The sequence below is a fragment of the Dermacentor albipictus genome, chromosome 5 (assembly GCF_038994185.2).
Source record: "Dermacentor albipictus isolate Rhodes 1998 colony chromosome 5, USDA_Dalb.pri_finalv2, whole genome shotgun sequence".
In the NCBI taxonomy this organism is placed as follows: Eukaryota; Metazoa; Arthropoda; class Arachnida; order Ixodida; family Ixodidae; genus Dermacentor; species Dermacentor albipictus.
Genome location: NC_091825.1, coordinates 161,944,474 through 162,188,266, shown reverse-complemented (window position 1 = coordinate 162,188,266; position 243,793 = coordinate 161,944,474). Strand labels below are relative to the sequence as shown.

Below are 243,793 nucleotides of genomic sequence, written 5' to 3'. Positions count from 1 at the left end.
GCCCCTGTGGACACAACTATCGCATTATTTTAGGTTGAGACTGTATTTCAACGAAGCACAACACAGAGCACAATTAGGCGTATTCTTCGTACCAAAGGCGTGTTGTGAAAAGCAACAAATAATATTTTTACCACACTGTTTTTTTTTCTTTGTCTGCTCAACTATTCGGAGCAGGTGCGTGCCGGCGCAGGTGTGGTGCAATATCTGCAATAAACAACAATCTGGCACAGCAGATAGCAAATTTTCCAAGGTGCACTTTATGCAACACTTAATCACTGCTCCTAACCTGTTAATTAGCAGGCTTAACAAACAAATTGTAAAAAATTATTGAGAGATTGCGCAGCACATGTTTTTAATGCCAGTAATATAATACTTTTAGTTGTATTCTAGATGGCTGCAACACTACTTAGAGAATTCTTACACTACTTCACATCCACCCCCACCCTTTTACACACCAGCTTCATCCTTTATGGACATAAAGATTCAGGCACTAAAGATAACTGAGCAAGTAGCAGCTACAAGATTTAGTTTTCCCTTTTTCTCTGCAACTACAAAACCTTGAAAGATTGAGCATAACATTCCAGATCTTTAGCATAAGAAATACACATGTTATTTCAAGCTTTTTGATAACAGTTTTGAAGCCAACACGCAAAGAATATTTACAAGGGTTGCTGTTACTTGACCCCTAAAGCAAGCATCATGGCCCTAATAAAAACCAGATGCTATTTTTGCCATACACAATGGGAAATTTAATCAACAGTAAGAGGCGAAGACACATACTAAACATTTGTAGCAGATCCCACACGTGAACTACAGCAGGCATACAGTATGCAACCGAGAAGATTGTTGCAATTGAACAAGTTTTATGTTCAGAAGTATAGTATGTATAACACTATTGTGTTGCACAACATCAGAACACTTGGCAGTTCAGCTGTGCAACATTGCATGTTCCAGTTGCTGAAGATCATACCATAAAGATGATTGCGCAGAGCTCTATTCCCACATGAGCAACATGACAACAATCTATGAGAACCACAATGAAAAACACAAAATGAAGACAGCTGAAAAATAGAACAAGGAGAGGTGAAGTCATGTCCACAATCCACGCACTGGGGCCTATGCAATGTTTCGATGATGAAGAGGCTCGTCAGGCTGGACAGATCAGTTTGCTCGAGACGTCCTTCACTTCTTCAACTATACTGAACCTTGTCAGCATACGTGATATGGTATCCTTTCCCAAGGGGCTGCAGGAATACCAGACCGCACTTTCAGCATTGCAAGTTCGCTCTGGCAACATGTAGTAGGTACCCTGCTGAGACTTGACAGTGTCTGGGCTGCAACGAAATGGTTGCCAGTGAACAAGCTGGCCTGACACGAGATGAGTGCCAACATATATTCACACGGAAGGCGCAGTTTGCTTCATTTTCCTTGCCTTGTTTACCCAAACGAAAACCAATTAACCAAGAAAAAGATGAATGCAATGCACGAGGTATAACAAGCTTGTTAACGTTTGACATGGTACATGTCATTGCAAGACAGCACTTTTACACTACCATTTATTTTGAAACACTAAATTGGTAGCACCACCTCAATATGGACCAAGCCTGCTACTATATTGATACTTAAAATGGTGTTGAATAAACACACGTCCGCTGATGTGTGTGCACAGGCACACGAACATGCCTACTAAAATTGTAAATGATGGTTCTTCCAGTCCTTAAGAGGAAATCGCCCACAATGTGAGGGTACATTCAAAATAAATAAGAAGAAATGTTAAAGTGAGTACTAAAATGGACCATTTTCCTGACTTTCAAATAAACTTTGCCAAACTAATGGTGGTGCCCCCCCCCCCCCCCCACCAGTCAGTTATGCAATCAGCACACATTTCCACAGTTTGTGAGCCGTATAAAATAGAAAATGATCATGTAGCTCTTAATGATGAATCCTCGCGCAACAGACGGGCACCAGTATGCACAGGCTGCACTTAATAGCAACAATAACTCTTACTGCCATTAGTAGGGCATATGTGCAATGCAGAAAAGCACAACTGCAAAGTAGGAAATGGGTATATAAACGAACCCAACTATATCGAACCTGTTTACATCGAATTGTTCTATATATCAAACAATTTCTGAACACGGTATAGTTACAATGAGTACATATAGCAAAAATTAAGCTTAATCGAAAAATATAGCAGCGACTCCCGATATATCGAACATCAAGTGGTGGAAAAGTGCCCCCAGAAGTTGGCTTCCCCTTGCGGTGGCGGGGAAACTCAGTGGTGCGGCTCCATCCAACTGCTCTCGCTATCGTAACCACACTGCCTCAGGCGAGCCGTCGACAACGCCCTGCAAAATATGATCCTGGCCCGCCCACAGCGTTTGCTCAGACAGTCAATCAGAGGCTCTTGTGCCCTTGCGGTGCAAGCTGGCAGAAGCGTGAATTGTCTCATTGCTTTTCTGGTACATTGTGTTTGTGCCTTGTGGGCCTTCTCCCGCAGTATTGCTGTGATGGAGCGGCAGAATTCGCATTTCGTCGTGAAACTAGAAATCATAAATCGGGTCGAACTCGGTGAGAAGTTGGATGTCCCTGCAGTGTGCAAGATTCTGAGGAGCACTCTCAGCAGGACCTTGAAGAATGTGGCGATTCACATCGCCAGCGGGATAACGAAGAAGAGAAGAAGACAACGAGGTTAGCCGGAGAAATGTTGCAATAAATGCGTTCTACTGGCAATACCCTAGTGAAATCTTTACACTGGCGCAGTTGAAAACGGGAACCTGTGAAGAAGATGAATGTCGCGTTCAATGAAGGACGAACCACCATGGAAGGCTACAAAGCAAGTGACGAACAACATGCCAGGCCGCTGGAGGATGTCACCAGGCCTGATGTTCTATGGAGCGTTCCAAGTGCCTCCGGGTTTATGGCTGATGACACCGCCACTAAAGGGACTGTTCCTGTCTCCAATGAACAAGACGAGTCTGAAATTTGTTTTAAAGGACCCATCATGAAACTCAGCTAGCTGTAATGCCTCCAGACAGTGATATAACTGTTCTGAACGTACTGCTTGACCTTCAGAAATGCTAGATGAAGCAACAGCAGCAGCTGGTAGATCTTCGTGTTACACTGTCAAGATCTGGAAACAAGAAGGAACAGCTTTTCGTAAAACCAGACATATTTGATGGCAATTCGTCCGGTGTACATACCTGGCTTCATTTTTATGATTATGCTTGCTCCAGGAACCAATGGTTGAGTGACGCGGATCGCACACAGAACATGCGGGCATTTCTGTGTGGCAACGCATGGAAATGGTATTATCTTCGGTTAAGTGCGCAGTTACATGAACCATGGAATGAGTGGAAGGAGAGTTTCTCTCGAGCATTCAAAAATAATCCTGTGGAACTTTGGAATAATGCCATATTCTACAGAAAGAAAGCAATAAACATTGTGGTGTTCTCACACCCATGCTCTTGGGACAAAGGAACGACAACACAGTAGAGCAAACAATCACAAGGGCATTTATTGCACCTTTCATAGATCAATGCCTGCTAGCCGAGTTGCTATCCACAAAACATGCCGATGGGCACGCGACAAATCTAGAAGTTCGACTCACCGCGACCGGCTAGCGAGCGAATATGTTCGCCCCATGCTGGATCCCAACGCCTGGTCATTTGCGTGTACGGTCACGCCAACGGTGACGCGTTCGGAGGCGGCCACGCGAGACGGTCTCGCAGAAGCATGGATCGGCGCACGTGCGGCACGGCCCGTCCACACCGCTTGCTGTCCCGAACCCAAGAGAGCAAGCGCCTTCCTTTCGGCACCCAAGTAACCTCGCCTGTCAGCGGCATTAGCAGTGCAACACTCGCGCCATCTCTCACACTGCGCCCCAATCGCATTGACCGCCGCGGGCATCACGCAGGCCACGCGGCGAAGCCGCACCACAGGAGCTATGTGGGAAAACAGGAGATCTGGGGACGCGTGAGAGTCACGCATCCCCACAACATCAGAGAGTATGTGTTGGAAAAGTGGCATTTAATTTGTACAGCTGAGCCGAAACTTCCAGAATTGTCAATTATTACCCTCATTATACACGGTATGACAAGAGAGTGCCAGAAACAAGTTCTAACTAGGTCGCCAAGCACAATAGACCAACTGCTTCAGTCACTGGCGCACGTCATGACGACAGATTTTAATGTGCCATCAAAAGAATTAAGAGTCACAACTCTAGACCAAGCGACAAATACATGCGAGGCTCGGTACTTCACAACCAGCCATACCTACAAAAGTGCAGGCACTACAGAATCTCACCAATATGGCGAAGAAACGGTGTTCCTTGTTAAATCAAGCATTCTGACAGTGCCAATGCTTGTAAACAACCGAAACATGTCAGCATTAATTGACACTGGTGCTTCTGTGAGCCTAATTAATGAAACTATAGTGGAGTCAACCAGCATCATATCCAGAAAGCCTATTCGTGGGTGCAGCTATGATGGTTCATCTCGGGATTAACATAAATGGACAACGGCAGCTCTCGAGTTTGAAGGTCAGACGTTCAAGGTGGAAGCGCTCGTCGTGTCAGCGGTGAACTTCGCCTTTCTTTTATCACGACCTGACATGAAGAATATGAAGATCAACATACTATGGAATGACGAGGTGACTATTGAAAAACCTGAGCAAGATATGTGTTTGACGTAAAAACCTGACGAACGAAAGCCATCATGCACAGAAGACGTGCCACTGAAGTTCCCCCAGTTAATCTGCATTGGGCCATATCCCGAAGCCACAACCACAATTGAGGTGCCGTTCTTGCTGCGCGACAGCACAGTCGTCAGAAAAAAAGCCATATAGTATCAGCCATAAAAAGAAAGTATGGCTAAGACAACAACTTCAAGGTATGTTGAAGCAGGGATCATTAGGCCATCGAAATCCTGTTTTGCTTCCCCTATTACCATTGTACTAAAGGAAGATGGATCATTCTGACTGTGCACTGATTACCGAATGATAAACAAGCAGACCGATCAGATGACATCATTGACGAGACTGGAGGATGCAAATGGTTTTCACGTATAGACTTATGCAAGAGGTACTTGCAAGTACCACTGTAAGAAGAGACTAAGAAGTTTACGGCATTTGTCATGCCATTCGACATCTATGAGTATAATCAGTTACCATTTGGCTGGAAGAATTCTGGGTCGTGGTTTCAAAAGATGATGAACGAAACGCTGAGCAAATTCATTGGAAAATTTTGCAATGTATATGTGGATATCATTGTCTTCTCCAGGACATGGGAAAACCCCGAGGAACATTTGTGTAAAGTGCTTGAGGCACTAAGCACGACACGAATTAAAATTAACCTGAAGAAAAGTGAGTTTTTTTTTGCAATAAGGTGGTTTTCCTCGGAAGGGTGTTTGATGGTGAAACGAAAAGCACCAAGAGAGAGAGTGTTCAATGCATCAAGAAAATGGTGAAACCATATGATGTTCATTGCCTCCGAGTGTTTTTGGGACTGGCGGGCCATTTCCGTGCATTCATAAGAGACTGTGCCAGTAAAATCAAATGCCTGACTGCATTGACTCAAAAGGGCGTGCCATTTATGTGGTCAGAAGAGTGTGAGAATAGCTACACTGAGCTTGTCTGCATCATTTCATCGGACCCTGTATTAATCCTCTCCGACTTCAAGCTGCCTTTTAAGCTCTATACCGGCGCATCTTATTATGGAGTAGATAATAATAATAATAAAGTTTATTTCTGCCTCAAAGATACATGGACAGAGGAGCTGCAGAAAAAGCTGTAAAAAATACAGCTTGACAAAGCCGCAGCCCCCATTTTACAGGCAGCAGCAGAAGACAAACAACGACTCAACTTCAGGTGTCGTATAAACGAAACAAAAGAACAAAAATGTAATGCTATACATCGCAAGAGCACTTCAAGCGTACTGAGTAAACACAGGGATAAAAAGATTGTTGTTACTTATCACACTCTCATACATGAAATATTAGATACAGAAGCAAATACTTATTTTGGCACAATTGAAGATGAAAATTGTTCGGAGCTACCATCTATATACATCCTACGCAATACCTTATGAGTACAGGTGAATAAGTCAAAATGTGCAGATGTATAAGCGTTCAGAAGGGAAGGGAGTGTGAATTGCAAACGTTCTTGCCCGGAGTTTAGGCGTGCTGTTGGCACCATCCATTGTTCGGGTTGTCTGAAAGGGTAATTAGTGGTTTTCTCTTGCAAGTTTGCCAATCGTCGAATATGGTTTGTACCATTTTTTATTTCTGTTTTGTAAGAAATGCTCAACCGGTATAGGTATAATTCACAGATTTGGACCACACCGGCTGTAAGAAAGAGACCTTTGCTGGGTGACCCATAGCTAACATTGAAGGCGTAGCGAAGGACCCTTTTCTGCAGCATGTGTATTTTGCGAAGACAAGAATGTGTTGCAGTTCCCCATACAAGATGACAATAATTTACGTGAGAATAAAAAAGTGCGTGATAAAGAGTTAGTTTGAGTGACGTCGGAAGAATGTGCCGTGTGCAACCAATCATGCCCACTACTCTAGCCAGTTGTTTGACAACGTGAGTTACTTGGTGTTCCCATGACATGGTTGAAGAAAATATAACTCCAAGGCATTTAAAATGATTAACTATTTCTATAGGTCGAGAATTATATAGAATATGACTGTGAATAGAAACCGGCTTATTTTTCGGGCGAAATATTACGGCTTTTGTCTTCTTTTCATTCACGCGCATATCATTAGATTTCGACCATTTTTCCAGCGTGACCATTGTTGTATTGCAAGACACTATTAGATCCTGAATGTTTTTCCCAGCAAAAAAAATACTCGTGTCGTCAGCGTATATGATGAATTTGGCATTTTTGTTAATGTTAACAATATCATTCAGGAATATATTGAAAAGAAGTGGGCCTAACACGCTGCCTTGAGGGACGCCAGAAATAATAGGTTTTACCTCTGATAGTACATTATGTAAGCTAACTGCTTGTTTTCTTTGCGAAAGATATGATTTTATTAACATTGCAGCCTGGCCTCGGATACCATAGTACCATAACTTCTTTAGGAGTAATTCATGATTCACCAAGTCAAATGCCTTTGAAAAATCTACAAATATACCTATTACGAAAGCTCTGTTATCAAATTGGGACAGAATATATTCTTTTTGATGTAGAAGTGCTAGCTCAGTTGATTTATTTTTGCGAAAACCGAACTGACATGGAGTGAGCAAATTACATTGGTCAATAAATTTAGTGAACCTGGAGTGCATAACTTTTTCTAATGCTTTAGAAAAAACAGGAAGTATGGATACAGGTCTATAATTACCTAAGTCATTTTGGTCGCCCTTTTTAAATAAAACGGTTACTTTGGCGGTCTGCATTTTTTCTGGAAAGGAAGATGTAGATAAGCAGAGGTTGAATATGTGTGTAACTGCGGGGGCTACAATATCAGCAACATATTTTACTGGTCCTATCTGAAGGTCGTCAATGTCTCGGCATCTGCTATTCTTTTGGCTTAATAATACTGACACAACTTCCTCTCTTGTAACAGGTTCTAGAAACATTGTTTTATCGTTACGACAGTTTATGTACTCACATGCATCTGGAAGCGATCCATAGGTTGGCATTTGCGTAAAAAAATCATTAAAAGCATTAGCCAACTCAATTCCAGTTAAATAATTGTCATTAATCTTCAACCTTTGTACGCTGGCATGGGATTGGTTGCCAGCGTACAAATGGATGCCATACTCTACCAACATGATGCTACAAAGCACCAAGGAAAGGACCTGAGGGTAGGTTACTACTCTTCTACTTTTACGAAGACACAAGAAAATTATGCAACTACGGAGAAGGAAGCACTGGCGGTGGTGTTAGCCTTGCGATATTTCAGAAGCTACCTGGAAGGCAACCACTTTAAGCTGTTCACAGACAGCCAGGTGCTGATGTACCTGTTTGAGCTATCGAAGCTGAAGGGCAGAATAGCTCGATGGGTAAGCGAAGTATAACAATTCAGTTTTGACGTCATACATCGCCCGGGACAGAAACATCAAGATACCGATGCCCTATCTCGATTCCACGTGCCGCATGAAGCCCCAACTAGAAATATAAACCTGTTACAGCTTTGGGAAGGCACACAGAAAATAGAAGTGAACAATAGAAAAATTTACGTCCCGGAGACCAGTGCCAACAGTCCTGAAGCTTTACCACATTAGTCCACGGTGTTGCCGAAGTTTGGAGCAAGCTGTCGGAATTTTCGGAAGCTGTTGATGAATCAATGGTCGACGAGTTTGCGAGTGCAGATGATGGTGTCATGACCACGGGAGAGCCCGAAAACGAAAACTACTTTGCCGACACCGAACCGAACACAAGTGAAAGTGGGCACAATGAGGAAAGCAACGACGGTCCTTTGCCCACACCCTCCGAAGTGATTGGTGCATTCGCACTAGTCTGGTGCTTCTGCGCGAACGCAGAAGGTTGCGGCTTCAGCTGCACCGACTCCTTTGACAATGTGGAGAAGTGTAAGCGTCACAGGCAGCGAAAATGCCCAAGCAGTAGAACATACAGGGCTATATCATGGGAAACTAAGCTAGTTTCATCAATAAAGTGATTTTATGAATGGTATATGCTTTTATAACATCCAATTCTTCAGCAGGCTTATATCGAATTATGCTCTATATTGATCTAATAGGTGTTTTTTTGCGAGTTCGATATAGCCGGGTTCGACTGTATAGCAAGGAGGAAGCGGTGCCAAGTAAAACCACATCCTCCACATAATTTTATTTATTTATTTATTTATTTACAAATACTGCAATCCCGTTACGGGATTTTTGCAGGAAGGGGGTACATCATTATGACATGATTAGCAGGGCAAACAAAAGAAAAATTACATGGACTAGTAAAAAGACAATACAGATATCATGAAATAAAAGATACGCTTCGAGTACAGCTGAATCAATGCATCTACTGCAAGTGCAAATGTAACAGAGCGAAAATAGGAAAATTACACAATATGGGACATAAACAAATTCAGGGATGGCTGCAACACCACATCGTTGGACAGCTGATTACATTCAGTTACGACTTTAGGAAAAAATGAGTATTTAAAGCAATTTTTGCGGCTAGTGAAGGGGGTAATTGTTAGTGCATGCCGTTGTCTTGTAGCATAACCTGTTGAAAAGGAAATAATCTCAGAAATATCTATGCTGTAGTATCCTTTAATGAGCTGAAACAAAAATTTTAATCTGAGAACACGATTCCTTTGGATTAGAGTTGGCAAACTGGCTCTGCTTAGCAAGGCTGTCATCGATGTGCACCCAAATCTGTTATATATATAACAAACGGCCCGCTCTTGAATACCTTCTACTTTATTAATATCTTTTTTAGTGAAAGGATACCATATTATGGATCCGTAATCTAAAAGTGGCAGCACAATTGCATTAAATGCAAGAAGGCGAACTTCAGGTGTTGTCAGTCTCAAGGCCCTCCTGAGAAAGAAAAGCCTTTGATTGGCGGAATTGCATACAGTGTTGATATGTTTGTTCCATCTAAGATCTTTAGAAATCCAAATACCAAGATATTTTATGTGCTCAACCTCAGATAGCAAGACATTACACGCCGAGTACTGGAAATGTAGATTTCTAAGTTTGCGCGAAATTTTCATAAATACAGTTTTGTCACAATTGATAGCCATTTGCCAGTCACTACACCATTTTACAACTTTTTCAAAGTCTTCATTTAGTCGTAGTTGGTCACTGACACTATCTATTTCTGAATACACTACACACTCATCTGCATATAATCTAATTTTTACGGGAATGTCATTAACGATATCATTAATGAAAACTAGAAACAACAGTGGTCCGAGCACCAAACCCTGTGGAACACCAGACTCAACGGGAAGCCTCCAAGAGGCATGGTTTTTGAATGAAACATAATGATATCGGTTTGAAAGATATGCAGAAAGCCAAGTAGCAATTTTGGCATTACACAGAGTAACATCAAGTTTGTGGAGTAGCTTTTTGTGGGAAACCTTGTCAAAGGCTTTCGCAAAGTCCATGAAGATTGCATCGACCTGCTTACCTGAATTTCTTGCCTTAGCGAAATCGTGTACAGTAGTTACTAATTGTATGCATGTAGAGAAACCCTTTCTGAAGCCATGCTGATGGCATGATAATATTTTATTCTTTGAAAGGAACTCAGTAAGATGTCTATGTATTATATGCTCCAGAAGTTTGCATGATGTTGAAATCAAAGAAACAGGACAATAGTTCAAGACGTGCTGCTTATTACCATTTTTGAAGATAGGTTTCATTGCTGCCATTCTCCAGTCGATTGGAATCTTGCCTTCATTTAGTGATTTAGAAAAGAGCACACTCAGATATTTAGAGACCCATGGCGCATAACGCTTTAAGAATTAATTTGGCAAACCATCAGGACCAGGTGATTTCCTAATATCAAGGTTAAGGAGCATGTTAAGTATTCCATTCTCATTAATAGTAACGTCAGACATAGGGGGGTATGAAGCATGAAAGTATGGCAATGAACCAATGTCTTGCGTAAACACAGATCTAAAATGTAAGTTAAATGCATCTGCTATTACTGCACTATAATTACTCAAAACACCATTTACAAAGAAAGCATCATTAATTTGCTTACTGGGAGAAATTAGCCTCCAGAACTTTTCAGGAGATGTTGAAATAAATTTAGGAAGTTTCTCCCCAAAGTAGCGTTGCTTATCTGAAGAAACTTTCATTTTTAGCTCGGAGGAGAGTTCGGAAATTGTAGTAAGCAAAGCGTCCACGTCTCTTGCGGTACGTCTTTTTGTCTTCAGGCACTTTAATCGTCTGCTTAATTGCAATGCGTCTCGTGAAATCCAAGGAGATTTGCCTTTCCTTTTCTTTAGCATGCAAGGGACAAAGCGGTCGATGCAATCATTTAAAAGATCTTTAAATTGATTCCACAGTGTATGAATGTCTGCGCTGCTGCCTTTAAATGAGTCAAAACTAAATGAAAGCATATCCAATATGGCGACATCATCTGCACGCGAGAAGTTGAGCACGGAAGTGACATTATTACATTTTTTCACAGAGATGCCCGAAAGGGTCAACAACACAGCAGAGTGATCGGAAATTCCAGGCAGTACTTTGCACTTTGTTTGCCCCGTAATAGATCCACTGTATAGCAACTGTACAACTTCGACTGTATAGCAAGGAGGAAGCGGTGCCAAGTAAAACCACATCCTCCACATAATCTGATGGGCAAACACAGAAAACAAACAAGGAGATGGGATTGCGTTGGAGCAAAAGATTACAATCACATATATTACTGTAGAGGCACCCGGGAAGGTGACCACACAAGAAATTGTGTTTTATTTTTCTCTCCACACACTGCATGCTAAGGAACTTGCTTGGTTGTTTTTTTATTCACTTTTTATGACTTATGCTTCCAAGACTACCACATCGCGCTCCTTGATGATGCAGTTGCTACAATGACTGACTCCCGCAAAAGGAAACTTTACAGGAACCATGAATAGAATAAGTTGTCACCCTACACTTGAGTTACGAAGGAGCTGCCACAAGCAGTCTTACTCCCATGTCTGTCTGTTCTGATGAAAGTGTAAGCATTGGAACTGAGCAAGCACACTTTCAAAGAAAACGCAAAGGCACCACACAATTTTTTCGCAAAATATGCATCGTGAAGACATTGGAAGTGAAAACTGCTCCAGCCAAGGATAAGAAGTTCCCGATGTTTTCGGGACTGACTTGGTCCCTTCTTCAGAGGGTGACTGAAGTGGCTGAAGAAACAGCATCCTTTAAACTCCTGTTCTCTTTATGTTGTGATTCCTAGTCTCCATAGTGTTGCAAAGACCATAGGCGTAAAAAGCGGTGAGCACCTCCTGTGTATACAATCCTCCTCATAATATAAATTGTAACATTAGATTTGCCTGACACTACAAAAGAGAGCTCTAAATGGCCTTCAGACATTTAATGGGCTATCACTACATACTATGAAGTTTCCCACCCAATATTGGCATTCCTATTTATGCCTTATATGGTCAACACCCGTAAAGTTACTCACCATTTGGACAGATACAGTTCATAAAGTTTCACTGGGCATCTCTGTGGGTTTTCCAGATTTTGCGGTTGATCAAAATACCTATGTTCACTTCCTTCTTCTGCAAAATAAATAGAGCATAAATTTGCAAACTTAGGAGAGCACAACATACTTCTATTTTTTATTTCTAAAGTTTGGCTTTAGTCATAATACACAAAATACACACTGCACCGATACGAAAGGAGACGCTCCATCAGTTCTCAAAATACAAAACTGTGTCACTTATTCTGAGCTGCAGAAGCAGCTTCATCATAGACTGCTCATCTCCTGAAAGGCCCTGAGCTAAAGCTTCCTAGCTTTAGCTCAAGGCCAACTTCGATGCTGCCTATTCAAATACATGCAAAACACAGAAAAAGTTTCATGAAACAACCCCTGGACCAACTTGAATAAAATTGGCTGCACCTGACAGAGAAATTTAAATTCTAGTGATTGTTGGAAATGTAATTTCAATTTCGGATCTAAACTTCCTTACAACATTTGCCAAAAATTTGTAAGTTCAAAAAGAATAGGAGTACGAAGTTACAAGTTTGCAACTTTGCACCAAAAACATAAACTGCCATTCTATAAACTGCACCCATCAGAACATTCATGTGGACAAATTTTATACATAAACTTATATCTTCCATGACTTGATTACAATTTTACGAGAGTTTTGTAGAAGTCTTATTCACATATTAGTGGTTTATTTAAGAGCTGTGTATAATATATAAAATTTGTCTGTTTTGGATGTACTATTAGATGCAACTTACAGAATTGTGACATCACTTTTTTGGCTGAGTTACAAAGTTGTAAAATTGCTAGTTTAGATTTTTTGGGGAAAATTCGTGATTTCCAACAAATTTTACAGCTTAAATAATAAGTCTGCTTGCTACAGTCACTAGATTTTAATATTTTCTATTAAATGCAGCAAGTCTCATCAAGTTCTCCTTTCCCATCTATTTCGACAGGAGCGCTCACGCTAAAGCTTTCTCTTGAGGCGGGCCCAGAGCCGGCAAACCAATGTGCCAATCCTATGTGAATTGCATGATTTTACAAATATATGTTCGTAGAGCACGGCACGTATATTGCAAAAGATGTGGCTTTGGCTCCCATCAGTGGCAAGTTACTTTTTTTATACGCTTTCATTTCCCTTTTTTATTAGGGCAAAAGCCTTTCTAGGCTCATGGTGAAGTTTGTGTCAGCAGACCTGACGACCGGAGTGTCTGCCGAAGCATCATCACGCCATATGAAGACAGATTAAAGAATGAAAAATGATTGATAGTGACAGTTAGTGAATGATAACATTATAATATAGATTGGTAGAGGTTAATAATGACTAGTAATGACTCATAATGATTACTATTGACTTGCAATGACTACTAATGACTACGAAATGACCAATATATCTAACGATCGCTTGTAATGACCACAATATATTAGAGATGACTAGAAATGTCTAGTAATTAGTAGTAATTACTAAAATGACTACTAATGACTTGTAATGACTACAAATGAGTATCTAGTCACCACCTGAGTATTTAGTCAAGCTACAAGAAAGCATGTCCCAATTCCAGTCAAACAAATTGTTACTTGTAGGTGACCTAAACTTACCTGATGTCATTTGGGAGCGTTTGCAAGTACTTTCACGGAACAGTAAACATCTAAACAGCATGCTTAACATAATGCTAACGCATGACATAATTCAAGTTGTTCAGGAGCCAGCATGTGTGCAAGGACCTTGCAAATCTGTACTTGATCTGGTATTTTTGCCCAGAATGCTAACTGAATATACCGTTGCAGTTGTGGAAGGTATATCTGATCGCCTACTTGTCAGTATCAGTGTATCCATAGTCTCTTCCACCCCATCTGAGAAACCTGCGAAGCGTTCCTTCAAGGACTACTCAAGCACAAATGATGCAGCCATAATAGAACATATGGAAACATGCCTCACCGACTTTAATCACAGTGATGTGATAGCCCTTTGGTGCTGTTGTAAAAACATGTCAGTTCTGTATTGATAAATTTATGCCTGATAAATACAAACTAGTCTGCAAACAAACACCGCGTATGACACGTGAAATTATCCACATGACTCGCAAGATAAAAAGGTTATTAAAGAAAACACAATTACAACTTGATCAAGTTAAAGGAAATGAAAGAAAACCTTGCGCGTGCAGTACGGACCTCGAAGGAACACTACTTCAATACAGTACTACCAAACTTTATTGTTGAACAGCCCAAAAAGTTCTGGTATTACTTGAGCGAAAAAAAGAAGCCAGTAGCACAAATCTGCATCGATGGATCAATCATTACTGATCACAGGGATATTGCAAGTCATTTCAATTATTATTTCCATAGTGTATTTTCTAAGTCTGGCATTAGTTCATCCAAAGAAAAAACGTTTCACCCATCCGAAGCAAATTTTATTTCATACACTGGCTTAGTTTCAATGCTAGTTAACTTAAAACTAAGTCTTCATGTAGTCCTGACAACCTTCCAAACATTTTTTTGAAACGCTATGCTGAAACTATTGCAAGGTTCTTTCTTACTATATTTCGTGTTTCGTTACTTCCTGGAAAATTATCGGATGACTGGAAGATAGCCAGAGTTGTACCCGAGTTCAAGAAGGGCGACTGTGCATTGTTGGAAAATTACCGTCCAATATCATTGACATCCTCATGTCGTAAACTAACTGAACATATTGTTGCTAATCAGATTAACGAATTTCTAGATAGACAATCAATACTGTCTAATTTTCAACACAGATTTAGAAAAGGCTATTCAACAGTTACACAGACTGTGACCGTAATTCATTCACTCGTCTCATGCCTTGATAAAAATGGTCAAATTGATGCTGTATTTCTTGATTTTTAGCAAAGCCTTCAATACAGTTCCACATGACCAACTAATACTAAAACTTAGACAGACATCTTGAGCCCCCAGAAATATTGATAGCATGGATAACAAACTAACAAATTGCCACTAGTTCGTGGAAATTAATAAGCAACAGTCTGGCTGTCTTCTGTTCAACTCGGGACTTCCTCAAGGAAGTGTCCTAGGGCCAATGCTCTTCTTACTTTACATAAATTATATTACTACTTCAATCCATTCAAGTGTGCAAATTAGGTTGTTTGTGGACAACTGCATGCTTTTTAGAGAAATCACTGCAACAAATGATCAAATTTATTTGAATACATTTTGCACTTGCATTTTGCAAGGTTTTTCATTTTGCACCACATTTTGCACCAATCAATAATGCCAACTAGAGAAGTTGGCATTATTGATTGGTGCAAAATGTGGGGAATGCGGCTTAACGCTGAAAAGATGGTCTTTCTTCGCTTCACTCGTCAGAAAGCTCCACTAACCTTTAGTCACACGTTAGGTTCGTTGTCTTTGCAGGAAGAAACAAAATATAAGTATCTGGGTGTCACAATTACTAACAATTTATCATGGAATTTACACCTTGATAATATCTATTCTTCGGCCTTGCTTAAATTATATTTTTTCGACATAAACTTAAAAATTCCCCGCCTAACGTAAAACTGCTTGCTTATTATTCATTAATTAGACCGAAACTTGAATATGCATGTGTTGTTTGGGACCCGTTTACTAAACAAAATATTAAATGTCTCGAAAGAATACAGAAGAAAGCCGTGCGATTTATATATTCAAAATTCTCTCTATATGATTCCCCCCTCACAAATAATGCGTGATAATGGCATCGAAATCCTTGAGCAGCGAAGGGAAAACTTAAGAATTCGATTTCTTTACATGTTTTTTAATGGAGATTTCAATTAATCGTGCATCCTATCTGTCTAGTTCAACATCTAGGCTCACTTGACACTATCATCCGAATTCACTAACACCTTATTTTGCACGGACGGATGTATTCAAGTATTCCTTTTTTTCCCCTAACTATAACAGACTGGAATACTCCGTTGTTGCCTGTTTCAATTGACTGATTCAGTGTATTACTGTTGCATCTTACCACACTGCTTGATTAATGCATTGTATTACTGTCTTTAATTACCCTGCTTGGACCTGAACTATATCTGCAGTATGAAATAAATATAAATAAAGATAAAATGACTACGAAATGACCAATACGTCTAATGACAGCTTGTAATGACCACAATTGATTACAAATGACTAGAAATGCTTACTATTGAACAATAATGACTAATAATGACTGAAATAATAATAATTATGGGGTTTTCCGTGGCAAAACCACTTTCTGATTATGAGGCACGCCGTAGTGGAGGACTCCGGAAATTTCGACCACCTGGGGTTCTTTAACGTGCACCTAAATCTAAGTACATTGGTGTTTTCGCATTTCGCCCCCATCAAAATGCGGCCGCCGTAGCCGGGATTCGATCCTGCGACCTCGTGCTCAGCAGCCCAACACCATAGCCACTGAGCAACCACGGCGGGTTGACTGAAATGACTTGTAATTACTAGTAATGACTATGAAATGACCAATATGCCTAATGATGAATTGTAATGACTACAATTGATTAGAAATGACTAATGATGCTTAGTAATGACCAGTAATTACTAATAATGACTAAAATGACTTGTAATGACTACTAATGACTATGATATGACCAACATGTCTAACGACAGCTTGTAATGACCACAACTGATTACAAATTACGAAATATGCTTAGTAGTGAGCAGTAATGACTAAAAGAAAGAAGAGAAAGAAAAGAGGAAAAGCGAAAGAGGCGAATGATAAGAGGAGGAATAGTAGGCTTTCGCCATTCACCTTTTAAGAGAGATCTTAAGAGACCCTGCCATTTTTTAATGCTGCATTTCAATTTAAAACCGCAGTTAAGGCACACAGCTGTGATAGCCTTAAAAATCTACCATTATTTATTTATTTATTTTACAGAGTACCTACATCGCCATAAAGGCATTACGTAGGGGGGAACAAAATATAACCAGTAATACAGAAAAGCTTTTGGACAGAAGATATACTCACAAACAGAAGCACTACAATAGCTGTTAGAGAAAGGCATACAAGTAACGTGAAACAAGAATGTTCCAAGATATATAACACATACGTTTGTTTTACGAGAGCGCCGTCACAGCATTGAACAGAATAGTTCGTTATTTGACACATTTACTATATGATTTGATAAACTGTTCCATTGTCTAATTGATTTGGGGAAAAAAGAGTAGTAAAAAGTGTTTGTTCTGCAGTTATAGGCTGAGATCTTTTTGTTATCACAGCGAGCGATATATGATCTGGTTCCAGGAGATAGTCATAGCGATTAATACCTGTCTGATTATTATATATTCAGTGCAATAGTTTAAGCCTTAACTTCTGCCTACGCATATGTAGTAGATCCCATCCTAAAGTGGCCTTCATTTCGGAAACGCTGGAGTACGGGCTGTAGTTATTGCAAACAAACCTTACTGCTTGGTTTTGTAGTTTTCCAGTCTATTAATGAGGTAATCTTGATAGGGATCCCATATTACACAAGCGTAATCAAGTATTGTTCTAACATGTAAGAAGTATAAAGTTTCTTTAACTTCGCGTGTTCCCTGTTTAAAATTTCTGCGAATAAAATGTAACATCCTACTAGCTTTTGCTATGACAGTGTCAATCTGTTTATGCCAATTGAGTGATTCAGTTAGATAGACTCCTAAATACTTATATTCCGACTGTATGTCGATATGCGTGCCATTGATGTTATATCGATGCTGAAATTTGGATAATTTGGAAATTTGGAAAATGGATAATAAAATTAGAATTACTTTGGTGCTTTTATTTTTTTTCCAATTCCCTAATGTAATGCCTGTAAAGGGACTTAAGGGTACGTGAATAAAAAAATATGGCTGTGGCTTAGCTAAGGTTAAGCCCAGGATGCAAAGCATACTAGCCTTTATTTTAGTTGTTGAACCACTGTTTAGCCCGGTGAACTGCTGTTGCTTGGCTATATTTGGTTCGGCTAGACAAAGAAACAACTCATGCGTTACTCTGCTTCGCCTTCAAGAGTGGAACGCGACAGCGTTCCCGTCGACCCGCCAAGGGGTGTAAGACAATGGGCTATGGCGCAGCGACTACGCGCCCCGCATTGGACGCGGTGAGCGTCGAGCAACGCAGCGTTCGCCGCGGCAACGAAATGTGCGCCTGAGCAAGCGACGCACGCCTGAGCCTTAGAAACAGCTCGTTTCTAAGGCAACACCGCATTCACTAGAGGCGCTTTTGTACCGCTTTGAAGCATCGTACTCGTGGCTCAGTGGTAGCCTCTCTGTCTCACACCCCGGAGACCCTGGTTCGATTCCCACCCAGCCCATCTTGCAAGAGTTGAGCCAAAGCCACCTAGAAAATCAGTCTCTGTAGCACGCCGCAACCTTCGCTTCTCATTCCAACGAGCTGCTCTGTCTCCAGGAAGCATCTCACCTCGTGAGTGTCTAGCAGAGGCAAGCGCAGCTGCTTATATACCGCCGCGACGCCGCGACGCCGCGAGCGACGCCGCGTCGCTCGCGAGTTGGAGCACCATTTCTCCTCTGTCGTGACGTCACGGTGTCATGTGATCAGCCTTGAAGGCGACGCCGCGAGCAACGGCGCGAGTTGGAGCTTCGTTTCTCCTCTGTCGTGACGTCACGGTGTCATGTGATCAGCCTTGAAGGCGACGCCGCGAGCAACGGCGCGAGTTGGAGCTTCGTTTCTCCTCTGTCGTGACGTCACGGTGTCACGTGGTATTGAAGGCGACACCGCCGTGCCTGAGGAGCTGGGTTGAGCTCTAGTAATATGCTTCGCATAAAAAATATAAAGGGCTGCTCACATTAGGCAGCTACATATCATTGCCTACAGTCGGTATCTCGTACACAAGAAGATTACAGTGGAGGTGAAACGGATAAATGAAACATGCGTATATTTACACTGCCTCTGTAGCTATAGTTTTGAGTCATCTGCCCACTCACTGCTCACAGTTGTGGCCGAAATAGCCACTAAGCCGTGCCTGCAGCCGCCGTGGCCATTGTAAGCAAGCGAACAAATGCTGAATAGAAGGCGCTCAAAAGCAGGCGCCTTCACCTGACCAAATATGGCGACGCGCACAGGTATGGTGGTGTAAAAGGTCTACGTATAACATTTGTTCACTTCAGATGCTTTGACAGATGCAGTTTACACAACTGCAATACGTATTTTTGCTATTTTTTAGTTGTGGCAATAATAAAAATTATGCTTCCTGTAGTTGGCTTCTTTTCTTAAATTCAACAAATTTCATTCAGAACAGTTCAACAGTTGTCTATATAAGAATAGAGAAACCACAGTATGCCTGAAGTCAGAGCTTCCTGTGAAAACAGGATATTGCAAAGAGGCTCACCTTGACATACTGCTGTGGACCTGAGTATTTTCACTGGCTGCCCCTCAGGCGTCTCCTGCTCCAGCTCACAAACATCTGCCATAGACAGCTGAAGGTGCTGATCAACTGTGTGCAGCCGAAAGTACTTGACATTGAAGTACATGAGTGTGTTTAGCAGCACCACGGGCGAGTGGTCACCAAGCTGCTTGGCCTGCCACAGAACTTCCTCCCGAATGTGCTCCCGAGCTGCAGAAGAACAGTAGAGCACCATATTCAGAGCTGTAACCACCATATTCTTTCTCAAGACAGAGGGAAAAACACACAGGCAGGCTCCAGTGAATCTGCGAACAGCAGATAAAAGCCTCCAGCTCCACAATACTTTTAGAGTTTTTTGTGTTGTCCTGAGAAGCATTTGGCACTTCCGGAAAACTTTGAGAGAACTTCAATGCCCCTTAAAGAGCTCACAGAAGCTCCTGGACTATGCAAAGAGGCTGCCCCAGTCTGAAGAAACATGTACATAGCATTCAGCAGCAGATGCACTCTATCCTAAGTGACATCTAGTGGCAAGCACGACATGCAAATGAAATCCATTTAGCAAGTTCTCTATATGATGGCATGAGATGGGCACAATAGAGACTCATCAGCATTTGACAGCACCCAATGCAAATATTGTCTGTTCCTTTGCATGATATGGCTTTGGCACAGTGGTTAGACTGTGGGCTTTAAGAAGTATGACTGTTTGCTTAGTCTCAGGCTAGATATATCTTTTTTTTTTCCACAACATTGTGCCTAATCCGAAGTGTGATGGACCAATGAATGCATGAACTGATCAGTTAACGTCAGATCACTTGCTAGAGCATAAATGCTGTCTTCAGTAAATAAAGTATAAACAATAAGAGATCAGGCAAATATGTCGTATAGTGCTTGTAAGTGGTCCTCAAAACAAAGCATATCTACATTTTCCAAGGTTTTCTAAGCATGTGGGCCATCATCTTGAAAATGGGGTGTCCACACAGTTGGGAACTAGTACTTTCATATCTTTTCACAAAAATAAAACATGTATAGCAATGAAGCCTGTGCAGCCACACCCAACAAGGTAGATAAGCCACAGGGAAAACACTTCTTGACAGGTGGAAGCAAAGGAAATCAGTGGATGATTAAAGAGACAGAAAGAGAGCTCAAACTAACTTGCTTTACTTCAGCCACTGTCTCGCTTTGTTTGTGCCAGTTTTCTCAATATGAATCATTGTAAAAGGTGCACACTGCCAATGAAAAGGTATACCTGTGAAGGCTCAGCAGATAATCATTTTCAAGCCATAAAGACCTTTTGTACATCTGTGATAGGAGTTTGGACTATTTGAATGGCGCGGCCGAATGCGCGTGACTGCTGTGGGGCAGCGACGGACGAAGAGTAAGAAAAGGGCCGGTGTCTGGGCTGAGGTGGCAGCCATGCTAATTGCCTGAGCTGGCCTTCTGTGCCTAACGAGCCGAGCAGTTCGTCTACCCAAGGCCAGTGTTCCTGGGTGTGCTGGCAGAACAGGCTGGGTGATCCTTGGGCTTCAACCGGCCTGCTCCACTTCTGGGCGAGCATCCGATGCTGGCGTGTTTCGGTGCAGCTAAGCCTTCTAAACGGACTACCCTGTGGTGGGCAGATGTCCCGACCCAGCTGTCACGCGAGTGGCTCGTCGTGTGCCGGGAATCCACCCCGGCGTCCAGCCCCTTTGCCACCCGCTGCTCCTGATTCATCGTTGCGTCTCTTCGTGCCGCAGCTGACGCAGTGACACCGACAGTGATACCGCAGTGATACCGACACGCAGTCAGACGCCTTCCTACATGGACGCTGTGCTTAACTACTTAAGCGACAGACACTCGTGAAGTGAACCGTGCGTGTTATCGTGTGTGTTACCCTAGTCCTGTCCCCGTGTCATTAAAGCCTCTCTGTGTTCATTGTGCCATACCTGTGTGTTTGAGGCCTGGGCCCACATCATACTATCACAACATCCAAGCAATCAGTCCTCTGCAGGGGCTCCAGAACCTAGGGAGCAGTGAGGGCAAGCAACCTCACAGGTTCCATTGCAGGGAGACATTGCCTGTTCCCAGCCCCAAGGGCCGACCCGCAGCCCCCTCTAATACAGAAAAATAAGCCTTGGTTTCACAATAACAAACAAAGCTTGTGTAGATGAAGTGAGCCTCGGTTTCTGCTCCCACAACCACAATACTTCCAGATTCAGTTTACGGTTGAACCCACTTATAACGATATTCAAGTGTCACAAAAATTCTGTTGTTATAACCAGGAAATGTTATAACCGGGTTGCGTGAAAAAAAAAATCAAAATGGGGGATGGCAGAGCTGTTCTGCCATAACTATAATAGCGAGGAGGCCACTTCTCCCCACCACCTTCCTCCATCCGGCTTCTGATTGTGTTGACTCGTTTAAATGTTTAACTCTACTTCCTGCACGCTCCAGTCGTGTGTTGTTAACAAGCCACAGCTGTCGGCGTTCCAGAATGGCACTGCTATAAGAACTGCAAATAGGACGGGCAGCAAGTGACATACAAGCTCTGCCAAGGCATCACTTTGGTGGCCCCTGCAGGTCCTCCCACGGGGACAATGTTGAGGCAGCCTGCCCTACCACGTCAGCGCTGCCGTCACTGTTGCTATCCGATGCAAGCACGTTCGTGATGCTCGCCTCATTGGTTAGAAGCATTTCATTTCCAAATCTATAGCCGTGCGCTTTCTTTTCACCGGCAACAGCGTGCATTGCCGATGATCAGCGGGCAAATCAGCCATCTTCCGTTTCAGCGGCGAGTCAAATGAGAATGAGAAAACACGTGGCCAGGAATGATTTCGACGCACAAACAAAGACAAGCACGAGCGACTTACTCTATTAGCAACTTGCCCAGAATCAGGGCCTAGCAAGCAATCTGGGAGCAGTGCCGGCAGCATTGTCAGTGCAGTAGGTGCAGTCCATTCGTGTTTCTGAAAGTGGCAAGGCATAGACCTATGGGTGCAGCCCATTCATGTTCAGAGGGATGGAAGGGCAATGAGAGAGATGCTTGCGAGGCTGGCGATGTAGAGAAGCCCGTGGCGGCAGTTGGGGTGGCAGGCTATTGTGCAGTGGCTCGCATTTCACTTTTTCATTCTTCTTTTCAAGGATTTAGAATTCCGTTACCTTTCAGCATGGATACCTTACAGCCAGACTTCATCGTTATAACCGATAATGCTGCATGGGGGCATTGTAGTAAGCGAGTTATTTCCCCATAGAAAACAAACAAAAGTTGACGGTGCAGCAGCTTCTCACCGTTATAGCCGGTATCGTTATAAGTAGGTTCGACTGTATTTCATCAAAGGTGACAATACAACAGTCACAACAGAGATGCTCTAGGGCGAAAGCAAAAAGCCATTAAGGCCTAATAAGGCTTTCACCCCTTTTAACACATACAGCGCAGTCCACTTAAAACGATATCAAGAAAGACGAAAAATATGATCGTTATAACCGATGATCGCTATATCTGGACTGCAGTTATAAAAAATAAAAATTAAAAAAACGCAGAACATACCTTTGCAGCTCTGAACTCGAATTCATTACTTGCTCTAAAGAATAGATGATGTAGAAAGACATGATGATGATGACAATGGCCGTGTCAAGGGTTAGGCACGCCGAAATAGTCTGAAATCTGCACTTGCTTTTGCGGCAGCTTCAGCTTCACAACCACGGTGTGCATGGATTCCAGCTGCTGCTCGAACACTGGCGACAATCCTTTAGCATGCATAAAATCAATTAAGAAGTCGATCAACGACAGTGCACTTTGTGTGGACATCGTGGTCGGGGTCAAGGAGCCACTGTCAATCTCGTTGTCACTGTCGCTGCTGTCGCACAGCTTTGCTGTCTGTCGAGACAACACATCTTCGGCGATCGCCTCGTCAGTGACCTCATCGCAGAACAAGGCAGCACTGTCTGCAGTCAAAAACTCCATCGACACACCACCTGTGTCACCAGTAGGAACGAGCTCCCAGAGCTCGGTTATGTCGGCGGCTTCCACCGTGTTGGTCTCAGTGGGTTGGGGAAGTTCGTCCTGACGCACAAAGCCCACCTTTTTGAAGCAGTTGTATATGGTTGACTGCTTTACTTCATGCCATGCACCATAAACGAAGCGCATGGCTTTAAAGAGGCTGATCTTCAGGTCAGGGGGCCCGTCTGCATGACACGACGTGCCTGGAGCTGCGCAGTCAATGGCTAAAATTAGCCACTCCAGCATGCGCCGCCGATACAGGACTTTAAAGTTGGCGATCACGCCGGCGTCCAACAGCTGAAGGCCTGCCATAGTATTTGGAGGCAGGAACATCAATTCGACAGATGTTAGCTTCGGGTTAACGCTATGTGCGCTACAGTTGTCAAGTAGCAACACTACTTTTCTTCCTTGGCCTTCAATTAAACTGTCGAAGTCGAGCAGCCATTCTTCGAACAGGTCGCGGGTCATCCATGCCTTCTTATTGCTGCGATAGCGGACCGGGATGTGCCGATTCTTACAGCACGTTGGCTTCTTTGATCGCCCGATCATGAAAGGCTTGAGACGATGGCTCCCATCCATGCTAACGCACAGCAACACGGTCACCCTAAGTTTTGAGTGCTTCCCGCCGGGGCATTGATCTCCTTTAAGAGCGTGAGTCTTCAACGGCAACATTTGAAAAAACAGAGCAGTTTCGTCACAATTATATATGTCCTTCTCCACGTAGCACTCCAGCACGCTGGGCAGCTTTGTCTGCAGCCACTGCTGCTTTGCCTCTGTGTCCAAAGACGCCGCTTCCCCTATCACGTTTTTGTAAACGATTCCGTGCCGCTCTTTAAAGCGCTGAATCCAGCCTCCCGCAGGCTCAAAATTTGGGCGTCCCAGAAAAAAAGTGAAGTTTTTCGCTTTGGTGGTAAGTATTGGCCCACTAATAGGCACATTATGCGCGTGGGTTGTGATGAACCACTGGTAAAGCGCCTCTTCAACATCAGCGTACAAAGGGTCCCTAACCCTTTTCCGCTGATCGGCATGGCCGCTGATAGCTCCTGCCTTCACAATCGCAGTGCTCCCGGTTTTCAAGATGGTTGATATCGTCGACTGGGCGAGCTCATACTTCTTCACGAGGGCGCTCACCTTGAAGCCGCGTCGAGAGTCCTGCAAAATATCCATCTTCGTGTCAAGCGACACAGCTTTACGCTTTGTCGGCGCCATCTTCGAACTGGGTTGTACCGTTGGTTGCACGCTGCTTCGGTGGCGTCAGCCTGCTATCGCGAGAGAGACAGACTGAAGGCGGGATGGGCACCACTGCGCCGCTTTGCTTGTCGCTTTTTTTTTTCTTTCTCTCTCTTTCGGAGCGACTGTGGCCGACGCGCATGAAGCAGCTAGCGCCATCTTGGGGCGCGCTGCGCCTACTCAAGTACTCTCCAGTGTGCGGGCGGCGCGGGATGCGCAGCGTGGTAATGGCAGCAGATACGAACTTACGAAGGTAAACATCGCCTCGTCTCGACGTCGTTCGTTTCAGGGAACTAAGCAACGCAAATGTTACGATTATTTTGCACGAAAAAAGTAATCCGGACGGCAAAATTTTGATCGTTATATCCGATATACGGTGAACAACCTATCGTTATAAATATTTTTTTTTACCCATAGACCTAATGCACAAGATGGCACTCTCATGTCGACCCATCGTTATAACCAACATATCGTTATATGTGGTATCATTATAAGTGGACTGCACTGTATCAGCAGCAACGGAGGAGTTCATGAAAATCATGAGTCATGTACAATTTCAAATATGTTAGTGAGTGCATCCAATATCTAGTGCACTCTAAACACACGTAAATTGTACGCGGAATGGAAGAAAAAATAAGAAGGATGTTTGTAGAAAAGAATTAAATTACGGATTTATTGTGGAACAGTGCGTAGAGTTAGCAGCAGTAAATAGCTCATCATTTGGCGAACATAGTTGGTACGTGAGTAAGGGGATTTCTCAAGCATCAGTGGCTAGTGTGCTGCATGGGCATGTGTATTGTGTTAAATGTGCTAGCTCAATCAGAAGAGAATCATCCTTTTTTCACTAAGTATGATATTGCTTCAATAAAAAGGAATTATAAATTTCAGGCATTGGTTGTAAATTAAGGGCATCGAAAATGGGTTTAGCGTGTGCATCACATGGAACACCAGTAATTATATACACAACTTTTTTTCTGCAGTTTATATATTCTAGCAAAGTTCTTTTCTGTTGTGGTGCTCCATACAGATCCCAATAACTCAGTGTATATAAAAAAAAAAGAGAATTATACACGAGGAGTTTCATTCCTTGCAACAAAAGAAAACACAAACGCCAATAAGACACCTATGGTATGAGAAAGCTTAGCGTTAAAAAAGTTCAGCCTGGTTGCTCCACAGCATGTTATTAGCAATTACCCCCAAAGTTTTCACCAGAGGGTCAATTTTAATAGTTTCTGAGCCAATCGTTAGGGCTACATTGCTGTTTATGGCCTAATTTTTGGGACGAAAGGGACAGATATTGTTTTGGAGGCATTCATAATTAACGAATTGTTTATTCTCCATGTGTTCAGTAATTTCAAATACACTGCTTATTCTGTTTGCAAGTTTATACAGATCACAGTGCTTAAAAAATAAGCTTGTATCATCTGTGTAAATAATAAAAGTTGTATCTTTATCAATGCTTACTAAATCATTACCGTAACGATTTTAAAAATTCGCCAACGATTACGATAATCCCTAATGCAAAATTTGAGCACAGCTCTATACATTGAACTCTCATTAAAACGAACTCAGTTAAACCGAATTCTTGGTTATAACGAACAAGGGAACATTTGCTTGGTTTTCCATAGACTCAATGAAAAAAAAAAGTCCGCTTAAGACGAACCGTCTCAGACATACTCTTCGGTTAAGACGAAGATTCTAGGGTGCTAGGGTGCTAAGCTAGGGTGCCCTGATGCACTGCACCCGGGGGCATGTGAATTGAGGCACCCTGCTTGAGGCCTGCAGCACACATCGCCCTTGGACAGAGGCAAGAACAAGAGGAAAAACTAAAATGAGATATACCGTAAAAACCGGAATATAGGTCGAATTTTTTTTCAAAAAACCATCGCGAAAAGTCGACCCTCGACTTATATACCGGACATTGGCGGAAAAACTACGGAAGTCTTGCAACAATGGGCGGATGAAGTAAACAGCCGCCATCGCCATCAGCAGCAGCGCGGCGTCTATGGTGGCGTGGCGACGTTGTGGCATCGACATTTTGCGTTTCCATTGTCGCAAAGTTATATTAATTAAAGGCTGCATTTTCATTTTGTTTCAAAATGATCGGAAGCCAACGTCAATTCACCATCGCCTTCAAGAAAAAGGCGATCGAGTACGCAGAAGCCCATGGCAACCTGGCGGCACAGCGCGAACTTTGTACCCGAAAAGAGCATTCGGTAGTGGCGGAGGCAAAAGCAACGTATTACAACTTGCAGCAACCAAAAGAAAACGTCATTTCGTGCCGGATCGCAGCGGACTGCAGAACTGGAAGGCAAGGTTGCGGAGTCCGTCCGAGAGCTGCGTGTAAGATCACTGCCTGTGACTGCCGAATGCATCCGTTTGAAAGCGGTAGAGATCGCACGCGCCTATGGACTGGGCAGCGAGAAGCACTCGTCATCCGACTCTGATCAAAGGCGTTGCTCTGATTCGGAGTAGCGCTTGCGCACTTCGTGCCCTTCTGTGTACTGTACACCCTGCCAATTTTTAACAGTATCGCGCGACCATCGACCCGCGTGTTTTGTCAGCACCTTGTCATCACGGCACGGAGCGGCGAAATAGCGAAAGTAAGGGCATGTGTACACATGCGCGTATCTCGTTTGTTTCGCTGCTCAGCGCCGTTAATAAGGTGCTGACAAGCACGCGGGGTGATGGTCGCGCGATACCGCTAAAAACTTGGCCAGGTGCACATGCGAGCAGCATTTAAATAAATACTGTCACCATTGTGCAAACCCCTGAGTCGCATTTGTTTCACGGTAAGGGTGTAATGTCTTTTGATACTTTTGCCATTGAAAAAATTTTTTTTTTCATTTTGAGAATTCGTTAGTTGGGGAATCGACCTATAATCCGGTCCGACCTATAGTCCGGTTTTTACGGTAGGCAAATCCCACACGCTGTGGGAATCGATGTAAGCGAAGCTTTGTCTGCTCTCTGCGTTCACTGACGTTATTTGGCAGTGGTATAGGTATCGACGGCATACGACAGACGTGATGGGATGTGAAATGTTACCTTGCCTGCTCCACTTGTGTCTGTTGTTTTTGCTCCACTCGACGCTTCATGCGAGCCTTCGTCTCGTCAGCACTAAGTGCACGCATCAGCACCATTCTGGGTTGTAGTGTTGTAGCTCACAAAACTGCCTCCTCTCTCTCTCTCTATTCCCTCGCTAACATTTCCCCACCTCCTCCCTCTACTGTCATTGCTGTTTCGGGTGAGCCTGGAGGCAAGTGCGGCAGCTCCTGCAAAGCATTTGTGAGGGGCCACGCAGAGTCAGGTGTCCCGAGTGCATTTTGCAGATGCGACGCAGCACAAATCTTGACACGAGCTTCTCTGATCATCCTTCTTTTGTGCCACACTCCTGTCATGTAATAATGCGATAGCATTAAGGTCTCCATGTCACAGAAAATCCAGTGTCAACGCCACAGGCATCGCTTGGCAAATAATCATTCTGAACCACAACTGTGCAGGCCCTCTACGTGGCGCATACCATGTCTTAGATTCTTTACAAAGTTATTCCTCGGAATTTTGAGTACGACAGCTCATAAACAAATGTCATGAAACAAAATACGAACAGCGCATGCCTTTTATGTTTTTGTGACATGGCCATGTCTCAACCATGTCCCGACGTGGCCGGCATTAGTGGTGTGCGTCTAAACTACATCCCGACGTGGCCGGCATTAGCGGCATGCCGGACAGCAGCAGCAGCAGTGGGAAAGTCGAAGAAAAAGGCAATAAAAGCTTCGCTTTAAACGTTAGTGACGTTTCATTTTGTGAACACAGCTGATGGAAAAGTGTATGGGTGCTATAGTGCACAGGGAGCTATTGGCCCTCAGTGCACCTAGATGCCTACACTGTCTGCATCGCAGATGGTATTCAATAGAGGGCTTGCACGGCCACGTCATATGCAGCAGCTGCTGGAGTAGAACTCCCCTTGTAAACATTCACTTACTAACAAAATAAACAAGCATGGACACATCAAACTCGATGACCACGGAAATTTCTCTGTCAAAACGCTGCCGTGAGAAATCGCGGCAGCAGCAGCGAGTGAAGTGACCTCCGTGCTGTCTATCGCTTCAACGCAAACTGTGCGGTGAGAACACAATGAATGCAAAGCTACAAGCCATCGGCCCACTTAGACTGTTCCCCTAAGCAGATCGCTTTCAAATAAAGCCCGCACGGCTGTGTGTGGCCAAAGTACAATGCGCCCCCTCCCTCCCCTCCCCTGGTGCCATGCGCACAACGGAAGAAGGCGCACTTTCCCACCGCCATTTCCTCCTTTGCGCATGCGAGATCGAGCCACCATCGTCGGCTCACCGTCGCACGCTTTCACTCACACACACAGCGTACAACTCATGAGGACAATGTTATCACGAGACAAACCCATTACGTCCTTATCGCAAACAAAACCTGTAACTGCTAGAGGAGGTCAACACACCGCGCCTCCGCCTACCTTCCTCCTCGGTGACACTTTGCCTCGTTTCTCGTTCCCCGCTTCGCTCAATGTCACCTAGGCTTTCCTCTAGGTGGCGTTGCTTTGCCATATGCTCAGCGCACTCCTTCTTATTTCCACTAGCTCGGAGCCTGCCCCGATGACCTTTGAGGTGGCAGATGCCTGCTTGCACTCCCTAGTGAACTTCTTCCAGCATCATGAAGGCGCAGAAGGATTTTCAAGGTCATTAGGTAAGATGACGTCATTTGTGGCCACTCGCTGGTTTGCACAGAAGCGACAAACATCCTTCACGGACTCGATGAAACCAAGCAAGAGTACCACTTGGAGACAGTTTTCTATGAAGCTGAGCTAAATAAATGCTTTTTAAGTCATTTTTCCACCGTTGTAAGTCTACTTCATTTACCATTTAGAAGTAAAATATTTGGATGCACCTGGCCATGTCAATGATTCTTCTGCTAAGATGACCTTCTGATAAGACAAACAAATTTTCATGGTCCCTTGGAGTTCGTCTTAAGGGGAGTCTACTGTACATGTTCTTGTTTCGCGATATATTGGCTGGCATGGAAAGTGTAGCGTGATTACCTCGCTAATCGAGAGATCATGAGAGGCAAGCGCGTGATGATGCGTGGGCATGATTCACAGCAGCAGCCGCAGAAAGACCTCCACTCATGCAGTGCTTTCTTTCCACATATGGTATCGGTCGGCGCACTCGCTGCACTCACTGCATGCCATCAACGAACAGACGATGGCGCACTACTCTGGCGCCATCTTGTAGTGGTAGTCGACACAAGCCCGTCATACGCGGCACTACGCTTTTCTCCTCATCCCTTTCGCCATACTCTCCTTTCTTGCTAGCCTCCTCTTTTCGCTATTGCTGTCTTTCACCACCTGCTGCGCTTCACATTCCCTCTTTCATCCTACACTGTGCTCATTGCTCAGTTACGCGCCGAGGGAGGCGAGGCACACAAACGCTCAAAGTGGAAACGGACACCTAACAGCTACGCTCTAAAAGTAGCGGGCCCAGGATGCTGCCTTGTGGCACGCCATGAGATAATTTTTTAAAACTAGATGTGTAGCTGTTAATTTCAACTTTTTGCTGCCGTTACTGCAAATAGGATTTTATGAGAGCCAGGAAGTTACCCCAGAATCCATCGTGGTCCAGTTTTTTAATCAATGCAATGTGGTTAATTCGATCGAATGCTTTTGAGAAGTAAAAAAAAATTCGAAGGGCATATATTTCCTTTCTGAATGCATCAAATATGATTTCTTTTTGCAATAGTAGAGCAGTTTCTGCTGAACGCTGAATTGTGAAACCAAATCGAAAAGGTGTCATAAGGTGGTGCTTGGTTAAGAATGACACCATTCTTTTATGTAGTCTTTTTTCAATTACTTTAGAAAATACAAGCAGAATTGAAATAGGTCTGTAAATTGATGTTACTTTTGTGCCACCCTTGAATATAATACAAACATTCCCCATCTGAAAACGCCTAGAAAAAAAATGCTTAATGAGAAGATTAAATTAATGATATACTGTAAAACAGGGGCTGCAATGTGAATAGCATGTTTGATTGGCCGAATTTCTAGGCCATCCACGTCACCACACCTGTTGTTCTTTAGGGACAGAAAATCAGCCGTAATGTCCTTTGTAGTGACCACAATGAGAAATGCACTTCGACTAATATTTGTGCCCACGAACCGCACAAAATTATTTTGATGTGAGCTCTCTCTAATGGAGGTAAAGAAATTATGAAAGGCCCCGGCAAGGTCATCACCAGTAAGGGTTCGTTTGTTTATGGTAATTTTAGTCAGGTATGTGCTGCCGTCTGAGCATGGATTAAGCAACCTGTTTAACCTTTTCCAGGCGGCTTCGGATGTTCTGGTTCCTTCAAGGTCAAACAGATTACTGAAATATTTAAGTTCGCTTTCCCTTAAGAGAGAACTTATAGTATTTCTGTGTTTTCAGAATGTCTCAAAGTCTTATTTTTCCTTGTTCCTAGATTTTAAAAATTGCTCGTAAAGTGCATTTTTACGTTTTATCAATTTGAATAACTCTGAAGTAATCCAATGTTTCTTTGCCTTGTGTGACTGCTTTTTTATTTTGCCCGGAAAGCACTTGTTATAGGCTTCCTGAGCATCTAATCCTTGAGTCTACAGGCTGTTACGATCGGTCAGCGGGGGTAGCGACTTTCTAACCTCTGCTGCCCCACTGTGCCTAATTGCTTCGGGAAGCTAACAATGCGTTACCCTTGGACAGACATGCGGTCCCCGCAAGGCAAGACACGTTTGGTGGACCAAGTATTGTTTGCTGGTTCACTGTTGCCTTCACGGACCAATGGGAGCAAGAAAACTCCTGGAAAAAGGTGTTCTAAGGCATTCCCTCACGGACTCCGGTAACCGCCATGGTCGTTTGACAGTGTTAGGAATGGCCATACGGGGTGACAACATGCCAGCTATTTCAGCCTGCTGCACGTGTTCCAATCCAACCGGACGGGGCGCCCTTCAGAGAACTGCGAATAACCGGCAGCCATGTGGCGCGCGTCAGCTCAGGGGAGTTCTCGAGGGGATGTAATTGGCGGAACCTCCCCATGAGCTTTTCGAGACAACAGACAATGTGCTACCCGGTGTGCCACCTGGGACGGAGCAGAGTTCTACGAAGCCCCTCTTGACGTCGGCTCCGGACCTTTACACCAGTGGGTGTGCGGCACGTGTATGTGAGCCCTCCTCTACCTCCAAAAGGGCGGGTCATCTTCGGTGACGTCGAACGGTGACGTCGAACGAGGACTGGACGAACGTTTCCGTCCGCTTGGAATCAAGGGGGGGACCAAGTGCTTATAAGCAGCGATTGTCGGCTGCTAGTGCATGCTCGTTGTGTGCTCGTTGTCGTGCTAGAAATGTAGTCGTGAGCTGTGTGCTCGTAAGCTGTTTGCTGTATGTTAGTCTTGCAGGCTCCATATGGGAGTCACGCTAGACTGTCGATGTATGTCTTGTCTAAGATGTAAATAATGTAAATGAATCCTGCTCGCCTAGTCCTGTCGCCCCAAGGTCCTCCCAACGACTACGACCGCTCCAAACCCAATATCTGGTTGACAGCGGTGGAATCGACTTACGGCTCCTAGATCGACCTACGACTCGGAGACAGCAACGGCAGCTGACGGACGTTGGCACATGGTGACCGACCGGTATCCTAATCAAGTTGGAGGCGACTTGGGATTGACCACCTCTTGCAACTGACTGGATATGGCGGAGAAGGACTGGTGATAGGATGCTGCTTCAGTGGGTAAGCGTTTGGTTTCGGCTGTAAGATTTACCAGGCTTCAATTTCTCTGTGTTTTTGGATTTGATTCACTGGGATCTTTTACTTGTATTCTGATTTGCGTGGGTATCACAATAAGCATTGTGTGACAGCAGAGCCAAAGCTTAAAGTAGTGACCATGGTCCTAATGTGTTTGACGAGAGCTGACCTGTTGTGGTTGTGCGAGGAGATCGAGGTAGACGTAGAGGAGGACTTCACGGAAGCAGAAATTCGTAAGACAATTCTAGAAAGTAACAATGATTCTAAATTCATAAAACAAATGAGTAAACGAATTCTAAACAAAAAACGGGAACAGGAAGCAATTAGGCACGAGCAGGATGAATTCAGGCAAAAACAGGAAGAAGCTAGGCAGAAACTGAAAGGGGTTTCGCAGGAAGAAGGCCTAACAGAAGTAACGAGGCAGTACGTTGCTGCATTGAACAATGAGATTCAAGGTTTTGAGCAGTTAATTGAGCAAAGTCAACAGCGGCTTGAGAAATCTGTAGGCTGGACGCAGCGAAAGTGGGAGGAAGTAGACAGCAGATTTTGCTCAATAGCCGAGAGAAGTAGCAGCACCTGCAAGATTAGCAGCACGTTCATAAGTGAACTCGAAGTGCTAGCAGCTAACAATGCCTTAGTGGTAGCAGAGGCCGTTAATAAGGGGAGACGCGGGTCTTGAAATGTCAAAAAATCGCAAAAAAGCCGGTTTTCGGAAAAGTGCGTTTTCGCTACGTTTATACATTCAAGAATCCCTCCGCGACATCCAGAACCTAAATTTAACCGGAAAATAATAAAAAAACACACTTATACGGGCCAGGGTGGCCGCGGAATTAGCAAAAAATCGCCAGAAATGTTCGAACTTCGCGCCGTCGTCATTTGCGAACGCGTTGGCCGGCGGGCGCCATTTTGAGCTTGTTTGGAAGCTGCTTTCTTTGTGCGTATTTTGCGCCGGTTCAATATGGCGTAGGTGAGGAGGAACCGATGCTATCGCGTCATTTCTGAAGGATGCGCCCGTGCCGCTGATTGGCCAAAGCACGCACGCCCCCCGCGCGCCTCGCTCCTATTGGTCCGGCGCTGTTTGAGTGCCGATTCCCGCGTTCCCGACAGGCTGGTCGCTCTCGTGCGCGCTGCGTGTTTGTGTGGTTTCATCGCGCCGCTGTGAACGTTCGGCTGCTCGCTTCTCGACAACGTTCGATAAAGTGTCTTTTTCGCTGCCCGAAAGGCTGGAGGAGACCGTCGTATGAAGACTACTACGCGTCAAGCGTTCGGCAAGGCGCGAAGACGGCCGTGGAATGTGCGACAGAAGACTGATAAGCCTGTCGTGTACCCGGAGTTGCCGGCTGCTGGTCTGCCTGAAGATTCTGCCGGATCGAGTTCCGAGCTGCAACCCAGTACGTCTAGCATCAACACTTCGTCCACCCACGCCTAGCATGTTGGCGCAGACCCTGTAGATACCGTTTTCTTCACGACCGAAGAAAGAAGCAAGCGCGCAGCGATCGCCGATGAGGCGAAAACGCGCCTGGCGTCGCAGTCTGCAACGGAGCGAAAGTTTGAGCTACTGGGTGTTGACACGAAAGAGGACGTCAGCGACAGCGGAATGGAACTTGCGATCGTGGATTTATCCGTGGTGCAAGACTTTTCTGGACTTATGCCGTGTCCCGTGTGCGCCAAGAAAACGCTGATGCTTTCGAAGGACCCCGCCAAGGAGTACGGGCTCTGTGCCAAGCTTGTGGTGGAGTGCTCCACGTGTGACATGGGCAAAATGATCGTCGGAGAATGAAAAGATCGTCGGAGGCTTCACATGTCCAACAAGGATCACACAAACAGAAATGCTTTGATAAACAAGCTTGCAAAGAGGCACAAGCCACCAACACTCTGCCTACAGTCCTGGGCTTTTATAGGTATAGGCGTGACCTTTTGCCGAATGCACAATTTAGAGAGTGTGCAAGAGATAATTTTTTTTTTAATATGAGTTCTGGGATTTTACGTTCCAAAACCGTGATATGATCCTGGACCAATTTTGACCACTTGGGAAGCGCTACAACACAAGCATAGGAACTTTTTTGCATTTCAGCTCCATTGAAATATGGCGACCACCACTGGGATTTGATCCAAATTTTTGTTGCAGCCATAAACTTTGTGGAAAGGACATGTTTTGTTATGGCCATGAACTCTGCGCAACTTTATTTGCATAGGGATGCCATTTGTGTGCCTTCTGTACAACAAGGAACTAAAATAGGAATGTGAAGCTCGTGGTGCTAGCTTTCTGGCATTGCTTTCAATGACTATGCATGATTTTGCGACCAATATCTCAATGTTATTTTTGCAAAATGGCCATATATATGTCATGAACTTGTTGCTGAAAGACAGGGCTACATGGTGGTGCAATTTATATTGCCATATTGTTAGTCCATTAAAAGTTATAGTGAACTGAAAGTTCAAACTCATTTTTCTCAGCTTCATTTTCTTGGACACCGCACACAGCCTTACGGGGGATTTTCATATGTTCTTTCTAAGTACCAGCAAAATGTTTGGTATCAATACGCTTGTGTCGAATAGATCTAGCCGGTGATGCTATTTATTTATTTCTAAAGTTGCCGGCTAAATTTTAATTGCCACTAAATACAAATGAAGATTAGCAAAAATATTGAAATTATGTTTACATCTGGTATTTTTGCACTATAATTGCACTGAGAACAATAAAAATAGCATCACCGGCTAGAGCTACTCTCTGGCGTTCTGGCCGTATACTTTGTTTTTCCTTTTGACACAGTTAAGTTCTTGAAAAGTCCCGTAAGAAATTGATTGAATTTCTGTATTAAAAACTTTGCATCATTTGTTCTAATGAAGATATACAAAATCTAATTAGATATTTGCAATCAGCAGAAAAAGCTGAACAATACTGTTAAATATCATCCTGTTCACGCTAAAATTAACAAAGTTGGTTTTGGGACCCACGTCTCCCCTTAAAGGCCAGAGTGAGAGTGACGAGGTGCTGTGCCAACAGAGGACTGTAGAGACAGCTAGGCCAGCTGCGCACAAATTGGCACAGTTACCGCGCGTGTGCATCGCTTGTAATGTTAGCGAGGTTGCTAGCGAAGTAAAGAGTACTGCTGACCCGATAGACACGAGCACCCATGTCGAGTAAGATCTCCGTGCCGAAGAGAAGTGCCAGCTAGACGATGCAGTTGAGAGTAGTTCTCGGGATGGCAAGCTCCGTAGCTCACGAGAGAACAACTGCATTGTTCAGGGATCGGTGCGGCTCTCCGCCAGTTTAGATAGCCAAGAGAGAGTAGATTTAAATGAAGATCACTCAGACTGTGCGGGTAAGAGACCAATCCAGGCCGACAAAATGTGTACCAGCCAGCACGAGGCGCGAGAAGGCGACATGAGAGGAAATTCAAAGAGAAAGCGCCGCAGAAAGAAGCGCGCTAAAGATCGGAATGCGGTGGCTAATGTAGCGAAGCCAAAGACGGCGACAGGCACGAAAAGGCAGGGCACGGAGAAAAGAAAGGTGCGGTCGTCACTGACGATGTTGACGCATCATAAATGTTCGAGCCACCGGTCAAAGAGAGACCGAGAACCATGTTCTGCATGGACGCGGACAAAGGGCACGGGGCAGTCAAATTCCTCGTCGTTCCGTCGTTCTTTTCGAAGCTTAGCGTGTAGTACAAAGAAGCGCAAGGTGGCATGACGAGACCAGGTGGGGAGTAGCGACGCGGCCAATCGAGTTCGTGAGGAAAGAGGGACGCCAGGACGCAAATTGGCAGGAGACTGTAACGTCTTGGAGGAGCTGATAGTGAGTCAGCCCTTTTGTTGTTCCTCGGTAGCCAGAATAGCTTTTGAACCGCGACCACCTCGGGTACGGCTCAAAAGCATGAGTAAGTCGTAAGCATTTGGAACGGGAGGCCAAGAGAGCTTCCGTAGAAGTAAAACGTTCTGTTTTGTTTTAATTTTTTAGCACTCAGATAATTTTCGCGATTTAAGTTTCTTTCAATATGTAAAAGTATGAGCTTTGTTTACCTTCTGTTTGAGAGGCTCCGAGAGTTGAAAGACACGTTTTAAGTAAACATGTAGTTTCGCGAGGTGTTCATTAATAAGTAGATAGGCTTTCTTTTTTTTGTGGGTAAGTAACCTGAGTGTAAAGGTTATCGTTGAGAGGCCTATCGTAACGCGCGTCTGTTTTAGTTAACCTTCCTTTCTTTTATGCGTTTTTTTTTTATTTTCTAAGGTTAACCACGTAGGTTTTCAGTAAGTACGTGATTTGCACTGAGTTCGTAGTTCCATTAGCGCATGTCCTGTGTGGACCAAGGGAAGCAGAAGATTTATGACTGGGTTGCTCGTGTGTGTTGAGGGCAGCTGTATTCTGTCTTCTTTAGTGAGCGTGCGTAGAACTAGTTGATGGCAGACGCATTTTTTAAAGAGTTCTGCGGTGTGCGTGAGTCATGCAAGGTAGTTGTTCGTTTAAGAAACGTGTCCAGTACGGATCAGAGGAAGAAATGGAAGCGTGATGGAACGTTTGCGTGTGACGCAAGCACGTGTTCGGAATAGGGACCACAAAGCTAGCGCGATTGTGATTACGTACTTGTGGAGTTGGCCAGACTGTTCAGTGGCAACAGTACATGAGATAAGTACGCCACTGTGATAGGATAAGGACAGTCTGTTCGCGAAGTTAGGCTGCTTAAGTTATGTTTGGGTATTAGTGTTTGAGAGCCTTCAGTTTAATTCTGTGTAAACCTTCACCCTTGTGCAGCGCGACAGTCGGGTTTGGTCGAACTGAAGAGGAACGTGAACGCTTGCTTTGGCGGCACAAAATTTTGGGGAAAAATTAGGGGTTTCCCAGTTGAGTGTCTTGCATTGAAATTGTGATAGGAGGCCTGGTGGATTAACAGCTGATTCCGGGCGTTTGAACGCTGAGCGGTATTGTGTTGCCGGGTCGACTCTTGTGTGCCAGTTGTTGTGAGATGGTTGAAGGCATTCCAAGTACGCAGGGGTTCCAGAGAGCAAAGCCATCGTCTTGCTCGCCAGCCATTCTCTTCCTGCCCAGCGGTTGCCAGCACTGGCCAGGCGGCTTTTCCGGGCCATGGAGGAGCTGTTAGGAATGGCCGTATGGGGTGACAACGTGCCAGTTATTTCAGCCCGCTGCACGTGTTCCAATCCAACCGGACGTGGCGCACTTCAGAGAACTGCGAATAACCGGCAGCCACGTGGCGTGGGGTCAGCTCAGGGGAGTTCTCGAGGGGAGGTAATTGGCAGAACCTCCCCATGAGCTTTTCGAGACAACAGACAATGCGCTACCCGGCGTGCCACCCGGGATGGAGCACAGTTCTACGAAGCCCTTCTGACGTCGGCTCCGGACCTTTACACCAGTGTGTGTGTGTGCAGGACGTGTATGTGAGCCCTCCTCTACCTCCAAAAGGGCGGGTCATCTTCGGTGACGTCGAAGGGTGATGTCGAACAATGACTGGACGAACGTTTCCGTCCGCTTGGAATCAAGGGGGGTCCAAGTGCTTATAAGCAGCGATTGTCAACTGCTAGTGCGTGCTCGTTGTGTACTCGGTGTGTGCTAGTTGTCGTGCTAGAAATGTTCTCGTGAGCTGTGTGCTCGTAAGCTGTTTGCTGTATGTTAGTCTTGCGGGCTCCATATAGGAGTCACGCTAGACTGTCGATGTATGTCTTGTCTAAGATGTAAATAATGTAAATGATTGCTGCTCGCCTAGTCCTGTCGCCCCAAGGTCCTCCCAACGACTACGACCGCTCCAAATCCAATAACAGGCATTCCAGCTAACTGCAGGGTCATCCCAGGAACCAAGATGTGCCAGCTTATGTAAAGCGTGGCAATCCCCTTCTACGAAGCATTCCTCCTTCCTGTGTGTTCAGTGAAAAAAAGCATGGTAGTGATTTTGTGAACCCTCACCCTCAACATGAGTCCTTCAACGACTTTGGGTGCTCTGAATGAATGAATGGGGGGGGGGGGAGAGACGGCAGATTTCCCTCGCCTAGGGACCAAGGGAGGACAGAGGAGACTTAAGCGAACGATTGGGGCTCCTTGGTGGGCTTCACTTCAGTCATGCTAGACTGATGAGATGTAACGTTCTCCACTCTTCGTGTAGATATTGTAAATAAACCCAGTACTCCTTGTTCTCGATGAAAACACATTCCTCTTTTCAACCATGTCCATAGCATGGATGAGTCGGACGACGGCATGGGCCAGCCTACCCTTTGTTACATGCCCGACTCCAACTCTTAAAAGGCATAGCTTTACATGGCTGTGCCACCTGACAAAAGGCATGATGGCGCATGGTGCAGTCTTCATACCGTAGGGAAGTGGGTCTTAGCCTATTGTGGGCACAGAGATAAAACTGGAACAGTGCCTCATACCGTAATTTTTGAAAACATAGCTATGAAAATTAGCTTTAGTTTTAGCTCATCAGCAGAAACTTGTATACAGAACGCAATCCCTCCTGAGTGTGCTCAATTGTCTGTGAAGTAGCAATTCCAGTTTTCCAAAAAGAAGGCATCTATAGACACCACTTAACTACCGTTTACACATTAACCAGAGCATACCAGGTATCACTGAGCATCACTTTGCAATGTCATAAAACTGAGTGGCGTTATCACTTTGTGCTGATATCCAACCTAGTAAATACATGCTAAACAAGAAGGCCAGACCCATTTGATTCAAAGGTGGCCTTCGGGCCTACTCACAATGTCCACTTAGGTCATGAGCTTGGCTGAAAATGCCGTGGAAGCAGCCGGTGAACATTTCATACTGAGGATCAGCAAAGATGTTATCTTGGCGCCCTTGCTCATGTAGGTACTGTTGTATTCCTGCAAAAGATAAAGAATACAATGTTTAGCATCTACAGATGTACAGATGAGCAGCACCCAGCTTGCAAGGCTGAATCTCCTGTATGCAGCCAAACCAACACAACTACAACAACGACCCTTCAATACATTTCTCACAGGACTGCAGCAGTATGATGCAGCCAGGGAACATGCTATTATGCAAACAAAGCCATCCGCATCACAGGTACCAGGCTCAGCGACATTATAACCATCAAAAACGTATTTAGGAGCCTTGTATTAGCAAGGATCGACTGCAACATGCAGAGTTAGATTCATGAGTGCAGACAGCAAATCCATTAGCAAATCTCATAGCAAATCCATTCACAGTGAGACAGCAGTTATAGCAACAAATGTGCCACTTCTCGTTGCCATCTATGTATATTCAATGTAATATGGCTATGGCTCCAGAACAGCAAACAGCAAAATACAGTGGAGCCTCAGGACAATATCTGCTATGCCAGAATCTCATACAACTGAATAGTTTAGGGGACCTAATTTCAAGTTTCCATAGATTCAGTGCACTTCTGTTGCACTTAAAGGTTGATAAAGCTCCATTCAGCTCAAAGATGCTACTGAAAAAAAAAAAAAAATTCTAGAAGAGGTATGAAAATTGAGCCAATTAGAGCTTCTCACGCAGATTTCAAGGACGTCATTAGTTTTTGTCTAGCTGCTACATTTCTTGAATTATGTCCTACACAACAGAAAAATACAGTGATATTTGCGGGCACATTCTTTTGTATTGTAGCGAAGTTGTGTAGGTTTTTCTTTTTGTTTTGTTTGAATGTTTGTTTTGAATTGCTTTAACATTATTACAGACTTGTTCTTTCACCTTGACCTGCTACCATTTGCATAATTTCTTCGTACTCCTTTTTGTTACTTCACACAGTCGTTTGTTTCATTTATCGCATTATTTATATTGTTAGATATTTGTTCTCGCTCGTTTACTCGCTAACAATGTATAAGTCCTTTTTATTCCTTTCTTTTTTTGCTAATTCCCTGTATCCTCCCCTCACGCAATACTCCTTCAGGAGCCTGTGAGGTAAATGAATAAATAAATAAATAAATTTTCACAAAAAGCATCGCGCTGTAGCTTATTTAGCTCTTTGTAGACTTCAAAGTGCTGATATTTATCTAAACAGCATGTACAATCAGCGGAACTAAGCAAGAAGTGATTGCTACTCTTCAACAAATTTTTTTCACAATCCCATGAGAATAACCTAGTGCCCTTATAATTGTCCTATATACTAACGAAATTTGGCGTACATACACTTCAAGATATGTAGAATGCCGATGTCAACTTGAAATTGCAACCTCTCTCAGTACTAGTTGCAAAAGTATATGGTTATATTTCTTGGGATTGTGAAAAAAAAATTTTAAAGCATCCTTACTTTTTTTTTCATAGTTCCAGTAACTGTAAATGCTGTTTGGATAGATATCATCACTTTGCGGTCTACAAAGAGCTAAATAAGCTAATGCACGACGTTTTTTTGTGAAAATCTTATACACAAGGAAGTGCATACAAAGATCACCATATTTTGCAGTAGGGCATAACTAAAAGAACATAGCAGCTACAAAAAAGTAATGACATATTTGATATCTACATAAAAAAGCCTACAAAATGGCAGTATTTTTAAATCTCTTGTATGAAAAAAAAAATTTTTTTCAAGTAGCATCTTCCTTTAAACACTGTCCACCGCACAACAGATATAGCGAAGAAAAATACTGCAGTAGCTGAGAAATCTGTCAACAAATAAGCTCTCAAAGATTTGGCCAATGCTTAGTGAAACGCAACCAAGCCACAGCTGTTGCCAGGCCGCAGAACGCATCTGCATTCCCCCTTAGGAGGAAGAAGATAGACAACATTCTCGCAGACACTTGCCTTAAGTGATTGATTTCTCTACAATGTCGAGTTTCACAAGCCTTGGCCACTGCATTGAGAGAGAACTGCACTGTCTCTTAAAAGTGTGCAATTATGAATGAAGTTTATGCCACTGCACAAGCTGATAGCAGCGTGACGAAATTCACTAATAAGGCCAATGTTTTGCAACATAGCTTGGAATGTAGAAAGTTAATTTTGCTTATAATACTGTCACCTTAGAAAACTTGTATATGAATGAATTCAGGAAGATTTTTGGAAGGCTTTAAGAAAAAGAACTTGTGATAATGCCTTGGACATTTTGGACAATGGCCAATATTTGGACAATGGCAATAATATTCCTCGTGCTACACATTTGCCTTCCGTGCAATCTTTGCGAGTTTCTCTATCGACAAACCCTCTAACATAATGATATGGTTTGAACTCTAGTGGCAGTAGAGCACACAAACTGTGACCACAAACATGACAGTGAAGAAGATATTGGTTCTACTCCCGTGGCTGCTGTTAACTACACGGTCGTGCCGGCACTGTATCTTGAAAGAGACCTGTGATGTGAAAGTGATTTGCTATGTGGACAAAGTGCGCTCAGTGCCGACAGCTTCGTATTTGCTGTGCTTTCGACATTTAGTTTGCGTTGAAACAAGAGAGAGCATGAAGGTCAGTTCGCTCGCTGGTGCTGCTGCGCTTATCTTGCGTAATTTATGATCGCAATCGGTGCTTCGCCTTTCAGGCGAAACTGCGACTTTTTGGTAATTTTTTTTTCATTTTGGACGTTTGTCACTCACTCTTTGCAATAAAGTTGTTAGACATCGCGACAAAAGTTTTAGAAGTGAGGCATTTCGGATATTACGGACTTCGAGTAAAAAGGATGTTTCTTGTCAGATTATCAGGGTCTGTTGTAACGAGAGTCAACAGTAATAATATTGCAGTGCATTTTTTCTGGCCTGCTGTAACGGAAAAATTAATTATTAGGGGCCCTTGCACGCACACCACCTTTATATTGTGAAGTTCTTGCAATACATCAGTGGTGCTGAAGTGGCTTTTCCTTTAAACCTCGAATTATGTCTGTTCCTTAGAACTGTTGCTGCTGTAGGCCCTGTGCAACTAGCATATATGTCTTTATATGCATTTTCACATTGTTATACCACACTGAATAGAGGCAAGTGATTTGTTTTTATAATTTGGCCCGAGATTCCGTGTGCAATTTACTGCATTTTTCAGAAACATGCCGTACTGCTGCGTGCCATGCTGCAAGTCAAGCACCAAGAAAAAGCTTGGTCTAAGCTTTCACGAGTTCTCAGTGGATGAAACTCTCCAGGAAACGTAGCTTAAAGCATTATTCAGGAAAAATTTATTTCCCAATGACAAGTCCACCAGTAGCGCCATCTGCTCACTACAGTTCTTGGGCACTGACTCCTGTTGGGAACCCGCCGTGGTTGCTCAGTGGCTATGGTGTTGGGCTGCTGAGCACGAGGTCGCGGGATCGAATCCCTGCCACGGCGGCCGCATTTCGATGGGGGCGAAATGCGAAAACACCTGTGTAGTTACATTTAGGTGCACGTTAAAGAACCCCAGGTGGTCGAAATTTCCGGAGTCCTCCATTACAGCGTGCCTCATAATCAGAAAGTGGTTTTGGCACGTAAAGCCCCATAATTAATTAATTAATCCTTTTAGGAGTCGGCCAAGACATGGCTGCCTGAAGTGGACCACTGTCCCCCGTGTTTTTTTTGGCTACCAGAGCTATATGCAGTCACACATACTAAAACAACAAAAACGGCAAAAGTTGGTAGTGGGAATGATCACTGTGCGCAGTTCCTATAACGAAGAATTGCCCTCCTTTTTACTTGCCAGGCAAAAGAACACGCATCAGTGACTTCTTCAATAGTTGCAAACAAATTAAGCCCCTACTGTCAAACATTGGCGCAGTCGTTACAGACAGAGCAGCTTACCACAAAAAATTCCTGAATAAGCCACTAAGCCGGAAAGTTCTGCGTATTTGAAGAGAGCACCATGAGTGCACAGGGGCTATGAGTTTGCCATTGCAAGTGAATTATTGTATGCTTTGTGAATGTGTAAAGCTGGCAATTTCACCATAAATACAAACACGGCATGCAAGTATGTATATACAGATTTCTCAGAAAGTTGCTGAAAGATGCTGTCTGTCCGTGGCTGTCAACTCACATAAGCAGCTTGATGCTTCGTGCAGAAAGTCTGCCTCTTGATAAACAAAATAAAATAAACATCAGCGGCTCAGCATGCACAGATACAAGACTGCAGCTTGCTTCGGACAGCATCATCCCGACAAAGGCAGGAGCGCAAAGAAGAAAAAAATACCGACAGGGGCCATTCGTACTGTTGTGTGCCTTTTAGTTGAGCAGAACTTTTCGCGTTTTCTTATGGAGCAATCATCTAGCGCACAGCCATAGCAAGGGAGTCAAGGGGTCGGAAGCACGTGCAGCATTGTCGTGATGCTCCTTTCCGAAATTACGCCCCCTCCATCTGAATGGGACGGCCGTAGCAACCAGGCATGCGCCGTTCCAGGCGGCCATGGTCACGCTTACCAAGGCACTGGAGGTAGATGCAGCATGGGGAGGGAGTCGTGCCATCACGCTGCCGCACTTCCTTGATGAAGAGGCAAAGGGCGTAGTTGAGCTCCTCAGGAGTCATGCCCAGCAGGTTTGTCTTGAAGAGCTTGAGCTGCCGCTTGCCTGAGAGGGAACTTTTCTCGAGCTCGGCATTCTTTTTCTGCACCCAATCCTGCCAGGCTTTCACAGCTGCGGCTGACTGCACATAGCCAGAAGGGAGCAAGGATAAACTACACCCCCTATGGCACTATTCATGGTATACAAAACGTTTGGCATAAAATGTTCAACAGCACAAGTACAAAAGCTTACTTTCATTGGCCTTGTCTATCAACAAAGTGCAAGGCCAGTGTTTGACTCTCAAGATTACCAGTATGCTTATTTATTTATTTATGTTACCCTCAGGCAAGAAGCGCGTTACAGAGGGGCCGGTACAATAAAGAATAAAAATACAACACATTCAAATAATTATTGGTATTCAGAGTGATAAACTCAAAATATAGTCAATTATCACAGTCTCTAAACATGATGCATCCTCGATGCAGGCGATTGCCAGATAAATTATCTGCTTCCCTAGTGCAGACCCAGTGATTCATCAAGTTTGTCAAGCAACCAACACATTCACTGCCGTTGACTGGCATAGTGGATATGCTGCTGTGGGGGCATTCTAATGGTTGCTGCTAGAACTTGAGAGCACTGCTGTAACAGCAAAGTTCACAATTAGCGTTTGGATTCAGTAAAGTTGGGAATACTCAACACTGTGAATTAGAACGGCAGGTGCAATCAACACTGACAATCACTATGAACTGACACTGGTGTCAACGGCTGCAGCAGCAGCAAAATAAGGCAAACAACATGAGGCTGCCCAACAGGCCGCAAAAGTTAATGAACTTAAGAACTGTGCGCCCCTGCTAGTACACATTTCTGCCCTCTAAGCTTTAACAACAGCAGGCGAAATCATAACAACAACGCTAGAAAAGTCACATCACTTATGCTTACATCCAATGACTCGTGGGTTTTCACTGCCTCTGCTGTAAATGGGATGCAGTCAGATGTCTCCATTTCATCCTCAGACATTCGCATCTTTTTATTTGAGAGATCCACATCAGCTTCATCAGATGCGGCCCTTTTCTCAGGCTTCCCATGAGAAGGTTCATCTGAAGCTAAAAAAGCAAAAGTCGGTCAAACTTAGTGTTTCTCCAAGAATGCACTCACAGAAAAATATTTTTCATTGTGTTTAAAAAAAAAAATCAGGCATGTACAGAAGAAACTATGCACACAGAAGCAGAAACAAATCCATACAAAACAAACTATTAAATAAATATTATGGGGTAGCTTATAATATTCACATCATCCAAAGTTTGTGCCATCGCAGTCAACTGAAGTTCAGAGAGAGGCAACAGAAAAGTATTCATTCAAAATTATATGTGATTGAAAAGGCCTAGCACACCACTGACTAATGTTTTCGGCATGGCGTAGGCCACAAGAATGCCTGCGTAATCAGGCAGTCTAAAATTTGAAAAGTAATGAGAGAGAGAAAAAACAGTAATTGTTGTTCAGTGTCGTCAGCGCAGAAAGTATCAATGCACTTCTGCACAATGAGGTACTAGAGTGTGGCAGCACCGTATTTACTGAAATCTGACGCACACCATTTTTGGCAAGAAAATGGGTTCGAAAATTGCCTGTGTGTTACATACGAAATAAAAACCGTGCCTGCGGTGTCGGCAACAACCTGCCTTCAGAGCCATCAGAGGCAGCATCACTGCCGTGACAAAAATGGTGACGGAGCGTTTTCAAAGAAGTTGCTGTTGGTTCATTTTGTGCTCAGCTACTAACTAGAGTGTTATTTGTGGCCTATCACTTTCGCAAAATTTAGCACTGCTCAGCACCAAATATGTCGGCATAATCAGCTGCCAGCATTTCTGACGCTATGCCAAGCTTGCTATATGCAAACAATGCCAGCAATGCTTTCAGCCGCATATTTCTACAAGTACAATGCAGTCTCTCATGACAGTGGTAGAAGTATCTAAAATTATCACTTGAGAATAACACCCTTGCGTGCTTTATATCTATGGCTAATCATTGAGAAATGGTGATGTGCTGCTTTCATTATGAAAGCTAATTAAAGGGACACTAACGGCAAATGTTGAGTCTAGTTAAAGTGATAGATCAGTGCTTGAGAATGTCTAAGATATCAATATTATCGCGAATATACCTTTAGTAATCAAGAAACTGAGGTAAATGCAGCTCATAATTAGAGACTCCCCCGAAACATTCAAATACTAGCTCAATGACAAAGGTGCTCCTCATAATAATTATGTCACTAGAACTCACTCATAATAAAGAAATAATTCTATTGCATTATAAGACAAAAGAAAATGCTACTTGTCAGGTTCTATTTGATTTTTGGAAAAAAAGAACACATTGACTCTTGGACTGTTGACAACGAAGTGGGCAATCAAAAGGTTTAATTTTCTCCACTTTGCGCTGCCTGCGCTTTCGCATTTCAGTAGTTTCGTTACAGTGTTGGGCTGCACTAGTTTCATGGCTTGCGAAACTCATACAAACTGCAAGCAGCCCAGAATGCTACATCCATGTGATGTTGTGGGATTCCCAAACGGCCCATGCCACTGGCAATCACAAGCAACTGCAGCGGCAAATCCAACACTCTACCGTGGCTCAGTTTCTCCACGGTCACGCATTAGCATTTTGCACAGACAGTCGTAGCACCATCTGTTAGGTGCCGTTTTACTCACCAATAGCAGTAAAGGGCGGTGACGGCATATGCAATGTCACCATTCGCAGCTCGGGCACAGGCGATTTGAATTAAGCTAAGTGTATGCAAACCCCTCAGATGCAATTTTCTCATAAAGCAGTCTTTTCTTGACACGGAACAAGCGCTGTGAGGTTCTTGAAATGGTATTTTAACAGTCCACATCAACTTTAGTGTCCCTTTAAAGCTTTTATTTTATCTCTGTAGGTAATATCTGCATTTCTCGTTTTTTCTGGTTGCAAACGTGTGGTCAGGAGGGAGCCAAACACGGTCGACAATTTCAATCCAGATCGAACTCAATTGCGATTGAATGGGGCCCGTGACACTGGCATTCAGGTGCACTCAGGTTCACTTTTATTTTTTTATTTTAACGGGCTCCTCACCAGGTTTGGCCATTTTGAGCTAACAAGCGCAGAGCATACATTGTGCGATAATGATCATGACTGCAAAGTATTACATCGCTACGCGCTGCGGAAAGATGTGAAATTTCAAACCGAACACCGTTTTCCTTCTCCTCGCGGCCGCCGCACTCCAAGCCGGACGGTGACGTAGTCATGCCCCTGCACCTACATAGTCATGTCCACAGTGTGATGTCGCTCGTGGTGACCCGTGACTTAGAGAATTATTCAAGACAACATCTGTTATCTGTGCGCTCCCTTGCTTGAATTGATGAATTGACGTTTAGAGAAATAATAAAACACACAAATGGAATGTCTGTGTGTTTTCTGTTTTACTTCGCACCGAAGCAAGAGAGATGTACTTCCGCTTTGTCTGCTTGTTCCCACGGTCATGTGGTCACGTGCGCAGGTACCGAAACTATGCCATTTTCTACAGTGTTCCAGCGTGTGATCATGCTCTACGATCCGCTTGTTCTGCCTCGGTATTCGTGTAGCACTGAATTATATCGCTAGTCATGTTTCCTTGAGCACAGTGCTCGAAATCGTGCACTGCGCGAATGGGACAACACCCCGTGTGCGATGACGTCGGCGGAAGTGCGTAACACCAAAAAAAAAAAGCGAGGAGAAAGAAAAAAAAAAAGAAGGCGGGGCCTGTGACGTATGCGTCACGAAATCTTTGAGGTCCGGTATGGGAGAACGCAAGGAAGAAATTTCGTTTGCGTAGGCTAGATAGGGCGAGTGTTGAGAGCGCCATGCTTCACAGTGGCCCGCCTGCTGAAATCATGGGTTCGCGGCACTGAAATATTTCTATCTCGGCTATTAATGAGCTGATTTGAAAAATTTTCGTGGCAAAACGCTCCCTAGAGGGCACATAACTTCCAGCGTATAACCAAAATTTGCTATGGGGCCTGGTGAGGGGCCCTTTAAGCCCACGGAAAGTGGGCGCGTGTTAGATTCAAGGGCACATCAAGAATCTGATAAATGAGGAATATAATTACATTTCACTGTAGCCAAGCATTTCACAATTGCCTTCTGCATAGTTGAAAAATTTGCACAGCTTGTATCACTGACTGTACATAGCCAGTGGTTTAGGTCACACTGCAAAACATTATTTGGGTAGTTTCTGCCAACATGCTTCTCTATTCCGCTCAGTAAGTGCACAAACAAACTCCCTAGAAGGCTGTCTGCAGTTGACCTCCGGTTGAAATTACACAAACACGTGTGAGCGTCAGTGCTGGCTTGATTGCTACCGCAGCTTTGAAAGTGCCGTGTGGTGAGACCTAGCCTTCTTGCCAAGGTTGAATGCAACTTTTGAATACAACAGAGCAAAATACTGCCCGTACTATCAGTGAAGCTTGAATTCTCACATATCTTTGCTGTGGGTTAGGCTGCTTATAACTTTGTAAGTGAACACGGTAACTCAACTAAATTTTTTTTTCTGAGCTTTGCTAAACTAGATGGTGAAGAAGTGAATAAAAGATAAGATGCGGTGACGACCAAGGCCTCTTTATTATTAGTTTAGTGGCGAAGCGGTGCCCAGACATCTGCGATGTCGCCTCAGCCATCAAACTGAGGATGTGGACAACAATGCGAGCTGGGACAACCTTATTAACATCTGCTATACAGTAGAACCTCATTGATACAATCCTGTTCGGTACGATTTCCCGGCACCAATGTTCACAATTGAGAATAGAGAATATGGCTCAACACAGTCACGCTTCTTTTTTACCGGTTAATATATTCCTGGAAATAATTATCTTTCAGCACCAACGTTCAGCAAATCGCCAAACTGTGGACATAGCATACATTTCCCAGCCATGAAAATGCTCTATGCCCACACGATCGCGGTTGAGAGAAGTAGGCACTTGCCATGCTAGCTTCTCTGCAGTACTCGCTCATCTGTATCGCGTGAAAATTGCGGAATGCACTCAGTTTTCTCTTCCAGTGCCAGCAAATCTCCTCACAGGTCTTTGCATGTCGCATTCACAGCTGTCGCCGCCAGCCCTATTGCAATAAGCCCAGACAGTGTCAGAGCGCCCGGTGCCAGGCTGCAATACCAGTCAGCCCGTAGTGGCACCCGTGGCCTGCGGCCACACGGCTCCCAGAGCCGCGACTTCATCCGAGTCAAAGAGATAGAAGAATCTATTTACATAAGAAATTCGGACCACCCACGAGGCTTCCGTACTCACTCGCTTCAGGCTTGGCAATGATCCGCGGGCACTGAGCCTCGCTCTCCCAGGCTGCAGACCACGTGGCTCTCGTACAGACGAATGCCATTAAAAAAAACACTTGCGAAAAGGCTTAGCATGTTGATATGTTAAACACACTACAGCCACCGTCGCCTCGCTCAAGAAAGCATGCCGCCAACGCTAGCAATCAAAATCCACGCTAGCCCTACGCTTCGGTTCAAACAAAGGTCTCGAACAAAGCAAAACTGTTAACTATCTTCCGATGCCCCAAGAGCCCCACGTTGAGCGCCTGATGTAGGGTCTCCTCTGTGCTCTTGGGACAAAGGAACGACAACACAGTAGTGCAACCAGTCACAAGGGCATTTATTGCACCTTTCATAGATCAATGCCTGCTAGCCGAGTTGCTATCCACAAAACATGCCGATGGGGCGCGCGACAAAATCTAGAAGTCCGACTCACCGCGACCGGATAGTGAGCGAATATGTTCGCCCGATGCTGGATCCCATCGCCTGGTCGTTTGCGCGTACTGTCACGCACGGTGGCGCATTCCAAGGCGGCCAAGCGAGACGGTCTCGCAGAAGCATGAGTCGGCGCGCGCGCGCGGGACGTCCACGCTGTTCGCCGACCCACCAGTAAAGGGCCCGCCTGTTCTCTCCTGCGCCCCCAAGTAACCCTGCCGTGAGGCGACGTTAGCAGCGCAACGCTCGTGCCATCTCTCGCACTGCGCCCCAACCACATCCACCGCCGCGGGCATCACGCAGGCCACGCGGCGAAGCCGGATTACAGGAGACGCGCTATGCGGGAAAAACATCAGGGGACGCGCGAGAGTCGCGCATCCCCACAATATATATATATATATATAGTCGCCGACCGATTATTCGGTCAGCATCGCAGCACCGCCATTCTTCCCATAGACCATAATGTATAACAACTGCCGAAAGTTCGGACACCTTGCAACCTCTCGTCTGATTTTTCGGACACTCCTTTAGCCAACTCGGTCGAGAGCACCATGCGCCGACTCTGACCGGTGCATGGTTCGACTTGCTGAACGCCATTTTTGTTTTGAACGGAGCTTCCTTGCTGCCCCACGAAGTGGCGCTACTGGAAATCCCCACTCATCATCATCGTTTCTGCCTGGTTAGATAGAGCGACTCTGCAGCAGTTCCGGTTTCAGCTTAGTAAGCCATGTCAAGTCAATCCAGCAGCTGATTTGTTTCTTCGCGCAAGACGCTGCGAGAAGGCCGCGTTTTTCGTTTGTGCGACTGGTGTCGGCACGGTGGTGTTTGCTTTGTGTGCTGTGTCGAGGTTTCGGTGATCCAATGCGGCATACGTAAATATCGCGTCAAGGGTCTAATGGCCCGCGCAGTGCACTGCGCAGTCTGCGCAGTGCCCGCGCAGACTGCGCTGGGGAATGCCGGCAAGCAGGTGCCGGGAGGCCTAAGATTTGTCGCCTTCCGATGTGCTCCCTGACGCGGAAAATGTTCTGCTGAGACCTGTGCAGTGGTTGCGTTGCGATTCCGGACACCGCCTTATTTGACAGTTTCATAGGTGCTGACACTGCTGTATTCACATGCGCAGAACTCAACGACGGCAAGATCATTCGTTAGGTTTCTGCTGCACCGCCGGACGATGACTCTGAGTCGGGAGATGAGGCACCATGTGCTACGCTGCCGTCGCATGCGGAGCGTGTACAAGCAGTGACTGTGCTTTCAGCCGCCAATAGTGACCGTACAACCCTCTTCGAGATTCAGGCTTATCTGATTGCGCATAAACGGAACAGCGTGCAACGGCGCATTCACGATTTCTTCCAAGCCTACTGCCGAGCCCGAATAACTGCATGGAAATAAAAGATTTCATTTTTTTTTCCTTAATCTGCTTTTTCGGACACCTGTTTATTCAGACATTTTCGCAGTCCCCGTGAGGTCCGAATAAACGGTCAGCGACTGTATATATATATATATAATATAACCTGTAATAACAGTTGCACTTGAAGGAACTTTGCCTGACCTCGAAGAATTGTTCACTAAAGTTCACTAAAGTTCACTAAAGTGAGTATTTACAAGACCTCATAGTAGGAGATGCTTCAATTTCACAGCCTGAGTCCTCTTGCACCACCAAGACTTTGGCGTCTCTCAATGGTGCAATCTTCCTTCATGTAATTGTCGTATACTACGCTATCACTAATACTGTTTCGCCCTTCCGGAGAAACTGCAGGCTCTCTCTCTCCCTCCCTTTCTTTTCTGTGAGTCCGAGTATAAGCGCTACTGCACATGACTGCTGATGATTCTGATTTGAAATGAATCCAGCTTGGCCTCATTTTGGTTACTGAATGAATTATAGAGGGTGTGCCAACTACCACGCAGCTAGACTTTAAAGAAAGGAGAAATTGTGTTACTTGAAGAAAACCTAGAGCATATTGCTTCCAGCACATTGGAGTAGCTGCCAGTAAATATTTCATTACTGAGACTTAATTAGGTAATTGCAATTATATAACTCGAGAAGTAGTGCCCTGATTATCATAGTGTCAATTAGGCATTTGTAGGCACCCCCAAATGACACCTAACTGCGGTGCTTTCAGCGGCGTTCTAATTGCTTAAAATATTTTTCTGACGAGTAAAGAAACCCCGCGAAATATGAAAAATACCACGTGACTGCGCTCTCACCCACATCACAAAGCAATGCCCTAAAATAAGCTGACTGAAAGCAACTGCTTTGCCCGTCGCAAACGCGAAGAGGCCGCATCACCTTAATAATGGTACGGAAGGAGCACCGACATCAGGTTTCGCAGCATTGCAGCTATTCCTTCCTCTCATTTCTACGTCACACTTATTATACGTCTCTCAAGGCCACGTCACTTCTTCAAGGATACGCTCATGTAATGCTGTCCAGTCAGTGTGTGATTGAAGAAGATAGTCTGATTATAGCATCGGTGTAAATTCCGAATCACACATTAAACGACCACTGGTTCTGGTGCCAAGTGTGCTTTACCCAATGTAGATTGGAGTCACTCCAATAGTATGCATTATGCAAATTCACCTGGCCGTTCTTGCAAAAATTGGCTTCATCTGTGCACATGATGCGGCTCAAAAAGTCCGGTGACTCATCGGATTTTGTGAGGACCCCATTAGAGAAATCTATATGTTTCTGCAGGTCCCTATCTCTCGAGCATTGGTGCTGGTTAAGGTAGTACGAGTGAAAGGCCGAGTCATTTAGAATCCTCCAAACTGATGACTTGGAAATTGGTACCTGGGAGCATGCTAGCATGAGGGTTTGAGGCCATAAATGCTAAAACATCTGCGCGTAGGCTAGGACTCGTAGATCGAATCTTACGCCGCTGTTTCCTGAAGCTGCCGGTTTGTCTCAGGTTTTCATAATTTCTGACCATAGTCGGTGCATTTGGTCTACCGCCACACTTCCATGACTGATATATATTTGCTGCCTTCCTCTTGTTGCCATTTGCAGCTCCCAAGGCAAGGATCATGTTTTCCTTCTGCTCATTAAAGAAAGACACGGTGACTGGGATGAAACAAAACGCACCTTTGAACCTTTGCACTGACATTGTCAATGTGCATTTTTGGCGATAGGTTTTGTGGCAAAAAAAAAGAGGAAAGGAAAAAAACTACCATCCGTGCACTTTATCTACACTAAGACAACAGCTATCATAGCTTGTTTCCAACTAACACCTGTGAGGGTACTGGGCCAACGCCAGGTGGCGTGGAGTAGCAGGCACGGGACAGTAGGCAACTGTGTAGAGTAGCTTGACACACCAAACGTGACATGTTACTTCAGCCGAGGCATGGCAGGTAAGGAACTAGCTTGATCACAATGTTTTTTTTTCTTTATTTCCTTTATTTCGTTCCGACTAGCTCAGAGGGAGCCCATTCGAGGGCGCTGCTCTATGATGTGGTTGGGAGTGCAGTTACATGGTATTTTTCATATTTTGCAGGGTTTATTTATCAGTCAAAAAAAATTTGTACTTAGATGTTCCTTGGCTGCGTACAAGTGCCTCGCTGACACTTTGATAATTAGGACAGTATGTCTCAAGTTAGGTAATTACAGTTACCCAATTAAATCTCAGTAACAAAGAAATTACTGGTGGCTACTCCACTGTACTGGAAACAACATGCACTAGATTTTCTTCGGGTAATGCAATTGCTATTGTTTTAAATCTTAGTGGATAATGGTTAATTGGGACACCCTGTATATATTTATGACCTCTGCATCCGAGTGACAATGTTTCCATCCCTAGTAAGTGTTGTAAATTATTAGAAGACTTCTTTTTTCATGAAGCGTTAGCATTGCTTACTGGAAAGAGAGGCAATACTAAGACATGCATCATTCATGTGCACTTCACATGCCGTTGACAAAAGACTCTGCTGAAGGGGTCTTTTTGAAGGGAGCTTTTTGAAGTTCGCAGTTTTTTTTTCGTTTTTTTTTTCAGGGTCAAAAAAGCACACAAAGCAATGTGAAGCAAGGTAAACATACAGCCATGGAAAGAAGAATGATGGGTATAACGTTAAGGAGGGACGCGGCTTTCGCATCACGACAAATGGCCAAAAAAATCGATTTTTTTAAAATCACATTTTCAGTTTCTATAACCCCTTTTCTATCTGATACCCAAATATCATCACTGTAAACCACTTAGAAGTGCTCTAAAAAATTCATTTTATCAGCCAAGGTGGCGAAAAATCTCGCGGAAATCAAGAAAGAACAGCGTTTTTTAAGCCACAATATCTCCGGAATGGCGGGACTCAGCGCCGCCATCTTGGTCTCGTTTTCAGCCATCTCCTCCATACAGAAACAAGTGCACAAAAGCAAATGACTGAAGGTCATGCCAGAGTCTGCGAGTGGCCATGCCCACCACGTGACTCCAGCGCGGTTTTCCATTGGTCCGGCGCTCGTGTCGTCTGCTCGGCTCTCTGCACCTCGCAAGTCTGGACGTCTCCACTCGCCGTAATCTCGACGTGTCAAAACGGGTGCTCCGCGGACATTGCAGCAGCTTGGCCGATCCCTATGCTTGTGAACATGTCAGACTCGTGGCTAAACATTCCGAGCATCAGCGACGCGGATTTCACAACCAAGGTTCACGCGCAGAATCCTCGGACATGCGGCTGAGCCTTTCAGCACTCGGTGTTTCGGAATTCGTGACGAAGCACATCGCGCATGCAATCCTCGGGCACGCGGCTAAGCATTTCGCGCCTAGGGAGTCTCAGACTTGGCGATTAAGCGCATCACGCGCGGACTTCTCGGACCCTCACCTAAGCATTTTGCGTGTCGGGCCCTCGGACTGCGCGATTAAGCGCATCGAGTGTCGACTCCCCGAGCCCGAAACTAGGAATTTCGCGTGTCGGCACCTCGGACTGCGTGAATAAGCGCATCAAGGGGAGACTCCTCGAGCTTGTGACTAGCATTTCGCGCATCGGCACCTCGGACTGCACGGCTAGGTACTTCGCGCGTCGGCACCTCGAACTGCGCGACTAAGCACATCGCGCGTCAGCTCTTTGTATATGCGGCTGGGCATTTCGCACATTGGCACTCAGACCCGCAATTAAGCATATTGCAAGTTCACTCTATTATCATATTGTCACGATAGCTTGTAACAATATGTATCATACCATTTCTTCATAAAGAGAACCTCATCATACGCTCTGTTCACTAGGCCCCTTGGGCTGGCACAGCCACCTGGCTTCCGAAGTGATTGAGGCATCATACAAAAGTACAATTCTGGAAAGCACCTAGCAGCTGCAAATCTACCACTGGCTTTCTAATCCCAAGTTCTACTGCCATTGTCAAGTAAAAATGACTTGGGAGGCTGCTGACACTCAGAGCCTTCATTCGGTAACATGGTCAATTCTACCAAAAGAAAAAAAAATGCCTCACTATTTGCACTGGAGATTGCTATCAATCGCGCAGCCTGCGGGTAGAGGCTGCCTGAACGTACACTGGAACTATATTAATGCCCACAAGAGTTCTGCACGTCACTTCGTTTGAAACTTAGGCACCATGCTCTTTGTAGAGCAATAGCAGCAATGAATGCCCTTTAAAAAGAAAAGGGGGGAGGGGGAAGCGCACCAGACCAGAGGCCACGTGTACAAAAAGCCCCACATCACAAAACACCCCAAAGACTACAAATTTGGTGCCTTTTAGAGAACTGAGGAGAAGGTGAAACTTAGCCGTTTTCTCAAAATTGTTTTCCTACCTTTCTGCTCAGTTTCTGGAGCTGATTTCTTTGTTACCGTTTAACATATTTTGACTCCTTTTTTTTTTTTTGTCACATTCCTTGGGCTACAGTGCAGGTCGTGACATTCTCGCTTTCTTATCCTGACCCTTTGTAAGTTTACGATATGGCTATTCGTTTACACCAAAAGTACGCTTGATGCGAAGGTAACATAAAATATAGCTCTTTGAAAAATTTGTGCTACAAAAACAAAAAGCAAGAATGTCACGACCTTCAGCACACATTTAGCTATGCAGTCAATACTTAACAAGCCTACTATCATGCTTTTTAAGTTTCCCGGGCTCTCCAGAAAGTTAGAGGGAGAAAAATTCTGCTCAATTAAATTGAAGAAAATGTTCTCAAGATATAACTCTGAAACTTTTAGGGAAGCATCTGGGAGACATTCTAAACATTTGTGCCAATTTTCATCAAAATCCATGAAGAAATAAGGAAGTTGATTTTCAAAGCCACATTTTCTTATCCCCCCTTAAGGGATAAGAAAAGAGCAGATTGGATGAGGGAACAAACGTGAGTTAATGACATCTTAGTTGTAATCAAGAAAAAGAAATGGGCATGGGCAGGACATGTAATGAGGAGGGAAAATAACTGATGGTCATTAAGGGTTACGGACTGGATTCCAGGGGAAGGAGAGCGTAGCAGGGGACGACAGAAAGTTAGATGGGCAGATGAGATTAAGAAGTTTGCAGGGACAACATGGCCACAATTAGTACATGACCGGGGTAGTTGGTGAAGTATGGGAGAGGCCTTTGCCCTGCAGTGGGCGTAACCAGGCTGACGATGATGATGAACAAACAGCAACGTATTCATTCTCTAGACATAGGCTATCCATACCTTTAGAAATAATTGTTAATTGGCTACCTCCTACTCATTCAACGATAGAATAAGCTTTCTCCTGTGTATATATTTAAATATTCTGTGTGTGCGCATGGTGTTTACAGTGGAAATTTAAAACAATGTTGAAGTGAGAGGATGAGGCAAGCGCTGCTGGTTATATTAACATGCTTGTCCTCGTGCTGTCAGGATTTGCGGAAATGAAGCGAAGTTATCAATTAAATACCGTGCACATTCACACTAACAATCATGCAGTAAGCTTTTAGCCACAATAAAATTTTAGGTGAAAAAGTTGAGGTAAGCCAAAAGAAACCACAAGTGATGTGGGTGACAAAATTCTGGTAACGACACTTTAGGTCCGTGTGCGGGGTGGGTAGGGAGCAGAGCCCCTTCTCCCCAGAAAACTCCAGAGAGGGCTCAAGCCCCGGAGCCCTCCTGTAGTCGGCGCCTATGAGTGGTGACATAGTCAAGTGGTGTGAAGCACCTCAATAACAGCAAATAGGCTGACTACATTGCAGCATGTCTCATCACAATGGCAGTAAACCCAAAGGTGCCAGGACTTTCTCACCATGCCAATGGCAGCAGGCACTGCTTGTGGACTTGTAACATCCACAATGGTGTGTTGAGATCTATAAAAAATCTTGAACATTGCATTTCAACTAGGGAGTGTTAGGCATTTACACCACCGTGAAATTTGTATTGACCATTGATTGTGTCACTAAGCCCCCACTGCACATTTACCTTTGCTTTCCGAAGAGGGCTTCATTGACGTTTCTGCCATGGAGCGGGCAATGGCAAGCAGGACTTCATCAAATTTGTCATTCTTCGTTTGTTCCTGTAAATGTACAATAGTAAGAAAACTTTGACACCACAAAAAAAATTAATTAAATAACACAACAGAACACAATAAACAATAATGTTGTGGTAATATGTGTATATGTAAAATAGAATGTATAAAACATCTTCAGTCAGGCTTTCTCAATAGGACAAATTGCACATGATAAAATAATGTGCCAATAGCTCAACCCATGTTACAACCTACCAAACACAAAGTTGTCATAAGCGTTTTCAAAAAAAAAAAAACAATTGTACAGGTTAGTTTGGTCCTTCATAATAATCTGAACCCCAAGTCATAACCAAGCACAACAATGTGAAAACATTCACATTAGCTATTGAGGTGTCTAAATATGTTATATAAGCATAAAAAGAATTTCAGCATGAATTGAATACTTTTTAAATATATTCATTACAGATGTTAATAACAAATACTTTAAGAAGCAGAACTTCAAGAAAATGCAAATTCATCACAGAGCAAAAATTTTGCACCATTCCTCTCTTCACCACTTGTATTCCGAGAGAAAAATTTTAAACACAGCAGCACAACCAAAACATTAGTGCAAGTAAACTTATTAAGTATTGTCATGAAAGAATGTGGAGAGCTTGACTGCTGAAAAGACGTGACTCTCTTCCAATATTTGATTGCTCACATTCTGTCACTTATCTTAATTTAGTTCACGACCTGGGATTACACCTCCCAATCTTTTGAAAACAATATTTCAACAGCTTTCCACAGCTGCAAGTTAAATGCAACAATTTTAGCTATCTTCACATACACACCTTGAGTTTTGCTTCTCAGCACATTGAGTGCTCAGTGGATTGGCATTTGTGACCCAGGGTAAATTTCAATGCTGTGCTCTACATTTCAAACAGCATACAGTGCTCTGGCAGCATGTTTTACACTTGGCTGGTCAAAATATAGTGCTCAAAACATGTTCACCCGACTCAGAGTGCCATGCTCAGCTTGGAGCGTTTGAAGACTCTCTCATCTTTGAGCTGTGAGTTAACAGCTGACAACATTTTGGTCACAAAGCTTCTCCAATTACTCAGGACAACTTTGGGAACAGCTGAGCATTCAGCTCAGAAGAAGGCTTTCTCCAATTACTCAGGGACACTTTGCAAACAGCTGAGCATTCAGCTCAGAAGAGGGCTTTGCATTGTTGCAAACCAAGTGAGAGCGTTTGCCAAGTGAGAGTTTACAATGACTGGACGAACGTTTCCGTCCACTGGGACTCCGTCCACAGGGCCCTCGAACGGTGACATCGAACGATGACGTCGAACTATGACGTTGAGCGGAGAGCTTATAAGCAGCGTTTGCCGGCTGCTAGAGTGTGCTCGTTGTCGGGAGCTGAGTGCTCAATGTCATGCTCGAAATGTAGTAGTGAGCTGTGTGCTCGTAAACTGTTTGCTGTATGTTAGTTTTGCGGGCTCCATATGGGAGTCGCGCTAGACTGCCAATGTATCTTGCTTAAAATGTAAAATATGTAAATAAATCCTGTTCACCGAGTTCCTCTCTACGACCTTCAACTCCTTCAAATGGTGGCAGCGGCGAGATAGTCCGACGACTCCTACATCTGGTTGACAGCGGTGGGACCGTCCGACGAATCTAATAGCGCGCGGGCTACAGTATCACTTACGCATTCATCATCATCATCAGCCTGGTTATGCCCACTGCAGGGCAAAGGCCTCTCACATACTTCTCCAACTACCCCGGTCATGTACTAATTGTGGTAATGTTGTCCCTGCAAAAGTCTTAATCTCATCCACCCACCTTACTTTCTGCCGCCCCCTGCTACGCTTCCCTTCCCTTGGAATCCAGTCCGTAACCCTTAATGACAATCGGTTATCTTCCCTCCTCATTACATGTCCTGCCCATGCCCATTTCTTTTTCTTGATTTCAACTAAGATGTCATTAACTCGCACTTGTTCCCTCACCCAATCTGCTCTTTTCTTATCCCTTAATGTCACACCCATCATTCTTCTTTCCATAGCTCGTTGCGTCGTCCTCAATTTAAGTAGAACCCTTTTTGTAAGCCTCCAGGTTTCTGCCCCGTACATGAGTACTGGTAAGACACAGCTGTCATACACTTTTCTCTTGAGGGATAATGGTAACCTGCTGTTCATGATCTGAGAATGCCTGCCAAATGCACCCCAGCCCATTCTTATTCTTCTGATTATTTCAGTTTCATGATCCGGATCCGCGATCACTATCTGCCCTAAGTAGATGTATTCCCTCATCACTTCCAGTGCCTCGCTACCTATCGTAAATGGCTGTTCTCTTCCGAGACCGTTAAACATTGCTTTAGTTTTCTGCAGAATTATTTTTCTGCAGACTGTACTTACGCATTGCACCGAGCCAAAACAAAACTACTGCTCACTACAACTAGTGCGGATGAAACTGTGGTCCCTATCAATGCAATCATGGATGGATGGTGACCACGTAATTCTGAAGGCACGCAGCCAACACACACTGAGTCAAAACGAAATTACAGTTTGCCACATCTGCTGCAGAAGAATCTGTGGTCACTATCGACACCGCGATCACAAATATTGACAATGCAGTTTTGACGGCACGCAGTTAACAAGCACTATGTCATAACAAAACTACTGCTTGCTAAGACCACTACGAACAAAACCTCAGTAGCAATCAGCGTGATCACGGATGATGACACTGCAGTTCTGAAAGACGCAGCCAATGCACGCAACGAGTCAAAACGAAGCCATTGTTAAATGCAACCGTGGTAGACAGAACCGTGATCGCTACTGACATGATCACAGATGGCTACTATTCATTTTTAGAGGCATGTGCCCAACACAGTGTGATGCGCAGCAGCAAAAACAAGAATAAAGGCTATAAAGACAAACACAAAGCGTTTCAGCGTTCCTGTCGTTTTCAACTGATAAATGGCGATGCAGATTCCACCACTTTGTTTTGATCAGATGCTAGCACCACTTTTGCTCTTTTATGTCACACATTTGTGGCTCTCTGTGCTTGCCACACTCTGAGGGTTGTCCAAATTAATCAGTGTGCAACCAAATACATCCAAATTAATGAGAGTTTGATGCCATTAAGTAATGCATATGCCAGAGGACGAGACCGAATTTTCCTATTTTCCTAATTAACAGGGTCAAATTAATGAGGTCTTACTGTACTTTTTTAACATTGCAGAGAACAAAGTAAGGAAGAGAGCATCGAACCCTTCTCTATATTTGAAGTTTTTGTTAACATGGTTTATTTTAAATATATTAATAATGCCTGAGAACGAGAATTAGTGGAGATGAGTTCATCAAATTATTTGCAAGCAGCTCTCTTTGCCATGATATGTTCCTGTGAACAATTTTGATGTTTAAATAATACGATTGTGTGCAAGTGCAAAAGGAGTCCATTGCTTGTGTTAATCGTTTGTGAAAGTTACCAGAAGAATCGCAATCTTAGGGCTGCCAGAAAACAAAACCCTGATCTCTCCCCAGTTTTCGTTCTTAGAAATACTAACACCTTAGTTTTACACCTACCGCCCTGAATTTCATAAACATAGAACCCGCAAATGGAGGACCCCACATATATTCGTTATGGTGAGGATCTTTAACTAGCACTTGTTTCATTGTGTGTCCCATACAGAGCAGAGCCTTTAAAGGCATCCGGAACACCCCTCACGCTAGGTGAAAAAACAGCTTGCGGATAGCATAAAATGCTGTGAACATCTGAGCCAAATTTTACAGTCGTGCGCAGCACGTGGAGCTTGCAAGCGGAGTATGAATTCACCTTTTTCTCAAACGTTCTCTTTCCAAGAGAAGATTGCTCCTTACACTATTCTGGGTGCTTTATTTTATAATATAGTAGATTCCCACACGCAACTGCTGTTGGCTAATAGCTGACATCTATCAAGAAGGGTGTTTGGATCAGTGCTCTTTTTCTTACTGTTATTGCATACATTTATCGATGGAGTTTGATAGACAGACTGAAGTAAGCAAAAATGTGCTTTCGTATTTCGGTAATAATTATGTACTTCTGGAAGAAGCTGGCTATTGCCTGCTCATGCTCGGCCACGGTCGCCTGTGTAGGAATTAAAGCTTGGCCACCCTTCTCATTTGTGTCATAGCTGTCAGGTCTCACCAATTTCTACTTGTTTTGAACACTCAACTAGCCTCGAACCATGCGAAACTTAAGGTTCCAGTACTTGTCCATTTGTCAGCGTGTGCCGACTCCTGGCTGCTCCTCACACACTTAAGAACAGCACGATACCACTGCGTAAGCGCTCCGTCACTTGGCTTTTTTCACGTTTTGCAGGCTTTCTTTGCAACCAGGAAAAAAAGGACTACGTAAGACATATCGTAAAGGAAACAACTCGATTGGTGGTTTCTGAAGGTGCTCTACAAATCTGCGCACCATACTTGCGGTCCTCAGCAAATAATTAAAAAGTTGGAAAACTAAACTTATATAGTGAGTTATGGGGAAAACAAAAAATTGTCTGAGTTACTATAGGCTATTGCGAAAAGTATGCGTTCAGTTAAATTCGCTTCCAACGCGCCTTCCATATTTAAATTCTTGTCTCAAGTTATGTGGGAACCCCTGTATAAGTGCCAATGTGCAAGCGAAGCCGGTATAGCAAAAGCTGCATTCCAGCATATCTGAAGAATATTAGTGCAATGCAAAAACAGTGTGCACTTCCGAGCCTTTGTCTGCCATTTGGATAGGCAGGGTTGGTTAATTACCTTAGTCAAAAGGTCTCAAATGCACTGTTGGCAATTTAGAAATGTCAACAAATTTGATTACTTTGAATAGTAGCAGTGCATCACAGACTGATCCAATAGACACTCTTTAAGAAGTGGTGAGTATTATCAAGCGGCACATAGGTGCAGCACAGCAGGAGCACCTTTTCACCTTTCACCTAGCTCGGAAGCTTGCTATTAAAATAAGGGGGGGTAAGTTTGACTCTGTTGTTGCACTTCTTTGCAAGGCTTTTTCAATAAAGAGTTGCATCGAAATCCGCCAACATAAAGCTCCATGTTAAACAAAGCATGACTTCGTACAATCTCATAGCAGAGTGTGGGTGTAGGCCAGTTGGCGATTCATGATTTCGGGAAGTTACCGCAAACAAAACAAGAGACTTGAAGAAAGGGACAACATGAAGCAGCTGTGTTGTTCCTTTTCTGATTACCCCGGCCAAGGCCGTTCGCCCCTTTGTCTCTATCGCCATTCACAGCGGCACAAAAATTAGTACAATTTGCTTAAACAGAACTGCCTCTTTAACGGTACACCATCCTCATGGTTGGTTGGTTTTGTATTCATGCAATTTTATTCAGCTTTGTCTCTCAGTAAATGGAACTCCCGATAAACGGAACCAATTTCCCTGGTCCCTTGAGGTTCGATTTAAAGAGCATCTACTGCATTACCTTAAAGTACAAAGTCATGTACGAAGAGCACTTGTTCAGCAAAGCAGCCCCCAGCACTAAACCAGTGGAGAGATCAGGAACTGTGATGCAAGGGCACCTCGCAGGTGGGCAGCACTCCCTGAACGTCTCAGCGGTGGCTCGCTTTGTTTGCATTTTTGCCCTTCACACCGATGGCACAAAAAGAAAATCAATAGTACTGATTTGCATGCTACTTAATTGTACAAATGTTAATCGTTTTGGTAAAAATAAGTGCTCTAATGAACTCAACCTGATTTTCATATGCCATCGACCGTGACTGCAGTGTCCAGTGAGCTATGCCTACCGACCCTATCAGCCGGGCAGTTCGGTCAGTGCAAGGCGCACCATTGTCAGTGTCGCGTGCACAAGCATGCACTTATTCTGAAACGAAGCAGGGTCATGCCAAAATGTTTTGTACTTGTTGACAAGGTAACATTCCAAGCGTAGATGAAAGAGGTCGCCAGATCTGGGTGGAGCCTACTCGATGTTCGCTCATTCACATGTCTGCCCAATGTGTCCTAAATGGGTGTTTGCTTTTTAACCCTTTGAGGGTCGATTTTTTTTTTCACCATATGCGACCTCCCAGGATTGATTTTTTTTTTTTATTCAAGATTCCAATTTTTCTGAGGGGTCTATTTAGAAAAATTTGCCGTAATTTTTCTAGGGTGACCGTAAAGTGAGAAAAAAATATTTTGCGTTGGTATATATGTACTGTTTGTTCATGAATAACAACAATAAAAGAAGGAAATAAACTTATGAGAATTAAAGCTTGGTGCATTGTTATACACATAAGGCTTGGAAAATGCGCACACGAGAATATTTTGCAAGCGTCAAATGTTCCTGCTCTTACACTAATATTTACGTCCATAGCATAATCAAACTATGTAGGTGAGCGCACTCAAGAAAACGGTGGTTGCGTGCCTGTCAAAAAAGCAAAGCGTGTGACGAACTTCTGCTAATCTTCATCTTATCGCCAACCGGAGGCAATTAGTTTTTGCGAGTCTCCAAAAAAAGAAAAAAGGAAATGCATGCACGGCGGCATCCTTCCTATGAGCACTCCTGTGAGCACTAAACGAGTGAGAAACAGGCGGTCGCTCTTTGAGCGATTAGTAATGAGATAGCCATCAGTTTTGTGAGCACAAGAAGCCGGAACCGCCCACGGAACAAAACCCAAACCGCCGCCCGCCCACACGTGCGCCAACACAAGAGCGGTAGTATATAGGCACGCCGGAGCAAACTAGCTCTAAAACAAACCGTGCAACGAAAACCGAGAAAGGGAGGCACAAGAAAAAAATTCCCTGTATTCCCACATAATGGCAGCCCACGACAGAAAAGAAAAAGTTACGAAATTGGCGCGCTTTAAACGTACAGACCGCACTGTCAAAAAATATAGGGCATCGACCATTTTGGACTTTTTCGCGGCGCCATATATTTATGTCGTTGACCTCCAAAGGGTTAAGCTGGAGCGTACAGACCACACATCAAATAGGATGCCAGATTGTACCATGTGTTTCATTTAATGTTCCCCCGCCTAGCTCAGTGGCAAAAAATCCACTCTACCGGAATACAAAAACCGGAAATTGACCCTCAAAATTCCTATAATTCCTCTGGCCCCACAGGTGGAACTGGCTTTTCCAAACACAGTCTATTAAACAAAGTGCTATGCACATATTACAGTCGACTTCCATTAATTTGACTTTGATGGGATTTTCAGTTGCAATGAGCTGAATTATTTGGGGTGTCAAATAAAAGAGGCAGAAGAAATGTTGAAACACAGCAATGCTTTATTTGGCAGTAGTTACCTGATTCAGATGCGCCTCCAAGCTTAACCCTTTCGCTGTCACGGACGTACCGGTACGTCATCGCGCTTCCCCCCCACAGTGTCACTGACGTACCGGTACGTTCTCTATCGTGCGTTCAAAATTTCGCGCCAGAGCGCAAAGCTGGCGCTCCTGGATTGGCCACGCTATCTGTTGACTCTTTCTACAAGTTCGTATATTCGCCCCGACCTGTGTTACTCCATGTATTGAAGAGTACGGCACGAATGCCACTCCCCACTTTCTCTTTGCTGAGTGGCACGGTGGCTCCGTGTTCGCTGTATCATGCGTCGCGCGCGTGTGGTTATGGGTTCAAGGGTTGTTCTGCCATCTCCGCTGGTTTGAAGGTTTTTATTCTTCTGTTGGTGTGCCTGCTACGGCGCGTCAAGTTCAGGCGCACGTGCCGTTGCCTCTCCGAAAAGAGTGACTCGTTGCTGCTTTCGCTCTCTCGCCGCATCCTCGCTTTCGACTTGCAGCAGTAAACGTAAAGCCCTTCGAACTTTGTTTAGCCTTTTTCCATCTCTCTCTGTCATCTTGATCACGCAAAGTTCCATTTATCTCCGTTGTGCGGGCGACTGAAAGCGCATCCTCCCTGCGCGCGGTTACTTTCGGATGGCTCAGCGCGCGGGACCTTCGTCTGCTCATTGGAGCGGTGGCTCAATTCCGATTCAGAATACGAGCCGAGCTCGGATTCGGACTCGGACAGAGTCGCATGCGAGGAAGAGGGTTCCGCATCGCCAGATTCGGATGTTGAAGGGATTTTATACTCTTAAGCTTTATTTATCTTTTTTTTCTTTTTGCTTTTCTTCTTTCTTGCTTGTTTTTTTTTGTTGTTGTTGTTGTTGTCTGTTGCTTTGCACATTCATGTTGGATGTAACCCACACCTGCTTGGGCCACCACATTGGCCTGCAGTATTTTGAAATAAATAAATAAATAAATACTTTATAGTCAGGCTGATGATGATGATGATGTTTACTAACAACAGCTGCAGAACACTGAAATGTGTATATCGCATTGACTATGTTATTTGTATACCAATCATAATCAAAAATAAATGGCTATGTTCATTCCCTGTTATGCTCGTTCCCCGAAACCAAGCCGACACTGGGAGTGCGTCACGGTCAGAAAGGTCCGACAGCGAAAGGGTTAATTCACATCCAGTTTCAGTCAGAGCAGAAAACAATGTGCACCCGTATCTTATGCGCCCACAATTTTATAATTAAAAGATGCTGCATTCCTTTAGTTTTGGCCATCAGAAATGATGAAACTTGAAGAGTTTACCTTCAAAGAATGAAAATTTATCTAAACGTAATTCCATTGTCATCCCTCTTACACAGCTCTTTAGTGCTATAAACTACATGTCATTCTCCATGTACTTCACTACATTTGATATTCTACCTTTCTTGAATGACTCTACAACCATTGCGAGGGGGATGGTGGTCCACACCTACACTACCACACCTTGGTTCCCGGAAAGATATTACCGGTTCATCACACAAGACTCTGGCACACTGAGAACATGTGATGTTGCTCGGTTGCTGCTATTAAGTAAAATAAATAACCTCTTTTGAATGAGCATTCGTAATGAAAGTAGCACAATGTTGTCGCCAAACTGCACAAAAATTTGCTCTGTCACCATCTTGTGATTACAACAGAAATGGCACTGTCCCTGACAATAGGCTGTTAGAGTCAACAATGCTGTGAATTCGGCTTTCTTAATGTATCCATGTATCCTGTTGTAGCACACAGGCAATTTTGAGAATCAATTTTCTTGGAAAAATATGAATATTAGAATTAATTAAATATGGTAAGCCTACATTGCAAACGGCTGTTTTCACTTGAAACTCTGCCGAAGGCAGCCCAAAAGTCGTTGCGAACTAGTTGGTTCATACTTGAATTATAAACAAGCTGTGCAAGATGCGCAAGAAGAAGAGAACAGAACAGAGCGCAGTGTTCTGTCCTCTTTTTCAGTGGACAGGCACTGTGCTCTGTCCTGTCCTTTTTTTTTTTCTCATCCATGAATTAACATGCTAGGCAAGATGCACAAGAAAACAAAAAGAAAACAGGACAGAGCGCAGTGTCCTGCCCTCTTTTTCAGTGGACAGGCACTGCGCTCTGTTCTGTCCGTTTTTTCTTTCCTTGTGCATCTTGCACAAGGCCCACACAGATTCCCTGTGTGCGCCCACTTCTGTGTGCACTGCACCAAACGTGGATCCGCTTGGTTCATAGGCATAGGTAAGCGCACACGTCCAGCCAGATTATGTTGTTTAGTAAGAATTAGCGTTCGCCTCAAAGATGCAATCTTTAAGCTTCCCCTGCTTCATGCTTTTCAGGTGTGGCGGCACTGGTGACTGGGATTCCTGTGGGCGCACACGTTTGTAGCCGCCACTTTATCGGTAATCACAAGCTTGATAAGTCGTGCAGACCGACCTACAATTCTGTAATTTTGCCGGCTGTGTATAAGGAGCCTCCCAGCTAACTGTCTGAATTTAATCAACAAGTCTTGCGTGGAGGAACTACTACGATACTGATACGTTACATTGTGAATTTCTTTGCAGTGACCGTTTTTCGCAGCTTATCAATAAAGCTGTCACTCAGCAGAAGATGTGCCTACAAGTATTGGAACATTTTTTAACCTTGTCGTGGATCTTGTGTAGAACTACCAATCTTGTCGAATTGTGGTGCACATTCTGGTACGCCTGCAAATTAGGCTGGAATGTATGAACAGATTTCGACGGCCAGTGATTGTGCTCGTTGCTATTGTGCTTTGAGTGTTGTTTTTCAAGGCACTAGTTCTCCCAATAAAAAGTTCATGGCTTGCTGTTTTGATACTGTGTGGTTCTTCCCCATCACTACAATGGGACAATGTGGGTTTTAAGCTGATCACTTGTGCAGTTGTACCGTAGAGCCAACATAGTTCTCGTCCGAGGTTTAATGGCTAAACGTTTTCATGTAGTTCACAAAAATGATGGCACAATGCTAAATATTGTGCAGGCATCAATTTTAAAAGCTTGAAAGCCTTGCTGGCGGCAATCGCTACCCTTTTATTGTTATTTCTTTGCATGCGTTTTCAAGTTCGCCTCGCCGCACTGCAACTATGCAATGCGGTGAAGCATAAAGTGCTAGCGATTTGCTTGAGTGATTTGCTGAGCTGCTGCTCATACATTTCGCAGTTACAAGTATGCAAAAGCCTAAACTCTGATCCACGCATTTACTCAAACGTCAACTAACCTGAAGCAGAAAAGCACAACTTTGTGCCGAACAGCTGATCACTTTTTTCTTGGGTTCTCCAAGAAACAGACATAAAACTCGTGTTGCTTGCTTTGTCACTTATACATAGTTCTCGGTAGACTCTTTTGTACAAAAATGTGCCATAAACTTCTGTCACTAAGCAAACCATTAATAAAAACGTCGTTATTTGTAGTGCATGTATTATAATATGGTGCCATGTGAAACGTCGTGCTTCTGTGCTGATTTAACGGCATACTCGGCCGTTGTCTGTAGAGACTTATACTTTGTTACTGCTTCATCTAATTAAAATAGTGAATACTGTAGGCAGATTCCTGCCCAGTCATGAGAGAATGCACAAGTAGTACCTCGCTTGGAATCGCGGCTGAGTGCTCTTTTTTATAACAAAAGATGCACTTATAAGTGACTGTAAGCATTAAATACGTTATAAATAAACAGTCAGAGCTGAAGATGCCTAAAATGTACAACGTTTGGCCTTCACAAATGCCAAAATAAGCCGAAATCATACCAGAGGCATCTTAACAATTTGAAGTCAAAGATTAATACCACAAATACAGCCTGTGGTCAACATTCACAAACTGAGCCTGGTGGTTCCGTATAAACAGAAACATTGCAAATAATAACCATATTTGAAGCTCATTATAAAAATCTTTTCACTGCAGTTAGGCCTCAGAATGGTTATGAAGAAATTGTGCTTTTAGCTTAAGGGTAGAATTTTCTATGGCTACGTGGGAGTACCGTGGTTCAAAACCCACTGATGTTAACTTTTTTTTTAGTGTAGTTATTTATTTTTGTTATTGTTCCTCAGTTGCTGCTTGTCGGTAGTGGCAAACCTTTTTTGCCACTTTCACCTGGCAAGACTACTGCAAGCAGCGACTTCACAACCGCCAAACAGCCACGTACATCCCTTCCACAGACGCGTATGTTTTATTCCTCTTTGCTCTTTTTCATCTGCTGCTTAGCACATTGGTTAGTGACAAGCTATGCTTGTATCATGAACAGTCATGAAGAATAACTACAATGGAACCCCTATTGTACGACTTTCTCGGGACCGCGAAAAAGCGTCGTAAAATGCGGCCATCGTAAAATCTGAAGAATAAATTATGCCTATAAAAATACTACTTATTTCGCACAGCGGATTTACGAGAAACTTCAATGTAAACTACTAACATACTCTGCAGGGCTCGGAAACTCAAATTACCAAAAAAGTAAATGCGATAAGAATTAACGTTGCAGTGCCGGTACCAGTCATGCTTTATTCAAACGAACCTTTACGGACACTCCACTGCCCACTGCCGCGATTCCTGCCAGCCAGCGCGAACTTTAAGAAAAGTCTGTAAGTTTCTTTTAGACCTTGTTTGATCCATGAACAAAGAGCTTTCACTCAAGTTGGGCAACGTCCAAAAGGAGGTCCTTTGCAGCGTCGCATGAACAGATGAAGTTCCGGATGCCGTCTATGTGCCATAGCACCTTGGCGAACGTGGTAGGCACAGGCACGGCATCTATGGCGGCGTCATTGCCCTCGTCCGATGCCACAGCAGTGTCGGCACTAGGCAAAGCCTCCTCAATGGCGCCATCCAGCGACACCTTGCCACAGATCGCAATGTTGTCGTCGGCCTCCACGTACTCGACGAAGGTCGTGGTGAGGTTTAAACCTTCGCAATCGTCATCGGCGAAGCCCGCATCGGCCTTGAGCGGCAACAAGGTTGTTGCGTCCCCAGCAGAAGAGGCAGTCTCTCGCTTAAAGCCACAGTGTTTGAACGAATTAGCGATTGTGCTTCCCGACACTGCGTTCCACAAACTGGCATTAAAATGCATGGTGTCGAGCACAGTGATATTTTTTTTTCCAACTCACTGCGCTCCATAGCCGCCAGCCGATGCTGCGCTAAGCGCTTTCGGTACCCTTGCTCGACGCACTTAATGATGGTGAAGATTCGGGTATCTTACGGTCCCGGGCAATGCTGGCCGTCGTGGCTCCATGCTGCTTTTCTGCTTCCTCTATAATATTCAGCTTATCGCCGAGTGACAGAACTGTCCGCTTTCGGGACATCGTGCATTGCGTTGCTCCACACAACTCAAAACCTCTGCTGAACGCTGGTCATTAGGATTACGACGAAGAACACATGCGATAAACCTAGGCCTCTCCACGCTACCTTTTCGGCGATCTGCTACTGGGAAACTGGAAGGAGAGAAACGCTTCCCCAGCGCGACGAGAGGCGATGCCGCCGAGAAGAGAGGGAGAAAGTGATTGTGGAGAAGAAAAGGCACTATTTCAACACAGCGGGCGTCACCAGCTGGGAGAGAAACGCTTCCCCAACGCGACGCCACCGAGAAGAGAGGGAGAAAGTGATCGTAGAGAAGGCGCTACTTCAGCACAGCGAGCGTCGCAGGTGGCTGCTGGGGGGGGAGAGAGAAATGAACGCGCTTCGCGATGGTCGTCCTATAACGCGAGTCAGGCGTAAAATTGCGTCAGATAATCGATGTTTTTAATGCATTGCTTCTATGGGGACTTCGCCGGGACTGTGCTAATCCGTCGTAAAACCCGGTCGCAAAACCGGGGATGTATAACCGGGGCTCCACTCTATTTATTTTGTGATTTAAAGAATTAGCAGTGCGTTATTACACTAAAGGCTGTTTGCGTCCTTTGTATGACTTAAATAAAGGACTACTAGAATTTGCAACACCGTCATCGCCTGAGCTTACTGATGCTTATCATGCTAAGAACAACAAGTCTTAACTGTATCTTTAAGATCCTTAGTGGCTACACTAGTTGCCACAACCGAGTTTACTCATTGATGAAACGTAGCATTCTGGGGAGACTATCACAACTTTGTTGCGAAAGTAGCACAATGCCTTATGGAATGTGGTTTTGTGGAAATCTTTCTCCACATTAATTTGATGTATATTTGACACACTTGAACATATATATTACGGGATCCTGTCACCATACACTTCACAAATGTTTGCGATTGCGCTGACATACCTTCAGGCCCTTCGTTGAAAATAAAGCTAAGCACCTGGTTAAAACCGCACAACAGTCAATCACCGTAAGCATGTTTGTGTGGAATACCGTCCCAGCATACCATTATCGCATGCGGAGAGCCTTTTCCCTTTCAGTTAATCCTTTCTGCTTTCGGGTTCCAACTCCGATTTCTGCTTGCGCATGACTCCGTTTCCTCTTCATCAATTGCAAAGGCAGCCCTTGACTCTGGCTTTGTAGGAAGATTTTACTCATTTCGTGCTTCTTGCTTTGTTCAGCTACAAGAATATGTACCAATATACACGAAACGTCGTAAAATATAAATAAACATGGAGTGCTGAGGAGGTATACTTACTTCCAGAACTACATCATAGCTTGGCAGTGCGAGCTTCGTCTGTGGAAAACACTTCCCAATAATGCAATGGTCTTTTCTTCCTGCCGTTCATGAAGATCGTAGGCATGCCCTGTCTCATACAAATGCCTTCCCTTCTCCAAGTTAGTGGTCCTACAAATCGTTTACAAGTTTACGAGGCCCTGAAAGCCGCAACAAAGGAGCACGGGCAGTGCCATGATCGTTGTGTATTCTGCTACGCGTCACCCCATGTTTTGCAATTTCGCCATAGTGGCGCTGTTCGCAAGTGTGCCAGTGGCAACGCACAACGGCTGCCCAGTGTCAATAATTGAGTAAATACGGTATCTGGCGAGGGCCAATTTAATTATCTAAACAAAAGTCATGGCCCATAGAAATGTAGGGCACTAGCCAGGAGCTTTGGTTGGGATAGAAGCAACTGAAAAACCAAGTTAACTGGAGTTGAATTACCGGAAGTCTACTCTATGATAATTTGGATATTTGCGTACAGCTATTTTAGCACTTGCTGGGCAAAACCAAAACTAGCTACAGCAAAACCTCGTTAATTCGGTTTTCAAAGGACCGGAAAAAATGTCAGAATTAACGGAATGTTGAATTACCGAGGGTATAAAGAAAACAAACAAATGCATACTACATCAACATGCTTTTATTTACTGAATGAATCAGCACATCTTGTTCCTATATACAAAAGCAGTGCGGAATCTGCAATTCAAGTCATCTCATGACTGATTAGTTGCAGCGATGAAGGCCTTGTGACTTCCGTTGCAGCGCGTCCTTATCCGAGACGGGCTTTCACTGTGACGTGCACATCCTGATTATTTTTTCACAAGTGAGCTGGTTGCCAACAGATTGTCCACCGATTGTAATGTGGCCAGTGCTCTTCATCCTCAAAAGCTTCCGCTATGTTTGTAACATTGTGAGTGCAGCCACTGCGGTGATTCCAAATGAAACTATTGTTTGCCGCAACCACTGCAGACGAAACTGCCGCTGCAGTTTTAAAGGCACTCAGCTGACACACACACAGAGTTAAAACAAAACTACTGTTTGCTGCAGCCGCTGTGGACAAAACCCATGGTCACTATCAATCCGATCATGTATGGCGCCTACACCATTATGAAGGCACGCGACCAATACAGTATTATACGTGGTGGTAAATGCAAGAACAAAGGCTGTAAAGGCACAACGCTTTCTAGTGTTCTCGTCGTTCACATACAATTTCCGCTAATGACTATGATGATGATGCAGACTCTGCCACTCCATTTCAGTCGCACACTAACGCTGTTTTGATTCTTTTGCGTTGTACATTTGCAGCACTCACCAAGCTCTGAAAGTTGTCCAAATTAACTGGTGTGGAGTCAAATACGTCCGAATTAACGAGCGTTTGATTGTATTAAGTAATGCACAAGCTCACCAGGACCAGAAGGTGAGTCCAAATTATCCGATTTTCTTTTAATTAACGAGGCTTTACTGTACAATACACCTACACTTGCTTTTGGCGCATGACCCCGATGTAGTACAAGCACACCCTGAAGGCGCACCCTGAAGGCATACCCTGAATTCTTTGAGAGTCTCCATGATCTGTTCCGTGGTGTCTTTTGTTGTAGGCAGGAAAATGGGCACAGGCACCGGAATGGGGATGGGCAGTGGTGATGGTACAGCATAGGAGAACATGTGCATGGGAGCTGGCACATAGATTGGCACGGGAACAGGTATGAGCCGTGCTGGACCACCCTCTGAACCAGTCTGGGTTTGCATGTCTGCATAAACAAGAGACGCACCAAATGTTGCAGAAAAAGGTGATTGGACATTTATGTAGCATCTCAGCATGAACCCATTCAGCAAAAGCAACTTTCATGTACATGCCGCGCCTAATGGGAATATGTGTACCACAGTAAGTCACATACCGTTCGTTACATTACTGCTCAGGTGAAAAGCATTAAATAACGCAAATGTACAAAGAAGAATGCTTACAACTAACACCCATGACAACCCCATACAGAGCTTTATGCAGGCACGAAATGATAATGCACAAAATGATAATATGGCCGGTGAAAACACAGGGAAGGTGGGAGATGGAAATTTAAAATTATGAGCAAAGCGAGAACAAGGTAAAAGCAGGAGCCAACGTTTTGACAAGTGGACCTGTCTTTTTCAAGGTGACATATGGCCTCTGTAAGGTCTGCTGGTTAAATGTTCTAAAAATTCGGCAGAATCCATCTCACGATGACTGCCAATGACAATGCATTTAGTAATGAATCGACATATTGATACAATACACTGCCACCATCGAAACAAGTTATGTATGATGCATGTACTGCAGCAGGACTCCTCTCACGTGCTTCTCTAAAAACATTTGGCGCCATCTAGCAGCGCCACCACGAAGCCTGCGTGTTGCCTTCGAAATGCATGGTGCGCCAGTGCACGCGAACACTGAGAAATTAGTCATACGGCTGCCAGGTGCCCCCCCCCTCTCGCATCTTTCTAAAGCACTGTGCCATCTAGGGGCACTGCCAAAGAGTCCACGCGTGGCCTCCAAGATGAGACATATGTTGTGCTGGTGCGTGCAAATGCTGAGAATTGTTCCCTTGCTTGCAGCACACTTGGTGGCACATACCCAAGGGACCCAAGTTGGCGAGAGATTCATTGGAGTGGCAGATACCTAGTGCATTCATGGTGCAGCTCACTAAAGCACTGGCGTGAGAGACGTTCATTCACAAGTGGCACATATCCAGTGAATTTGTGGTGCAGCCTGCTAAAGCGTCAGGTTGCTGTCCTTGAGGAACCCCCGTGATGTGCGTTCAATTCTGCCCAGAAATGGAGAAACTTAAAGGATCTCTTTCGTCACTGAAGAGCGGCACGTTCCCAGTGGCACATACCTAGTTACCCAATTGACATCAAAGAGGGTCACTGTAGACCAGAACAGACCGAGTGGCACATGCCCAGTGCTTCAAGTCGGCATCAATGAGTTTCATTCAAGAGCAGTACCTACCCAGTCCTGCATCTACAGTGACCAATGTCGGCATGAAACAGGTTCGCTGAAGAGTGGCATGTATGTACACATTGTCACATACTCAGCGACCCAAGTTGGTCCAACGGTTGGTTTCGAATCCTGTTCCCTCCACACAGCATCCCGACGTGCTGCCTTTCGACCATGGACTATCCAGTGACCCAGGTAGGCGGGAGAGTGGTTTGAGACAATGAAACAAAGAAACAAACAAGACAGACAGGGGGACGGACAGACGCATGGACGGACGGACGGGCGGACAAACAGACAGACAGACAGACAGACAGACAGGCAGGCAGGCAGGCAGGCAGACAGACAGACAGACAGACAGACAGACAGACAGACAGACAGACAGACAGACAGACACAGACAGACAGACCCTGTAAAGTGTGTGAAGTACTCAAAAAATGCAAACGCATTAGAAGAAATCGTGCTAAGAGCATTCATCGATTTATCTAAAAGCACAGTGATCATTTGTTCAGCATCAGCACTCACCGGTCTGTATTTCCTTGTGGCAGGGTACAGGCCGACAGAATGCAGCCTTGGTGACCATCTGGGGCCGACACAGCACCGACTTATTGCGAAGCAGCTTGGGAAACGGCAGCTGGATTATCACCTCCCGCTCAGATTGCCCAGCTGCCACAGTGGTTGCATCCTTGGTTGAGGGAACAGTCAAGGCCAGGGTGTTGGTTGTTGTGACAACAGGTACAGGCAAAGTCACAGATGTTGCAGTGGTTGAAACAGCAATGCTTGGTGCTCGTGTCACGACTTTGGGCGAAGCATCTGTGGAACTGTTTGAAGGTGTAAGCACTGAAGCGCTCACCACCTGTTTGGAAAGAATTATGTAGAAATGCTTAACGTCGTTGGGTTAGTTGGTGCACTGTATTAGGAAAAAACCATCCAAAAAAAGACGCACTCAGGAAACATACAATCGTGTGTATGTTTCCTGTGTGTGTCTTTGTTTTGGCTGGTTTTTTCTTAATGCAAACAATAAGGTCTCGTCACAGGCAGTGAGGTTCTTGCCCATAGATTATATATGCTCTGCGAAGACTGCAGTATATTCTAAGGTGCGGAAAAGAAGGCCTCTGGAAACTATCAACTATGCACATATAAGGGGCAGAATCTGTGATGTGATACAGCTCTGTGTGATGATGTGGATTGTGTAGCCATGACACGAGGAAGAATCACGTGGGCTTGAGAGAGAGATCACTGAACAACTCGGACGGCAGCTAGCTGACCAGTGGTTCGAGTCGGGGCTTTCGACTACAAGGTGTCCTGGTGCCGTGCAGACCTGGTGGCTGGTGTGTCGCTCTTGCTTTGCTGCTCCCCCTGCGTACCGGCAGTACAGTGAACTAGAAAAGGGCAGTGCAGTGCATGGAGGCAGCAGTGCATAAAGGCACTTGATGCCAGCAGTGGCAAATGGAGCGACGGTGCTGAAATCGCTCACTCTTGCATGCAGGGCCGGTTGTGTGGCTTTTCAGCTCGCATCAACAGCAGTTAGGCCGGCTGAAACTGTGTAACATTGTTCGTCTGTGCAGTTTTTATTTGTCTCTATTTTTTTTTGCAATTCATGTGAACACCCACAGTTTGCATTAAAATTATACCAAGATTTCGGCCTCCCTGGACTCTTTTGACTGCCCATTTTTGATTATTGGTCTATCTGAAATGTGGCTTTCAGCTGAAAATAAAGACCTTTATGGTCTATCACTATTACCATCGCGATGGTGATTCATGTGGAGGCTCTGCCATCTACGTGTTAAATGGTTTATCATTCATGAGATAACATGACCCAACTCTGAACCTCCCTAAGTGCGAGTTCGTTTGGGCAGAATCTGATACACTTGCCATAACTAACAACAATCGCAAAGTCGTCTGTTCCAACACTCATTCTCCTGATTTTTCCAGCTTTCTCACCGAACTTTCAGTCGTACTACATCAACTGTCTAGCGAAAAGAAAAATGTTCTAATTCTAGGTGATACTAACAAAAATTTATTTGAAGATTCTCACGCTGTGACTAAAGACTATCTCACCTGCATCTATAGCTATGGCTACCACTGTCTTATAACTGACCCTACACGCTATCCGAACAGAGGTTCACCGTCTTTAATTGAACATGTGATCTCTAATTTCACTGAGCCCACTCAAATTGGTGTTATCGAAACTACACTGTCAACACTGTCAAATCTATTTCCCAAGTAAATAATTTGCACTTCAGAACCTATTTTGATAACATTAAATACACTAAAATTATTGAAGATGCAGACTGGTTGCCAGTTCTTGAAGCTCTAGATCCTGATGTTGCATTAACCAAACTTACCCACATTATTATTACAGTCGACTCTCGTTACAAAGGACCCTGAAAACCCGACAAAAACATCCGTTTTATCCAAAGTCCGTCATATCTGAGACGCCTCACTTCTAAAACTTTCAACATGATGTCAAACAACTTTATTGCAAAGAGTGAGTGACGAACGCCCAAAGTAAAAAACAAACAAAATAAAATCGCAGTTCACCCGAAAGGCGAAGCATCGATTGCAATAGCAAATTAAGCAAGATAAGCGTGACAGCAGCAGCGAGTGAATTGACCTTCATGCTGTCTCTCGCTTCAACGAGAAGTAAACGTCCAAAGCACAGCACACGAAGCTACTGGCACTGGCCGCACTTTGTCCGCATCGCAGATTGCTTTGAAGATAATGACTGTGCGGGCGCATACTTTGTTCACATCGCAGATCACTTTCAAGATATGGCAACCGCAGTGGCATGCACTTTGTCCACATCCCAGATTGCTTTCAAGATACAGCGCCCACGGTGTCATGCGCTTTGTCCACATCGCAGACCACTTTCAAGATACGGCACGCCCGCGATAGCACGCACTTTGTCCACATCTCTGATCGCTTTCAAGATACGGTGCCCACGTTGGCGCGCACTTTGTCCACATTGCAGATCGCTTTAAATATACGGCACCCGCGGTAGCATGCACTTTGTCCACATCACTGATCGCTTTCAAGATACGGTGCCCGCGCTGGCGCGCACTTTGTCCACATTGCACATCGCTTTCAATATACGGCACGCCCGCGATGGTGTGCACTTTGTCCACATTGCACATTGCTTTCAATATACGGCACCCGCGGTAGCATGCACTTTGTCCACATCACTGATAGCTTTCAAGATACGGCACCCGCGGTAGCATGCACTTTGTCCACATCGCTGATCGCTTTCAAGATACGGTGCCCGTGCTGGCGCACACTTTGCCCACATTGCAGATCACTTTCAAGATACGGTGCCCGCACTGGCGTGCATTTTGTCCACATCACAGATCGCTTTCAAGATACGACGCCCACGTGACCACGCCATTAACAGCAGCCACGCCTGTGCTTCGCACGCGAAAGATGCCATGCTTCTGCCCCGCTTTTCTCCCTCCCTCATGTGTAAGATATTGAGCCGCGATCGTCAGCTGACCGTCGCAAGTCAGTTGTCAGCCCTTGTCGACACGGCAAAAGTTCGTTTTATACACCCAATTTTAACAAAAATTGCCACTAATTTCGTCCACTGTAGCCAATAGTCCTTTGTAGCACAGTCCATTAAAAGCGAACTTCGTTGCATTAATAAAATAGGTAGAACAAACCAAGGCTGAGATATCCGTTATATCCAAAAGTCTGTTGCACACGGGTCTGTTGTAATGAGCGTAGACTATACTGCCGTGAGATCATGCACTACCGTCCTGTCCTCATAGCGACGTTATCATGCTCCCCTTTCCCCCTGGATATCAACTTCTCTGTTATGTTGTATAAGAAGGAAGGACAACCTCCACAAAAAAAAAAAAAGCGCCAGCCTTTCAACACCCAGCTTAAAGCACAATGTAAGCATTATTCAAATACTTTATCCACACTTCTTAAAGATGCAAAGCATGCTATTATAAAGATCAAATTCAACAATGCAGTAATAATACTAGAAGAAAATAGCAGTTGGTAAATGAGTTCTTAAGTCTGAGTCACATGAAGTGACAATTACATCGCTATCTATAAAATACTGCAACCATAACATCGCTGAATGGGATAGCTAATGCCTTCAATGATTACTTTTTGGCACATATTACCCTCCTTGACAGTCCTGATTTTTCTCCTTCCTTCACCCGTAAACCACAATCTTTTTTTTCTTCAACCCATAAACCCTGAAGAAATTGAATCCATCATTTGAGGTTCAAAATCAACTGGCCCTGGTCTGGACATCCCTGCAAAACACATCAAATTAATTTGTTCTGGAATCTCACCCATGTTAAATTGCATATTTACCCTCACTTTAGTTCTGGTGTCTTTCCTGACTCAAGGTTGCGAAGATCACACCTGTCTGGAAGAGAGGTGTCAAATCTTTATCTGAAAATTGGCATCCAATTTCTGACCTTCCCTTCCTTGACAAAGTTCTAGATAAATTGATTGGAACAAGACTACACAAGTACTACACTAAATTTAACATACTAACATCAAATCAGTTTGGATTCCCCTCAGGACCTCAGGATTGTCTACTGACGCTGCCATCGCATGTTTCACACATAATATTAAATCTCACATTGGTCATGGTGACATTTCAGCTTCTGTGTTTATAGATTTTTCTAGAGCTTTTGATTATATTGACCATAACATTCTTTTTTTAAAGCTTGAGTGTTACGGTATTGTTGGGCCATCGCTAATACTGCTAAAAGCTTTTTATCTCATAGACGGTAGCTTGTTGTTGTTGACGATTGTTTTTCTAATCCCTCATATATTATTAAATGTGTTCCCCAAGAATCTACTTTAGGACCCCTTTTTTAACATATATTAATGACTTGTCTTCTTGCCTTTCTCACTCTGAGTGTATTTTATATGCAGATGATACCACCATCATTGCTCACAGCCCTGACCTTAATGTTTTAATTTCGAATTTACAAGCATATTAAATTCTCTTGTGCAGTGGTGAGCAGCAAACTGGCTATTAATTAGCCTTTAGAAATCATCTTTTTGTCTTTTCATCAACAACCAGGCTCTTACTTCATTTGATCATGTTACTTTTCTCAGAGTCATTGTTGACACCCATCTTCGGTTTCATAAACACATTTCATCAGTATGCATTAGAATATCTCTTGGCATATGTGCCGTCCTCAAAACCAGATTCTACTTCCGTCTCTATGTACTTACAACACTACATTATGCCTTTACATACAGCCACATAAACTACTGTATCTCATCATGGGGTCATACATACTCCATTCACCTCTCCCCATTAATCAAACTCCAGAAACAAGCAGTTTGCATTATTAAAATCGCCCCACGGTTTTCACCTTCCTTACCCATTTTTGTTGATTTTAATATTTTGCCTTTGTCCTGTCTTTATTTTTATAACATAGGCATTAAATTCTTTAAAATTTATAACCATGGCTTCACTTTAGACATTTTCCCACAAAATGCACTCTTCCATACTAATTGTACTGGCTTTGCTACCCAGCATAACTTGCTCTTGCCTAGTATGCGTACTAATTATGGTAGATCCACATCGCTCTTTTTTTCAGAACATTTTGGAACAGTTTACACACTCATGTGAAATCTGTATCTTCCCTACAAATATTTAAGAAAAACCTGAAACAATTTCCGTTTTTAAACGATAAATAATCCATATACCAGTGAATGTTATTGATGCACTTATATATGTATTTTTCTTTTGTAATGTACATACTCTCTTTCGTTTCCTTTGCTTTCTTACATTGTAGTTTTACTCGCTTTACTTGCACAGGAGGTTCCGGGACCTCCTTCTGTATATGCACAACTATGTATCATTCCTAATATATGTAATAAACTTGAATTGAACTAAATTGAAGGCATCACTTAATGTGCTAGCTGTTGCAAGGTGTGCCAAGGAGAGAAGGACCTTACAATGTAACTGCTTATTTTAAGCTTACTTTCATTGTTACGGGATTTAAGATTTGCTGAAGCAAAGCAAGCAGCAGGACTTTTGTAATACAATTCATTTTTTCTTGTGCCCATTACCAAAGTAATTAATGCTGTCATTGCGTTAAGTGTGGAAAACTATTTGAGATAGCAACGTTGTGCACCGCACCGGCTCTTGTGTGTGTCCCCATAGTCAGTGATGCCTGTATTTTGAGCACTTAGTTACAGATTACATGGACCATGAGCTTGTGCCCATTTTGTGAAATGCTGTACTTTTGCAGCGACAACAATGGAGTCCTACGGATATCCTATGGACATCCACTACGAGGACATCGATATCACAGGGATGCGTCAAATACATCCTGCGAACGTCCCACACATGACCATTTGGCCACACTTTCTGTTTCCTGCAAACATCTGTTACATGTCCGCGAGGGACATTATGTGGAAGTGTTGCGTACATTTTACGGACGTATGCCAGGGCCTTTTGCACATGTTCGCCATAATGTAAATCACGGTCACATAACACATTGTGTAATAGATGCAATGGGCAGAGCACCCATGCACCAAGAACAGATAAATTATGTACACATGTTACGCATGCACGCACATGTGCAGAAGTGTGGCACACTCCTCATTCTTCAAAGCCTCCTGCCAAGCGCAATTGCCTTATTGAACTAATTGAAGTTTTCAAAGAAAATTGCATCAGAAAATTCCTAGTATGATGTAAACACGAGCTGCAGACCTGATAGCTTTGGATTGTAATTTGAACGTGCGAGAAAACATAATTCTGTTACGAGGAAACTCATGAGACATAGCTTCAAATGGAAGACAAATACTCCTGTGCATGTATAAAAAAGGTCCATATGGGATATAACCTAGGGACGTTCATTGTAGAATATCAGGAACAGGTCCATGTAAGATATCCTTAGGACATTCGCAATAGGATATCCGAGACTGCATCCAGCAGATATCCTATTTGTATCCAAAATGGTGCATGGACATTGGGACATGATTTGTACGGCCTACGGATGAAGTGTTTTCACTAGGCCATGAACCCTTTGACGGTCAATGACGTAGATATACGGCGCCGTCTTTCGTTTAAAAAGCAAGCCAATTTCCTAACTTTTTCTTTTCTGTCATGTGCTGCCACTATGTGGGGATACAGAGAAATTTTTTCGCACACCTCCCTCTCTCGGGTTGCTATTTTGCTCCCGCGCGTCTATATACTACCGCTGGCGCATTGGCATGCACACGGGCGGGCGGCTGTTTGGATTTTGCTTCGCGGGCGGTTTCGGCTTTTTGCGCCTGCGAAACTGATGTCTAACTCGTTCCTAATAGCACAAAGGGCGACCACTTGTTTCTCGCTCATTTAGTGCTCACAGGGGTGCGCATAGGAAGGATGCCGCCGTGCATGCGTTTCCGTTTCTTTTATTTATTTTTTTTCAAACTCGCGAAAACTAATTGCCCCAGCTGGTTGGCGATGAGACAAAGATTAGCGAAAGTTTGTCACACGTGTTGCTTTTTTTTGATGGGCACACAACTAAACAGTTTTCTTTTCTTAAGTGCGCGCACCTATGCAGTTCGATTACGCTATGGATGTACGTATTAGTGTAAGAGGAGGAACATTTGAGGCTTGCGAAATATTCTCGTGTGCGGATTTTCAAAGCCTTGAACTATGTGCATAAAAATGCATCAAATTTTTAATTCTGATAAGTTTATTTCCTTTTTATTGTTGTTATTCATGAATGAAGAGTGCATGGGCGCGATCAGAGATATTTTGTTCGATACGCGTTCTGTTCGGTTGCTGCAACGTCACTAAGTGGCAGTATGCAAAATTTGTGACAACGGGGCAGAGAGAGCAGCCAATCAGGAAGCAGTGACCTCCCCGGAAATTTACTTCCGTCGTTTGTCGTCTGCTTGCAGACAGTATACTACAAAACGAAATGTTTCTTGTCTTCCAAATGAATGAAATCGTTATCTAAAAAAATGTATTTTTTCTTCTCAAGCCCAAACACGTCTTCAAATAGTAGTACAGTAAAACCTCATTAAACCGTACCCGCTTAAACAGTAGTTTCGTTTTAAAAGCAGTAAAGTCAAATCCCTGACTCAGCGGCCATTGAACATGATGTGTTTTGTATCCGCTCAACCCGTCCAGCTTATTGCGTACGTATCGGTTAACACATAGTGTTTCCACTTTACGTAGTGCAAACACGGCGGTGCGTCGTCTCCATCGGGCGGCCCGGCAGAACAAGCCTCAGAGATCGGAACGGCCTCCAAGCACCCTGTGCGTTCGTGCTCTGAAGCCACATCATTTCGGCGGTGTGCCAGAGAGCATTGTGGCGTCGGGCAAGTGAGGACTCGCGTCATGCCGAAGCTCGGATAAAAAAGATGCTGGATGCTCAGCATAGAAAAAAAATTAGACATCATTCGTGCTATCGAACATGACACGAGACAGCACTGGCACACGACAGGTATCTGCTTTGAGTACAGTGCATGGCATTCGGAATGCGAAGAAGTTGCTCCGCAGTGCTGCTGTGACCGTGAAGAGATGTCGGCTACGCGTTTTGACTTTTCACCATTGTTGCCTCTGTTGTTACCAAAGTGTCGGCTAGCAACAGTGATGAGGACAACACGGAAAGTGGCAGCACGGGCGATTCAGGCCCGACAGTGGCAGAAGCTGGACCAGCCTCATAAATGCAATCGTCGAGGCGAGAACAGCAGCCCGCAATGAAAAAGGCGCCCACCGACTTCTGTAGCGCTACCGTGCGCGTGCACGGAGAATATGTAATGCCAACGAGGAATCTGCCATGCGAGTGTTTGCCGAGAAGAGGGGGGCTGGCTGAAAAGCTCAGCTTCAGCAAGCTTGAGGCTGCTGTCGTTGCTGCTAGGCCGCCATGCAGTGGCGTAGCTAGGTCGTCTGGCACCCGGGGCCCATAGGTCTACTGTCAGCACCCCCCCCCCCCCTCATGGCTTTAGCCGGCGGAAAAAGGGGGGGGTCTTCAGACATATATGACACCCCCTCCACTGGCCCTTGCACCCGGGGCCCACGGCCTCCCCCCCTCCCCCTCTTGCTACGCCACTGCAGCCATGGCATCACACAAAAATAACATTTTTGTCGCATGAAGTGAATAAATACTGCATGTTTTTTCCCCTTTCATCGCACTCTCTCCGAGTTCAGTTTTTGACATGTAAGTGGTCGATCTCATGCTATTTCGGTTAAACAGTACTACCGTTTAGTACGTACTTTTTCTGAGCTCCAGTCAACTATGCTTTAACGAGGTTTCACTGTACGTGCGACTACTGCAATTTATAACTATTAGTTTCTTTGCGTCGTCCCTAGGTGGTGTCGCGCACAGCGAGAAGAAAAAAGAAAAAGAAATGACGGGAAGAGTGGCGCACTTTTCAAGAGGCAGTGACAACATTCCAGTGGCTCGCTGGCACCGATGATGGGGTCGATTTCGCTGTACAACCAACGAATTATTTGTTTCGAGAAACAAAAACGACGCCGGAATTCCCTTTTTGCCATTTCTTCAAACGCAACAACCTAAGTTCCCAACGGTAGCGCCATTTTCTCGAATTAAACTATGGATTGGATACAAACATGCCCTGCCGCAGCCGCTGGTTGAATCCAATCCAATCCACCAGACCCGCCATGCGAAGCCGTATGATCGCTCCAAACTTCCCAGCTCCCGTCGGGTTCGGTGCCTAGCAGACGAAATGCTCGGTGGGAGGATGACTGACAGGAGCGTGTCGTCATTTCGACGTCACCAAAAACGTGGCCGCGCCCCGCGGCTGGCGACGTCGGCGCGGAGTAGGCCAATCACGCGCGCCGGTAAGCGAACGAACGCACCGAACAACCATCTCCGATCGCACCCCATTAATACGAACGCAAAATATTTTTTTTCTCACTTCACGGTCACCCTAGAAAAATTACGGTAATTTTTTTTCGAAATAAGCCCCTAAGAAGAATCAGAATTTGCAATAAAGGAAATCGACCCTGGGTGATCGCATATGGCGAAAAAAATCGACCCTCAAAGGGTTAGACCGCCCACCAAAGCATGGTCATAAATACAAGAATGAACTGCTTTGCCATTTCAGCAAAGCTGCCATGTTGCTTCCGGGATAATTCTTGTGCTAGTCCTCTCCTCCTGCGCATTCGTGTTTACTTTGGGGGCACGACATGACTGATTTCTACAGCTGAATTTCAGTGACTTTTCCAGAATAAATGGCTTCTGTGGGTGTATGTGACTTCTTCAATCCGTGAGCATTCCTGTTCGTGTCAGGAGCAACAAGTCTGGCTGTTCGACATTACTCATTAACACAGTTTCTGTTTTCATCCCAGGCGTCACCTATAATGCACTGTTGAAAGGAGAGAATGAACGTGCTACGTAACAGCTTAAATTACACTTTTGAACTTGCGAGGACTAGCTATGTATAATTCCCCTGTCCTGTGGTCACTCGATTGCAATTATGTACGATCCGAATCTATTCACTTGTGCTCGTATAGATTGTCATCTGCACCCTCAAGCTCTGTGAGTTAAACAAACTCGATCCTGATTGCCGAACGTATAGTAGTGATAATTTTCTCTTGTGCTGAAAAGTTAATCTGGATGGGACTCAATTATGATCAAAAGTGCCCGTGTTCTTCACAGCGTGGCTAGGTTTCAGCAGGAGGACAGACGTGCTAAAGTAATTTCACAAACCGCTTTTGGATCTGTGGCAAAAAACAAGAATTTTGTTTTCTGATCGTAAGTAGAGAATATAGACCAACTAAACAATGCGCTTCGGGCAAAAATCGGAACAAAATCTCCTGCGCTCACCAAGCATATAGGTGCATAGCAGTGGATGCAAACATTTCGTTGGCCGCTTTTCAATAGTGGTCGATTGCAGCGCCGCCGCTACTGGCGACGTCGCCAGAGCCATGCGGAGAGTGCTGCCCGCTGCGTTGCCCGTTCTAGTACACTGTACTGGCAGCCTGCTGTAAAAGCGACTTGGTGCAGCCCTTCGACCTGAGGACCTGATGGCTGGGAATGGTCAATTAATGTTTTTATTCGATTAACGATTAATCATTTATCATTTTAGCCTTTAACTGTTTAATCGCTTTCAATTCAGTGTTTTTCATCAATTCATTGACTAATCAAAATTTTTGCCAGGCACCTTAAAGAGGTTGAAACACAGTTATCTACTTTTGCAGGACCCTATCTTAAGTTTGAGAGGTGTCATCATCATCATCATCAGCCTGGTTACGCCCAATGCAGGGCAAAGGCCTCTCCCATACTTCTCCAACTACCCCGGCCATGTACTAATTGTGGCCATGTTGTCCCTGCAAACTTCTTAATCTCATCCGCCCACCTAACTTTCTGCCGCCCTCTGCTACGCTTCTCTTCCCTTGGAATCCACTTCGTCACCCTTAATGACCATCGGTTATCTTCCCTCCTCATCACGTGTCCTGCCCATGCCCATTTCTTTTTCTTGATTTCAACTAAGATATCACTAACTCGCGTTTGTTCCCTCACCCAACCTGCTCTTTTCTTATCCCTTAACGTAACACCTATCATTCTTCTTTCCATAGCTCGTTGCGTCATCCTCAATTTAAGTAGAACCCTTTTTGTAAGCCTCCAGGTTTCTGCCCCGTACGTGAGTACTGGTAAGACACAGCTTTTATAAACTTTTCTCTTGAGGGATAATGGCAACCTGCTGTTCATGATCTGAGAATGCCTGCCAAACGCACTCCAGCCCATTCTTATTTTTCTGATTATTTCAGTCTCATGATCCGGATCCACAGTCACTACCTAAGTAGATGTATTCCCTTACCACTACCAGTGCCTCACTACCTATCGTAAACTGCTGTTTTCTTCCGAGACTGTTAAACATTACTTTCGTTTTCTGCAGATTAATTTTTAGACCCACCCTTCAGCTTTGGCGAAAATAATACCACGCATAACTAACCACTCATCTACCACCAAAGTTGCTCATACCTTGTCTTTCATTCTTTACAAAGTTATTCCTCAGAATTTTGAAAATGGCAGCCCACAAACAAATGTAATGAAAGAAAAACGCTGACAGCTCATATCTTTTATGTTAGCTCTTCTCAGACTGAACTATTATAAGTGCAAAACAATAACAGGAGATAAACCCACGCAAAAGGCCACATTTCTACCAGAAGGATTGCCTTCATGCATACCATTCGACATCAGCATTTCCTGGTAAACGTTACGATTACATAAGCTGCAGTTGCCAGAAAGCATGAAAAGTAGTCGGGGGTCTTTGAATGCTATCGTGTTCCACTCTTAAAGGCGAAGCTTAAGCGTCCTTAAAATTTTTCATTTCTCTCTTGCGGGTTTACATGTCTTTAGAGCAAATGGTGGGCATTATTCAAATCTGTACTAGTGAAGGTACCCCCCCCCCCCAAGAAATATATATCCTGGGTATGTGCCTGACCAGAGGCCTGAATGTGATGACATTTTTTTCTTTAATAACATCTGCAGCTGCAAGATCTGTGATCAAGGATCGACCGTACAGCAGGCAACTTCAGGCTGACCCTAAAAGGCATAATGCCATGCACCGATTATCCATTTAAAGAAATGAGATTCTGCGATACTGCTTTAATTTTTTGATCCGATACACTGCACATACCCAGCTGACTTATACATTATCCATACACCTAGACCTGAGGCTTGGGGAGGGGGTTCCTCAGCACTTCTATGAAGGCTGGCAAAAGTGCTCCTCTGCACAAAATCTGAGAGCAAACGAGCTCGCAGTTTAGCCAAAAGAGTCAAGTACACCAGGCCTACCTATTTATACAATACAGTCAGTATACTGTGTCATACATATAGACAGAAAAACTCTCTCTTCCAATGTAACTTGGTACAAAATGAATGCAGGGGTTCATTAATTCAAGAAGTGTCCCACCTTTGGCATAGCCGTAAGAGCAGGTGGTGTCCGTACTGCATTTGCTGCCGAAGTGCTAATCTCGGAAGCTGCCTGCATAGAAGTGGGGACGACTGGCACCGGGGCCAGTGAACGTATGTTGGTAATCACAGGCGTGGTCGTGCTGCCTGTCTCAGTGGTAGTCTGGCTCTTGCCTGCAACAATACAATTGTCTCACATTGCTGCACAGTGGTATGCTAAAGACAAAACATGACCAACGAGCATCCTGGTGGACATCTGGCAGCCAAAACGCAGCTCAAACGCTGTCCAAATCGGCAGACCATGGATGCCTCCATGCGTATTACCCTAGCAGCTAGTATTGCCACAAACATACTGAACTAGAATGTACAAGTCAATCCCCCCACTCTTATTTAGTCTGTTGACAAGAGCTGTAGAAACACAAACAATTATAGTTTAGAAAGGAGACTTGTCCTCATCAGGCAAGTTCCCTTGCAGGTCACAGTAATATATTTAGTTACATTATAGCTGCATTTGCACAATTTTCACTGCTCAGATTTATTTGAGTGTTGTGGCAATGTTGAGGGTGCTGGCTGCAACGTTTGTGTCATGGTGCGTTAGTGATGTTCATTGTTGATGCCAAGAGAATACATTATTTTTACAGGGTAAATGACCGCTTGTTATTTTTCTCTGAATGCATCGTTTACAGCACAGCTTGCCTCAAACGCCTCTTAAGATTTTTATAGAGCTCTGCACAACTTCGTAGACTCAGCAAGTTATTGACAAAACCACCATTGCAGCTATATATTTAACAGCACCTACTTCGCATCATCATGTAAATAGACTAGGCTTTTGAAATGTCCCTGTGATGTGGCATTAAACTTTAGACAATTCAAAGAAAAATCATTTTGAAATGTCTAAAGAATTGGTGTGAGTTGACAGTAATGACCATGAACACTGGACCTCAATAAAGCTAAAGAGTGAAAACAAAAGCAAATGAAAATTGTGTGCTTAAAAATGCTCCTTTAGTGGTTCCTAGTACCTCTGCACCTTCTTCTGAGCCAATTCAAACTAACATAAAGGTAAAAAGCTGTGAATTTCTGAAGAACTACACATTTTCTATGAACAAGCAGATTCCAGCAAGAGCCAGTATGCACTGCTCACCTACTGTGGGTTGGGCAACAGTGGGCGATGTGGTGGTCAGTAGAGGCAGGTTCTTGAACTGGTTTTGGAATGTGATGACGCATTTGTAGCAGCAGAAGTTGCGTATGGAAGCGTCACTCATGGTGAGGTGGTACTGAGCAGGCAACATCTTGAAACAAAAGTCGCAGCGAATGATGCGTGATGACGATGCATTCTGGTTCACACGAAACAGATTCACACAGTTCAGTGAGCAGAAGAGGTGACTGGTTGTGGCCGACTCCACTCGCTCGATCATGTCAAAGTTGTACTTCTTCACCTGTGAGATGACGACAGAGAGACCTCTCACCACATGCACTACACTTGCATAACACCTAATGAATAACACAATGACACCTCCATGTGCTGGGTGCACAACTGTACATGCCAAGAAAATGGCTATAAGTGAGAAGTACTAATGAAGACAACTTCTGTAACACACCACAAACACCTTAAGACACGTCTGATTGGACCTGTACTCTAAAATTAATGATGTGTTAGTCAAAAGAGTTACGAAACAGATGAAGACACGTCTGATTGGACCTGTACTCTAAAATTAATGATGTGTTAGTCAAAAGAGTTACGAAACAGATGACTGCATGCTTGCAGTGGCATTGTGTATCATTGTACCCTATACAGCAAGGTCAACATTACTGTTGGTTGCCATGTAAATGGGGGCTCAAAACTCTAAAGTAGCTGCCTATGCAGCTTTTGTTTAAATAAAGAGTGTTCTCGTATAAAGGCAAACCACACAGCATGCTGTAATGTAGTGGGTTCTCTCCTTGTTTTTGAGTAATGACTTGCATTAGGCAGATTTCTTAAGTGGCCTGCTGTTGCCCAAACAACATTCACGTGAAATAGCTGATATCACTTTCGCACCTCAAGCATCTGTGATAGTTAAGGATAAAAAACATTTCTGGACACATCAAAACTAGATGGAAAATTCAAGATCATAAGTTTGTTCTACTGCTCTTTAATGATGATTAAGATGCAATGAAAGTGTATAACTGTATTTTGAACAGACAGAATTGAGTGGCCCCTGAAGGCAATAAGATTACTATTGTGGAGCAATGGTAACAAAACCTGGTAGTGCACAGTCTTTTACCCATTCATTTTTGCACAAGCTGCAAACGAGGATACTTTCATGCCCACCCTAGAACATTGTGCAGTGGCAAAGTTGGACAGCCAGAGTCACCAAACGCAATTTTTTTAGAAATATAACGACAATGTTATACACAATTGCTTTACTTGGTGTAAAGCTTTACTTCTGGGCTTTCCATCATTCCAGGACTGCTGTCTTGTATACTGCTAGTGCGGAATGCACCCTGGGCACACCCATGCCACTGAATGCTACTGAATGCACCTATGCCAGTCGAAACACAAAAATTTTGACTAGAAACGAGTTTATGAGCACCTTGACGATGACACAAAAAATGCACATTGTGTCGAGTGTCATCGTGCCGTGTCATTGTGATAAAATCAAATGTCACAATGTTGTAGTGAACTTGGCCCCGTGACACACTATCCTACTGTAACCATAGTGGCAACCTAGCATGGACAGACCGTGATGATGAACATCCCTTGCCTATGGCATAGGATGCCATAGGCAAGGCACCACTTGATGGTGACCGCTAGCAGTATGTGCGGTACGCATGGAAGCGTAACTCTCAACATGATCTTGACTGCACATGACAGTGATTGGAATTCCCAATTAGTGTTGAAATTATCGTCGAATCTCGATAATTCGAACTCAAAGGGACCAGAAAATTTGTTTGAATGAAAAAGAGGACCTTTCTTGAAGTACTTGTGCACCATAGCACAATGCACAAAGGATGCGAGTCGTGAAATATCGCAGCGCATAAGCACAGAGCGAGCGATGACCATGAAACTGCCTGTGCCAGTCGACGCTTGCTTCCCGATAATGGCAGAAAACGAAACTTCAGAGAGGGGGCTAAGCCGGCGCGGAGGCACGCGCGTACGGGGACCATCAAAGGTGAGGGAGTTAAAAGGCAGGTCAAGGGGAGCGCAGCTGGGTGAAGGGGTGGGAAAGAAGCGGATTCGCTTTCCTGCCAGCTTGATGGATAGCGCCATTTACCCCAGCCACACTAAGCACCCTTACTGCCACCTAAGACTGTCACAGTGGAGTGACCAAAGCGAGACTGGGCCTCCGCCGCTGCTGCCCTCTGTGTGTTCGCATGTTTTTTCCTTCGTCTGCTGACAGATCAGCGCTGCATTTACGTTCTTCGTCCTGCATTTTTAACACATCATGTCTTATGAAGATGGCAAAGTCGTTGCCGCTGATCATAATCATGTTGGTGTGATCCCTTCTGTTGCGGCGTTGCCGCATGCAAGAAATAAGGATGATGAGGTGTTGGGTGTTGCCTTTACATCCTGTCCATCTTGTTGTACAGAATCGGATGTGGCACGCTGTCTCTGACAACCTTTCCATCAGAACATATCAGTTTAGACTCAACATTGTAAAAAAAAGTTGCAGTTTCGCTCGAAAAGCAAAGCATTGACTGCCCTAACAATTTAGTGGACAGCTTACAGAGCTAGGATAGTAGTTTTATCGTCCATATAAACTTGTAAACATAGGCATACGAACTAAATTAACAAACAGTGGTGTCACGCGTGCAGAAGCAAACATGAACGCATCTCACTCGATGACCGTGGAAACTTGCCGTTGAAATGCTGGCATGAGGAAATGCGGCAGCAGCAGCAAGTGAAGTGGCATTCATGCTGTCTATCGCTTTAGCGAAAAGCGAGCGCTGAGAACACACAGCATGCACAAAGCTACAAGCCACCGATGCACTTAGACTGCCCCCAACGTAGATGGCTCTCAAGATACTGTCTCACAACAGCGCACAGCTGTCACATGCAGTCAGTTGCAGCCGGAGTAGAGCACCCCCACACACACACACACTTTCCCCCCGGTTCCTCGCAACGTTGGATGCCTCGTGCATGATAGGAGACAGCACGCTTCCTCCCCGCTCCGTCTCTTTCGCGTGGGCGAGATTGATCCGCAATGGCTGGCTCCCCTCGCATATACAGTGTAGGGCCCACGGTGACGGTGTAATCCCCCTTGGACTTTATACGGAACCATGCGCACGGCGTTGAGGGTCTCTTAAGTTTTTTCTCTGTAGAGGGGCCAGAGTAATGCTGATGAGGGGGGCACCACCTCGTGATTTGGCACCCAGCTGAGAACATTGTCAGAGTGTTGAACATTCAAATTAACCGTTGCAAATGCTTGCGCATTCGAATTACCGGGCATTTTCGCGCATTGGAATACACAGAACTTTGACGGGACCGCAACGTCTGTTCGAATAAACCATAAGTTCGAATTAAGCGAGCTTGAATTAACAAGATTTGACTGCATTCATAAATGCTTACTGGCAAGAGCCTACAATGCAGGACTGTTCTAGGAGCCTGTGATACAGGTCCTAATAAACATCAATGCAACAGAATAAATTTCGTAGTAGTGCTAGCTGTTCAACAGTACCAAAAAATGGATTTGTAGGTTGCAACTTCTGTGGCTAAATGATTGTGCTACAATTCATTAAATACTGCAGGCTACTCAGAGCTCAACTGAACCCTAGCATCAAAGAATAATCCTGTCTGGATTTGTGCAGCTTAGATGTAGTGGCATTACAACTTTTCAAATGTGATTTGCTGTTGCATACAAGACAAAATCCTGTACTGACAGGGAATGCCACCAGACGTTTATGTTGAAAGTGTTTTAACCCTTTGAGGGTCAATGACGTAAATATACGGCGCCGCGAACAAGTCCAAAAATGGTCGATGCCGTACATTTACAGCACCGTCTGTACGTTTAAAAAGTGCGCCAATTTCATAACTTTTTCTTTTCTGTCATGTGCTGCCACTATGTGAGAATACAGGGAATTTTTTTCTCGTGCATCCCTCTCTCGGTTGTCATTGCATGGTTTGTTTTAGCACTAGTTTGCTCCTGCGTGTCTGAACCTGAACCGCCGCTCGTGTGCAGGCGAGCGGCGGTTCAGGTTTTGTTCTGCGGGCGGTTTCCGCTTCTTGCACTTGCAAAACTGATGGCTATCTCGTTACTAATCGCTCAAAGGGCAACTGCCTCTTTCTCGCTTGTTTAGTGCTCACAGCGGTGCGCATAGGATGGATGCCGCCATGCATGCACTTTCGTTGCTTTTATTTTTGACACTCGCGAAAACACCTCTGGTTGGCGATAAGATGAAGATTAGCGGAAGTCTGTCACACGTGCTTTTTTGACGGGCACACAACCACACAATTTTCATGAGTGCGCGCACCTACGCAGTTCGATTGCGCTATGGATGCACATATTCGATATTAATGTACGAGCAGGAAAATTTGAGTCTTGCGAAATATTCTCGCGTGCACACATTCAAGGCCTTGAACTATGTGTATAACAATGCCTCAAATTTTTAATTCTTATAAGTTTATTTCTTTTTATTGTTGTTATTCATAAATGAAGAGTACATATATACCAACGCAAAATATATTTTTTTCACTTTACGGCCACCGTAGAAAAATTGCAGTAAATTTTTTTAGAAATAGGTCCCTAAGAAGAATTGGAATCTGCAATAAAAAAAGTCGACCCTGGGCGGTCGCATATGGCAAAAAAAAATCGACCCTCAAAGGGTTAATAAGCACACCATGGATGGAAATTTTGTAAGACAAGTAGAGTACAGAAGCTGTGACAGCCTTGAAACTCACCTTGCACCACGCACAGGGTACTATCTTCCTGTGAGACAGCACAAACAGGTTCACACAGGCTTTAGTGCAGAACTGCAGGCAGATGTTGTCATAGTACAGAGAACTGGACTTGTCGTCTGTGTTGTCATACAACTTATGGCAGTTTTCACAAACAACCATCTTGATTTTATTTGCATAACGAAACTTTGACACACAGGCATCACTGCACAGACGATGGGATGCATCACTGTAGTCCACCTGCAAGCAAGTGGACAATATTCTATAAGACAGTCCCTCCACTGACTTTTGTTTATGGAAACAAAATACAGCCTACACACGTTACAATGGACCCACGTACAACAGACTTTTGGATATATCGAACCATATGTCAACCTTAGTTTGCTCTACCTATCTTATTAATGCAACGAAGTTCGCATTTAACAGACCGCACTCCAATGGACTATCGGCTACAGTGGACGAAATTAGTGACAATTTTCGCCAAAATTGGGAGATAAAACTGACTCTTGGTGTGTCTACACGGGCTGACAACTGACTTGCGAGGGCCAGCTGACGATCGCGGCTCAATATTGCATGCGTGAGGGAGGAAGGCGGGGCAGCAGCGCGCTGTCTTCTTTCGCACATGACACACATCAAGGGGGGGGGGGGAGCGAGGGAGAGGGGGCGATTTTACTCCGGCAGCTGCTGCTTATGGCACGGCTGCGCATACGCCATATCTTGAAAGCGATCTGCGATGTGGCCAAAGTATGCCCAGTGCCGGTAGCTTTGTATGCGCCGTGCTTTCGACGTCTAGTTCACGTTGAAGCGAGCGACAGCATGAAGGTCAATTCGCTCGCTGCTTCTACTGCGCTTCCTCCCTCCAATGTATTCACAGCAACTTTCCGTGACACCGTGCTTGTTGATTTAGTTAGTAAGCGAATGTTTACAACCTATAAGGCCAATAAAACTACTATCCTTACTTCACATAGCTGTCTACTAAATTACTATCGCAATCAATGCTTCACCTCTCGGGTGAAAGTGCAACTTTTTTTACTTATTTTTTACTTTAGATGTTCGTCACATGCTCTTTACAATAGCTTTGTTACACATAGTGACCAATGTTTCGGAAGTGAGGGGTTTCTGATATTACGGATTTCGGATAAAACGCACAGTTTTTTTCCGGATTATCAGGGTCCGTTGTAATGAGAGTCCACTGTATATCACAATGCAATAATTTCAGCCTGAACTTACATAGGAAAGCTGCTGAATCCTAATGCAGCACCTGATAATGAAAGCAGTTCACCGAACTGACTGTATGTCATAGGCAATGCAGGACGGGTAGGTGTGTAAAGCAGAAGGAAGAGGTTCGAAAGTCATAGACAGAATATGACACAAGTTAAATGCTCTTTTGGTGGGTTTCATATGTGTGTGCTTTGCAACGTATATGAAGTGATATATTGAAACAACAGATGAAGCAACATATGAAACAAGATAATGAGGCAAGATACTTTACAGCCAAAATAGTGCTGGAGGGCATCTTTAAGCACAGCAAGTGACACACCAAAAAAGTGAACAATAAGAAATGCTGGTTTACCTTTACACTGTGTCTCTCTATACAGTATGTTACGTTCAGTGCACTTATGATCCAGCCCACACATCAGAACTGAAACAAGAGCTCAGAATGTGTTCTATGCTGAACCAACCAGGCTCACATCATTAGCGCCTTTTCCAATAATTATTTACAACCTCCAAAATAGCTCTTCACTTATACAGTACATATTCTATCAGGAAAGGTGGCTTCATTCATTATAAAAAAGCTCAAGGCTATGTTTTCAGCCTCAACATTGCAGGCTTCCCTTCAACATATATCTACATATTTGTGATCAATTCCCTAATGAGTTGAACAGTTTCCTTGCAGTCTCCCTTGAAATTGAGGCTGTAAGCTGGACTTAGGGTAAGCAAAAATACTTACAAGGTCTCTTCAAACTTGTCTTAAAGATAGTGTACTGCAATAACGAGCATTCCGCTGGCACAAAGACTATAAAAACTTTGAGACTAGTTTAAGGTGATTAGTATAAAATATACACACAAACTCTCTTCTTCATGTGATGCACAAATGTTAGCCATGACGGCTGTGGGTGAGCATCTTGTCATGTCCCTGCAGCTTTGCAGCTGTTCCACACAGCATTACTAAAAGAAAGACACTTGCAAAGCACCCACCTGGTACTTGGTAGTCGATTCAGTGCTGCATGCCGAGCACTTGTGAGCCACCAGGTTGCCCGCATTGAATGCATTCATACGCTCATACCGCTCGAGGCATTCCTGACTGCAGAAGTCCTTGAAGTGACCTTTCTCTCCGACAGGCGCCAGGAAGCCTTCCGCCTGTTTGGTCAGGTCCTTCTGACACAGGCAGCACACCTGCACATGAATGTTTACGGGGACTGCTGCAGACCAAACACATTGCAGTAAATGAACAGCTTTTTGGACAACAAGGGGACTTACAGAATGTAGAAACAGCCATGCAGTCTAAAGAGAAACACGAAAAGAAAAAAGAACCTCTTCCTTGCTTTTTACATTGCAGATAAGAGGTTTTTTAACAGGGCTAATGTCGTCTTGCACTTGAATCCAGATGAAAGGATGTTACACATTCGCCACCATGGTCGTGAGTGGCATTTATTAATTTTTAATTATTTGTTTTCATACTCTCAGGGCCCGAGGGCATTACAGAGAGAAGTGTTCTAATAATAAATTGTTAATCGCAACTTTGAAGGCAGCAAGGTCTTCGGCTGCAGCAACGGAGGCGGGAAGGCGGTTCCAGTCACTGCTTGTTTGCGGCAAAAAAGAGGCACGGCAAGTGTTAGTGCAGCATAACAGAATTTTAACCTTGAGTTTATGATCGATTCATGAGAAGACGCAATCTGGGGGAAGGAAAAGATAATTTTTAAGTGTTGGGTTAGTGTAAAAAATTTTGTGATAGAGGTTTAAACGGAAGCATTTGCAGCATGAATTAAGCATCAGTAGGCCAAAATAAGCTTTCATTGAAGCAACGCTTGAGTAATTAGAGAGCACATATCGAGCAGCGCGGCTCTGAATGGATTCAAGGGCGGTGATTAATGCGGAGCTACATGGATCCCAAATAGAGCAAGCATATTCTAATTTTGATCTAACAAGAGTTATGTACAATTTAATCTTTAAATCGGAGAGAACGGATGAAACATTTCAGCGTAGAAATGTAAGCATGAGATTAGCGTTATTAATTACATGTTCAACATGACATGTTCAATATGCAACATGGCTAACACTCCTAGGGACACATCTACCGTATTTACCTGATTAAATGCGCACCAATTTTTTGCAGGTAAAGTAATAAAATAAAAGTACACCTGAATGCTACATGCCCTACATTCATAAAAAAAAAAGAATAGTTACCTTCACCAGGGGTGGGAATACCTCAAGTCATTTTGTAGCAATGGAGCAGATGAAATTTCATTCTGGCGCAAATTGTAGCAGACAAATCCTAATTTGGAGCAGTCTGTAGCATGGAAATTTTAATTAAATAAGTGGGGTAACAATTACAACACCTTACATTCTGAAGCATTAAACAAGTGTTAAAGGGGCTGACAACCAATTTTCATGGTACCCACTTTCTTTAGTGCAATGGAACGCTTACAGGCCACAGCATCTAATCATGAAGTAGTAATGCGGAAAACACCATGGAACATTTTTTATCAGAATTTTTCTATCTTCAAAGCGGATGAAGTCATTCACTGAAAGCATGCAGCAAACTGTGATAGGTGAGTGCGATAGCTATTATATGCCGGCACTAGTGGGAGGCAGACGACAAGTGCGGCCGTAGGAACGAGAAAGTATTACTTTGTTTATTAAGTCTATGTTCCTGCGATTAATCTTTTCCAATGTGTTAAAGTATTTCTGCCATAAACGCATGGTGTTTTCGCAGTTTCCTGTACAACTGCTTTAGTATTTGACTAAAAACAAAACCAAGCGCATCTAAAACGAAATGACGCTTTTACATGTGATACATGGTTCGTGTTGCTGTAGCCAAGCGTGCGCTTCTGATTTCCGATCTCGTCTTTTGAAGAACTGAGCAAGATGGAACATAGGATTTTAGCTCGCGTGTGTGCTCAGAATTAAGATCCTTATGAAGTAGCACACAAACGTCATGCTTCAGCGCCGAATCCGACTAGCACGATAGACCACCGTCCTTCGCCACAAGAAGCGCGCCTGGAGAATGCTGACTGCTCATCACACTAGGCCAACCTGACACCGATTTCGGTCTGCCAACTGTCGGGGACTCTGTCACATTGTACCGACACTGAAAATCTGCTGACAGTCAACGCAGCGCTATGGCACAATTTTGGTCATTTTTCTTCTTTAGGTGCAATTTGGTGCGGCGATTTGCTTGAGTATCAAAATGATGCAATTGGCACAGTATTCCCACCCCTGCTTCACAAGATTTCCTTTTAATGAGCTTTCATAATGAACGTGGTGTGCTGTCAGTGCCATTTGAGCTTCACTGGCCACAAGTACCAAGCATACAAGAGCAGTATTCTCGAGCAATCACTTTTAGAGAGACCACTATCACTTCTGTGAGATTTTACGCGACTCTGGACTGGACTTTTCCAAGTATGTGACCGACAGCGTTCCTGGCACTGTGTGCAGATAGCGGGCTAGGCGTAGCAACAGAAACACATTTGATGGCTACAGCGCGGAGTCACACAATATCTCTCAAAATTGATATGTAGTATCTCTGGAAGTGACTGACTGAGCATACTGCTCCAGATACAGCAACCTTCACAAAAACAAGCTGTCGCCATCGACGCTTAATTTGATGGCTTTCACCAATGCTGCGGTCTTGGTAACGTAAGGGCAATTTCCAGACCCATTTTCTCTCAAAAAGGCACGCAGTATATTTGGGTGAAATGGCAGTATACACAAATACCCAACAAATGTGTACAAAAGGATGGCTCCTGTGGCAGCTCAATGGTTGGGAAGTTTGTACTGCAATCCAACCATCTGGTAGAAAATCAGCTCATTGAAATGAAAAGCAGTCAAAGAAACCTGTTAGGGCCAAGCGTAATGGATAATTAGAACCAAGGGCACATACCTTGAGGCCCCTCTTGAATTCCTCAAGGCACTTGCCCGAGCAAAACTGCCGGATATCGGCGCCAAAACGCACACAGTACTTTCCCAGCGATAGCTGGTTGACGGTCGACCGACAGTGAGAGCAGTGTGAGCCGTTGGCACTCTGGTACTTGCGCAGACATTCCTCAGCACAGAACTCCATGGTCTCCCAGACAAGAAACGTTGGCTTCTGCTCAGTGGCTTCCACGCACTGCTGGCATTGTGCACATATCCTCTTAGGGCGCTGCGACTGAAAGCATTGAATTGCATTGGCATTGTGCATACTGTTGAGAACTTCTTGGTGGTATAAAATGAATGCAAGTGCAGAGAGACAAGCACAAAAGACGCATACAGTATTTGTCTTCTGTTTGTGTCTGTTGGGCACATGTCTCTATTAATCATAACCCCACTGTTTCATTTTCTTATCCATTGTCAATTTCCCTCACCACAGTCGCAACTGAACTCAATGACTCTGTTTCCTGGCTAGTTACCCTGACTTACAAGGTTGCTTTGACAATTTACATAAAATAATCAACAGCAGGGGGTGTGCTAATAATGATTGTAGAGACCGAATCGAATACGAATTGAATGGTTTCAGAAGCAAATCAAATAGAACATTATTCAATTCGTTATTCGAAAGTTTGCGATATTCGTACACCCATAAACAGCAGTCAAACAATGTATCTCAGGCTCTAGCATGAGACATCCCTTACTTCCCTGCTGTTGATTACTTCGTCTCTCTCATCTCGTGAACCTGTCTTGAATAGGTTAAAATAAAACAGGTTAACTCATGTGCACCAACCTTTGGTATCTAGAACCACAGACCTCATTACAAACTAAACAAATGAAGCTATATGCAGTGATGTGATTCTGCGAGTCATGGTTTTTTTGAAGCTGCTCATGTGCCTAAAGATTTGGGTATCACAAGTGGTTGCAAATAAATTTCAATTAGAGCACATTATCAAATGATTGAAAAACTTTCTTTCGAAAAGTCAGTTTACCTTTTGGTGCTTCTCCAAGCAATCAGCAGAACAAAGTGGTTTGCAAGGTCCAAAAGACGAGTAGTAGCCTGTGCCGTCAGTGTGTTCTTTCTGGCACGCAGCACACCGGTCACGCTCTGCTGGTTTCTTTGGGGCCAGCTTCTGCTTGCTCCGAAAAGTCTTGAAACAAACATCTGAGCAGAGGAACTGTGTCTTGCCCTGGTAAAGCACCTGGTAGCGGAGGCCTTTCACCTGTTGAGAAAGGCACATTTCTATGATGTAGAAGGTACAACAGCACACAAGCTGAAAACTACCTACCAAGCCCTGCAGATTAGAACTGTATAGAGAGCAAGCGAAAGAGTTTCCAAGCTTGCAGAAATGCAGAAAGTCAGGCACAAGGCTACACTGCAGTGCAGTGTACCCTTGGCGACTCAATTTCTTTTCGATATATTCTGTCAGCATCAATGTCGCTGCTGTATATTTTCTCCTGTTTTCATTTTACATACCCGCTCCCACCACTGCTGCCAAAAGGTAGCTGGCAGTATCTAACGAATAAAAAATAAAAGGCAAATTTTTCTGTAATCACAGTCAATAAATGGACAAAATCTTTAAAGCACTGAATACAAGAAGTGTAACTAGATAAAAAAAAAGAAGAAAGTGCGGAGGTAGCGGGACAGGCACGCACCCACAACAAAGTGCATGGAAGGGGAGCCCTGAAAGTATTTTGAGCATGCTGAAATGCTCTGAACCTACAGGGAGGTTCATATGGGTATCAACTCTTTCCTTACTATCACAATTGGGCTTCATTTTCGTGCTTGCATGTTTTAACGTTTTATCTGAAGACATGTTAGTCACAACCTATCCTATACGCATAAAATTGCAGCCTAATCTTTGGTGGTTTAAGGGGCGTCGAACCACTTTCTATCTCAGTCGAGAAATGCATTTGAAGTTAAAATACACTATTTCAGAAATACTTTGCCGCAAAGAGTACTTCAATGCATTTAGCAGAAGCAGAGTTATTGACAATCAAACGTTCCCTACGCGGTGCTTCCGCTTCTTCTTAACTACTTGCACTGCGGAAGCTAGTGCCACAACGCTCCGCCTACTGAAGGTCACTGTGGTGCGCAATTCAAATTTGATTTTGGATCTTTACATAGGCACCACTACTTCTGATTTTGACATCTATGAAGCGCCAAACGCAGTTGTCCTCCCTCAGCAAGCCGCAGTGCGCTCAGTCAGCAGACTCATCGCAGCGCCTCGTGGCAGCGACAGTATCTACGCTACGTGGTAGGCTGCAGCATTTGCTTTGTGCATGATGGGACTTGAGCGCAAGCTCACGCTCATATGCTTCAGTCTGGCCATGCTACGTGGTACGGGCCAGCTTTGTCCTGCAGCACCTTGACCGATGGATAGTAGCCGCATCCAACTTACACATACTGAAGTGCTACAATATGCTCAATACAAAACGAAGTCTGCCAAGGCGTACAACCAGGAGTGGCCAAGAGTGAATGCATATTGGCAAGCGTGCGCATGGTCTGGCCACAAGTTTCGTGTGGTTCAAGGCTAGTGGAGTGTTCAAAACGAGTCTAAATTAGCGGGACTCGACAGCTACAACACCAATAAGCACAGTGGCTACAGTTCAATTCATACGCAGGTGGCCGCGGCCAAGCATTAGCAGACGATAGTCAGCTTATTCCGTAAGTACGTAATTATTATCTTTATTCTTCAGAATTCTTCAGGATCTCGAAGCAAGAAGTGCCATTGTTGGGAGATCCACAAGCCTCCTCATACTCAATTATTGTGCTTATCTCTGTAAGAAGAGACAGAGAGAGAAAATTTTATTTACAGAAAGGCAGAGGTCAGCCTGAGCTATAGCTTGCTCTGGCCTGCTACTCTACACTGGGGAAAAGGGACAGGGAGAAAAAGGGCCGATGATTATAATGATGATGATGATGATATGAGGAGGAGGTGCATAAATACAAGTTCACAACATTGTGGCATCTCTGAAGACGCGAGTCTAGTCCAGTGGCTTTTAGAAAGGCTATGGCAGCACTTGTAATCAGCTGCGCTGTTTGCATTAGGCCAAGGACCAAAAAGAAACTTGTCTGACAACTTCTCATTGACGTTTGCAATGGAAGAGACCAGTCTCTGTTCTTGCATGTACTTCGTACAAACGCAAAATATGTGATCAAGTGTTTCTGGCGCCTGACAGTAGTCACAATTTGGGCTAATATCACTGCAACCTACAAGATGTCTATAACGTTTGGTGAATGCGACACAAATCGAATCCAGTGCACCATGCTCGTTTCGCTTCTTTTGAGCTTGTGAGGCATACAGAATGTCATTTCTGGGTCCCATTTATGCACTTGCTTGTGTCGTCGATCTGGCTGGTTCCAATGCTTCCAGTGTGTATTATGCAACGAAGTAAGGTGTTTGTGCCTGTTTGTGAGAACACAATGAATACTTCAGAAGCATTATTTAAAGCAGCTTTCTCTTCAGCATCTGCCTGTCTCTATCATGCCACAGCATGCAGGTATCCACTGAAAGGAGATATCATGGCCATTTCTGTTTGCATGGTCAAGCAGCTCTGTAATTTCTAGAGCTATTGAATAACACTGGCCCCGTCTGAGGACGCAGTCAATATTTTGAAGAGCTGGCTTGGAATTGCAGAATATCGTCCATGCGCAAGAAGGCTCCTCGGAGAGAAATCGAAGTGCCTCCTGGGTTGCAAAAAATTCTGCGGCAGTTGGTCTTAACCTATGGTCTAGTTTAAACTGCCGAGCGATGATCATATGTGGGATAACAAAGGCTGCTGTAGAGGCATATGGTGCGACAGATCTACCAGTATCTACATGCACAGTATCGCCTACTTTGTATATATGTAGAACAGGGTCAGTTGCTTGAAGTCCATGGATGGAACGGATGACTTTCTACAATTCCAGGTATCTACAGTGTAACGAAAAGTTTAGGCAGGACCCATGAAGGCGTTCTCGGCAGGCACGTACCCAGGATTTTTTTTCGGGGGGGCCCACCACCTCCATCATCATCATCATCATCATCATCAGCAGCAGCAGCAGCATCATCCTGTTTTATGTCCACTGCAGGACGAAGGCCTCTCCCTGCGATCTCCATTTACCCCTGTCCTGCGCCAACCGATTCCAACTAGCGCCCGTGAATTTCCTAATTTCATCGCTCCACTTAGTGTTTTGTCGTCCTCGATTGCGTTTTCCTTCTCTTGATGCCCATTCTGTAACCCTAATGGTCCAACGGTTAACTAACCGGCGCATTACATGACCTGCCCAGCTACATTTTTTCCTCTTGATGTCAATTAGAATATCGTCTATACCCGTTCGCTCTCTGATCCAAACCGCTCTCTTTCTCTCTCTTAACGTTATGCCTAGAAATCTTCGTTCGATCGCTCCTTGCGCGGTCCTTAACTCATTCTCAAATCTCTGCGCCATATGTCAGCGCTGGCAAAATGCACCGATTGCAAACCTTACTTTTCAATAATAATGGTAAGCTTCCAGTCAGGAACTGGCAATGTCTGCCGTATGCGATCCAACCTATTTTTATTCTTCTGTGAATTTCCTTCTCATGATCAGGGTTCCCTGTGATTAATTGACATAGGTAAACGTACTCCTTCACAGTCTCTAGTGGCCGACTGGCGATCCTGATCTCTTGTTCCTTTGCCCGGCTATTTATCATTATCTTCATCTTCTGCATATTATTATTCAACCCCACTCTTACAATCTCTCTGTTAAGGTCTCCAATCATTTGTTGTAACTCGTCTGCATTGTTGTTGAATAGAACAATGTCATCGGCAAACCGAAGGTTGCTGAGATATTTGCCATCGATCTTTACTCCTAAGCCTTCCCAGTTTAACAGCTTGAATTCTTCTAAGCACGCAGTGAATAGCTTTGGAGAAATTGTGTCTCCCTGTCTGACCCATTTCCCTATGGTATCTCCCTGCTTTTCTTGTGTAGAATTAAGGTAGCTGTAGAACCTCTGTATATATTCTTACGCGAAGGACGAGCCGGTAAGACGAGAAACTATTTACAGATTGTATTTACAATAACGGTTGCAGCGGTGACCGGTTAGATTCACAGCGCGAGCCCAGTTCGTTCTTCCTCCTCTTTTCTGGAGTGATGGCGCCCACGCACCTCATTCAAACAAACAAATACCACACGCAAGTAGCAATATTTTTCAAGCTTTTTACGTAAGCGTTCTGTAGTCCTTGATTACGTAGTGCCTCTAGACTGCTGGTATCTCTACTGAATACAATGCATTTTCGTAATCAGTATAAACCACATAGAGAGGCTCATTGTACTCTGCAGATTTCGCGATAACCTGATTGATGACATGGATGTGATCCATTGTAAGGTATCTCTTCCTGAAGCCAGCCTGTTACCTTGGTTGACAAAATCCAGTGTTGCCCTTATTCTATTGGAGATTATTTTGGTAAATATCTTGTACAATACTGGGAGCAAGCTAATGGTCCTATAATTTTTCAATTCTTTAACGTCTCCTTTTTTGTGGATCAGTATAATGTCTGCATTCTTCCAGTTTTCTGGGACCCTTGCAGTCGATATACACTTCGTATAAAGAGCCGCCAGTTTTCCAAGCATTATGTCTCCTCCATCTTTGATTAAATGGACTGTTATTCCACCTTCTCCTCCCGCTCTTCATCGTTTCATGTCTTGCAGGGCCCTTCTGACCTCATCGCTAGTTATAGGAGAGTTTCTGTATCCTGTTCATTACTGTTTCTAATTGAGGTATCGTGACTCCTCTGGGTACTGTATACAGGTCAGCTTAGAATTTTTCCGCTGCTTTTACTGTATCTTCGAGATTGCTTATGATATTATCCCTATTATCTTTTAGTGCATACATCATGGTTTGTCCTATGCCAGGTTTCTTTTTTACTGATTTCAGGCTGCGTTCATTTTTTACGGCATCTTCAGTCTTTCTCGTGTTATAGTTTCGAATATCAGTTATTTTCGCCTTGTGGATCAGTTTTGACAGTTCCGCGAATTGCGTAACGCTGTGCGGCCACCAGTCCCATACAACCACGTAGAGCGCAGGACTCTGCGATTCTAGACGTACTGCGCTCACAGAGAAAGGCTAGAAAAACACCCACATAAGAACGGCAGAGAAGTGGCTACGTGAGGCGGTTCGACCGATAACTGCAGAAGCGTTATTCAAAGCAAGTAATTATTCTCCACTTCCGGCGGCGTTTTCTCTACTTCCTTTTTAAATAAACAGATGTTGATCCATAAGTATTCTCATAAACAACGGTTAACATTTTTATTATTCGCTTTTGCTTGCAGTTTGGTTGTTACGTTGGCTCTCTCCCTTAGTAGATCGCTTAATTTCTCAACTCCTTGCGATTATTGTTTCCAGTTTCCAATTTTGCACGAAAAGTGCTATACAATTAAGGAAAAACAGACGAGGTAACGGGCGACAGTCATCTTGCTTATGGGTTTAAGGGTTATTGCAGGGTTTCATGATAGACGCTCTTTCACATCATTTTATTTCCCACCGTATCTCACGTGTATCTCCCATATATCACGTGTATATGGTTGCGGGCATCTGCCAGCGTCGCGGCGAGCCGTAACTCAAGGAAATAATGAGGCAAAGGGAAAAGTTAAACGCAATCGGCGTTTTCTCCGGCCGCAACTCGTTCCATGAGAGTACAAACCAGCTGAGTAACAGCCGCATCCCTCTCCTGGTCCCAGGATCATCCTAAACAAAGAAGGTTGAACTAACAAAAGCAACAGCTATGCACGTGACGTTTGAATAGATGGTGACAACTGAACGCATCTCGAGTTAATCGCGCGGGTGCGGAATCTATGAGAAAACTGTCCTTCACATTACAAGAGATGCCTATAACTACCGCCATCTAAAAGGAGTGAAAAAGGCAGCATAAGGCTGACCGATGAACAGCTGCCAAGTCTCAACATTAATCTGGCGGCGCTTTAGGAATGTGTGAGGAGTGGTGGCGTGGGTGGGGAGGGGGGGGGGGGGTATGCCACTTGATTTCGGGGGGGGTCCGGGCCCCCCCGGGCCCCCCCTGGGTACGTGCCTGGTTCTCGGAATACAGGCGAGAAGAAATTTTGATGGTAGAATATTCTGATTCAGATTTTTTTTCCTCGTACGGGTGTACGACATACACTGCTGTTTCGCGGCTGTTGCCACTGCCCGTAGGGCCCCAGGCCTCATCAAGCTGCTCAAAAGCAGCTTTTTGCCTGGGGTCTGCTTTTCCTTGAGGAAAATAAAAACTGTTTCCGATTCCAATTCTAACATAGCCCTTCAATAGCTGCAACCTGGGTGGGTGGCAGGGAGTGATGGCAAAGGATGGTACCTGTGATGGGTCAACACACAAAGGTACACTCAAAGAGGCTCGCAAAGCAAGTATATATTGCTCGTTCTTGTACCAATAGTACAGGAACGAGCTTGTGCTATTGTTCTATTGGTTGAAGTGCACCATAGTAGGCCCAAAGATGTGTGTAACGCTTGAGCTTGAATGCTGTCCACCGTGCGCTCACAGCTAAGTCCCATGCTTGAGAGCACTGGCATGCTGTACCATATATACCCTACAAATAGTGCTTCGCACAGTTGGAGTAATGATGACTCAGAGGGGCCCCATCATGTTCCTGCAGCTACACGAAGGATGTAAATGAAACTCCTCAGCTTTGATTTCAGTGCAGCTGTGTGTCTTGACCAAGGTAGCCTCCGTTCTACGACTAACCAAGGAATCTGTGATGTGCTACTGCAAGTTCCGCTGTTCCGTTAACGATTATGGCATACACGGTCATTCATTTTTGCGTGAATGCAATCATGGAACATTTTTCTGTCGAGAGCTGCTGGCCCTGATGCTACATACTACGGCATCAGTCACTGCACATTGAAGCCTAGAACGCATTTGGGAATGGGTGGCTTCAGATGCGCATGTGCATATGTCATCCGCACATGCGCTAATCTTCACTGTGTTTGGAAGTTCAGGTGAAAGGCCAATCAACATAACATTGAAGAGAGTTGGACTGAAAGTGCCCCCTTGTGGAACACCATGTACTGTATTGTACTAGCCGGTATCGCCATCACTTGTCAACACCTACGCGGTGCAGCCACTGAGATCCATGCATACAGATCCATGGCCACAGACTTCTGCATCCTCAGGCGCATCAAGGATTGCATAATGGAGTATGTTGTCATATGTGCCCTTAATATCCAGAAAAACACCTCCAACTAACCGGCAGCGACTTCTTTCCTGTTCAACAGTGGAAATCAAGTCGACAACACCGTAAATGGAAGAACAGCCTCCTCTGAATACAGTCATAAAACCAAGAAACCAATTGTTGCTCTCGAGGAACCACTCCACCCTTGACAAGACCATTCTTTCCATTACTTTACTAATTGGTGCTGACTAAGGTGATCGGTCTGTAGGAGGAAAGCTCCCTAGGGCACTTCCCTGTTTTAAGCAGTGCTACAATGAGACTGCATTTCCAACTACCTGGAATATTTTCCGACTTCCACACGGTATTATAAAAAGATCAAAGGATACCGTCGTGCTTCTGTGCCAAGATGGCACAGTGCAGCATATACGAATCCGTCAGGTCCTGGTGCCGATGAGCGTCAGGAACAGAAATTGCAGTATCAAGCTCTTGCAGCTACTTCGAGTCACTTATCAGGTGGCGGGGGCGCTATGGTGACAAGAGATGAAGTCATTGTATTAGACTTGTCCCCGATATGTCCCGACAAGTTTACAGTAGTCCTCTGCTACCTCCAATTCGGTCTGGCGTTGATGTAAAGCCACGAAACGGAATGAGTGTCTTTGTTGTGAAATTGCCTAAGGACATCGCATGACCCGCCAGATTTTAGACAGAGGTTGTCTTGGGTCTAAGGATCCACAGAATGTCCTCCAACGCTGTCTATCTAGCTTGTTGAAATGTCAAAGAACATGTCATTGAGCTCGGAGACTGTCCGAAAGGTCTGAGTGTGACTTCGTCATTTTGTATTGCCATTCCGCGTGGCGACAGATTACACAAAGGGCCTCATATTGTGTGTGAACTGATAATCTGGGCCTCGGTACATTAACTTGTCTGGTTTTGTCCCGCAGGGTAGAAGCAATGATGTCCTCAATTTCAGATGGAGATGTCATGCACTGACAGCTGGTATCGACAGACATCTTAAATAAAATCCAGTCTGTTTGAAATATGCAATGCGAGGCTGAGCAGCGGGGCGAGCTAAACAGAATGCAAGTTGGGAGGTAGTCACTATCCCAAGTCTCTACATCTGTCAACCGGCATGCTGAATACAGAAGGCTGCTTGATAGATACGTTAGGTCAAGACAACTGCTGTAGGACATGCCACAAACGAGTGTAGGAGACCAGTCATTGGGCACATTTAGTTGCCAACTGCACACAAAGTTGGACATATTTCTGCGACGAGAATTCATCACAGTGCTACTCCACAGGGGATGGTGTGCATTAGTCACCAATCACAATATGCGGACCATGCAATGCTTGCAGCACAGGCATCAGTCGCAAGTAATCGATCTTCACTTTTGGATGGACGTCTCCTCCAATCACTGAGAATGTGTGCGATTTGTGTTTTATGGTAAGGCATATGTAATCATTAGTAGTATGCGATGAGACATCATGTCTGAAGTATACCAGATTGTGACGTATACAAACTAACACTTTGCTTGAGGTTTGGTGATTTGAGACCACATCTGGCCATATCCAAAAATGTGGAAAGAAAAATGCATATTAGGCTCACAGATAACAATAACTGCAAATTGGTGCTTAAATGCCCCCTGTAGGAAATCCGACAAACGACTACGCAGACCTCAAGCATTTCATGGCACAAGCGATTAATGCATCCATTCTTCCACCATCATCGCCATACTCACTTAGAGAAAAACCACTGGAAGCAGTTCTAACACTTCCAAGTAGCTGAGTGGCAGCCTCAGTGGCCAGGGTACTTAGGCTGGAAAGAATCCTGTATAATGAGCCCATCAAATTTTTCAGCATACTATTGATGACAATATCATCCACCTTTCATTCTCTTTATTATGTGTCGGAGCGGTACATAAGGGCGTTCTCGCAGGCCTTCATCGTAATGAAGGCCACTGAGCCTTCTGTGTGTTTAGGGCCTTGCATTTTCGTAGAAGGCACGTGTTTCTTCATTCCTGGTAGGCAAAAGCAGATGAGGAAGTGGTGGAGGCTGGGCTTGAGTTGTCGATTCTTCTATGTGAGCAGCACTGGGGTCCTGCCAGTGTCATGAACAGTGTCTGCGGTGGCAGATAGCCCTTACTGCTTTGATGTGCGTCTTTAGCCATCTTCAGAATACTGATTTCATCCCTGACCTTTAGACATTCTTTCGACATTGCATCATGGGCACTAGAGCAACTTGAACACTTTGCAGCAGCATTGCAATTAACTTTGTATGAAAGCTGATTCTCATGCTTCTTGAATTGACACTGGAGCCTTCTTGTGCTTTTGTACAGTATTTGTAATTCGTTATACACAAATCTGCAGTGTTTCAGATGATTGTACATTAATGAATAGGAGCGGCCCGTGGGCGGTGTTCAACAAGGAATAGATCAGACTGCTATTCAAACTTCTGCGGAAGGTCGGTTCGAAAGCAACTGCATGCTTTTGTGACAGTGAAGAATCTACACAATGGGAAGGCTTTCTCGTAATGTTAATTATACTGTCAAAACGCTATTGGAGAAAAGAAGCCCGTTGCAGGGAAAAATGAACTTGTTCTTGATAGTATTCACACACCATATGCAGAACAATATGCTCTCCTGAGCAAGAGCTGTTGTTCGAAGCATTGCCAAGTCAGCACAAATGCTAGAACATAAATGCTAGAATCAGACAGCTCAAGAGAAGCTCCTAGGTTTTCCCGGCTGCCCTCATTCAAAGGTAATGTGCCCAAGTCGATCACAGCACGAATTCTGCATTATTTGATACGGTAACTTCTAGGAGTACTGGATGCCTGTTTTAGCGATACCTCCTGCTGAAGTTTCATCTTTTAAGACACCCAAATGTGCCGAGAATGGTCCAATCTGACCAAAAGTTTAGTGCAGCCTTCATTTCATAGGGTGCATGGCATTGGTCATAAGAGCACTCCGACGGTAATGTTTAAAATGATGTCAGAAAGTTGTCAATTAAATTCATATTTCTGGACCCTGTAAGGAAAAGGCTAAGGCTAAATTCAAGTGCTCTGCATCTTTGCACATCTCTCCCTTTCACAGTGATGCCACTTCATGTATTTTGGGCCTTCTCTGCCACACAGCCAACATCACACAAAAAGGCAATATTAATAGCTTCCTGTTGACTACTGCTTTCAAGAAAAACAAGAAATATTCAAGATTCTTTAAAGCAGAGATGCACTGCATAGAAATACCAGGCATCATGTAGGAAGCAAAGAGGATGAGAAATAAGATGAGAGAGGTAAAAGGGGCCCTGAAACACTTTTCGAACTAATCAAAGAATGACATCACTATTAAATTACGTCGCCTCGTTAATCTCCTGCTGCAACAATTTTTCGAATCCTTCAAGCACAAGCAAAGTTACATGAAGTTATCGAATAGATTAGTGGCTTTCTTCTTTAATTTTGACAAGCGCGCAGTGAGCTACGCAGAGGAAACGGCAAGTCGGCTCAAGGGAGCAATGCCCTGTAGGCCCCATCCAAGGATTGAACACAAAACGGCCCATGGCAGCTGCAGTATCTACGCTACACTTTCAATCTTGGAGGCCACATGCAGCAGGTGCAGCAATGCGCAGCTGTGATTCGAGACTGGTAGTGCAACAATGAAATGTTTTTTCTGTATTTTTGAGGTTGCAGACATATATGTATATATTTTTCATTTATTTACCTTAAATGTGCGATAATTATTTTATTGAGAATGCTCTCACAATCACGAAATCAGCCAAGTGCTGTTGTGGGTCCAGCTGCTTGTGATGCTGCTGCATCAAGACCATGGGAAGGAGAGACCAAGAGGTCTTTCACTGCTTTTGACACAAGATTACAAATTCCCTCCTACATGCAATGCAACAATACTTGGCTCACGTATTCACAGAAGTCTTGTTAAAAGATTGGCAACGTTTTCTTGCTATGAACAAAAAGCCTCACCAGGTCTAGCCATTTTGAGCTGACAAGCACACTGCATACAATGCACACTAACAATCGTGTCTGCCAAGTATTACATTCCTACATGCTGCAGAAAGAGCTTCAATTTCAAACCAAATGCCGCTTGCCCTTCCCTCTTGGGCACTGTGCTCCCAGCCAGAGAGTCAACATAAATCACGCAAGTGTGCTGTTAGGGTTGGCGTCTGACACCACGTGGCGAAAGGACCTTCTTCCACCAGGCTTCGTCGAAATGAGGCGACTTCTCCTGCGATGGTTAGCGTACCGCATCTCGCGCAAAAAGAACTTTCTCTCACTTGACCTTCTACCACCAGGCCTCGTCAAAATGAAGCGTGACTTCTTAATTCGCCATGACCATTTCGAGTGTCTACCTGTCTGCCGGAAGCCCCGCAGTATAGAGCCTCTTTTGTGTGTGTGTGTGTGCGAGTTTAGAGAGGCCCTTTCCTCAAATTGGACCTAGAAGAGAACTTCCACGAACCCACAAAGCACAGAAGAGGTGGACAGACGTCTACAATTCCGGGAGGCGGGACGACTTCTTCCTTTCAGCAGGCTCTGTATAACCAGAGGAGGAGGGGCCCTCTTTCTGTGCCGGTCACGTGACATTGACGGAAGCAAGATCCCGCCCACAATTCTAGAGAGCCTATTTAGGGGCTCCGAAATGCACTTTTAATCACTTCATGCTCTTCTCATTTTCTTTCATCTACCTTTGAATAAACCGTGCAAGTTTCACACTAGAAATCGTCTCGCCCTTGCTAGGTCGCCATGGTCTACCGCATGCCTGCAGCCCGCCGACAACGCCACGCTACCCATTAAGTAACGTCGGTCGAGCTTTGATAGGCAGGCGCCGCTACTTCTCGGCAGCAGTAAAATACGCTACCCTAGAGTACGCAACAGCGCCTACGTACATGGCAATGCTGCGACATCGCTCATAGTGACACGCAAATTCAAGAATTATTAAAGGCACCATCAGTTATTTGTTTAATCTGTTGCTTCAATACACGAATTAAAGTTTAGAAAAATAATAAAAAGTGCAAACCGGATACCTGCATGTTTTTGTTGTACTTTGTACTGTAGCACGAGAGATGTACAGTCAAACTCACTTATAACAATATTCAGATGCCATGAAAATTCCATTATTATAACTGATAATCGTCAAAACCGGGTTGCATGATAAAATCAAAATAGGGGGATGGCATAGCTGATCTTGGCAAACTATAATGGTGGGGAGGCCAGTGCCCCTCCCCACCACCTTCCTCCATCTGGCTGCTGATTGTGCTCACTCGCTTAACTGCTTCCTGGACGCTCTGATCCCATGTAACAAGCCGTGGCTGTCGGCGTTAAGTACTGACACTGCTATAACTACAAAGAGAGGTTCTGGGTGGCAAGCGATATGCAAGCACCGCTGAGGCAGCGCTTTGGTGAGCCCAAAAGGGGCCATTTAAAATATGCGAGCAGGCTGCTAACGGCAGCCTGTCAGCTTGAGAAATCCAGAAGAAACGCTGAGGCGAGATTGCCACAAGCATCTCGCCACGTACGTCGCATTGCCTTGCACGAGAAAACCCTATGTCCGTCAGCCTTGCCAACATCCTTCTCCATGGTATTCAGGTGCTCCACGTAGTGCAGCGGAAGGTTCCTCGTGAAAACGAAGCCCCAGAGGGACTGAATCATTTGCCGGGTCTCCTGTGATTACAACGTTGAGGCAGCCTGCCCTATCGCGTCATCACTGTTGCTGTCGCTATCCAATGCAAGCACGTTCGCGACGACCGCCTATTGGTTAAAAGCCCTAGTTTCCAAATCTATAGCCGTGCGCTTTCTTTTGCCCGGCAACATGTCATGCATTGCTAATTATCACCCGGCAGGTCAGTCATCTTCCGTTTTGGTGGCGAGTCAAAAGAGGCTGAGAAACCACGTGGCCAGGAACGATTTCGATGCAACCAACAAAGACGAACACAGGCGATTACGCTGTTTGCAGAACTGCGCCAAATGAGGAGCCAGCAAGCAAGATGCGAGCAGCGCAGTTGACACGGTCCATTCGTGTTTCGGAGAGGTGGAAGGGCGACGGGAGAGAGGCGCGCGGAGAAGGCTGGAAAATGAGCACGCAGCAGCCGTTCGAGCAGCGGACCATCATGCAGTGGCTCGAATTTGTAGTTTTCTTTTTTTCTTTTCAAGGATTTCACATTTCACTACCTTTCGGCTCAGACACCAAGCAGCCAGACTTCACCGTTATAACCGATAATGCGGCATCGGGGCATCGTAGTATGCAGGTTATTTCATCATGCAAAACACGCAAAAGTTGACGGTGCAGTAGCTTCTCATTGTTATAACCGATATGTTAAAACCGGTATCGTTATAAGTGTACCCGACTGTACTTCCATTTCTGCTGCTTGTTTCCATGTTGTGTAGTTGGGTGTGGAGGGAGCGAAACCATGTCATTTTCTATGGTGTTCCAGCACATGATCGTGCTCTGTGATCTCCTTGCATCTGCCTCAGTGTTCGTGTAGCATTGACCTATACTATTAGTCAGGTGTTCTCGTGCACAGCACACAAAATTGTGCACCGCGTGAAACGAGACAAATGCAACAGCACGCACACGAGATTGTCAGCAGAAGTGCACCGTGCAGCAAGAAAGCGAGAAAAAAAAAGAAAGAAGGCAGAGCCTGTGACATTTGCATCATGCAATCCTCCAACTCCGGTATAAGAGAACGTAAGGAAGAAATTTCACTTGCAGAGGCTAGACAGGGGACAAGTCGTGAGAGTGTTTGTGTTGGCATTGATGCACACCTCCTGAAATCATGGTTTCGCAGCACTAAAATATTTCTATCTCTGCTATTAAAGAGCCAATATGAAAAATTATTGCAGTGGAACACTCCCTAAAGGGCACATAACAACTTCCAACATATAACCAAAATTTAAATTAAATTATGGGGTTTTACAATCTGATTATGAGGCATGCCGTAGGGGGGGACTTCGGATTAATTTTGACCACCTGGGGTTCTTTAATGTGCACCTAAATCTAAGCACACGGGTGTTTTTGCATTTCGCCCCCATCAAAATATGGCATAATCAGAATTTAGATGTGACCTGGTGAGGGGCCCTTCATGGAGAGCGATTAAGGTAAAGGACAGACATTAAGGATAGAGCTTCCCTTAACACTGTATGGGCATTTGCCAATACAATTTTAAAGGAAGTTTACATTGTTCTTTACCAACGAGTTGGGTGCAGCGTTAGAGAGTTGTCAACTGTCCATTATAACTTGGAGAATATTGGAACGCCAGAGACATGGACAGCAGAAATAGTCCTTATAGAAATATTTCTCAATGCTTTGTTCAACTACAACACAATTTTTTATGTGCTACATGTGTGCTCTCGCCAAAAAAGAGCTACCACACATTAATTATTATTGCTGCCACTGCCTTTACAAGAGCAGTCAAGTTGAACATGGTAATTACAGTAATGTGAGTACTGATTGAATAATGGTGAACTCAGCGCCACAAGATAATGCCACCAGTGTTTGCTGCTCATGCCTTTGCTTTAACAGGACACTAAAGGCAAATACTAAGCTGGCGTGGACTGTTTGAATACCACTCCAGAAACCTCCCAATGTTTGCTTCGTGCCAAGAAAAGACTTAGTTTACAAGCAAATTCCATATAAAAGGTCCGAATACCTTTACCGCAATTCAAATCTCCCACCACCCAACTGGGGAGTGGCGGTGTTGCATATACCAACAGGGCCCTTTGCGCCTTCGGTGAGTAAAACAGCACCCGACAGAAGGCGTATGGTTTTTCGAACGAAACACAAATGTGAAGCCATGAAGAATCTGAGCCAAGGCAGAGCAGTGGATTCGCCGCTGCAGCTGCTTTTGGTCAAGTGACATGGACCATTTGACCATCCTGCGACAACACATGGAAGTGGAATTCTCTACTACTTGCAGCTTGCGCGAGTTTTGTGAGCCAGCAATACCAGTGCTCTAAGTGATAACGAAACTACTGAAATTTGAAAGCACGGGCGACGCAGAGTCGAGCAAAAATGAAACCTTTTGACCGCCCGCATTGTTGCCAAGGGTAAACACGTCAACGAGTTCTTTTTCCTAAAAATGAATTTGAACTGGACAAGTAGCATTTTCTTTCGTCTTATAATGCAATACAATGATATTTTTATGACCAGTGGTTGAGCACTAGTGACAGAATTTAAATGATGAGTGCCTTCGTCATCAGGCAAGTACTTGAATGTCTCGGGGGGAGTCTCTAATCGCACCCTGCATTTACCTCAATTTCTCCATTACTAAGGCTTTGTTCTTAATAATACTGACGCCTTAGAGTTTCTTGAGCACTAATCTGTCACTTTAGCGTGACTTAATATTTGCCTTTTTAAGTTCTTCAGTATTTTAGAAAAATACTATATATGTATGTACAGACTTGTAAATTTCTCTAATTTTTTCTCCTGGTACAAGACAGATACATGCACCATCCCACACAATGCTACACACACACAGTGTCTTGCCAGTGCTGCACTTTTAAGCAAATGTTCCAAGTCTTGACATGACCCAGTCGAGATGGCCAAATGGCCCGACTTTTGTTTTTCTTTTCCACTGAATAACAAACACTTAGCCAAATTTCCTTTTTGTAATGCCAGACAAGTCAGTTGTGCATTTTTCTATTTTGCATTCTGTTGCATTGATATAAACATAAAAGCCATTTCGTTTCTGTCTAGGTGCTAGTTATGCTGTATGCTCTAACCATTCACAATAACTCTAGCTGTACAAGCAGCAAGATCTGGGAGAACTGGAATGTGTTCCTGATTTGTCAGCGCAACAACCAGACTCGGAATAAATTGGTGCTAATCATCCCTGAGCTGTATGGTGCTGTCGTACAAGGTCTTGGTTTTTTTTCTTCTCCACTTTGGTGACCCAACATAGTATGTTTGCATTAAAGCTTTAGTTGATAGCGCCTGTGATCGTCTCTCCATTTTTGTTCATGTCTAGTAGTGCTGACAGATCATGAACTCTATCTGTATTGGTAGCCATGTTAGCCAGCTAACTACTGTGCCTTTCTTGATGTAAATATCGATATAGCAGGACTAAACAAAGATGTGTGCAACTTTGTCGATCGTACAGACTGACAGGGTCGGTTGTATCCAGCCGACTTCCCCATCACGACTTTGTCCACTTGAGAGTTGGCAACCTTAAATGAAACCTATAGGAAACTTTTTGGATAGCTGCTGTTGGCAGAACAGGTCATTCTCTGTGGAACAGCACTGTCTGTCTTGCACCTGAAGTAAGCAAGTGAGCCAGCATGTCTTTCCAAAGAGGAGCTAAAAATTAAGTTAAATTATGGGGTTTTACGTGCCAAAACCACTTTCTGATTATTAGGCACGCCGTAGTGGAGGACTCCGGAAATTTCGACCACCTGGGGTTCTTTAACATGCACCTAAATTTAAATACACGAGTGTTTTCGCATTTCACCCCCATCGAAATGCGGCTGCTGTGGACGGGATTCGATACCGCGACCTCCCATGCTCAGCAGCCTAACACCATAGCCACTGAGCAACCACGGCGGGTCCAGAGAGGAGTTAAAAGCAGGGAGCAACAAGGTACAAAATAGGCACCCTGCGCCTACATTTTGCCGCCTAGGTGCCACTGTAATGACAAGAAAGTTGCTGGAAAGAAACTGACATGACAAGCAACTCGTGAATGTACACATTCAAACTGACTGGAAGCACAAGGCACTAAATTGTCTGCAAAATGGAAATTTATAAAAGCTCAACTTAAACGTCAGTCAGTAAAGTCACTGGTATACTTTGAATTTCCCAAAGAGATTGCAATGCCAAAGAAAAGCACAAAGTAAACAAGGTACATACAGCAGAACAAACAGCACATGTGTTGCCAGACTTCTTTGAAGAGCCACTTTCTTTCGCAGGGCTTGCTGGCTTTTGATCTGCTTCAGAAAACTCTGTAAAGGAGAACTACAGTTCAGGCAACTACACCGAGCCAGAGGCACCACAAAGCTAGGCTATGCTACCACAGTACGACGTGGTCATCTAATGTAAAGCAATCTCTCAACAAGCAATTTATACATATGCATGCAAGACAAAAAGAAAAATGACATTGACAGCTTGGTACCTACACAGATGAACTAGATGTCATTTACAATTGAGCAGAGAAGATGAATGGCAAACTTTCCGTTCCTGAATTTTGTACCCAAACTACAGCACTGATGCGTCAGTATGACACCACATATTTTTTTAGCATGTTTAGGCTGTTTTTTCTCACAAAGTGGTCTCAAAGCATATTATAGAGAGTTGATTGCTTTTTTTAGAATGTAGTGCAATCCTTGTTTATAAAGAAGGCAGCCTAATCCAAAGCACGCACTGTTCAAATCTCACATCACAAAGAGCTAGCACGGGATCCTCAAGCTTGCCTTTCATATTCACTTTTTCTGGTTTACCAAGACTGCCATTCCAAGTTACCTGAAGTGTGATTTAACAATCCAGCCTAACTCAAAAATGCATCTTTATTGCCCCTACAAAGACATTTGATGCTGTTAACCGCGCCCTAAAATAAGAATGTCAGTGGACAGGCACTATTGTCCAGTAAGTTGTTACCACTGTACCAGGTGAAATAAAATACTCTGACCTTTAGAGTCTTGCGGTAACCTCTCATCCATTGCCTCGGATGTACTGTCACTTGCATTTGATTCCTGCAAATGCATGGGAAGCCAGAGCATAAGAACGTTCGATATTCAAGATGGCTTGCAAGATAGCAGCAACACAGCAAAGTGCAGCAGAATTTCGTTCAACTAAATTTGATTAAATGGAACTACTACATAAACAAAACAGTGACTTTGCTTGGCCACTCATGGCCACATGATTACATGCACACAAATAATTATACAATTAAATGTGAGTAAAGTTACCCCTGGCTTCATTGCAACATACAAAACAGCAGCAGTCCAACAGCTTTGTGAAAAGGCCACATTAAAGAACTAAGATCTATATCACCAGACCCATTTCATAATTCTAAAGCTAGCTTTCCTGCAAGGCAGGTTGCCAAGCTAATAGTGCCACAGTCATTTTTGCAATCAGCATGTACAAGCACAGTTTGCTTGTCTTATGACATGGAAAACATAGATGTGGCTCTCAAGATGAATGCATGCACAAGATACAAGGCCCAGCACATGCAGCTCGCACCTTGTCTTCATTTGAACCCTGACTGGTGTCGCCATTAGTTAGGAAAATACGTAATGCAGAGAAGCAGGGAATAATAAAAATGGTATAATGCCCCATTGTGATGCCAGCCACTTCCCTGTGGCATTTGTATTGCCCAGTTTATTAATACATGTCACCTGTTGCTTATCAAAAAAGGAAGAATAGATTAGCAACTCCACAATGAAAATATGCTCGCTATGGCAATGAGCATCCTCCAGGTGAATAATGACATCAAAGTGACGAGTGATAACAAAGATTAAGTATCTTGTGATTATTAACACGACAGTTGCAATCTGCTGTGCCCCACAGTATTAAACTAACAGGAAATGGAGCTGACAGTCTGCAGTGTTCCTGAAAGCATGGCAGCTGTGCAGAATTCCTGGGCAACTTCTTGCTTATACAGAATAAGTTATGAAGAATGAAGCAGCATAGTGTATTTTTCTGCATCCCAGTAATATTAAGAGCACTTGATGGATCCGAAGTAAAAGAGTACGAAAGATTTTCCGTGCACATCGCCTAAACAAAACTTCAGATTACCGGAACAATTGTAGCTTTCAAAACAAACGTGACTGGCCAGTCATGTAAACGAAATGCCTGTTGTGGTTTTATGGCCATAAGACCACCAAATGTTCACAAGGCAACTTATTGGAGTCTTGTGTCCCTCAGACACATATTCATAAAACATAGCTATAGCAGACGTAATAGTTCTGCCGAAACCCGCAAGGTGGAGAGAAGTAATTAATAAGGAGAAATGAGACATCCACCCAAATGTAGCCAAGTGCTACAAAAGGAAATCCATACGGCTTCCTCGAAAGAAAAGCCTGTCAGTTGAAGAAAAATTCTTCCTAGTCTGGGACTCGAACCCGGAACCACCGCCTTTCCGGGGCAGCCGCTCTTTCCTTTCACTTTTCTTTCAAGGAACCTGTATGGGTTTCCTTTGTAGCACTTGACTACGTTTGGGTGAATGTCTCATTTCCCCTTATTAATTACTTTTATCCACCTTGTGGGTTTCCGCAGAACTATACGTCAAACTCGTGCCTTTGCCTCGAGTTGTTGACAAATTTGACTTCGCCCTGCCATTTGCTAGCCGCTTGGTTAGCTCAGATGGTAGAGCAAGTGCCCCAGAAAGGTGGTAGTCCGGGGTTCAAGTCCCAGACCAGGACAAATTTTTCTTCAACTGCAAGGCTTTTCTTTCGAGGAACTTGTATGGGTTTCCTTTGTAGCACTTAGCTACGTTTGGGTGGATGTCTCGTTTCCCCTTTATTGATGGCTATAGCTGACCTGCCAACCTTAAAATGTAAGAAATAATACCGCTTAGCCAAAATATACTAGAATTCTGTGAAAAATATTAAAGTCATTTTATTAGTGATGACGGACACTGTTTATACATATTAGAAAAATTACCTGTCTTTTTTGTTAGGGACACTTCCTCCTATATGCCCATCAGAGAATGATTTGCATGAGAAAACTAGAAATGTTCATGATGTTTATTCGTGAAATATTCATGAAATTGCAGTCAAAATACTGCCTGCCATTATATTGGTGGCGCTCCTGTCGATAGGTCAGAAGAATTGAGCTGGTCCAAAAAGCGAAGCTCTGAAAAATCGCTTGACGCCTATATACTTGCATTCTGTTGAGATTGGTTCAGCCCTAAACAAAACACATGAAAAATCTAAGATTATTGGTGTCAATACGACAATCGTAAACAAGCGCTAGAAATATGGCATTTTACAATAGTAAACGTAGGCAGGTATGCTTAAGGAGTAAGACTGCCAAAAGGCAGCAGGCCAAAGGTCCAGAAAAGCCCTGTCTGCATAGCCTAAACTGATTTTTCACAACCACATTTGAAGAAGCCAGCACTGAAAGGTCCCACTCACTTGCAAGCAGATATCGAATATACGTTCCACACCAATAACATAGGTTATAGAACACATACCCCATCACCTTTTGGTTCCGTTCTGGTAGCACCCTTGAAGTCCCCTTTTGCCTGCCCTGACAGTCTTTCAGCTATGGCATGCATAATGGAGAGCTTGGAGACCTTTTTAGACTTCTTTTTCAATGTTCTGCGTGGAGTAGAGGATGGAGTTGAGTCTCCTGAATTAGTCTCCTTGCTCTTCACAGAGTCTGACCCTTTCCCATCAGGCAGCTGGAAGTCTTCGCTAGGCTCAGAGGGCTCAGTTCTTTCAGTATCCTCATCAGGTGTTGAATCCTGCTGGCTGTCTCCACACTCTAGCCCTTCACTGTTAGCCTTAGAGCTGTCCTCTGCAACGCTAACAACATCCCCTTCAGACGATGGCTTGTCTGTAAGCCTCCCTTCATCCATGGTACTGGCGTCACTCGTACCATTCACAGACTTTGCAGCATCAACTTCTTCAACCATTGCACTTGTGTCAGGACAGCCATTGGTTATGCTACCGTTTTTCAGTATCACGTCTGACGAGCCTGCATTGTCAGCTTTAGACTCTGCACTGTCATCTGGTTGCTTGCTCGTTCCATCCTTGATGCATTCGTCGACAATTTCACCATTGGAAGTTAAGGCTTCACATGTTTCTACATCCATGTTGTCATCTAAAAAGCATGAGAAACAGAATAGAAAAAAAGACAACAAATGAAAAACACTAAGAAACGATTTGTAATAAAGGTGTGTTCAAATCTTTTTGACTGTCATAGGGCTTCAGTGGCCTCCTTTTTTTTTTTTTTAGCAGGTGCATGGCCCGGGAAAGATCATAAAGATGCGAAATTATGACATGCTATTCAAAAAGTTGCACTTACACAACAATTACAGACTCCTTCTCAATCGTCGATTAGCAACTCATGGCTTGCGCAGACCACACATTATGAGAAATATTTGGGCTGAACAAATGTGAACATCAGATGCCTGCGCGCACATATTTTTAAAGAATGAAGACTTGGTTTTCGTGAAACGCACTTTATTTTGTCGAACTGTCAGCCCCTCAAGACCATTGCTTGATGTGGTATCACGCCGTGACGTTCACGTTAGGAGTTGTCTTTGAAACATCAATCGACAGATTAGTGATTCCCAAATCGTCACTTACACGTGCATTAGCGGACACTGGGTTCACAAAAACACGTGTGCGTGGTGTGACACTCAAGTTCGTAGCAAGAGTCAACAACGTGCATGTCGACTTTACTGCGAATGCACGCGAACAGCGCAGATAGGGGGGGAATAAAACGTTTTCGAAACTCTACATTGCGCATTTTCGTCGTTTGCAAAGAGAAAAATGCCTGCGGGGTTTGCGCTAGCTCGTGAGAATTTTAGAGCTTGTCGCATATCCGTGCCTCGTTTCTGGTGCTGTGAAGTCGTGCATATCAGCTTGTTCACAACCACGTACCACGTTTTGATTAGGTGCGAGGACAACGGTCTACCGGCCTGCATGCGGAAAGATCACAACTATCATATGCACTTTATTGTTCTTTCGTTTAACTTTACCCTTCTTATAGAAATGGTAACTGTATGCACTACTAGGACAAGGAAGAAAGAAAAAAAAAAAAACAGCGTTCAGAGCTCGCAGCTTACAAAAATGTAGTCGCGCGAGTGCGTCGCTGTCACCGATCACTGGCTCGCGAACTGAATTGTGATCCCGCGCGGAACTCACCGATGCAGCACAGAAGCGATTTTGTCACTGCACACACTTCATTTGTTTCGAGATATCTTTCGGCCGAACACAAACGCGCGAAGTTAGGCCTTTTCACCACACACAGACTTTGTAATCCCGGCACCGGTAAGTTCACATTTTTGTACGCTTCCAGTGGGCTCCGACTCAAAACAAGCGAGTACGGTCCGTTCGCGCAAACAGTCCACAAGTACCACAACTTCGCACACCCCACTCGTGTTTGAACTTTGCCAACCAAATACCCTGTCACTCGCGCACCAACGTGCACGCACAAACAAAGTGCTCGCCAACCGCGTCTTGAAGTTATCAAAATGTTTACTACACGCCATATCCGGTATAGCGGCAGTAGGTGGAGCTAGTTCCGTCGCACTTTGATGACGTAGAAGGCTAACGTGTATGACGTCATCACTGACTGAAAGTCAAAATGAACTCGTCAACCACGGACAACAAATTAATTTAGGAGGTATTACTTCAGAAATTAAACTATCACAGGACACATATAATACGGAAACTATATTATTACCACACACCTTTCGTGTTTTCGTGGTGCCTACCGGCCTTGACTGCGGGTGCTCAGAGCTTGAGAAAATAATAATAATAATGTTTAAACACTAGACCGCTAAAGATGCACTGAGATCTCATCCATCCGGAGTGTTCCTCATAACCGCAGCCATAGAGTTTCTCGCTACATTATTGTGTTATAGTGAGAAACTCTATGACCGCAGCCACTGCTCCTCCGCGAGGCTGCAAACAAACTTTCCATGTTACCTAAATAAGGCGGTAACCACAAAAATAAAATTATAAGCGCGTAATTTCGTACGTTTTCACTGGAGTGGTTAAAGCCTCATTCTTAATTGAACTGAAATAAAACGCTTCCTCCGCTCACTTCAGTTGGCAGTGAAGTTTCGCGAGTAAAACTGGCTCAGTGCTGGCAGCGAAATGAACTGTACCGCGGACTTTTGAAGAGTGAACTGCTCAGACTCCACACGCTTTGTTCATGTCTGTTGCACACTTCATCGCTTCTGTCGATGAAAACACACTTCATGAACAGCAGACGCACTGGAAGTGTAGTGTACTAGATTAGGGGTAGTGGGTCATGGGAAGGCCATTAAAACCCCTGAAACTTCGTAAAGCAGACATGCGTTTCCCCGCAGGCCGGCTGAGGCCGGTGAACAATAGAAGGCAGCATCCACGTGACCCTGCGTTCCCGGATGTTGGTTCCCTAAGTTGGTTTCCAACTGTCCCTATGAGGCTACTGAATACCTAGTGTGTCACGTGATTGGGGAGGTTTCTTCCCTGCATACAATCCTAGCGCGTGCAATGACGCAGAAACCACGTGATTCTAAACGCCGTCTCTCCGCTTCGGAATGGCGCACGTCGTCGCTGCGAATTTTGCAGCAAACTATTCATACAGAGGAAGAACATGCTGCAACACATCAGGAACGTTCACAGAATGGCCGTGGATGTCAAGAAATTGATGAAATGCGACGTATGTGGCACTTCCCTGCCTACAATGGAGAAGTATTCGGTGCACCAGATCGCTGCGCACAACTTCGAGGCTGACTACGTGCACCTGTGTTCCGGAACAATAAGGGTGAGGAACAGTTTTATTAAGTTTATTCTCAGTCATCGTAAGCAAATGATGTTTAAACGCAATATTATATGTCGGACTTTTTTTAATTTCTTGTTGCGCAGTGTGCCTCCAAAAGCAGTTGTTTATACCTTGCGGGCCTTTGTTATTTCTTTCTGCATCTGTTTCGCGAAGAGTATATTTTGCGCACGTGCCTAATTTATTTCCTTGGGGTATGTTGAAGTTTATATCCTCGTTAAATATAATTTGTTTGTTTATCCATCTATATATAGTATAGTCATGTGTGCGCGCTCCCGGCGATGCGCTATATGACATACGTTTGGCATGGTCTGCTTTCCTGCCCAGCAAGTGGAGTGAAATTTGACGTTTGCACATCTTTTTTTCTTTTTTTTAAGCGACAGGAGTAAGCTGTTCTGCGTTCTGACGTTGCTCTGTGTCACATGCGTGCGTGGCCTAGTCTTCGCCTCAATGCACGTTGCAATGCGGCAGAGACGCAGAACCAGGACCATTCTTGAATTTGCGGATGTCGCCGGGATCGTTTCCCAGCGTATTGTTGGCAAACTCTTTAGTAGTACATTTCATAGAATAGAGCGAAATGTGACGCTCGCGCACCCTCCCCCCCTTCTTTTTTTTTTTTTCCTTAAACGAGAGGAGGGATTTGCTCTGCGTTCTCACGTTGCTTTGCGCTACTTGCGTGCGTGGTACAGTCTTCGCCTCAGTGCCGACCGCAATACACTTGCAATTGCGGCTGTCAGCGGCTTGGTCTCCCGGCGTACTTTGGGAAAATTCTTTAGTAGTACCACGGTCCTTCAATTGAAGGACTCTGGTTGTAGATTTCATAAAATAGAGCCAAATTTGACGCACGCGCAATCCTTTTTTCTTTAAGAAGAGTGTGTGAGGAGGCTACTTGGTAAGACATCTTTTTGTGAACTTAAACTGCGCTTGGGAAAAGACACCAACGTAGAAGAAGACAGGACGAACGCAGACTAGCAACTGGTTTATTGAAATCACACATAATGCTGCCTCTTCGAACCAGGTGCGTGCCCAAGCCAGATCATAACCGCGTGACCATGGAACACTCCTTCGCCAAGCCCCTATCTACAGTAAAAATTCAAGCTCTTCTTGAAAAGAAGGAGCTTTTCAAGAAGAAACTGAGGGAAGGGATTCACACTGTTCTGGGGCGTAGCTTGCACCACGTGCTCTCAGTTCGTCTTTGTCTTATCGTAACAGCATTGCTGGGAATGTACAGTCTGATTCAATATTGAGGAAGGAGTGAGCATAGATCATGCTTAAGTTTCATACTTGTTTCTTATTAAAACAAAACTAATATGATAAATTTTTTGAAGTTATGGCGCATTGCATATTTGAAATTCAATTTTAATAGAAATTTGAGCAATATCATGGGTGACCTCATGACACAGTCGAGTTGAAGGTGAGGGAGTAAAATAAATGCTACGTTAGCCCGTGTCCAAAGCCTTCAAAGTGATTATTTTTGTTTGCATCTCTCTCCCCAAAGTACTTGTCACCATCTAATGCTATTTTGTGCTTTTATTACAGAATTTCATGAATGGAAAGCAGAAGAAGAGGGTAGCCAAAACTGCTGGTTCATTTTGCCCAGGGACCCCAAAAAGCTGGCCAGTGGAGAGACAAGGATCCACTATTACTGTAATAGATCAGGCGAGGCAAGGAAAAAGGAAGGTCATGGTGACCGTCGGGAGAAAAGTCAGGGGAGCTGTAGGTCTGGTAAGATTTGTCTTTCATTTATTACCATCACAATGGACAACACTCAGAGTCCGACACCTGAAAGCACCACCATAAAAGTCAGGTATCAAAGAAACCATTATGGTCATAAACCAGAAATTCAGCACTTGGGAATGAGTGACAAGGAAAAGGCCAGCGTAGCAGAGAACCTAGAAAGGGGTGTGCCCATGAAAACCATTCTAAAGCGAATTAGAACATCTGTGGCATCCAAGCTGAGGCCAGTGCACTTGGCAGAGTGCTCAACCCTGCATAACATCAAACGGCAGTTTAACCTTGCTGCTCCTGAACGTTGTCACACTAATGACGCTGTCAGTGTAGACATGTGGGTGCTTGTGATGAAAGAAAAAGGTGAAACACTTGTCCGCCTGTACAAGGCACAAGGTGCAGTGGACCCAAGTGGTACATTTTCTTCAGCAGACTTTGCTCTTGTTCTGATGACAGAGCCTCAGAAGGAGCTACTAGAAAAATTGGGCCCTGCAGGGACTGTATGTCTTGACTCCACACATGGAACTATAGAGTACCTGTTTGAGCTGACCACTCTTCTGGTGCTAGATAAAGTAGCATCAGTTGTAGCTATAGCTTATTTCATCTGCAACCAGATGAACGAGCAAACTTTGACAGCATTCTTCAAATATCTGGAGTCGGCCATGGCCAAAAAAGTGGCCGCTAAGACATTGATATCTGATGGTGCCTCACAATTCTACAAAGCAGGGTCCAGGGTCATGGGTGCCGCAAAACAGAAACTTCTCTGTGCCTAGCATGTGGATAACAATTGGCGTAAGAAGACACTCGAGTGTGTAGAGAGACAGCTAAGGCCACATGTTTACCATAGTGTGTGGCTACTCTTAGAGTTCCTCGCGGAAAAGGCATTTGAAGATTATTTTAAGCAATTCCTTTCTAGTGAGGAAGAAAAACTGAGGGACTTCCTGAAGTACTTCAAAGACCACTATGCAGTTAGGCCGCAAGAGTGGGCCTATCGCTTTAGGACTAGAGCAGCTGTCAACACTAACATGCACCTTGAGAGCAAGCACAGGACGTTAAAGCATACTATGCTGGAGAGAAAACAGAATAAGCATGGTGACAAACTAATTTCTGCCCTCATGGACTTGACAAATCATTTTTTAATGAAAAGGGCTAGCCAGATGATGAAAGGGGCAAAGGGTAAGGAGCGGAGAACAATTTAGAAGAACCACAGGTCTGGCAGTGAAATGGCAGCTTGTGCCAAAATAAATGAAGATGGCATATGGACTGTGCCATCTCAGTCTATTAAAGGGCTCTCATACAAAGTGTCAAAAGTGAAAGATGGTGCTTGCTGTCCTTTGAGGTGCAAGGAATGCGCAGTGTGTGTGCAAGCACAGTCACTGTGTGGTCATCGCTAATCCAACTAGCAGCAACAAGGCCCATGAGAGTTCACCCAAAGAAGCATGTGAGGCAAGTCGGGCATTGCACATTGTACGGAGTATAACAAAGCTGGAAGCAGCCAAAGCAGTGTCAAGCTCAACACTCTTAAGAGCAAAAATGGACTCAGTCAGACAGGCAATATCAGATGGTGAAGTCTCTGAGGGTGTGGCTGAGAAGGCAAACAATTTGTTTTAGCCAGTTTTCATGCTTGTGGAAAGTGAAAGTGACCCAAAAAGAAAGATGCCAGACCATTCAAATGAACCAGCCAACAAAAAAGTTGTGCACCTGTTAAGATTTCACTCTACAAAAAACCCTAGATTGTCGCAGCCATCATCTAGCCTTTCAAGGCCCACTGAAGCTCAAAAGGAAGTCCTTAAATAACAGCTTAGGGACAGCAACATAGAAACTGAAGAGATAACCACGTCAGCAGGGCACGATTACTGGTAACAAGCCTCCAGTGCAGTTAGGAAGAGAGAAGTGGTGCAGTAGTGCTGTGCTGTCATGCCTTATAGAAGCAGGTTGAGCGCATATAACAAATCGCATATAAACAAATCATGACATGTGGTCTCTGATGATTAGCCCGTCTGTTTTTGTCTGTGGTGTGCAGCCATATGTCACAGCTGGATGGTATGTGTATTAGAGCACGAGAGATGCCTCCATGCTTGTTGTATGAGCTGCTGGTAAGTGTTCTGTGAAAATAGGTACAGACCCAGTGGTTATCTCTGGTATGTGGCAGCTGTTGGATTGTAGTGTGTTAGAGCACGCCTCCATGCTTGTCATATGAGCCGCTGGTAAGTATGTCTGTACATAGGAAGCGCATTGGACGGTGTGTAGTGTTTCGGTGTGCAAAAGCCTCCAATGTGTTTTGCTACTTATAAATTTGTGTAAACACTCAGTAGCGCAGTAGTCATGATGTTGCACTGCTGAGCTCAAGCCTGCGGGTTCAATCCCAGCAAAGGTGGCTGCATTTCAGTGGTGGTGAAATGAAAAAAAAAAAAAGCGTGTAGTTGAATTCAAGTGCACATCACAGAACCCAAGGCGGTCAAAATAATACTGAGTCCCGCACTGTGGCATGCCTCATAATTCGATCTAGATGTTGTGTTCCATGTGATGTTCTTTATTGCCCATTTGAATAAACTTTTATTTTTCCGATTACCAAAATAGAGGGTATATGCAGTGGTGTTGTGTGCAGTCTGGATAAGTTGCTCTGGTCATGTGCACTCAATGAAAACTTCTGCATATTTGGCTGCAGCAGACAGTGTCATAATGATAGTAAAGACTATGCAGAAAGCTTTAGGCCACTCTACATATCAGATCAGTTTTATATTGCATCCCTTATGGTGCTTACGGTGACAGAATAATAATTGGCAATGCTTCCTTACACATTTAATATTTTTCTTTTTTTCTTTTGGAAGAGCAACCTTGGAAGAATAATCTACAACAATGCTCCTACCTTCTCTTTCACTGTCTCCCCATTTCTTTTCTACACTTCAACTTCGTTCTACGCACTATCTCATTCTCCTCTTCATCCTACATTGACGGTGTGGGAAAGTGAGCTAAGGGTGCATAAAGATTGCTGTGCAGAACTTAATTGCAGCACTGACGAAGACAAATCTTTGTCAAAAGGTTCATTACAGCTACATTCCCCCTCCAAACACTGTTTATCACTTCAAGCCTTCATATTCCTTTGAGCTTTTGTCTTGTTTAACAGTTGTAACAGTCATACAATTTATTACTATCAATAGCCAGCATACATTTAGCACTGCAAAGTGCTGTTTAGAAGACGTGTGAGTTTCTACTTCCCTTATGATAAATACTCCAGACATTCAGTCTCTAATTTATGAAAATCTTTCAAACATTGCCAGTGATGACCACCATATGGGTTAATGTCGGCATGGGACTGAGGCTTTCCCACAAAAAGAACAGTTATGTTTTGCTCATATCATGTGACTGACAGTTTCTGCTGTAATTTTTGCACTTGTCAACTGCACTGTGAAGAGTTCGTTTCTGTGAATATGTGCTGGCCTGATTCTTCTTAATCACGCATTTCAGATCTTGTGCTGTGAGATGAGGAGGTGTAAAATAAAAACACCGTGTAGATTTCACAATGCCTTTAAGAAACCACGCAAAGCTTGGAGATGAAGCATTACATGCAACTTGAACCAAGTGTCTGGACACAGCAAGTGAAAGTTGTTTTGTCATGAGTGAGGGTGTTGGCGTTACTTGTAACTGCCTTTAAATAAAAGTTTGTTTCAAAACAGTGGCTCAACTCTGTGTTCCCCCGGTAAAAAACAAAACCATTGAAATTTGCAATTCTCTTTTTAAACATAATTGACCAATATGAATAAAAAAAAACTTTATGAATCAAGATATAAGCTTGCCATACCATGGAAACACTTGAAACTCCTTTTGAGAAGCTTACTCATACGCAAACACATTATAGCAATTATTTTCAATCGTATACCCACAATTTGCCTCGTCACCATGTCAAGTTTCAAGGCAGATTTTTTTTTAGACTCCAGGAAGCCGTATGCTGAATTCTATCCATTGTTTACTGCATTGCATTTGATTTTCTATAACAAATAAAATCGAATTCTCCATTGATTGCACCGACGCTCACGTTATAATTATATGCTATTATTATTGACTAGTCTTTTATATATATTCTTGGAGGGTGGGGGCTGCACTGGTGGCGTTCTACGAATTTGCGCCGCGTGTTTGTGCGGGTAAACTTAAGCGCACAATTTTTTTTTTTTTGCGCGTTATGAAAACAATTCACTGCAGGTATTTTAATTAATGCAACGAGCTGTATGAAATATCAGTCAAGGGGTTGGAAACGTCGCTATAGAGAATCCCGACTATTTTCTTTTGCGTGTGTGTATTTGGAGTTGATGCAGTTTTTTTTATTTACTTATTTTGGCTACATTGCGCCAATTGCGCTTCCACAGAATAAAGAAACGCGCGCTTGCCGACTCGATCGCAAGAGGACAGCCTGATCATCATCAATATCAGCAGCAATGGCGGCGCGGAACCTCGGCGCGTAGCAACATGGGGAGCCAGACGGACGGATGCCGACAGCTAAGTTCTATTTCTATTTTTATTTCTAATCGCAGCGGCGGCAAATCTAAATGAAGATAGGGCCAGCATAGTAACGTAGGTTGCAGAGAATTGGAGCACTGCGAAGCCAGGAGAACAGGGCGATAAAGTAGGTCGTGGCCAACACATAACAGTTAGGACTAAAGGGTTAATAGTTAGGGCTAAAAGTGTGCTTTTTGTGTGTGTGTGTGTGTTGTCTTTTTTTTTTCCCCCTTTGGTTATTGATTTGGTTATTTTACTAGCTCCCTTTATTCTTCTAGAGATTCCCAGTGGGCTTTATTATAGTTAATTTTTTCCCTCGTTTTTACACGGTTAAATAACAGTAGGACAAGAGATTCCATGGGACGGCCGGCTAGAAAAGCCAAAGAGGAAGGTGGGGACCTCGTCCAGTGTGAGAGGTGTGAACGATGGTGTTATTTGGATGAAACGACATTCAAAACCGTGGCGGAGGCGGAAGGGAATGGCTTCGTGTGCAGGCTGTGTAAGATGATTGAGAATTTGGAGAAGCAGCTAAAGAGTGAAATGGCGAGGACAAAGGAGGAACTGGAGAAAGAAAAAACGAAACGCGCAGAGTTTGAGGAAAGGGTCGAGAGGGAGTGGGCCTCAAGAATGGAGGCTGCAGAACGGAAATGGAGTGAGGAGCGAGAGAAAAGGCAGCAATTGGAGAAACAATTGAAAGAGATGAGAGCGAGAGAAGCGGAGAGGGATACACAGCAGGAACGGAAGGAAAAGGTAGCAGGAGGATCGCCCAGTGGAGCAGAATCGGGGGCGGTCACGTTGACGTGGGGACCACGGGCGACACAGGTGCAGAGGGAAGAGACGACAGGAGGCAGAGAAGGCGAGGAGGCAGGGAAGACCCAGCCGACAGAGACAGGAGGGAGGCAAGATTTGCTTGAAGACCGAAAGGTCTGGGTCGTTGGAAGCTCCAACGTATCGCGAATACAAACAGCACTCCTCAGAACAGTACAATATGACAGAAGAGTGAAGGTTGAGTGTATGCCGGGGGCTCGATTCGAAGCTGTGGCGGAGAGAGCCAAAAGCAGACTGAAGGAAAACAGTGAGGGAAGAAACCTAGTAATTTTGCACGCTGGGGTGAATGACGTCCTACAGAATAGGGGGCGAATGCTGGGCAGGCAGATTCAAGAGGGAGTCGCAAAATTAAGGGCGGCCTCTGAGGCGGTGCACATTGCCCTGTGTACTGTCCCAGAGATCAGGGGACAGGGCCCTTTCATTGAAGAGCAGGTAGTGGCGGCAAATGTAGTGATTAGGGAGTTGGGGCGAGCCCTGAAGTGTGATGTGGTGGAGGTGAACCGAATGATTGGAGGGAAAAACTTCCCCCCTTTCGGCCCGGATGGCATCCACTACACTACACCAGCGGGATGGCAGGTAGGAACGAGGGTGGGTCGTAGGGCTCAGGCTTTTTTGCAGGTGCGCAGGGCGACCCTGCAAGCCAAAACCTAAAAGATGAAGGACAGGGGAGGGGGGGCAGGACAGGAGCACGGAGGAAGAGGAGGAAGAGGAAGAAGGCAGTAAATGTGGGGTTCATCAACATGCAAGGGGGAAGAAATCGCATTAAGTGGGACGAAATAGAAGAACAGTTACAAACGGAAAATTTTCAGGTATATGGAGTTGCCGAAACCCATTTAAGAGATGAGGAAGAGCCACCATTCATTGCGGGATACACCTGGGTTGGTTGCAACAGAAAAAGGGAAGAACGCAGAGGAGGAGGCCTTGGGGCGCTAGTGAAGGGACAGGACTGGGAAAGGGTAAGAGAGAGCTGCAGTGAGCACATGTGGCTCAAGGGCACCGTAGGGAATGTTGAGACAATCCTGGGAGTTGTGTATCTGAAAACGGGGAATGGGTCGAAAGAGGAGAATGCAGAACATTTCAAATGTATGGCCAAGGACATCAGGGAGGTAGCTATGAAACGGGAGATAATCATCCTAGGGGACATGAATGCACATTTGGAATACTTTGACGGGGCGACAGATGCAACAGGGCAGATGTTAGTAGATTTTTGTGAGGCTCATGATTTTGTGATAGTTAATACTGAAATTAAATGTGATGGGAAAATAACATGGGAAAGAAATAACACCCACTCGACAATCGACTACTGCCTAATGTCCCACAAGCTGTATGAACGGTTGGGATGTATGGAAATTGATGAGGAAGGTACAAAAAGCCTGGGGAGTGATCACAAACGAATCAAAATCAGTTTTGGAAGGACAGTACCACTGGTAGAAACTAAAGAAAGGAAAGGTATGAGCAAATTGAATGACAGGCAGCTACAAGAAGTGGCGAAAAACATTGAAAGCATGGTATCCAAGCAACCACAAAGGGCATGGACATACGACGAGTTAATAGGTATTTTTAAACGAGAGCTAGAGAAGGGACAGATTAGGAAACTAGGAAGTAAGCAGGGTAAATATAAACCGAAAAGCTGGTGGGACCGAGAAGTTAAGGAAGCCGTAGAGCAACGCAAAGAAGCGTGCAGAAAACACAGAGCAGCGAAGAAAAGGGGAGCCACACCAGAAGAGGTGGAGACTAAATGGGAGGAATACCTTACAATGAAAAGAGAAGCAATGGCATTAATTCAAGCCAAGATAGCAAAAGTTGGGGTACAGTGGATGTTAGAGATACGAAAAAAAGACAGGAATGCCTCTAAGAAATTTTGGGAACACATTAGGCAACAGAATAAGAAGACAGAGGTGGTTCAGCACTCACTGACCACGCCAGATGGAACAAAGGTAGAGGGAGAGGAAGCTCAGGAATATATTAGGTTAACAATAGAGGCAGCATTTGCAGAGCCAGTGGGTAACGAAATGGAGAATAATGACAACAGCAGGACAGAATTAGAGGAGGAGTACAGAAGGATGACAAGTAAGGAATGGGACAGAATTGAACACAAGGTCCCAGTGGGAACAGCGACAGGACCTGACGGCATACCTATGAAATTGATAAGCATATTAGGCCAGAAAAGTAAACTAAAATTACGACAACTTATTGAACAAATAGTAGTAGGGGGAGATGTTCCACAGGACTGGAAAACAAGCAGAATGTTATTAGTTTACAAAGGTAAGGGAAGCAAGGACAACATTAAATCCTACAGGCCAATAACTATCACATCAGTCATATACAGAGTAGCAATGCAGATGGCGAAGGAGAGAATGGAGGAATGGGCAGAACGAGAAGAGATCTTGGGAGAACTGCAGAATGGATTTAGAAGGAACAGAAGGCTAGATGATAATTTATTTGTTATAACACAGTGCATAGAGATAGCGACAGCCAGGCAGAAACCACTATGGATAGCCTTTTTAGACATTAGAGGAGCTTATGATAATGTAAACCGAGAAAAGTTATGGAGCCAGTTGAGGGAATATGGTCTAGAGAGAAAGATGATAGAGTTCCTACAACAAGTTTATACAGATAATGAGGTAGAGATAACATGGGAGGAGGAAACTACAAAGCCAGCTAAAATAAGAAGTGGTCTCAGACAGGGCTGTCCATTGTCACCTCTGCTTTTTATGATCTACATGAGCCAAATGGAAAAGAGACTAGAACAGAGCACAATAGGAACCGACATAAGCTATATGCTGGAAGGGCAGAAGGTAGTTCAAGTACTAGCCGGACTGATGTATGCAGATGATATAGTACTGCTTGCTGACACCCGAGAAGGACTACAGGAACTAATGAGCATATGTGGAGAGGAGGGAGAAAAATTGGGACTCCAATTCAGTAGAGAGAAGTCTGGGGTAATAGTATACAATGCAGAAAGGGGGGAGCCATTGGAAATACAAAGCACTAAGATTGATCATGTTCAAAAATACAAGTATTTGGGCATATGGCTAAACGAGGGCAAAAAGTACTTGGAAGAACAGGAAAAAATCATGATTGAAAAAGTGAAAAGGAACTCGGCTGTAATGAAACACAAGGCACTTTGGAACTATAATAGGTACGAGGTGGTTAGGGGCGTATGGAAAGGGGTTATGGTACCTGGCCTCACATTCGGAAATTCAGTACTGTGCATGAAATCGGAAGTTCAGGCATGCATGGAAACGAGACAGAGAAGTGTAGGCAGGTTGGCCTTAGGAGCACACGGGAACACCCCTAATGAGGGAGTGCAGGGGGACATGGGATGGACGTCATTTGAAGGTAGAGAGGCAATAAGTAAAATAAAATTTGAACAGAGACTCTCAGCACTGGAGGAAAAAAGGTGGGCAGGAAAAGTGTACAAATATCTGTACATGAAAAGTTTGAACACAAAGTGGACACTCCGAACGAGGAAGCTGAGGAATAGATACCTACAGCCGAGGGAGGGGATCCAAAGTGGTTCTAGTGTGGGAAAGGAGGTGAAGGAGACGGAAAGAAAAATGTGGGAAGAAAGAATGCTCGGAAAGCCATCGCTATCAATGTATAGGTCACAAAAACAGGAGATTAAGAGAGAGCTCTTATTTGATAACTCGCGGGGCAGCTCACTATTATTCGAGGCTAGGACGGGGGTTTTGAGGACGAAAACATACAGGGATAAATTTGAAGACGTGGACCTTCGGTGCGCAGCTTGCGGAGCAGAAATGGAGACCACTGAACATATAGTGCTGAGATGCACAGCCCTTCGCCCGACCCAGGCAGAGGGAACAGAGGCAGATATGGAAGGGGCATTAGGTTTTCCCGGGGAACGAGGGCAAATAGATGAGAAAAGAGTGGCAGTAACGAAGGGGAGGCTAGAGGATTGGTGGAGGAAGTCAAGGGATAGATAATAACATAAATCGGGGACAAAATGTTTCCTCTACTGTTTTAGATAGTTATCTTGGGGGGGGGGGAGGGGAGTAAAAACTAGGTTGGGCAAAAAAAAAGAATAATAATAAAATAGGAGGGGGGGGACAAAAGGCTAGGTGGCGCCAGCCGCCGCCCGTTACAAAGGGTATAGCCGCCATCCATCCATCCATCCATCCATCCGGATTTGCGCTTGCCGTGGCGCTTGCGAAGTTTTCAATAGTTTTCGCCTTTTAAGTGATTCTTTTGCTATTTTAACGTGTGGAGGTTCATTGTACGTCTGTTTTTTCAAGTTTGGCATGTGTTTTAACACATGTGAAGGTGTAGTCTTTTCTTCTTCAGCGGATATATGTACAAGACCCCGTTCACCGTCTATCAGGTAAGATGTGTACGTATGCTACACGCAAGCGTAGTGCTTCATTAAGCCACAGTGCACTACAAAGTTAAGCATGAACGGTACACAAAATTCACAAGTTCGAAGTATTGCCAAGAACAACCATTGATTGGCGAAGTTCTCACAGGCGTTGCAGAAGTTGTTGGGCGCGGCAGTGCTGAACGTAGCGTTAGCGGCTTAAATCGTGTTTTTTTACTAGTAACAACGTGTCACTATTTCATATTATTGGCGGCGTCTCCAGGACACCAAATCGGTAACGGGGACACCAGAGCTAGAACCCGGACTGGTCCATGGGTTGGGGCTCGCCGAGGCCTGCGCGTGCTAGTAGTATATCTATGAAGCCCGTAGGCTGTGTGTAAGTCGTACTTCCCGAATTTACTGACGCATTTTAAGATCAGCTGTCCGCTTTCGCGGACAAAAAAGCAGGAGTCAGGGTGGTCCGTGGGTTGGGGCAACATAACCTGCTTCCAGTTTCGATCCCTCCGCTACCCTTTGGGTACCCTGCCGCCTCCTTGATTATAATCTAATGCTCTCCTGAGGCCTCTGTTTGCCGGTTACATGTGCCCTCCTGGAGCAGTACTTGTAAATGAATCCGATCTATCGTCGCAACGAAAAAAGCGCCCCGCGACTTCTACAACACCAGTCAGAACCTTGCCCATTGGTTTACCTATGTGTGGCCGCAAATACCTGAAACTCAATGCCAGTTCAACATATTTGTTGGCAAGGGTGTCAGGTCGTTGCTTTGTGTGGAATCGGCCTTTTCTCAATTAAGAATTTAACTGGAATGCACCTGGCCAGTGCTGCTCTGTGGTGCTTGCCACCAATCCCTTGGACAGGGAAGACATGAGTATCCCTGTGCATACACTTTATACGCAGCAGTGTGACCGCTTCCTTTGGGAAACTACCACGTTAGCGATATTGTGAGCGCAATGTGGCTTTCCTTCATCTTCCTCATCCGTACGTAGTGTGTCGCTTCTTCCTCGCCATAGCTCTAGCTCAGCAAGAATAAAGCGGTTCCTTAGAAGTGGTGAAGGTGCTGGGGTTCTGCATACCAAGGGCATATAAGGTAACAGTGCTTGTGCCTTTAATATGTCGCATTCGATCATTTTGAGACGTGGTGGTGTTCATGCGTTAGCACAATTCCAGGACATCCACAATGTAAGAGGTACATGATTCTCTAATTGTATACTCTCTCCAGGCCTTTCTCACAACCTCAGCACAAGTATTGGGAGCATAAAAAAACTGACAAAGCTGGTGCATGAATGTTGCCCGATCAGAAAGATCTGGCTCTTGGATCAAAGCCAATTTTTTTTTTACATTGTAGAGGCAGACGGGCATGCTGTAAAGTTTCTAAGAACTGTCCCACCATTGCTGACTCTGTTGTACATTTATCAAACCACTTGATTCTCACCAAGCTCAAGCTATGGTGACAAAGACGCGCCACATGCTTTACAGTCACATATTGCACTCGCAATACATCTGTTATGCCAGTTTGCCGAAATGAGCATGCACAGTAGTGACGAATTCACTATGCGTGCACAGGGATTTGCCTTTCCTGTCCTATGGGCTGTTGGCAAGCATCACAATGCTACACTCGTCAGGCACACCTCAGCTTTCAGTATGTTTACATTCGGTTGCATGAACATGGAGGGAGTGCGTTCGCTGCAATCAGTACCACACATTTTGCTAATGTAGGCTTGAGTGGCTTTCCCATGCCTCCACTAAATAGTCGGAATACTTCCATGTATGATAGAATGATGAGCATTTAACCTCCAGACATGCAGCAGTCTTTACACCACTGCAAGGCAGAAGCAGCCTTCTCACCATGTTCACGCTCAAATAAATCCCATTATTAAGGCATTTTATGGGCCTCCCAAACCGCCTGCACCACCTGAATGATGTCGCTTGTTGTTGCACCTGGCTGTTCATTTCATTTGGCATCCTCTGTTCGCACATATTCGTTTCCAATACAAGAAAATTGCAGGGCTGGTTCGCAATCTTTTCTGTTTTCCTTATTTTTTTTATGGCCTTGTAAAACTGAGAAACGATAATGAAAAAAAGAAACAAAGGCTGCCTTCCTGTTCACCAGTGAAAGCATTGTTGCTTAGAAAGAGGCGCAGAAAAAGATGTATATGCATGTCGGACAGCCTGCACAAGGTTTTATCTTTGTCTCTTCAAACATCGCGTACCTGCGTCAGTGGACTCGCTGTTCTGTAGCATTATCCCTGGCAGCGGAAGCACTGTCCCAGAGCTCTAAAGAGTCATCGGAAGCACAGTGCTAAACCTTCATCCTTGAAATGTGAAGAACGTCACTGGACAGGACGAGAGATGACAAGGTGAGACTGATTGGGGCAATGTTGTGGTGATGGGTGCCACCTGGTTGAGCGCACAGTATGGTCCCCTGTCCTGAGAAAAGCTTTTCTGGGAGCTCTACACAGTGGAAAGGGGACCAGAGAAGTACAAGCGCACCAGGGGAGAAATGAAAGTCTCATTGTGAAGCATGGTACTGTCATTTCTGGTTGCTTCATGATGCAGTAATGATAGTCGCAGCACAATATTTTCAATTTATTCTGGCAACTCACGATATGCAAGTGAATGCTGCTTCCTCTGATCATGTGGCTGCGTTTCAGTGCTTGGATATTTAAGGCCACGTTGCAAAATGCACAAGAGATTTATAATCGACTTCGTATACACAGAAAATACAAGAACAGTTCTAATAGCACTGAAAAGACAGAGCATTCATGACGTCGTTCAAGCTCAGTGTCCTTGAGTGTGCACAAGAACTAGTCTAACTGATGTTATGACTGGCCTGTGTGGTCAACGATTTGTGTCGCGCCACCAAAGCAACAGCGAAAGGCTGGACCCTTTAGATATGCCGAGCCGCCTGCAACCGTTGGAAAACGCCTAGGAGGCCCCAATAGCAATAAGACCTTATCATTTGTGCAGGCATTTTCGCCAGCTTACCCACGGCTTGCACAACACCCTGATGTCTGCTTAGTCTCCACAGTGTTGTCTCCCTTCAGCAAGTGGGACGATTAAGCTTTGTGTGTGCATTCGTTCTTTCTCTGCGTCCTCGGCAGGGAAGATGCCAGCGTTGTGTGCGTGTGCGCATGTCAGTGCCTTTCCTTCTACTGAGCTAGTGGGGGTTAGAAAATTCGTTGAACACTTGCATGTATCGAGCGGCAGCTGCCAGCATGCAGAGTGTTTTCTCTCTCCTTTTCTTGAGCGAGGGTATTCCAAACACTGTAAAGGATGTCTTCGCTAATGGACTTCAGCCTTCAGTTTTTGAGCAAACTAGCATGTCTGTCGCTCACCACCGGGAAACTTGCAGAGTTGACCACTCCGTAACAATTTGAAGTAAACATTCATTGCTACTCGTTGAATTGTTGCCGTATCTCCTGCCTGGCCCCCTCGGCACTCATGAGCCGCTGCAAAATGCAGTCAGTGGCACGATCCGACAACCAATGGTAAGCTCCAGACCACCAAGCCCACGCTACTTCCACAGTCTTGGGTTCCCATCTTTAATACGGAGCAGCAGCAAAAAAAGAATTGACATCTGTGAATAAGGTATGCGGATGTGGGCTGCTTCCCTTGAACATAGGAGGCAAATGCCTTCAGGAAGTTCAGTTGCACTTTGTTATATGAAAAGGCGTCTCACCAAGATTGGAAGTTGCAAACCGACAAGTGCAGTGCATAGATCACACACTAACAATCCTGTCTCCAAATTATCAAAATTATGCACAGTGGGAAAACAACTGAAATTTTAAACAAAAGCCACCATGGTCTCAACGAAGCCCTGCTTCAGCCAGAGTCAAGGTTACATGCACAAATGTCTCTATGTAAAACGTGCTGCCTGAAATATCACCAACCATGGCACGTGACTTTCGTAAGCCAACCAATGTTAAATGCCATCCCTGGATGTGTGCCCCACAGCAAAAAAGGAAGAGAAGAAAAAAAGGAAAGAAAAGACGGCTCGTCATGCGAGTGTGACGTGAACCCTTGGCTCCGTCATGGGGGAAGATGAAGAAGGAAGATCACTTGGAGGCAAAGGGGTTGAGTGCCGTCACTTTTAGCACTCGCCTCCTGGCAGCGTGAAAATGCAACATTTCAATTTCTTCCATTTCCTTTAATAATGAACTAATTAGAAATATTTGTTTGAGGAAATGCTCCCTTGACGGCATCTTACAACTTCCAATGTACCTATAACTAAAATTTGCCATGGTGCTTAATGAGAGGGGCTTTTCAGCCCAAATTAGATCCTGCAGACTATAGTACAGTATGGAAAATATGGTACATGGAACTGTAAAATTTAATTTTCCACAGCAATTTCTACCTGTGCAGTTGGAGTTGGCTTTGTCATAGCATAGATATGAGGACCGTGAAACAACCTTTATTCCCTAAAGATCCTGTCCTGTAGTATATTTGAGCATTTACATAAAGGCATGGAGACCCTCAGTGTGTTGCAATCTAAGTGGCAGCATATAGGTGGTGTGTGCTGCCTGTAGAGATGCCACTGTAAGCCATCTATGTATTGGCGGATTTCTGAATTGTGGATGGGAGAAGGCTCATGGCTGTTCTGCCTTTGCACCAAGCACTGCAGAGCACAGTGCTACAATTTTCTGTTTGTGCAGTTCGAAGAAAATTATTCCTGCAGTGGCAGTCACTACACAGAAAATGCACCCTACGAGAGTGGACAGAGTTCCAATGTGACTGTGGTTTGAAATGGTCCAGCCCCTGTGTATACAAGCACCGATTTTCCCAGACAAGTGTGACAGTGCCTGGCTTTGAATGCAGTGTGCTGCTTCATAAATATTGCAGTTGCCCAGCACTAAGCTGCCTGGATTATGTGGTTGCCATAATGACTTCTCTGTGCCCGTGGGACAAATATTTGCACTCGAAATAGCGACAGCAGCCATGCATTTCCTGCTGACATAGAATTAGGTTCCACAATGTCATCTGATGTATGCACATGCTGTGATGTGGTTGGTGTGGCCATACTCTTTTTTCCTCCCTTCAAGTATCCTGGTAAACTGCCACTAGTTACAGATGTCCGCAAGGAGTGCACACTGTGTGAGTGCTGCACATGAATTGAAATTACGATCACCACAGTGATGATAAAGGACACATTGAAAGGTAATCTGACAACACTTATCAAGACTGTCTACAAGTTTTCTGTGAGAGATTTCCTCAGGGTTGACAAAAACCATCTTAGGGACCATTTAATGGGGTGTTACCGCCCACATTATGAGATGGAAGAAAAGGAAGCCATTAGGATTTCTCTGGTGGTGCAAGGTGCTCAAATAGATGGCTTTGAATTGCAGTAGACATAAATATTATCATTCTTTCTGTCTGGGCACATAACTTCTTTGCCAACCTCTCTGTCATCTCTGTAGCACATTAATTTAGGATAGTAACTCCACTCTGACGCAGGAGATGAAAGTGCATGCCAGACATGCTGACCACACTGACTTGGAGAGTGCCACTTTCTTAAATGTGGCAAAAGTGTGTTTTGGGCGAAATAAGAGATCATAGGCAATTTTTATCTGTGATAAACAGAAATATGTGCTGCCAGTGGTCAGACGTCATTGAGGTCGAGCTTCTCAAGCAAGTAGATGCCATCGAGAAGACCAAAGAAGCCAGTGATTAGCCATTATGGGCAGCAGCTTCAGATGGCAAAGTCCAGCTGGGGTTTCTCTGCACAAGGTCACCAAGTGGCATTCCTAAGTAACAGATATTTTTTACCCTAAACTGCTACCCTAGAGTGGCTGGAACATGCACCGTTCGTTCCAAGCATGCAGCTGTTATCAAAGCTTAGTTTAGTCAATTATTGAGGCTTAAGATGGTTTTAATGAATGTACATTAGGAAACAATTGCAAAAGAATGTAAAAAAAATTTGAACTGTGTTGACTCTTTGGTGGCATACTGTTGCTATTCCTGAAGTTACGTCCTCAAATGACTTATGCTCCAGGTATTTGAGTAAAAACTATGGGTGTGGAAATATCAATTTTTTAATTTCAAAGCTAATTCAAATAATGAAACCTAAGTGCAAAGCGAATATTTTTCGAATATGAATACTATTGGTATTGCAAAAATCCATTTCTTTTCACCAACCAGAGGTGCAAAATAGTTATACTACATAGACTGCATAGCAAATAATGTACAGGGATATTATGTTTCGTGGTTAACAAAATTCTCTAATACAACACTTTTGTTTGACAATGTCATAATTGTAGTTACTTAATGTTTCATGAAGCAAGGACAACAGCTCAACATGTTCGAAGAGCAATGACACCTAGTGCATGTCACCATCGATTCAGACATCAAAAAGAGCTGCTTAAGTGTCTGGTATCAGCAGGTCGCTCTTCGCAAGCTGAGCCAACAGTGGGCACCACGCTTACACCATCACTCAAACGGATCTTCTTTTTGGACCAAAATGTCATCATGCAAATATCTTTGAACCTGCGATTGTGGTAGTGAAAATTTCTGCCACGAGTGAAAATTTCTGCTGGTTGATAAGCTCATCAGAGTCTTTCCACAGTGCTGATGTGGAAGTGGCCCGTTCAGAAGCTTTTGTTGTTGAATGCATACTTCGGTTCCTTGGTGATGAAATTACCCTTCCTTTCTCTAAATCCAAGGGCGAGATCTCGCATTCTGAATGTTTGCTTGCGCTCTCATTATTCGCCTTCACTGTGCTTTCGTCAGCGGTCGTCTGCTTGGTGAAGCGGGAGCGCCAATTGAACACTGCCTACTCACTGATGTAGGAGGTGAAGCAAACATTCAGAAAGTTAGAAGCTGGCGCAATTTCATCCCAGGTTGTTAATCCAGTTTGACATTGAAGCATCCTGGTAGTATTAAAGTACTTTAGAATGAGGTTCCAGAAGCATTGCCAAGTTTGCCACTTGGTGAAATTTGTAGTTTCGAACAATTTAGGCTCTTGGCGAGATTAGCAGTGAACACAGAGGTTTTCACATGGCGATTGGTGTTGTCCAAATGCATGAAGAGGTCACAGTATAGGTACTTAAGCTAGTGTCGGGTAACCATAAGCACCCGCAGGGGCCCCGTGACAGTGTCTCCTTTAACTTCAGATATGCTTCACTGCATGATGATAAATATGCTTCGCCGCATAACACGACTCTGCTGCAGCAAAGGTGACTTAAACCGACAACAGCCGAGAAGGTGCAAATAGCACTGCACTGCCAGGTTCTTGCTGTTGGCCTTATTTTTCTTCTTTTCACAGTGACCTTACTGTAAGTGCACTCCAGAGTTACAATGCAGGAATATGCATGTGTGCACAAGCTTTCTTTCAAGAGTAACTCACGATCATAAGTTACGTCATCATGGTTTCGTACTATGTTACGGCATCATAAGCGAGACATAATAAAGGGGGCCTCAAAGGCTGCGGGAGAGACTAATCTTTTGTGCGAGATTGTGCTATCCTTGCTGCACGCAGTGCAATATTATATGACTCTCATGTCTATGGTGGCATTGTCGATTATGAATGTTTCCTTACTGCGTTAAAAAAATGTGTAGTGCATCTTTCAGATAATAATGGCATTATAGCTTCAGAGTTGTTCCAAGTTTTGGGGACTTGTTCACTAAAAGTACATTATTAGAAAAGCTTTAGAATGTCTAGGTCATAATTGCATTTGAAGAACTGTAAGTCTTCCTATACATAGCAATTAGTAGCTTACTGTGCGATGTTGAAGGTGGTTTTTATTCATAGGCCCTACGCAGAGAGCAGCAACACAATGCCTGGCATGTGACCAGGGTTCGTAACAGTGTTTGCATTTCCAGTGCTCGTAACTGATTCAAGTATTAATGCATAAATTTGCTTTATGAATTCTTTGTAAACAGAAGGTGCTTGAATATTGGTTGCATGAAATGCGCCAATACACACTGTATACGTATAGGGTGTCTTTTATTACCATACAGATTTTCTTGTTTTCAAGTTATGAGCGTGGAAAATGTGGCATTCTTGCAGAGGAATTCCTCTAATGCACTCTCATTTCTTACAAATCTTGAAAGTTGCACCTAATTCAAGATATTCATCATTGAATTTCACTGGTAAATCGAGGTAATATTGGAACTGAGTGTGCTGGGAGTGCAGAAAAGAAGGTCCCGCTATCTCATCAGATGGAAACATCTTGGCCAGTCATTGTAGCTGCTGATACAACACACTTTGCCTGGCAAGCATGTGCGTCAGTGTGCCATGTCAGGCTATCATTTAAGCTTTGTCCCACACTTCTTGACAGGGCACTGCCGCCTGATGTGGAGGAGGATGCACCAAGTTTTGATTATAATGAATATCTCAAAATAAGTGCAATTATCGAGATTTAGAAAAAGAAAGGGTGTGCGTTCACATGCGACTGCCTCCAAATATGCCATTTAGAAGGCTGCCGCCAAATTACTAATAAAGAAGCGACTGAATTTTTCAAAATTAATTTTCTGAAACTCGCATTATTAGCAGCATAGTGTGTCCACCTCACCTAGAAACTCCTTTGCAAAAACGCCGGGCTCTCCATGCTCAAAACTTTTTGCTAAATATCTGCATGGTTAAAAAAAAGTAGATATGCACAATTGTTTATGCATGAAAGTCGTACACTATCACTTTTCAAGATTTTTGCCCTTCTATGCAACACCAGAAAAATTGGAAATAGAAGCTTCAGGTGACCTATCTGATTTGTTGCAAGTTGCATGGCCATATTATTGTTTTAATTTTTCACTATTACCTTTTACTGTGATGTCGCCACTGCAGCAGCTCGATCTCGATGGCTGTGGCTTTTCATTCCAGGTCACAAAGCTGCACCCAGGTAGAGGCAGATTCCAAAAATGCTTGTGTACTTAAGTATAGCTGCACATTACAGAATCCGAGGCCCTCAACAATCATCCGTAGCCCACGAGTTCCTTATATTTTATTGGGATTGAAGAGCAACGTTTGTGCTATATCCCTCTATTTCAGACGAAATAATGTGCATGCAAAATTATATCTTCATTACTTTACACCATAGTACCAATATCTGTCGTGCGTTGATTTTTGATGTCTGCATTTGCTATAGCAAGGATTTTTAAACATCAGCCACAAAAGAAAAAATAAATGGTCAAAGAACCAAGAAATGGTGTGTAGCAGCTCCCTTCTTTTTTTAAATGGTGGCAAGTTTTGCACTCGTTGTGTACTTCAATAGAAGTGTTACCTTCCTGCTTTGGAACTTTGTGGTTTTGTTCTGCCAGCTGCTTGACCAAAACAAGCAAAATGTGCTTCGGATATTCCACAATTCTGTATGCATTTGGTACAATAAAATTTGTTTCAAGAATGGACAAATGCAGTGATGGTTGTATTGAAAACTGCAACATGCCGATTTTAGTTTCATGCTTCATTAATTTTCTCAGAGCCCCAAAGTACGCATTCGAGGTTTGAAAATATATCATGCGACGAAGTGCTGGCCTGCCATGATATTAGTGCACTCGGTCTAGAGAACTGATTGATGCTGCACATACATTGAACATGGTGGCCATGACCATCCCTCATGAATTGGCATTCCCTGCCTAAACCACCTCACCAACACAGCCTGTTAACAACAAGAAAGCTGTCGAGGCTTCCAAGAATTTCTATGCACTATAAGTATCGCCCTACTGAAATTACTCCATTTGTTTGCTGACAATTGTCTTGACAAAAGTGGAAGCCGAATCAGTTGTGTTCGATCAGTTTTATTTACATACAACCTATTATAATGTGGACCTTTCTTCCCCTCTTCAACTGTTCCACAGCTGCTGCTGCCATCTTGCATGCCACATTGAGGAGGGGGCGGGGGCAATGTACATGGCAGGTGCATGGGAGGATTTTCCAAGGAACTCTGGAAAGCTGTAATCAAATTGTGGGCAAAGTTTAAAAAGTCTTAAATACAAAAAGGGTGAAGAGTATTGTAACCTTGTATATGATCACACCACATGTTTCAGCTGCAGCTGTAAGTGCCTTGTCTCAACCAAGCTACAGTTCTTGCAATGTTCCACTTTGTGATACTCAGTATGAATTGATAAGACTAGCTGCTATTCTAGTGGTTGTGCAGGCCACAAGGGAACAGTGCCTGGCCTTTGTGCTCGTATGTGTAAATTGCTCTCTTTCGGTCTCGCCCAAGTCACACCAAAATGTTATCCACAAGTGTCGTGCCAAAAAGGCCTGGCAACATCTCGTATTAAGCCGTTTGACCCATTTTATTGCACTGATGCACACGGTGCAACCAAATGTAGGAAATGACATCGCCTAGGTGATTAGTAAATTACCCTTCTAAAATACCACAAGAGCAACTTTGCTGTGGCAAGAGCCTTAGCAAAAACATAAGAGACACAAAAATGAAGGAAAAGCGACACCTTCAAGTTCCCGCACCAACTCACTGTGACAAGCACAGATTTTGACAGTGTCTGCTTAAGCTTAGTTATTTGGAGATACATGCAGTTGAATGCTTTTACGAGCATTGAGATGCCCCACTATGCTAGCTTGCCTTTTATGGCTATAGAAAGTTGTATACTGCCACAAGTCTGCCTATTCCGATTAGAATCTATATTGAAGCTGCTTTGAGCAACAGGTGGTATTCTATTTCAGCACTAATGATACATTGAGAGTAGTGTGCCTGGAAGGAATAGAAAAAAGCATTGCAGAAGCTGCAGCACTTTGTGCTCGCTGAATGACCATACGAGAAGGTAAAGATGCCATCAGAAAGCATCCTTCGCATAGAGTCTCTTTAAAAGAAAAATACTACATCTAGACATGGTGACAGTTGTGGTGGCAAACTAAAAATATTATAGTGATAGTTCAAGGTGTGGTATGGCATGTTTATGGCATTTCTGAAAAAATAAACAAGGCAAGTGTGTCCATGCCAAAAATTGACACAGGATGTGCAGATGCAAAACTGCAATACAGCACCACGCCGTCAAAACGACAGTATGCAAGTGGTGGTCTGGCATCAAAACTTCAATGTCCCTACACTGCAACACTGGGAGGCCATGCTGCGTGACAGAAGCCTGGGTGGCCAGCAGGCACTGCTCTGTCGGGCACAGGACGTGGCAGCAACTATTTCTCCTAAGGATTCAATGAACGGATTTCTCTACCTCACCCGCCATGCGATGCACCATGTGAGGGAATGACAGTGCCACTACTCTCACAGGATATGGATGGTGCACAACACCACCTTGAGCATCGGAGCGCACGTCTGCCTGTGAGCTCTGTGTACTACAAACACAAGTGGTGCATGAAAGGTAACATTTAACACATCACTGCCAAATGTCATCAATGAACAGAAGCAGCAAAGAAAGCTGCTTACATAATTTTCACAGTGTGTCGGAACTGCATATTTTTTACATCCTGTCTGCATGCCGCATTGTTCATCACTGCTAAAAAGTGCATAGTTGCATGGTACTTTTTTTCGATTTTGTGCACTTTCTTTTGTCTTGAAAAAATAAAGCAGATGTCTCTCAATGAGCCGTAAGTACTAAAGTTGCTCAAAAGGGTAGTTTACTGAATTGATTGCATTTGAGTACTGCAGGCCTAGTTTCTTTCGGTCTTTCTCTTTTAAAGCCTCGGCACAAGTTGGCTGAAACACCCTGTATACTGGACAGCTTGCCTGGCTGCCCGCACCACCGAGGCGGGGTATCTTACGTTTTTGTGGTGCACTTGTCGCCGTCTCGTAGCACCGGTCGTCCATCATCCTTATCGCGCACACGCCAGCGTCGTCTGGTGTTCCAATTGGCTGCAGCAAAGCGGACAGCTCTGGCGGGCAGGAAAAAAAGTGGTCCGCGAGCGATCGGGCTTGCTGCCTCGTTTAACGCCTGCTTTTATACGCCTGGCCAAGAGCTTTGCCCGGTTTAGCCGCTCCGTCTTCAGTATGAACGTGCCTTTAGAGTAAAAAATCAACAGCTTACGCTTCCACATTTTTTGCTTGGTAGCTACATTCAATTTGCTTGCTCCTCGTCTTTTAGATGTCTAGGCTCCTCACATTTTAACGTGGCTGAATAGTGCACAAATCAGAAACGAGAGTTTCTGTGGCCTAGCCTTCTCACACTTGCAAGGATACCATCCAAAATTGACCTATTTTTCTTATGAGGTGCCCACTGATTATGAGGATGCTGACATCGAAGGATCTCGAGTGGTTCTCTAGCATTTTGGTGACAAACGGAATACAGTAAATGCCGAGCTACAACTGACTTTATATCTGTCAGCACCAATGAACGCAGTAGTTAGTATTCTCACTAAATTGAGAATCCAGCCCAACAGCAGATGGGCACCAGTGGTTTGAATCCCCCGTGTTGGCAAATTTAACTGGCTGAAATCAAGCATTTAAAAGACACGCACTTAGTTCCATCCCTTCAATCTGTGAGCATAATGAAGATCAAAGGTCAGGTTATGTGGCTGCAGCACCTTCTGTTCATGCAGCATACCTTGTGTGGAAGCCACATCTATTTACAACAGAAACAGCGCTTTTCCACCCGTGAGCAAATGTTTGGAGTTAAAATATGGTAGAATTTTTTATCCAGCCAACGCGTGCACGCTGAAATCCAAGTGGTACAGCCAATATGTGCCTGTTTAATCACTGCAATGCATTGAGACACTTCCGACAACGCACGGCTGTACCAGAAAAGGTTTTAATTTTTTTCACTAATGCTATGTACTTATGAACTTTTATGAATGTACCTGCAGCTTTCGCAGGCTTTCGAGTAGCTCGAGCGTAAAGTGGCCTGTGTGTTATTGCTATTCAGCCGGAGTGCAATAGGAGCCAGTCAAATGAGTAAAACATGAAGTCAATGTGCACACAAAGACTACATGTACCCTTGCATGACTTCGTGCTACAGGTAGCTAACAGCTTCCAATTCACAGTTCTTGTAATATGCTTGTGGCAGCCATCTACAGTGATCTATTTGATTTAACGGGGATGTGTATGTTGGCTGAAAAAGAGAAAATATGCTAGGAAATATATTAACACCGATGGATGCAATATATCCTTTCCGGTAGAGTTTTGCACAGAAAAGTTAGCAGATTCCATGCATATGTGAAAATCGGTTATAAGTGAAGCCTTTGTAATGTTCAGTAAAATGCAACCACTCGTTCACTTCTATAACTCTGCACACAATGCATGTCCTGGTCTCGTTTAGTTCATTTTTGTCCATACTCGGTTGCTTTCGATGCTGACTTTCCAACTTCTCTGTGGCTGACTTCTTAAATTTCCTGTTGTATACTTAATTTCTTGCCTCTTGTTCTACGTGTCTACCCAGTGGTACATGTTGAGCTGCACTTAACAGGTAATCCAAGTTGCCATTTGGACACATGCCAAGCAGCGCATATCCAGTGCCATACACAGTGACCAATATTGGCAGGTCTGCAGCAGCCACCACCCACTAAGCAAGGAAGAGGCAAAGAGGGTTTCGTTTTAAGAACCGCTCGTTAAAGTTATTCAATCAATCAATCAAAAATATGTAGCAGCTTGCATATGTAGAAATGCGATTTATTCGGGATGCTAATAATTTGATCACCTGTTTTGGTAGCTGTGGGCACGAGAAATTTAGACACCTAACCGCACCAAAATTCAGCTATTATGAAAACGTGGAATTTCGATCAAAAGAGTCCATTTGCCGCTGTGGTGGTTTGAAGGACGGCGACAGAATTAACCAAACATTGTAGAAAGGGAAGTAAACAATCTGCGCAACCGCTCTATCGCGTGTTTGACAAAGAAATTGACGAAAAAATGTGCTTAACGTGATTCAGAAACATGTCTACACAGGAACGTTCAATGGTAGAAATTACACTTCACCGCTACAGAGTAGCGAAGTTGCCCTGAATAGGGGGACCAATATTTTCCGACCGCCCAACAAAGGGTGAAGTGCGCACAGTATGTACGGCAACACTTGCTTTGTTCACCGCAGTAATGCCACCCTGTAATGGAGACAACTACGACAAACGGTCCGCATTTCTTCAGCAGCGAGGAAAAGTGAAACATTTTTTTACCGAGTCAGAAATAAGCCAAGCGTGTTCCTGACGGTATGTAATAATAATAATAATAATATTTGGGGTTTTACGTGCCAAAACCACTTTCTGATTATGAGGCACGCCGTAGTGGAGGACTCCGGAAATTTTGACCACCTGGGGTTCTTTAACGTGCACCTAAATCTAAGCACACGGGTGTTTTCGCATTTCGCCCCCATCGAAATGCGGCCGCCGTGGCCGGGATTCGATCCCGCGACCTCGTGCTCAGCAGCCCAACACCATAGCCACTGAGCAACCACGGCGGGTGACGGTATGTAACGGCATGCCGCTGGAAAAAAAGGGGTCCATACCTCGGGGTTCAAATTCCGCAGACACGGCATGCGCTTCAGCGTAGCCGTCAATTTGCGGTGGAGCAAGCGACGTTTTTGCATTTTCTGTTCCGCATCAGCATCTTCTAGCCAGCGAGAGAGCACCTTGAAAACCAGCACGACGGGCGCCGTCTCGCTGAACAATCAAGGCCTAAAATTTAAAAGAAAACACAACTATTAGCGCTTATTGTTTCAAATTTTGTGATTTCAGTAGACTTACCTTGATGTTGTTGCATATTTCTTGTAGATCCATGTTGCTTTCACGGTCATTTCCGCCAACATAAAGAACGGCGAAATCGACACGCTCGAAGCGCATCGTGGAGACAGCCCACGCCAGCCACACTGAATTGTAGCCAGCAAAACTGAATGTGCAGTCTTTAATAGACTCAATTAGGCGCAGGCGCGACCTATTAAAGAATTTAACCTGACTCGCCGACAATGACGCCGCGCAAGGACGGCATGAGTGAACACGATCCAGCGAGGCGTAACAAGACCACGCGAACGAACCTACGTGAGCCGGCAGAAACCACAGGGATTTAGCAGCAGCACCTAGCAGCGTCTTTCCCTAGGCTTACAAGTACCTATCTGGGGGCAGGGAGTACGGCACAGGCCCACGTCACATCCGGTTTGCCTCTAAACCGGGTACAGCCGGCCTGCGGGGATACGCTTCTGTAAAGCAGTGCCACTCTCCTCCTCCACCTTCACTCCTCCTCGTTTCTCCTCTCTTTGACGATCCCTCCTCGACCACGGCGGCGCCTACGATGGTCGAGCGCAGCAGACGACCTTTCGCAGAGTGAATGCACGCATAGCAAGGCAGTGCCCTTTAGGCGTTCACGTTGGCTTTCCAGCTCCGCGTAACTTCGTGTACAGCATAGAATTTCTAGTCGGATGCTTATACAAATTCGGTAACGGCAGCTTTTGTTTCATTTTTTTGACAACTATTTCTAAAAAAAGTATCTAAAGAAGTGTTAACGCTGTGCGTTGACGACTGCGAATGTATCGTGTGCCCTACAATTAGGTACGAAACATTTGTCAAGGGCGTGTCGCAAGATCTTGTACCGAATGGTTGTAAATAACACGTTTACCATCGAATGACAACCTCTTGGCTTCCAGCAAGCCCTCAGCCTAAAGAATCCGCGCCGCCCTTACCATGTGAATTCGCGGCGCGTATCAGCTATAACGTACAAAGGCTGACGGAGATCACTGCTTTGGAGGTTCGAAAGTGTATTACAAGCTACAGTGCTGCCAACGTGCGTGCTTGCCAATCTAATAAGCGCGCGCAAAGCCTCAGAGGTGGGCGCTGGTGCTATTATGTTTCTCGTGTCTCAACGCCGACAGAAATACCGCGGCCGATCATCGAGTCGGGACTATGCGTACACAAGAAAATAAAATGAGTTTTTAGCATTCGTGCGCGAAGCAGGAGCGAGATAACAATGCTTGACTCAATCTCAAACAAGACCACTGTGGCCTTCAGTAATTTTTTCAGGTTAATGACTTATCACGAATAACACTTCATCGTGCGTTGGTTCGTCCGTTTACTAAGTGACGTACTTGTCGCGAACCGAGTTGCACTGAGGTGCATGCATTGAGGACGGTTGCACTCCCTTCGGAGAAACATTTGCGAGACATGACTTTATTAGTGAAGTCATGATCGCGCAAAACATCCCCCCGCCATGACGCGGCCGAAATTGCGGCAAGTGAAGTGATATTTTATGGATAGGTTAAAATGATATGAAACGGCATTCGAGTTGCAAGTTAACAGTTTATTTTCACATAGATGCATTACAGATTTGCCTTTGCAGCCACAAGTTCGTGTGCACCATTTATTGTCTCATTGCGTAAACGCACCAGCCTAAGAGTCCTACAGCAAGCGCGTCTCAATTAGGCATAGTGACAGTAGAAACTAATAGTAGCCCCGTTTACATGAACGCGACAGTGGCGCATCACATTTCCAAGCGCATTTGGGAAAGGCGATGCGACGTCGTTTACATGTAGCGCCTTAAAGAACGTAGCGCCACATGGTGTCGTATAAGGGAAGTGCAACCGACTTCCGGTGTAACTGGTTTCCGGTAGTAGGCCGAGTGCACGTTGGTGGTTGAGTGCCGAGAAATAGAAAGTTTTAGTTTAGCGTACGCAATTTATAGCGTACGCTATACGCTATAGTGTAGCGGTCGCAAAGCTGCGCACGTGTTTTGCAGCTTTAGTTGGCCAGCGAGATCTTTGGATCTCAGAGGCCATATACCGTCGTTGCGGCTATTTTCCGACTCTAGCGATAGGTAGCACTGACATCTCGAATGTTTCTTTCGTTAGGCTTCGACCCGTTCGAAACAAGAAGCGATCTCGAAAACACCACAAGGGTATCCATAATACTCTGTCGTCGAAGCGGCCTGAGACTAAGCGAAAGCCGTTTACACAATCATTTGCTGCGAACGAAGTGCATATAACAAAAGCAACACCAAAATAAATTTGAAGCAGGCAGCCGGGACCACCGCCATGTTGATGGCTAATTCCTTACCATCATTCGTAATGCGACGAACCTGCATTTACATGCTCCGCGAGAGTCGGCTCGCGCCCGTAAATCTACCCTCGCCTGGTGCATTAATGCGATGCGCCTTCCTAGCGCATTACTGCTGTTTACATGAATGTGATGCGCTAGAAATGCGATGTGATGCGACACTGTCGCATTCATGTAAACGTGGCTAGTGGCATAGAGGAGCAAGCGAACGCGCTATATGAGCGCGCCAACTAAATGAACGAGCAAAGGACTAAGCACGAACAACGACTAAACCAGCCAGGAAACGGGCGGGCGACCGCACGTTTTCTTTGCGAGTGCTCCACTGCCGCATCGCACACTTTAAAGCTCACGCGAATTAGCACATACGTCTCAATTACCTATGATGCGGTCGCTCGACGACGAACGCACTGCGTAACACGGTTTCGGGAGAGCACGCACGCTTTTCATCGGTGCCTCCGTATCGCAAATCCACCGGGCTACCGCCAACGAGGAACATGAACAAATGTGGCAAACAAAGCTAGTCTATCTAAAGAAGGCTAGTAAGTAACCACAAAAGGCAGAGAGTTGCTCTCCTGAGGCGCTTTCATGATGGGGACTGAAATTTTATCATAAGGACTGCGCTGAATCTGAAAAATTTCATAATCACGTTATCGCACGCAACCTCGCGTGTTCGCGAACTCAAGCCAGTTGGAGTTCAAAACGATTAAGCGCACCAAATATGACTAACACGACCACGTAGTGTGCATATAAGCAAAGCAAACGTTGCGTAAAAATCATGTTAAAGCGTGCGTACAAATGACAACATGCACAGTGAACTGTGCAGTATCTACTACGTTATTGCCCGCAGCACAATACGCAAGCCTGGCACATACAATACTCTGAGAGAGCCACAACTTACATCACAGTCGCGCGGAGGAAGTTGGTCGGAAGTTCTCCCTCCCGATTAAGTGAAGCCATGTCTTTCTTCTTAACCCGTTGCGCTTACCGGACGGTATCGCAAACATATTCTTGCCTTTGCTAAAACTATATTGGCATCCAAACGGGCAGCAGGTCATGGTAACAGAAAATGACGTGAAGCGACGTCGCACTTGCCACAAAACATCCTTCAAGGCGTTCACAAGATCAAAACAACACAGAATAGGAACGGAAGGAATGCCGCCAACAAGCGCCGCTTCTCGAGCAAAGATGGCACTGAAGCGCGACTGTAAACAAACGAAGCTGGCGCAAGAAGCCACGTGATACCATTAGGCCAATAGCGACGTGGCGTTGGCGTCGGCCAGAGCGCTGGAGGAGAAGGCGGCATTCTTCAAAGCGTGGCACTACTTTACGAAGTTTAAGGGGCTTTAAAGGCCATGGGTGAAGCAGTTTTCCCAGAATTGTACAGGTGGCGCTGCTGCGCCTTTCACATGGGCACTACATGCATGCATACATGTCTCATCGCCCGGCTGGAAAAACGCGTTTCAATACGCCCTACCGCGTTTTCTATTACAGAAGCGCGATAAAGTGGGGAAAGAAACGGAGTTGCTTCGTTTTGTTTTCTTGCGAGGACACAAGTTCCAAAAGTTTCATTGGTACATGCGAGTCCAAGCACGCGCCGGTGCCACGACTGGCTTATCTGAACCTGCACCGAAAAGAAAACATTCAGCGCACACAGGTTTAGTTCTACAGAGAGCGCTTTATTTACAAATTTTTTTATAAAAAAAAGGGGGGGGTGCTCCAATCCATGCTGTAAAGGTGGTTGGACAGCGAAGCTGTAAACGACAACAGGAACGATTACTCATTGCAACGTAGACTGAAATTATTCACGTGGCGACATTCACATGCACTTTACCTAGTTATTATGTTTCGACGGCCTGCGACTTGGCTTACGCCGCTACTTCGTGCACCTACAAAGAGTGAGCCAGAGAGAAGAAAAATTCGCTGTGCCTCGTATGCACGCTAGCTGTTGTTCCATGCCTGTCACAACACAAATCATTTGCTAGGCGGGTTGTTCTTGCATGTACGAAAGTGTAGTCACGCCACTCCCTGCTTCGTATACAACAGTCAAGCTGCCGTCGCCGCGGCAGCTAATGCAACGGTAATCTTTACTGGGAAACGTATGCAGAGTGAGCTACGTGCTTCGCATTGCATGTAGGTGTAGGAGTATCTTATCAATTATGCATGTGGTTTGGATGCTTGTTTTAAGCTTGTTCTTTATTGAAACGCATGGTGTGTTCTGTGTGTTGTATGCATGATTCCAGAGCTAGAATGTATGCATTGTTCGCTTCAACTTTGATAGCCTCTGCCTTACGATGGGTATGAGCCATATAGATGATCATAGTTTTCGGTTGACGTTACGTCACTAAGAAATTCCGGGATCCTAGCCATAGACAACTTCACTGTAAAACAGGACGAAAAGAGTCATGCAGCACCTGTTTCGTTTCTTCCATTGTGTGCGAGAGTGGTTGTGATAATAACGTACGACAAATATACGTCCGGCAGACAACGTCGGCTTGTTTACTTCCGGAGTACATGAAGACAGTCTTTTCGATCATGACAGCGTGAGACTGACTATTAAAAGAGGCGTGAACATAAGGAGCACCACCATAGTTGGGAAGTTCTGCGTCCGGTGAAGGCGAGGTGAAAACGTGGTATCTGCACTGCATTTCCATCAATGACGTGAACATAGTCTCGAAATAAGTACTTTTCTTCGAACTGTAGCTCACACACAGCTCCAGGGGCTTATCAGCACAGTGAATGTTCCGATTCCGATTTCTAACAGATCACAATTTCTTCTCTAGCAATCACCATGGTTTCCTTTGTGGTCGTTCCTGTGAAACTCAAATATTCGAATTGGTAACTGACCTCCACGAAGCCATTCATGGTGGACTACAGATAGATGCTATATTTATTGATTTTACAAACACATTTGACAAAGTTCTGCACATCCGTTTATTAGTGAATTAATTAAACTAACTAATCTTAACATAAACAGTAGGGTTATAAATTGGACAGATAATTTTTTAACTAACCAAAGTCAATCAGTCTACGTGTACGGGTACTCATCTTCCCTTTCGCATGTAAAATCCAGTGTCCACAGGGTTTGGTCCTGGGTGCAATATTGTTTCTGATCTATATTAACGACATAGGAAACAATTTATCTTCTACTATCAGGTTAGTCGCAGATGACTGTATCATATACAGATGAATTGGTAATGCTGAAGACAAGAACTCATTACAGGTAGACCTCGACAAAGTCGCATTTTGGTGTTGCCAGTGGCAAAAGTAAATTAACATTTCTAAAACTAAGGCCATGACGTTCATGAGAGCACATAACCCGGAATTTAGCTACTGCATGATTCAGGGAATCCCTGTTGAGAACGTATCTGCATTTAAATATCTCGGAGTTCATTTATCCTCTGATTTATCTTGGAAAGAGCACATTAATACCATAACCAGTAAAGCATCCAAAACACTTGGCTTCATTAAACGTAACTTATACTTGGCGAACTCTGCTACTAAGTTATTAGCATACACTACGCTTGTTCGTTCAAAGGTAGAGTACGCATCCATTATTTGGAATCCGCATCAAACCTATCTGATCGATCAAATCGAAGCAATACAAAATAAAGCAGCAAGATATATCACAAAGAAATACTCGTGAAACTACAGTGTTATGGATATCAAAGAATCATTTTGATTGCCCTCTGTTCAAAACCACAAACTAATAACATTGTTATCACATTTTCACGCGCTTTATCATAGTAAATCCCTGTTCCGCGAATCTTACATCAATGGAGCTCATAGTATTTTTCAGCGTTTTGATCACCCATTTAAAGTGCAACCCTTTTTTGCTTGCACTAATCCGTATCGTCATTCACCATTACTTTTGGCAGTATATCATTGGAATAAACTACCAAGGGGCATTATACCGTATATACTCGTGTAAGGGCCGCCCTCGTGTAAGGGCCGCACCCCAACTTTGAAAGCGGATATTTCGAAAAAAAAAAAACAAAAGTTCAAAATGTCCCGCCAGAAAAGTGTAGTTAGTTCATTTACAGCCAGATGGCGCTGCACGCTTTTCCGCTTTTATTCTACTTCCGCCGACGCGCCGACCACGCTGTTGACAGCGCGCCGCCATATTTGCCTTGTGCGGCCTCTTTGTTGGCATCGTTCCTAGCATCGTGTCGATACGTTGGCAGCGCGACTTCAGATCGGTGTCGTCGGTGTCACTTTGTTGGTTGTAGTGAACCCTGCAGAAGCCAGCGCACGTGACGGACGATGGGCCGGCATCTGAGATCATTCACTGCAGCATTTAAGCTGCAAGTGATTGACTATGCCGAGGAGCACGGGAAGCGGGAAGCTGGACGAAAGTACGACGTCGATGAGAAGCGCGTGCGTTACTGGATGAATCAGAAAGATGCCCTCGCCGCTACTAACAGGAGCCGAAAGGCGTTTCGCGGGAAAAAGTGCAAGTACCCGCAACTCGAAAGCGAGCTCGTCAACTACGTCGTCGACACACGAAGGGACGGCTACGCCGTATCGACTGACATGATACGCGTCAAAGCCCTCAGCATCGCTCGCCACATGGAAATACCCCCGGCACAATTCAAGGCAAGTCGGGGCTGGGCTACGCGGTTTATGAACCGTAACCAGCTTTCTATTCGGCGCCGAACGACGATTTGCCAAAAACTGCCGCGCGAGTACGAAGACCACGTCATTAAGTTTCATCGCTTCGTGAATGCTCTCAGGAGGGAGCATGAATACGACCTGTCCCAAATTGGGAATGCGGACCAGACACCTGTGTGGTTCGATGCACCGGAAAGCACCACAGTGGATTTAAAAGGTGCGAAAAGTGTGTCTGTGCGCACGACTGGTGCAGAACGCCAAAGGTGCACTGTGATGTTGTGCATCACGGCAGACGGCAGGAGGCTTCCGCCGTACGTCGTATTTAAAAGGAAGACTCTCCCAAAAGAGAAGTTCCCTCAGGGAATCGTCGTACGTGCGCAAGAGAAGGGCTGGATGTCCGAGGAACTGGTCGTTGACTGGATTAAGACCGTCTGGGCAAACAGACCTGGAGGGCTGTTACAACGGAAAGCCCTCCTTGTTTTGGACAGCTTTAGGGGCCACTTGACCGACCGCGTCAAGAACCGAGTTGCCGCAACTCGTACGGACTTGGCCGTCATTCCCGGTGGCCTGACGAGTGTGCTGCAGCCGCTCGACGTATGCGTCAACAGACCATTCAAAGTGGAATTTCGCCGATGTTACTCTGAATGGATGGCTGGAGGCGTCCACGAGAAGACCCCTACAGGACGGCTGAAGCGGGCGTCGCTCCAACAGGTGTGTGAATGGATTTTGAATGCGTGGCGTGCCATGTCAGTAGAAGTAGTTGCTAAAAGCTTCAAGGTAACGGGAATTTCGAACTCCATGAACGGCACCGAAGATGACCGTCTCTGGGAAGACGCGGACGCCGAGGCGAGCTCCTCCGAGAACGAGGACAGCGAAATGGAATCCGAATAAAAACATTTCTGGCATGTCATTTGTGACTCTTGCACTCTGCTACTGTTGCATAAACAGTACAGACCTTTGGCCTGTACTGCCTGTACTAAATCGGCCTGATTCGTGTAAGGGCCGCACCTAGCAAAATTTTCGAAGAAAAAGTGCGGCCCTTACACGAGTATATACGGTATCTGCCGTTAACCATGATGTTCTAGTTAACAAGTTGAAGATTTTTCTAAATATGTGATTATTTCTGTGTTGAGTGCTTACTTGCGCATGTTGTTCTTTCTGTATATAATTATGTCACTGTATCTTACCAATGTTCTTTTTTACATGTTTGTAATTGTAACTGCCTCCCCCCCCCATATAATGCCTGAATGGGCCTTTAGAGTATATAAATAAGTAAATAAATAAATAAATGTAGCCTCAATTGTTTTAATAATGCAGAAATATTATTAATATATTACCTTTTAGTGTGACAGCTCAAAACATGTGTGAAGTGTAGTTTGGTTTTGGACGTGAAGCAGAAGTTTATTCATATCACCAATACTCGATGTGACGGTCTCATGGTACCAGACACAACTGACATGTACACGTATACTATGACTATGCTGCGAAAACAGAGATGGTTCAGCACTCAACAGGATAGCAGGGGAGAGAGTCCTCCTGCATTTCAGGAAGAAGCTCTTAGTGACAAGGTAATTACACCACCGTCAACTACTGCACTGAGCCAACTATGTTGTGCTTGAGTTGTTTGCGACACCGCATGAATTACAATTATGGTTTCGGTGACGAAAATGGTCTCTTGCTTCACGTATAAAATGGTACGGCACTTAGAGTACATTTTAACCTAGCTGTATAAAATGTGATGTAATAATTATTTTTGCTACTCAAAAAATTGAGGCTCCATGTCATAATTGTGGGGTTGGCGACTACCTAAAAGCGGCACAAAAGTGGGGCACATTTTTGTGTCATTACTCCCTTAATGAATTTCTCCTAGGTACATTAATAGATTTCAAGAGAGAGTAATAATTTTGATGCACAATTAGTTTTACACTGTTGATGTCTTGTTTTAACTCATGCATAATACCAGAAACCATTGAGCCCGCCAATCCCAGTGTAAGCAGCTGCCTCTTTCCCTGAGGTGGCATGAAGAAGAGACTTCCGTATCTGTGATTTCATCGACCAACTTTCTGCATGGGAGTCTCAGTTGTATGTAGAATATTGCAACAAAGTACTCCAGGGTAAAAACCAAGCCTTTCTGATTAGCAGAAATTGTGGACCTCCTAATAAAAACATGGCTTCAGGGCCCACAACGAGCTCTTTGTGGTAGGCCAGCTACAGTTCAGATGTAATTCCAATCGGTAACTTTTGAAAGCACCACAAATCAGTTTTGTTTGTTTGTGTGTGTATGTGTGTTAGCCTGTTCTTTCTCTTCAATGTTTGCTTTATATTTGAAAATAAGCGCTGCTACATTTAGTGATGCGCTCAAGAAAAGGTAATTGTTCCCTGTATCCATTTTTACACATTTGAATTACCATTTTAACTAAGACGTTTTTATTTTTGTGTTGCATAGATAATTCAGATTTCTAAGTTCTCTGTAAAGAGTTGCATTTACTAAGGACCCACTGTATTAGTCATATTCATAGCAACCATACTGAATCACATTTGTGTTTAAGAAATAAACTGCATTTTATACTGCTCCCTTAAAGGGACAGACAACCGCTCGGAACATGAATTGAGATATCCCCGCAAATGGAATGATTGCCTATTGTAGAGGCGCCAGTGAGCACACATTATTCTCGTCTTAAATGAGTATTTGCAGAAATACGCCCACCTGCTTTGTCTGTATAGACTGCAGTATGTACAAATAAATAAATAAAATGAGCCATGTTCTTCTAATGAAACATACACTTATAGTTTTAATTCTTCTCTAATAGTCCCGAAAATTACCATGGTGCCCCAAGCGGCAATAACATGAAGATGACATAATAGTTCTGCAGAAACCCGCGAGGTTGAGAGAATTAATTAATAAAGGGAAAATCAGACATCCACCCGTTCGTAGCAATTGCTGCGAACGGGTGGATGTCTGATTTTCCCTTTATTAATTGCTTCTCTCCACCTTGCAGTTTCTGCAGAACTATTACGTCAAACTCTTGCCTTTGCTTTGAGTTGTTGACAAATTCGACTTCGCCCTACTATCTGCTAGCCACCTGGTTAGCTTGGATGGTGGAGTGGCTGCCCCGGAAAGGCGGTGGTCCCGGGTTCAAGTCCCGGACCAGGACGAATTTTTCTTCAACTGCGAGGCTTTTCTTTCGAGGAACCCATATGGGTTTCCTTTGTAGCAATTGCTATGAATGGGTGCATGTATGATTTTCTCTTTATTAACATGAAGATGTATAAGAGGGCTATCGCGTGAGCTTCTGCTAGTGTATGCGGTTCCTGGTCTTTTTATTAGTATTGAAATGGAGTACACTTTCTTCTGTTATAAGTTTTTTCTGATTTACAATGTGCACATACGCCTTTGTAGTGAGCACAAAAGTGGCGCTGCCTTCACCTTCATTTTCGATGAGTTGGCTTGGCTCGTCTATTGAAAGAATGGCAACGGGTTCCAGCCAGTCATGACATAGGCATATACATGGGGAAAAACACGGTACAAATAGAAAGATCTGTACAACACCACAAACTTATTGTAGCAGGTTTTATTTTCAAAAGTGGTTGAAAAGGTCAAAATTTAGGTGGTTAACCACAGTTACACTAACTTCTGTGAAAGCAGAACGATGGGTGGCTTTCACAATTTACGAGGTGAGCTATCGACATTGCTCTCACTTTTCAGGGTTGCTGGAGGAGCGATTCTTACTTTTTTTAGAGGCTGCTCAGATCGAAAAATTCTGCTTACGAAATATTCACGCGCTTTTGGAAGCAACCGCTGCAGGTGTGAACACTACTGAGGGTAGCGTTGTGTTACGTCATAAAAAACTAGGTCTTTAAAAATCGATTGTCAGTACCTTTAAGCATCTATAAGCCATTATGCGAGGTTGTGTCTGCGTAGAGACAGGAAACAGCCTTTCTGCATGCTTCTTTATGCGCTCTTCACACACTTGCACTCAGTTCTGCTGCCATTACTACTGCATGCAACTGTTTAGAGTGCAATTTAGCTGAGGTGATAGTGGTACCTATTGTCTGTATTCGGCCATGAAAATGATCTACGTGGTTTTTGCATATGGATTCGTGCATTTTCATACCAGTGCAAGTCTACTGGCACATAAGATGCACATGCAGTGGAGCCTAATCATCGCCTGTGGAACAAAGGAAATAGAATCGTACATTTGTTGCAATATTTCAGACAGACATGCTTATTAAGTGCACTGCTATAGCCAGCATGCATGGTATAGTATGCTAATACTGATTCACTAGCATCATTAAACAATGGTGCTTTCTGACTCTGAAAATGAACTTTTACAGCCATGGTGCTTGAACGTTGAGAATAGCTGGACGAAATGAGCTGACTGCAACACATTATGCGCACTCATTGTGTGCTTAGGCTGAACTGCTACCCTTGTTTAAGCTGTATCTTAAATTCTTAGAAATAAAGGAGCATAATGAAAAGTCACTTTTTCAGCCACACATGCGCAGCAGCAGACGTCATACTTTGGACGAAAACCTTCAATGTTTCATTACCAACTTGATACACTATAAAGTTGGTTAGTATTGATGCCATCTCATCACTAGAAATACATATACTTGTATGAGCTTAGGCAACAATGGTTGTCTTTCAGTTTAAAAGGAAGGTGTGGGAGAAAAAAATTGGAGGATGCTTAAGCTTCGCCTTCAAGAGTGGAACGCAATAGCATTAGCGCACCCCGTTCGCACCACCCACTTATTCACCAATCACATAGTGAGCGCCGAGCAACGCAGCGCTTGGCGTGGCAACAAAATGTGCGTCTGAGCAAGCGGAACGAAGCAAAGAACTCGGTGTCTCGGAGGGAGAAACGATCTACGCGAGCCAAATGTCATGATCGGCACAGACAGCCGGGCCACGACGCGCCATGAAGGCGAACACGATCACGAGGCTAATGCCTCGATGGGATCGTCCTCTATCTCGCTTGGGAGCACCACGCAGACGCATGACTCCTCGCCAGCAGCATGCCACACATCGCAGGGGACGCTTTCCCACCAGACGTGCTACGACACAGCGATCACGTCAGAGGCGTCCCGCATCGGACGCTGCACCTAGGAATCACGCTGTGAGCGGAAAGAGAAGCCGCGTTGCCTAAACACGAGGGTTCCAGTGATGCACGCTGGAAGTTGGAAGGGGAGAGAGCAAGAAAACTTATTAAACGCAAGGGTATTGGGGCATCCTCGCACCGGGCCACGCACGGCCCCAATGCACTCAAACGAGACGAAGGGGAGAAGCGGGCGAGTGGCGTGCCACCTGTTGGGGCAGTGCTGTACATTATGAGGAGGGGGTCTTCTGTGTTTGCCGCAAGATGGCTCTGCGTGTGCGCCAAACGCAGAAGAAACGTAGCGGAAGCGTACTTCGCTGCTCACCTAACTGCGACTTCTGTAATTTACATGCTGATAATTACCGATATACACCACAGTGTAACTTTCTACGGTGTTTCTAAGGCAACACCGCATTCACTAGAGGCACTTTTGTCCCACTTTGAACCCTTCAACTCATGGCTGAGTGGTAGCGTCTTCGTCTCACACTCTGGAGACCTTGGTTCGATTCCCACCCAGCTCATCCTGCAAGTTGTTTTTATTTATGAATTGCACTCCGCCATTTTTCGCTCACGGCCAACACCGACGACACCAGCTTTTCTGCGACACGAGCTCCTTAACGCTGTTGCGTTAAAATATATAGAACGCAAATGCATTTTTTTGTGAACATTGGGATAACTATTTCACTACTGGCGCTATGTATTGTCAAGAAGTATTTTGTTGAACTGTATTTATTACTTCTTTAAATGACTATCAATTTGGCATTTGTACAATATTACTGTGGCATGAAATCAAGGGCTTGACAACAGCTTATCTGGTTGGGAATTAATTTGACACAAAAAAAGACAGACCACAGTCACAGTGAAAATCTTACTATGGTTGTTGCCTTTCCTGTGCTTTTGCAGTGACATGTAAAATCAACCTTCGATTATTGTAAACATAGTAGGTAGAGCTAACTATAGCACCTGCAAAGCTGAAACAAGCCTGGACATTGAATGTATACACTGCAGCTACTGCAGTGCTTTTTAAGGTGGCAACTAGCCGTAAGTGAAGGGAGTGTTAGCTGAGCTATCAGCTGGCTTGTAGAGGTATAGGTCTAGAGCACAACTTACAAAAGACGGCTACTAGCTGTGGCCTTAGCTAGAACAAACTGTAAGGTAGACGTCTACTAGCTGGCCTTGTGCTTCTGCATTCAGACAAAACAACACCCAGACTCCTGAAAGCCAGCACCGTGTGAAGTTTGTGTGCAAACGAGTCAGCGGATTAGCAATGGCAGAAAAAGTCATTCTTTATGCAACAGTCAGATATTACCTATGTTGCCTTACTACTAAGACATACAAAAATTTTAATAAGGTACATGTCTTTCCATCGTACTTAAAAAGTGCTTTTTTATGAAAACTTTCATAATCATGCACTTTGCCTAGTGACAGTTTTATTGATCACTTGAACTTTATCACTTTCTTATAGAGGTAAAACTTCTCCCCACATTTTTACGACTCTCACTGGACTATATGTATATATTTTTTCTTTTATCCTCCAGGACTCGTCGAATTTGCTAAAGTTTTATTTCATTCTAGCTTTAAATCTTGCCCCCTAACTTTCTGGCACCACTGTTACTATGCGAGCTTCACTACAAGCACACCTGTAATGTAACATACCCCTTATGTAACACCTCCTAGTGGGGTCTTTAAGGTAAATAACTGAAAAAAAAGAATGAAATGAAAATGCATTGCAGTAAATGTCCCTTGGAGGCAAACTGCATGCCATTACATTTTTGCCAAAGTCTTGCCATCAGAGTGTGTGGAATGGGGTAATGAAAATGCACACAAAGAAAGAGGTAACCACGGTACAGATATTTACCTTTTAGCTTGTACCTTCAAAACACATAAATGGCAACTGCAGTTCAATAAATGTAGATTATTTTTTTATCAGAAGCAAGTCAAATAAAGGAAACTCTTGTATACATAAAAATATGGGTAAACAACATCTTAAAGCCGAAAGCAAGGCATTCGAGGCACCAAATATTTAGTTGTGTAAGCAAGGAAAAAAAATTATGAGGTTTTACGTGCTAAAACTACTTTCTGATTATGAGGCATACTGTAGTGGAGGACTCCGAAAAATTAATGTGCACCTAAAGCTAAGTAGATGGGTGTTTTCGCATTTCGCCCCCATCGAAATGCGGCCGCCATGGCCATTGTGTAAGCAGGAGTGAGAACAAAAATGACACCTTTGATTGCAACAGGAAAACAGGACTTTTAAGGCCACTGTGTTCTGCTTACCCAGTGGATGTGTCGCAGTAATGTGGCAAGGCAGCACGTGACAATGCAATCCCGCTCAGTGAACTATTATGATGCTGCCAGGCACAGCTACTAAAGGAATTGTGAGCAGCTTGTCATCATGCAAAAGAGAAGGTGCAGCCTTTTTATTTTTCTTTGGCAGAGTCCCAAAGAGCACCGAACAACAAGCATGGAATCCTTACTAAACTTGTTTCAATAAATAAGTCAAAAGCGGCTACATATAACACAAAGACACTGTGAAGTGGCAGGTGAAATGTTCGAACAAAGGCTAACAAATTTATCCACCTTAAAAATTAAGCACAAGAGTTAAAAGCCAGAGGTAAGTGTATAAAGACTAGATTGGTGACAAGTTGGCTTTTTGAATGGCCGACAAATCGGGATGCCAGAAGTCAACGATGAGCACTAGCCGCAAGCTGTCCCCTTCGTGCCAAACTTCATGCTCAAAAGAGTCGTCAAACATTAGCACATTGCCTTCTTTCCATTCCCTGAAGAGAGGACAAAATTGAACAGTATGAGTGGATTCCAGCACATAATGTAAGAGTGCACATGAATTGATGAAATATGCTTGACTAATTGGATTAAAGGTTCTGAAGCAAAATTGGGGCTTTCAGAGGTGCGGAAATTTGGGGCATCAGATTACCATCAGCCACTTGTTACGCTTTAAAGTGCACTCAGTGCCCCGTACATGAGCATTCTTACTTTCCGTCACCACCAGGATGTTGCCATCCTGGCAATAAAATCAAACCCAAGAAGCAGTATGCCATACCCAGTGAGTCACTGCAACTGGTAGAGTGCAAAACACAGTACAGGCATGGTATGTAAACAAATATGTGAACAAATGGCAAATTAATTCCTCTCTGAAAGTCATCTCAACATACAGTAATCCCTCATTATAACAAAGTCAGCGGGGCAGCGAAAACATTCTTTATAAGTGGTAATTCATTAAAAGCGACCACTAAAGAAAAGCTAAAGCAGTCAAACTTCAATTGTGCCACAAATGCGAGGAAGTCAAAATACAATGTATTCAGTGAAGCAAAACTTTATTCAGGTGCAAAAAAGGCAGTGAGCATTGGCTCTTTCAAGTTCTTACCGGGTGCGAGCAGCCCCTGCTTTAATTTTACCAAGCATTGCATGGAGCCGTGGTCACAGCCCATGCATTCAACTTTATTTCACAGAAGGCGTAGGTACTCCACTGTTTGCACCATAGTTGGCACTTGACGTGGCTCTTCGTCCACCACCTCTTTGTCCACGTCGGGGCCACCAACAGTGTCAATTAGTATCTCTACATTCATCACTGGGGCGACCATGGGAGCAGCAGCATCAGCCAACCCGAATGTCTCGAAGTCGCCTTCTACCTCTTGGCCAGTGATTTTATTAACAGCCTCATACAGATTGCTGCAAGTCCAGTCATCGTCAGTGTAGTCATCGTAGGGGTCGCTGACGACGACATGGAAAAAGCTGGCGCACGCAAAGCAGTTGGTGACCTTCGAAGGTGCAAGTTGATTCCATAAAAAGTTCAACAAATGGATCGCAACAAGAAAATAAATGTTGTACCTCTTGCGGGCGTCATATGCTGTGAGCATGCGCGGCAAAAGAGCCTCACGGTATAGCTTTCGGGTGGTCTCATTGATGCCCTGATCCATCGGTTACAGTACCGCGATTGTGTTTGCAGGCAAAAATTCTACAGAGACTGCCTTGAGGTTGTCGACCTTCCCATGGCTCAAACAATTGTCAATTATGAAAAGCGCTTGGCGATTATTTACGTCGAACCGTCTATCCAGAAAGTGCACGTAGTCTTCAAAAATAGCAGCAGTCATCTATGCTCGCTTGTTACTCCTGTAAATGCATTGCTTGAGAATAGTTGCATTTAGGAAATACTGCGGCTTCTCCACCTTCCCCAGTATCAACAAGGGAAGATTGTCCTCGCCTGTTGCATTGGCACCAAACAGCACCGTTGACGTGCTCCTTGCTCTGTTTTCCTCCGGATGAGGATCCGTCAGCAGCAGTGAACATTCAATTCGGTACAATCTTGTAGAAAAATGTAGCCTCATCTACGTTGTAGATGTCTTTGTCTTCTGTGAACCTTGTCTTTGTCAAGGTTCACGGCTGCACTTCTGCCAACGATCTACTTTGAGGTCATGCCATGTCGTTTCTTGAACTGCTCAAGCCAGCCATTGCTGCACTTGAAATCGGTATGGCCCATTTGGAGGGTGAGAGCTTCGGCTTTTGCAATAAGTGCAGGTCCATGTATGGGGAGATTTGCATTCCTGGCGTTCTTCAGCCACTATAGAAGTGCACCTTCCACTTCGGGGTATTTCGAATTGCGATTCCTCTTTCTCTTTGCCGAGAAACTCTTTTCAAAGCCATCCAGCACAGTTTCCTTGTTTTTCAGTACGGTTGATAAAGTAGCTGGCGGTATGCAGAATTCTTTCGCGATGTCAGTTTTCTGCTGGCTGCCTTTTTCCATGTTTTTTATCAGCAAAACTTACTGCTCCAAAGTCAGACACTTTAGCCTGGAGGCTGACGAGGCCATTTATCACTGTAGACCACAAAGGTACACACGAGGCACACCTAACGAAGCACTTCAAATAACACACAATCACATGGCCTACAGCATGGATCCAAACGCACATGCCATTGGCATCAAAGTGACTGAATGCAGCGGGCGATGCAGAAGGCAGAAGCTTTAAAATGTCATCACGGCATCTCACTTACCTCGTCAGTGTGTGCTGGTGATGGTGATGGTTGCAATGGAGGGCTTGGCATCGACTTCACGTATAGTGGAAGAAAGGCGATCGTAGTTGTGGAGACCAAGAAGCAGGAACCACGGAAGGACACCTATTGGGAGGGCAGGCCGGAAGAGGGCAGGCAGGAAGAGGGCAGCGTTGGAGGACCAGCGATGTTGAAACTGGCAGCGAGGAAGCGAGGAGTTGACATGAAGGAAAGTGAGAGGAGTGACTGGTGTGGAAATGGCTTGCAGACTGGAGGCGGTAGGAGGAGGGGAGGGCAGTGGCCGCTTTTATAGAGGGGGTCCGAAGGTCATGGAAGACTACGAGAGTATCATGCTGGAAAGCACTGCAAATGCCGTGGCTCGAGTCTGAGGTTGTGTTTGTTGTGCTTATTTTTTAGACTGTTTGTCTTAAGTCAGATGGCGCGAATCGAGCATGACTGGCTCGAGAAAATCGCCGAGGAAACACCAGCTTGCACTGACCCGCCATGTTGACAGCTTGACTCGCCGCTTGTGACGCTTGGATTTTTTATGTTTTTGGCAAGCTATCGGTCAATTTGCACTATCAAAAGTGCAACGAAGCTAGGGGCGGTGTTTTATTGCGGTGCAGGCCAATTATGGTGAGCGGTGAGCAAATTTTTGAACTGGCTTCCCCACAGTCGTGTTCTCGATTTGTTAACGTAGCTCCTTGCATCGAACGTGGCACTTATAATCAAAGGGACACTTCTTTTGCGCTTTTCGGCATGTTTCAGCACTGGAAGTTCTCTTTAGAGCAGTGAAACATTGCTCATCGAGCGCATCCCATGGAATGCAAGAGGTCCGCCTACAGTCTTTTGGCCACTTTTCTGGCATCACAAAGCGTCAGGAAAACTTTATTTTCTTGTGGATTCTATCATGGGGGACACCAGTGATGCGATGTCAACCGAGAATAACAGTTCAGGCATCAGGCACTCTGCACCCGTGCATTTGACAGCTTCCGGTCACTCCGCAGTAAACAGCTGGGAGAATTCGGCACTCGCTTGGTACGGCCTTTTACGAGGCGGTCATTGGCCATGGGTTTGGTACTTTTGTGGCCTGTTCTGTGCCTGCATGAGACTAATTCGTCGGTGGTATTAAGTTGACACTGCATGTGCAATAGGGTCGCCACCACTAGGCGGTGGCAGAAGCCATTTCAAATAAAGCAATATTTCAAGTAAAGTGATTTTTGTTATAATGAGGGATTACTGTGTTTTAATTATACCAGCAACACTATACTACCTTGTCTCATTGGCAACTCGGATGCGAACTTTCGGTGGTACAACAAGTCCAAGGTGTGAGCGAAGCCTGCAGTTTGTTGGCCCCACATGTGCCCAAACGTGGGTGCCTGGGTGCATGACTGAAAATTTTGCCTGGAACGAGACACAAAAGTTAGACACCTTCTTCAAGGGGAAGAGACACAGGAATGCTGCATACATTAAACGCAAATGGCACACATAGAGTGTTGTCATGTTATGATAATCATGTTGAGCACTACAATACAATGACCTGTATTTTTATTCTAGCAACATTTATACAAAGATTTTGAGATTACCGCCGCTTTGTTGTCGCTCAGATTTAACTATCAGGTTGCGTTTGTATTTTTTTACCTGAATCATTGCTTACCATCTTTGTAAAAGAGAAAAAGTTCGCTGATGATTATGATACTCCTTAATGCGAAGTTTGAACACAGCTCTATAAATATTTTCATTTTGCACGCCAATATTTTGTATTGTCATGTGGTAGTAAAGGTCAAGAATATAGTAGCAAAATTGTGAATGGCAAGACTAACTCTTTATTGGGTGCACCTGTTCCCAGAAAAACAGGCTACACTCAAAGCACAACGATAACGGTGAACAGAGTCTGTGATCATCGAAAATCTGATCAGCTGGTCAAGCGCATCGGGTTTTATACACGAGTCATCGAAGGTTCCAGAGTAATCACTGCTGCATACATGTCTTCCAGAAAGTTCTACACAATTTGCGTTGCACGTAGATGCAATCAGATTACACAAGGTTTGGCGATAACAGGTAGTGGATAGAACCATTGATAACATTCGAGAAACTTCTGATGCATGCAGGCACGTGCTGTGCCGAGCAATAACATTTGTTAGACGATGAAACGCGATCACACGATAAAGGTAAAGAATACACGTGTCAATACCCACTCCTCAAGGAGCATTGTCCCGATGCTACAAACATAACAGGAAAGTGAAAAAACAAAAGCACGTTTAGCAAAGAAAAAGTAACAATGAAACAGAGCCCCAAATTTGTCAGCACTTGCAGAATGGCTTAAGCCACACAACATGTACTATTTCAGGTCATGAGCGGTGCCACTGTGATAGTGAAATACCATCTGACACAACGTCATAGTCCAGTGCGCCAATTCGTAAGATCATGCTGAGTCCGAAGTAGCATCGCAGAAGTTTGTCACTAAGACCTCGTCGACATATTAGGGTCCAAACCCAAACACGGTTGCCGGGCTGGTACTCCACGTATCGTTGTCGGAGGTTGTAGTGCTGCCTGTCGGTCCTCTGCTGATTCTCTGTGCAGGCGGGCGAGCTGTCGGGCTTCTTCAGCGCACTGTAGATATGTGGCGATGTCAAGATTCTCTTTGTCGTGACGTTCAGCAACATGGCGTAGAGAGTTGTGATTGGGTTCCTTCCGTAAACCAGCTTGAACGGCCCAATCTGCGCTGTTTCTTGCACCACTGTGTTGTAAGTGAAAGTTACGTACAGCAAGACAGCATCCCACATCTTGTGCTTGACATCGATGTACACTGCAATATTGTCGGCGAGGGTCTTGTTCAGCCACTCCGTAAGACTATTCGTCTGGGGGGGGTAGGCAGTTGTCCTCCTGTGGCTTGTCTGGCTGTACTGCAAAATGGCCGTCTGCAGTGAAGACCGTTCCTCTATCAGTGAGGAGGACTTCTGGGGCACCATGTCGCAGCAGGGTGTTCTTGACAAAGAATTTAGCAACTTCACCCGTACTACCTTCAGGCAGAGTTTTTGTTTCGGCCTATCGAGTAAGGTAGTTGGTAGCCACGACGGTTCACTTATTTCCATATGTTGACGTCGGAAAGGGTCCCAACAAATCCATCCCTATCTGCTGGAATGGCCGGCAACGAGGCTCAATAGTCTGTAGTGATCCCGTTGGCCTTGTCGGTGGTGTCTTGCATTGCTGACAGTCTCGGCGTGTCTTGACGTAATGGGCAATATCGGCGGTCAGGCACGGCCAGTAATACCATATTAACTCGATCCTAATGCGCCCTCGATCGTAACGTGCACTCGTTTGCCATGACTTAAAGAAAGAAAAGTCCTTTACAGTACTGTGCATCTCATTCTTTCATACAGAAATACAACTTTCACGCATTTGGAAAAAACAAAGATTTATTCCCAACGCACTGAAGTTGCAATAAATAAAAAAGTCGCAGTTTCACATGAAAGGCGAAGCATCGATTACGACAGCAAATTAGTAGACAGCTATACGAAAAGTAAGGATAGTAGTTTTATCGGCCGTATGAACTTTTAAACATTTGCTTACTACTAAATTAATAAGCATGGTGTCACGCGCACACAAGCATGAACACGTCTCCCTCAATGATCGCGGAACCTCTTTAAATGCTGGAGTGAGGAAGTACGGCAGCAGGGGCGAGAGAATTTACCTTTCTGCGACCTCTCGCTTCGACGCAGACTAATCGACGAGAACACAGCGGGGTGAGCCTAGATGCGTGGACTCTTGTCTCTGCCACAGATCCCTTTCAAGATAGGGGCTGCGCGGCCGCACTGTACTTAGCAGCCGCCGATGTAGAACGCCTCTCCTGTTGGCGCGTTCCGCACGCTAGTTTCGCAAACTCTGAATGCCCATGATGCGGCCCGATTTCCGTCCGTCTCTGCTCTGCACATGTGATCGCTTGCCTTTCAGTTACGGCATCATGATGAATTCGGCATGTCTTTGCAGTCGGCACTTCCATGTTGATAGAGAAAACACAGAAAACAGGAAGACAAACGGTGGACTGACTGACTTTAGCACACTTACTACAGTGCATGGAGGAAGCTATGGCAGCTAGGCTCGAAGCATGTAAGAGGTGGCCATCTTGAAATGCCAACGGCGATGTGGTAATGCAGATTTAAGGTTGTACTTGATTCTAAAGCGCACGAAATTTTCGGACCCGGTTTATCGAAAAAAGTAGTGCGCGTTAAATTCGAGTAAATACGGCCTTTCCTGTTACAAAAACACTGAAAGCTATAAACAGACAGGACGAAAAGAAGCAACACACACCACACACACTCACTCACAACTGATACTTAATGCACTTATGGAAAAAATACATGTATAAAAAATGGAGGCGCGATACATATCAAGACAAGGTACAAAACAAGCATACATCCAAGGCACGTGCTAACATTGATTAACAAAACTAAATTCTTTGTCATGCAGTAATAAGGATAGTTGGCTTACAGTGCAGTGTTCTTAGTGATATGATAGGCTTCTGAGATTTCTCATGTGGTTTGGTTAGGGTGATGGAACAAAATGAGCGTGTTTTTGAAGATGTGTTTACATGGACACGATTTACAATGTGAGGCAAGATGAGAGGATGATGTGCCGTTTAATGAATTTTTGTGCTCTCTGAGGCGTACATTGACACATCAGCCTGGTTGGCCAATGTACATATGACCACAGCTTAGGGGAATCTTGTATACTGCTTCTGAGACACAATCAACAAAACAATTAACATGTTTCTGGATGCATTTTCCTATCACCCAATGACATGTCCTGTGCCCTTCCCTGCACAATGGAAGAAATACGACTAAGCCTGTGTGGTGCAAAAAATGCCACCCAACGCCATAACACTTTGCCACATTTTTTAGGCCGTGTGAATTTTTATGTACATAGGGAATAACTGCCAATTTTGTGTTTGCTTCATTTTGAGCAGAAGGACGGTGCCCACAATTTTCTGCCTTACAATATGCATGAGCTTTTCACAAACTGATATGATGAGGAGCATAGGGTAACCTGCCGCCTCAAGGCGTTCCACTTGCATTTGGAAACTCATGCTCAGCTTGTGCACACAACTTTTTTCCCAGGCCGCACGTAAGCATGACAGAACAATTCCGTGCTTTACAATTTTTTAGTGCCCAAACAAGAACTCTAAAACTGGTTTTGTAGAACGTGGATTGTACTGCCAGCAAACATGATCTGCACCAAAATTCATGCACACATCAAGAAAATGCAATCTATAGTTACTCGACACCTCAGAAGTGAATTTTATACCCATGCCTTCTTTTTCAAAGCAAACAACGTTTTCATTATTGTGCAACACACGTGATTTGTCAATAAAAATCGAATAATCGTCCACATATCTGAAGACTGATACACCCTCCTGAAGTTTCGCGTTTACAGCACTATCTACCGTGTCAAGAAAAATAAAACTTAATATTGGTGCCATGCAAGAGCCTATACAAACACCTGATTTCTGCATGTACAGTTTTCTGTGCCAAAGCACGAAGGTAGACGTTAATAGGTCGAAATTTCTAAAAAGGACTCAACCAAAATACTTTTCCTGCATCCTCGATGCCATCCGAGAGAATCCGAGGTGCCCAGCAGTCGGATTATGTAAGGCGTGCAGTACTTCTGGATGCAGTGCTGAGGGAACAAAAAGAAAGTAGTTGGTGAGGACTGGTGAGAAGTTCTTTACGAGGACGTTGTTCTGCAGGTAAAATGAAGACAATCCTTGCCTAAATGGCCTAGGGACAATGTTGCTGTTACCTTCCAAATACGCAACCAAGTTTTTTAGCTCTGGGTCTGCTTGTTGCTGTTCAGCAAAGTCTTCCACACTTATTGTTCCTAGGATGGTGCCGTCATACTCGTCGTCTTGCGGCGGCAGGTCAGTGAGGCGCGTGATAGGCAGTCGTCATTAGACTGCTTCCAGCCGGTTTTGTAGATGATGGTTCTGTAAAATTCCTGGAGTCTCAGACTGCATCGTGCGAGGCGTCCTGAAAGGTCCTTTGAATTTGCCAGCCAACACAAGGCGTGGTGGTTGCTTATGACTTTAAAAGGTCTGCCATAAAGGTTGGGGCAGAATTTTGTGGTAGCCCAAAATGATGGCAAGGCATTCCTTTTCCGTTGTAGCATAATTGGTTTCCACTTTCGACATTGACCAACTAGCGTAAGCAATGACCCTTTCAAATTTGTCTTTCATTTGGACGAGGATGGAGCCGAGGCTTAGGCTACTTGTGTCGGTGTGGATATTACCTTTGGTGTCGGCGCCTTTGTTGAAGTGGGCGAGCACTGATGGCGACTACAGATGCTGTTTAAGCTCTTGCAAGGCTTCAGCTTGCAGCGCAACCCACTTGAAATTGACATCAGATTTCGTGAGAAAAGGTAATGGCTCGTTGATGTGCGAAAAGTTCTTGATGAAGCGTCTGCAATAGGCACACAAGCCAAGGAATCTACCCACTGCCTTCTTGTCAGTGGGTTGTGGGAATTTAGCGATGGCAGATGTCTCCTGTGGATCAGGGCGGACTCCAGATTTGCTGATGATGCGGCCCAGAAACAGAAGCTTGTCATAAGTGAAGCGGCACTTTTCCAGCTTCAGAATGAGCCCTGATGACTTGATGGCCTCTAGTACTGTCCCAAGCCGCCTAAAGTGATTGTTGAAATTCCTGGCGTATACGATGACATAGTCTAAGTAGACAAAACAGGTCTGCCACTTCAACCCTGCTAACACTGTGCCCATCCCGTGCTGAAATTTTGCAGGTGCTGAGTACAATCCGAATGGCATGACCTCGAAATCATAGAGCCCGTCCGTTATAATGAAGACGATCTTCTCATGATCTCGCTCGTTGATTTCTATTTGCTAGTAGCCAGTCTTGAAATCCATCGACGAGAGGTACTTAGTGTTGCAGAGCTGATCTAATGCATCGTCTATGCGTGGGAGGGGGGTATACATCCTTCTTTGTGATTTTGTTCAGTCGAGAATAATCGACGCAGAAACGCAAGGTTCCGTCCTTTTTCTTCACGAAGACGATATGCTCGTAGGCTTTTCGACAGCTGGATGATGTCGTCCTGCAGCATTTCATCGACTTGTTGCCTTCTAGCTTCATGTTCTTGCATTGAAACTCTGTTATAGCTCTGGCGGAATGGTCGAGCAAGTTCTTCTGTTATTATAATTACAATTTCATAATTTCACAATTTATTTATGTATTAGTAAACATACAGATAATTACATGTGCGTAGCATACATAAGTATGGGATGTACATTATAGACATTATGGGATGTCTTGCAACTGGTGTTTGTCGAATTTTCAATGACATTGAAAAGTAGTCTTTGTATCTTCGGAGAAGACTTTTGAGCTGTTGGTGCTTACTCATGGGGAAACTTGGATTTATGTCGAAGTCTGGTTAGGGAACTATGGTCGTCGAGGTAGATGCGACAGAATCCGAGAGGACAAACGCAGTGCTGGTTTCCACAATTTGCTCGATGTATGCAATCATCGTGCCCTTGCTGATGTGTTTGAACTCCTGGCTGAAGTTGGTAAGCATCACTTCCACTTTCCCTTCGTGCAGTTGAGCGATCCCTCTTGTGACGCAAATATCACGATCGAGCAGTAGACGTAGGTTGCCCTCGATGACACTTTCTACGTCTGCGGGTGTTTCGATGCTGACAGAAATAACAATGCTGGAGCGAGGCAGAATGATTACTTGATCTTCGAGCACACTCAAGACGTGGTGAGTATGATCGCTCTCTGGCTGTATTGCTTGATCTTCCGACAGAATTATCGACTTAACTTCAGGTCGATGAATGCGCCATGTTGGTTCAGGAAATCCATGCTGAAAACGACGACCCGTGAACACTGTTGGAGGATAACGAAGGTAGCAGGGTAGGTGTGGTCAACACTGATTCTGGCCACGAAGCTTTCAGTCGGTGTTATCAGGTGTCATCCAGCTGTCTGGATTTGAGGATCTTCCCATGCAGTCTTAACTTTCTTCCACTGGGCAGCGATGGGTCCACTCATGATGGAGTACCTGGCTCCAGCATCTACTAATGTGGTGACTGCGTGGCCGTCGAGAAGCAGGTCGAGGTCGGTGGTTCTTTGTCTTGCGTTGCAGTTAAGTCTTGGCATCGAACCATGGCTGCGTCGCGTTGAAATGTGCCTGGTACGTTGTGCCGTCAGGTCTTCGGTCGGTGCATTCTTTGCTTCCAGGCTTCGTCAGATGGCGGCGTGTCGTTATGTTATCGAGTTTCTTCAGCATCTTCATCATCACCAGAGGATCTTCATCATATCGACGAACAGCAACCGCACCTGCATCGATTGCTGCTTTTAGTTTTCCAGTACATGGTCGGCGCTGCGGCGACAGGTAGCCTCCTGGTGACGGCGAATCGGATGGTCATTGAGGGTTCCACTGAGTGACGGCGAGGTAGTCAGCAATATCACGTGGCTGTTCCCCTTGCTGTGGGTGGGGCGCGTTCACGGCGAACCCTTGTAGTTCTAAGTCGCGGTATGGGCACCGGCGGTAGACATGTCCGGTTTCCCTGTAGTGATAGCAGAGCGGGCGGTGGTCGGGGGTACGCCAAATGTCCGTCTTCCTCAGGTAGCTGCGCTAGGCAATGGCGGTGGACGATGGCATTAAGGCGTTACAGGGCCCTGGCACCATGGTCGCTGAAGCGGACCTTGACAATGGGCGGCGGCGGCGTAGGTGTTCGCTTCCGGCTGGGGTTGCAGCGATGCTGTAACTTCTGGTACTTCTAGTGACCGCTGAAGCTCTTCTTTAACTACGTCAGTGATCGAGGCCACCTAGGGCAGTGACCTTGGGCACAAATTCTGATGCTCTTCCCGTACGACCGCTCTGATCATCTTGTGCGGGTCATCGGCGTGTAGCGCTTGAGCTTTCACGGAGTTTGTTGTCAGTACAGGCCAGTTGTACTGCCTGGTACGCATTTCACATGCCTTCTCGATCGTTGTGGTCTCCGAAACAATTTCAGCGACAGTCTTGGGTGGGTTGCATATCAATCCGGCGAATAGTTGTGCTTTCACACCCCGCATCAAGAACCGAACTTTCTTTTCTTCAGACATGTCGGCATCATCGTAGCGGAAGAGGCGAGTCATTTCCTCTGCAAAGATTGCGATGTTCTTGTTTGGCAGCTGCATGCGGGTTTTCAGCAGAGCTTGGGCTCGCTCTTTGCACAGGACGCTCGTAAAGGTCTGCAGGAAGCCATCGCGGAACAGGTCCAATGTAGTCAGGGTTGATTCTTGGTTCTCAAACCACGTCCTGGCGGCGCCTTTCAAGGCGAAGTACACATGCCGCAGCATGTCGTTGGAGTTCTAGTTGTTGAATGCAGCAACCCTTTTGTATGTTTCCAGCCAGTTATCTGGGTCTTGAAATGGTGATCCACAAAAGGCCGGTGGCTCCCTGGGCTGTTGCAGCACCATGCCTGGGGACACTGGGACTGCCATTGTGGTTGTAGACCTGCCCACGATCTTCTTGGTTGTCTCAGGTAGAAGTCCATGTTCCAGGGGCAGGCGTTTCCATGGTAGAGGTCCAGGTACCGGGGGCAGGTGTTTTATAGCATGCGGCTTGCTCGATGGACCAGAACAATGTTGGTGTTTTCTTCGCAGTCCGGGCTTTGATCACGGCTAGTGAGGGGCATCCGATACATGAATGCACAGCATATCAGATGTCACGTGGTAGTGATGGTCAAGAACACAGTAACAAGACTGTGAATGGCAAAACGAACTCTTTATTGGGTAAACCTGTGCCCAGAATAACAGGCTACACTCAAAGCACAATGACAGCGGCGAACACTGTCGGCGATCGGTGAAAATCTGACCACTGGTGAAGCGCACCAGCTTTTATACACGAGCCATCGAAGGTTCCAGAGTAATTGCTGGTGCCCCCGTGTCTTCCAGAAATTTCTACACAATTCGCGTTGCGCATACATGCGATCAGATTATGCAAGGTTCACTCACAACAGACAGCGGATAGAATCATTGATAACATTAAAGAAACTTCCAATACTACATGCAGGCATGTCCTGCGCTGAGTGATAACATTTGTTAGACAGTGAAACATGGTCACCTGATAAAGATAAACAAGTACACGTGTCAGTATTATGATTATAGGGTACATGGTTTATGTTAGGAAGAGAATGCTGTGAGTATCGCACTTTGTTTCCCTACAAAGGACACACGGTACTCTGGCGCTATATTGTAGCCATCGTCGCTGCCCAACCCCTCTTGCGTGGCACTACACTTTTCTTCTCACGCTTTCTTTCCACCTATGAGAAGAGTGGCCCTTCGTCGTGGGGAAATCGTGCCACCAGTGTCAGCGGCGACAACACCCAAGGGAGCATCACATTGAGCCTTACTCGTAGCCGTTCGCCATTGCCCCTTGCAGAAGCAGTGATACACGTCACACATGCTGGTACCGCTGACTCATCTCATCCACTGATGCCACGGACGAGCGTAGCCCTCCCCACCTCACGGCACCCTGGCCCCCCTCGGAAGCGCACATAAGATTGCACACATGCCGTCGCCTCTGGCAACTCATCACATGTGCAGGCCGTTTCCCCTCTGCTCCTCCTCCACTTCCCTCCTCATGCTTTCCCTGTAGCTTCTTCCTCCACTTTCATCCTTGTGTGCTCTTCTTTCATTTATTGCTGTGCCCTGTGTACTCTTGAATCTTTCACCTGTGCTAGTTTGCTTTGTTACGAGGTATAATGCCGCCGCCGAGGAACGCCGATGCAACACAGGAGTGGGTGCTTAAGAGCTGCGCTCTAAAAAATGGCGAGAGGGAAGAGGGGAAAGCATCACATGGGCATCTTGTCATCAGGGAAGAGAAGCTGCTGCAGAGATGTGGAAAGATTCCACTAACTACCACCACGTAAAAGCTCAGATGAACCAGGCAAAGAATGATGCTATCTGTTTTGTTGAGTGATGCAGACCAAGCATTGTGACCTTGTTGAATATGATTGAAGGCAAAACAGTGGCATTTACCACATCTTCTTTGAAGTTTGTTAGGATAATAATGCAGGTCACTGTACATTTCCTGTTCTCAGTTTTTGCACAGTAGATTGCACTGAATAAAAAAAGAGCTCATGAACTTCTATTCAGTTTGTGGCGTTGTACTGCCATCAACTACAGCAGAACCTCATTGATACATTTCCGTTACGTACGTTTTCCCGGCGCCAACGTTTGCAATCGAGAACACAAAAAATGACCCAATAGATTTACGCTAATTTTTTACCGGTACATACGTTCCTGGAAAACACTGTATTTCGGCACCAATCTGCAGTACATTGCCAAACTGTGATCGTATGATACATTTTCTGGCCGCTAAATCCCGTGTAAACAAGGAAAGACGTGAGGTGCAGACAATATAGAACAGTATAAAGCCACCTGTCTCACTTGAGAACAACGGCATGAACAGTTTCTTGTTCCGGTACCAGCAAATTTCTTCCCGCGTCGTCACGCGCCGCATTCACAGCTATCGCTGCCAAATCTGCTGCGATAAGCATTTTCACCTATCTGTTTACAGTGCGTGGTGTGTAGTGCCATTGGTAGCATACTGCATGCTTTTAGTCGGCGATAATCCAAACGCGCCGCCACTCCCTGTTGCAGGCGGCGTAATGTGACCATCACGTTTCTCTTCGGCTGCATCTGGCATAGCCCACCAGCTCTATTTCGCTTTGGTTTCCCGTCGCCATCCTAAAACACCACACAATGGGAAAACAACAAAATGCCTATCGGGTCGCCGCAGCACCACTAGCTCGACGTGCTTCGGTGTCACATGCCGCAACGATCTGCACAACGCTTCACATTACGTAGATGTCAACAAGAGTTGAGTATGTAAAATTTTTTAGCTACTTCAGCTTGTACATTTTTTTATGTAGTACATGTTTTCTCGTGTTTTTTTTTTTTAATGTATGAATGAGGTTCTATTGTACATAGGTTCTAGTCTTCAAGAAATGAGAAAATTCTGCTATATATGAACTACTGCGTATATGCAGATTTTGTACTGTCATTATTGAGAGGTGATTATGTACTACTTTAAAGAGAAAAATATAATTAAAAATGTTTTGCCAGTAGACCCTAAGGTTCCAAGCTCAGTTTTACTTTCAGTTGCAAGTTCTGCCATCATGGTGTTCCTCCCGGCCGATACATTTGGGGGAAGCACATAACTTACCTGTCCTCTCTTGCAGCCGGCAGCGTCTGGTATCTGGCCTATGAGTGCACATGTTTTAGGAGCCAATCTGCAGTTCCTCTCAATTTTTTTACCTGAAAGGCGAGACAACGTTTTTGGTTGAGTATATACTGTTTTCTCATGCCAGTATGAGTATATACTGTTTTCAGTGTCAACATGCATGTGTATCCGATGTGGTGCCTTGTAAGTACAGTCACGGGCACTGGATACAAAAAAAAGTGCGGCCTGTTGCGTGCATTGAAAATGCTGTCCTCCGCTGCAGCGCCACCAGCCGGGACTGTTTGTCTTGGATAGGCATATAAAATGTGCCAGGAATGCGCTTGGAACGCCGTCGCCCAACGAGTCCTGTCTCCCGCAACTAGCACTGTTCGGCCCAGCCAAGTGGCCGAGAATGCAACTACGGCTGCCACTGTCGCTCCCATTGCAGCCCGCCCGACGTGGCAGGCTGCACCTTTTTTTTTTTTTAATCCAGCTGCCGTGGTACAGTCAACAGTCACTACGACTGTGATATTCCAGCAAAGAGGTCTGTTATATTGGAAGTCCGTTCCATCAAGGTTGTGGTCTGAAATCAGTGAGAAGGAAACCTGGCATAGGACAAACCAAGGTGTATGCACTGAAAGATAAGCAGGGTAATATCATCAGCAATCTATAAGATATAGTAAAAGCAGTGGAATAATTATATACTGACTTGTCAGGATACCTCAATTAGAAACAGTAATGAACAGGATACAGAAACTCTTCCTATATATAGCAATGAGGTCAGAAGGGCCTTGCAAGACATGAAATGAGGAAGAGTGGCAGGAGAAGATGGGATAACAGACAGTTTAATTGAAGATGGAGGAGACATGATGCTTGGAAAACTGGTGGCTCTTTATACGAAGTGTCTGTCAAATGCAAGGGTCCCAGAAAACTGGAAGAATGCAAACATTATACTAATCCACAAAAAGGGAGACTTTAAAGAATTGAAAAATTATAGGCCCATTAGCTTACTCCCAGTCATAGAGTTTCTAAATAAGCACCCTAGAGGGAAATGTGGTGCTAGTGTCTATGGGGGCTCTCCTGAGTGTTGCCTCAACCTACATGAAAATGATGGCAGGTACAGGCTTCGGATTGACTTCGATCTTTAGACTAGCAGCCTTTGCATGCGTTGCGGTGTAGTAAACGAAGCTATCCTCAACTATTACCCCGTAAAATCAAATTTTATTTCTGCGGTATCTTATATAATGCACAACACATTACATAAACTTTGTATGACTTTGTGAATGAAGCATGGTTTACTACAAGGGCACACGAGTGTAAGCCCCGCTACGGGCGGCTGCAAAACAAACCCAAAAGGACGGCACGGGCCATATGGGCAGGGGGCATGTGTCTCGACGAGATTGTTTGCACACTTAAGTAATGGCTGTCAACGGTTGACACAGAGCGGGGCCTTGCAAGCAAACAGAGTAACCACGCTGTCGGCACCCATGGCGGCCGCACAGTTCGGGGAGCGGAGAGGACCACCAGCGCCACATTAGCGATCGCGCATCACAGTAAAAAAGGGAGCTTCGGACGCCCGTCGCATTGCGCTTCCTGGGAATCTCCACAGGCGTTTTCCTTGTGCGCAACCGGCTAGCGGGGGTAAACTCCTTCCCAGCTGGGGTCTCCCCGACTGGGCGTCAAACGCCGTAACGGGCGGGCGCGTTTGACTTCCGCGGTGCTCTCATTGGTGCCCTTGAAGAGTGCTTGGTTCGGGTCTGGCCGCAGGCAACGGAGATCGCGCGGCCTCAAGCAGGCGCGCCAGCCTCATTACTTTTTTTTGGCTTTGCACCGCGCGCTGACCGTCGTAGGGATTCTTTGAGCCGCAAAAGAGCCTGCGGTTTTGTCTCGGTTCCGAGGCGCCGTGGGAACGTCTTCTTCGGCTTACGGCCCGGACACGAGGCCGACCTCGGTGGGTGGACAATTATCCCGGGCTCCTCTGTGACAGTTTGGCTTGCAAACAATTGCTTGTTTAAGGCGCCGCATGGCCTGCGGGTTCTTGGAATCCGGTCGCGTCGCGCACGTGTTCGAGCACTGGAAAACATGGTCCCGACGTTCCCAGGCTTTTGGGTTTTGTGAATGTATTTTGTTGGTCAGTGCATGTTGCGCCGGCTGTGCTCGTGAGCCGTTGCTGGGAACTTGCGATGTGTACAGCTGGCGTGACCCTCACCCCTTTGTTGTTGTATATTGTGTATTTCGGGTGAGTATTCTACGCTCTGAACTGTACTAAAAAAGATGTTCTTAGATTGATGGTTGTTCGACTGGCCAATCACGCACGCAAGTTCTGCTGAACGCAGTGATTGGTGAACGGATTGTCCAGTTGAGACGCAACCCGGCGGCAATTCGCCAGCAAAGATTGTGGGCGGAGCGTTGCGTCTACAAAACGCGGCCGCAGCGCTCCGATGGGGAGTTCTGGACCTGGCTTCGGTGCTAAGCACCATCGGCTCTGCCGAAATAGGGTCGCCCTATGTGGTCCAAACCAGTGTAGCTATTTGTAACCGATGTACTGTTGAAACTATGCAATCTTGTAACCGAACTTTGTAATTTTATCTGTAAATACAAGTTGTTGTTCCTTCGTTACTGCAGCGGCTTTGTCCTTCGAACCTAAGTCACCCATTGAGCCACCTGTGCAGACCGTCTCTGACGGTGCGTCTCGGACGCCGACAGTGGGGGTGAATTTCAACTAACCAATCGATCGATCGTTTGGCATCGAATTCTTACTACGAGGGTATGTATTCTTCTGCAATTCTGTTCCCGATTTAGCGCCAGAGAATAACTGATTTATTTTTACAACAGCAATAACAACCGTGCATGTACTTATATAAATATACTCATCAAGTATTTGTGGGAATAAAAATTTTGTAGTGGGAGAATGTGTTGCACCTTTGACAGGAATGCTACAAGTGTCATCTGCTACGACGCCTGCTCGCTGCAAACGTGAGACTTTTCTCGCAAACGACAGGCACTTGCGAACTCTCTCCCTCTTTCGAAAGGCTGCATCGGCTGTCACAATTGCTGAACGCCTTCAAGTACTTTTAATTAAGCACACCTGCTGCACTGCCAGCTAGGACGCTTGTGGCCTCCTACGAGTATGCTTCATCATATTTTATATAATGAAGCATACTTTCGAAGCGTGCACCAGCAGCTGTTACAGCGTGGCTTTGCACTTGCCCGTTTTGCTACAGCAGACTACAGCCAGGAAGCAGCAACCTTTCTTACCACAAGTAAGTTTGTGTTCTCAAATGTCCTGGAACACACATTTCAATGAGCACATAAACGAGCAATGCATAACGAAGCCCTCAATCAAATTTGATTGTCAAGCCACTAGAAGTAGAGGTGTCTGTCTTGTATCAGTAGTGCCTTCTTTTTGCTCTTCTGAAGTTTCATAATTTCCGTAACACTACAGCACCAACCTAACACACTTAACAAACCAAGGTCAAAACGGCCAAAACACATTCTTTTAAAGTTTACGATGCCGTCGCTTTTTCATCAAGGCGTTGACATCACACCGCGACACAAACATTGGCCCAGCCGCTGGCCCAGTGCGCCATTGCCACTTCGAGCAACATAACAAAGGCAGGGAGAAATTGCGCTGCACCATCCCACTGCGGATTATAGCAATTGCTCTTGGAGCGAAAACAAAACTGCCAAAAAATACCAGTAGACTAGTTTGCCAGTCAACAGAATACCAATCCGTAGCCTGTACTTCCCATCATTCCCATGATGGTTGAACGATCGCAGCGCCCGATTTCCCTCTAGTTACAGTAATATGAAACTCTATGCTCCCAGTATAAGATAATATATTTACCAAAATAATCTCCAATAGAATAAGGGCAACACTGGACTTTAGTCAGCCAAGGGAACAGGCTGGCTTCAGGAAGTGATACTCTACAGTGGATCACATCCATGTCATTAATCAGGTTATTGAGAAATCCGCAGAGTACAATAAGCGTGTCTATACACCGTTTTTTCGTATTGTGAATGCAGTGGCGCCGCCTATGAGCAGTGCCATACTGGCTTGGGTGAAAGCGGTGTTTTGCATGGCAGGTATACGCTTGGCAGTAGTTTCTGGCGTTTGTTTTCGCAGTCGTGCGGTCAATTTAGTATGAGGTGTGTCTTCTACGTGGTAAACAATTCTGTTAGACGTGCTGGAGTGGTTTACGGCGTCATGGCCGGAGTTTCTGCTGGCGTTGAGGTGGACGAAACACGCAGCGCGATGTGTGCACGCATATTTGAGCCTACAATCAGCCTTGGAGATCAACTGTATATTTCTGAATGTTCCATTCACTAATGTGACCTTATTCCAGTATTATCCTCTATTTCTAAGCTGCGGTTTAGGAGCCATGAAACATACGCGACGATCGTAACAGTGTGGGTACCATTCTGCTACGATAAGAGCTGTGATGTTATACTTTGACAAGCGTTCAAACCGTTCTCTGCAGGTTACATTACGTGACTACTTGGCTCGATGGATGAGGTTTCCACCCGTGAATAAAATAGTTTTGGCAAGTAATAGCAGCATACCTTACAATCTGAATTAAGCTTGTCCAGCAAAGGGACAAGCTTAATCAAGCAAAGGGACAAGCTTAAGCAAGGGTGTTTACCAACTGTGCGAGCGTCCTAAGCAGTGGTAGGTGCTCGATTACAGATATCATTGTTCTATATACCACACGGTCCAAGCATAGGGCATCAGTGGTTATATATCCATAACCGTTGTGTGGTGTGACTACGCGAGGTCGTATTGTGGCATTAGCCCGTTTTCTCTTGCTTTTTCGAGAAAGAGGATGATAACTGAATTTTTTTTTTTTCAGTTGCGTTCGTTTCATTCTCTACAGCGCACTCACACGTATTACGGAAATTTTGTCCTCAAAAATAGCCATCGCATTCTTTTTATGCGATCCCTCTCATATATTATGGCTGTATACAGGCCAAAAAGGCAATGCTGAAGCGCACAGCTTACATTTGTATTGTGCTGGTTCACCAAATGCAGTGATCGCTGTGTTGAGCAGCACCATTGGCCTCATGCAGGAAGGCTAGCGTAGACATATAGTAATTTCAAGCCTACTAGACTTGAAATGCGCGAGAACAATGCCGGTGCATCACAAATATTTGATAGCGCCAGCCGCTTAGATGTTTCATGGTAGTCTTAGGTTGGCCTTGCACGAGCATGCGCTCTTATGCTTTGTTTTACTCCCTACGCCAAGCAATCAGACAGTGAGCTGATTTGTCATTTAATGCTGGTAATACAGAGACACCGGTTTTCTTTGTTGAATTAAAATCGATGTAAGCAAAATAGTTCACAAGACGTACACACACCGTGACTGATAATGTGCATACACCGTGGCTGATAAAGCGTATAACATTTTTGCGCCCCCAAGACATATTTCCGCCTACTGTAGTTACCGATACAACGAAAAGCTTCCCCGACGACCTTATATGAACGGATATGGTGTAAATTTCACAAAGTACGATTTAAAACATCTCGAAATCGTTCTGCAGCACGTGGCAACAATACTTTCAAGCAGCGCTGTGCCGGATCACCCAAGCCAGAGAGGAGGAAAGGCTCTCCGCGTGCCCTATCCTCCTTGCCCGATAAAGAGGTTTATATGGCTTTGATAGATTACGAAAAGGCATTTGATTCAGTAGAAATACCAGCAGTCATAGAGGCATTACGTGGTCAAGTACTATAGACTACTTAAGTATATACCTTGGAAAATATCTACAGAGGTTCCACAGCTATATTAATTCTACACAAGAAAAGCAGGAAGATACTTATAAAGAAAGGGGTCAGACAGGGAGACACAATCTATCCAATCCTATTCACTGTGTGCTTGGAAGAAGTATTCAAGCTATTAAACTGGGAAGGCTTAGGAGTAGGGATCGACGGCAAATATCTCAGCAACCTTCGGTTTGCCGATGACATTTCTCTATTCAGCAACAATGCAGACGAAGAACAACAAATGATTGTTGTTCTTCGAGTGTGAGAGTGGGGTTGAAGATTAATATGCAGAAGACAAAGGTAATGATGAATAGCCGGGCAAGGGAACAAAACTTCAAGATCCCCAGTCAGCCTCTAGAGTCAGTGAAGTAGTATGTTTACCTAGGTCAATTAATCACAGGGAACCTGTGATTAATTCACAGGTTCACATGCATGAGAAGGAAATTCATAGAAGAATAAAAATGGGTTGGGTTGCTACGGCAAATATTGTCAGCTCCTGACTGGAAGCTTACCATTATCATTGAAAAGGAAGGTGTACAATCAGTGCATTTTACCAGTGCTGACATATGGGGCAGAGACTTGGAGACTTACAAAGAAGCTTGAGAACAAGTTAAAGACCGCGCAAAGACCTATGAAACGAAGATTGCTAGGCATAACGTTAAGAGACAGAAAGAGAGCTGTTTGGATCAGAGAGCAAATAAGTATAGCCGAAATTCTAATTGACAATAAGAGAAAAAAATGGAGCTGGGCAGGTCATGTAATGCGCCGGTTAGATAACCGTTGGACCATTAGGGTTACAGAATGGGTTCCAAGGGAAAGGAAACGCAGTCGAGGACGACAGCAGACAAGGTGGGGCGATGAAATTAGGAAATTTGCAAGCGCTAGTTGGAATCACTTGGTGCAGGACTGGGTTAATTGGAGATCGCAGGGAGAGGCCTTCGTCCTGCAGTGGACATAAAACAGGATGATGGTGATGATGATGGTTGTGGAACTTCGCATATACCACCGTGTAGCCCACAGGCGATCACAAAAATGATAACTACATTATAATTAAAATAAATAAAAACAGATAAACAAGTTTACATGGCAAATGTACAGCCCCATAGCACAGCATTTTCCTGTCTGCCATTTTCTGGACACTCGTTGCTGACATGGCAGTTTTCCCACACTAGCATACACCTCCGTAACGGCAAGATGCACAATGGCAGAGAGACAGCCGGCCAATGCTACCGTGCTGGCTTCCTGGCCCGAGTGCATCACTGCCACCAATGACATAATTATATGTTGGCTACAGTTTGGTTTTCACATAAAACAGTGGCCGGTAGAAAAGTTGGTCTTAATTTATGCTAATTTATGACCACTGCTAAATCTTTAGCATGAACGAGAACCATGGTATGAGGCAAGTTCAACTTGGGGCTTGCATGTAATCAGGAATTAAAATTTTTTAACACCCAGAAGTTGCATGTATTAATGTGACACAACCACAACTGCAGCACAAATACTGTTCGAGACAAGTACAGAATGTTGGAAACAGGAGAATAAAGTGTACTACATGACTCTAATAGCTAAACTGCTGGCTCCGTAGCATTAAAATTTCACGCAATGGTGGCATTATACAGTGGATGCATTTCAATACGTATAGCAATAAAACCGATGCAGTAAAACGAAAACCAAATGAAATGACAATGAAGGGATTTGTTTTTACAGCTGGGTCTGCTTTAAAATGGTTCATTATTTTCAGTTTCACATGATTCGAGTCAGCAAAAAAAAAAAGAAGAGTAGATAATACAGCCATCTTCTAGTGAATGCACATAGCACCGAATGCCTAGATGTACTTGCCTCTTGCAAAAATTTCAAACTGCTTCCAATCTCCAGAGTCCCTCAGGTTCTCAGCTTCTGGTTTAAAACCTCTGTCAGTCATTAGAGAAAGTGCTTCATTTTTTATGTCAATCCAGTGCTTTTCCAGCTCCTGCAGCAAGAGTGAGATTGTCAGTCATAAAATTTGCGACCTGCTTGTGTTCATTCTGTCTGCACCCGCTTTATTCATATCACCAGAAAAAGTTCTGGTGATTCTGCTTATTTTGGTTTAATATCCCCTATGATAACCTCACCTTAAATTTTTTTTGTAATACAGTTTGTAGAACATGGGGTCTGCAAGGTTACACTGAAATCAGTAAAGACAATTTGGGTGTATATTGGTCAATGATGGTACTCTGCAGTCTGTTCGACCTGAAATGACATTTCCAACCATCATTTTCCCACCTATCCTGCACAATTATATAATTTGGAGCAAGGAAGTATGCCATATCAATATGGTGTGGCAGCTAAATGAGGGCAGCAATATAGTGTGATGTAGCAGTAGTGCAGACATGAGATCACAAAATAAGGTCATAAAGTGAACTTTATCTTAATTAAAAAGTTCCGAAAGCATGGATTCTTAAGATGGCTTGCATTTCTATTTGAGTATTTGAAGTAACCAGTAATTTTCTATACTATCCTTAGCGTGTGTACTGGTTACTTCAGGTAAGGCAAATCTCACATGTAGTGCTTTCAAATATGGCATGAAATAGCCTATGTTATTTCAAGGATGCACATCATCATCATCATCATCAGCCTGGTTGCGCCCACTGCAGGGCAAAGGCCTCTCCCATACTTCTCCAACAACTCCGGTCATGTACTAATTGTGGCCATGCCGTCCCTGCAAACTTCTTAATCTCATCCGCCCACCTAACTTTCTGCCGCCCCCTGCTACGCTTCCCTTCCCTTGGGATCCAGTCCGTAACCCTTAATGACCATCGGTTATCTTCCCTCCTCATTACATGTCCTGCCCACGCCCATTTCTTTTTCTTGATTTCAACTAAGATGTCATTAAATTCGCGTTTGTTCCCTCACCCCATCTGCTCTTTTCTTATCCCTTAACATTACACCTATAATTCTTCTTTCCATAGCTCGTTGCGTCATCCTCAATTTGAGTAGAACCCTTTTCATAAGTCTCCAGGTTTCTGCCCCGTAGGTGAGTACTGGTAAGACACAGCTATTACATACTTTTCTCTTGAGGGATAATGGCAACCTGCTGTTCATGATCTGAGAATGCCTGCCAAGCGCACCCCAGCCCATTCTTATTCTTCTGATTATTTCCGTCTCATGATCCGGATCTGCCGTTACTACCTGCCCTAAGTAGATGTATTCCCTTACGACTTCCAGTGCCTCACTGCCTATTGTAAATTGCTGTTCTCTTCCGAGACTGTTATACATTACTTTAGTTTTCTGCAGATTAATTTTTAGACCCACTCTTCTGCTTTGCCTCTCCAGGTCAGTGAGCACGCATTGCAATTGGTCCCCTGAGTTACTAAGCAAGGCAATATCATCAGCGAATCGCAAGTTACTAAGGTATTCTCCATTAACTTTTATCCTCAATTCTTCCCAATCCAGGTCTCTGAATACCTCCTGTAAACATGCTGTGAATAGCATTGGAGAGATCGTATCTCCCTGCCTGACGCCTTTCTTTATTGAGATTTTGTTGCTTGCTTTATGGAGGACTACGGTGGCTGTGGAGCCGCTATATATATCTTTCAGTATTTTTACATACGGCTCTTCTACACCCTGATTCCGTAATGCCTCCATGACTGCCGAGGTTTCGACAGAATCAAACGCTTTCTCGTAATCAATGAAAGCTATATATAAGGGTTGGTTATATTCCGCACATTTCTCTATCACCTGATTGATAGTGTGAATATGATCTATTGTTGAGTAGCCTTTACGGAATCCTGCCTGGTCCTTTGCTTGACAGAAGTCTAAGGTGTTCCTGATTCTATTTGCGATACCTTAGTAAATAGTTTGTAGGCAACGGACAGTAAGCTGATCGGTCTATAATTTTTCAAGTCATTGGCGTCTCCTTTCTTATGGATTAGGATTATGTTAGCATTCTTCCAAGATTTCGGTGCGCTCGAGGTCATGAGGCATTGCGTATACAGGGTGGCCAGTTTCTCTAGAACAATCTGTCCACCATCCTTCAACAAATCTGCTGTTACCTGATCCTCCCCAGCTGCCTTCCCCCTTTGCATATCTTCCAAGGCTTTCTTTACTTCTTCCGGCGTTACCTTTGGGATTTCGAATTCCTCTAGACTATTTTCTCTTCCATTATCATCGTGGGTGCCACTAGTGCTGTATAAATCTCTATAGAACTTCTCAGCCACTTGAACTATCTCATCCATATTAGTAATGATATTGCTGGCTTTGTCTCGTAACGCATACATCTGATTCTTGCCAATTCCTAGTTTCTTCTTCACTGTTTTTAGGCTTCCTCCGTTCCTGAGAGCATGTTCAATTCTATCCATATTATACTTCTTTATGTCAGCTGTCTTACGCTTGTTGATTACCTTCGAAAGTTCTGCCAGTTCTATTCTAGCTGTAGGGTCAGAAGCTTTCATACATTGGCGTTTCTTGATCAGATCTTTCGTCTCCTGCGATAGTTTGCTGGTATCCTGCCTAACGGAGTTACCACCGACTTCCATTGCACACTCCTTAATGATGCCCACAAGATTGTCGTTCATTGCTTCAACACTAAGGTCCTCTTCCTGAGTTAAAGCCGAATACCTGTTCTGTAGCTTGATCTAGAATTCCTCTATTTTCCCTCTTACCGCTAACTCATTGATCGGCTTCTTATGGACCAGTTTCTTCAGTTCGCCTCCTCAAGTCTAGGCTAATTCGAGTTCTTACCATCCTATGGTCACTGCAGCGCACCCTGCCGAGCACGTCCACATCTTGTATGATGCCAGGGTTAGCGCAGAGTATGAAGTCTATTTCATTTCTAGTCTCGCCGTTCGGGCTCCTCCACGTCCACTTTCGGCTATCCCGCTTGCGGAAGAAGGTATTCATTATCCTGATATTATTCTGTTCCGCAAACTCAACTAATAACTCTCCCCTGCTATTCCTAGTGCCTATGCCATATTCCCTCACTGCCTTGTCTCCAGCCTGCTTCTTGCCTACCTTGGCATTAAAGTCGCCCATTAGTATTATGTATTTAGTTTTCACTCTACCCATCGCCGATTCCACGTCTTCATAGAAGCTTTCGACTTCCTGGTCATCATGACTGGATGTAGGGGCGTAGACCTGTACAATTTTCATTTTGTACCTCTTATTAAGTTTCACAACAAGACCTGCCACCCTCTCGTTAATGCTGTAGAATTCCTGTATGTTACCAGCTATATTCTTATTAATCAGGAATCCGACTCCTAGTTCTCTTTTCTCCGCTAAGCCTCAGTAGCACAGGATGTGCCCGCTTTTTAACACTGTATATGCTTCTTTTGGCCTCCTAACTTCACTGAGCCCTATTATATCCCATTTACTGCCCTCTAATTCCTCCAATAGCACTGCTAGACTCGCCTCACTAGATAACGTTCTAGCGTTAAACGTTGCCAGGTTCATATTCCAATGGCGGCCTGTCCGGATGCACAACTTTTAGCTAAAGGTATGCTTACAACTACTAAATTGTGTGTACTAATGGAAGAAGGGGGTCTCACTAAAAAAAAAGGAACATTATTCATACAGCCTTGTAGATAAAGCACACTGGAGCACTTGAAATTTCATATCTAGTAAATGAAATCTAAATTTCGATACAAGATGATAATTTCTAAGTTTTACAGAATTTTTTAAAGTGTCAATGGCAGATACACTTGAACCTTGTTATAATGCAATGGGAAATGACAAAATAAGATATAACGAAATAAACGAAATCTGCTTGAAATCTCCCTAGAGAATCATGTACAGTAATTCCTCGTTATAATGAAATCGCTTTACTTGAAATATCGCTTTATTTGAAATTTCTTCCGGACCCAACTCAAACACATGCATTTTAAGCCACATTATTTGGAGCGCACGAAGAGCTTAACCCGCTTAGAGCGAAGTGGCGAGCGGAGGCATCGCCGCAGCCTAGTGGCGGTGACCCTTTTGCGCATGCAGTGTCCAATTAATACCATCAATGAATTAGCCTCATGCAGGCACAGAACAGGCCACAGAAGTACCAAACCCATGTCCGATAACTACCTAGTAATGGGCACCAAGCGAGTGCCGAGTGTGACAAGCATATGACACCCCCTTCGGCCTAACCTTCATTGGCCCGCCAGGTTTGGTGGGCAACACTGGTCACCGCATCAAATAAACACCTGATGAGCACAGCTGCTCAACGAACAGTCACCATTCACCACCACCACACTGCAGAGCGTCATACTGACAGGAGGTGCCTGAGCCCCCCTCGCCCCTCCACCCCCCCCACCCCCCCTCGTTCACGCACCCGGGCGGATTGTGACACTGGCGAGTGCCCACGGATCAACCTACGCCGCACCGAGCGGCGAAACACCGCCCCTTTGTTTCTGCCATCATGCCGCTGTATGGAAGGCTCGAGCCGTTCGAGGGAGATAGGTCCGCCTAGCCAGTCTACAAGGAGCAAGCCCACGTGTTCTTCCGGGCAAATGGCACACACGAGGCCAAACAGTGTGACATTTTCCTGGCCGGCTGCGGCACTCGCAGCTTCAGTCTCCTGTTCGACCTCCTCAAGTCGGCCACACCACATGTTAGGACGCCGAGTGTGCTGCTCACCATAGTGCGCTCGCATTTCAACCCAGCACCATCCACACTAATGAAATGGTTCCGCTTCAACAACCGCAGCCGCCGGGAAGGAGAGATTCTTGGGCATTTCACTACTGCTCTATGAGGGTTAGCGAGGGTCCCGCTGCGGGCTGGACTTCTCAAGGGGCAGTCGAGGGCGCAAGCCAGGTCCCAAGGCGAGGCTGAACATGGCCGGCGTGTCGGTGCCATGTGGTCCCGTCCGGCATGCAAACGAGCAGCAATGAGGCGCTGGCAGGAGGGACTACCTGTCCAGAAGACCAGGTTGGGCCAGGATGGAAGTTCCTGGCAAAGACCGGAGCTCCCAACTCTAGCGAAGGCCTGGGACAGCACCCTCAGTCAGTAGCAAACTTCTGCTTCAGCGGCTTCAGGAGTGCTGTAGATCATAGGGCCGGATGCAAGACATCCAAGGGTGTCTTGACCATACGGCCCAGCAGGAGCTCACAGGGGGCACAGCCAGTGACACCGTGGGGCGTGGTCTGGTACTGGGACAGTAACCGGGCAACCTGCGTTCGAAAATTCCCAGCCTGGCTCTTCTTGAGCTTGTCCTTGGTGGTCTGTGCCACCTGCTCGGCTGCACCGTTTAAAGCAGAGTGGTATGGTGGAACCATCATCCGATGGATTTCGTTCTCCGTCAGCCAGGCCAGGTACTCTGCACTGGCGAAAGCAGGTCCATTGTCGGACATGATGACGTCCGGCAACCCCTGGGCGGCGAAGACCTGTCGTAGAGCCGCAATGGTCATGCCTGCTGATGGAGTGGTGACAGGTAGAACCTCCACCCACTTCGAGAAGGCGTCCACCACCACCAGGATGTAATGACCCTTGATGGGCCTCCCAATATCCACATGCAGGCGGGACCAGGATAGGGGTCTCAGTGGGAATGGTCATGGGGTGGTCTCCACGACGTGAGGCCTGCTGATGCTCCTGGCTGACTTGGCAGCTCTGCACCATGTGAGCGACGTCCTAGTCCAGGCCAGGCCACCAAACGTGGAACTGGGCCACCATCTTTGTCTTTTCCACGTCAGTATGACCCGCATGCAGCAACTACAGGACTCTGGACCAGAGACTTTGTGGGATCACCACCCTGTAACCCCACAGTAGGCAGCACTGCTGCAGGCTCAGTTCAGCGACCTTGTGGCAATAGGCCTGCTGAACCAACTCCTCCCCTCAGGACACTGCCTTAACCACTTGAGACAGGACTGGGTCCCGGCTGGTCACCTGTGATACCACAGATCTGGAGAGTACTTCCGGGTATGTGTGCTCCAGCATGAACACTTCAGCAGGCTCTGGAATAACAGCAGGCACCTCTGGCAGGGGCAGGCAGCTCAAGGCATCAGCAGGTACCAGGTCCTTTCCCGGATGGAAGATTAGCTGGTAGCTGTAGGCAGCCAGCCTCAAGATCCAGCGTACCACTCGAGATTATGCCTGCATGGGAACCGCCTTGTCAGCAGCCCCAATAGCGGCTTTTGGTCTGTGACCAAACTTCTGGCCCCACAGGTACTAGTGAAAGCGCTCGACCCCGAAAATGAGGGCCAGGCCTTTCTTGTCCAGCTGGCTGTTGCGTTGCTCTGCAGCATGAAGCCACTGAGAAGCAAATGACACAGGGCGTTCCTGGCCATCTTTGTCCTGGTGCACCAGGACAGCTCCCACAGTGTACCAGCACTGGAGCGTTGGTGATTAGTTCCTTGCTGCACTGGAAGGCCAGGTCCTGCTCCTTCTTCCAGACCACTGCTGAACATCTCGAAGCAGAAGATGGACTGGCTGTAGATGCGCCAACAGGTTCAGCAGAAAACTCCTGTAGAAGTTGATGAGGCTGAGGTAGCTCTGAAGCTCCTTCTTGTTCTGGGGCTTAGGCGCCTTGAGCACAGCATCGACTTTGCGGGGAGCCAGTTGCCATGTACCTGAGGGAGCCAAGTTGGGCTCCCTCAGGTACATAGATGCCAGCCGTCGTGCCAGTGAATGCAACCCCTGGCTGGAACAGGGACTTTACTCTGTAGCGAACGGAAGCTGTCAAATTCCATGGTGCAGCACGCCCGATGCCCGAACCGTTAATCTTGTTCACAATCACATCGCTGGTGTCCCCCGTGATAGAATCCACACAAAAATAAAGTTTCTTGATGCTTTGTGATGCCAGAACATCGCTGCCTCTTGGATGCTGAAAAGTGGCCAATAGACTGTGGGAAGACTTGCGCCGTAGCATTCCATGGAAGCACTCGCTGAGCTAAGTTTTACTGCTCTAAAGAGCACTTCTGGTGCTGAAACATGCTGAAAAGCACAAAAGAAGTGTCCCTCCGATTATAAATGCCATGTTCAATGCAAGGAGCTATGTTAACAAATCGGGAAGACGACCTTGGGGAAGCCAGTGTAGGAATTTGCTTGCTGCTCGCCATAATTGGCTTACATCACAATGAAACACTGCCCTAAGCTTCATTGCACTTTTGACCGTGCAAATCAACCGATAACTTGCTAAAAACATGAAAAATTCAACGGTGCCAGTGCCGAGTCAGGCTGTCAAGATGGCAGGTCAATGCAAGCTGGTGCTTCCCCGGCGATTTTCTCAAGCCGGTCATGCTCGATTCGCGCCATCCGACTTGGTCTAAATGCGTGATAGGGTCACTGAATTTTTCCTTTTCCTTTGTCAATGGCGCGGATGCGACGTTGCGCAAACACTGACACTTGAACCATAGCATTAGCACAGTGTCGTCAACAATGGTACGCCGAAAAACTTTCCTTTCGCAAACTTGCAGCTGCACACCTCGGAAAATTTTTTTCCAGTGATTATGCAAAGCCCCTACTGCAAAACCGTTCAGTTTTCACGATCACGCTGCATACTCACAATGAGCGGCTAATCGTTTCTTGACCACAACAAACACGACCTCAGACTCAAGCCATGGCATTTGCGGCTCTTTCCAGCATGATACTCTCGTAGTCTTCCGTGACCTCCGGACCCCCTCTATAAAAGCGGCCATTGCCTTCCCCTCCTCATACCCTCTCCAGTCTCCACCGGCGTTTGTGTTGTCTTTCTCGCCTCGTCCTTGTTCAAATGTGCGCTGGAACTATGTTTCACAATGCTAATCATAACCAACTAGCCCAGCTATCCATACTTAGCCAGTCTCCAAGCCGTTTGCACGCCAGTCAGTTCTCTCGCTTGCCTTCATGTCAACTCCTCGCCTCCTCACTGCCAATTTCAACGTCGCTGGTCCTCCAAAGCTGCCCCCCTCCGGCCTGCCCTCTTCCGGCCTGCCCACGAGCACAATCTTACACCCTTCTACGGTTCCTGCTTCTTGGTCTAAACACCGATCGCCTTTTTTCTGCTACATGTGAAGCCAATGCCAAGCCCACCATTGCAACCGTCGCCACCACCAGCATGCATTGACGAAGTAAGCAAGATGCCCTAATGATATTTTGAAGCTTCTGCATTCTGCGTTGCCAGCCACATTCATTTACTTTGGCACCAACAGCACATGCATTTGGATCCACGCTGCAGGCCATGTGATTTTGTGTTCTTTGTTATGCATGCCTCTCGTGTGCTTTTCTGGTCTACATTGATAAATGGCTCCGTCAGTCTCCGGGCTAAAATGTCTGACTTTGGAGCAGTAAGTTCTGCTGATAAAGGAAGTGAAAAAAGGGGACTGGGAGAAAACTGGTGTTGTGAAGGAATTTAGCATACCGTCGTCTACTTTATCAACTGTATTGAAAAACAAGAAAGCTGTGGTGGATGGCTTTGAAAAGAGCTTCTCGGCAAAGAGAAAGAGGAATCGCGATTTGAAACACTCCAAAGTGGAAGATGCACTTCTACAGCGGCTGAAGAATTCGAATAGTGCAAATCTCCCCGTACATGGACCTGCATTTACTGCAAAAGCCGAAGCTCTCGCCCTCCAAATGGGCCATACAGATTTCAAGTGCAGCAATGGCTGGCTTGAGCAGTTCAAGAAACGACATGGCATGACCTCAAAGTAGATCGTTGGCGAAAGTGCAGCCGTGAACCTTGACAAAGACAAGGTTCACAGAAGACAAAGACATCTACAACGTAGACGAGGCTGAATTTTTCTACAAGATGGTACTGAATTGAATGTTCACTGCCGCTGACGGATCCTCATACGGAGGAAAACAGAGCAAGGAACACGTCAACGGTTATTCGTCAACGTCAGCGAAAGATTATTTCATTCACTTATACTGTGCAGCGTGCCATGGAGGCAGTCGCAGCTGGGCCTGGTCTCGGAGATCTCCTTTGAGCAATCTCGGGGGTCACGTCCAGGTCCTGCATTATTATTTCCCTCACCCTGCGCTGCACTGCGCGGGCTGGCAGCTGGGTGTGGCCTTCGAGATTTCATTGTCATTGGTACAATCTCCGAGACTGCGAGCCGGCCAAGCCAAGCTGGTGCGGATAAGTTCGCTTGTCTCCTTGATCACACAATGGAGCACTGTGTTGTGGCATGCCACGTGCTGCTCGACTGCAATGACCCAAGTGGAAAGCAGATGCGAAAGACCATCACAATGGAATAGAAGGCAGCTATCTACAGGCCTAAAAACTGCTGCGTCAAGTGCCAAGTCGTTTGTTGCACATGCCGAAGATTCTTTTGTTGTTTCATTCAAGTTTCATCACGTGTACAGCCGTGTAGTGGTCCCGCGGGCCGCAAGGGCTTCTTTTCCATTTCCATGTTTACAATTGTCTACCCCATTGGGCATATATTGCAGTAAATGGCAATAATGGATATAACGAAGTAACGGATATATAACGAAGTAATTTCGGCTCCCCTTTCAACTTTGTTATAACGAGGTTCAAGTTGGCATAATTCTAGTCCTTGAGCTAGATTATTGGAAGAGGCAGCCATTACTTGCACAATAAATCAAAACACATGTTCGACTAATTAAAGAAAAATCAATAATAACTTCTTAGTTACCTTGCAGCACATAATGCAATTTACGAATTGTAACCGATGAGTTTGCAAGGCGCATTCACTTGGAATGAATTCCCGGATGACACCGATGGTCAAATGATTGACTTGCACGCGCCTGCTTGCAAACACGCCTCTCAAGTCGTGCATGGCGCGATAAGAGTGACTGCCGCAGTGGAGCTGCATGATGTATGAAGTCCAAGTGTGATAAGATCCTATTGCGGACCGTGCACTTGGAGGTGTGAGTGAAAGTGTTCAAGAGTAAGACAAGAAAGATAGCAGCTTCATAAGAGGTGCCTTCCCGCGCGAGAAAAGGGAAGGAGGGGGAGGGGAGTTCACTCGCGGTAATGGGATCAAGTGCGCGCGTGAGAGGAGGAGGGGGTGCAAGTTGGCGCTTCGCGATTTTTGGCGCGCGTCTCAGCCTTGGCTGCACATAGATGTAAATATTTAGTAAAGCAATGAAGGGGGCTAGTTGGTGAACATTCATGGTTATATTGGACCATGAACATGAACATATTGAACTGGACGTTGTCTAAATGATAGGTTACGGGAGCACAAATACACGTGCCAGCTTCTGACAGCACCCAGCAACTTGGCTGCACATTGCAAACAATGCAAATGCTCTCCGCTACTAGAAAGCACCACAGTCATTGGCACATCAAAAACAAAAACGGAGCGAGAAATATGGGAGGCGCTTGCGATAGCTAAAGAAAAAGAAATGTGCGTAAGCACTCCGTCCATCGCGCTTATCAAAGCTGAGGTCGAGTTTGCCAGGGCGAACGGGTGCAAGTGAGCGATGTATGCCTGACCCGAACTATGATTACATTTCGTGAACTTGTCATATCTTTTGACCCCCCCCCGCGCCATATCTCCTTGTATATAAGTGCGCTATTTAACAGTATTAAACAGTTGGTAGCTTGCGCTACGTCCGTCCACGTTTTGTCCTTCCTTAATATCGTCTGTGTAAAACTGAGCGCAATATAACCATGAACGTTCACCAACTAGCCCCCTTCATTGCTTTACTAAATGTCATTTCGAGTACATCGGGCTTCTACATCCCTAACCTTCCTCTGCTTCCTCGTACTTTATATTTCGTCGACAACATTGCGAAGGCCAGGCACAGAACTCGCACCCTCACGTACGCCCTGAACAACGGTCTGTCTTCACCTGTGTTGGCTGGTCTACTCGGAAACGTCGCCCCTACCGAAAGAACGGCAAGACGCCTCTGCAAGATACTTCGAGCGGAAACGTGGCGACAGATTCGTCTCTTCCGAGACCACATTGCGGCCATATGCGAGGAAACAATGGACTCAGCGGCTTCAACAGCAATGATCAGGTATTTCTACAACTTGGCAGAGTTCCATGCCGAAAGCTTGTGGAAAGGCTCATTGAAGAGCCTCCCTAGAAGAGAGAAGCATAAGCCTGAAGGAAGCGGTGCTGTCAACCTATCCGGTAGAAAGATCCCGATTATGTGCAACAGACCCTAACTAAGGGACCAAAATACGCAATTGAACCTCCAGTAACGGAAGTACAGTTCCTGGCCATGGTACGCTCAGTCGCGGAAAGAACCCCTGAGCCAGAAAAAGTGACTTGCATCCAAGAAGTTTTGACGGGAGTGTCGAAAAAGAGCCTAGTAGGAAAACCCAAGCCTGCAGGAACAAGCAGAGTGACTAGGTACCTCAAAAAAGAAAATCTAGAACTGCTCCTCTCAGACAAAACAGGCGTGTTTGTCGTGATAAATGCTCCTGAATACGAAAAATCTGCCCAAGAAGCGATCCGTAAGAATTTCGCCAAATGCGACATTACGTACAAAGCAATTGCAAAACTGAAAAATCAAGCAGGCAAAACATGTGAAAGCATGGGCTTGACAAGATTGGCAAGGCGTGTGAAAGAAAGCAAAGAACTCACTCTGAAGCCATTTTTCACGGTAAAAACCCACAAAGAGGGAATCCCTTTTAGGACGATTGTTGAAGACCGCAGAACCTGGCAAAGATGCATGGCGGACTACTTTCAGGCCTGCTTGAACTCCTTACCTTTCGACGACCCGTTCTTGATCCGCAACTCTGACGAAGTTATTGCAACACTAAAGAGTAGCCCGCCGATGTCTTGTTTTTCAATAGACGTGTAGGACTTGTTCTACAGTCTCCCGAGGCCAGCGGTGGTACAAGCAGTAGAAGAAGCCATCGACATGCTGGGCTACACCAAATTTCAGGACGTGTGCAAGTGCAGTATTTCTAGTTTTGTGAACTTGTTAAAACTGTATCTACATGGTGCGTTTATCGAATATGGTGACAGTGTGTATGAGCAGAAGGATGGCATCGCTATTGGCTCTTGTATAGCTCCCGTGCTTTCCGACTTATTTTTGAGTGTGGGAGACAGGAAACTTGCCACCTTGTTTGAAGAAACTAACATAACTACCTACTTCAGATATGTTGACGATTATTTGGTGTGCATGAAAGAAGACCAATCCGATCCATTTAGTGTAGAAACTGTTGTCAGCATGTTCAAAAAAGCGCATGAAGGTTTAGAGTTCACGTACGAGACTCCTACCGAAGGTCGTTTGCAGTACCTTGACATTAATATTGCCTCAGAGGCTCCCACATCTGCTGGTGCTACAAAACTAGAGGAGAAAAAGAAATCCTGAGGTATGACTCATGCCATTCTAAAATCATAAAAAGAGGCATCGCCAAGGCTTGCATCAGTCAAGCAATTGAAAAATCATGCCGCCATGCGGTGAGGGAGAGCATCGATTTGCAAGTAAGCCGCTTACGAAACAGCGGGTACCCAAATAGCACGGTGGTGCAAATCTGTGAAAACTTGTTGCCCGAAATCAGAACCAACAGGAAAAGGCAGAAAACACAGGAAAATGAAAAATTGAAAAAAACGCATGTTGTTGCCTTACATTCATGGCTTGTCACATGGGATAAAAAAGACAGCCCAACGCCATGACGTTCAAGTTCTGTTCTCCACCCCACAAAAACTAAAAGCCATGTGCAAGAGGGTGAATGCAGGATCCAAAGAGGCAAACCCTAGTGCTACGATCTGTCAGACTAAGCATGTGAAAAAGTACGTGGAATGTACAACTTCAGTTGTTTACCAAATCCCACTAGATTGCGGGAAAGTATACATCGGGCAAACTGGACGTTGTCTAAATGATAGGTTACAGGAGCACAAATACACGTGCCAGCTTCTGACAGCACCCAGCTACTTGGCTGCACATTGCAAACAATGCAAATGCTCTCCGCTACTAGAAAGCACCACAGTCATTGGCACATCAAAAACAAAAACGGAGCGAGAAATATGGGAGGCGCTTGCGATAGCTAAAGAAAAAGAAATGTGCGTAAGCACTCCGTCCATCGCGCTTATCAAAGCTGAGGTCGAGTTTGCCAGGGCGAACGGGTGCAAGTGAGCGACGCATGCCTGACCCGAACTATGATTACATTTCGTGAACTTGTCATATCTTTTGACCCCCCCCCCCCGCGCCATATCTCCTTGTATATAAGCGCGCTATTTAACAGTATTAAACAGTTGGTAGTTTGCGCTACATCCGTCCACTTCCTTAATATCGTCTGTGTAAAACTGAGCGCAATATAACCATGAACATGGATGTAAGCGTGGCTGAGTGTATATGCAGCCACACACCTTGCTCAAGAGGTAATCGCCGCGTGTGCCAAGAGTGGGCGTGCCAAGATGGTGTGGCATCATGTTAGCTATCTTCCCGTGCATTTAGTATTGGAGATTGCATAATCTTGAATTTCTGTGACTTGTTGGAACCAGAGCCAGATGAAGCATTTGCTCCCTCCTGCTGGCGCTTTTTATGATAACGTCGTCGCTGTGTGGATGACGCTATCAGCTGCGGGGTTGGAGTGCATGCGAAAGCGTGGCTGGCGTTGCTTAATTCGTACCACCAATGTGAACATATTGTCGACGTACGTGACATGAACCATATCATTCGTTGGCGACTCCCAAATTCATCTCAATAAATAGTTTTCTCATTCAAATTTGCTTTTTTGATTGTCCGATAATTCGGAAAATTCTGCGGCCCCTTGTGAGAAAAATCTAACTGTGACTGGACTTACTTGCATAAAATGTTGAATTTCAATATAGCTAAGCAAATTGCCGATATTACTTACTTCGTTATATTGAGGTTTAACTGTATCTCTAAACTGGTGCCATCGTGGAAAATCATTCCGAGTGGTACGATACACCTTGAAAATTGACCGGTTACTATTAGTAAATTGCAATATGTGCCGTAAAGTAATTAATTATGAAGTTAATTAGTGCTTTATTGTTAATTAGTTCAACATTTTTAAAAAAATTTCTTGTACAAGTAATGTTTGCCTTGTTGAATAATCCAGCTCAACGGCTAGAATTATGCTGTCTGCCACAGCCGAATTTTAAGAATTCACTAAGTCTTGCGCACTATTTGTAGGTGCAGCAGATTAGGCAGAAAAAAATCTGCTTATTTGCCTAAACATGATGGCAGCAGGGTTGAAGTTATCTATAGTAGTTGACAAAAGCGTGTCTAGACGATAAGACACAAAAATAGAACACACAACAGTTTTCTTCTGAATCCAACAGTGTCGTCTATTCCTGTTTGTCTTCACTGTGTCCGTGTCTGTGCGCTGCTTCACCAGCAAGGTACTATGAAGAAGCTTACTGTAACCAGTATAGAGAAGGGTGTATACCTTTAGGCTTGATGCATACGGCGTTTCCTTTGGGTCCCACCATGGCTGAGCTTTCAGCCCATCAACGCTGTACAGAGAGCGCTGGTAAACAGATGCAAAGAGTCCCTCTTTGACTCCTTCTTTGTAGACTTTCAGAGCCTGGGAAGAGTATTGTATATAATAGCCTTTCCATCACAAATTACTGGAATCTTCAAAGTATAGAGAATGTGCCCAAAGAATGTTGCTAAAATGCGAGGTATCGGAGCCTAAAGACTGTTGTACACTTGTCTGCACACACTGTGAGGCACAACGCTATTGAATGGCTTAGAGAAGTGTTAGCATACTTCACCTAGAGGCACACAAGGCACTATTGAATATGACTTGTGTCTTAGTCTTGCTGTGAGCAATTTCAGGCAGGAAGTGCACAATCCAAACAATGTTAAAAAGAAACCAGTGAATGCCAGAGAAAGCTACGAGAAGCTGAAGGAAACCAGGGGAATACTGAGAAATCCAAACTGCTCTTCACTCACTTGAGATCCATCAAAGGGAAATTGTAAACCTCACAGGTTTTAAACATGTCTCCACTGTCTGCACACAGAAAGCAGGTGCCACAGTATACCAGTACGTATGATATACAGTATACCATACGTACTAAGCTCTTTGCTTACATGATTGAAGCATATGTGTTTAGCTCAACAAGCCAGCAAAAAATGCAACCTGAAACAAAGCAGAGCAACGCACGTGTCAATGAAGTAAGCCATTAATCACCAGTGCAGATACAGATGGTATGTGTATGTAGTGGGAATGGTGCACACTAATTTTGGAGATAAAGTGTCTATCTCATAATTGATATGCAGTTCTTACAGGCACAGGCATTGCCAGCTGGAAATTGCATGTCACAAAATGGAACCTCTTAACCCATTCAGGGTCAATGACGTAAATACACGGCGCCGCGAACAAGCCCAAAATGGTAGATACCGTATATTTATAGCGCCGTCCGTACGTTTAAAAAGTGTGCCTATTTCCTACCTTTTTCTTTTCTGCCATGCGCTGCCACTACGTGGGAGTACAGGGGATTTTTTTCTCGCGTCTCCCTCTCTCAGTTTTCGTTGCATGGTTTGTTTTAGAGCTAGTTTGCTCCGGCACGTCTATATACTACCGCTCGCGCATTGGCGCGCGCGCTGGCGGACGGCGGTTTGGGTTTTGTTCCGTGGGCAGTTTCGGCTTCTTGCACTCGAAAAACTGATGGCTATCTCATTACTAATCGCTCAAAGGGCGACCGCCTGTTTCTCGCTCGTTTAGTGCTCACACGGGTGCGCATAGGAACGATGCTGCCATGCATACGTTTTATTTTCTTTTCTTTTTTGGAGACCCGCGAAAACTAATTGCCTCTGGTTGGCGATAAGATGAAGACTAGCAGAAGTTTGTCACACGTTTTGCCTTTTTGATGGGCACACAATTACACAGTATTCTTGAGTGCGCTGACCTACGCAGTTCGATTGCGCCATGTACGTAAATATTAGTGTAAGAGCAGGAACATTTGAGAGTTACAAAATATTCTTGTGTGCGCATTTTTTAAGCCTTGAACTGTGTGTATAACAATGCATCAAATTTTTAATACTTATAAGTTAATTTCCTTTTTTTATTGTTGTTATTAATTAATAAACAGTACATATATACCAACGCAATTTCTTTTTCATTTTATGGTCACCCTAGAAAAATTACCGTAATTTTTTTTCGAAATAGGTCCGTCAGAAGAATAACCGACCCTGGCCGGTCGCATATGACGAAAAAAGATCGACCCTTAAAGGGTTAATACAAGAGTAACAGGTTCACTTGATGAATCTTGCAGGAAGGACGAAAGAGAAATGGCTCTTCATATTTAGAGGTAACTGTATTTAGTGATGTTGAAAACAAAAGCTGAGGCAACACAAGATGGGTGCATGTGAACAACAAAGTAAGATGCATATGGCTGTGCAATAAAACAGTTGCCACACTTGCATGCACTTCTGGATATGGGTGAAAAGTGAAACTTTTTGGTGAGACATTCAAGCACAAGCTGTTTAGCACAGCACCATAATGAAGGAAGCAAACGTCGATATAACCCAGAAGTGACGTGGTACTGGTAATGTGGGTGATTTGGCATAAGGAAGAAAATTGGGATGCGTAAAACAAGAAAGTGACTCGTGCAAGTGATGTAATGCCTGCTCAATTTATAAATTTTAAATAAGTGTTAAATATGCCTTCAGCAAGTCATCTAAAAGGTGTCCTGAACCACTCAGGCTTGGTGAAAAAACAGTCCACGGATAGCATACGCCGCTGTGAACACCTTGGCGAAGTTTTGCAGTTGTGCATGGTGAGTGGAACTCGGAAGCAGAGCGCAGTCACCTTTTTCTCAAACACTCTCCAACAGAAGCCTCCTCCTCACCCTTTTTGGAGCTGCCATATTTTGTCATATAGTGGATTACCATACACTGCTGCTCTTGGCCAAAAGCTGGCATCAATCAAGCAGGGCCTTTGGATCAGCGTGCTTCTTCCTACTGTTACAGTGTATCTTTATTGATGCAGTTTAATAAACAGGCTGATGTAAGCGAAAATCTGTGTTTTGAATTTCTATAAGAATTACGCACTTCCTGAAGTACGAATCTTGTACTATTGCCAACCATCATCTGCTAACGCTCGTTTATGCCCGCATGCTGCATAAATGAAACTTTGGCCACACTGCTTATCAGTGTTGTAGCCATCAAGTCTCGCTAATTTCAATTAGTTTTGAACACCTCAACTAGCCTCGAACCACGCGAAACTTAAGGTCAGACCACACGCAAGCTGGCCAGTGTGCGCTCACTCAAGCTGCTCCTGGCTAAACGTCCTAGCAGACTTCACTCCGTATTGAGTTATGATGCAAAATGTGCAATTTGGAGGTCAATACTATCCCTCGGTCAAGCTCATGCAGGACAAAGCTGGTCCATATCATGTGGCATGGCCAGACTGGAGCACATGATCACAAGCATGCACTCCGGCCTTGTTGTGCCCATAGTTAGCCACTACAGTGGAGTGTAGCTGCATCTACAGCACAGTGTAAAAATGCCGCGACGAACTTGCTGCACTTGCCGCATGCTCTGACTGGCACCTGTGGGTGACATGACTCAAGGCCCAAATGCCAACATCTGCCGAACAGGTTGTGTGCTTTCGAGCAGCACCCTCAAGGTGTGTCACCATCAGTGTCGAAGCTTGTTATGTCAGGAATCCTTTCAATGCGAGTCTGGAATGTGGCATCTATCGCTTAGCCGATGCACGTGCTGCCGATGTACTCACACAAGTGAACACGAAGAGGAAGTTTGTTCGGCATTTGGAAATTGTTTGATTGCCGTAAATAAAATGTGCGACTCATGACACTCGGTATGAGAATAGCCGCGCATAGCTATCTAGTACACTGTAGCATAGCAAAGGGATGAGACACTGTGAACTTAACCGTAAGCTGAGTGATAGCCCTTGAGTTTGGTGTGTCGTAGGAACCCAAATCTGAAGTAGTGGCATCTATGTGAACATCCAAAATCAAAGTTGAACTGTGCGCCATGATGGTGTTCAGTAGGTGGAGCGTTGTGTGTACCACCCGGCTCTGCCATAGCCTTCGCCTGCCCTCACAGTGCAAAGCACTGAAGAAAAGCCGGGAGCAAAGCACTGACGAAAGGCCAGGAGCAGTGCAAATGTGATAAAAGGCGATCTTCGATTGCCCATAACTCTGCTTCTGCTAAACACACTGAAGTACTTTTTGCAACAAGGTATTTCTGATATAACGTCAAATGAATTTCTTGACTTCAATAAAAAGTGGTTCAGGACCGCTTTACCCTTTACGAAAGAGCCATGCACCACACTATCAGCAGCCCTGCAGCACATCACAGGCAACAAACTGTGATTGCCTGAGGCACCAGTCTGAGATCGACAAGTTAAAGTGTTGTCAGCATATATCTGCCAAGAGTTCATTAATGCGGAAGTTGCCTTAAAAAGGTGAACATCGTAAAATATTAGGGAATACAGTCGAACCCGGCTATATCGAACTTGCAAAAAACCCCTAGTATCAGTTTGATACAGAACATAATTCGATATAAGCCTGCTAAAGAGTTGTGGACGTCATAAAAGCACATACCATTTACAAAATTATTTTTTTGATGAAACTAGCTTAGTTTCGCCCGACATAGTCCTGCATTTTCTTCTGCTTGGGCAATTTCGCTGCCTGCGATGCACGCACTTCTCCACAATGTCTAAAGAGTCTGAGCAGCTGAGGCCGCAACCTTCCACATTCAAACAGAAGCACCGGACTAGTGCGAGTGCACCAATCACCTCGGAGGATGTGGGCAAAGGACTGTCGTTGCTTTCCTCATTGTGTCGACTTTCACTTGTGCTCGGTACGATATCGGCAATTTAGGCCTTGCTTCAGGCTCTCCTGTGGTTGCGACACCATCATCTGCACTCAGAAACTTGTCGACCATCGAATCAATGGCTTTTGGAAATTCTGACAGCCTGCTCCAAACTTCGGCGACACCGGCAACAGCTTTGTCGCACTCATCAGAATTTACGGTCATCACCGGGCCCACAGAAGCTGACACATCTGAAGCAATTTCGGATGAACCACTTGTGCAAGGCCATGCATACGCAACGGGAACCACGGGCACTGGGTTGCGAGTTTGTCCGCTTTAGAGCTAATCTCACCTTTATTCTTCAAGATTGTGCTGAGAGTCCTCCTTGGAATTTTGCAAACAGCTGGGACATCTCACTTCTCGCCGCATTTCATTCATATTATGATTTTGCACTTCATGGCGAAAGCCAAATTCTGCCGCTTCATCACGGCAGCACTGCGGGAGAAGGCCCACAAGGTGCAAACACAATGAACTAGAAAAGCAGCGAGACAACTCGCACTTGTGCCATCTTGCACGATGAGGGCACGAGAGCCTCTGATTGGTTGTGTGAGCAAGCACTACGGGCGGGCAAAGATAATTTTTTGCAGGGGGGTGTCGATGGCTCGCCTGGCCCAGCACAGTCACGGTAGGGAGATCAGATGATGACGATGATGTTGTTGTGGCCAACCCTTTGCATCGGGTGGACAAGGCAATCACACCCAAGCCAGGATGACGCTCTACTGCCTATCTGTTAGAGCTAAAGCAAGCACAGGTAGTAAAAAGGAAAAAGTGGTTGGATGGAGCCGTGCCGCCGGATTTCCCGGCCGCTGCGAGGGAAAGCCAACTTCTGGGGGCACTTTTGCGCTGCTTGATGTTCGATATATCGGGAGTCACTGCAGTTTTTGTTCGAGGTAAGCATAATTATTGCTATATGTACTCATTGTAACTATACCGTGTTCAGAAATTGTTCGATATATAGACTAATGTGATGTAAATGGGTTCAATATAGTCGGCTTCAACTTTATTAGAAATAGAGGACTCAAGTTATGGGGTGCTATCTACCAGACATAAAAAAGAACACATAGGGCATACAAAGGAGTTCAGGCTATTGGGTACTTAAAGCCGCTCGGTTATGCTATTTCTAAAACTCATATAATTCATGTAACTAAATTACCTATTAAATGAACACATGAATGAATGCATAAATTATTGAGGATGCCACAAATACATGCCATGGCACTGTGGCAAGGAACTTTCAGTTCAGAAGTTATGATTAAACATTGCAACAGCACATGAAACAGGACAAAGGAGAAGAATGAACAAAGCGCTTTGCTTGTTCTTCTCTTTGATCCTGTCCCATGCGCAGTTACTCTTGTCTTTTTGTCAGAATCGCAGACTATTGCATCAAACACAGTTAAACTGATTTTAAATATTGGGATAGCAGCCACTTTTAAGAGGAGACGCTCCTCGAAACAACTTAAAAAAAAATTATTTGTATTAAAGGTCTCAAAATTCAGTCTAGTATAGAGTTTTCTATGCAGATTTCAAAAATGGCACTGCTTTTTGTGTAGCTGTTATAGTGTTATGTGATGCACAATGGCAAAATATAGTAGTCATCTTTAAGGGTACTTTTTTTATGTCATAAGTTTTCGCAGAAAGCATCATGCTGTTGCTTGTTTAGCTCTTTGTAGATCGCAAAGTGCCGATATCTAGTCAAGCAGTGTGTACAGTTGCTGAAACTATGCAAGAAAATGAGAACATTTCAAATAATCTTTTTCTCAATTCTCTGAAATATAACCATGTACTTTTGCAACTTACGGCTTGGAGATATTGCAATTTCAAGTAGATAATAGCACTGTACATATCTTCAAGAGCATGTACGCCAAATTTTGTTAGTATAAGTGTACAAGGTTAATTTCATGTGATTGTGAAAAGAAAATTAGCTGAAGTGTCCCAATTTTTTTGTAGTTCCAGTAATTGCACACGCTGTTTGAATAGATATCGGCACTTTGCGGTCTACAAAGAGCTAAATAAGGTACAGCACAAAGCATTCTGCGAAAATTTATTACACAATAAGGTGCCCGCAAAGTCACTCTATTTTGCCATTGTGTAGGGCTTCACTCAAGAACTACAGCAGCTACACAAAAACTAATGACAAATGTGAAATCGGCTTGAAATGCTCTATAAGTGGGTGGATCTTCAAATCTGTAGTACAAATATTAAAGAAATGTTTTTTCGAGGAGTGTCTCCCCTTAAGAAGCAGTACTGTGGCAGCCTCCAATCAATGTGACATTGTACAGGTTTATGGGGCACCTTTCACTATGTGTGCCACTGGGAAATGACGAGTAATGCACTGCTAGCACTGATGAGCACATTAATGCACAATACTGTGTAGCCAAGCAGCAACACTTTCATGGCTACAACTTGACATTATGTTGGATTCTGTTCTTGTAGTAATGCAACCGGCACTAACCACAGCCAGGTAATGCCAAATTTGATCTATAATGCATCTGCATTAGCACAAGCACAATTGCAGAGCTGCTGGTTTGATAGAGACTTAACAGAAGAGTGCATCACGATGCATGACTAAATGCTGTATGTGAAGAGCACCATTGCTCATGTTCAATCCGTAGTTACGTGTTGCAGCACATGAGTTCCACTATGCTTTGTGACCCACTGCAACATGTTTACGGAGGGAAATAGCAGCTCGTTGAGTTAATCTCAGTGCCCCACAGTGGAACCCTCAAAGAAGAAGACCTCATTGAAAGTCACCTCATCATTCTGTCCGGTCCTCTGGAGGGCATCTCCTAGGTGCAAGTAAAACCGGCCATCTATGACCCCTGGCTCCTTGGTTGCAATGCCTTCGCTCATATACTTGATGCCACTATCCAAGTCATTTCTTTCAGTCTTCAATATGAAACCATAGTGCACCTTGGCAAACCCATTGTTTGGGTCTTGTTTCAAAACCTGAATGAGCAAGAGCAAAAACTGAGACAAGGCCTTACAGGCTCAAATTATGAATTGTCAAAAGTTCAAGTTGTTCAAAACCATATCAAATGTAATTGGAAGACAAAAGTATGGCTAGTTATTTTAAAAATATGATACACAAAATTTTTATTTTTGCATTCCTTTCAGATGAACCTAGAAATGAAGCCAAATTAATACATACGTACAAAGCAGGCATACATTAGCATTACAATGGTTTCTATTCAGCTGCAAACCATGGCTGAAAATGTTGCTTCTTTTCATGCTTTTATGATGTTGTAATTGCTTTTCAGAACATATAGCAGAGAAGGCAGAAAGTGTACAGCAATAAGAAGCAAATAAATGAGTTGTGCAGGCGCATTGGATGAAAACCATAAAGGGCCACCGAAACCAAATCTTTACTGTGAACAGTGGTAGCTGCCCTGTAGCTCAGCTTTTGTGAATTGTAATGATGTGTCACTATGGTTACTTTGTTGCTATGGTAAATTTACGAATAGCTCAAAGCAAGACAGGGAAACAGTTTTTCCTATTTATGGGAAAGCTGAGATTCAGTTTCAGTGGCACCATATAACTTTTTTTCCAATGTTTTGCAACACTACTATTTGCATAGCTCCATTTCTGTTTAAATAAAGCCAGCAAAATCATTAATAGCTCTCATGGCCCACTGCTTGTAAATCACAGCAGTCTTCTGTTAAATGTGGAAAAGAAAGCTACACAAAAAGAAGCATGTTGCAACCAAGTGAAAGTGGTGTTTTCAAATGTGCACAACAAATCTGCATTGATTGTGATCATAAGGTTAAGAATGACAAAGTTAGAGAGGTGATCACTACCAATTAATGGCAATATTTTTCACCAATGCATGCAGTGTTCTTAATAAGTGAACTTAATCATCTCGTATTGATGCATGCTCAGCTGACATAATTGCCTTTTTGGAAACTTGGCTTTCAGCTAAAATAAAAAACAGTGATATATTATAATGTGAAAAAAGTTATAAGATCTACCGCTATGACTGTGATGTTCGTGCTCGCGGGGGTGGGTGTTCTAATCGCCACGAATAATCAACTTGCTTTGTCAAATGTGCAAGTAGTGGCTGCTTTAGAGTTTTTGAGCATACATGCTGCGGCTGATAATCGTAACTGTATTTTTTGCATGTGTTATAGATTGCCAACAGCACCAAAATCATTCTGCGATGATTTACATGATGTTCTAAACAATTTAACTTTTCGTTGTCCTACGTCACCTTTGTTTCTTTTGGCGGATCTTAATTTTCCTAATATTTTGTAGTGAAGTGGTTTCGTTTTTCTTTCCCGGGCAAGAAGCTCATCTGGTAATACACAATTTCTGAATCTCTGTTCGGACTTTAACCTGTCAGAGCTAGCACAAGAACCCCACTGTACCACTACCATGTCATCTAACATCCTAGGCCTTATTTTTACCACTTTGCCTGACTTTGTTTCGAAACTGATTTGCCTACAGGGCTTAAGTGATTACTTGATTATTAATTTTATGTTGAGAATGCACATATCTTTCAAGAGAAAATCTAAAGTTATCATTGACTACAACCACGCTGACACACCATGAATTACTAGTGAACCAGAAATGTTCACCAGCGACTGCATTACTAAATTTGATTAATGCTCTGTTGAAGAAAACTGGCAGCTCTACAAAAATAAATAATATTTCATTAACTGGTATATATCTCAAAGGCAGTTTCATAGAACTCATGCTTGCACTGGTTTAATTATTCCTTAAGCAACAACGCAACAAAAAGAAACATATTTTCCAATATGCCAAACAAAACAATCTTGCCAAGCACTGGGATGCTTATGATTATGTGGAAGCAGAGTACATTTGTGCCACTAGCAATGCTAAAAAAACTAGTTTCAATGTTACACTGCTCTTACTAATCCACGCAAATTCTGGAACATTGTAGTGACAAGAAGGCCGATTATATTCAGTTGGTTCATGTTGATGGCAGCGATTATGAAGAAAATCTGTGTTGCACTGTGTTAAATGAAGTGTTTACCTCATTTCTTGTGATAATAACCCTACCAATTTACCGAATATTTCTCATTCCTTGTTCCATACTATGGATTCCATATTAATTGACTGGGTGGGTATCAACCATTTGATTGATGCTAGAAGAATGATTTTTCTGCGGGTCCTGATCTTATTAATTCAAAAATGCTAAAATGTATGCACAATTTTCATTTGTTATTCTATCGAAACTGTTCCCTCAGTCATTAGAGTGCTCATCACTTCCTATAGACAGAAAAACAGCTAAGGGCATTCTGCTCCATAAATCAGGTAATGCGGATTGTCCTGCGAACTACCAGGTCTGTCTCATTAACTAGCATTCCATGTAAACTTTTAGAACATATAATATACTCTCGTCTTACAGATTTCCTGGAAAGTAACCCATTTTTCTATCCATGTCAGCACGGTTTTATAAAACCGTTTTCATGTGATACTCAACTTCTTTGTTTCACTAACGATTTGTTTGCCGCCTTAGATCAAAGATTTGATATTGACTGTATAGTTTTTAGACTTTGCCAAAGCTTTCCACTCCGTATGTCGTAACCTACTTATTCACAAACTTAATCAGCTTAATATTGAGCCAAATATGCTGTCTTAGATTAAAGAGTTTCTTTAATATCAAACTCAAAATGTCGCAGCCAATAACTATCTATTTGTTTTGTCACCAGTTGCATCCAGCGTGCCACAAGGATCCATCTTGGGGCCTTTGCTCTTCTCGATTTATATTAATGATCTCTCTAACTGTGTAGTCCCATCATCAATTAATCTGTTTGCAGATGATTGTGTAACATATTGCAAGATCACTAACCCTGATTATTCATATAAGCTGCAAGGGGATCACTACAATGTGTCACTCTGGTATAACAAGACGATGAGCAAAATGTGAACAAGGTGAATGCAGGAGCCAACGTTTTGACAAGTGGACTTGTCTTCTTCAAGGCGACGTGTGCTTTTCTCGCGACAGTATATATAGGTGGTGTTCTTCTAAAGGGGAGAGGGTGTGAGGCGGGAGGGTGCGGAAACAAGGGAAGGTGTGTTAGCATGTCGAATTGAGAGTAAAGGAACGCGGTGCACAAGGTCAAAGCCAGGGCCACCCCTCACCCCCTAGCCTGGTCTTTTAACCCACGCATGTTAGCCGGCGTGAAAAGGGCATCTGACACGCCGGCTGAAAAAAAAAGCGGGGGGGGGGGGGGGGGAGAGGAACGGAAAGGAAAAAAAAGAAAAAAATGGGGGGGGGGAGGTATGCCAAGAAATCCAACTAAGTGTTGTTGCCTATAGCTTGAAGTTTAGCATAGCGAATAGATTCTAAAGCTCCCTTTGAAACGTTTATGCCTATTGGTTGTAATGTCTTGAACTTATGGATAAGGTAGGATTCCCTGTATTTTCTTTCTCGTTCAGAACGGAAATTTGACTGTAAGATGTAGAGTTTAAGTTCATCAAAGTTATGACCTGGTTGGTTGAAATGCTCGGCAACGGCTTTGGGAAGCTTTTTAGCTGTGGCCGCGCGGTGTCCGTTTAATCTGACATTAATTAATTGTCTTGTTTCACCGATATATAGTTTCTTACAGAAGGAACAATCAAGCATATAGATCACATCCGAACTTGTACAAGTGAAGCTAGATTTGACTTCATGTGTATAACTATTAAAAATAGTTCTATTTGTATAACTAAATTTAAAAATTAAAAGCACCGCAAATAGTTATACACATGAAGTCAAATCTAGCTTCACTTGTACAAGTTCGGATGTGATTTATATGCTTCCCGCATTCCTCGTCTTTTCTCTGGTGTAACAAGCGGCTTATGAAACTTAATGCTAGCAAGTGTAAATCGATGCACAGATCACATACGGTCAGCAACGGCAATCATTGTAGATATGTACTGAATGACACTTTGCTAGCATCAGTTAACACTCACAAATATCTTGGCCTTCACATAACTAATAATCTATCATGGAATATGCATGCTAACTATAATACAGCTAATGCTAATAGCATGTTAGGATAGTTTCATTTTAATTTTGCTACTGTTCACACTTCTGTAGGATGGAGTTGTCTTCGTTCAGATAGCACATAATGAAACAATGTCAAACCGTAAAGAGGCGGTTACATATGTTCCCAAATTTTTTTGAAGCTGATGACACAAGTATCATTGACTACTTGTCATTTGCACTGGACAATTTTGATTCTCAAAGTGATATCAATACCATGTGGGAATCATTCAAGCATATTATTTTCCATTGTATTAGCAAATTTGTGCCAGTTCATAAAAGAAGGAAAGCTAAACAGAACCCTTGGATCAACAGGGAAATTATCCAACTAAAACGTCAAATAAGCCGCCAAAGACGGAAAGTAACAAAAGACCCCGCAAAAATAACTGAGTTGTCTGCACAACTGCATTCTATGATCACTGAAGCCAAAAGTAGATATTACAAAGAAACATTGACAGATTTCGTGAGGTTGTCTCCCAGTAAATTTTGACGTCACATGTCGAAAAAGGACGACGAGTTGCATAGCATTGTAATTGATAAAGCTGTAATTACTGATCCTGCAGTGATTGCTTCTTCTTACGAGTTCTTTCAGTCGGTGTTTTTTGTTCTATCACAATGCCCAGTACTGAATTCATACTCTCTCCATCACTTCGCTCGGAAGAGATGCCAGATGTTAAAGTCTCGTATGAGGGAATTGTAGTTCTTCTACTAAACATTGATGTCAAAAAATCGATAGGCCCCGATGACATATTGAACGCGTTTCAGCGCAGGTATGTGGAATGGGTTGCGCTTTACTTAAAAATTGTGTTTGACGCGTCACTTGCAGAAGGCAGAGTCCCTGATGACTGGCTTATGGCAAAGGTTATACCTGTCCACAGATCTGGAGATAGACAGACAAGTGAAAATTATTGTCTTATATCGCTGACCTGCGTTTGCTGCAAGCTCCTAGAACATGTTGTAGCAAAGTCAATTTACACGTACATCGAAAATGCAAACTCATTCTTTCCCAACCAACACGGATTCGGACAGTGCCTTTCCACAACAACACAGCTTCTTGAAACAATCCATGACATTAACAGCTCATTAAACAATAAGAAACAGATAGATGCCATCTGTCTTGATCTGTCGAAAGCATTCGACAGAGTGCTACATGCAGAATTGATTGTGAAACTGACTAATATGGGAATAAACGTGAAAATAGTAAAATGGATAACCGCATACCTCCGGGGCAGAACCCAATACGTAGAAGTGGAACACATTAAATCAAAGCTGTTGAACATGACGTCTGGTGTCCCACAGGGGTTTGTGTTAGGTCCTGTACTATTTTAGTATATATTAATGACATTTCCTCTGCAATTGATGAAGGTATCACAGTGCGACATTTCGCTGATGATTGCTTATTATACAAAGAAATTAATAGCACGGATGATCAGAAATTACTCAGTGACGCTCTTAAGGCTATAGAAAAATGGTGTGACAAATGGAAAATGAAAATAAATGAGAGTAAGACTGTTGTATTGCGCATAACGAATAAAATAAATCATATTTTTGATTTTAATTACACAGTGAATTCTTCGGTGCTTTCCATGGTTGACGTGCTGAAATACTTAGGCATACACATATCCGCGAAGTTAAGCTGGCCGAACCATGTTATAACAATATGTGAAACTACGGAAAAGAAGCTTTGGTTCTTGTGACAGAAATTGCAGTTAGCCTCACAGTCAGCAAAACTAACAGCTTACTTAAGAAACGTTCGACCCAGGCTAGAATATGCCAGCATAATCTGGGACCCTTATCAGTCAGGGTTAATTGAGAGACTGGAAAGAGTTCAACGTCGGGCAGCAAGGTTTATTCTATCACGTTACTCTCGCACAGATTCTGTCTCCGAAATACTCGGTTTGCTGAACTTGCCTACGCTCGCTGAACGTAGGCGCATAGCTAGGTTAAAGTTCTTTTTTCTTCTCACTAAAAACACATTCAACATCAATAGTGAACAGTATTCGATAGCACGACAAGGTAGAATGCTACGGTAAAGCAAATATAATATTTTTCAAATACCTCAGATGCACATTAATGCTTACGCATTTTCCTTCTTCCCAAGAACCATTAAAGAATGGAATGAATTACCGGTGTTAACGCGAGAAAGCATCAGTGCAGAAGAATTTGAGAAAACTTAAAGCTACATTGAAAGATGCACGCACGTATATGTGCTCACCACTTTTTTCTTTTGCCCCCCCCCCCCCCCCCCCCCCCCGAGGGGTGTATGACCTCATTTGTTAACACTGCATTTATAGTCTTATTGATCGGAGTATGTGCAAAATATTTTGCTTATGAATCTTTTTTGTTCGCTTATGTTCGCCTATTCAAACACTATTCATGTACTGCCTTATTCATGTACTGTACTAATTGCCAAAATACTGCTATTGACTTGTTCTTTTTTTGTGCTATATGTGTTATTGGAATATCATGTATTGCACTAATTGTTGAAGTGCTGCTTTTGACTCACCCTGTAATGGCCGATAGGCCAACAGTATGAGTAAATAAATATAATTGACACTCTACAAAACCCCAGTTCACTCAAAACTAGAATTCGCATCTGCCATTTAGGATAACAGTCAACCATCACTAACCCTCACCCTTGAAGTAATTCAACACTGAGCAGCTCGTATTACTCCGCTATTCCAGTGTAACATGTATGAAAAAACTCTGAATCTCCCAGATCTTTCAATACGCCGCAAATGCGCTGGTCTTTGCCTATTCTACAAGGTTTATCACTGTAACCAAGTGCTGAAGAAACAACTTATCAGCCCACCTTTCTACGTTTCATTGTAATCTGACCATAGATATAAAGTTGACGTCCCATCCTGCCAAACAAACAGGTACCATGATTCTTTTTTACCCTGCACAAGTGTTGACTGGAACCACTTTCCTGCTTACATCATTCACATCACAGACGTCTGCATATCATCTTGATTTGTTACCTCTCCTTTCTGTAGTGCCTTCAGGCCTTGAAAGTATAAAATAAATAAATAAATAAATAAATAAATAAATAAATAAATAAACACAGAACATACTACTGGTGGCATTCTCAGGAGGGAATTAACAACAAACAGCCGGTTTTGTTCACACAGAATTCGTTTGTTTTTATAATATGCTCCATTTTGGCATGAAAATCACTGAAATACAGAATGACCTAATCACGTGCAAATGCATGTGCTCGCAACAACGTTTTGGTGTTAACAGCGCAACTAGACGGGGGCACGAGATGAGAAGATGACACCACGCAGCGCTCGTGGTGCCGTCTTTTCGTCTCGTGTCCCCGTCTAATTGCGCTGTCAACACCAGGATCGAAAACGAACAAGCTCAGTTGCCGTTCTAGTGAACAATGTTCTGACAAGCTTTTCTGGCTACTGGTTGAATAAAGACACTTATTTTCTGGTTAATTCATTGTTTCAGGCCCCCAATCATATAGAATTTGAGCCAATCACCACCAAGTCTGTGTAATAGATCAGTGACTGTACTTCTTTTGTTGAATGTACTGCCACACAACTTTGCCACCTTGTTTGATAGTGTATTAATTAAAGGGTCCCATAGCAGTCAGGTGCTTAAGAACCTCTAGTTGTATCAGCTGTGTCTTTATAACTTACACTTTAGTTGAATTAAAATAAACTGCAGACTTCAACCGTCTAAGCTCGGGAATGAAATTTTTGAATTTGACCACATATGAATCAAATGGTTTTGCAGTGAAATTACAGCTTAGTGGGTCAATTAAAATCTTTAAATTTGCTTGAGTTAACCAAGATTGCTAATTCAAGTTTGAATTAATCATGAAACATTGGTACATAAATATGCTTGGAGCCAAGGAAAGATAGTGGTTTGCATTACTAAGGCTTCTTTTTCTTTCCTATCCTCACAATACTTCAAAAAGACAAGTCCACCTGTCGAAACGTTGGCTCCCACTTTTACCTTGTTCTCGATTTGCTGATCGTCTTACACTGTAGTTGAATAACTGAAAACCAATAACAATCTCCTTGTTACTCTGGAAACTCCATATCTCCTTGTTACTCTGGACACTCCATATCTCCTTGTTATTCTGGACAGTCCATATTAAGGCAAACAATAAAAATTAATGAACAGAACACGGAATAACTGCAATTTCGAGCATGTCAGTATTAGAAGTTATTTTTCACTATTAGATGCTATGACCAATTTTATGCCTAACAAGCACTTCCCTTTTGTATATGGTCGTCCACTCTTATTAAGAACACAGTGCAGTGTGGCCGCGGTCTGCAAAGTGACAGCGCACACGGCACAGCCGCGCACTGAAGCTAAGCGGCACAGGTGCACAGGGGCGTGGAGGAGGGGATTCGTGTCGCGTGTTGTCTGCAAAAGCACGGCGTGCTCCCGGGATGTAGCAGACGACATGAAGCCCCGCCTCCAAGCCCTTGCCCAGCTCCTGTATGCCTGCGCTGCTTAGCTTCAATGTAGAACTGCACTGTGTGACCCATCAGTTCGTGGCCACGCTGCACCGTGTTTGTACTAAGAGTGGATGGCCCTATGCATTAAACAAATGAGCTCTTTTAGTAAGATAAGGAGACTAAACAATATCCAGCACATCTACAATAATTGCTGCTTCATAAGCAGAAACGGAGTTGATAGAAGGAAGAAATAAGTTTGACACCTGTTCAAGCAGCCCGGCAGCAACCTTTCCTTGCCCAATCATGAGGTAAGAAACTGCCATTTGATTCTTGATTCCAATATTCTCTGGGAACTTGCTGCTCATTTCTGCCTGCAGTTTTATAGCTTTGGTAAAAATTCCTGAAAGGTATGCAGAAAGCTTGCTTGCACAAAAACAATCTGACCTAGTGCACAATCTTAAAGGTGCATTGACACAAAATCTTTATATGGTGCTTTATTGCTTTATAAGACAGCTGCCAACACATAACTACACTAAGGTGCCAGAATTCCTTAAACACGCAAAAAAAATGTCCAATAATGTCCTCTCTTAACTCTCTTAATGTGACCAGTTCAGAATGTGCGCCAAATGGAGTTCGGCTTGTTGTAGGGTTTGTTTGCAAGGTCAACTCTACATGAAAGTCACAGGTTGTGATCACACAGCATCACAAACCACTGACACACATATTTGTCAGTCTGGTGCAGGAGCCACAAGCTACAGTGACTGTGTTGCCAAAGCTGAATGTATGGTGCACCTGCTATTCTCTCTCGACTGTGTGGTTTTCTACATTTGAAGTGGGATATGTTTGATCCTCTGCTACCACTTCTTTCAGGACAAGTAGCCCCCTTCTCACTTTGTCTTCTATTTCCTATCATCTAAAGCTTTAGGCAAGACGACCACAATCTGGCTGAAACCAATGTGCTAACTCGCGCATCAGTGATAGCATGTTATCACCACTTTCCCCAATTTTCATGGCATGTAGAGGATGCCTTGTGAACAAACCCTATGCCAAAAAGCCGCACGCCATTTGGAGCACGTTTTGAGCTGCTCACATTAAAAGATATTATTGGTAATTTTATCTCTGTGCTCAATTTATTGCATTATATGGTATAATTCATGATTCATTGGAAGTTGAAAGAATTGAGGCCTTATCGCATGATTGCAGAATCAGCAGCTATTTAAAAAAGATAAAGTTGCATGGTCAAGGAATTGAGGTCTCATACCATGATTATAATGTTGGCAGTTATGTAACAAGGCAAAAAAAAAACAAGACAAAAATTTAATGTCAGTACTCTTATAACACACTAATGTCGAAGAGTGGGGCATCAGGAATAGTATGCAAAAATTTATAGCAATGAGCACTCCTCATATTGCAGTGCATTATCAACAACAGCCTTTTTCTTTATACATACATGTTTCAAGCATATTCATGCTCTTCCTATGGACAACAGTAATAGAGCAAGTTCAGTGGTGACATTGCTCCAAAGCCATTTTGGATCATTTTTCTTCAAGCCTGGCCTGTTAATGTGGTCTATTGTTTCTCTTAAGTGATATATTGTAACATTGATCTGTGTTTTTCAATTTGATTCTTCTGGTTCTTATGCCCCCACCTGTAACCCTGTATGTTTTATTTCTATGATATCATTCTGGCACCAGCTTTCATGTCATATACCCTTATACGAAATCACTAAATGGCCATTGCTGCACATACAAATTTAAGGAAATGTAATACTGCTCTTCTTAGCTACCTCAGACCGACACTTGTGCCATATTATTTCTATTAGGTAAAAAGAAAGCACTGATAATAAGACTTGTGATTCTAAAGCCAAAGAAACCAAAACATGTAATCATCACATATGTAACACAATAGCATTAAGTTGTGCCAGCCTGCTGAAACAGCAATTAAACAAAGAATGCTGACAGCAGTCAAGCACAGCAAACATCTAGCTTTATGTTTCTCTGCAGTACTTTATTTGTTTCTTGCGTTTGTGTCCAGTGAAGTACTTTTTGTTGCTGACTGTGCCAGAGCATCAATCCCAGTTCGTCTAGAAACCTTAAAAGATTTATTGTTTTGAAGCGAAGCTTTCTTTCTTTGCCTCTTCCTTCAACTTTCTCACTGCTGCTGCTGTCCAGCACAGTGCGTCGGCGGGTGGTTCAGAGTGTGTGTATACAGACAGGAGCGAGTCAGAGAGGAAGAGCAATGCGAGAAACTCGTTTTCACCCCACCGCGCCCTAATGTGCACGATGCCCTCTAGAGCTCCCCGGGCGTCCCCACATTGGCCTCTTGGCAGCTCTAACTATCTGTGACTCCCCTCAGAAGCATTGTAGAAACCGCAGCGCTTCCCTTTCTACTAACGTGGGAGGCCAGAGGGGACGCAGATATAATTGTAGAGTTGAGGGAGAAGAAGAGGCTGCTCCCATACAAGGGAGGGGGTAAAGTGTGTGAGAAGGCAAGGAATATCTACTACAATATGACAGCGGTTGCGGGAAAACTGGATACGCTTAAGTTCAAGGTACGGTACAATACGTTGCTGCTATTTCTGAAAAATAAACACCATGAAAATATGTCAAGTGGACAAGCTGCGCAGGGCATGTAGAAGCAGAGCCGCATTGATTAAAGTGCACCGCAGGGTCCAGGTGACACTACGGAAACGGTCGACCGTGAAATCAAGACTTCTGTGCCTGCCGCGGTAACATTGCAGCTATGGCATTGCTAGAGGTCACGGATTTGATCCCAACTGCGGCAGCCACATTTCAACGGGGGCAAAATAGAAAATGCATGTGCACTTAGATTTTGGGATTCGTTAAAGAACATCACGCTGTCAAAATTAATACAGAGTCCGTCACTATGGCGTGTCTCGTAATCCAATTGTGGTTTTGGCACATACAACCCTATAATTCAATACAACTTCACTACTTCTGCTCCGATGCGATGTGTCATGTGAGGCAATCACAGTGCTCAACCCTCTCACAGGTTATGAAATATGGCGGACACCACCTCAAGCAAACGCTTCTCCCTGTGTGTTCTGTGTACTACGCAGACAGACAGTAGTGGTGTACGCAAGGTAACATTTAACATCAACTCACCACTCCCGTGCTAGTCTAAACATTGAATAAATTAAGCTTAGCCATCAACATCGCCACTAATTATCATCAATCAAAGCATCCAGCAAGGAAAGCTCCGCTTACATCGATTCCCACAGTGCATGGGGTCTGCATAATTTTTCTTCCCTTCTTAGATCGGCGAAGTGCTGAATTAAGTGAAGTATCGAACGGTCACAAGGCACTGACTCTTGTGCACATATTTAGTACTTAATCAACTGGCTGGTGGCCCAGACAGCCGCAAGCTCACTCACCTCGGAAGCGCATGCGATCCACAGCTTTGTTTCCTGCTCGGAGGTACAACTCACTGGGAACGTTCGGCAACTTCATCACCTCCAAATAAGCCTGGATGCTCTGTTCCAGGATCGAATTGCTCTTCCTCAGTTCAGCAACCTTCTCCAAGGCCAGTGCTTTGCCATAGTTGGCTCTGGGACTTTGTGGGTGAGTTTGGAGGAGCCGCTTAAACTTCTCAAGAGCCTTTTCAGGGGACTGAAAGGTGTGACTAACTTAGAACTGTGTAGTTATGACTACAAAGAAATATCCCCAGCACACCTGCCAAGTTGCAATTAAGGGAAAACTAAGTGTGGTTATAGTTCAGGCATTGAACATTCCATGCAAACACATTTCACATACAGCTTCAAATGGGATCAGTAAGGTCAAAAACACATTAAGGTTAGGTCAAAACAAACAAAAATACAAGTTATTTCACGGCAATAAGGTAACACAACACAAGCCTGCAACTGCAATGCTAATGCAATTTTCAAAATACAAGAACAGCAGGCTAAATTTTAAAAAGTGAAACGTGCAATACATCACGTGTGCTATTACAATCTTTCAGAATGGACAAAGATGAGTGTTACAACTGTATTTAATAGTGATGTTTTACAACAAAATGAAAATTTCATAGGAAAGCTGATTCGTACTTATGCAACATTTTCTGTAATTTTTGTAAAGAGAAATAAAATTAAGAATTTACTTTTGGAAAATTCCAAATAATGACTATTACATAAACGAAGAATGAAGACCTAGTTTTCTCTCTTTCACAAAACAGTGAAGACAATCGAAGCTGCTGTCGTGCTATAACCTACAATTAGTGCAGACTGGTGTAACCACACACAGTTTGTTAGACTTAGTCATTGTGTAATTAACTGTGCCTAAAATGCAAATTTTTACGGCAGTTAAACAGAAACACAGGAAACTGAATATTCCCCACCAAAGTTTCAAAGAATAAAAATGAAAAGCAAAAAAAATATATGACAGTCAAATGGTACCAATGAAATCAGCTTTTATCACAGTCTGCACTAAGTGACGTTAAAGGAGTGACGCATACTACTAATACAGCCATTTTCATGTGCTCGAGCAGACTTTTGCCTGTGAATCCAAGCTCTAAAACTGTGCATATGCAAGTCCTTCGTTAGCTAGGTGCACAAGAAGATTCACTGTTTCTGTGAACATTGTCTGCTTGCTGCTTGCTTGATATGTCTGAGCCTAGTCTACAATTTCGGCAGTCAGATATTCTAAGTCTATGCCATTCGACCTTTTGCCCTTGACCATCAACTTGGAAACTGCTGTTCCATGATTATCTCGATGACACAGCTGATGATGAGAATGGAAGAGAAATGAACTATAATAATAAAAAAGAATGCAAAAAGGAGTATAATCTGCCAGGCCTGCATACAACTATGTTAACATTTTATAGTCCCTTTGATGAGCACACAGTGAATGCAGGCAATGCAGTAGCACTTGCACAGGACTAATGTTTGGTTAAAGCAGTTCATTACCAAAACTTTTTGTGCAGATCATGAACAAAGGTTAAACATTTGCTTGGAGAAATTTCTCTAATATGGGGCTTAATGATGCATCCTCACACACAAATGAGTCTTTTTAACAGGAATTCCCTCATGAATCATGCACCATTACATACCAGTATGTGTGTGTCAAGGCACCTCTTAGTGCTAAAGTGCAGACAAACCAGGTCAGTCTCAATAGTGCCTGCCCTCTACATGTATATGATTGAGCCAAGAATGGCAGTTGAACTATGTGGTAGCAACATGTGTCCAAATAAAGATTACCTCACAATAATTTTTTTTTTCCTACACTATGGGTCAACCACCCTCCCTACAAGTCCCAGAATATATCATCCACTTCCTGAAAAGGAAACATTAGTCTTCAGTGAACCGAGACATCTAAATAACACACAGTTCTTGCATATATTTTTTTTGTTCTTTAGGTAAAGGATAGCATAAGTACAAAATGTGGTGCAGCTGGCACCTGACTTGCGCTGATTCAACCCTACGGGGACTGACAAAATCAATAGGCATTAAAAATATGAATTGTAGACATCTTGTAACCCAAACACTACAATATGCCTTCATAGAGCCTGAGTGTCCTTTCATACTTTGAACATGGTTTAATCTAAAAGGCTGGATTCACTAATGTCAAGTTAAAGAAAATCGGCCATATATATATATAACATATATATATAATATAATATATATATGATAATAATATAATATAAATAATAATATAATATAATATATATATAATGCTTTTCTGTCCGGAATACAAATGTGAGGGGTAGTTGGTGAGTCAAAATTCAAGTAAAATATAAAGAATTTTGTCAAAGAGGCAACCCCCTCCAAATACCTGAAAATTGTCACTCATATATCGGTGCATGTGCACTCCTAAACAGCACAGCTCTGCTGCAGTTTTCATCACAATTATAGTAGAACAAGGATAGCTGATGTGACGAGATGACAATGCTATCAGTATCTCACCAGCATATGTTGGGGACATGCTTGGTGTGTGCCCTTTCGTCTTAGTTTGTGTGTGTGCATTCTTTTTTTAATTCTGGGGTTTTACGTGCCAAAACCATGTTCTGATTATGAGGCACGTTGTAGTGTGACTACCGGAATAATTTGGACCATCTCAGGCTCTTAACATTCACATAAATCTAAGTACACGGATGTTCTTGCATTTCAGTTTGCGTTTTTGAAGTCCTACCATGCACAGTTATGATGACGAAAATGTAACATCACTGCATCAAGGGAAGTAAATATTCTAAGCCTTTCCAACATGCAAATTTGAACACCTGAAGCTAATGATAACACATGACTTTATGATATATAAGGCACTGTTTCAAATCGTTTTTGTTTTACTTTTGAGTTACTAGAATTGTAGGCAAGCCCACCTGCTCAACTAGCTCTTCAGATTCTTGGAGATCCTTCTGAATCCTTGCATCGTACTCATTTGTGATAGCAGCCTGTTCTTCAAGTGGATCTGCATTCAAAGCCATTGTTTCCAATGTAGATGTGGCCATCTCTGATGCTGGAGGTGAAGAAGCCTCTATAGGAATAAAAGCAAGCACAACTATGACTATCCTAACAGTACTAAATGACCAGCAGTCAGTGAACTACCGAAAACTGATGTTATGAGAATGCTGTAAATTCGTTATAACGGCATGAAAACAGACATCACACAGACAATGCTGTGTGATGCGGATCATATCCTTTGTGTGGTGTCTGTTTTTTGAACCTTTAAAGAGAATGTACAGCAAAGTGTACCAAATGGATCACCACCAATTCCTTTTTTGAGAGTGTGCTTTTCCATTTTTATGGTTAGAGCAGCATTCTAGAACAAAGTGCTGCATTTGGATATCCACAGGGCTGACCACCACTCAAGAGCTCCACTCGAATGCAGCGTTATTACTAGGTAACATTAAACAGCAAATGGATAATGGCGCAAAGAGATAAACAGTTCAAGATAAAGCTTTTTCATGTCTTGTACTAACCACTTCATGTTCATTGAAAATTAAGTTTTAACATGTTTCCTACGTATCCAACAACAAAAATAGACAGCAGTAGAATAGATGTAAACATTTTAATTTTTCTGCAAGTTTTATTGTGTCCAGAAAAGTGCACCCTATGCATGAACTCTATAAAGATATTGCATATGCAGGAACAAAATGAGTCACTATTTCATGTGCAGAGCACTTAAAGAATGTCCAGCCATGTCAGAAACTTGACTGACATAAATCACTTCTGTCAAAAAGAACAATAGAGCACCCCCTATGTGACCACTCACTGGCACCCCAGCTAAACATCTAAGCATTCATCTTACAGTAGTTTGTTTTTTCTGAGACAATTTGTGCATGTTAGCAACTTTCATAGCACAGCTCTAATCAGCAGTGACTTAACGTCATGCAAGGCATTTTGATATCATTTTCATTGGCCCAGAAAATAAGAAGTTAAAAACAATTTACATGCAGCAGTCAACATCGTACTTTGCTGCTGAGGGTGTGGGTACAGCTTCCACCAAGAGCAAATTGTTTTTTCATCCACTTTTACTTTATTTTTACAACAATAATTGTTGTGAAGTAATAATAGCCTTTAATAATAGCTTGCGATTGTCCTGCGTGGAGCTCATAGTATCAGTAAATAAAATAAAGAAATAAATTCCCCCTATGCTTTCCATGTATTCATTATCTGTTCGCTTCTTCTGGTTCTAACTAACCAAAATCGGGGCCCTCGGCTCCCCTTCTCTTTGTTCACAGCTGCAGCAATATGCATTTGCTTATATATTCCCATGGTTCTGCTAGCAGATTCCACTAAGCAAAGTGTGCTTACTGATCTTCAATGTTAAGTTTGAAAGTGGCATTGGAGCACTTCTCTTGGTGTGGAAATAGGAAGCAACAATGTTTGCCATCGTTCTTGATTAGGACAGCATGAGAGTGCTCAAGGTTAGGAGAAACATAACAGTCCGCTAGTTTCCAAAGAAACTTGTAGTGGAGTACTCTGTTGTTCTGTTCTAGTCAACATACTTGCATTAATGCAGACAGGATGTCTGCTCAGTTACGGATTCCTTTCTGAGTGTCCTGTCCTGTGGCGTCAGGTAGACAAGCCTTACTGAAATTAATGTTCTCAAGATTCATTACTTAATATGAGCTTGTCCATTTTGCACATGCTGACAATTATTGACCTAGTAACACTGCTAGTCAAGCTTCCATTGGAAACAGTTATGGCAAACTACAGCAATATTAAACCTAAAAGCCTATTTGAAGAAATAACTTGTAAAAGGGGAACATACAATGAAGAATACCTTACAAAGGATGACAGTGTGTGATGAAAAGTGCACTCAGGAATCATAAAGCTTGCTGGGCTTAAAGGCACATTAAACGGCATGTAAGTGTAATAGCCACATTCCTGCTCCATGTAAGAATATAAACTGCAGCTAGGGTAACTGAAATTTAGTTTCAGAATGAACTTTGCTGATGACAAATTTAACTTTGGTAACATTGAGGGAAACATTTTGATTCTAGCATGAAGAATTTGTGCTTAGACAATTTTCAAGCAATATTTTAAAGTTTTGCTATACATAACTGTCATTCTCATGTTAACAGCTACATTTGCAAGAAGGCACTGAAGATCGATTCTGGAGGCAAATAGAAATGAGGTCAGATGAAGCCTAATGCTATGGTGAGGAGAAGGAAGCACATAGATGATGAGATGAAGTGGAAGATAAAGAAACTGATTATAATGGCCAACCTTATGTAGCTGATAAAAAAAGATACAAGTACATGTCCTCAACTTACCTGACACTTTTGTTGCCTCTAAGGACAACGCCCGGTCACTTTCATCCTGCTTAATCTCTGAAACCTCTGAAGGCTGCAGTATTTGAGTAGAGCTTAGCAGATCTGTTTCCGTAAGTGTTGATGACACTGTTTCTGATGTGCGGCCAACAGGCACTTTAGTGGGGTCTGTGGTCGGGACAGATTCAAAGTGCTGTGTTGGTGTGCTTGTCTGGCTACTGCCAAGCACTGCATTCTCAGGAGCCTGCAGCGGCTCTGTGGGATCTGCACAAAAGAAAATAACAGAAAGAATTTCTTTGCTTCTTAAGGCGACAGTAATTATTAAATAGCAATGTTACATTAAGCTGTACTAGTAAACTACACTTCTGCAATAGCACAATGACCACTCTTGCAATAAAAGGTCACTTGGTAAGCCAAAAAAGACATGAAAACTAATAACTGGCAATGCTGCGGTGCAAATCTCGTACCCATTCACCATGACATCATGGATTTCAACAGTGCCTACTCAGATCTAGCCAAGTTTTTATTGGTAAGAAGGAGTACAACATTGCCTTATGAAGTTAATCAAACACTCAATCTAGCAAATTTAGATAGCTTTTCATGTGCTAAAATGGCCCAAGTACAACAAAATACTTTGAAAGCCACATAATGCTGGCATATCAGCACTATTATCTTCAGTCTAAAATTCTGAAAAGCGATGTTTGGTTTTAGTTTTCTCCAGCAATAAGTGACCTTTGTTCAGCCAATGAATGAAAACAGAGTTTTGAAAAAATACTTTACTAGTCAAAATTGATTTGTAGTAGGTTTTGAATGTCTCTGTAAATTCACACAGTGCAGCTGTTAAATTTATTTACACAATTAACCCTAAGAGGTAATTGAGTAAACTACTCACTAAGTTTACAACCTGATTTATGAATTCAGATCATCATCATCAACATCCTTTCAAGGGCTCTTTTGGGGTATTACATAAGGGGGGAGCAAATACGGGAAATGCCACTGCATCATTTCCTTTTAATGTTTTCTTTTTATTTCCCAGGGTGCTTATCCCTGATAAAATATGGTAACCCAGCAGTTGCTTCTAAGGCCACGAACCAGCGCAGAGCAAATAAACAGACATATTTCCAATATTATAAATCTAAACCATTATATTAAGATTGGTTAAATCGCAGGATTAATGTCCCAAATTTGCACAGTGGGTTATGAGGGATGCCTTAGTGGAGAGCTATGGATTAATTTTGGCCACCTGCAGTTCTATAACATGCACCCAAAGCTTGGTGCACAAGCATTAATGCATTCTGGCTCCATCGGAACATGGCCACCACAGCCGGGAGTCAAACCTGCAACCTTGTTCGCAGCTGCACAACACCATAGCCACTGATGCACCCTGATAGGTAAATTCAAAGCACTAATTATAAATGCAGGACTTCGTCTTTTAGAGCATATCTACATAAATTGACTGGTGTAAATAATCCTACCCATCTCTTCTATACATTGTGTCAAGCAGTGCCATTTAATATTATTGTACTGCTGAGATGTCAAGTTTTGATCTTTTTATGCTTTTTCTCCATTATCAATAACTTAACAATTACATTCAGCATAAACCATGGGAAGCAGATGGGCCGAGGTACCTTAATGTATATAGATTAATGCATTGCACATAATAAAACGTAAGGTACAACCACACAAAATAAATACCAGAAATTATAATACTACATAAAATTGTACTGCAGATATCTTAACAGTACTATGGCCACTTAGAATATTTAAAAGGTACTCCACTTTTCACAAATTATTCAACTTTAAATGCAAATAAGTTGCACTACGTGGCACTTCCACAGTGGGTTAACAATGTGAGGCTGATTGCTTTCACATCTGTCGAATGATAAATGTAACAGTTGTCATCAACAGACTGCAAGAAGAACAAAATTAAGTAAAAGCTTTGTTAAGTAACACGTACAGTATCATGTACATGCATTACTGAAAAATTGAAATAAGGTTCCAGATCTTAACAATACACTCACAAACAACATAGTTAAATCAGGTTTGATGACAATTGACAATAAGTTTGTTTGAATTTTGCTATTTTATGTAAAACTTCTTTTGTAAATGTGACACTTCAAATGATTTCTCAAGTGTTTACCAGTATTGTTACAGGTAAAGTAGTATGTTGAGTAAAGCAATTGGCTTATTGTCAATGAAATGTCGCCCTATGTGGGCCGCAGTCGATCCGAGTATGTGCAGATGGCTAGGCTAAAAAGACAACAAAAAGACACGGATAGCTTGGAAGTAGACGGATATATTGATACAACAGCGGATGCAAAGAATGATTAACTATCTGCAGGTGTCTCATTTTTCTGTTTTTTATTTAAGTGCCATTTCTTGCCAGCTCTATCTTAGGTGCTGTGAGCAAGATTGTGCAGCTTGAGCTTCTCGTCCTGTTTGGTTTATCTATTGCAATAATTTCCATGATTAGTTTCACTCAGCACAGCTAAGAATGAAAGTAGTAAGCACCAGGTTTTAATAGAAACAGGCTTATTACAGATCTCCCGTGATGGTAGATCTTTACAGTTCTATCACTTCAAATGAAGTATTTGAAGAAGTTAACATTACTTTCGAGATGAATTGCTGGGTGATGTTAGCTAATAACAATATATTACTAATTAATATTGTAATTAATCTAGAGCACATGTCTCAGTTGCTAAGTAGAGGCCAAGCAGTATACAGAAATATTCAGTAAATATCCATTTAGCAGAAATCATGGACTTAGCACCAGTTCCGAAAAATATGCTTTCAAATCCTTAGGTGAAATATACTGATGTTTCAGTTAGCAATTATCAGCACTCCATTTTCCACAGCGGTAAGAATTAACTGCAACATCAATGCATTTAGCCACATATATTAAAGATGTATTGCTCAAAACTGCATGATTTCTGCTACATGGATATTATTTCATTAGTTCTCAGCTTCAACTTTCAATTTATGACATGCTCTAAGTAATTATTTACAACATTAACCTTTGGTATTTTGTTAATTAGTCAACAACGTGCTGCCATTCAAGTGTTGCCCACCTCTTAAAGCAATCCAGCTGATGTGACAGAGTTGCGATACCTACGACAGGAGATCATTACTAAGTCTGTTTCCATGGCATGAGGCTAGTGCACTGCATAATAAGCTCATTTTCTTTACTGTATGGGCCGCTTGACATTTTCACTCTGTCTATGCATTATTACTATATGCGCACTTAGGTTTCACAGTATGTGAATGTAAAACATTGTGCTCATATACAGAATGCAAAAGCAGTGCATTGTGATGCATGTATGCTAATTTGTACCACAGTGGACAAACTAAATGTGAACACGAAATTGCAAAGTAGACTATCTTTCGCAAGTAATAACTTCAGAACATGATCCCGCACCACTACTTATCTGGTCTCCAAAGATGGCTTAAACATTGCACTAGTGTAAAAGCCAAAATCATGCTTATATTACACATGTTGGCGAAATAAGAAATGAAAGATCACATTTTAGTTAGCCTTAGGTTGTTTATATTTCAATTGTCCACGAGTGTACACGCAAGAAACGTGCAGAAGGAGCAAGTGCTTTTGTTAGGCAGCATAATAATCTTTAGCTCCTGCTTCTACTCGTGTATGTAGGTAAGACGAAAAAAAAGTACACAGTTTTAAAGTTCTCACATGGAACTTAGATGACATATAAGAGCATTGAAATGAAGAAAACAAACAAAATCATATAAAAAAAGGCAAGACAAATGCTGAATTTCAAATGATTTGCAAAACAAAGAAATTCATATGTGTATACCTATGCTGAAGGTTCCCAAGTTGATGCTTTGGTCTTTACTTTGGACACTTGGCTCTAATTCACTAGATCCCTCCTATGAACAGGAAACACAAGATGAGATTGACACAAGCCAAAGCATATTCATAATTTACTGTGAAGCAAAGTAGCAGAGAGACAGCGGTACATTTAATGAAGGAAAGGAAATCAAGTCAGCCTGAGTGACATGCATATAGTTTTGTACATTCTTGGGGACAATAGGAACAAGGGTTCCATACCACATCAGTAGCATAATGCTGGCTTTCAACTTCCATTTCTTCTTGGGCAACTATGAAGTCCTCATTTGCTTCAAGTTCAGCTTCAGTATAAAATGTATTTAAAGCTGAAAATATGTAGAAGACATTAACAATATGCATAAATCACTATTCTGTCAAGTTATGGTCATATAAGGTTAAACAGCTAAATAATAAAAATTATGCTGACCTAGTTCACAAGAAGGACCTTGCTTTTACAGTGATGCTTTCATATGCCGAATTATTCTCTTCGGCCGTTCCTGCGACTGTCTTGCACGTTAATACAATGCACTTCATGCTTGTGTTGTGTGTAAACAACTAATCTTCAGTGAACTCTACCAAGTAAGAGTGTGGTCATGACAGTATCTGAGGCAAAATGACTTCATAGTGTGCGTAGTAGCATAATCTTGATACCATATCATAAAATGTGTTTTCATTTGATCTTTGCAAACCTGCTAACAGAAAGAAATAAAGAACATTCCGCGCAGCATATGGTTATAAAAGTAGCAAAGGCCAGTAGCTTGGCTGCTGCTGCAGCATAAAACGCATAAAAATCAGCTCACATGAGGAACTCTGCAGTGCCAAAAAGATAGCCCCAACCATTATGGCCAGGGCGACGAAAACAACCAAGAACGTAATTCTTGCTGTTGTGCTTGGTTCAGTAACCGATGCGTCATCTTCTAGCTCAGAATCTGAGTGCTTTTGTGGTTTATGCTTTTCCTTGGAACCTTCGTCACTTGTTCCTATGTGAAAAAAAGAAATAATACTAAACGGAATTAGAAAATTTGTGAACATTTCCCTTATACTGAATTGTTTGGTTGTAACGGCAGAATGAGATCATTTTATAATTTCATTTGTCGAAGAGAATAGGTTGCTAATAATGTCCCAGTCAGAATTAAGAAGCACTTTCGATCGCGATAACATTTGTTAACTTGGGCATGTAAAACAAATTCCACAGTCCCCATTTGCTAAAAACTACTATTGATGTTACAAAAAAATGAAAACAAAAATAAAAGCGAGGCGACCTTGCCGGGCACGTAAGCTTGCCACAAGCAACAGGTCCAGCCCAACGGCACTTTCCAGAATCAATGACCATCTTTCGGAAAGTACTTTCGTTATTGTGACGCCAATGCAGCCCTTGGATGATAAATATGTCTTTAAGCAAGCTTTTTCTACAATTGCGCTGTTGACAACGGGACATCTGACGCTAGAAATAGCCAGGTTAGTTAAAAATACCTTTCTCCAACGCTGCTTTGCGCTTCTTGCGGGAACGAACTTCGCGGTCCGACATCTCGGCTCGCACGGTGCTTTTTTGCGCAGGAAGCGGTTTACAAACAGAGCGAAGCAACAAACTTAAAGAATTTGTTTAAGACGCCAGTATTGTGATAAGTGAGGCGCAAATCGCTCGTAAAAAGTAAATAAGAAATGGTTACTGGCGTTTCTCCGGACGGTCCGCAGATCCTCAAACGGGACAGACGGAAAACGGACGAGCCGGAGCAAAACGCCAGTGTTGACGACGGCATACCGACTTCCGCCAACCATACTTGCCATTTGATCATTTCTAACATTATCCTAGCAGCGCAAAAACTCGAAAATGAAAGATAGCAGTGTGAGGAATGAGAGGAAAGACGAGCGCTAGTCTTTTCTTTCTTTGGACTTTTTTGTACTACTAAGATCATGTTAAACTCACCCAAGAAGAAGTTATTCTGCAGATCATTTTTAAGTTTTACGAAATTCTTAAACATCGCCTGTTGCACATAACATAATTACAGCCCTTGAGATGGGTTATTCGATAAGGCGGGCATTGCTAGCACGAGAAAACGAAACACATGTCCAACCAATTAACGAAAATTCACTAATTCTTAATTATTTATTTACAGCACATATTGCAATTTATGAATTGTAGCCGGTGAGATTGCAAGGCGTATTCAAGTTGAATGAATTTCCAGAATCAGACCAGCAGTTTCGAAACATGCGCCATCCAACTCGGCGCAATAAGGCTCTTTTATGCATTGACGCGTAAAAGTAATTAACTGGAACACCCATGCTTCGTCCCACACTATGGCACATGATGTATGAGAACTGGTATGCCACGCACGTTGTTCTACCGAGATTCGACTCCGCAGCAGGAATCAAAGTGACACCGTGTCGAACAGCCTCCACTATTATCAACTCAGCGCTGGATTAAAGGGGGGGGGGGGGGGGGCTAATGGGGCTCCAGCCCAAGGCCTCACCTCGGACAGTAGCAGAAGGGGGCCCATTTATTCTAACCTGCTTTGCATATGGAACCATGGGCAACGGAACTTCGAGCGACGTGTATGGAGCGAGAAAACCAGAATGAGCGGACGGGGCCCTTCGCCTAATGTAACAGCATGCGTTTAGCCTGATCATTTGGGGAGAGCTTGTCGAGCTGCAAAAACAGGAATCCCCCGCCACCCCGGCGGGGCCCTCTTTCTTACGAAGCGAGGTGCGTTTGCTTGGCAGAGTTTTCGTGGTTTCCTGTCAGTCCGTCTGTCCAGTGCTGTTTGGAGAGGAGGGGCAAGGGTGAAACACCTAAAACTTGTAATGTGGGATGAGGACCTAAATCTCCCTTGCCCCTCGTCACCACCACGCCACCGTCCACCTCTCAAATAGTCCCGCCGCTGTCCTTCTCATAGAAAGGATGTTCTGCAGTACCCAACGGTGCCTCCCATTCGACTTTTCTTTATCGTGATAGTAATTTGGGCGGGGGAGGATAAGTCCGATAGCAGATGATGATGAGTCTGATGGCAGAGTATAGGCAGGAAAGGAAAGAAGACGTCACACGTGGTTTTGTCCACGTGCAGTGGGGCATGGAATGTTCACTGTTCGGTCTAGGGTTGTGGAAGGGTGAAGGGGGAAGTTGGAGAGCTGGACACAAAGGCCTGTCTTCAGGGCCCATTCCTGCCTAGCGGCTGCGCATCCTCGCACGCTCGACGGAAAAAAGTGGGTCAGATTGGCCGCCGAACTTTCCAGAGAGCAGTAGAAAAAGATGACTCAGAGGCGACGGAGGGCGCGTAACTTCGCCTGCTCTAGGAGTCGCCCTCTCCCCTTTGTTCTCTCGCTTGCCGTCGACGGGGCGAAAGAAAAATCGAGAACCTCCCAGAACAGACGATTGCTCCTAGCCAATAGGAAGACGAGACCGGAACGGGAGGAGGAGTGAGTTTGTACGGAGAAAGAGGAAATTTGTACAAGGAACTCTATGCGTATGTGAACGCCTGCTTTGGCGCTAGTAAGAGACAGACGCGGCGCGCGTCTATAAAAGTAGTAGTAGTAGTAGTAGTAGAAAACTTTTAATGAGATCGTTTAAGAGATTCGCGGATTCGAAGCCTCCGTCGTCTTTCTTGGCGCCGGCGACTTGAGGCTTCTCTTCAGCAAGGTTGGGCCCCTAGTCCAGGGCTCCACTGAGTCGCGCTGCATCAGCAGCGTGCCGCACTAAGGCCCTTTGGGCCGCGAGCTCGCTGCTGGTGAGCCGGCTCTCCCATTGCTCCGCACTCGGGAATTCGTGTTGGTGGAATGCTTTATTTCGTTCGCACTCCCATGTGATGTGGTATAGTGTGGGTGTGTCGCCGCACCAGGGGCAGTTTGCTCTGTATTGTGTTGGTGACATCTTGTTATAGATGTACAAGTTGGGGAAGGAGTTTGTTTGTAGCCTACGCCAGCCGACTGCTTCCTCCCTCGTGAGGGCTTTGTGTGGTGGTGGGTACTTGAATCTAGTCCCCCTGTATAGTTGTAATGTCTCTGTGTATCCCCCCTCGCATGCTAGTAGCTGAAGCTCCAGAACATCTGACATGCCTGCTCGGTATGTAAGCCCTCGAGCTAGGCTGTCTGCTCTTTCGTTCCCCGCTACGCCTGCGTGGCCTGGGACCCAGATTATGTGTTGTATGGGTGTCTGCTCAGCAGAGGCTGCTGCCCCACTGATTATCCTGAGGGCCATGCCGCTAATTCTGCCCTTCGTATAGTTTTTACACGTGTCTTTCGAGTCTGTTAAGATGTTTAGGGATCGGCCTTTCCTATAGCCTTCTGCTACCGCCAGCGCGACGGCAATTTCTTCGGCCTCCGTTATGCCCACGACCTCCACTGAGGCGCATGTGGCCATGTCTCCTGTGCTATTAGCTACCACCGTAGCGGCTAAGCGCTTCCCTGCATGTACGTACATGGAGGCGTCCGTATAGACTGTGTTCTCTGACCGGCCTAGCCTCCTTTCTAGCTGCTCGGCCCTTGCTGTTCGTCTGTCCTCGTGTAGGTTAGGATCCATGTTTTTAGGCAGGGGTCCTACATTAAAGGTCTTTCTAAGGTCGTCCGGTACGTCCGCGTATCTGTCTACCAGTCCGCACGTGTTCCGACCCAGCCTTCTCAGGAGCGCCCTTCCCGTAGAGGAGCCTCTGAGTCTGATGAGTTGTGCCCCCAATTGAGCCTCGGCAAGCTCATCGAAGGTATTGCTGATTCCGAGTTGGAGTAGCTTCTCGTTTGATGCGTTTCTGGGCAGGTGTAGAGCAATCTTGTATGCCTTCCTGAGAATACAGTCGGCTTGCTCTCGCTCCGCCTTTGTTGTTGCGTGGTAGGGCAAGGAGTACATAACTCTGCTAACGATTAGGCTGTTGACGAGTTTGAGGGTATCTTCTTCTTTCATCCCGTACCTTCTCTGAGAGACTCTACTGATCATTCTGCCAACCTGCTCCGCGGCTCTTCTCAGCAGGCTGATGGTATGGCTGCATTTTCGGCTGCTCTGCAGCCACATGCCTAGGATTCGTACCATGTTCTGCTCTGGGATCAATTGCCCCTCTAGAACTACTTCCAGCGAGGCTTTGGTAGGATTTCTTCCGATCCTGATGATTTCCGACTTCTCCGTCGAACATCTGAGGCCTCTCTCCCTGACGTAGGTCTCTACGCAGGTCGCAGCTTCTTGTAGTCTGTCCTGCTTCTCCCCTAACGATCCTTGGGTGACCCACACCGTGATGTCGTCGGCGTACATCGCGTGTTGGATGCCCGGGATTTCCTTGAGGCGTCTTGCTAGCCCGATCATCGCCATATTGAACAGGACGGGCGATATCACGGAGCCTTGGGGTGTTCCTTTGCAAGGCGTGGTGAAGACGTCGCTTCTCAGCTCGCCTAGTCCCACGGTCGCTGTTCTGTCGCTCAGGAAGGCCCTGATGTAGTCGTGGGTTCTTCCCCCGCAGTTGGTGTTGTTGATGCCTTCCATGATGGCGGCGTGGCTCACGTTGTCGAAGGCTCCCTTTATGTCGAGGGCCATGACAACGTTTTCGCCACTTCTCGGCATTTTCTCGAGTACTTCCTCCTTGAGTTGGAGTAGTACGTCCTGCGTAGACAGGTGGGCTCTGAACCCGTACATGCTGTCTGGGTACAGTTGGTTCCTCTCTAGGTGCGACTGGATCCTTTTTGTGATTACTTTCTCGTACATCTTGCCCAGGCACGACGTGAGGGAGATCGGCCTGAGGTTCTCGACCTGGAGTTTCTTGCCTGGCTTCGGGATCATTACCACTACCGCGTGTTTCCACTCGGCCGGCACTTTTCCTTCGTGCCAGAGCTTGTTGAAGTAGGCTGTGAGCTGATCTATGGCGCCATCGCTGAGGTTTCTTATGAGCGAGTTCTTGATTCTGTCCGCCCCCGCTGCTGTGTTTTTTGTTGCCGACCTGATCGCCTCGACGACTTCCTCTCTCGTTATGGGCCGATCCATGGTGGGATTCTCTTCGCCCTGGTACTCTTCTTGGTAGCTTTCGACCTGGTCTCTGCCGTAGCATTTGACCCGGACTTCCTCGAGTAGCTGTTCGTCCGTGCCCGTGTACTGGTGCACCAGCCTCTGAATCGATTTGCCGCTTTCTGATTTGTTCTTGCTCGGGTCCATGAGGGACTTGAGGATCTGCCACGTCCTGGCCGTGCTGAGGGTGCCGTTCAGCGCGTTGCTGAATTGCTGCCATCCTTGCCTAGCCAGCTGCGTTGCATACTCCTCCGCTTGTTTAGTTATTTCGGCTATTTTAATCTTTAGCTTCCTATTGAACTTCTGTCTTTTCCAATGCTTGGTGAGGCCGCGTCTCGCCTCCCATAGCTTGAGGAGCCGCTTGTCCACCTCCGGAGTTTGTTCGGTTCTATCCACCTCTTTAGTATAGAGTTCTTGGATCTGTCTGAGTTGCTGGCTCCACTCCTCCGCAGATACAATGTCGCCCTTGATCTGCTTGCAGTGTGCTCTGAAGGCGTCCCAGTCCGTTAGGCGGACCTTGCCTATTTTCCGCTTGATATTGTTTGCGGTTGTGCTGATCCTTATTATGTGGTGGTCGCTTCCAAGGTTCTCGAGCAGGTTCTCCCATTCTGCTTGTCTGGCGCCCCTTACGAAGGTTAAGTCAGGGCACGTGTCTGAACTGACGCTGTTCCCCTGTCTATAGTTGGGTGGTGTTCGTCGGTTAGCAATTCGCACTCTGCCTGTTCTGCTGCAGCGCAAATGCCACGTCCCTTCTTGTCGTCTTTATTGTAGCCCCACCTCGGGCTCTTGGCGTTGAAATCACCTGCTATTACTAGGGTGTTGTTCCCCGCGAACTTTTTCGCCTCCGTAAAGAGCCTAATAAAGTCCCCATCTTTCTGTCTGGGCGGGCTGTATAGGTTTATAATATAAGTGCTTTTAGATCGTGCTTTCTTTTTGGGGATTATCTCCGTGATCACGTGTTCGATCCGGGTGTCCTTTATTTCGTTATGTGCTATGGCTACTACTTGTTTGCTAATGAGAGTTGCCGTACGGCCATTTTCCTGACACGTGTAGCCCCTAAGCGTAGGGGTGCAGTTTGTTTCCTGTAGCATAATTACGTCTGGTGGGGTTCCTCTGGCATAGATGAATTGCTGCAGGAGGCCTTGTTTTTGCCTGTACCCCCTGCAGTTCCACTGCCACATCTCTAATTGTTGGAGGCGTTCTGCCATGATGGGTTACCATTATTTGCGTTGGGGGTTTCTGTGCCGAACCTGCGTTCGTTAAGTAATCTGTCTCTAGCATCATTGGTTATTCTCTGTGTGTTTTGGCTCTTGATGTGCGTCCTGACATTCTGTTCTAACAGGGCAAACTTTTGTTGTCCCTGCTGCATTTCGCTTTTTAACTGCTGCATCTGCTCTTGCATCTGCCTCTGCATGTTCATCATGAAGGTTTTAAGGTCATCGTTGGAGGTCCCTCCCTCGTGGTGTTGTTGCCCCGTCTCCATCGCCCTAGGCGGTGGGGTCAGAGTCCTAGGCGGGGCATAGCCTGTCCTCGATTCACGTAGTTCTCTGATAACCTCGCTTAGCTGCTTCCTAAGCTGCTCAAGTTCACGTTTAAGTGCCGTATTTTCCTCCGCTAGCTGTTTCTCGCGTGCGGTTTGTGTGTTGTTTGTGTTCGAGTGCGGAGCAAAGAGTGATTTGGGAGGGCCGTCTCCCCAGCTCACCTTAACGCCGCCGCTCTTCTTCTTTTGCTGTCTCTGCCCTTGCGTCTGCTTCTGCTGTTGCTTGTCGTTGCCGCCCAGGGGTGGGAAGGACTCGTCCTTTTCGGATCCCCGGCTCTGGCTCCGGTTCCGGCTGCCCCCGCGGCTGCTCCGGCCCGACTCCTGACTCTCGTCACGGAACCATCTTGGTGTTCTTCCCCGGCTGCGGCCCCGGCTACGGCGTTGCTGCTGCAGGGGGCCCCACCGCAGCTCGCTCGCCGACTTGAGTCGCTGTTTGCAGTCTCTCGTGCCCGCCACGTGGTCGCCGCCACACAGCAGGCATTTGGGTGTGCATGGGTGGTCTGCCGCCGGGTTCTGGAGACCGCACTGTCTGCAGGCCCTAGTCTCCGGATTCGGGCAGACGTCCATTCGGTGCCCCTGTTGGCCGCAGGTGTAGCATACCTGCCTCGTGGGCCGGTACGGGTAGCACCAAAATTCTCCGCTGTGGTAGAGAACTTGCTTCGGGAGGGTGGGGCCGTCGAAGGTGATGATGGCCGTGCTGGATCTCCCGAGCATTTTGGCTGTTAGGATCTTCACGCCTTGCGTGCGAACTCTGAGGCTTGCCTTGAGTTCCTCGGGCGAAGTCTCCGGATCCACTCCGTGGATCACCCCGCGTAGCGTGCCGTCCGGCGCCGCCACGTGTGCGTTTACGGCGTAGTTCTTGCCTCCGAAGCTCAGCTGCTTGATGCGCATAATCTTCTTGGCCGCTTCTTCGTTGCTGGTGCTCACAATTATGATGTTCGATCCAATGCGCAGCCGGATGATCAGGTCTTCTTCCTTACATCCCCGCTCGGTAGCCGCGACTACCGCCCGCGCCACGTGGTGTTGGTGCAAGTCTCTGACTGCGAGTCCTCTCGGCCGGAGGACGATTTTAAAGTCGTCTCTGGGGAGCGGAGGCAGGCGTCGCCTCGGCGCTCCCTCCCTCTCCTTCTTCTCCGCCGCGGCTGGCGCGCCAGCTGCGTTCTTCGTCGCCCCTGAAAAAGGCGCGCAATCTAGGCCGTTTCCCGCCAAGACTTGCTGCTTGCCGCCGCCGTCTTGGCGTTTCCGTTGTTTCTTCGACATGGCGACTATCCAGTCGTCTTCTTTTTCTCTGTCGATTCCGCTTACTTGTGAGCGTTGGATCGTTGAGGTGCTGCTTCCCGGGGCTTGGATCCCTGCTGCAGCGAGGCCGTCTCGGTCTTGCTGCATGTGGGCCACTTCGATGGTGTCGTGGAAGTCTTCTTCCATGTTTTCCTGGGATTCAGCCGAAGATCTTGTCGGTCTTAAGGTCACGGGTTGGTCGTAGCTCGGATTGCTCGTTCGGGACATCGCTCCGATGCGTCTTCACCGCGGGCCGAAGCCGGGAAGGCCGCGGAGCCCCGTACGTAACGCCCTGCCGACCACGTGGGAACTTCAAATGCCGATAAAATCCGAAGAAAGGACCCACCGGCTTGAAATTGGTATCCTCGTGGTCCTCTTCACTTCCGACGTCGATTCCGACCAGAATTTCGGTAGTCCGATGGGATTAACCGGGTCAAAGGACCCCAAAATCACGGAGCGCATGTGAGGCACGTCCGCACTCTTCGGCGAACGCAGCGTTCCTCCTCTATAAAAGTAAGTTGATCGCGGGCTGCGATTCAGCCCCGAGCGCCGGTTAAGCTTGCATATGCCCTCCCGCTGAGGAGCTCCCGGGGGACGCACCACTCTCGGCCAGCCACAGACCATCCAGGCAGCGTGCGCCAGTCATCGGGACGGACACCGTTGGACACTTGCGGTCGGGTCGGACTGGCGAAGTGCCCGATGAACAATTTCGAAGAAGCTACCAAAGATGACAAAGTAGCTACTGAATGCAGCTTCCGCGGAGCAGTATGATCGCTCTACCCAGCGTCCGTGTCAAACTCCCAATAGTACCGACTGTGCTTCTGTGGAGGACTTGCCAACTCCATCACCACGGTTTCCTAGCAAGAAGCAAGGTTTGACTCATCTTGGTTGTCTGGATCCTGTGAAGAGAGAGAGAGAGAGATGATTTAATTGAAAGAAGGCAGAGAGGGCGTCCTGAGCTAAGGCACTCTAGCCTGCTACTCTGCACAAGGGGAGGGGAAACGGGGACATAGATATGTGATGAGGGATAATGATGACATAGCAAGAGGGATGTGCAAAGGTGAAAGCAAGTTCAATACTCTGATGATAAACATTCAGAAATGTCATCCATGAAGCCACTATCAGGTTTCGTATCAAGTCTGTAGTCACCAATTCAAGTGAACTTAAAAATAGTGGCGCTAGGACGAAGCTGGTGTGTGGGCCTCCCCTGCGTGAACAGCACGAGCGCCAAACAAAATCTTTATAGCATATAAAGAGCTGCGATAAGCGGCTCTAGCACGGCGGGCACATGTAGGGCACATTTAGCGGCCGGAGTCTCGAGACCACCAAGAATCATGCGCATGGACTCTACTAGGTGCTTCAGCATTTTTTGTACACTCTCCTTCTCATTGTACTCATCTCCTTGCTTGCCCGTAGTGTCACCGGTTTCATTGGCCCTATAATTCTTGGCTTCATAGCGCAGAGGACCATTAGTGCCCGCTGGCATGGCCGTGGGCCTAGAGGGCAGCAAAGGCCATGGCGTGTCTGTATCAGCCGGTGGAGGTGAATGTTTGCCGCGTGCTCTCATCGACCTTGAGTTATCAGTAGACGCCGTTACCGTCCTCGATGCACGCACAGGCAGAGGTGGTCGTGGTAACTGTGCCACGCTAGGTAGTTATCCTGAAATGGTTTTGTGATGCTTCTGTCGTCAGCGTTGGTCACTTTGGTGAACAGATTGAGCAGCCTCTTTACGTGAAGATTGGTCTCTTGCCTTTTTTCGAAGAATACGTACCTTTTGTTCCATCTTAGAGCATTCCTTCGAAGTCGCTTCGTGAGAGCCAGTACAGTTGGGACATTTAAATGAGGACGCCTCACAGTCGGTGGTATCATGCTCTCCGCCGCAATGCGAGCAGGTGGCTTTGCTTCTACCAACAGCGCTCACGTGTCCTGTCTTGTGACATTTCCAGCGCTGGATAGGCCTCGGAACGAATGGTCGTACTCGGTGTATAACGTAGCCCACTTTGACAGACGCTGGTAATGTCGATGAAGCAAATATTAACTTGATACATCGGGAGTGCCCCAAGCGGTGAATCTCAAGAATGCGCACCGATGACCTCAAAAGACTCTTGATGTCCGCATGCTTGATTTCAAGCTTCACGTCGGAAATCACTCCAGTTGTGGTCTCCTTCCCGTAAGTAATAAAGGAGCGGACGGGGATTGCGCTTAACTGTAGAACGGTCTTTAACTTCTCAAGTATTGCGGAATTTTTCACATCTATTGTCAAGATGTTCTTGCGAGCGTTGATCCTGATCTCGTTAATTTGCCCAGGGGCCACACTTTTAAAATATTCGGTTAGAAACTGCCAGCTGAGGGAGTTCATGCTGTGCGATGTCGAGAGCGGCACGTAAGAAACCATGAAGGGTTCTTGCTCACTCTGATGCGATGAAGTCGCCTCAGTCGACACACGGCGCATCTTCTTCATACGGCGGCCCATGACTTACGGTGTACTCGCTGTCAGGGTCCATGGCTTCTGGCGTTGAGCTCTCCCAGGAATCGAGCTGGTCCGAGCTTCCAAAGGCATGTCGTCCAAAAATGAGCGACGAAGCAGACGACTGACCTTGTTCAGGTGGTCGTGGGAACATCTTGCTCATCCTTGATGAAATGACTCTCACGAAAATGGCAAGAACGTAAAAAAATGCATAACAGCGAGAGGCCCAGAGCACCAGTGAGCTCTGGGCACTTTCTCTCGCCCTGTGAAAGCGGTGCCAACCTTGGTAGTCTATATTTCTGAGCAACCGACGCTAACCAAGCCCTGTCCTGTTCCTGTGTCAGCAACGTCTATGCTACTCGGCTGGGCCCCTGCCACAGAGCTCCAGGTGTCCGGTCCGCCACGCCAGATTTCTACTACTGCTGATCAACAGGTGCCAAACCTCCCCGATGAGCCTCCTTCCACTGACGAGCGCCAGGAAACAACACTCCAAGAACCGACTCGCTTGTTTGCTGTTAGTTTGGCTTCAAGTAATCATGCTCCCACCCACAAAGTGTGCCTCGAGAGGACGAATGAGACGGCTTCTCGTTGCGGCAACAGAGAAGCACAGACACCCCCGCAGCAAGAGGTACGTTGCGAGATTATCCGACCCTGCTAAGTGGCTGGACGTTATTACTGACAGCTTTCGGAGTGTATGCCTTGAGAAAGAGCCATTGCATTTGCAAAATCGGGCAGAAAATTTTCCGTCTTCCGAAACGCAATACAAAACTCAGAAACGCTATATGTCACCTCATCTTTTCGTGCGAAAGGCTTAAATGGGGAGACGTACGAGCGACACTGGTTAATGTACTCGGTGTCCAAAGATTCCGTTTACTGTTTCATGTGCAAACTATTTTCGATTTCAAGCAACTCCAGTGCTTTCACCACGCACGGCTTTTCTGATGAGAAAAGAGCAGAAGAAAAGGTTTGCGCACATCAAAATAGCGTCGAGCAGCGGAACTACGTGGCAGCATGGCTAGTCCGCTCTAACTTGAGTGACACAATTGACAAGGCGCTGGTTAAGCATCTTGTCACTGAGACCGCTTACTGGACAGAGGTGTTGAAGCGCGTAGTCATTGTAGTTAAGCTTCTAGCTGAGCGCAACCTAGCGTTTAGGGGCAGTGAGGAGATTTTTGGTTCACCGAGAAATGACAATTATATGGGAGTGCTTGAGGCCATTGCCAAGTTTGGTCCCTTTCTAGAGGAGCACATCAAACGCTACGGGAACAAAGGAAAAGGTCACCCATCGTATCTTTCAAAAACCATTTGTGATGAGTTTATCGAGCATATGGCAAAGGCTGTCAAGGAACGTCTCGTTGACGAAATGAAACGCACAAAATACTTCTCTGTAATTGCTTATTCGACTCCAGACCCTACTCACGTTGATAAGCTGTCAGTTGTTTTACGATACTATTTAAATGGGAATGTGCACGAACGCTTTCTTCGATTTGTTCCAATTGAATCGCATACCGGCTTGTATCATTTCGATACCGTGATGTCCCTCTTGACGACCAATGGCACCTCAGTTGATCATTGTAGGGGCCAAACTTATGATACTGCGTGTAATATGTCAGGAAAATTCAAAGGACTGCAAGCTCAAATCAAACACCTGAACGAATTGGCAGTCTACGTCCCGTGTGCTGGTCATTCACTGAACTTAGTTGGCGCGTGTAACGTTGACAGTTGCCTTGAGGTAGTCAAATTTTTCACTGTAGTTCAGAGACTGTATGTGTTCTTTGCTGCCTCACCTAAGCGATTGAGGTATATTTTGGACAGCATGAGCGGAACTGGCCAGCAGCTTGTTTTGAAAAGTCTCTCTGAGACAAGGTGGTCAAGACACGCTGAATCATGTAACGCCATTCTGAAAAAATTCAATGCAGTCTCATGTTGCCTTGAAGCTACATCAAAGAACGAGAACGAAAACGGTGACACTAGGAACTAAGCGCACTTTCTCTTCAAGAAAATGACAAAACTAGAGACTGCATTCATGGCGATTTTCTGGAGTGAAATCTTAGCGCGCTTTGACAAAACGAGCGTAGCACTTCAGAAACTAGGCCTAGACATTTCAACTGCTGTAGACCTGCTGAGCTCTCTAGAAGGCTTTGTTAACTCTTTGCAACCTCTCTTTGATACCTTCGAAGAGAGAGCTCGCATGCTAAGTACCAATCAATGTTATCAGGATGAGGGCAAGCGCATCGTTTTGAGTAAGCACCCGGACGGAAAAAGCGATAGTGCGCTACAAGGTAGAAAAAATTTATCGTAGAGACCTACAATGTTGTGCTTGACCGTCTAGGCTCTGCTTTGCGAGTGCGAAAGACTGCCTACACTGAACTCTGCGAAAGGTTCGGATTCTTAAAATTGCCGAAAGAAGTTGGGAGCGAGGCCTCTCTTGCACAGCAGGTTGAGTTGGTGAAAACCTACAAAAATGATTTGGATCCAGCATTTTCCGCTGAAATCATTCAGTTTGCGAACTTTCTGCACAACTCTGTGTGCCAGGACACGAGTTCCCTGGGAATAATGAAGTTGCTGCACGAAAAAAAGCTTATTGATGTGTTTCTGAACCTTTCTATTGCTTTGCAAACGTACTTAAGCATACCCGTGGCAGACTGTGAGACCGAACGATCGTTTTCCAAGTTGTCGTTCATAAAAAATCGCCTTCGCTCGAGCCTCCGTGACGACAACGTGAACTCGCTTGCTATCATGTCCATTGCAAGTGATCTCCTCCGCGATCTATCATTCGAACAGACTATATCTGATTTCGCCAAAGCAAACGCGCGAAAAATGCCATTTTAAAAAACGACTGTTTGCGCTGTACATGAATAGTTCCAATAAGTTCGTTGTGTCGCCTCCCAGCCTCCACGTTGCCAATGAAACGCTGAGCAGTGTAATTCAAGATATGCAAATCTTCGTTGTTCGTCTCTTGTTTGTTCTTCTTGTGATATGTAGCGTGTTTATAAAGAACTGTATTTTTGTTGTTTTGATAGTGCCACGTTTATTCGGTGTCGTCCTTGCTTGTATTACTTTTAACGAAAATATTTTCAAATAATGTTTTGTAATTACAGTTGGTAATTTTCATCTGTATTCTAGTGAATTTTATGGTGTTTGTATTGACTTGAGTATTGTATATCTCTATTGCATGTTTATAGAGCAACGTGTATAACGATTACTACAGTTTGATGCTTGAATTTTAATGAATAATGTTTTGGATACAACCATGCGTCTCCTCACGGGATTAAACTTAGTGATGCAAACATAGCCCAGCTTCAGAAGGATCGACGTCTGAGCTGTGTTGTCTGTTGTACGTTCTTGTCTATTTTGAGTGCATTAAACTTTTCCTCAAAGCCTAGCTTTTGCTGAAAACAGATTAATCACAAAGTGAACATATGCGTTGGTGTTTACAACAGCACGCGTTTCAAGCAAGTTTTGTTGTTTTCCTAATAATAATAATAATAATAATAATAATAATAATAATAATAATAATAATAATAATAATAATAATAATAATAATAATAATAATAATAATCCCGTTGATCGCACTTCGTTCTTCTTAATTTGGTGGAATTAAAATGAAACATTTCATATTTCCAGAAGCGTAGTAGGCGACAGCGGCGGAGGGTGGGGGTAGTGGTAGGGAGGGTCAGAATAGGGAAAGGAGGCCTGCATGCGCATTAGACCAGGGCCACCATTTTTCTTAATCCGGCCCTGTAATCAACAATATCTCCAGGGCTAGTTCGCCGTGCGGCTAATTACGCGCTCCACACAGTGTCATCCTGGAAATTGATTTCAAGTGGATGCGTCTTGCAAACTCACCGGCTAAATAAATTCGTATAATGCCATAATAATTAATGCCATAATGTAATTAATTAGAAAGTTAATTAGTGTACTTTCGTTGTTTAGCCGAATATGTGTTTCGAATAATCCAGCTCAGAGGACAAGAATTGTGCTATCTGCTACCGGAGATTTTTAAAAACTCCGTAAAACTTCAGAATTATCACCTCGTACGCTACAACCGCCTTCGCTGGTTTGCATCGGGATGGTGTGCGCGCGCGGTGGCGTGCAGGTAATGTAAGCAATATTGCAGCAATGAAAAGCTCGAGTCGGAAATACGATCAGAACCACAATGCATTAGACACGCAAGCAATTGTCAACGTGGTGGGTAGACTTGTGTACACGTAAGCGGTATGAAAAACGACAAAAATAGGCCGATTTTTACGTAGCGAATAACAATTAATCAATTATATTTTTTGGTAGTTTTGAAATTGATTGATTACTTTATCGATGAGATGCTGTGACGCTACGAAGCTTTGGGCACTTGAACCTGGCGGACACTGTACATTTAATGGATGAATGGATGGATGTTATAAGCGCTCCCTTTGGAACGGGGCGGTGGTTTGCGTTACCAAGCTCTTGCTATTATACACTCTTAACTCTACACTCTTAAAACGGTTGCACCCTTTGGGGTGCATATTTGTCCCACAGCAATAATCGTCATCTGCCTTGCTTGCGTTTCCTTTCCTGAAAACTCGGCGCTCGCTACTTTCCTGTCGAGAATGCTGCGTCACACTTAAACGCGCATGCCGTTCGTGACTGGGAAGTACCGGGCTCGCAGCGTTAGAGTGAGGAAACGTGGGCAAGACAGTAGATTGTTGTTGTGGGACAAGATAAGCCCCAAAGAGTGTAAATTTTTCTAAGAGTGTAAAGGAAAGTTAACC

The 243,793-nt window shown here is 44.5% G+C and overlaps 4 protein-coding genes and 2 long non-coding RNA genes across 13 annotated transcripts; 2 read left to right on the top strand and 4 right to left on the bottom strand.

Moving 5' to 3' along the window:
• Positions 1-236: 236 nt before the first annotated feature.
• On the bottom strand, positions 237-120,957 carry woc (without children). Of its 3 annotated transcripts, none has more exons than XM_065434509.2 (19): positions 120,550-120,957; positions 118,948-119,579; positions 116,440-116,503; positions 115,665-115,756; positions 98,675-98,905; positions 97,657-97,923; positions 94,752-94,949; positions 92,556-92,792; positions 87,822-88,116; positions 86,682-86,854; positions 74,343-74,673; positions 72,395-72,600; positions 56,920-57,013; positions 44,749-44,912; positions 43,729-43,951; positions 39,151-39,273; positions 19,447-19,671; positions 12,095-12,191; positions 237-1,334 (listed from the first exon to the last, which is right to left on the bottom strand). In XM_065434509.2, exons 2-19 carry the CDS (start codon positions 119,569-119,571, stop codon positions 1,148-1,150), a joined length of 3,831 nt encoding a protein of 1,276 aa, XP_065290581.2. In that variant the 5' UTR covers positions 119,572-119,579; positions 120,550-120,957; the 3' UTR covers positions 237-1,147. The 3 variants fall into 3 exon arrangements, with proteins under 3 accessions (XP_065290581.2, XP_065290580.2, XP_065290582.2); XM_065434508.2 differs by having other exon boundaries at positions 120,629-120,957; XM_065434510.2 differs by lacking the exon at positions 237-1,334 and adding an exon at positions 11,831-11,912 and having other exon boundaries at positions 120,629-120,957.
• LOC135904060 (tigger transposable element-derived protein 4-like) lies at positions 23,069-24,646 on the bottom strand. Its single transcript, XM_065434647.2, has 2 exons — positions 23,994-24,646; positions 23,069-23,387 (listed from the first exon to the last, which is right to left on the bottom strand). Exons 1-2 carry the CDS (start codon positions 24,644-24,646, stop codon positions 23,069-23,071), a joined length of 972 nt encoding a protein of 323 aa, XP_065290719.2.
• A 925-nt stretch (positions 120,958-121,882) lies between the features above and the next one.
• LOC135908860 (uncharacterized) lies at positions 121,883-127,662 on the top strand. The gene is made up of 2 exons (XR_011514689.1): positions 121,883-122,240; positions 123,795-127,662. It is a non-coding gene; the product is annotated as an uncharacterized lncRNA (long non-coding RNA).
• A 1,172-nt stretch (positions 127,663-128,834) lies between these two features.
• LOC139060352 (uncharacterized) lies at positions 128,835-129,956 on the top strand. The gene has a single exon (XM_070539469.1). It carries the CDS (start codon positions 128,835-128,837, stop codon positions 129,954-129,956), a length of 1,122 nt encoding a protein of 373 aa, XP_070395570.1.
• A 13,391-nt stretch (positions 129,957-143,347) lies between these two features.
• LOC135919518 (uncharacterized) lies at positions 143,348-148,579 on the bottom strand. Of its 3 annotated transcripts, none has more exons than XR_010569983.2 (4): positions 148,220-148,579; positions 147,982-148,150; positions 145,313-145,548; positions 143,348-143,521 (listed from the first exon to the last, which is right to left on the bottom strand). It is a non-coding gene; the product is annotated as an uncharacterized lncRNA (long non-coding RNA). The 3 variants fall into 3 exon arrangements; XR_010569985.2 differs by having other exon boundaries at positions 145,313-145,423; positions 148,220-148,574; XR_010569984.2 differs by lacking the exon at positions 145,313-145,548 and having other exon boundaries at positions 148,220-148,563.
• A 14,026-nt stretch (positions 148,580-162,605) lies between these two features.
• LOC135903996 (aspartyl/asparaginyl beta-hydroxylase-like) lies at positions 162,606-229,539 on the bottom strand. Of its 4 annotated transcripts, none has more exons than XM_065434506.2 (14): positions 229,257-229,538; positions 228,584-228,786; positions 228,006-228,109; positions 227,752-227,824; positions 223,940-224,200; positions 221,540-221,694; positions 218,604-218,838; positions 215,473-215,609; positions 206,555-206,749; positions 199,407-199,544; positions 185,036-185,165; positions 177,442-177,533; positions 166,499-166,629; positions 162,606-162,998 (listed from the first exon to the last, which is right to left on the bottom strand). In XM_065434506.2, the coding sequence occupies exons 2-14, from the start codon at positions 228,621-228,623 to the stop codon at positions 162,848-162,850; spliced, it is 1,842 nt and encodes a 613-aa protein (XP_065290578.2). In that variant the 5' UTR covers positions 228,624-228,786; positions 229,257-229,538; the 3' UTR covers positions 162,606-162,847. The 4 variants fall into 4 exon arrangements, with proteins under 4 accessions (XP_065290578.2, XP_065290575.2, XP_070395333.1 ...); XM_065434503.2 differs by having other exon boundaries at positions 228,584-228,763; XM_070539231.1 differs by lacking the exon at positions 162,606-162,998 and adding an exon at positions 163,535-165,351 and having other exon boundaries at positions 228,584-228,763; positions 229,257-229,539.
• Between the last annotated feature and the right edge of the window lie 14,254 nt (positions 229,540-243,793).

Coding starts and splice junctions, on each gene's coding strand:
- LOC135904060 (XM_065434647.2), bottom strand. CDS start 24,646: ATGGCGCCGACAAAGCGTAAAGCTGTGTCGCTTGACACGAAGATGGAT. Junction 23,388..23,993: donor GATGGGAGCCATCGTCTCAA/GCCTTTCATGAT, acceptor GGAGTTTTTGAC/TGCAGACAGTGCTGCCTTGT.
- woc (XM_065434509.2), bottom strand. CDS start 119,571: ATGGATGTAGAAACATGTGAAGCCTTAACTTCCAATGGTGAAATTGTC. Junction 94,950..97,656: donor AATTCAAGAGGGGCCTCAAG/GTATGTGCCCTT, acceptor ATTCATGTGCAG/GTGTGCTGCCTGTGTCAGAA. Junction 43,952..44,748: donor AAACCCACGAGTCATTGGAT/GTAAGCATAAGT, acceptor GGCTATGTGCAG/TCAGCCGCAGCTGTGAAAGC.
- LOC139060352 (XM_070539469.1), top strand. CDS start 128,835: ATGGGACGGCCGGCTAGAAAAGCCAAAGAGGAAGGTGGGGACCTCGTC.
- LOC135903996 (XM_065434503.2), bottom strand. CDS start 229,311: ATGTCGGACCGCGAAGTTCGTTCCCGCAAGAAGCGCAAAGCAGCGTTG. Junction 228,110..228,583: donor GGCACTGCAGAGTTCCTCAT/GTGAGCTGATTT, acceptor ACATATTTTCAG/CTTTAAATACATTTTATACT. Junction 206,750..215,472: donor CTGCCGGGCTGCTTGAACAG/GTGTCAAACTTA, acceptor TTGCTCATTCAG/GTTTTGAAACAAGACCCAAA.